Source organism: Oncorhynchus kisutch, linkage group LG10, assembly GCF_002021735.2.
Source record: "Oncorhynchus kisutch isolate 150728-3 linkage group LG10, Okis_V2, whole genome shotgun sequence".
Lineage (NCBI taxonomy): Eukaryota > Metazoa > Chordata > Actinopteri > Salmoniformes > Salmonidae > Oncorhynchus > Oncorhynchus kisutch.
This window is the reverse complement of record NC_034183.2, coordinates 19,067,845-19,356,071: the sequence shown is the minus strand read 5'-3', so window position 1 is coordinate 19,356,071 and position 288,227 is coordinate 19,067,845. Positions and strand designations below refer to the sequence as shown.

Below are 288,227 nucleotides of genomic sequence, written 5' to 3'. Positions count from 1 at the left end.
CTGTATATAGCCTTTTTACTGTTTTATTTCTTTACTTACCTATTGTTCACCTAATACCTTTTTTGCACTATTGGTTAGAGCCTATAAGTAAGCATTTCACTGTAAGGTGAACCTGTTGTATTCAGCGCACGTGACAAATTAACTTTGATTTGATTCAAAGCTAGGTTTCCCTCCATTTGGAGACAGATTTTCATGCGAATACGATAAAATGCACATGAAGAAAATATGCGCATTTTCACACACAAACTTGTTGCTGATAAAAAGCAGTGCGTGATGACGTAGTTGAGTGAGTGATGACGTAGTTCAGTGCGTGATGACGTAGTTCAGTGCGTGATGACGTAGTTGAGTGAGTGATGACGTAGTTGAGTGTGTGATGACGTAGTTCAGTGCGTGATGAGTAGTTCAGTGCGTGATGACGTAGTTCAGTGCGTGATGACGTAGTTCACCCCAAAATAAAATGTAAATGTTCACGTGCCAAATAAAAATGCAAAATTCAATCTGTTTCCATTACATTTTCGCCCAATAATTTTGTCACAAACACTGTTGCCTTAAATAGCAAATGTGCCTACTCTGTATTGGAACAAGTGCTCTAGCCAACAGCTCGCAAATACAGTGCTGGTAGGCTAGTCTACATGATGATTATTATGCATAAAATGACAATATTTTTATTTGTCAAATGGCAGTCAAGCATCGATCATCATGTCACCAGAATAATACCCTCAATATTTATTGGAAAGGAGCATCAAACTCAAGCACTTTCAACCCCCGTTGAAGTTAATCAGAATTGATTTAATCTGTAGCCTAATAAACTGCATGGTTTCCTGAGTTGTAGTGGGAGGACCACACACAACATATTATTGCGTGCCTCCAAGGTTACTTCTAAACTCAGCAAAAAAAGAAACGTCCTCTCACTGTCAACTGCGTTTATTTTCAGCAAACTTAACATCTGTAAATATTTGTATGAACATAACAAGAGTCAACAACTGAGACATAAACTGAACAAGTTCCACAGACATGTGACTAACAGAAATTGAATAATGTGTCCCTGAACAAAGTGGGGTCAAAATCAAAAGTAACAGTCAGTATCTGGTGTCTGTCAGTACCAGCTGCATTAAGTACTGCTGTGCATCTCCTCCTCATGGACTGCATCAGATTTGCCGGTTCTTGCTGTGAGATGTTACCCCACTCTTCCACCAAGGCACCTGCAAGTTCCCGGACATTTTGGAGGGGAATGGCCCTAGCCCCCACCCTCCGATCCAACAGGTTCCAAACGTGCTCAATGGGATTGAGATCCGGGCTCTTCGCTGACCATGGCAGAACACTAACATTCTTGCAGGAAATAACGCACAGAACGAGCAGTATGGCTGGTGGCATTGTCATGCTGAAGGGTCATGGCAGGATGAGCCTGCAGGAAGGGTACCACATGAGGCAGGAGGATGTCTTCCCTGTATCGCACAGCATTGAGATTGCCTGCATTGACAACAAGCTCAGTCCGATGATGCTGTGATGATCCCGTTCCAACAGGCCTCGGTGTAACGCTCATTCCTTCGACGATAAACGCGAATCCGACCATCATCCCTGGTGAGACAAAACCATGACTCATCAGTGAAGAGCACTTTTTGCCAGTCCTGTCTGATCCAACAACGGTGGGTTTGTGCCCATAGGCGTCGTTGTTGCTGGTGATGTCTGGTGAGGACCTTTCTTACAACAGGCCTACAAGCCCTCAGTCCAGCCTCTCTCAGCCTATTACGGACAGTCTGAGCACTGATGGAGGGACTGTGCGTTCCTGGTGTAACTCAGGCAGTTGTTGTTGCCATCCTGTATCTGTCCCGCTGTTCTGATGTTCAGATGTACTGATCCTGTGCAATACTCGTTACACGTGGTCTGCCACTGTGCGGATGATCAGCTGTCCGTCCTGTCTCCCTGTAGCACTGCAATTTATTCCCTGGCCACATCTGCAGTCCTCATGAATCCTTGCGGCATGCCTAACATACTGAGTACACCACTAATTTGTGAAAGTTGCAATTCCAATATAAAGTCAATAGAAGAAAAGGCCTGGAAGGAAGAGAGATGACTAGAAACGATTCGGTTGAACGTTTTATGTGTGGATTAATTGGCGGAGTAGAGGACCTTGTGCACTTCAGGTAAAATAACAACTCAATGTTTATATCCCAGGACAAATTAGCTAGCAACAGCAAGCTAGCTAAATAGGACAAATTAGCTAGCTAAAGTGCCATACATGTTTAATGCTTTTCGACCTGTCCCCAAATTAATATAATTGGTTCAGAGTCTGTTTTGATATTTTAACCTACATGTTGTGATCGCGTTTGGTGTGGGGTGACAAAATAAATGTATGCACGATGGCGCACACGCGCAGCCGTTTTGGGTTCCGTGTAAGGCACATTCAACCAGATGAGCAGAGACTCTGGGCATCTTTCTTTTGGTGTTTTTCAGAGTCAGTAGAAAGGCCTCTTAGTGTCCTAAGTTTTCATAACTGTGACCTTAATTGCCTACCATCTGTAAGCTGTTAGTGTCTTAATGTCCCTTCCACAGGTGCATGTTCATGAATTGTTTATGGTACATTGAACAAGCATGGGAAACAGAGTTTAAACCCTTTACAATGAAGATCTGAGAAGTTATTATGATTTTTACGAATTATTTGTGAAAGACAGGGTCCTGAAAAAGGGGTACTTTTTTTGCTGAGTTTGTATGAAAAGTTATTATATCAATATTTGAGCATAAAGGCGTTTACACTGCCATTTCTCTCATAACTAATTTTACCGACATAAATAGATCCTACCATGTCAAGCGAACAAATGTTTCCCTTTTTTAATGTATTTTTTAAATATTATAATTATAATTATTTGTAGGATTTTAAAATTTTAAAATCAAACGAAGAAATTATCTGTCGGCCTGTATAAAATTGTACCGACACTTCCTCTTTCCATCACAGCTGTCGTGATTTTGTTTTAATACGGTATAACTTTACTAGCAAAAAAACTCTGTACGGAAACGTGGTTAGAGTTACAATTTGGGACATGCCGCAAGACAAACTGCAATGCAGTTAAACATGGTTTATAGCAATAAACCAGCATTGATTAGATTATTTATAACGAGAAATTAGCCTACGCTAATTTGAGATGAAATAGGAATATTTGTCTTTATTTGATAAATATGAGTTACTCCAATGTTTACATAAAAAATACATACGACACTAAATCTGTCATCTACCCCCGCCAATCAAACTTTGATCCAACCTCTTGCGCATAGGTGATTGGAAGATCTAGAACAAAGGGCAGGTGCCTTTGAAAGTCCCAACATGATCAGTGGTGTACGTTGCGATAGTAGGCGACTCATGGGACCGAAGCAAACCCTTCCAAGAGGTATATAGCCTAATGTGTGTAGGCCTACTACATGTACATTACCTATTCATTACCACTTTAATAATAATCAGTGTGAACTATATGTACTTCAACTAGTAATTGAACTACATTTTGCAGTAGCTTGGTGGTAGTTGAACTAAATTCAAATATAAGTAGTGTTTCCAGTAGTTAACTTTTTTTTGTCAAGTAGCAGTGTAGCTAACCTAGGATACTGGAACTGCACTACTTTTCATGCACAAATAAAATCTGGATGAAGTAGGCAATCATTTCCTTTCTTTTTTTGGCGTCAGACCTGCCTATTTTTTCTGTTTTAATATGCTAAATTACACATTCTGTTAACATATGACCTCAAAGTGTCTTACAATTTGTAGTCTATGACATTACAGATTTACAAAGGATACTTTTTCCCCAAAGTAGTTTGGATGTAGTGAACTACTTTTTCAAAATAATTTTAGTTAACTAAAATATACTTATTATTATATTATCACTGAGCAGTATCACTGAGCAGGCCAATCTGGAGAGGAGAGCAGGCCAATCTGCTGTAACCAGAGCTCTCAGGTAGCCTTTAATTATTCAACTCATACACACTCACACAAGAATCCTTATTTTCCTTCTTTATTTTCCTTCTGTCGTCACCATCTCATTATGCAGGTGGTTTTAATGTGACATGTGAGAGTGAAAATAAAGTAATCAATCCCAAGACAAGAATTCTGTACAAATTCTGTGTATATACTAATGTCTTAAATGTCTACGCAACGGAAGCTGGTTGTGATAGCTTTGTGTGGCTATGCTATAGGTTATAGTACAGTTAGCTCTACTGTAAGCTCTGAGTAGAAATGTAACTCCTGTGTGCCTTGACCTGTTTTAGTAAGAGATCCCCATAGCCAGAGTGATATGACTGCTTTGCTGGGGTTTAGCTGAGAGAGAACAGAGTAAGTTATTAATTAATCAATCAATGACTTACACTCTCACGGGAGGGATGCTCAGATTTTCATTTAGAGACTGGGAGAGAGTGAGAGAGAAGGGGTTGGGGGAGGGAGAGAAGGGGGCTCACACACCATATTGAAGAACCCCTTTAGGTTCTAGGTAGAAGTCTTTTGATTTCCATGTAGAACCCTCTGTGTGGAAAGGGTTCTACATGGAACCCAAATTAGTTCTACCTGGATCCAAAAGGGTTCTACTTAGAACCAAAAGGGGTTCTTCAAAGGGTTCTCCGAGCTATGGGGACAGCCAAATAACCTCTTTTGATTTAAGATAGCAACTTTCTTTCTAAGAGTGTAGCTTATCATCCATCTTAATGTTTCTCACAATGTTGGTCACACACACACACAACACACATAATCACACTATAGGGAATAGGACCAGCCTACTTTACTTGCTATTAATGTTGGTATGCCCTGTCCTATTTTCTACTAACTTAACCATTTGATACAACGTTGTACACTGTACAAAACATTAAGACCCCCCCACCCTCAGAACAGCCTCAATTTGTTAGGGCATGGACTCTTCAAGATGTTGAAAGCATTCCACAGGGATAATGGCCCATCTTGACTACAATGCTTCCCACAGTTGTGTCAAGTTGACTGGATGTCCTTTGGGTCATGGACCATTCTTGCTACACACAGGAAACTGTTGAGCGTGAAAAACCCAGCCGCGTTGTAGTTGTTGACACACACCGGTGTGCCTGGCACCTACTACCATACCCCGTTCAAAGACACTTAAACCTTTTGTCTTGCCCATTCACCCTCTGAATGGCACATATTCACAATCCATGTCTCAATTGTTACAAGGCTTAAAAATCAGTCTTTAGCCTGTCTCCTCCCCTTCATCTACATTGATTGTGTTGCTGCCATGCTGTGTTATTGTCTTAGGTCTCCCTTTATGTAGTGTTGTGATGGCTCTCTTGTCGTGATGTTTGTTTTGTTCTACATTTTTACAGTTGAAGTCAGAAGTTTACATACACTTAGAGTCATTAAAACTCGTTTTTCAACCACTCCACAAATTTCTTGTTTACAAACTATAGTTTTGGCAAGTTGGTTAGGACATCTACTTTGTGCATGACACAAGTAATTTTCCCAACAATTGTTTACAGACAGATTATTTCACTGTATCACAATTCCAGTGGGTCAGAAGTTTACATACACTAAGTTGACTGTGCCTTTAAACAGTTTGGAAAATTCCAGAAAATGATGTCATGGCTTTAGAAGCTTCTGATAGGCCAATTGACGTCATTTGAGTCAATTGGAGGTGTACCTGTGGATGTATTTCAAGGCCTACCTTCAAACTCTGTGCCTCTTTGCTTGACATCAAGGGAAAATCAAAAGAAATCAGCCAAGACCTCAGAAAAGAAATTGTAGACCTCCACAAGTCTGGTTCATCCTTGGGAGCAATTTCCAAATGCCTGAAGGTACCACGTTCATCTGTACAAACAATAGTACGCAATTATAAACACCATGGGACCACGCAGCCTTCATACTGCTCAGGAAGGAGACACGTTCTGTCTCCTAGAGATGAACGTACTTTGGTGCGAAAGTGCAAATCAATCCCAGAACAACTGCAAAGGACCTTATGAAGATGCTGGAGGAAACAGGTACAAAGTATCTATATCCACAGTAAAACGAGTCCTACATCGATATAACCTGAAAGGCGGCTCAGCAAGGAAGAAGCCACTGCTCCAAAACCGCCATAAAAAAGCCAGACTACGATTTGCAACTGCACATGGGGACAAAGATCGTACTTTTTGGAGAAATGTCCTGTGGTCTGATGAAACAAAAATAGAACTGTTTGACCGTAATGACCATCATTATGTTTGGAGGAAAAATGGGGAGACTTGCAAGCCAAAGAACACCATCCCAACCGTGAAGAACGGGGGTGGCAGCATCATGTTGTGGGGGTGCTTTGCTGCAGGAGGGACTGGTGCACTTCACAAAATAGATGGCATCATGAGGATGTAAAATTATGTGGATATATTGAAGCAACATCTCAAGACATCAGTCAGGAAGTTACAGCAAATGGGTCTTCCAAATGGACAATGACCCCAAGCATACTTCCAAAGTTGTGGCAAAATGGCTTAAGGACAATAAAGTCACAGTACTGGAGTGGCCATCACAAAGCCCTGTAAATGGCTGCGTCCAGGTCAGATGAGAGATTATTCAGGATGTTATTATTCTATCAGCGTGTCCTCTCTGCCCTACCCTGGCACTACCAGCCAGCTCTGTTCTCTTTCTGCTGAGCCTTCATCTTCGAGAGAGAGAGAGAGAGAGATGACTAGCCCAAATAGGACAGCACAGAGAGAGAGAGAGATGACTAGCCCAAATAGGACAGCACAGAGAGAGAGAGAGCTGACTAGCCCAAATAGGACAGCACAGAGAGAGAGAGAGCTGACTAGCCCAAATAGGACAGCACAGAGAGGGAGAGAGCTGACTAGCCCAAATAGGACAGCACAGAGAGGGAGAGAGCTGACTAGCCCAAATAGGACAGCACAGAGAGGGAGAGAGCTGACTAGCCCAGATAGGACAGCACAGAGAGGGAGAGAGCTGACTAGCCCAGATAGGACAGCACAGAGAGGGAGAGAGCTGACTGAAACAAATGGATAGACTGTGAGAGGAGTGGGAAGAGAAGACAGTACTAGGCTGGGGTGTGAAATAAGAAGGGCACAGAAAGCGGGAGGTGGTGTGTGTGTGTGAGAGAGAGAGACAGTGCGTGCCAGGTTGAGACTGTAGACTGAGTATGTAGGTCCCTGAGAGCATTAACAGCAGTGCAGGAAGAGGGGAGGGTGTTTTGGCTGAGAGAGTAAAGTACTGCATATGGAGAACTACATTGCTGTGAGACTAGAGGGCTAGAGCAGTGAACTTCTGTTTGTACAGGAATGTATAGACTTCATGTTTATGTAGCATCATCATCATGACTCTCCTGTCATACATTTCTTCTGTTCTGGATTGTTCAAGTGGGTTATTGGTTGTCTGTGTAGTTATACTCTGTATTTATGCTTTGTCATTTAGTGCTAAGTTGGTGTGCAACTCTGACTGTGTGTTTGAGGCTTGTGGGTAGTTGAGTAGTGTATGTTTGTGTGTGTCAGTATTTTGGTCAGACAGTGGACAGCTCTTTGGCTCTATGGATGGTCAGCTCTGAGCCTGATGAAGCGTTATTTCTGTCCTTGTTTCATCTTACTGGTGGTAGGTATCCCTCTCTGTTTGACCTGAGCTGTCTTTTCATTGTTCTTTCTCTCAAAGGGTTACTTTCTCTGGAAAAAACAGTTGAAAGGGATTTTGTGCACTGTGTAATTTTACCATAAAAGCAAGAAGATGGTATTGTGTGTCCGTCTTCATTTCACTTCGATGAGATACGCAGTATTAGATTTAGTAGTGTCTCATCTAGACCGACTGTATGGTTAGTCATCACTCAGACCTTTGTACAGTGTGTAATCAGGTAGGGGTTCAGGGTCTACTCTGTATAGTACAGCATGTACAGTCATTTGGTTAGCTCTGATCAGCCCCAGGTTGTGACCGGGTTATGATCCATCTGTCCCTATCCCCTCAGAGCCAGGACTGGAGAAAGAGTGATGAGAGACTACTGCAGGCTGTAGGGAAGAACCAACCTGACAAAGTAGCTGCTTCTGATCGTGAAGAAGGGACTCTTCCCCACCAAACTGGATGCAGAGGGGAAGTCAGCGTAAGTACCAAACACTTAGGGCCAGTTTCCCTGACACAGGTTAAGCCTAGTCTTGGACTAAGAAGTACTTTCAATCGAGAATCGTTATTGAACTTGCTTGTTAGTCTTGGACTAGGTTTAAATGTGTCCACAAATCGTCCCTTTATGTTCAAACCGTCAGTGAGAGAGGGTAAAGAGTTTAAATATTTATTAATGTTGATGATCTTCTTGTTGGTTATATTCATAACCAGTGTTATTCTCTTCCTGGTAGGTTCCCCCTCTGTGCGTCTCAGGGTCATCTGGACTGTCTGGAGGTCATCCTGGCTCAAGGGCCAGACATTAACGTGACAGATGGCTCAGGTGAGACGACAGTCTCATTCAGTGAACATGTTTAGTGTCACTGATCGCCAAGGTAATGCTTTGTGGCTACAAATGGTCAGAACAAAATATTCAAAGTTTATTATCTCAATTATAACATGCTCTCTCGTAATTTGTTTTTGTTAACTCATTCATTCCCTCTCTCGCTTGGTGATGGCCTTATCAACTTCAAGGCTTCAGTGCCATTCACCTAGCAGCCAAGAACGGCCAGCCTGAGTGCCTGAAGAGACTAATACAGGTACAGCAGACAGACATAGTTAACATTACTATGATACATGGAAAATAAGGTATGCAGTTATCATACATTTTTGGTGAATACGTCTCATACTCCCACAGGAGAAACCACAGACAGCTTTGGTCAGAAAGCGTTGCATCTCACAGGTATGCAATGCCCTAGCTATAATGCAATTGATTACAGGACCATCTGTTTAACACTGTAAACAACCCAACCTTTTAATACCTTCCATTTTTCTAGCTATGGTGTCTAGCTATGGTGTCTAGCTATGGTGTCTACCCATCTTCCTGCAGCTGTGAGCGGCTGCTTATCCTGCACCGAGACTCTGTGGGACTTTAAGACCAGTCTGGATGCCCAGGATGGGGTAAGTGGCGTAGGCTTCAGACTGCCTCTGTACAGCAACAATCACCAAGCCAGGTCCTGGAGAACTACAGGGTGTGCAGGGTTTTGTTACAGCCAAGCACTAAAATGTGATTCAATCAACCATGTTAAGCCATTGTGGTTTCGTCTATCTCAGGATGGGGTGAGCCCGCTGATCCTAGGAGCCCAGATGAGCAGAGTGGAGCTGTCTGCTTTCCTGTTGGACAGAGGGGCCACCCCCAACATACAGGACAACCGGTGCAGGTAATTCAACATTAGAGTGACTTATGCAAGACAAACTGTGAACACAACTGAAAGGTCAAGTTCACTTTGTTTTTGTAAAGACCTGTTAGGTGTCCAGACAATGTTTTTGCGATTTCACTTGGTTTTGAGAAACTTACCCCACCGGCAATATACTTCCTCATGCTCCTTCTGCTGTTGCAGGGGCAGAGAAACATGAACCAAGGCTCCATAAACCCAATACATTTCCGTAGTCGAACGTGAACGGGTTTTCTCGTTCCCATTGTGGTGATACGGGAAAAGAGAAAGAACGTACATGGAAATGTATCGCTCGAGTCCAACAAAATGGAATATAATGTTGCGGTTAAAGTTTGGAATGACAAAATGTCATATGTACAACATCTAAAGACCTGCGTCACTATACTGAGAGCATTGCCATTTCTAAAAGGATGTATTTGGGTGTTTTTGGAGCCTATGTTCAGGTTTGATCTCTGCCCCTGAAACTGTAGAACGAGCATGAGGAAGTCTATCACTGCTGGGGTAAGTTTCTCGAAAGCAAATGAAATTGCAAAAAAGGGTCTGGACACATTCCATTTGCATCAAACATAGAGATTTGGTGAAACAAAGTATGTCCTGGTTTTTGTGGTGTAGGTCAGCCCTGATGCTGGCCTGTGAGTGACAGTGCAGAGACAGTGGAGGTGTTGCTAAGGGGGGGGGGGCTAACCCACCGCTGGCCGACACCTTCGGACACGACGCAGCCCACTACGGCATAACCGCCGGCAACCAGCGCATCGCACAGCTTCTGCAGAACTGTCTTCCAGGTAACCCACGGTAACCTCTTGATGTCTCACCTGCTGACTGAAGCAGGGTTGGGCTCAATTCCTTTTAAATTTGGATTTTTGTTGAGTTGGAACTTCAATCTATTTCTTGACTGAACTGACTTGAAATTAAATTGAGCAAAACCTTATTCTGCTTCCCTTTAGGCCCAGTCTGGGGCTCCATTCTGGGCCCTGGTATAATGGAGGATATAATTATAATTGCTAGAACAGACCACATTCCCTGCTGGTTATACCAGGGGCCATATTTGGTGTACAATTTCAAATGTTCAATTAATTAGCATTGGCAACTACTACAACACTTTGTATGCTATTTAATGTACTGTACCAGAATCCATGGATCATAATCCTTTCTATCAGTGGTAATTCTATGGCCTAGTCTATGGCCCTACTCTGGTCCCTCAGGAAATGGCTGTAATGTGAGGAAGTGGATGAAGTAAAGGGGACAGCTGGGGGTAATTGTAAAAGCCTGAAACAGAGAGGCTTGCTGCACTTTTATCTTCAAACAAAGGCTTGGTGATTTACAAAAAACAGATGTGTGCTTCGTTTGAAATGGAGATGAATGGAAGCAGAGCAGTGCCTGAAATGTCTCTGATGTATCTGTGATATATGAGGACTCTTGTGTCTTACAGCTTACAGTAGAGCTGTGTGGTGTTATACTGAGTGCTACGTTATACAGGAGGATTTTTATGGGCCGGTATGCTTCTTAGCTAGAACTACAGTGTGTATGTGTGTGTGCATGTATTGAATCTCAATGGACCAGAGGTTAAAAAGATTTGCCATTTGTCTCTCCCAATGCATACATAGCCACTGAGGACAATGGCGAGGAGGTACCTGACCACTCAGCTTTTCATTTTCACTCACTACACATTCAGTACATGTGAAAACATAACACAAATATTTCTAGATTGTACGTAATAATAGAATTTACAACATAAGAAGGAACACCAACTTATTATCCCATTTTCAATCTACAACAACATATTTTGAACAACAGCTGAAGTAACATCACACATTAAAAGCTAATTTCACAACGTTTTGGGCTACAGAACTGCCTGGCTTTGCTTTTGTCCTTGATGCTATTTCTCTCCGGTTCCCCTGTTCCTTCTGCTTGTCTGTGTCTCCAGAGGCAGCCACCACCTCCCCCTCCTCTGCCAGGGGGGACCACCCCCTGCAAGAGGAAAGCTCCACCTCGCTCCCCTCCCCAGGTACGAGGCCAACTCCAGGGATGGATGGCACCGTTTTTATAAAATACTTTATATGATTCTTACGAACTCTAACTTATGCTAGGCTGTGATGATCATAATCATACTAACTTTAATAACAATGTTCCAGGACTCTCCACCCCTACCTTCTCCTGCCCCCCAGAGCTCTCCTCCCCCTGCCTCTCCCTCAGCTCAGCTCAGTCTCTAGAGACACGACACTAATCAGGCCAACCTCATGAGTTACTTCCCCTGCCACGGCATACTGTATGCATAGCACCTAAGCATACAGGAGATAAAATAGGCTTATACACAACTCAATTCAAAGTATTCATCTTTAGATATACATTTTGAAGAGCACTATTCATGACTAAAGTAACAGACAATACATAGTGAATCACTATCTACTGCATTAAATTTGAGACTGCTAATGAGTATGGTGCTGCTGTTTGACTGTGATACCACTGATATGCATTTCCTTGTGTGTGTCTGTGAGACGGAGAATGAGGTTTTTGAGGAGATCCGAAGGCTGTGTCTGGAAAGGGGGCGTCTGCTCCAGAAGAATAAAGGACTGGAGCAGCAGCAGAACAGCGCACCCACTGCCTTGGAGGAGGTACTGCATGCACGGTTCATTTCCCAGCCTGAGATCAAGCTCAAACCCCCATTCCTTGGAAACTTCTCATATATCTGAAAGGATGTTAGAAATCTGGTAATAGCTGTGCACTCACTGTCTCCCTGTGCTAGCTGACCCAGCTGAGAGAGTGTCTGGAACAGGCGGAGGCAGAGCGGGACAGGCTACAGACTGAGCTGGAGGAGCTGAAGGCAGGTCAGGTGATCGGAGCCAGTGACTCAGATGATGACATACTGGACTTCCTATGTGTGTGTGGGGGGAGAGAGGGAATGCTGCTGGCAAATTGTTACAGATGCCGTATCTTAATTTTTGTCCCAGTTTCTTACAGCAGAAAAAATTATCCTGCAGCAACAGGAAATGTGAATTATTACGTATGTGGATTATAATGAATGGACATTGTTTGTAGGGCTTAATACATTCTTTTTTTGTGCAAATCCTGTCTGACATAAGGAGGAAATTACAAACTTTGGAAGCCTTTTTAAACCCCAAATACACTACAAGCTTGCATTTCCTGCAACAACAGGATGATCAGATTAAGATACGGCATTTGTATATTTGTTAAACGGACCAAATGTTGGATGGATGTATGGACTAGGTTGTAGAACCCTAATGAGTCATACATCATAACTAGATGAATTTCACTCAAATTCTACTGCCATGGTAATGGCTGATGTTTTGCAATATGTTTGACAAAATATGACATTGATTTACCCCGTATATCTTGAAGGTGTTGAGAAGCTGCTCTCCAGGCGCTCCAGAGAGTCTCCCTCTGCTCTGGACGAGGAGGAGGCAAACTCCCCGAACTCCACCTCTACTGGTCCTGCAGACCCAGACACTGTGGCTGAGCTATGCAGACAGGTGGATGAGCTGACCTCACAGAACCAGGAGCTGGTCCTCAAAGTGCAGGTAAGAACACATACACACACACACATACACGCCATCAGCTGATTCATTGATAAAATGGGGTTATCAAAAGGTCATCCAGATCAGAGAAGTTCCAGTCAGCAGATGATGATGGACTGGTTCAAGGATGGCTGAACAGCGTCAGATTGGACCGTTTGTCATATCACCACTTTATAGGTCTATGATGAAGCAGTACCTAGGTATAAATAGAATAATAGCATCACACAGAGACTTGGTGCAGGCTTTCTTCACTAACTGGGTCATGGTCTGTACAAGTAGACAGAATTAGGACAAAGGATTACAGCCAATGTGTAGTGAATAGTATAGTGAACAAAAATATGAAGGCAACATGCAACAATTTCAACAATTTTACTTAGCTACAGCTCATATAAGCAAATCAGTCAATTCAAATAAATTCATTAGGCCCTAATCTATGGATTTCACATGACTGAGCAGGGGCGCAGCCATTGGCCCACCCACTTGGGAGACGGGTCCACCCACTGGCGAGCCAGGCCCAGCCAATCAGAATGAGCTTTTCCCTACAAAAGAGCTTGATTACGGACAAATACTCCTCAGTTTCATCAGCTGTCTGGGTGGCTAGTCTCAGACGATCCCGCAGGTGAAGAAGCCGGATGTGGAGGTCCTGGGCTGGCGTGGTTAAACGGGGTCTGCGGTTGTGAGGCCCGTTGGACGTACTGCCAAATTGGAGGCGGTTTATAGTAGAGCAACAGCTCTGGTGGACGTTCCTGCAGTCAGCATGCCAATTGCACATTCCCTCAAGAATTGAGACATCTGTGGTATTGTGCTGTGTGACAAAACGCACATTTTAGAGTGGCCTTTTATTGTCCCCAGCACAAGGTGCACCTGTGTAATGAGCTGTTTAATCCGCATCTAGATATGCCACACCTGTCAGGTGGATGGATTATCTTGGTAAAGGAGAAATGCTCACTAACAGGGATGTAAATGAATTTGTGCCCAACATTTGAGAGAAATAAGCGTTTTGTGTATATGGAACATCTTTTATTTTAGCTCATGAAACATGGGACCAACATTTTACATGTTGCGTTTATATTTTTATTCAGTGTATTTAAACCCTGGCTTGCTGATGCTATTTATTGGCCATTGAGAGGCTTCGAACCCACTTGTCGCCCATATTGACACTCCCCAGTACGTAACAGTCCTCCATAGGCATGAATGGAATTCTACAGTATTTCAATTAAATGTTTAAAGGTCAAAATTACATTTGTTGTTTTGTTGTAGTGGGGACAGTAGCATTAGTTATCTCTAAAAATTATACTTTCAGGGAAATGTTTTAATATATTTTGTACAACCCCACAGCCCTGTATGACTGACTCAGGAGGGAGTTTGAAGCTCTACAGGAGCGCTACTCCCAGGCCCAGGCTTCATCTGAGGCCTCCAGCATGGCGGGAGAGGGGTAAGGATTATCACCCACAACACCAGCCCCACTGTATACCCTCTGGATAAGAGTATCTGCTAAATTACTAAAATGTCACATTTACATCACTCACTAAGGTTAGAGTTCAATTTGTAGAGGTGCCCTGGGGTGGACTACAGTAATATATTAACATGGACACCCCCAGAAGGCTTCAACATATTAACACTGGTCCAGTCCTATTTTAGACTCTTTAAGCCCACTAAAGAGTCAATATGTAATTTGAACCCTGCCAGCCACAGTAAACTGGAAACCACACATCCTGAGGCTGCATTCATTGTAGCTGGGGATTTTAACAAGGCTAATCTGAAAACAAGACTCCTTCAATTCTATCAGCATATCGATTGTGCTACCAGGGCTGGTAAAAACCTGGATCATTGTTATTCTAACTTCCGCGACGCATATAAGGCCCTCCCCCGCCCTCCTTTTGGAAAAGCTGACCACGACTCCATTTTGTTCCTCCCAGCTATAGACAGAGACTAAAACAGGAAGCTCCCGCGCTCAGTTCTGTTCAACGCTGGTCCGACCAATTTGATTCCACGCTTCAAGCTATCACGTGGATTGGGATATGTTCCGCATTGCGTCAAACAACAACATTGATGAATACACTGATTCGGTGAGCGAGTTTATTAGCAAGTGCATCGGCGATGTCTTACCCACAGCAACTATTAAAACATTCCCAAACCAGAAACCGTGGATTGATGGCAGCATTCGCGCGAAACTGAAAGCGCGAACCACTGCTTTTAGCCAGGGCAAGGTGACCGGAAACATGACCGAATACAAACAGTGTAGCTATTCCCTCCGCAAGGCAATCAAACAAGCTAAGCTTCAGTATAGCGACAAAGTAGAGTCGCAATTCAACGGTTCAGACACGAGGTATGTGGCAGGGTCTACAGTCAATCATGAATTACAAAAAGAAAACCAGCCCCGTCGCGGACCAGGATGTCTTGCTCCCAGACAGACTAAACAACTTCTTTGCTCGCTTTGAGGACAATTCAGTGCCACTGACACGGCCCGCTACCAAAACCTGTGGACTCTCCTTCACTGCAGCCAACGTAAGTAAAACATTTAAACGTGTTAACCCTCGCAAGGCTGCAGGCCCAGACGGCATCCCCAGCCACGTCCTCAGAGCATGCGCAGACCAGCTGGCTGGTGTGTTTACGGACATATTCAATCAATCCTTATCCCAGTCTGCTGTTGCCACATGCTTCAAGAGGGCCACCATTGTTCCTGTTCCCTTGAAAGCTAAGGTAACTGAGCTAAACGACTACCGCCCCATAGCACTCACTTCCGTCATCATGAAGTGCTTTGAGAGACTAGTCAAGGATCACCTGCACCCTACCTGACACACTAGACCCACTCCAATTTGCTTACCGCCCAAATAGGTCAACAGACGATGCAATCGCAACCTCACTGCGCACTGCCCTAACCCATCTGGACAAGAGGAATACCTATGTGAGAATGCTGTTCATCGACTACAGCTCAGCATTTAACACCATAGTACCCTCCAAACTCGTCATCAAGCTCCCTGGACCCTGGGTCTCGACCCCGCCCTGTACAACTGGGTACTAGGCTTCCTGACGGGCCGCCCCCAGGTGGTGAGGGTAGGTAACATCTCCACCCCGCTGATCCTCAACACTGGGGCCCCACAAGGATGCGTTCTGAGCCCTTTCCTGTACTCCCTGTTCACCCACGACTGCGTGACCATGCACGCCTCCAACTCAATCATCAAGTTTGCAGACAACACAACAGTGGTAGGCTTGATTACCAACAACGACGAGACGGCCTACAGGGAGAAGGTGAGGACCCTCGGAGTGTGGTGTCAGGAAAATAACCTCACACTCAACGTCAACAAAACAAAGGAGATGATGGTGGACTTCAGGAGACAGCAGAGGGAGCAGCCCCCTATCCACATCGACCGGACAGCAGTGAAGAGGGTAGTAAGTTTTAAGTTCCTCTGCGTACACATCATGGACATACTGAATTGGTCCACCCACACAGACAGCGTGGTGAAGAAGGCGCAGCAGCACCTCAGGAGGCTGAAGATAATTGACTTGTCACCAAAAGCACTCAAACTTTTACAGATGCACAATCGAGAGCGTCCTGTCAGGCTGTATCGCCGCCTGGTATGGCAACTGCTCCACCCCTCACAACCGTAAGGCTCTCCAGAGGGTAGTGAGGTCTGCACAACGCATCACTGGTGGCAAACTACCTGCCCTCCAGGACACCTACACCACCCGATGTCACAGGAAGGCCATAAAGATCATCAAGGACAACAACCACTCGAGCCACTGCCTGTTCACCCCGCTATCATCCAGAAGGCGAGGTCACTACAGGTGCATCAAAGCAGGGATCGAGAGACTGAAAAACAGCTTCTATCTCAAGGCCATCAGACTGTTAAACAGCCACCACTAACATTGAGTGGCTGCTGCCAACATACTGACTCAACTCCAGCCACTTTAATAATGGAAAAAGTTATGTAGAAATGTATCACTAGCCACTTTAAACAATGCCACTTAATATAATGTTTACATACCCTACATTACTCATCTCATATGTATATAATGTACTCTATACCATCTACTGCATCTTGCCATCTTTATGTAATACATGTATCACCAGCCACTTTAAACAATGCCACTTAATATAATGTTTCCCTACCCTACATAACTCATCTCATATGTATATACTGTACTCTATACCATCTACTGCATCTTACCTATGCCATTCTGTACCATCACTCATTCAAATATTTTTATGTACATATTCTTCATCCCTTTACACTTGTGTGTGTGTATAAGGTAGTTGTTGTGAAATTGTTAGGTTAGATTACTCGTTGGTTATTACTGCATTGTCGGGAACTAGAAACACAAGCATTTCGCTACACTGTCATTAACATGTGTATGTGACAAATAAAATGTGATGTGATTTTATTGTAATTGAAGATTCTAACAATATGCCAACCATAGGTAAGCCTCTCACTTCACTTCAGTTCTGATGTTTATTCTTTTTCACCTCCAGGTGTGAGGAGACTGGAGAGGGAGAGACAGGGGCAGAGGAGAAGGAGGGGACAGAGGGGAAGGGGAAGGAGGTGACTGAGGATGAGAGCAGTGATGAGCTGAGGGAGAGGCTGTGTGGCAAGGAGGAGCAGCTGGCCCACTCCCAGTCTGAGCTGGAGAGGCAGCTGGCCCACTCCCAGTCTGAGCTGGAGGAGCTGAGAGAACAGGTGCACCTGGGGGTATATTCTGGGGAACAGGCAGGGGGAATGGGGGAGAGAGAGACCCCCCCCCCCCACCCCCCCCCCAGGGGCAGCGGCGAGGTGGTGATCCTGGAGACGCAGCAGCTGAGAGAGAGGGTGAGGGATCTGGAGGAGGTGCTGAAAGAGAGAGGGGACAAGGAGAGGGACAGAGGGAGGAAGCGGGCCTGAGGGAGGTAGAGGTAGAGGGGGAGGGACAGAGGGAGGAAGCGGGCCTGAGGGAGGTAGAGGGGGAGGGACAGAGGGAGGGAGAGCGCAGAGGACAATGACACAGTCAAACAGCTGGGAAAGAAAGTTGAGGAACTACAGGCAGCCCTAGAAAAGAAAGCGACAGAAACAGAGTTTGAAAAGGAGGACGGAGGACGGAGGAGGGGAGAGTGAGAGGGTGAGGAGCCTCAGGGAGAGGGTGAGCGAACTGGAGGCCACCCCGGCGGAGAGCAAAGAGTCAGGGAGAGCTGGGGGAAAGAGAGAGAGAGTGGTAGAGCCAGACGGAGAGGTGTTGCGTAGGCTCCAGGGCCGTGTGGTGGAGCTGGAGGGGAAGCTGAGGGACTGTGTTCCCCATTCGGAGATGGACGAGGTGCAGGTGACCCTGGTCTGCAGTGTGAGCAGCTGGCCAGGGAGAGGTCCGAGGCCAGCCTGAGACTGAACGAGGCCCAACTGGAGCTGGAGAGACTACGGCCAACCAGCCCCACACACTGTCAGGGAGATGAGGAAGAGAGGTCGGAAGGGTCAGAGCCCTCCATCACATCAGGTATGATTTTCCCTGGTGTCAACCTGGTGTCCTGTTACTAATCAGGTTTCCATCAAACCATTTCATGCAGATGAATTACCTGATGCATGAAAAAAGTAATGACCGGGCTGTTGGAAACAGGAAATGACGGAACAATTTCATAATTGTCTGCAGACAATTTGTTTGTTCGACATTGTGGGTTATTTTTATGTCTGTAAAATTGATTATGCAAAAAACATCGGAGGAAAAGCCTTTATGCATAAATATTGATATAATAACCATCATATCGAAATAAAGTTGGAGTCACGCAATGATATGTTGTGACTCGGTTTATTGCAGTTTATTAGGCTACAGATGAAATAACCCCCCAAAATGATCTTGCTTTTATCCATAATAATCTCATCATGTAGACTAGCCTACCAGCTCTGTATCTGTAAGCTGTTGGCTAGAGCACTTGTTCCAAGACCAGAGTGTGCACGTTTGCCATTTAAGGTTTTTGTGGGAAAAAACCTTGGTAGAGTTGAAAATGCGATGGAATCCCATTTAACTTCAACCGCAAAAGTTAGTTTCATGTGCACTACTTTATCATGCACAGCCGTTTATCTGCAGCAAGTCAGTATGATGGAAACACATCTCTGGTGGGAAATCTGCATGAAATCTGTCGCCAATTGGATGGAAACACATCTCTGGTGGGAAATCTGCATGAAATCTGTCGCCAATTGGATGGAAACCTAGCTACTCCGCTATTATAATGTTCTCTGTCACTTTTCAAAAAATGTTGCTCTCTTTGGGGCATAAGGACAAATTATTTTACTGTAGTTAATTACGGTGGTAAGCTGTAAATAACTAGTTTATAACCATTCATTTGCTTTCACTTCCAACTGGGCACACACTGGTTAAATCAACGTTGTTTCCACATTGGTTCAATGTAATTTCTTCGAAATAATGTGGAATAGATGTTGAATTAACATCTGACCCCAGTGGGTTCTGTCCAATCAGAGCTCTTTCTTAGCTTTGCGTGGTGATACTTCCCACCAATAAGAGCACTCTCTACTTCTGTGATATTTCTTCTCTAATATCAGAGTGCTCCCTGAGACGGGTGAGGGAGGAACTGGAGGTGGCTAGGCAGGAAGCAGCTCAAGCTCCGGACTGTCTGTGTGCGGAGCGTGAGGGTTGGTCTCAGGACACCCTCCACCTGAGACATGCAGTACCCCTGTCCCAACACACAGAGGTGTTGACGGCTCTGTCGGAGCAGCTGGCCCAGACAGCCCAGGAACTGCAGGCGGAGATGCCACGCCCAGACAGAGACGGCCAGGCTGGATGCCCAACTACAGGACCTTATACCCTGGGAGGAGCATGACAAAGTTAAGGTTAGCTTCAAATGGTATTCTAGCAAATGGCAAGAATGAGCTGTTAGACTCAAATCATACTACGTTGAGGTCTTAAGTGAATGGACATTAGGCTTGTATTTAAAAATCTACAAATTGTAGATAAAAATCAAGGGGTTGTGCAATCAATATAATTTGGCACTAATAACAAACCCTCTGTCATCATGTATGACCCACAATCAATTACTGTAGCCTACAGTAAAAGTACTAGGAAAGCACCCTCACGTTGTGTTTGTTGTCCCTGCTGTGTGTCAGGTGGAGCTGCAGCGCTCCCTGCAGGCCAGTGAGAACAGTGCGGCGGAGGCCAAGTGGGCTTTGAGTGTGAAGGAGACAGAGCTGAGAGACCTGAGGTCCAGAAGGCTGTGGAACAGGGCATGGTGTCCAAGGAGGACCACGAGTCCCAGCGCCTCTCACTGAAGGCCAAGATCAACGCATTCACCGCCCAATTCAACAACCTCACACGCAAACACAAGAAGACTTGCACCGAGGTGTGTTGTATTTGTTCCTGTTCACCAAAATACAGAGAATTGTAACAAAGTTAGACTGAAACCTTAACTCAAGAGTTAACCACAAGCCACATGTTACTGACTACACATTGGACTGATGTGCACCAGGACTTCCTTTCTCCTAGCATTAGTTATGTGTGTGTTCTATACAGTATCTCCTTGCCACCTTTCCTTTCATGGCCATCGATGTGCTCTCCCTCCTCCACTTGTCTTTATCTCTCCTCTCTCCCCATTCTCCCCTGACTCCCCTGACAGGTGTTCCAGGTGCAGCGTGAGGCTCTGTTTAATAAGAGTGAGTGTCAGGTGGCCGAGGCTCAGCTGGCCACGGCGCAGCAACAGCTGGCTGACCTGCAGGCCCAGTCCAGCCACGTCCAGGAGCTCCACAAAGACATCCAGGACTCCCAGGCCCTGGTCAAGGAGAAGGACCACAAGGTAAGACTGAGACACAAATGATAGAAGTCAAATTTAGCGACAATGTCCTTTATTCAAAATCAACCCGTAGCCCCTCCCCCTTCGCCTGGCTACCCATCCACATCACTCTGGTCAAACACCACACCAACTAACATTTATTCTACACGAGGAGTCTGGATTTGATCTCCTCCCTGACGACTTTTCAAATGCGAACACATTCAAACCATTCTGATTGGTCCCAAAAAAACGATGGGTTAGGCCAGAGCCTGAACACACGTGGGAAAGCGTTTCGGAAATAGAAATAGGCTTTGATACTCTGATTGGTCACAGACGATCCAATCGCTGATGACTTGTTTTGTACAACGCCCCTCACTTTTACGTCAGCAGAAACAGCTTCTACAGTTGCGGTCACAGACTGAATGTACAGTGCATTCGGAAAGTATTCAGACCCCTTGACTTTTTCCACATTTTGTTACATTACAGCTTTATTCTAAAATGTATAAAATAATGTTTTCCACTCATCAATCTACACACTAACCCATAATGACAAAGCAAAAACAGGTTTTTAGACATTTATGCACATTTATAAAACATAAAAACTGAAACATGACATTTACTTAAGTAGTCAGACCCTTTACTCAGTACTTTGTTAAAGCACCTTTGGCAGTGATTCGAATCTTCTTGGGTATGACGCTACAAGGTTGGTACACCTGTATTTGGGGAGTTTCTCCAATTATTCTCTGCCGATCCTTTCCAGCTCTGTCAGGTTGGATGGGGAGCATCGCTGCACAGTTATTTTCAGGTCTCTAGAGATGTTTGATCGGGTTCAAGTCCAGGCTCTGGCTGGGCCACTCAAGAACATTCAGAGACTTGTCCCGAAGCCACTCCTGTGTTGTCTTGGCTGCCCCAATCTGAGGTCCTGAGCACTCTGGAACAGATTTTCATCAAGGACCTCTCTGTACTTTACTCCATTCATCTTTTCCTCAATCCTGACTAGTCTCCCAGTCCCTGCTACTGAAAAACATCCCCATAGCATGATGCTGCCACCACCATGCTTCACCGCAGGGAAGGTGCTATGTTTCCTCCAGACGTGATGCTTGTCATTCAGGCCAAAGAGTTCAATCTTGGTTTCATCAGACCAGAGAATCTTGTTTCTCATGGTCTGAGAGTCTTTTGGCAAACTCCAAGCGGGCTGTCATGTGCCTTTTACTGAGGAGTGGCTTCAGTCTGGCCACTCTACCATAAAGGCCTGATTGGGGGAGTGCTGCAGAGATGGCTGGCTTTCTGGAAGTTTCTCCTGTCTACCCAGAGGAACTCTGGAGCTCTGTTAGAGTGACCATCGGGTTCTTGGTCACCTCCCTGACCAAGGCTCTTCTCCCCCGATGGCTCAGTTTGGCCGGGCGGCCAGCTCTAGGAAGAGTCTTGGTGGTTCCAAACTTCTTCCATTTAAGAATGATGGAGGCCACTGTATTCTTGGGGACCTTCAATGCTGTTCAAATGTTTTGCTACCCTTCCCCAGATCTGTGCCTCAACAAAATTCTGTCTGAGCTCTACGGACAATTCCTTCAACCTCATGGCTTGGCTTTTGCTCTGACATGCACTGTCAACTGTGGGACCTTATGTAGACAGGTGTGTGCCTTTCTAAATCATGTCCAATCAATTGAATTTACCACAGGTGGACTTCAATCAAGTTGTAGAAACGTCTCAAGGATGATCAATGGAAACAGGATGCTCCTGAGCTCAATTTCAAGTCTCATAGCAAAGGGTCTGAATACTTATGTAAATAAGGTATTTCTGTTTTTATATATATATATATGCAAACATTTCTAAAAACCTTTTCACTTTGTCATTATGGGGTATTGTAGATTGATGAGGGAAAAAAATAATCGAATCCATTTTAGAATAAGGATGTAATGTAACAGAATGTGGAAAAAGTCAAAGGGTCTGAATACTTTCCAAATGCCTTGCATGTAGCGATAGAGCAGCGGAATTACATTCAGTTTGAGTCGTCAGCCAACCTATCCCCTGGCACTTCTTCCAGAACATAGGGGTTAGGTTCCTTGCCCTCTGGGAAGCTGGGTGCCATATTACTATACACTCCTTTATATCTACACATAGTGCCAATGGGTGAGGGCATGAGTGTGATTTGGAACTGAGAAAATGACCTTGGGAAATGAAGGGATCTATTTTCTCCCTTCCACCCTTGTTGTGTGTAGCTAATTGAGCTGTCTAAGGAAGTGTTCCGTCTGAAAGAGGCTGTGGTGTCTTTTTTTACTGATAACAAGTTCAAACAGGTGCCAATAATACAGGTAATAAGTGGAGGACAGAGGAGCCTCTTAAAGAGGAAGTTACAGGTCCGTGAGAGCCAGAAATCTTGTTTGTAGGTGACCAAATACTTATTTTCCACCATAATTTGCAAATAAATTCATAAAAAATCCTACAATATGATTTTCTGGATTTTTCTTTCTTATTTTGTCTGTCGTAGTTGAAGTGTACATATGATGAAAATGACAGGCCTCTCGTCTTTTTAAGAGGGAGAACTTGCACAATTGGTGGCTGACTAAATACTTTTTTGCCCCACTGTGTGTGTGTATATATATATATATATATATATACTTTCATTTGACATACTTCTAGGAACTTCACATGTTGGTGCTCATGGGTCCTTTAAATGGAAAAGACCAGTCTTCATTGGGGGATGCCATGTGCTCAAATAATGCCTGACAGCTGGACTTTTCATGAAGCCGCTTCATACAGTATGTACATCTCACTTTAAAACATCATCCAACATTCCTAATCAATCCAGACAGAGGAAGAATTTTTATTTATTTTACGACACATTTTTACCTTGTCAACTCAGGGATTCATCTCCATCCCATCCTCGGATGGGGCCACAGTGTCTCCTGACCCCTCCTGTCTCAGCCTCCAGTATTTATGCTGCAGTAGTTTGTGTCGGGGGGCTGGGGTCAGTTTGTTATATCTGGAGTACTTCTCCTGTCCTATTCGGTGTCCTGTGTGAATCTAAGTGTGCGTTCTCTAATTCTCTCCTTCTCTCTTTCTTTCTCTCTCTCGGAGGACCTGAGCCCTAGGACCATGCCCCAGGACTACCTGACATGATGACTCCTTGCTGTCCCCAGTCCACCTGGCCATGCTGCTGTTCCAGTTTCAACTGACCTGAGCCCTAGGACCATGCCCCAGAACTACCTGACATGATGACTCCTTGCTGTCCCCAGTCCACCTGGCCATGCTGCTGCTCCAGTTTCAACTTCCACCTGACTGTGCTGCTGCTCCAGTTTCAACTGTTCTGCCTTATTATTATTCGACCATGCTGGTCATTTATGAACATTTGAACATCTTGGCCATGTTCTGTTATAATCTCCACCCGGCACAGCAAGAAGAGGACTGGCCACCCCACATAGCCTGGTTCCTCTCTAGGTTTCTTCCTAGGTATTGGCCTTTCTAGGGAGTTTTTCCTAGCCGCCGTGCTTCTACACCTGCATTGCTTGCTGTTTGGGGTTTTAGGCTGGGTTTCTGTACAGCACTTTGAGATATCAGCTGATGTACGAAGGGCTATTTAAATACATTTGATTTGATTCAATCTTGCAACCTTTCGGTTTCTAGTCCAACGCTCTGACCATTACATTACTTGCTGCCCCGAATGATGTGGATTGGATTCAACACAAACCTCACACATTTGAATAACCTTCATTTTGACAAATTTTATTGAAAAAAAAAAGTATTTAGTTCAAAGAAGAGTAGATACAAGAAAGGCCTGATAAAGCAAAGGGGTCATTTGGAAAAGTTGCATACTGTAGTAAAGTACACTAACATCACAGAAAGCCATGTCCTCTGTCTCCCTGTGCCTGGACTGGGACAAAGACACAGCAAATACCAGGACATCCCTTATCTATTGATAAAACATGTTGCCATTTAACAACACAGGATGGTGATCAAATCAATAAGGGCCTATGCTCATGAAGATTATTGATTGGAGGACTGGTACAATAGAATAGGAAGCAAACGAGGACAGCCAATCAGAACACACTATGGGATGTTCTACAGTATTTACACCCCCCCCCCTCTCCCATACATCAGCAGCTTATAGAAAGTGTCACAATAAAAAGGATGATTTGACTTTCAGTCCACTCCATTCATTGATTAAAGTGTGATTTGGCATGGCAAGAAAATGAGCCATTTGCTCTCGGGGTATACATAGATGCAGCACACACTACTGTCTTCTGCTGTGGTACAGTGGGGCAAAAAAAGTATTTAGTCAGCCACCAATTGTGCAAGTTCTCCCACTTAAAAAGATGAGAGGCCTGTAATTTTCATCATAAGTACACTTCAACTATGACAGACAAAATTAGGGGAGAAAATCACATTGTAGGTTTTTTAATGAATTTATTTGCAAATTATAGTGGGAAATAAGTATTTGGTCAATAACAAAAGTTTATCTCAATACTTTGTTATATACCCTTTGTTGGCATTGACAGAGGTCAAACGTTTTCTGTAAGTCTTCACAAGGTTTTCACACACTGTTGCTGGTATTTTGGCCCATTCCTCTATGCAGATCTCATCTAGAGCAGTAATGTTTTGGGGCTGTTGCTGGGCAACACGGACTTTCAACATCCTCCAAAGATTTTCTATGGGGTTGAGATCTGGAGACGGGCTAGGCCACTCCAGGACCTTGAAATGCTTCTTACGAAGCCACTCCTTTGTTGCCCGGGCAATGTGTTTGGGATCATTGTCATGCTGAGAAACCCAGCCACGTTTCACCTCCAATGCCCTTGCTGATGGAAGGAGGTTTTCACTCAAAATCTCACGATACATGGCCCCATTCATTCTTTCCTTTACACAGATCAGTCGTCCTGGTCCCTTTGCAGAAAAACAGCCCAAAAGCATGATGTTTCCACCCCCATGTTTCACAGTAGGTATGGTGTTCTTTGGATGCAACTCAGCATTCTTTGTCCTCCAAACATGACAAGTTGAGTTTTTACCAAAAAGTTATATTTTGGTTTCATCTGACCATATGACATTCTCCCAATCTTCTTCTGGATCATCCAAATGCTCTCTAGCAAACTTCAGACGGGCCTGGACATGTACTGGCTTAAGCAGGGGGACACGTCTGGCACTGCAGGATTTGAGTCCCTGGTGGCGTAGTGTGTTACTGATGGTAGGCTTTGTTACTTTGGTCCCAGCTCTCTGCAGGTCATTCACTAGGTCCCCCCGTGTGGTTCTGGGATTTTTGCTCACCGTACTTGTGATCATTTTGACCCCACGGGGTGAGATCTTGCGTGGAGCCCCAGATCGAGGGAGATTATCAGTGGTCTTGTATGTCTTCCATTTCCTAATAATTGCTCCCACAGTTGATTTCTTCAATTCAAGCTGCTTACCTATTGCAGATTGTGTCTTCCCAGCCTGGTGCAGGTCTACAATTTTGTTTCTGGTGTCCTTTGACAGCTCTTTGGTCTTGGCCATAGTGGAGTTTGGAGTATGGCTGTTTGAGGTTGTGGACAGGTGTCTTTTATACTGATAACAAGTTCAAACAGGTGCCATTAATACAGGTAACGAGTGGAGGACAGAGGAGTCTCTTAAAGAAGAAGTCTGTGAGAGCCAGAAATCTTGCTTGTTTGTAGGTGACCAAATACTTATTTTCCACCATAATTTGCAAATAAATTCATTAAAAATCCTACAATGTGATTTTCTGGATTTGTTTTTCTCATTTTGTCTGTCATAGTTGAAGTGTACCTATGATGAAATTTACAGGCCTCTCTCATCTTTTTAAGTGGGAGAACTTGCACAATTGGTGTCTGACTAAATATTTGTTGCCCCACTGTATATATAGAATGTATGATACTGCACAAGTGATTTGGGAGGAAAGATATGAAACACCAAGTATTAAGGCACTGAACTATTTTATGGGTCTTAATTATCTTTACACTGAGTCATTTGTAGTAATGTAGTCTGCCTTCTGAGAGCACAGGCTCTGACCAGTGTGATATCTTCACACAGTAGGCATGGTAACACACAACTTGGGTAGGTATTCACTGACGAGCTATGACTGTCCCATACAAACACTTTGACAAGAATATGGCTATTATTGAACACAATGATATTTGGAGTTCTACCCATGTATTTTGGCCAACTGTATATTCCCAATGTTGTGTTATGCAGACTTCCTGTGGATATTGATGGGACAGATAGACACACATTTTCAAGGTTGGTGTCTGGTTAGTACTGTATCTCTGAAGCATATTTCAATTCATGCGATCAGATATTTAACGCCTTCAGAATTAGGTCCTGAGATTACATATGAATAAATCATGAAGGTGCAGGTGCTACTGCTGCAGATGAACAGTTTATAAAAGTCCATTAAAGCATCCCAATGTCTGAGTAGCAAAGAACTGCATTCTAATAAAAAATGTGATATTTTGCTGCCAGGAGTTTCTCACATATCATATACAATGTTCACATTTGTCCGTTTAAAGACACAGGGAACCCAAATCATTCTGGGACTGCTTATGACATCAGCAGTATGAGGTGCATACATCATCATGCACTCCTATGGAACAACTACTGTATGTGACTGTGACCTCACATTCCATCCTTGTGATTGGCTGAGCTGTTCCGAGGCATCGGTTAGCTTAATGACTGTATACTGAGAGTTCAGGTGGAGTTTGTCGGCACTGTCGGAGGCAACCAGGTACTGCAGCCATGCCCTTGGGTCCTGGACAGAGGAGTTGCCTGTGTCCTCCTACCCCTGCGAAAGCTCTGATTTTGGGGATATGACAAAGTGAAGATCTTCCTCCCTGGGGTTATATGGACACACCTCTGACTCCTAGTAAAACAGGCAAAAATGGAAAACTTTCAAAGGATATCATTCAAACACATACTAAAAAACTAGACCAGCAGAACACTAAAATATAGAACATAAGCTTTATTAAAACACTATAATGTATCAATAAACTGCCCACACTGAAACAAAGGTTATCACAAAACAGTCATTCAAATAGAACTAGGCAGTGCTGAGCACAATCACTTTGGGCTGTCATTTCTGTCTCTTACCATTCCAGAACGCTGTCCCCTCTTTCCTCCGGACCACCTGTTTGAGGTGCAGCTCGCTCTCGGCTGCCACGATGGGCAGCTCGTTCTTCAGGTGGTAGCTGATCAGGTGACTGATACTCTCAAACAGCATGTCTTTGGTTCGTACCTGGCAGTGACGAGGAGGAGTGGGCTAACAGATGTTAGTAGGTCACAAAGAGATTAAATGGCTACTTCTTAATGCATGTTAACAGGGATGCTACCACCACCATTGTTTTGCATTCAACAATGCTCATGCTAGGCTGTAGCTAAGTTTTAAAAAAATACAAGTGTCAGCTTTCTGGAGCAATTGCTAAGAGGGGTGCTACCACTATTATTCTTTAGTATGTTTTGTACTAGCACAACAATGCTAATGCTTGACTGTAGCTAAATAAACAAATTCACATTTCAGGTGACTGACACATCATTTCAGTAAACTATTTAAAATGCCTTCGGAAAGTATTCAGACCCCTTGACTTTTTCCATATTTTGTTACGTTACTGCCTTATTCTAAAATTGATTAAATAATCCTCATCAAGCTACACACAATTACCCCATAATGACAAAGTGAAAGCAGGTTGGTAGAAACTTTTGCAAATGTATAAAAATAAAAAAATATCTTATTTACATAAGTAGCCTTGAGTCTTCTGTATACTCTCCAGCCCCCTAGACCATAATTTCCCCATCCAATATTGTTTATCACTCAGCGATTATCACTCACCATTCCCTCTGGGTCGACCAGTAGCAGGTGTTTGGGCAGACCGCAGTGCATGCCTGTCAGGACGTACTGGCCTGGGTTGGTGGCACTGTCTCGTACAAGGAAGTCCCCGTCTCGGACCAGCAGTTTCTCAGCGTCCCGGCGGCTCATACGGCCATGGTACCAGGACTCCCGCCGAAGCTGCTCCTCTGTGGGGGCGACAGGGGCACGACGCCGGGGCGGACTGGGCCACTGGTCCTCCAGCACACACACCCCACCGTTACCACCGGCCTCGTGCATCTTCAGAGCATCCTCAAAGGGTTCTGCAGAGAACCAGGAAGAGTGAGAACACATGCATGGCACACACACGGAACCTGTAACATGAATGACATCATCCATACATGCCAACCCAATTGCCCAGATACTCCCCACATCTTGAATAATAATAATGGTATCTCTATTGTGTCAGTGGCTGTGTTCAGCAGATGGGTAGATGTTGATGAGACTCACTCATGTCAAATATGTCTTTCTTGGGGCTGTCTGGCTGTCTGGCCCCCCTATGGCCCTCTGGTCCCTGCTCCAGGCCCTCCAGACTCTGGGTGTTCACATACAGGTGCTCTTCATAGTCCCTACTACCCGGGGGATGGCCGTCTGCCCGCAGGTACCCATCTGATGTCAGACCTGTCAATCACAACTCAGTTTACTAACATACTACATTACCAAAAGTATGTGGACACCCCTTCAGATTAGTGGAATTGGCTATTTCGGCCACAACCGTTGCTGACAGGTGTATAAATCGAGCACACAGCCATGCAATCTTCATAGGCCATTCTACAGCCAATGTTTGTCTTACTGAAGAGCTCAGTGACTTTCAATGTTGCACAGTCATAGGATGCCACCTTTCCAACAAGTCAGTTCTGCCCTGCTAGAGCTGCCCCGGTCAACATTAAGTGCTGTTATTGTGAAGTGGAAACATCAAGGTGCAACAACGGCTCAGTCACGAAGTGATAGGCCACACAAGCTCACAGAATGGAATCGCCGAGTGCTGAAGCGCGTAGCGCGTAAACATTGTCTGTCCTTGGTTGCAACATTCACTACAGAGTTCCAAACTGCCTCTAGAAGCAACATTAGCACAATAACTGTTCGTCAGGAGTTCTTGTGCTGGGGTTTCATTGGCAGCTGCACGGAAGCATAAGATGAAGCGTCAACAGGAGTGGTGTAAAGGTCACCGCCATTGGACTCTGGAGCAGTGGAAACACGTTCTTTGGAGTGATGAATCACTCTTCACCATCTGGCAGTCCGGCGGACGAATCTGGTTTTAGGGGTTGCCAGGAGAACACTACCTACCCCAATGCATACTGAAAACTGTAAAGTTTGGTGGAGGAGGAATAATGGTCTGGGGCTGTTTTCATGGTTGTGGCAAGGCCCCTTAGTTCCAGTGAAGGGAAATCTTAATGCTACAGCATATGACATTCTAGACAATTCTGTGCTTCCAGCTTTGTGGCAACAGTTTGAGGATGACCCTTTCCTGTTTCAGCATGACAATGCCCCCGTGCACAAAACGAGGTCCAAAACGAAATGGTTGGTCGAGATCGGTGTGGAAGAACTTGACTCACCTTCTCAGAGCCCATGACCTCAACCCCATCGAGCATCATTGGGATGAATTGGAACGTCGACTGCGAGACAGGCCTAATCGCCTAACATCAGTGACCGACCTCACTAATGTTCTTGTGGCTGAATGGAAGCAAGTTCCAGCAGCAATGTTACAACATCTAGTGGAAAGACTTCCCAGAAGAGTGGAGGCTGTTATAGCAGCAAAGAGAGACTACCAACTCCATATTAATTCCCATGATTTTGGAATGAGATGTTTGACGAGCACATACTTTTGTCCATGTAGTGTATATACTTTGATGAAATTATATGAGAATGAAAATGTATTATTTACCCAACCATTATAATGCCTATGACTTGCAGTATTGTGTCCTGCAGTACCATATCAGGCCACATGGTGTCTCACCTGAGCTGCCGTTGTTCTCAGTGTCCCAGTGAAGCTCGTAGCACAGCTGACCTGAGGGGTAGGACATCGTGTCTCTCCTGGCCGGAGAACCGATCTAAAAACAGATTCCACAAAATCTCATTAGCATTACTAATAGTGCTTCTTTATGACTCTTCAGACCACCTGTTAATAAATAGTTCCCCTCTTGCCTATATAATACACTTCTACAGACACCATATGTTTGAATCCTCAGTATAGACTGTAGGGTATAAGGAAGAGTTTTCTCTCGCCAATTAGGCAACCCAGAGGCCTGGTGTCTATCTCCTGTGATGTCTATCTCTTGTAACTATGTAGCAGGGTAGCCTGGTGGTTAGAGCGTTGGACCCCGAGCTGTAAGACCCCGAGCTGACAAGGTACAAATCTGTCGTTCTGCCCCTGAAAAGGCAGTTAACCCACTGTTCCTAGGCTGTCATTGAAAATAAGAATTTGTTCTTAACTGACTTGCCTAGTTAAATAAAGGTAAAATTAAATCTACAGTTATTGAGTTCACTGCTACTGTAAGACCTTGCTTGTAAGGCAGGCAAGGTCATCAGTCGTGTGCCCACAGATACTAGATCAAAGGGTTTATGTAGGTAATCCTGGAGGCTGGGGAATCACCTGCGCTGCCTTGCTCTGTGGTTGGCTGTGGACGTGGCCCAGCAAGGCCGTACAAGGCCTCAGCCTCGAGTCCACCACTCCTCCAACAGGAGGCTCCTTCCCTGGGATGCTGTTGTAGTAGTCATGCTCCGAGGAGTCCTCGTCATCACCCCACGCCGAGTCCTCTGTCCTGATGTTCCTGAGGTGACACGGTTAGAATAGAGGTAATTGAATTTCCAAATGTGACAAGGAAAAGGGATCAGACACATCCTCCACAGCTGATAACATAAAACACTAGGTTTGAATGGTTATATTGTTGGTAGCAGGAGATACATTTGAATCAAGAGCAGAGCAGGTACAGTAGAGTTCTTCTGTCTACCCGGTGACACAGCGAAACACATTACACTTTAAATAACAGTTTTGATTTAATTGGGATCAAAACAGGATGATGGGCTGAAATCTGAGCGCAGCATATCACATTTCTAACACCTGACCGAGAGAAAAAAGGACGAGTTTCATATCGAGTTGAGTGTGTCAGTGTAAAATGTCAACGCTTTAAATAGGACACCATGCTTGCACTGTACCAATGTGTGCTAACCACATAGGATGAATACATTGTGTTGTATTTAAGTATTTTTTGTTGTTGTAGTGGGGACAGTAACATTAGTCATTTCAAAAAATTTGACTTTAAAGGTGCACTATGCAGAAAGTCGCTACGCCATTTCCTGGTTGCTAAAACGCTAATAGTTTGCCTAATTTCAGTTTATGTGACAAAACTAGGATGTATGGTGTGGAGAATCATTGTACCATCTAAACAGCTGTGAAATATCTTTTTCATAACCAAAAATATGATATTTTCAGCTGTTTGAAGCTGGTGTACAAAACCAAATTAAAAACCGCAAAAACTAAACATAAGAATGGGAAGCATAGAAATAGTAAACATAGAACAGATCTACCACTTCTTAGACTTGCTTTCAATGAGAATGACAGATCTCTAACTTACTATGTGAATTTGGTCAGGTCGCCCAAAATTACATATAGTTTTATATGTTTTTCTATACTTTATTATGTTTAGCTCACATAATCTAATTTAAAAGTATGCACAAAGGCTTCTGTAATAGAATAAACATGGCAAAAACTAATGTAGACATTAATACATGCATTTCTATAGCTTCCTATTTTCTACAATGGTGGAGGCACGGTGACTTCAACACAGCGTCTCCTATCAGTCATCTATTGCAGGGTTTCTCAAACTTGGTCCTGAGTAACGTTTTGTTTTTTGCCCTAGCACTACACAGCTAATTAAAATAACCAACTCATCATCAGGCTTGATCTAGTGTATATATAAATCATTGGTCTCACCTCTCCATGGTAGGGATGGCTTTGGGAGGGCTGTGGAGGTACTGTTTAAACTGCAGTTCAAAGGCCTGGCCGATGGTACTGATGACATTCTGGGCTAGACCGTCACCACACTCCAGGATATGGCATGCTGAAGAGAACACAGTGGATGTGAGTGCTGCAACGCCCCTGTGAGCATAACAACTTATATTTTAAAGAATAGTTAGATGTTTTCCATCTTTAACTTAAACAACTGTTAGTGAACCATATTGTCAGTAAACTCTCATGCATTTAATGCCAGGAAGAAACTGCATGGACGTATAATAGACATATTATTTCTGTTTATGAAATAGAATGGTGAACTGAAGATACCTCTCTGATTGACTGGATCTTTGGCCACATAAGCAACATAATCCGGCGTGTCCTGCAATGGAGGGAAAAACCTCAAACTCTGATGAATTAGGATATAATTGAATAAGATGGTCACAGGATTGGAAAACGGTGAAAAGCAGCCAAGTCAGACATGCAGTCTACCAAGCGGCCCATTTCAACAAACAGACAAGAGGAAAACAGGGAAAGCCTAAAGTGCACTTATGCTACAAACTCTCACCGTGTCTCCCCCAGAGGCAAAGGAGATGGACTCCATGGGATGGTGTGCTATCACCTGTGAAAGAGAGAGAGAAAGAAAGGAAGGACTTTATATCAGTCCTTCACCACATCAATATCACATCTTCTACTAATCAGCTATCCTAAAACAGGAAGCTAAAAAAATAGCAATTTATTGCTTTGTGTTGCACTACCCTGCTGTGAGCTAGCCAAAGCCAAGTGTGTGATATGAAGTGTGATAGCCCCCCACCCACACCCCACTTCATCATTCACTAGCTTTGCCATTCCCTAGCTTTGCCATTCCCTAGCTTTGCCATTCCCTAGCTTTGTCATTCCCTAGTTTTGCCATTCCCTAGCTTTGCCATTCCCTAGCTTTGCCATTCCCTAGCTTTGCCATTCCCTAGCTTTGCCATTCCCTAGCTTTGTCATTCACTAGCTTTGCCATTCCCTAGCTTTGCCATTCCCTAGCTTTGCCATTCCCTAGCTTTGTCATTCCCTAGCTTTGTCATTCCCTAGTTTTGTCATTCCCAAGTGTTGTCATTCCCTAGGTTTGTCATTCCCTAGCTTTGCCATTCCCTAGGTTTAGCTGAACTGACGCGCCTGATCACACCTTTCATATCACAGACCTGGCATTAGCTAACCCAATTGGTCTCACCTCTCCGTGGTGGAGGAAGTTGAATGTCATTTACTGCATTTCTACACAATTGAAAAACTCTAAAATGCTATTTGGAGAACAACAAAAACAAACAAAAATGACCCCAGACATTAATTCTCACCGCAATAATGGCTTTAAATGTCAGTGGAAATGCATACAATCTCAACCGCATCATAAAATGATGCATGTACTTGTGGAAAGGCCCATACCGTGCTACGTGAAATAGATGCATAACAAGTCACAACTAGGCCATCTTCAAATGCCGAGATCAATGTGAAAGTAACAGATGCATAAAACAGCTGGCCACGAGGCTTACTAGGCCGAGGCACTGTCTCTGCTCTTTGCCTTCTTCAAGATTAACTGAAATATTGTAGTAAGTTAAGGTGATTTTGTTAACCAAATGTGATAAAGAAGCATGATGCTACCCTTAAAACTGCTAAAACTCATATTTATGTTAAAACGTTTGGAAATTGGCTCATCTGACTACTACGTGCCGCCATCTTGATAACGTATCACCAATGACATCCTTGAATGGTTCGTCTGACAGGCAGCACAGATTACAATGCATGTTAGGAGCCTCAATGAGAATGCTTTCATTTTGACAACAATAAAAACACAGTATATGAAAATAAGACCGCAAAGCAGTTGGTGAGAAAAGGCCTTAACTTCGGCTAACCGATGCCCAAGTCAAAACTACTAGTAATGTTTAACACAGCTAGACCTTACTCGCTGAATGAACACAAAAACATGTGCAAGTGGACTGGACTACTCCGGCTTATTCGATGCTAGCTATCAACTTTGTTCTTGTGGGCATCATGCATTTAGCTAGCTTACACAATGTCGGGTAAAAGTAGATCCACTGCCCATGTGAAAATCACTGTAATGTAGCCTACAGCTTAATGAGCTCAAAAATGTATGCAAGTGGATTTTTAACCGGATTATAAAGGCTTGTTAACATGATTGTGTGTATTTTGTTGTTTTTCCATCTCAAATTGGTAGTTTTAACTTTAAGTTTATTCACTTCTTTATCAGAGTCTTGTTTAAAAAAAATCCATGAGTAAAGTAGGCACACGGACGCTCTACCATTCCCCTGACGTGGTTTCAATATGGCTGCGGCCACATCTCTCTTAGCTTCTGCTAGGCGCTCAAAAAACGTATAATATTATGCTCTAAAAGCACATTCTACAAGAAAACCTAACATCGGAACTGTAAAACAATGATGTAGGTTGATTTGAGCGTTTCAGTTCCACTTTAAAGTGAGAGAAGGGCATGCAGGCTAGACTGGCAGCTTCTCTCCAAGCGATGCTCTGCATGGTCATAAAGCCAGCCAACTAGTACATTTTAATCGGGATTGGAATCATTTTGGTCTACTTTTTTGTAGCGACTGCCATACTCCACTGATGGCCCTGGGTGTGATATCCTGTGCTATGTTCTGTGGTTAGTTGTAGAGAGGGGATCCCTAACCTGTCGTGTCGTGGGGATGAGCAGGTTGAGGCCCTCTATAGAGATGTTGACAGCGATGCCCATACCAGCGAAGCGCAGGTTACTCTTCCCCATGATGGTCTGCAGGGCCTTGTTAATGTTCTTCAGGACAGGAGCACAGAGCCTGGGTTAGCATCACACACACACAAACTTAACTACAGTGTTGCATCAACATATTTTTTCGCCCACCTTCTTCCTCCAGGCCCCCTTACTCCCAGGCACAGCTTCACACAGTCTGTTGATGGCCTCCCTGGGTGGGTGGAGAGGGAAAGAGGAGAGGCAAAGGGGTCACAATGACAACACACTAAGACGAGACAGTTACAGCCATACTGAATCCCATATCTCCCCCTTAACCATACCATTGAAGAGTTCTAGATCTGAGCATCATGGTAATATTTCCATCTTGCCCTTTGATAGTCTAGAAGAGCATCTTGCCATGTTGGATACACCTAGCCAATCCACTCAGATCTACTAAAGAGGATATGGGCCAGGGGTCAATTTAGAATTCAGCATCAAGCAGCTACATGGGAAAATGTTGAAAAGTCTAACTGTACTCCTTCATCCTCAACCTATAGACAGCTTATGGGTGAAGTGGTTACGTAAGCTATAGAGAAAGCAGGTCAGTAGCCCCTCCCTCAGCCTCAGGTCAGAGGTCAGGGGTCACCAATCCATCTCACTTCAAAAATTTAGCCCAAACAACTACCTCTTTCTCTACTGTATTTAATTTATTTATTTTGCTCCTTTGCACCCCATTATTTTTATTTCTACTTTGAACATTCTTCCATTGCAAATCTACCATTCCAGTGTTTTACTTGCTATATTGTATTTACTTTGCCACCATGGCCTTTTTTGCCTTTACCTCCCTTATCTCACCTCATTTGCTCACATTGTATATAGACTTATTTTTCTACTGTATTATTGACTGTATGTTTGTTTTACTTCATGTGTAACTCTGTCGTTGTATGTGTCGAACTGCTTTGCTTTATCTTGGCCAGGTCGCTATTGTAAATGAGAACTTGTTCTCAACTTGCCTACCTGGTTAAATAAAGGTGAAATAAATCCAATAAAATAAAAGGGTCACAGGGAGGTCCCTCAGATCAAAGCAGGACAGAAGATGTCTAATCTCAGTTTACACAAGGCTAACAGGAGAAACACTTCATATCTATATCCTATTCAGCTGAGTTCACATAAGCATATTCTCCCCAGTAAATTCTGTTTGGGTAAGGAACAAAAACATCTCAGCATGATTGATGTCTTGGTCTGAGGATTTATGGCCTCATTAGGCTCTATTCGATTTAGCCTTCATTTTCCTCTCCATTTATTCTCCTGATTCAGAAGCAATGGGAGAGCCACATTTTGTGGTGTAGTACTGCAGTGTATTCTATGCCATTAGGCTGCTCTAACTGTGAGCATGGGCAGCCTTGGGGACTAATGAGTGATGATGTCTGATGATGTTGTCCCCTTGTGTGGTGGCAGAGATAGCCGGAACACAGGGTCTGTCAGGGGACAGAGGGGACAGGTGGTGGCGCCAGCTAGAGTCAAGGATCAGCGTCCATCTCCAGTAAAGGACTTTTAAGAGAGTTTTGGAAAACAGCATTTGCATGTAACTCAACTTGAGGCCTGGGAGAATAGCAGTGCATGGATCCTGGGCGTGAGTGTTTTGGTGCGTTAGTCTACAGTCTCTGTCCTGGCCAAGTACAGTCCCATTGGAGCATATTGGTCCAAAACCATGACACTGCATGACCTGTCAAAGAGGACCTTCAGACTCATGCAGGACCAACAAATAATCAGTGGTTTAATCTCCAGGCAGTCTTTGAAGTTGTTTCATGGGGAATGACAGGATATTTGTTAAGCTGCCAATAACAAACGACTGCAGAAAATACACAACCGGAAAAAAAACTAATAGAAGCAGAACAGGAAAAACAGGAAAAACTCATTTCATTAAATTAATTAATTCGGAATGCATGGTTAAATGTAAACATCCCAAACTGTTCTTCAATATCCTTAAACAATAACGGTATAGTGTAAACAAATGTCATTCTGAAAGCAATGATAACTGAGCTCGTTACTAAATTATTCAAACGGAGCACTGGTAAGTTCATTATATCATAGATCTTGCCATAACACTGTCATAAATACATCCATCTTCAATCTCTGCTCTTTAAACCATATAAACATTATATTTCTCCCACTTCCTTCATCCTTGTTGTTTTACTCTGTCTCCCACAGACAGGCAGGGTAGAGTCCATGTGGACCACTGCAGCTCAGCTCTCCACAGTCATTAGCGAGCATCATCAATAATAGATCTCTCCATCACTCCATCTCTGCCTCTCCCCCAGCACTTAAGCCCTGTGTGTGTGTGGGCTCAGATTACTGACAATCGATCATGGAGGAGAGAAATATAGGGAGGGCCTACACTGCTCCAACTCAGGCAAGGAGCCCCGCGCACACAGACACACAAACACACATGAGTGCCAACAGTTACACACACAGCAAAAGCTCACATGTGCCATTGACATGCATAAATGGCTCCGTCAAAATGTCACAGTATTCTGGGCCTTCTGCAGGAACTGTTTCCCTCTAGTGATATCATTACAGGGGAAAGCAGGACTGGCATGCCTGTGAATCTCACTGTGACTTGTGTTTACCTTCTCCCTCTGCTCAGATTGAGTTCTACTGACTCATCACAAGCAGGACATTCTCAACTCTCACTTACCTCGTCACCTGGGTCCGAGTGTTGAAGTCCAGCGATCGCATCGACTTCAACACCTCAATGCAGCCCATGTACTGCAAAGACAGAAAAACAACATACTTTATCACATGACAGATTTCCAACCCAGATGTATTCTTCTATAGATTCCTTTCCTCAATCCAATTAGAGGGTCGTTAATAAATACAGTACTTTACAAGACAGGAACTGTCATGACCGCCCTTTTCACTGATACATGGCACTACGGCAATGGGTCACACACAGTGTGGCATGTATTTCCAGAATGGTTAACACATTACTGTATAGTATGAAAAATATCTATACCATAGTACTAATACCCCATATAGTAACATAGTCTGAGGCCCAGTCATTTGCAGGCAGTGTTAGGGACGGGGTAATGGTCTGGTTAAGGTGGTAATAATGGGTATTAGATTAGGGAGCTGCAGCCTCAGAGGCCCCAAAGGAGTGTGTGAGTGTGTGTGTGTGTGTGTTTGTGTGTGTTTTGTGTGTGGGTGTGTGTTCGTTAGAGTGTGTGTCACGGGAGACCCAGGAAAGTGCTCTGGGAGAGGTTGCTCCATCACCAGGGCTCCCCTGGAGTCTGTTATTAGTCACACTGAAACTCCCATCTACTACCAAAAAGACTATTATACATCATACGTATGCTACGAATACTAGGACATCATACGTATGCTACGAATACTAGGACATTAAATTGGCTGTATTATTGAACCATATCAGCATCGGAGTAATATAAACATCATAGATCTAAGCCAATTTAAATGATGTTTAAATAGGCCACATCTCTTTAAAATCCTCTTCTGTCTATGCATCATGCCCGGAGGCCCAACGGTACACAGCTCACAGAAAAGGACACATTTTGTCATTTGTATTTAATTTGTCTTGATTAGCAATTGAAATCCATGGGTGTTGTCGTGGAAAGTATTAAAACAAATATTATTCAGATACCGGAGCTTGTGAATTCAATTAGACTTTTATTGCAGAGAACAACAAAAGCCGAGCACCTCCATGGAAGACTGCCTTCTCATTCTTAGTGCTTGGCTTTTATACATTTTTACCTTTACATAACATCATCACCCCATTTGCTTTGTTACATAGTTTCCATTCTCTTATTGGCACAGATATTGGGGCATAGATTCTATTGGTGGCGTGGCATGCATACCCCTTAGCTAAAGTGTCTGTCCAAAGGTCTTTACACATTCAGACCTACATTATCAACGTATGCTTAACTTGTCTGAGTGTCCAGTAGCCTTCACAAGATCAGATATGGCCCAGACCAGTCACGTCTTGTTAGTTTACCTTGCCTCATCTACACAGATTCTGCTTACGTTCTGTTCCTTACATGTCCAATGGTCAATTCCATGTTGATCTAGCTTGGACACTCACATAGGTTTAGCCTTCATTCTGCTTGCATATGTCTAATATTTAAGCTTATATTGATTATTATTGATTATTCTTTCTACTTCAAAGAGAACAGTATAGGTTACTGAAAATCCTCCGATGACTGGAAAATCTCCAACAGTGTTTAGGTGTGACAGAGCCAGGGGCAGAGTGGATGTGGCTAATCTTTCTTTTCTAATTAAAAACATGCCTCTTATGACATGTCCTCTAGGTCTAAGTGGGACAACCACACCCACGCAAAACCAAACACCAATATAGACAACAGATAATTCAGCCGAGTGAACACACACACACACACACACCTACGCAGACACATTTGCATTACTGTGCTACTTTAAAGAGCACACCAAGTTGACTGTGCTTCCACTATACAGTATCAACCTGCTGTATGTACATTGAGTGTACAAAACATTAGCAACACCTGCTCTTTCCATGACATAGACTGACCAAGTGAATACAGGTGAAAGCTATGATCCCTTATTGATGTCACTTGTTAAATCCACTTTAATCAGTGTAGATGAAGGGGAGGAGACAGGTGTGACATGATATTTAAGCCTTGAGACATGGATTGTGTATGTGTGCCATTCAGATGGTGAACGGGCAAGACAAAATATTTAAGTGCCTTTGAATCGGGTATGGTAGTAGGTGCCAGGGGCACTGGTTTGTGTCAAGAACTGCAACACTGTTGGGTTTTTCATGCTCAACAGTTTACTGTGTGTCTCAAAAATGGTCCACCACCCAAAGGACATCCAGCCAACTTGACACAACTGTGGGAAGCATTGGAGTCAACATGGGCCAGCATGCCTGTGGAACTCTTTCCACACCTTGTAGAGCCCATGATGAATTGAGGCAACCTAATATTAAGAAGAACGTTCTTAATGTGTTAAACATGCAGTGTATGGGGTAGGTATACTGTAGTCTCCTTCACTTTCGCAGGTGTAGGAGCTTAGCCAACCTATGCATCCTCATTTGACTCAAGCTCAATCAATGTCTTGTTACTGTATGTGTAGTTTGTCTGGATCTGTTGTTGTGGCTGGCTGCTGCCAGAGACAGGGAAATAAATAATCAGGCTAACTCCACTGCCTCAGAACTAAACAAGCACCCTAACCAGATTAGGAGACAGGGGAAGTCTTCCATCAGTCAGACAGTCTCCTCCTCTCCCTCATTTTCCCTCTCCTTCTCTCTAGCTTCTTCTCAATGCCTTCATTGTCACTCTCTCTCGGACGATACACTGTGCTTTCGAGCGCTCTACTCTACTTCTGCCCCCCCGACATAATCTCTAATGCTCCCTTCCGGAAACCTGTGATGCAGCGTTTCCAAGAAACATTCCAGAGAAATTCTGAAAATGTGTCCTTCTTCTTAGCCAGCTCTCTTCCTCTGAAAGACACGCCATCTTCGCTGTTGCCTTGCCTTGAAGGAAGTGACTGTCAACAAAGGGTATCTATCATATTACAGAGGCAAATTTGGTCCCTCTATCCAAGAACATCCTGTTCAAGTCTCCAGCCAAAGTCGATCTAATATCTATGCTGTTGATGCTCCGCTCTCTAGATAGATGCAGGGAGATACTGGCTAGGGGCTCATGTTTCTAGGTGGAAAAGTTATACTGCACTGTCGCTACCTCACAGTCCAACCAAGGTGCAAGTCTTTTTTCTTTTCACTGAATAACTCTCTTAGTATTTCTCATGTTGCAGTTTTACAGGTCAGGGTGGATGGATGGCTGTGTGGGTTTGGTTTCAGAAGGCCTGCATTGCAGTGGTATGGCTGTGGAAGAGGCAGATGCAGGGCCACCACACCACAGCTTTCTGCCTCAGCTTGCCGGGGTGGTCGGCTGGCTGCAGGGACAGGGAGGAAGTGCCTGGGAGGAAATGTGCACAATGGTGTCTGTCTGCCTGCCTCTCTGCCAATGTCTGTCTGCCTGTGTCTCCCTCCAGCAGAGAAGAGAGAAGACGATGTGGCATTCATCTCACTGCTGGCTTGCCTCTGACGCTAAACAGAGTTGATCCTGGTCAGTCCCTGGATGGGAGACCAGATGCTGCTGGAAGTGGTGTTGGAGGGCCAGTAGGAGGCACTCTTTCCTCTGGTCTAAAAAAAATATCCCAATGCCCCAGGGCAGTGAATGGGGACACTGCCCTGTGCAGGGTGCTGTCTTTCAGATGGGACGTTAAACGGTTGTCCTGACTCTCTATGGTCACTAAAGATGACATGGCACTTATTGGCACTTATTGTGTCACCTAATCATCCCCAGCTTCCAATTGGCTCATTCCTCCTCTCCCCTGTAACTATTCCCCATGTCGTTGCTGTAAATGAGAATGTGTTTTTTTTTTACTTGGTAAAATAAGAAAATAAACAACAACAATAAAAACAATGGCAGCAGCACATCTCTTCATTCGAAGACTCTATCATGGACACTATGGGCGGCAGGGTAGCCTAGTGGTTAGAGCATTGGACTAGTAACCAAAAGGTTGCAAGTTCAAATCCCTGAGCTGACAAGGTACAAAATCTGTCGTTCTGCCCCTGAACAGGCAGTTAACCCACTGTTCGCAGGCCGTCATTGAAAATAAGAATTTGTTCTTAACTGACTTGCCTAGTTAAATAAAGGTAAAAAATAAAAAACTCTTACTGACAGTTGTGGCTGCTTTGCGTGATGTATTGTTGTCTCTACCTTCTTTCCCTTTGTGCTGTTGTCTGTGCACAATAATGTTTGCACCCTGTTTTGTGCTGCTACCATGTTGTGCTGCAGCCATGTTGTATTGCCACCATGCTGTGTTGTTGTCTTAGGCCTCTCTTTATGCAGTGTTGTGTTGTCTCTCTTTATGTAGTGTTGTGTTGTCTCTCTTTATGCAGTGTTGTGTTGTCTCTCTTTATGCAGTGTTGTGTTGTCTCTCTTTATGTAGTGTTGTGTTGTCTCTCTTTATGCAGTGTTGTGTTGTCTCTCTTTATGCAGTGTTGTGTTGTCTCTCTTTATGCAGTGTTGTGTTGTCTCTCTTTATGCAGTGTTGTGTTGTCTCTCTTTATGCAGTGTTGTGTTGTCTCTCTTTATGCAGTGTTGTGTTGTCTCTCTTTATGCAGTGTTGTGTTGTCTCTCTTTATGCAGTGTTGTGTTGTCTCTCTTTATGCAGTGTTGTGTTGTCTCTCTTTATGCAGTGTTGTGTTGTCTCTCTTTATGCAGTGTTGTGTTGTCTCTCTTTATGCAGTGTTGTGTTGTCTCTCTTTATGTAGTGTTGTGTTGTCTCTCTTTATGCAGTGTTGTGTTGTCTCTCTTTATGCAGTGTTGTGTTGTCTCTCTTTATGCAGTGTTGTGTTGTCTCTCTTTATGCAGTGTTGTGTTGTCTCTCTTTATGCAGTGTTGTGTTGTCTCTCTTTATGCAGTGTTGTGTTGTCTCTCTTTATGTAGTGTTGTGTTGTCTCTCTTTATGCAGTGTTGTGTTGTCTCTCTTTATGCAGTGTTGTGTTGTCTCTCTTTATGCAGTGTTGTGTTGTCTCTCTTTATGCAGTGTTGTGTTGTCTCTCTTTATGCAGTGTTGTCTCTCTTTATGCAGTGTTGTGTTGTCTCTCTTTATGCAGTGTTGTGTTGTCTCTCTTGTCCTGATGTGTGTTTTTTCCAATATTTTTATTTTTATTGTTATTTTTATTTCATTTATTTAAATTTTTAATCCCAGCCCCCCGTCCCCGCAGGATGCATTTTGCCTTTTGGTAGACCGTGATTGTAAATAACAATTTGTTCTTAACTGACTTGCCTAGTTATATAAAGGTTAAATAAAAAATAAAATAAATATATAAAGATATAAAGATGGCAGAGAGAAAAGCAGAGCGCAGCAGAAATCTGCTGTCATGCAGACAGTAATATATATATATATATATATATATATATATATATATATATATATATATATATATATATACACTATATACACACTGCCATCTTATCTGCCTGGCTGGCTGCAGGGGCCATTTAAATATTATTATAATGGTAGGCTACAGCAAACTGCTAATGAAAACTGGTGCAGGGCGTAACAGTAATGAAATATTTCCTATAATGCTCTTAGGTATTTTTTCTCCTTGCAGCATGCTTAGCTGCAGACTATGTTAGGCATGTGAGGAAAGCAGGATTAGAGCTGAGGGAAACCCCTGGCTGGGTGTTCTCTCTCTGCTGTCTGCTACTACAGATGGACTAGAATACCCTGCTATGTCACGCTAGTTCTTCCCCAGTACATGTGATGCAAATGACTGTGATTAAATGTAATTGAATATAGGAATGAATGGTGCCTGTGTGTAATGTAATTACAAAGCGTGCTTGGGCCTAGACTGGGCTAATAAAGAGCCATGTCGTTTTATTGAGGCTGGGGGGAGTAAAGGAGGGGGAGATCATTGACATTGACGTCAAACACTCTGCCTCGGATGTAACCCTTTGTGAGCCAAAGTCACCAGCTTAGACCAGGAAATTATATCTAAATCTTTGTATATTAGCTTTTTTGCTAAATAACCGTTGTCACTGATTACGACGATGTAATGTATGTCTGTCTGAAGTAACATGACATCCAATCCTTCACTTAGGCGTAAACAATCAGGCTAATCACAAAACATCCCCCTCCCACACACACACTTCATTGAAACTAGAGATGAACCTCATTAAATTATTCTGCTTTGTTATGCATATTCTATTAATATAGATTCTGACTCACTCCACTCACCACATGCAATATTTGTTGTTCAGTTTACGATTCCATTATCTATATTTCACTCAACTGACATCCACCCACTCGAAAGCCTGAAGGTTGACGCAGTCTCCCCAGCCCACTACATCACACCACATAAAGCAGAGAGAGCCATCTAACTCCTCAGCCTCCACACATTGGCTGCATAACACACTGCCCAGCATCCTAATGTCCCATTGTATCCAAGAGACACACTTAGGGTGGTTTATCATCTTAACATTGGGATATTATTTCCAAGGAATGAGACGTCCCAATGTCATCTGCAAACAGGATATCTTTCTGACAGTGTTGTCTTATTAAAGCTTTACTCCGAAAGGGATTTAAATCATTCACTATTCTACAGGTTTGTTTGTAAACAACATAACAGGAACTCGGTGGAAAGCATCAACAAGCTGTCAAATTATCCCTGACAGATACAGTATTTAACAGCACGGAAGACGACCCTTAAAAAAATGCAATGCAGAAATGCTTTAATATACACAGAATTAAAATAATATGTGGGTAATGCGGAGAGCTGTAGAGGGACTGCATGCATGGTGACTCACCCTTACAATGTAGGAGGCCCCAGGGCCTGTGATATTCTTGTCTGGGTGCAGCCAACCCTGGGAGGGCTTGTGGATGAAGCTGCCCTTCTGGTTGAAGTCCTCCCCTCCCAGCCACATGCCCTCCACCCTGGTCCTGCGGTTCATCCCTGTCCTGAAGCCGTTGTGGCCCCCAAGGCTCCCTGTGCCCTCTGCAGCCCCTGCTCCATGGCCCCCTGGACTGGCTGAGCGCATTGCAGATCTCTGCCTGCTGATGGCCTGTAGGGAACAGGGGGTGACACACACAGGGTCACAGGAGTTCAAAACAGCAGCCAGACTTGCCACGGGACCACTGGGGGCCGAAGGGCCACTGGGGCCGTGCGAGCCCTGCGATGAGGGGGCTGCAGTCTTGCCGGAGTCCTTGCTTGAGCTGGAGCTGGAGCTGGAGCTGGAGTTGGAGGGGCTCCTGCTCAGCAGAGTGTTGGAGAACTTCCACTGAGGCATCCTGGGGATGAGCATGCAGAAAGTGGTGGTGGCGTCCTGCTCCCCGTCCAGGCAGGGGGAGTCGGCTAGGGCCGGGGCTGCGGAGGAGGACCCGGGGATGGACTCCAGAGGAGGCAGGGGGGGCAGCGGCAGGCTGGGGGCGGAGGAGAGGACCACAGGGGTGGCCACCACTTTGCCGCTCATGGCTAAGCTCTGCATCAGGTCGTCGGAGGAGGTCACAGAGGCGTTGCGAAAGCGGCCATACTTTGGCTTAAGTAGCATGCCCGGAGGAGCAGCCTGAAGCAAAGGCTGAGAGGGGTTGACAGAGGATGAGGGGAAGGGGAAAGGGGGAGGGGGAGAGGTGCAATGGAAGAGAGGGGGGGAAAAAATCTGCAAAATCTTCTGGAAAGAGCTGTATCCCCTGTCAATGTTGAGTGAGTACTGTCCAGTGCTCTCCCACTCACACACGCTCTCTCTCTCTCTCTCCTGCCTCTCTGCATCTGAGCTTCTCCCTTGCTCTGGCTCGCTTGCACGCACCCCCACTCTCTCTCTCTCTGGGTGATGTCATTGTGTTATTGTTCATTTATTAGCCCTGCCCAGCTGCTCTCAGACAGCATTAGCTAACACATATCTGCCTGAGCCTCCCTCCTAGCGCACACACACACACACACACACGCATGCACACACACAATCAGTATCTATATGCAGCGCATAGACACCAACATTATAATGTCCCCACATGTGGGAATGACAGAAAGATAGAGATTTTTCCTATCATAAGACATACCTTAGGCAATGGCTGCAAAAGCAAAACATACATGAATGCAATTTTTAACAAAGACCATCAATTCATGATTAAGTGAAAGAGTCAATAATCTTAATTTAGCCACATTAATAATATTTTAGCCACATTAACATCACATTTATGGGACTGAATTGTGCTGCCAGTAAAATAAGACAAAACATCTGTGACTTTGACAAAATGCAATGAATTATCAGTGGTTGTAAAGAAAAACGCCCACTGTACCTGAAGTCTTATGTCGAATCAAAATGTAATTTTATTTGCCACATGCTTTGTGAACAACAGGTGTAGACTACCAGTGAAATAGTTACTTGCAAATTATTTTCCAAAAATCCAGAGTTAAAGACAAAAAAATCAAAAATAAATAGAAATTGTAACACAGGTAATAAATACATAGTGAACAAATAACAATAACAAGTAAAAATGACATGTCTATATAGAGGGAGTACCAGTATCGAGTTGATGTGCAGGGGTACGGAGGTAATTGAGGTAGCTATGTGCATATAGGTAGGGGTAAAGTCACGACAGGATCGATAAGACTGAGCTGTAGCAGCAGCATATGTGGAGCAGCAGCGTATGTGGTGAGTGTGTGTGTGTGTGTGTGGCGTCAGTAAGCATGTGTGCACATGTTATGTGTGTGTGGGCGTATGCAGTGTGTGTGTGTATCAGTGTAAGTATATGTGAGTGTGTGTGTGTATCAGTGTAAGTATATGTGTGTGTGTGGCGTCAGTAAGCATGTGTGCACATGTTATGTGTGTGTGGGCGTATGCAGTGTGTGTGTGTGTATCAGTGTAAGTATATGTGTGTGTGTGTGTGTGTGTGTGTGTGTGTGTGTGTGTGTGTGTGTGTGTGTGTGTGTGTGTGTGTGTGTGTGTGTGTGTGTGTGTGTGTGTGTGTGTGTGTGTGTGGCGTCAGTAAGCATGTGTGCACATGTTATGTGTGTGTGTGTATCAGTGTAAGTATATATGTGAGTGTTTGTGTGTATCAGTGTAAGTATATGTGAGTGTGTGTGTGTATCAGTGTAAGTATATGTGAGTGTGTGGGTAGAGTCCAGTGTGCATAGAGAGTTAGTTATCTCTCTGCTCTCTACACTTCTGGTTCCATAGTGGGATGATGATGATGACTGAGAGCCTGAACTTGACTGAGCATCATAAACTCTTTGACAATCTGTCACAGTAAACAAATAACAGGAAGTACTCTTTTCCATTGTGTGGTTGGTATATTTGGGGTGGCAGGTAGCCTAGTGGTTAGAGCGTTGGGCCAGTAACTGAAAGGTTGCTAAATCAAATCCCCGAGCTGACAAGGTAAAAATCTGCCCCAGAACAAGGCAGTTAACCCACTGTTCCTAGGCCATTGTAAATAAGAATTTGTTCTTAACTGACTTGCCTAGTTAAATAAAGGTATAAAAAATATGTTCTGTGTGTAGGTGTTTACCCCCTTATGGTAAGGTTGTTAATCTATAACACCTAAAGGCTACAATAATTCAGCAAGTGGTTCCTGCACTGCAACTAAAGGTCAACAATAGCTGAGAAGATGTGAAAACATCTGAGTAGAAATGAAGGTGCAGAAATAAAATTGTAAACAATTCATTCAGATTGATTATATGAGTGGTGATGGGGAAATTTTGCCACAGTCATGTGACTCATCCAAATGGTGAAGTATAACATCCAATTTGCAAATGCACACATATTGATTCCATGTCCTAAAAACAGGCATAATCTAACAAAGCAGCAATTGCAGCAATACTCAGAATTACTCCCAGCCCATGTGACCTCTCCTCCCATGTACCCCCCTTCCCCACCCCTCTCCCAAGAGCTATCCGCCATCTTCTAAAGGAGCCTGCAGGAGGAGACCAGACCTTTTAGCTCCCCACTCTAGTCCCCTCATATTCTCTCAATTTCAGGTTACCATGGGAGGGGGAGAGTAGTCTACAAAAACCCTGACAAAGTGGGTTAAGCCAGGATTTGTTCTGCTCATCTTTCTGGGAAAATTTGGTCACAGCAGAAAAACATGTTTCGTCACGCAGCAGACAATCAAACCCAATGTCATATTATCAGACACACAGGAAGTGGATTTAGGATGATAATTTAAATCTGAAACCATTCTACTCTGGAACACACAACACTACTCAGCTCTAAACAGTCTAAAATAATGGATGAGAGACACAAAGTATCAGGTATGAAGGTAAGACCCAGATGCAGACCACGTCAAATAAACAATAGTTTAATATCCCAAACAGGGGCAGGTAAAAGACATGACAATGCAGGCAGGGGTCAGAAACCAGAGGTGGCAACAGTACCAGGCGGCAGGCAGGCTCAGGGTAAGGCAGAGGTTGGTAGTCCAGATGGTGGCGAAGGTACAGGTCGGTAGGCAGGCTCAGGGTAAGGCAGAGGTTGGTAGTCCAGATGGTGGCGAAGGTACAGGTCGGTAGGCAGGCTCAGGGTAAGGCAGAGGTCGGTGGTCCAGATGGTGGCGAAGGTACAGGTCAGTAGGCAGGCTCAGGGTCAGGGGCAGGCAGAGTGGTCAGGCAGGCGGGTGGGCTCGGAGTCAGGACAGGCAAGGGTCAAAACCAGGAGGGCAAGAAAAGAGAAACTGGAGAAAGCAGGAGCTGAGACAGAAAACGCTGGTTGGCTTGAACAAACAAGATGAACTGGCAGGTCTAAATACCCAGGGGATAATGGGGAAGATGGGCGACACCTGGAGGGGGGTGGAAACAATGACAAAGACAGGTGACACAGATCAAGGTGTGACATAAAGAAGCAAATAATCTTGTTTAACTGATAAAGATAAGTATAAAGTTATTTAAATAATGAAGTATGTAAAAACTGTAGAATTAACCCATTAGAGTCTACTAAGCTGTATGGAACTTTTAAGGCACTAAACTGTCTCCATATATGCTTCCCCCCAAAAAATTCAACTAGTACCGGGGACCTTCAGACGAGTCTGTGGGCATCCTAGAGCAAAACAACTGACATGTATGTGTTTGTGAGAGTCTCACCTTTCCACAGATGGGTAATATTAGTGTGTAGTCCAAACGCCTCAGACAGAAGTTGGCAGATCGGCTGTACCGATTTCAGAGTTCCAAGACGCTTGTGGGGCACATAGAGCAAAACAGAGAACACCACCACCACCGCGTTCTCTTTCAATAGAGGGGTCATAATAGTTGTGGGCCAAACTGTTCGAACGCTACAGACAATTCTGTGAGAGGACCGATTTTTGGGATGTCTAATGGTCTGACAAATACCGCTCTAGCTCTGACACCTTTCACCGCAGATGCGGAAGTGCGACATCGGCAGATGCGAAGTGCGACATCGGCAGATGTGGAAGTGAGACATCGGCAGATGTGGAAGTGAGACATCGGCAGATAGGGAAGTGCGACATCGGCAGATGCGAAGTGTGACATCGGCAGATGTGGAAGTGTGACATCGGCAGATGTGGAAGTGCGACATCGGCAGATGTGGAAGTGCGACATCGGCAGATGTGGAAGTGTGACATCGGCAGATGTGTAAGTGCGACATCGTGCGACATCGGCAGATGTGGAAGTGCGATAACTCTAGCTTAACGGACAGATTTTTATGGAGATGTTTTTATTATGCTAATTAATTTATATGGGGGCACGGACATCAACTCTAGGGGGTTTAGCAGGCTTTTTCAATTATAATTATAATGTCCAACAGACTCACAACACACTGTGCACAGCCCTAGTGAGACCTAATGAATTCATACAGTTACTCCACAGTGACCATAATTCCACATTCTACAACACATAAATAACAGCTAATGTTTAAAAAAAATATCTATATATATTTCACCTTTATTTAACCAGGTAGGTCAGTTGAGAACAAGTTCTCAATTACAACTGCGACCTGGCCAAGATAAAGCAAAGCACTGAGACAAAAACAACAACAAAGTTACACATAAACAAACGTACAGTCAATAACAAAATAGAAAAAATCTATGTACAGTGTGTGCAAATGTAGAAGAGTAGGGAGGTAAGTCAATAAATAGGCCATAGAGGCCGAAATAATTACAATTTAACATTAACACTGGAGTGATAGATGTGCAGATGATGATGTGCAAGTAGAGATACTGGGGTGCAAAAGAGCAAGAAGATAAATAACAATATGGGGATGAGGTAGTTGGGTGGGCTATTTACAGATTGGCTGTGTACAGGTACTGTGATCAGTAAGCTGCTCTAACAGCTGATGCTTAAAGTAAGATAGGGAGATATCTCCAGCTTCAGTGATTTTTGAAATTCATTCCAGTCATTGGCAGCAGAGAACTGGAAGGAAAGGCGACCAAAGTAAGTGTTGGCTTTGGGGATGACCCGTGAAATATACCAGCTGGAGCGCATGCTACGGGTGGGTGTTGCTATGGTGACCAGTGAGCTGAGATAAGGCGGGGCATTACCTAGCAAAGACTTACAGATGACCTGGAGCCAGTGGATTTGGCAACGAATATGTACCCACCATACAGGTCTCAGTGGTGGGTAGTATATGGGGCTTTGGTGACAAAAATGGATGGCACTGTGATAGACTACATCCAGTTTGCGGAGTAGAGTGGTTGGAGGCTATTTTGTAAATGACATCGCCGAAGTCAAGGATCGGTAGGAGAGTCAGTTTTACGAGGGTCTGTTTGTCAGCATGAGTGAAGGAGGCTTTGTTGTGAAACAAGAAGCCGATTCTAGATTTAATTTTGTATTGGAGATGCTTAATGTGAGTCTGGAAGGAGAGTTTACAGTCTAACCAGACACCTAGGCATTTGTAGTTGTCCACATATTCTAGGTCAGAACCTTCCAGAGTAGTGATGAAGAGCATGCATTTAATTTGACTAACATTTAAAAGCAGTTGGAGGCCACGGAAGGAGAGTTGTATTGCGTTGAGGCTCGTTTGGAGGTTTGTTAACACAGTGTCCAAAGAAGGGCCAGATATATACAGAATGGTGGGGTCTGCGTAGAGGTGGATCAGAGAATCACCAGCAGCAAGAGCAACATCATTGATATATACAGAGAAAAGAGTCGGCCCAAGAATTGAACCCTGTGGCACTGCCAGAGGTCCGGACAACAGGCCCTCCGATTTGACACACTGAACTCTATCTGAGAAGTAATTGGTGAACCAGGCAAGGCAGTCATTTGAGAAACCAAGGTTGTTGAGTCTGCCGATAAGAATGCGGTGATTGACAGAGTCGAAAGCCTTGGCCAGGTCGATGAAGACGGCTGCACAGTACTGTCTTTTATGGATGGTGGTTATATCGTTTAGGACCTTGAGCGTGGCTGAGGTGCATCCATGACCAAGCTCGGAAACCATAGTGGAGAAGGTACGGTGGGATTTGAAATGGTCGGTAATCTGTTTGTTAACTTTGAAAAGGGGGATGACTTGTGGCAGCTCTCAAATCTTTGGGGATCTCAAACGATATGAAAGAGAGGTTGAACAGGCTACTAATAGGGGTTGCAACAATTTCGGCGGATAATTTCAGAAAGAGAGGGTCCAGGTTGTCTAGCCCGGCTGATTTGTAGGGATCCAGATTTTGCAGCTCTTTCAGAACATCAGCTATCTGGATTTGGGTGAAGGAGAAGCAGGGGGGGCTTGGGCAAGTTGCTGCAGGGGGTGCAGAGCTGTTGGCCGGGGTAGGGGTAGCCAGATGGAAAGCATGGCCAGCCATAGAAAAATGCTTCTTGAAATGATTGATTATAGTACATTTATCGGTGGTGACAGTGTTTCCTAGCCTCAGTGCAGTAGGCAGATGGGAGGAGGTGCTCTTATTCTACATGGACTTTACAGTGTCCCAAAACTTTTTAGAATTAGTGCTAGAGGATGCAAACTTCTGTTTGAAAAAGCTAGCCTTAGCTTTCCTAACTGCTTGTGTATATTGGTTCCTGACTTCCCTGAAAAGTTGCATATTGCGGGGGCTATTCGATGCTAATGTAGAACGCCACAGGATGTTTTTGTGCTAGTCAAGGGCAGTCAAGTCTGGGGTGAACCAAGGGCTATATCTGTTCTTTGTTCTACATTTTCTGAATGGGGCATGCTTATTTAAGGTGGTGAGCGACAGCTAACGGTTTAAGGTTAGGCTTTGTATCCAACAGTGATAGGAGAGCATGCCCTTACGAAGAAAAAATTCGAATTTTAATGTGATCACGTGAAGTGCTCCAAAAACACGTTTCCATTACATGATTACATGTGAAGTGATTATTATTATTATGATTATGAGAAGTTAATGTGGTAACGTGATAACCTTAAACTACACATGTGAAAATGATCACGTGAAGTGTTACAAAAACACTTGTTTTCGCATGTGAATTTTTACATGAACTCATTTCCACATGTTTTTTCTGTAAGGGTGTTAACATGAATGACCAAATAATTAACTGAATCACCCATTATCTAGGTAGAGGGCAATCAACCAACTAAAGCATGCCACCCACTCATTAAGGCAGAGCATAACTCCATGGCTAGCTCCTCACACTGTAATACACAAGGTCATTTGAGCTCAAATTTAATAAAGACACGAAATTAACCTGGTGACTTCCTCCAACAACCCAGACTCTGAGATGAAATACACAAATTTTGTTTTTCCCCACAATATATAACCTCAGTCAGCAGTAGTTCATCAGAGGACATTGTTTTGTTACTGCTGATGACATGGAGGCATAGTTCAAAATAGTTCAAATCTGACACTAATTGAAAAGGCAACACAGGGAACATTTGATTACAACGCAAAAGGTCACATACAAATGTCAAGAAATAGCTTGGTTCATTTGCAAGCAGGAGAAGTCAGCTTTTTGCAGCAGTGGAAGTTGAAAAGTTTCAGTGCATCATAAAATGACTTGTGTTGACAAAAATGACAAATGCACGAGATTTGAAGTGTGCGTGCTCTGTGATTTTTAAAAGAGCAAACAAATACAATACACTGTACATGCTGTAAACATAAGTCCTTCTGAGGGAAGCAATAGACTCACCTATATCACAGACACTTGGAGAGCGTAGTGAAGGTGCCCTGACTTGAAACAGTAACCCAGCAAACTAAAAATATAAGGAAGTTCAGAGTATGTGAGAGAGCATACCAGCATTGTGAGAATAAGACCCTTCTGCTCCAAAAATGGCAACAAGCTACAGTTACCACACGTCTTATACACACACACACACACCACCTCCTAAACAACCAATCACATCACTTGCTTGTTTGTGGCATAGGGGAGTTGAGAAGTTACTTATAAACCAGATGTCATCAATATGTAGGATTTGACTGATATAGAGAGAGTAGCCTCAGATCTTGTTGAACAGTATCAGAGGTAATGCATACTATCTAGGCCTACTGCTACTTTGAGTTGGAGGAGAGTGAAAACAGGTGCCACAATATATAGCCAGAAGAATTTAAATCCATCAAAAAAGTTAGCAACATTTCAGACCATACAAGCTTATTTAAGGAAATGTAGGCTATTGCATATTGACCAGAAACCAGTCTTCTGTGAGAATACAAAAAGTGTGTGTAGACTTTTTAATACACATCAGACACAGTGAAAAACCTTTTCTGATCAAATTGAATACATCTGTATCTGTAATACTTAGTGTGTTTGGCAATGCAACTAATTTGTTTGCACTACAATACAAGGAGCTAATGTTCTCCTGGTTTTCAGTGTGCTGTGCCACTGCAATCAGCAGAAGAATACGTCGAGCTGTGCATGCACTACATCTCATTAGCAACCATTACAGAGCCCAGAGATGTGATTACAACTAGCAAAAACACACTCTCTGGGAATGCTGTTTCCATGGAACTAATTCCACAAGGAAAACTATCACACATGGGGCCCGTGGAAACAACTGGAAGTCAGAAAATCTATCGATGTAACAGAGGTTTAAAACAGTTGTTACACTACATTTCTAAATAAGACAATGTGCATGTATACTGTCTCAAGTTAATATTATTGAATAAGTGATGGAGTGCAGAAGTAAGATTACAGTAGAATATGTGTTAATCCATCTCTCTCTCTCTAACTCTCAAATGTCACAGGAACAATGTGGTAGACCAACAAACCATTGACATTTAATAGTGTTATTTAGCAACTCAAAACAAACACACTGTTGACTGTATTGAAGAGGGTGATTGGTGATATCAGTGGAAAAACTAGGATTCCTTACATAGTCAATGTAGAAAACCCTTACAGTGCTCCTGGACATTTTCTCTCAGCCTGGTCTAACCCACAAACTCTGGGACACCATTTCACTCTGCAGAGAGGAGAGGTGCTGGGGAATGGGCTTTCCATTGTTTACAGACACCCAACTTTCACACATCTGCTTCTGGCAAACTTTGTTGCTTGGGGCAACGCTCTCCTGACCTGTGTCTTGTGACCTGGTCAGCCAATCTGTGGCCTAGACAGTGGCAGGCAAACCCCAGCACAATCTCTGAACTCTTCAATTGCATTTTGGAGCCCAGGTTGAGCACTAGCTGTGTAAACCCCTGGCTCCATATTACGGCTGGGCGATATATTGAACTAATTCAATTAATTAATCGCTATTTGCATTTGAGGTTTGGTCCAACAGAATTGGTCATATGGACACCAAAACACACTAAACACAATATTTTACTGTAATAGAGGAGACGTTAACCTTTCTACCCATACCCTGTTTATGATCCAACTTCTAAAATTTTGAGCAGAGCAGACACTACTAAAACGGATGTACCAATGAACATTGATTCTGGAAAATGAATACTCAGTTTGTTGAGCGCGCATTACAGTACCACGTATCGCTAGCAGTATTTTGGTCCCAAAAATATTGTTATACTACTAGCTGTGTTTTATAAATGTGTAATAAGCATACAACCGTTATATAAGGAATTGGCAACTCGTTCTCATTCTGGTAGGCCACTTGATTTCAACATCTGAACAAACTGGACAGGCTAGCATGCTGTTCAAACAGTTGGAGACGGACAGAAGGTTGTGTGCATAACAATTTAACTGTTTTGCCTTGTTAGTTGAATTCAGAGCATGTGATTATACCTAAATCCAAGTTGGCTAAATTTTGAAATATATTTATTTGCTGGCTACTCACTAGCACGGGGGCTTGTGCCTGAGAGAATGTTTATGAGATCTGTGTTTATTTTCTATAATGCCAGCTACATTATTAGTGAATGCGCATTGTGCATGGTTCTGGTTAAATTTGTAACAAAAAGGGAATTTTTATAGACTGACCTTAAAGCCAGATCAGTGATTATTGCAACAACATTAGTGGGTCTTATGGTTGTGGAAGGCTTATATTCAGCCTAGGTATAATTTACCAAGCTCTGAATTCATTAGATTATTGCTGACTGTTTTAAATGCAATGTATTTGACCTTTAATTGTACAACAAAGCCTATTGAGAAAACATTTTTTTTAAATGTAGATATTAGTCAGGCAAGTCAGTTAAGACTCGGGGGTTTGAACTTGCAACCTTCCGGTTACTAGTCCACCGCTCTAACCACTAGGCTACCCAGTGCATTCGGAAAGTATTCAGACCCTTTGACTTTTTCCACATTTTGTTACGGTACAGCCTTATTTTATTCTTCAATCTACACACAATACACCATAATGACAATGTGAAAACAGGTTTTTAGAAATTTTAGCAAAATTATTACAAATTAAAAACAGATACCTTATTTACATAAGTATTCAGACCAGTGGCGGTCGGTGCTGTTTACTATTAGAAGGACGTTTTTTTTTTATGAGTATGGCCTTATTTCAATTACAGCATATTGGATGACTGTCATTCATATTCCATTCACCCAGCTCAATGTAACATCGATTGGTTTAGGCTACTACATGATACTTGAATTTGCCCAGGTCGAGAGGCAAATTGGAGTAATCAACGTAACAGACAGTGGCACATTCAATACTGCCTTGCACACTCTTGCCTGCATCTAGCTGATCTGAGGTGTAATCATTAGTCCAAAGAGTTGCAAGACTGAACATTTCTATTGTACTAAACAGGGTAGGTCCATCCCCGTTTCATTATATTTCAGTCCTCTGTGATGTATATAAAGTGTAATATTGGGAGGAAACTTAAAATGCACGCACCCCTAAGGGGCCCCTGTGTTGAGGATCAACGTGGCAGATGTGTTGTTACCTACCCTTACCACCTGGGGGCGGCCCGCCAGGAAGTCCAGGACTTTAAAGTACTAATTAAGTAGTTTTGTGGGGTATCTGTACTTTACTTTACTATTTAGATTTTAGACAACTTTTACTTCACTACAGTTCAAAACAGTTATTTTTACTCCCATACATTTTCCCTGACACCCAAAAGTACTCATTCTGAATGTCCAGGCAGGACAGAAATATGGCCCAATTCATGCACATATCAATATAATGCGTTGTCATCCCTACTACCTCTGATCTGGTGGACTCAGTAAACAGTGTTGGAGCGTTGGAGTGTTGGAGCGTGCCTGTCTGTTTTTAAATCAAATAAAAACAAGAAAATTGTGCAGTCAGATTTGCTAAATATAAGGAATTTGATTTATCGCATTTACTTGTTACTTTTACTCAAGTATGACAATTGAGTACTTTTTCCACCACTGTACGTAAGTACATTTTAAAGCAGATACGTTTACACTTTTACTCAAGTAGTATTTTACTGGGTGATTCACTTTTTCTTGCCATCAACTTCAATATACTCTCCTGCAATGTGGTATGGATCTGCTATTTTCTAAAGTCTTTTTCTTTACTTTCGAACCGGTATCCCCCAAAAGAAGCTAGCCAGCTTACTAGCTAATAGTCAGGTAACCACTGTTTGTCACGCCTTGGTCTTAGTGTTTTGTGTTTTCGTTATATATTTGGTCAGGCCAGGGTGTGACAGGGGTTTACGTGTTGTATTCGTATTGGGTTTTGTAGGCATTGGGATTGTGGTTGATTAGGGGTGTGTCGAGTGTAGGCTTGGCTGCCTGAGGCGGTTCTCGATCAGGGTCAGGTGCTTCTCATTGCCTCTGATTGGGAACCGTATTTAGGTAGCCTGAGTTTCGCTTTGTCTTTCGTGGGTGATTGTTCCTGTCTCTGTGTAGTGTCACCAGATAGGCTGTAATAAGTTTTACGTTCCGTTTGTTGTTTTTGTATTTATTCGTTATTTCATGTACCGTCACTTTTTTCATTAAAAACATGAGTAACCACCACGCTGCATTTCGGTCCGACTCTCTTTCAACAAACGAAGAACGCCGTTACAGAATCACCCACCACACACGGACCGAGCGGCGTGGTTACAGGCAGCGACCGCAGGAGAAGCGAAAGGAGGAATGGACATGGGAAGACGTATTGGATGGCAAAGGTTGTTACACTTGGGAGGAGATACTGGCTGGAAGAGATCGCCTCCCATGGGAACAGGTGGAGGCACTTAGGAGAGCAGAGGCAGCCGGAGATAAGAGCCGACGTTATGAGGGAACACGGTTGGCAAGGAAACCCGAAAAGCAACCCCAAAAATTTATTGGGGGGGGGCTCAGAGGGAGAGTGGCTGAGTCGGGTGTCAGACCTGAGCCAACTCTCCCTGCTAATCGTGAAGAGCAGTTGCAGTGGGAGAGGCTGCATCACTTGGAGAATTGGACATGGGAGGAGGAACTGGACGGAAAAGGACCCTGGGCTCAGCCTGGTGAATATCGCCGTCCCAAGGAAGAACTAGAGGCCGCTAAAGCAGAGAGGCGCTGGTATGAAGAGGCAGCACGGCGACGCGGATGGAAGCCTGAGAGTCGGCCCCAAAAAATTATTGGGGGGGGGGCTTACAGGGAGTATGGCTATGCCAGGTAGGAGACCTGCGCAAACTCCCTGTGCTTACCGGGGGGCTAAAGAGACCGGGCAGGCACCGTGTTATGCTAGTGAGCGCACGGTGTCTCCAGTGCGGGTGCATAGCCCGGTACGGTTCATACCAGCCCTTCGTATTTGCCGGGCTAGAGTGGGCATCGAGCCAGGTAAGCTTGGGCAGGCTCGGTGCTCAAGAGCTCCAGTGCGCCTGCATGGTCCGGTCTATCCAGAGCCACCTCCACACACCAGTCCTCCGGTAGCAGCTCCCCGCACCAGGCTTCCTGTGCGTGTCTTCGCTCCAGTATCACCAGTGCCCGCACCACGCATCAGGCCTACAGTGCACCTCGCCTCTCCTGCTCTGTCGGAGTCTCCCGCCTGTTCAGCGCAGCCAGCGTTTTCCTCCTCTCCTGCGCTGTCGGAGTCTCCTGTCTGTTCAGCGCAGCCAGCATTTTCCTCCTCTCCTGCGCTGTCGGAGTCTCCCGCCTGTTTAGCGCTATCAGAGCCTTTCTTCTCTACAGCGCTGCCGGAGCCTCCTGCCTGTTTGAAGCAGCCTGAGCTGCCAGTCTGCAGGGTGCTGTCAGCCTGCAAGGAGCTGTCAGTCTGCAAGGAGCTGCCAGTCTGCAAGGAGCTGCCAGTCTGCAAGGAGCTGTCAGTCTGCAAGGAGCTGCCAGTCTGCAAGGAGCTGTCAGTCTGCAAGGAGCTGCCAGTCTGCAAGGAGCTGCCAGTCTGCAAGGAGCTGCCAGTCTGCAAGGAGCTGCCAGTCTGCAGGGAGTTGTCAGCCTGCAAGGAGCTGCCAGTCTGCAGGGAGTTGTCAGCCTGCAAGGACCTGCCAGTCTGCAGGGAGCTGTCAGTCTGCAAGGAGCTGTCAGTCTGCAAGGAGCTGCCAGTCTGCAAGGAGCTGTCAGTCTGCATGAAGCAGCTAGAGCTGCCAGTCTGCAAGGAGCTGCCAGTCTGTAAGGAGCTTCCAGTCTGCAAGGAGCTGTCAGTCTGCAAGGAGCTGTCAGTCTGCAAGGAGCTGCCAGTCTGCAAGGAGCTGCCAGTCTGCAAGGAGCTGCCAGTCTGCAAGGAGCTGTCAGTCTGCAAGGGGCTGCCAGTCTGCAAGGAGCTGCCAGTCTGCAAGGAGCTGCCAGTCTGCAAGGAGCTGCCAGTCTGCAGGGAGTTGTCAGCCTGCAAGGAGCTGCCAGTCTGCAGGGAGTTGTCAGCCTGCAAGGACCTGCCAGTCTGCAGGGAGCTGTCAGTCTGCAAGGAGCTGTCAGTCTGCAAGGAGCTGCCAGTCTAAAAGGAGCTGTCAGTCTGCATGAAGCAGCTAGAGCTGCCAGTCTGCAAGGAGCTGCCAGTCTGTAAGGAGCTGCCAGTCTGCAAGGAGCTGTCAGTCTGCAAGGAGCTGTCAGTCTGCAAGGAGCTGCCAGTCTGCAAGGAGCTGCCAGTCTGCAAGGAGCTGTCAGTCTGCAAGGAGCTGCCAGTCTGCAAGGAGCTGCCAGTCTGCAAGGAGCTGCCAGTCTGCAAGGAGCTGCCAGTCTGCAGGGAGTTGTCAGCCTGCAAGGAGCTGCCAGTCTGCAGGGAGTTGTCAGCCTGCAAGGACCTGCCAGTCTGCAGGGAGCTGTCAGTCTGCAAGGAGCTGTCAGTCTGCAAGGAGCTGCCAGTCTAAAAGGAGCTGTCAGTCTGCATGAAGCAGCTAGAGCTGCCAGTCTGCAAGGAGCTGCCAGTCTGTAAGGAGCTGCCAGTCTGCAAGGAGCTGTCAGTCTGCAAGGAGCTGTCAGTCTGCAAGGAGCTGCCAGTCTGCAAGGAGCTGCCAGTCTGCAAGGAGCTGTCAGTCTGCAAGGAGCTGTCAGCCTGCATGGAGCAGTCAGAGATGTCAGTCTGCAAAGAGCTGCCAGTCTGCAAGGAGCTGTCAGCCTGCATGAAGCAGTCAGAGCTGTCAGTCTGCATAGAGCAGCTAGATCCGCCAGTCAACCAGAATCTTCCAGATCTGCTAGTCAACCAGAATCTACCAGATCTACTAGTCAACTTGAATCTTCCAGATCCGCCAGCCAGGATCTACCGGAGCCTACTACTTACCTGAGCTTCATCTCAGTACTAGGCTTCCTCTCAGTACTGGGCTTCCTCTCAGTACTGGGCTTCCCCTCAGTTCCGGGCTGCCCCTCAGTTCCGGGCTGCCCCTCAGTCCCGGGCTGCCCCTCAGTCCCGAGCTGCCCCTCAGTCCCGAGCTGCCCCTCAGTCCCGAGCTGCCCCTCAGTCCCGAGCTGCCCCTCAGTCCCGAGATGCCCCTCAGTCACGAGCTGCTCCTTAGTTCTGTGGGGTTGTGGGTGAGGACTATTAGGCCATGGTCGGTGGCGAGGGTGGATTATCCCAGGACGCGAAGGGGAGGAACGAGGACATTAATGAAGTGGGGTCCACGTCCCGAGCCGGAGCCGCCACCAATGACAGACGCCCACCCGGACAAAGTTTCGCTTTGTCTTTCGTGGGTGATTGTTCCTGTCTCTGTGTAGTGTCACCAGATAGGCTGTAATAAGTTTCACGTTCCGTTTGTTGTTTTTGTATTTATTCGTTATTTCATGTACCGTCACTTTTTTCATTAAAAACATGAGTAACCACCACGCTGCATTTCGGTCCAACTCTCTTTCAACAAACGAAGAACGCCGTTACACTGTTAGAGGTCATCAGCTAACCTCTAGCTCGGAAATCTCTCGCCAGTTTGCACAACTTGATTAAAACCAGAGCAATACAGACTTATTTTCTCTCCATTTCCGAGGTTCCTACCGCAAGCTCTGAACCTTTTCACCTGGATCATCACAGCTAGCTAGCTGCAATCCGAGTTGCTACTCCTGGCTAACGTCTCTGTCCCGAAGTAAGCACCAATTAGCCTGGAGCTAGCCCATGCTAAGCCAATCTCCCGGCTAGCTGAAGAGGTCCATCAGCCACTCCTTGGTCTACAATACCTATTTTGCCAATTGGCCTAGACCCCTTTTACTACACGAAGCCCTGCTAATCCATCACGACTGGACTACCGACGTAACCTGCCCGAGGGTTATTTTTGCAACAGGCCCCTCTGTCGCGACGTCCCCTGAATACCCAACTGCTAGCCTGCTAGCCGCGGCCCGCTAGCTGTCTAGAGCATATCGGACTGTTAGCTGAATTGGATCATTCGGCCAATTTCTTGGTCCACTATACCTATTTTGCCAATTGTACTGGGCACCTTTACTACACGGAACCCTACTAATCCATCACGGCTGGTCACCTGAAAGAACTGCACGAGGAGGCTACAACAGACTTTTTCAGTCACGGCGTACCTTGCTAGCTTGCTAACCCCGGCCCACTAGCTGCCTGAATAGCCGTGTCTCCAGCCAGCTTAACTACTCACTGGACCCCTATGATCATTCGGCTACGTATGCCTCTCCCTAATGTCAATATTCCTTGTCCATTGCTGTTCTGGTTAGTGATTATTGTCTTATTTCACTGTAGAGCCTCTAGCCCTGCTCAATATGCCTTAGCTAACCCTTCAGTTCCACTTCCCACACATGCGGGGACATCACCTGGTTTAAATTATGTTTCTAGAGACAATATATCTCTCATCATCACTCCATGCCTAGGTTTACCTCCACTGTATTCACATCCTACCATACCTTTGTCTGTACATTATGCCTTGAATCTATTCTATCGCGCCCAGAAACCTACTCCTTTTACTCTGTTCCGAACGTACTAGACGAACAGTTCTTATAGCCTTTAGCCGTACCCTTATCCTACTCTGTTCCTCTGGCGATGTAGGCCCAGCAGTGCCTAGCTCCACTCCCATTCCCCAGGCACTCTCATTTGTTGACTCTGTAACCATAAAGCCTTGGTTTCATGCATGTTAACATTAGAAGCCTCCTCCCCAAGTTAGTTTTATTCATAGCTGTAGCACACTCTGCCAACCCAGATGTCCTAGCTGTGTCTGAATTCTGGCTTAGGAAGACCAACAAAAACCCTGAAATTTCCATCCCTAACTATAAAATTTTCTGACAAGATGGAACTGCCAAGGGGGGCGGAGAGGCAATCTACTGCAGAGATAGCCTGCAGAGTTCTATCATACTATCCAGGTCTGTGCCCAAACAATTTGAGCTTCTACTTCTAAAAATCCACCTTTCCAGAAACAAGTCTCTCACTGTTGCCGCTTGCTATAGACCTCCCTCTGCCCCCAGCTGTGCCCTGGACACCATATGTGAATTGATTGCCCCCCATCTATCTTCAGAGCTTGTGCTGCTAGGTGACCTAAACTGGGACATGCTTAACACCCCGGCCATCCTACAATCTAAGCTTGATACCCTCAATCTCACACAAATGATCAATGAACCTACCAGGTACAACCCCAAATCCGTAAACACGGGCACCCTCATAGATATCATCCTAAACAACTTGCCCTCCAAATACACCTCTGCTGTCTTCAACCAAGATCTCAGCGATCACTGCCACATTGCCTGCATTTTTTTATTTAATTTTTATTTAACCAGGTAGGGGGGGTAGTTGAGAACAAGTTCTCATTTGCAACTGCGACCTGGCCAAAATAAAGCATAGCAGTGTGAACAGACAACACAGAGTTACACATGGAGTAAACAATTAACAAGTCAATAACACAGTAGAAAAAAAGAGAGTCTATATACATTGTGTGCAAAAGGCATGAGGAGGTAGGCGAATAATTACAATTTTGCAGATTAACACTGGAGTGATAAATGATCAGATGGTCATGTACAGGTAGAGATATCGGTGTGCAAAAGAGCAGAAAAGTAAATAAATAAAAACAGTATGGGGATGAGGTAGGTAAAAATGGGTGGGCTATTTACCGATAGACTATGTACAGCTGCAGCGATCTGTTAGCTGCTCAGATAGCAGATGTTTGAAGTAGGTGAGGGAGATAAAAGTCTCCAACTTCAGTGATTTTTGCAATTCGTTCCAGTCACAGGCAGCAGAGAACTGGAACGAAAGGCGGCCAAATGAGGTGTTGGCTTTAGGGATGATCAGTGAGATACACCTGCTGGAGCGCGTGCTACGGGTGGGTGTTGCCATCGTGACCAGTGAACTGAGATAAGGCGGAGCTTTACCTAGCATGGACTTGTAGATGACCTGGAGCCAGTGGGTCTGGCGACGAATATGTAGCTAGGGCCAGCCGACTAGAGCATACAGGTCGCAGTGGTGGGTGGTATAAGGTGCTTTAGTGACAAAACTGATGGCACTGTGATAAACTGCATCCAGTTTGCTGAGTAGAGTGTTGGAAGCTATTTTGTAGATGACATCGCCGAAGTCGAAGATCGGTAGGATAGTCAGTTTTACTAGGGTTTGGCGGCGTGAGTGAAGGAGGCTTTGTTGCGGAATAGAAAGCCGACTCTAGATTTGATTTTCGATTGGAGATGTTTGATATGAGTCTGGAAGGAGAGTTTACAGTCTAGCCAGACACCTAGGTACTTATAGATGTCCACATATTCAAGGTCGGAACCATCCAGGGTGGTGATGCTAGTCAGGCGTGCGGGTGCAGGCAGCGAGTGGTTGAAAAGCATGCATTTGGTTTTACTAGCGTTTAAGAGCAGTTGGAGGCCACGGAAGGAGTGTTGTATGACATTGAAGCTCGTTTGGAGGTTAGATAGCACAGTGTCCAAGGACGGGCCGGAAGTATATAGAATGGTGTCGTCTGCGTAGAGGTGGATCAGGGAATCGCCCGCACCAAGAGCAACATCATTGATATATACAGAGAAAAGAGTCGGCCCGAGAATTGAACCCTGTGGCACCCCCATAGAGACTACCAGAGGACCGGACAGCATGCCCTCCGATTTGACACACTGAACTCTATCTGCAAAGTAGTTGGTGAACAAGGCACGGCAGTCATCAGAAAAACCGAGGCTACTGAGTCTGCCGGTAAGAATATGGTGATTGACAGAGTCGAAAGCATTGGCAAGGTCGATGAAGACGGCTGCACAGTACTGTCTTTTATCGATGGCGGTTATGATATCGTTTAGTACCTTGAGCGTGGCTGAGGTGCACCCGTGACTGGCTCGGAAACCAGATTGCACAGCGGAGAAGGTACGGTGGGATTCGAGATGGTCAGTGACCTGTTTGTTGACTTGGCTTTCGAAGACCTTAGATAGGCAGGGCAGGATGGATATAGGTCTGTAACAGTTTGGGTCCAGGGTGTCTCCCCTTTGAAGAGGGGGATGACTGCGGCAGCTTTCCAATCCTTGGGGATCTCAGACGATATGAAAGAGAGTTTGAACAGGCTGGTAATAGAGGTTGCGACAATGGCGGCGGATAATTGGAGTAGCCAGGCGGAAGGCATGGCCAGCCGTTGAGAAATGCTTGTTGAAGTTTTCGATAATCATGGATTTATCGGTGGTGACTGTGTTACCTAGCCTCAGTGCAGTGGGCAGCTGGGAGGAGGTGCTCTTGTTCTCCATGGACTTCACAGTGTCCCAAAACATTTTGGAGTTGGAGCTACAGGATGCAAATTTCTGCCTGAAGAAGCTGGCCTTAGCTTTCCTGGCTGATTGCGTGTATTGGTTCCTGACTTCCCTGAACAGTTGCATATCGCGGGGACTATTCGATGCTATTGCAGTCCGCCACAGGATGTTTTTGTGCTGGTCGAGGGCAGTCAGGTCTGGAGTGAACCATTAGTTCTGCATTTTTTGAACGGAACATGCTTATCTAAAATGGTGAGGAAGTTACTTTAAAAGAATGACCAGGCATCCTCAACTGACGGGATGAGGTCAATGTCCTTCCAGGATACCCGGGCCAGGTCGATTAGAAAGGCCTGTTCACAGAAGTGTTTTAGGGAGCGTTTGACAGTAATGAGGGGTGGTTGTTTGACTGCGGCTCCGTAGCGGATACAGGCAATGAGGCAGTGATCGCTGAGATCCTGGTTGAAGACAGCGGAGGTGTATTTGGAGGGCCAGTTGGTCAGGATGACGTCTATGAGGGTGCCCTTGTTTACAGATTTAGGGTTGTACCTGGTGGGTTCCTTGATGATTTGTGTGAGATTGAGGGCATCTAGCTTAGATTGTAGGACTGCCGGGGTGTTAAGCATATCCCAGTTTAGGTCACCTAACAGAACAAACTCTGAAGCTAGATGGGGGGCGATCAATTCACAAATGGTGTCCAGGGCACAGCTGGGAGCTGAGGGGGGTCGGTAGCAGGCGGCAACAGTGAGAGACTTATTTATAAAATTAGTTTGAACTGTTTGGGTATGGACCTGGAAAGTATGACATTACTTTGCAGGCTATCTCTGCAGTAGACTGCAACTCCTCCCCCTTTGGCAGTTCTATCTTGACGGAAAATGTTATAGTTGGGTATGGAAATCTCAGAATTTTTGGTGGCCTTCCTGAGCCAGGATTCAGACACGGCAAGGACATCAGGGTTAGCAGAGTGTGCTAAAGCAGTGAGTAAAACAAACTTAGGGAGGAGGCTTCTGATGTTGACATGCATGAAACCAAGGCTTTTTCGATCACAGAAGTCAACAAATGAGGGTGCCTGCAGGGGACATGCAGGGCCTGGGTTTACCTCCACATCACCTGCGGAACAGAGGAGGAGTAGTATGAGGGTGCGGCTAAAGGCTATCAAAACTGGTCGCCTAGAGCGTTGGGGACAGAGAATAAAAGGAGCAGATTTCTGGGCATGATAGAATATATTCAGGGCATAATGCGCAGACAGGGGTATGGTGGGGTGCGGGTACAGCGGAGGTAAGCCCAGGCACTGGGTGATGATGAGAGAGGTTGTATCTCTGGACATGCTGGTTGTAATGGGTGAGGTCACTGCATGTGTGGGAGGTGGGACAAAGGAGGTATCAGGGGTATGAAGAGTGGAACTAGGGGCTCCATTGTAAACTAAAACAATGATAACTAACCTGAACAACAGTATACAAGGCATATTGACATTTGAGAGAGACATACAGCGAGGCATACAGTAATCACAAGTGTTGAATTGGGAGAGCTAGCTAAAACAGTAGGTGAGACAACAACAGCTAATCAGCTAGCACAACAACAGCAGGTAAAATGGCATTGACTAGGCAGGGAGGGTCGGATTAACTACACACAGAGCCTGAGTGCGGCTGGGGCCGACAGATAAAACATAAACAAGCAGAATGGAGTACCGTGATTAATGGACAGTCCAGCATGCATCAGCTATGTAGCCAAGTGATCAGTGTCCAGGGGGCAGCGGTGGATGGGGCAGGGAAGCTAGACTGGCGAGTATTATCCAGGTTTAAAAAACTGTCTGGCTGTGCAGAAGGTAAAAGCCGCTAGCAGTGGCTAACAATGACTAAATAACTTGTAGCTAGTTAGCTGGTTAGCTTCTGGAGGTTCTTGAATGTGTCAAACGACCACCCCTCATCACTGTCAAACGCTCCCTAAAACTCTTCAGCGAGCAGGCCTTTCTAATCGACCTGGCCCGGATATCCTGGAAGGATATTGACCTTATCCCTTCAGTAGAGGATGCTTGGTTATTCTTTAAAAGTGCCTTCCTCACCATCTTAAATTAGCATGCCCCATTCAACATTATTTGAACCAGGAACAGATATAGCCCTTGGTTCACTCCAGACCTGACAGCCCTTGACCAGCACAAAAACATCCTGTGGCGTACTGTATTAGCATCAAATAGCCCCCGTGATATGCAACTTTTCAGGGAAGTTAGGAACCAATATACACAAGCAGTTAGGAAAGCTAAGGCTAACATTTTCAAACAGAAATTTGCATCCTGTAGCACAAACTCAAAAAAGTTCAGGGACACTGTAAAGTCCATGGAGAATAAGAACACCTACTCCCAGCTGCCCACTGCACTGAGGCTAGGAAACACTGTCACCACCGATAAATCCAAGATAATTGAGAATTTCAATAAGCATTTTTCTATGGCTGGCCATGCTTTCCGCCTGGCTACCCCTACCCTGGTCAACTGACCTGCACCCCCCACAGCAACTCGCCCAAGCCTCCCCCATTTCTCCTTCACCCAAATCCAGATAGCTGATGTTCTGAAAGAGCTGCAAAATCTGGACCCCTACAAATCAGCCGGGCTAGACAATCTGGACCCTCTCTTTCTGAAACTATCTGCCGAAATTGTTGCAACCCCTATTAGTAGCCTGTTCAACCTCTCTTTTGTATCATCTTAGATCCCCAAAGATTGGAAAGCTGCCGTGGTCGTCCCCCTTTTCAAAGGGGGTTGTCACTCTTGACCCAAACTGCTATTGGCAAAGTGGGTGGGGTTATATCCTTCCTGTTTGGCCCTGTCCGGGGGTGTCCTCGGATGGGGCCACAGTGTCTCCTGACCCCACCTGTCTCAGCCTCCATTATTTATGCTGCAGTACCAGCATAAACCAGGCTATGTGGGGTGGCCAGTCCTCTTCTGGCTGTGCCGGGTGGAGATTATAACAGAACATGGCCAAGATGTTCAAATGTTCATAAATGATCAGCATGTTCGAATAATAAGAAGGCAGAACAGTTGAAACTGGAGCAGCAGCACGGCCAGGTGGACTGGGGACAGCAAGGAGTCATCATGCCAGGTAATCCTGGGGCATGGTCCTAGGGCTCAGGTCCTCCGAGAGAGAGAAGGAGAGAATTAGAGAACGCACACTTAGATTCACACAGGACACCGAATAGGACAGGAGAAGTACTCCAGATATAACAAACTGACCCTAGCCCCCCGACACATAAACTACTGCAGCATAAATACTGGAGGCTGAGACAGGAGGGGTCAGGAGACACTGTGGACCCATCCGAGGACACCCCCGGACAGGGCCAAACAGGAAGGATATAACCCCACCCACTTTGCCAAAGCACAGCCCCCACACCACTAGAGGGATATCTTCAACCACCAACTTACCATCCTGAGACAGGGCCGAGTATAGCCCACAAAGATCTCCGCCATGGCACAACCCAAGGGGGGGCGCCAACCCAGACAGGATGACCACATCAGTGAATCAACCCACCTATGATGACAGCTCTCTGGCTGGACAAGAACAGGTGGTCGCACCAGGCCAAGCCACACCTCCAAACAATGCCGGGGAATACCCTACTATCTTGGACTCAGACTCGTCACTCCCCGTCCCAGATGGCAGTGGTGGTGGTGGTGGTGCTGCTAAATCCGACTCCCAGACAAAAAACATAAAAGATCCCGGAGAGTGGCCAAAATATATGAATGGCTCTTTACAGGATATGTTAGTGCAGGCTGAGCCACATCAGGATAATGAGGGGAAATTCCAAAGCAATGAGGGGCAACGAAAGTTTTCGGTGGCCCACGACAATAGGAGGATGGCAGGGGGGGGCGCAGATTTTTGTCTCTCCTAGGGCGACAGAACATCCAGGGCCAGCCCTGATAGTGTCGCCATAATATTTGAATTGTGGAAGTTTGATCATAATCATTAGGATATTTTAGCGATCCGCAGTAGAGGTCTATGCCCACCAACCTTCAGATGTGAGCTAAACAGTGCACTATGGATGAGAAAGTTCACTTATAATTTCCAAAAGTTTAGGCCAGTTGTATGCAGTTTTGCCATCTATTAAGAGCAGGGGTTACATTAAATAGGCACAATATTTTTCTACTGATGATTTGGCAATATTCAATTCATACACACACAACATATAAATAAAAGCAATCACTGTGAAAGTTGATAGGTTACATGTAGGCCCTTCCTATATAGGCTATGCGCAGCACTTTGTTCAATTTATCGAATCAGTTATTGTTTTCTTGCTCAAACACCTGTCAAACTCAGACATTGCTCTCAAAACACAGTGATGTCGTTTCGGCACGGGACTAGCTTAATCAGAGGACCTTGGAGTTGAGAAGCTCCTGACTGCATTTTGCAGTTCGGGGCCGGGCTCAATGTGGGCTGAGTCAAACGGCGGGCCGGGCTCAATGTGGGTGGAGTCAAACGCATTTAACCCAAACTCTTCCCATCTCTTTCAAGGTCACCCAAGTTGAGGTAAACGGTCGAAGGTATCAACGTCAACGAAAGCGAATCTTAATCGAACCTAACCTATATGGATAAAAATATAAACCATGGAAGTAAGTGAGACTGTCATCATGCATAATGTACTTTGTAATATTCATGTTATACCAGTGCAGTGGTATATTTTTATATGACCAACTACCGCACCGATGTTAGCATAGCGTTATTAGCACCCTTTTGCATGTGGGCTAGCTAATTGCTCACAATGAGGGAATCTTATTTGGACAAATTTGCCTACTTGAGCAGTAAGCCTAGGTTTACAGTAAAGTTATGTAATCAATTTGATCATTGATTTTCTGTGTTTCTTCAATGTATGGCTTGTTGTGTTTGGTTGGCTCTAAATGCGTATCGTTAATGCCATTCCCTTAGTTACACATAGCGAGTCTACACGGCCTACACATAGTAAATACAATAATGAAATCTCCTGGTTCCAACATACATGACAGGTCAAGAAAAGTCTTTGTAACTTGTCCACACTGCAAACTTAAGTTAAATAAGACAAACTTCAAAACATATTTACGAAGAAAGCATACACATTGCTTTGAAACAGTGTCCAAGGAAAGAGTTTTGGCATGTGAGTGCATTGATGTGAGAAATGGTGTATTTGCATTCGAAAAATACATTTTCTGGTCCAGCAACACCCATACATGTTGTGAAAAATACTTGGACTAGTTCAGTTCCAACTGTGTTCAAAACTGTTATGCAATGCTGGAGTATAAAATGCTGTTGAATTGTACTTTTTCTTCACTTTCACATACACTGTGTTCACAGAAACATTGCTCAGATCTTGTCCCCTGGACCTTGGAGGACTTTTGGTGTGGATGATGTTCAGGTTGGATATTCCTTTAAATGATTCCACTGAACTGTACCATTTGATTGTCATTCCTGTATTGAAAATGGTACCTTGTTCACACCACAGGGCCTACCAAAGCAAGGTTTCTCAAACAACTGTGGGGTGTTTGTTTTGATGGTAATATGCTATTCAGTATATTATATTAGTCCTATTTTCTGTTATTTTCTGTTATTCTTGAGTCTTTTACATCCTGAAATATATTCCTGGGCGGAGTGGTATTATTATTATTTACTATTATTATTGTTATCATAACTATCAAACTTAACAACCTATTCTTTCTTAACTTACATTATGCCCTGTACATTGCAATGGAAGCACAGTGTGATTTCACTGAGGTATGTATAAATTATGAATTTCTCATCATCAAATCAAATCAAATCAAATCAAATTTTATTTGTCACATACACATGGTTAGCAGATGTTAATGCGAGTGTAGCGAAATGCTTGTGCTTCTAGTTCCGACAATGCAGTAATAACGAACAAGTAATCTAACTAACAATTCCAAAAAAACTACTGTCTTATACACAGTGTAAGGGGATAAGGAATATTTACATAAGGATATATGAATGAGTTATGGTACAAAGCAGCATAGGCAAGATACAGTAGATGATATCGAGTACAGTATAACATATGAGATGAGTATGTAAACAAAGTGGCATAGTTAAAGTGGCTAGTGATACATGTATTACATAAGGATGCAGTCGATGATATAGAGTACAGTATATACATATGCATATGAGATGAATAATGTAGGGTAAGTAACATTATATAAGGTAGCATTGTTTAAAGTGGCTAGTGATATATTTACATAATTTCCCATCAATTCCCATTATTAAAGTGGCTAGAGTTGAGTCAGTGTCATTGACAGTGTGTTGGCAGCAGCCACTCAATGTTAGTGGTGGCTGTTTAACAGTCTGATGGCCTTGAGATAGAAGCTGTTTTTCAGTCTCTCAGTCCCAGCTTTGATGCACCTGTACTGACCTCGCCTTCTGGATGACAGCGGGGTGAACAGGCAGTGGCTCGGGTGGTTGATGTCCTTGATGATCTTTATGGCCTTCCTGTAGCATCGGGTGGTGTAGGTGTCCTGGAGGGCAGGTAGTTTGCCCCCGGTGATGCGTTGTGCAGACCTCACTACCCTCTGGATAGCCTTACGGTTGAGGGCGGTGCAGTTGCCATACCAGGCGGTGATACACCCCGCCAGGATGCTCTCGATTGTGCATCTGTAGAAGTTTGTGAGTGCTTTTGGTGACAAGCCGAATTTCTTCAGCCTCCTGAGGTTGAAGAGGCGCTGCTGCGCCTTCTTCACGATGCTGTCTGTGTGAGTGGACCAATTCAGTTTGTCTGTGATGTGTATGCCAAGGAACTTAAAACTTGCTACCCTCTCCACTACTGTTCCATCGATGTGGATAGGGGGGTGTTCCCTCTGCTGTTTCCTGAAGTCCACAATCATCTCCTTAGTTTTGTTGACGTTGAGTGTGAGGTTACTAGTGGATCACTAGTGGATGTAATGTTCTTTGGGATCCCCGAATGTGCGATTTTCTTTTTCAAAGGAAAACATGCAGCAAATTAGGCGATGGTGGTGCCTAGTTCTCCTGCAGAACTTTCCCATGCCGTAAGTATTGAACATTATAAAACCTTTCATTTGCATCCTTAAAATCACTTGTTTCACTGTAGCCAGACTGATCTGAAAATATATTTTCATATTGAATGTATGTAATATGTGTCATTCACTCACTAAGGTCTGAAGAAGTGAGGTTGAAAGATGGAAAAAGGCGTTGCGAAAACAAAACACACTACAGGTAGGAGGTGTCATATGATGAGTGGTATAGTCTTAAACCAATGTTTAAAGACTTAAATCCCCCCTCTCATATGATGAGTGGTATAGTCTTAAACCAATGTTTAAAGACTTAATCCCCCCCTCTCATATGATGAGTGGTATAGTCTTAAACCTATGTTTAAAGACTTAAACCCACCCCTCTCATATGATGAGTGGCATAGTTGATTGATACATGGCAAGATATAAGTGATGACTTGTTGAGAAGTTATAGATATCACTGAAAACCCCTTTAGTAATAGTGGCTTTTGTTTGCATGGTGGTATTGTGAAAGTGGGGTGTAAATTTGACTTGATCATCCAGGCACTACTCTTAATATTTATTCTTCCTTTTTCTTCAAGGAAGCAGATGTTCTTCTAAGGGACACCCTAGAGGCAGCAAGGTGGTGCGAACTCCAAACATTTTAAGGAACTGTTTCCCTCCCTAGTGTAATTGGGATGGAAGTGGAAGACCGCATTACAATACTTAAAGAACTACGGTTGTATGATGGCCTGGATGAAGAGGAAAAATATTCTCCTCAAGGAACCATTCCTGTTACAGAGAAATTATGAGATGATCTATGTGGAGGCAGTTGACAACAAGAAAATGACTGTCTGCCTCTTGAGGAGCAGGAGTGAAGCCATTTTTGAGGAGTGGTCAAACCTTGTTTTGTCTGCTGTGTTAATTGTTTTAATTGTGTTGTTTAGTAAAGATGATGTAAAGTCACCCGAGTCTCTGATCTCTGTACTGGAGCTGGTATAACTTCATGTACAAAACACATTCAGCTTGTCAGTATGTCTATATGGTATAGTCTGTCTCCATTCTCATGAACAAAGTAAATAGCATTATAAATCAGGATAGGTAGTAACTGTGTATATATATATATGCTCAATTAAATAATATAAATACAAAGTTATAATATTTATTAACACAATTTTAACAGTACATGACATACATCTGTTGTTCACTGCAACAATATCAGTAGCTTGTCTCAAATATAGCATGAAGCAAAAAGTGTTACAATTCATCTGCTGGTACCACTTTATATAATATTTCTTACATCTTCAAAAATGAAATACGTTTGTGTTCAACGTGTGCCTTGCGCAAACGTGTGTTTGAATTCAGTGTGTGACTGTCAAACCTGATGGACACAAAGTGGGCGGGGTCAAACATGGGCGGGGCCAAACGTCTGACCCCGCCCACATTGACCCCGGCCCAGAATTGCACACTCCAGTCAGGGGTACTTGTTGGAGTTTTCCAAAAAACAGTAAGTTATTCTAGCTGGAATTGTTACTCTCCTGTCATGCAAAAAATACTTCCATGGCAGATTCGGACGTGACTAAAATTACAGATGTGGACTTTTGTGCTCGTACACATAATTACATTGCACGACCACCCCCAGTAAAACGAATCCCTTAGATTAGGGCTATATACTATTTTTTGTTACATTCAGGCATTTGACAACGAATATTCATGATTGTAGGACGAAAGAAGCACGACAAATGGTCATTGACATTAACTCAACGAGCAAACCAATGGAAAAATCTAAAGTCTAATATTGTAAAAATAACTCACCATGTGTACAGCTGTCAAAATCAGAAGGTGGGGGCGGGGCGCCACGCATTTAGTTTGTTTTGCCCACGCGCGGCTTCACCAATCCCGGCTAAGAGAGGGACGGTTTGAGTTTAAAATTTGCCGACACACTGCAGATGACAATTTGTTTTGTGTTTATAAAAATCTAGCCAGCTTTCGCTTGTCAAAACGGACAGCTATCTGAGAATACAAAAACTTATCCAGAATATTGTGTTATATACTTCTGTTCGATTAAACATGTCGAAGAAACAAATTTACTACTCTGACAAGTACACAGATGAAGCATTTGAGTACAGGTAAGTTAGGTTGAAGTTGTAACGTTAGCTACTACTGTACTGTAATACTGTTAACGTTAGCTAGTAAGTAAGCAAGCAAGCATGTTAACTTGCTTTGCTACGGAAAGCAAGTTCACCCAACTCCCCTGGTTGGTTAACTAGCCAACGTTAGCTTTAGCCATAATACTGTATTTGGCAGAATAATATTAATACTGTTATTATATTTGTTGGCTGGCAACTGAAGGCTGCAGGATTCATTTGTTTAGTGGGCTAGCGAACTGTATCATGTGACTTGGTTAACGACCGCTAACGTACGTGAATTCAATGTCCCTTTCCTACACAGGCATGTTATGCTCCCGAAACAGTTATCAAAGCTGGTGCCCACTTCTCACTTGATGACAGAAGATGAATGGAGGGGTCTGGGGGTGCAGCAGAGCCAGGGCTGGATCCACTACATGATCCACAAGCCAGGTGAGTTATTGACCGAAAGTTAGCAATCCAGTCTCAACAAGGACTAACAAGGACTAACGTTTCATACAAAAAACACATTTTCTAAAGCTTTTACCTATGTCTCAAGTCTTCTCATGACTGGTTATGAAAAGATACATCAGGAATTCCTGCTTTTCTGACATCCTCTTTCATACATAATTTAAATGTACTAGCTAGCTTTCTATTCTAGGCCATATATTTTGTATTGCCTATTACATTACTTTGCCCCACACCAATGACCTCTTTTCCCCAATCTTCAATGTTGTCCTGATCACATCCCTACATATGCAAAGCCATTGTTATGCCATCTGCATGTTTGAAAATAATAGCCATCTCTACTACCTTGAAGTCAGTACTGAATTAGCTACTTTTTGTTTTACATCTAGAGCCGCATATATTGCTTTTCCGAAGACCTCTTCCAAAGGATTGAGTGGAAATCATCTTCAACATCCCTGAAAGCCACCTTAGTTGAATTGTATGGTCTTTGTTGACTTAACACATGGAGAGATGTACATCTTGTTTTGGTGTATAGAATAGACCCTTAAAGTTATTTTATTTTTAATCCCTCCCCAAAATGTTGGAGGTATGATAGAAGCAGACTAAGTGTTGGAAGGCTCGGCCCCCACTACCAGATGATAAGCAGTTCTGCTTTTATTGGTACATGGCAACAATATGGATATGGAATTTCTCATTCATTAGACTTTACAGAGCTTGAATAACACTTGCTACACTTTTATTGATGTTTACTTACTTGTCAATATGTTGGATTAATGAACAGTGGTCAAATAGAGTTTTTCTTGAACGTGGAATATTTTATTCAAAATAAATAATTTAGCATGTTCTGAAAATGTTTTTTATTTTGTCTGCTTTCCTCTGTGTATATATATTTGTATCAGACAGTATACATTTGGACTGAATAGTCACATTTTTGTTAATTCTAAACAACACTTGTTGCTGGACAGAACGTAAATAAAATATATTTCTTTACTTTCTGTGTGGAAGTTTGTGTTGTGTATCTAAATGTCTTTCATTTCATATTAAGCCAACACAGCAGTAGAAATGGTTCTCTATTGTCATCTCAAGTTCTTTGTTTTGCAGATGAATCCAACCTAGTCTCATATGCCAGAGGAACATAGTTGTGAGAAGTGCTTTTCAGTCAGCTACATTGACCACCAGTGGGGTGACAAACTCCGAGTGTCTGATGCCCAGAGAGAAGGCAGGAGCCCGGGGCTTGTGGACAGTCACCTTCTCAGGATTATGAGTTCCAGGGCCAGGCTTCAGAGTGGCATCGTTGGGAAAGCCATGGCGACCTAGCATGGAGAAAGCTGGTTGCCTGGGCAGGTAGACACTTGGATCTGTACTGTTGTATCTACCAGGGCCTGGGGTCTTGGCCAGGTCTTCTGAGGGACCCCCTAATTTGCAGTGCCCTGACATGGTGTAGCTGGCACTGGCTGGCTTGGTGGGAACCTGGGGGCCCATGAGAGCAGGGAGACAGTACTTGTTGGGGGCAGGGACTGAGTCGATGGTACGGTAGCGAGTGCGGGAGCCCATAGTGTAGGATGGGGGTCTGCGCTGGGTGTTGCATGGAGGAGCATTCTCAGGGCTGTATGCCCCAGGTCCAGGAGTCTGGAAATGCCCTGCTAGTGGGAAAGCTGTGTTTAGCTTTGGCTTTATGTGAACACGCAAGATTCATAAGTGGAATGCAGTAGATTCATTGTCAATTTAGAGTGTATGCATATTTGTGGAGTGTTCATGAAATTCAGTTGCAACAGCTGACAGCAGAAGGCAAGGCTTGAGCTGTCACATCCAGTGTCTTGTTGCTATACTGCTGTAAGTGGCTTACAAACTGCCACACACAAGGTCCTTGTGTAATTAACGCCTCTTAAGAAAATCAACATTTTCACGTCTAGTAATGAGCTTTTGGTATTTGACCATATAAAAACAGTATTTTAATACAACTTTATAGGCACATTAAAACATGATCAGCTCTGAATTGAAAGTGTATTTACCTGAAGTTGGTGGGAACTTACTTGATGATCCTCTCACTCTGCCCAACATGGAGTATGCGGGGTTGCCATCCCTGCCGAAACGGGTGATTTTTGCATCAATGTAATACCGAGGCCCAGGACTGGAGTCAACACCATACACTGCACAAACAAGAGAAACAATCAAATAACTGACATACAATACTGGTTAGAGCGTTGGGCCAGGAACTGAAAGTTTGCTGGATCGAATCCCAGAGCTGACAAGGTCAAAATCTGTTGTTCTGCCCCTGAGCAAGGCAGTTAATCCACTGTTCCCCGGGCGTCAAAGACATGGATGTCGATTATGGCAGCCCTTCGCACCTCTGATTCAGATCGGTTGGGTTAAATACGGAAGACCCATTTCAGTTGAATGCATTCATTTCTACTAACTAGGTATCCCCCTTTCCCTACTGTAGTAAGTTCTAAGGACAGTGTCACATTTGGCTGATAAGTTGTACAGTGCCTTGCGAAAGTATTATCACAGTGCAGGTGCATTTATACGGAGACTTGATTACACACAGGTGGATTGTATTTATCATCATTAGTCATTTAGGTCAACATTGGATCATTCAGAGATCCTCACTGAACTTCTGGAGAGAGTTTGCTGCACTGAAAGTAAAGGGGCTGAATAATTTTGTACGCCCAATTTTTCAGTTTTCGATTTGTTAAAAAAGTTTGAAATATCCAATAAATGTCGTTCCACTTCATGATTGTGTCCCACTTGTTGTTGATTCTTCACAAAAAAATAAAGTTTTATATCTTTATGTTTGAAGCCTGAAATGTGGCAAAAGGTCGCAAAGTTCAAGGGGGCCGAATACTTTCGCAAGGCACTGTATACTGTATTGTAGTAACAGGGTCCACAACTAGTGACAGGTATTTGTGGTGTTGTTTCCCCCCAGTGGCTTTACAGTTACATTACAACATTCAATATTCCCTTTCATGATCAACTAATACTAGTTGAGGTAGTTTTCCATGGACCATTAGAGTAGCGTGTCATGTTCAAATCTTGGGGGCTCTTTAGTGACTGCTGTAGCACTCACAGTTGTTGCTCATTCTGCCGTGGAAGGAGTAAGCAGGGCTGGTTGGCTTGGTGAAGTCATGGCCGATGAAACCAATAGTTGGTGGCAGAGCGTAACGCCCCGGTCCTGGCCCTGTGGGGTAGATATTTTACACAATAGGTTGAGGACCTGTGTGTGCACATGGAAGGATTTGGGCTACTTCACACATATTACATTATATACATTATGGTGTAGTGATGAATAAGCTGAAAAGGTTCATAAAGATGTGCCTGAGGATATAAATTACATATTTACATCTGGCTGGTGCAAATTAGACATGCTAGATCATCCAAACAGCTGACTTTCACAGCCAGAGACAGTGCGGCACTAAGATACAACCTGGGAAATTACTTTTTTGGAAAGTTATTTTTTTTGTTTGTTGCACCAACTCTCTTGCACTAGCTCTATGCACACTCTACCAACACATTACACTGACACTCCACCAACACACATAATATACACTCACACAAAACACACACTTTCACGTTATTTTATTGTGGTACTATTGCCTTATTTAGCCTTTTTTAAAACCTTTTTAACTGCATTGTTGGGAAATGGCTCGTTAGTAAGCAGTTCATGGTAAAGTCTACACCAGATGTATTCGGTGCATGTCCTTTTTCATTTTGATTTGACATTACATCAGCATTCACATTTTCAGATGCCTGTGCACACTGCACAAGCAAAGTTACTAATGCGAGTCCTGGCAAGTCCAAGCTCTGAGAAACAATCAACTCCTCCAGTCAGTGTCCCCTCTCTGACAGGATAATGCATTCAATTATTAGCTAGACATGTTACGTTTACATGTTACATTTACTCAATTCAGAATAGATGAGTGATCTATCTGTATTGAATAAGTACCGCAAAGGTTGTTCCATTCAGGAAGCTCACCTTTCTCTCTGCCAGCAATGATGGGGCGCTTTTTCACCTCCTCCCCCATGTTCAAATAAATGTATGGTCCTACAAAAACATCCTCCAAATCATTACACAAACTGCTCAATTCAATCAATAATAAGAGGGAATTTGACAATACAGTATGTACAAAAACACAGGTAGGAAGCATACTACTGTAAATGTGGACACAAACAGGCTCCAGCAATGCATCAGAGCCAGCAGGTTCCTCTCTCCTCCGTGTGGTAGAGGTGATCTTCTGTGTCAGATGAATTGAAGCTCTCCACTCAGCAGCATGGCCCTCCTTTATCCATCCATCATCTCCCAAGTCCTGAGTGAAATTCAGTTTGGAGTTCACCTATTCAGTCATGCATACCTTAACAGCCTGCACAGTTACACACTCCAAAATAAGAACCACTACCATCAAAGACCCATAAACATTTAGCCTCTTGGTTAGAAAAGCCCTTTAAAGGACCAAATGTTGGATCTCACACCAACTGTGTCCAACTAGTTCATCATTTCAGCCAGTTAAATAGTAGCTCAGCCAGAGGAGCTCAATCTGCTGGTGCTTAGAAACCATGTCATTACTTGGATTCACTCTAATGTAACAATATCTCCACAGAGCAATCCATGAAACCAAGATCCCCTCTCCCTCCTTTCTCTTTTCACTCTCTGTTCATCGCAGCGTGGAGGCAGAATATCACACTTCAACCATGCATACAGTTGCCAGGGAGACGTTCCAGGATATTCAGTCTCAGCAACCAGGTCTCCCGCATCGCTCAGTCAGCGAAGCGAGTGTTCTCTCTCTGTCCCTACAGTACCTTCCCCATTCATACAACAGACCTTCCACTCATACTGTACAGATCCCATTCACACTGTATTTCAGAACTAACAGTGTCCCTTACAGAGACCAGCAAAGCCATGGAGTGAACAAATATTCTCCTTCTTGACATAGTGCAGTATATGGTAATACACTGAAAGCGAGAAAGACACGTTATCTGACATTTTTCCACCACCACGCCTGTAGTTTGATCATAGGACTCATTGCCCTCTCAATAACCTCTACATTGAAATGACATATCCATGGGCTGTTTGGAACGTAGTCATTTTAAAACAGCAGCAGAAGAACACACTGAAAGTTGCCAGAAGCTATACGGTAACTGACAATGTCGACAAGTGCCTTAACCATGGTCTACCGAAAACAAACATTAAACATTTACAGGCTCTAACTCTCTCCTGGCTGCTGTTTAGGTAACCTGAGTGAGTTGTTAACAGGGACAAACACACGTTAGCCCTGCTGCACACAGCCATGCCAGGGGTCACAGTCACAGAGGGCATTCTGAAGGGCCACAGTGTTTGACAATAACACAGCTCATTGCTTACAGGATGACAAGAAATTCTCCTCAGGCTAAACTACAGTTGCAAAGGAAATGGACCAACACAACAAAGTTTATTATTTTTCAAAAGCAATTGTATTGGAAATGGATATGGGGTTACACTGGTTTAAATATGGTAAATGTACAGTAATTCCAAACCTTTATTCTTGTTTTAGGATATCAAGAGTCAAAATTTAACAAAACAAAATAGCTTATGCACTGTACAATCAAATCCCTGTGTGTTCAACAGTAAGGAGACAGCTATACCTAAATATGACTTATTATGTGGAGATATTGCTAGCTTGGTAAAATATCTAGAAGAATTGAGCCTCAGTGTTTGAGCTAAGGCTTCCTCTGAATAAGAATAATAGGTGCATCACATCTGGTTATTTTTGATGAATTATATGAAGACATTGGTGTAGGTGACAGGACAAGAAGGCAATAGGGGGAGGCATTGGAACAAATAAAACAAAAGCACTAGCTACAAATAAATACCACAGATATAAAAAACAACAAAACATTTGTTTTAAATCAGGTGTAATTACAAACATAAATACTTGATTAGAGATTACAGAAAAACAATAAGGCACTACAGTGAATATCAAAGACGCTATGGTGTCAACTGGTGTCTAGGAGTTATACAAGAGAGAAAAACAAAGAGGGCTAGAGGGGGACTAGCTTAGTAACACACACACACACACACACACACACACACACACACACACACACACACACACACACACACACACACACACACACACACACACACACACACACACACACACACACACACACACACACACACACACACACACACACACACACACACACACACACGCAGTCCCTACTCTTCCTTCTCTCTCCACTCACTAACATATTCACAGACAATGTACAATTTGGAGATCTGGCTGGTGATGCCATCAGGGGCAGTTTCTATGGAGGAGAGGAGAACAGGACACTTAATAAGATCTCTGATAAGGTTCTTCATTGCAATCAGATAGATAGGTACAGATATGCTATCTTTGATGTAGAGGTATCTGAATACACTTTGTTATTAGAGTGGATATAAACTGACACAGGTTTGAGGTTACAAAGTCACAGTTGAGTTAATTTCAAGCCCTATTCACATTACCACAGTGTTAATGGTTAAAAACACAGGAGGTTGGTGGCAACTTATTTGGGGAGAATGGGCTCGTGGTAATGATTGGGGCAGAATTAATGGAATCGTATCAAATACAACAAACAGGTGATTGATGCCATTCCATTAGCACCGTTCTGAACATTATTATTAGCCACTCTTCCCTCAGCAGCCTCCTGTGGTTCAAACTCAGTATTGTTGTTCATAGAGACAGAGAGGTGAGAGGGCCGTACCATCGCTCAGGGGGGTCCTTTGTGTCCAGTGTGGGTAACTGGATATCTGCTGGACTCTCCTGCTCTCCCCCCTGCTCCCCTGCTTCCAGCTCCAAATGGTCCTCTCCCTCTGCAGGGAAGGGTTCTGGGTCATACTCATAGGAGTAGTAGGACACCTCAGCCATGGAACCCTGCTCTTCCTCGCCTACAGCACAAGAAAGAGGAACAGAGAGAGAGAGAGTGACAGTGAGAAAGAGATGGAGGGCAGGTGGGATGGTGAGAAATAGCCTTAGAAATAAGATGAGACAATTGTTCACAACAATTATTTTTATGAGAACACTAACATTGCCTGAAAAGTCAAGGGGCATAACAATATGTTTCCTCTGAGAGTATCTACCAAAATAGTTAATTGTACAAGGTGACCAGTAGGGGTCACTATGTCCTAATGTTCAGCCTCATGTAAAGCACTGCATGCACACTGCTCCTTTTGGAAATCATACATTGCAGATGAATACACACAATACACTCCATTTATTTTCATCAAAACAAGTGTGTTTTGTTGAATTAATCATGCCCTCAGCTCTGATGCCATTTCACCACTAAGGGACATGTCCACAGAGAAACTGATTCCAAAGCCTCAATGTTTTTACTAAAGCTGTTGAGAATGCTGTCAGATTCTTGGAACACAAAATCACATCCATCACAATCTACCTAACCTAATGCTCAGTGGAGCTCAGCTCAACAACATTTATTAGCTCAGAAATACACAGCTGTTCATTGAGTGCAATAATCTGGTATGATACATGTTTTCTGTATGTGTGTACCGCAGTCCACTTTTAATGGCATTCCTGTGGTGAGGTCTTTTCCACTGTGAAGCATCAGTCTTTGTACTGAGGAGACCTTGGACCTTTGTGGAACTCCATTACAGCTACAGTGAGCTGCAGGCAGGGAACAAGTCAGTGCAGGAATAGGCCACATCAAATACACACACACACGGAAGTACACACGCATCGACGTGAGCCTACCCTACCACAGCCACGACTCCTGCTACAAACCAATATAAAGAGTGATACATCTTACCGGGAGTTCTGTAACAGCAAGTTATTTAAGCATGACATCTACGTGAACCCTGTGGTGGAGCAACAAATATCCCCTTCAAGCAAAACTATCCCCCCTAAGGAAAGCCTATTCTCCTGTTTATCAGAATGTGACAGTAGCCTGTCGATGTGATCTGCTGAGGCGTCAGTGCTCTACTTCCTCCTCTCCTCTACGCTACTACAGACGGCTGGGGCAAGTCCCAACAGCCCCCAGCACACTGCAGGCAGACAGACTGATCAGACATGGAGGGAAGGGAGGGCAGTGACTCTTTCATCTTCACCTCCAACTCTTCTACAACACTGATTTTTAAATGTTTTTTTTATTTCACCTTTATTTAAACAGTTGAGGCCAGTTGAGAACAAGTTCTCATTTACAACTGCGATCAAACTCTTTATACTTATTTGTATATATCCAGACAAGCAAGAAGAAGCCGACGCATGGTGGTGGACCTCACAGTGGGTATAGGTTATAGCAAAGTATTGGAGGCAGTCTGTATGTGGATGTTCTCAGAGCGTTGCATGTGTGTAATCTGAGCTGGAGTAATCTCCAACCCCTCATACAATACAGATCCATGGATGTATGCAGATAGACATATTTACAGTGGGCACTAGAGGTCTGGTCTTCATCTGTCAGACTTGTATACAGTGTCTCAGAGTGGGAACGGAGCAGAGCAGTGCATGAACCTCCTCACATGCCTGCACGTCAACGCCAGCTTCACTCAGAGGTGAACTCTCCAGCTCTTGCCTTTGACTGGCACTCACACACACACAGACTTCACACTCCTCACATACACACTCCTGCAGCCGGGAACAGCTGGCGACCAATGAGAGATGGGAAGATAGGGGTTAGTGCGGGGGTATAGAGGGGAGAAGAGGTGTGTGTTTTACCATGCACTGTATTTACCTGTGTGTATAGGCACAGGAGTTTGCTCAGGTTCCTCGCCTGTTGTGTTCTCTCTGTCCTCCGTGGTGGATTCCACTGTGTGAACAGACACAACACAATCACAACAAGCCAATGTTACACAGACCACGTACTGTATGGTTAGGGTAAAAGCATGATATACTTTACCGTATTTCCTATGTGGGTGCTTATTTCTTAACCAGACATACACAAACAATGAGAGGAAGGTCTAAATATGGACCCGGTCCTTCGATAATCTACTGTAAACTTGGCGCAGGCAGCCTCGTTTTCCCACACAGGTTTTGGTATGTGCTTTTTCCCAATCCACTCCACAACAAGAAGGCTCCTTTGTTGTTGGTTTGTGCGTCAGAAAGGAATGTGACAGGATTTTCAAAGGTCTGGACAAAAGCACTCTGTCATTTGGGGTTCCCTGTAATATAGTAGCGCTGGGCAGAGGGGGGAGAGAAGCTCTCTTCACAAACTTCACCCAGCAATCAACCTGCACCTGAACAGCTGTTACCACACACACACACACACACACACACACACACACACACACACACACACACACACACACACACACACACACACACACACACACACACACACACACACACACACACACACACACACACACACACACACACACACACACACACACCTCACTCTTTCTTCTCCTACTTGTGTGTGTGTGTGCGCGTGTGAGAGTATGTGCACGTGCATGTTGGGCTACCCTGCACCCTCTTCTCAGCACGTCCTCTCTTCAATTCCTCAAAGGGTGTTTCTCATAATCAAAACATTTTGGAGACATTTTTTCAGTGGATGTAATGTTTGACTATGAAGTATATCGTGTTTTTAGCTCTTCGAGGTGTGGTAGCTGACCGATAAATCAGAGCCACATGTGACCCTGGCTGGCAGAGACACTGGGAGGGGTTCAGAGCCTGGCATGCTAGTGTTAGGAGCAGCCAGTGGGTGTGGTGGCACAGCTGTAGCAGCTTTCATTTCAATCATTCAGAGGATGAATTGACATCAAACTCATGAATTGATTAATTGGCCATTAAAGTCATTGAGGATTTTTCAACTCATTAACTGAATTTCAAATGGAATGGAGCCCATCCCTAGTAGAGTAATCTTACTCTGAGGACACTGGGACATGGGCATTTGTTCTATGCGGGTCCCGTTGCGGCAGGCGAAGACCTCCATCTGACACTGGTTCTGGTAGAGATGTCCGTCTGAGCCACACACAGGCTCTCCGTCATAGCCACAGTCCCTGTAGCAGGTGCAACGCTCAAACTGCTCCTCCTCCAGACAGCCAAACACCTTGTTACATTGGTTCCCCTGGACAAAGCCTGGGTCAAAGGAAAAACACCGGACAGGAGAAATTATATATTTTTCAACTTTGGGGATCTTGAATCTTTTGCTTTTTTCTAACAATGTGTATCAACATTGTGTGACTTTAGTAGTGGAATGCAACCATAATTACATCATAGTAAAATAAACAGGACAAAAAATATATATTCCAAACATGGGTCAGGCAAATAAAGAGATGACATCTTTCATAGGAGGGAAAGTGTTAGGAAAGAGAGAGAAAAATATTATGTGTGTGAGAGGATGTGTGTTGATGAGCGCTGTTCCCCAGGGTCTGGGCATGGCCTTGGTTCCAGCTGCACGGGGGTCCCAGCCCCTCAGCTTCTCTCTCTCTCAGCCAAGCCAGAAAAACACAGCATCAACACAAACAGGGTCATCCACCCGTCACCACGGTGACAGGGGCAAACTTTGCCATTTGTTGTAGCAACATCGGTCCCCGCTAATGAGAGTGTGTGTATGTGTCGCTGAAACGGAAACACTCGGCACGATGACAACCAGGGCCAGTGGGCATTCCTGTGTGGGCCTGCTTTTCTGTTTCTTCTCTTCCCAACATCGGCCCGTGCCAATAACAGTTTAGGCACGACACACACGCTCTTAGAAAGTCAAGAGACAGGAAATGGAGGTTTACAGAGGAGCCCCGTCAGACACAAGTCACACCTTCACTTGCTCTCTCTCTCACTGTTTCATTAGCTGGGATAAATGGGGACTAACACAAAGAGAATCTGGTAGTTCCGTTAATGGACATACAGTAGAGTGTTGTAACTTTTACCTATCCACTGATTGGTTGAGCTCTCCACCTCGTTGCACGTGGTGCCGTCACACAGCTTACGGGCCAGGGGACTGCTCTCGCTCACATTGTAAAAGCGGGTGGCTTCAAATGCTGTATAGCGAGAGAGACACACAGAAACACACAGCTTTGTAGGAGTAGTGGACACGTCTCTCCACAAAACAACTCTGTACTTGCATTTTAAACCACAGACCAGAGAATTCCAATTTACTCTGAGAGAAGGCTGTCAGTTAATCATCGTGAAGACGAAGGAGGGTTTTCTTGCTCGCAAAGTGAGGTGCTGTTAAAAATATCAGAGGCACACCTGGTTCGTAGTAGTCGTACACCTTGACCGGAACAGGCGCTGTCTTGCCCATTATGTACTCCCTGACAGCCTGGAAGGCCACACATGTCATACACTGACTGGAGATCTGCGTTGTGGGACAAGCACAGAGACAGGGCAAACATGTAAAACAGTTAGAACTGATCACAGTACAGTACACCACAGATTACAATGGTGATATACCGGTATGGCTAACTCACCTCATCAAAGTAGAAGAGGACCTTCCTTCCATCCACTTCGTACCTCTTCAGACCAACCCTCTTGTCCAGCAGCAGCTTTATGATAGGAAAAGGGGGATGAACTACTCAAGAGCCTGACTCAATGCTAAGCTTTTCTGTTGTCTCACTGATGGCCAGTGAGAATTCTGGTGACCTTTTAGTCCAGTTGTAGGTAGGTCAAACCAAGCCTGTTTACAAGCCAAAGGGAGGGAGCCAGCTTCCAATAACAGTACCTGTGTCGACTGTCTACGAGGGAGTTTCTGTTTACTGCCTAAGGGGATAGGTGTTGTGGGAAGTATGGTTGGAGGGGGGCAATTCCTCCCACAGGGCTCTCTAAAAGGTTGCAGTCCTACGGACAGATTAAGTTTATGAGGTGCTCAGCCTGAGCTGGCGCCACTGGGACACACACACACACACAGAGGGAGAGAGAGCTTGATAGTGTGTGTGTGTGTGTGTGTGTGTGTGTGTGTGTGTGTGTGTGTGTGTGTGTGTGTGTGTGTGTGTGTGTGTGTGTGTGTATGTGTGTGTGTGTGTGTGTGTGTGTGTGTGTGTGTGTGTGTGTGTGTGTGTGTGTGTGTGTGTGTGTGTGTGTGTGTGTGTGTGTGTGTGTGTGTGTATAAGTAGGCTGTGTGTTGGCCGTGTTGTTTTCTCCCTAGACAATAACTATAATTATAGTAACAACTTGAAATGTATTCCATTCACTTTCTCTGAGCACTTAAAGTGACATAAAGTAGGTAGCATAGTGTGAAAGGCATTTTGCTCCATTCAGCTCAGCTCATTTTATGGATAAAAAGAGCAATAGAGGCCAAAGTATGTTGTGTAAGGATTCCAAGTAACATCTATGAAAACAACAAGACATGACTGCATAAGCGAGGCTCCGTATCATGATGTGAGGAATGCTGCTGGTCAGGGCAGCCAGGCAGTCGTACAGCAGGGAGGTGAGCAGGGCTGGCTCTGTAAACGGAGCTTGTAAGCCACTTCACTATACAGGTCCGCACCGACTCCCTCAAGTCTCAGGGAGATAGTGTGTGTGTGTGTGTGAGTGGGTGTAAATCTGTCCCCCCAGGTAGGTCTTTACGAAGGTGGATAGTTTGATTTTGGGGCCCATAACTCTGCAGAAATGAGGGAGACAAGTGTTTTGAAGAGGGCCTGGGGAGGTGACTTCAACTAACCTCTCACCCCCCTCTCTAAGATGTCTGCCATGTGTCCCTGGGTCCCTCTCCCCTGGCTCTCAGAGTGGGGTAGTTGGAATAAACAATGGCAACCCCCAGTGGCCCAGCCCTTCCCTGGTGGCTGGGTAATAGCCCCAGAGAGGGTCTGTGATGGTTTGTGCTGGCTCCTTGTGGAGCCCCATAGAAACAGTAACATCACTGGGCCAGAGCTGGCCCTCATCCAGACACTGCAGTAAAAATACCCTCTCAATAGTGATTACCCCACTGCTGTATAAACAAACACACACACACCCAGTCACACACACACACACAGTGCACAATTCCCAGTAACATTCAGCATGACCCCTGTGTTTACAAGAGAAGCAGAGCAGATACTCAGTACAGTGGCGCAAATGTTTTGTCTATATCTGCCAAGAGTAGCAGCACAATGGCAGAGCCACTCAATGTCCTCCTCCGTTAATAAACACACGTCCACAAACACCTCTCTGAGACAGGGGAAGAAGCATGAGCAGCATAGGGGACTGAGCAAAACAGAAGGGGACTGATCAATTCCACAACTCTGAAATGGCCTTCAGATGTGAGCCGTGTTTGTCTTTGTCTCTTTTTTGGGGGGCGGGGTTGTTTAATTGTCACATACACAGTGAAATGTGTTGTATTAGGATCAGCCATAGTAGTACAGCAAATGTGTGTTAAGTACCTTGCTCAAGGGCACATATACAGACTGTCGGAATTCGCACAAGTGACCTTTCGGTTACTGGCCCAATGCTCTAACCGCTATGCTACATGCCGTCTGTCTGTATGACATTGTAATGTGAGTGTATGTTTATGTCCTACCCTCTCCAAACTTTCCACATCGGCACGGAAACCTGACAGCAGAGGGACCTCCAAGACAGCCATGTTGGAAGAACCTGTGTGGAGCCACCTGAAGAGAGAAAAATGCTAAGAGAGTTAGATGCTAAGCTTAATGCTCGTAGAACTAGGCCAACCACCAGGCTAAACGCTAGCAGAAATAGACCAACTACCAGGCTAGATGCTAGCAGATCTGGGCCAAATGCCAGGATAAATGCTAGCAGAAATAGACCAACTACCAGGCTAGATGCTAGCAGATCTGGGCCAACTACCAGGCTAAATGCTAGCAGAACTAGGCCAACTACCAGGCTAAATGCTAGTTAGGCTAAAAGGCTGCTGCAGTCTCTGCAGTACCTGGCGCAGGCTTCCAGGGTGATACGGTAGTCTAGGTCGTCTTGGTGGGCTGCGGGGTCTTCATCGTCAGTGGCAGCCCGGCGTTTGCGGCTCAGCTCCGAGCGGTTGTCGGAACGGGATCGCGAGCGAGGGCTGTCGTGGCGGGGGGAGGGCGGGGCTGGCGGGTGGCGCTCCTGCCTGGGCTCCTTCAGGTCCACCTTAAGCTGGAAGGCTGGCTTGGCCACGGGGTCAGGCACGTTGTAGGATACATCAATCTGAGGCGAGAACACAAGCAGAGCTTGGAGAGACAGAATTTATTCCTGATTCCGGAGGTAATAGAAAGTGCAGAGAACCTATGTTGTAGAGCAAACCCATTGAGTGTGGAAGCTAGTACACGCACACGCAAGCACGCGCTCCTGCACATAGGTATGCATGTACACACACACTCTCTCTTTAATCATGCCTATCTTGTCATCTCATTACAGCCCAGGTGCTCCAGGCCTCAGGCACTGGCAGACTGGAGAGAGGGATGTGCTGAGGGAGGGAGAGGTGTGAAAGCTGGAAAAGTGGTGTATGTGTAGAGGTTTGCAGGAATGTGTGGAGTGAGAAGGGGGACAGAGATAGGCTGAACTCTCTAATTCTCCCATTTCTCCCTCTCTCCCCTCCCAGAGAACCTGAGCCCTAGGACCATGCCTTAGGACTACCTGGCCTGACGACTTCTCGCTGTCGCTGTCCCCAGTCCACCTGGTTGTGCTGCTGATCCACTTTCTGCTGTTTTGCCTGCGGCTATGGAACCCTGACCTGTTCACCGGACCTGCTACCTTATCCTGGACCTGCTGTTTTGACTCTCTCTCTCTCACCTGCTGTCTCGACCTAAAAGTTCGGAAATGAAAAAGCCAACTGACATTTACTCCTGAGGTGCTGCCCTGTTGCACCCTCTATCACCACTGTGATTATTATTTGACCCTGCTGGTCATCTATGAACATTTGAACATCTTGAAGAACGATCTAGCCTTAATGGCCATGTACTCTTATAATCTCCACCGGCACAGCCAGAGGACTGGAGGACTGGCCCCCCCTCAGAGCCTGGTTAATCTCTAGGTTCCTCTCATGGATTGTGTATGTGTGCAATTCAGAGAGTGAATGGGCAAGACAAAAGATTGAAGTGCCTTTGAACGGGGTAAGGTAATACACTACATGACCAAAAGTATCTGGACACCTGCTCGTCGAAAATCTCATTCTAAAATCATGGGCATTAATATGGAGTTGGTCCCCCCTTTGCTACTATAACAGTCTCCACTCTTCTGGGAAGGCTTTCCACTAAATGTTGGAACATTGCTGCAGGGATTTGCTTCCATTCATCCATGAGAGCATTAGTGAGGTCAGGCACTGTTGTTGGGCGTTTAGGCCTGGCTTGCAGTCGGCTTTCCAATTCATCCCAAAGGTGTTCAATGGGGTTGAGGTCAGGGCTCTGTGCAGGCCAGTCAAGTTCCTCCACACCGATCTCGACAAACCATTTATGTAATGTCCTCGCTTTGTGCACGGGGGCATTGGAGCAGGCTGAGAGCTTCAAGTTCCTTAGTGTCCACATCACCAACAAACTAGAATGGTCCAAATATACCAAGACAGTCGTGATGAGCGCACGACAAAGCCTACGGCCCAGTAGGGGTAGTGTGTACGGCCCAGTACATCACTGGGGCAAAGCTGTCTGCCATCCAGGACCTCTACACCAGGCGGTGTCAGAGGAAGGCCCTAAAAATTGTCAAAGACCCCAGCCATAGATTGATCTCTCTAACTACCGCATGGAAAGCGGTACCGGAGCGCCAAGTCTAGGACCAAAAGGCTTCTCAATAGCTTTAACCCCCAAGCCATAAGACTCCTGAACAGGTATTCAAATGGCTACCCAGACTATCTGCATTGTGTCCCGCCACCCATCACCCACCAACCCCTCTTTTACGCTACTGCTACTCTCTGTTTATCATATATGCATAGTCACTTTAACCATATCTACATGTACATACTACCTCAATCAGCCCGACTAACCGGTGCCTGTATATAGCCTTGCTACTGTATATAGCCTTGCTACTGTATATAGCCTTGCTACTGTATATAGCCTCGCTACTGTATATAGCCTCGCTACTGTTATAGCCTCGCTACTGTTATAGCCTCGCTACTGTATATAGCCTCGCTACTGTATATAGCCTCGCTACTGTTTATAGCCTCGCTACTGTATATAGCCTCGCTACTGTTATAGCCTTGCTACTGTTTATAGCCTCGCTACTTTTATAGCCTTGCTACTGTATATAGCCTCGCTACTTTTATAGCCTTGCTACTGTTTATAGCCTCGCTACTGTTATAGCCTTGCTACTGTATATAGCCTCGCTACTGTTTATAGCCTCGCTACTGTTATAGCCTCGCTACTGTTATAGCCTCGCTACTGTTTATAGCCTCACTACTGTATGTAGCCTCACTACTGTATATAGCCTCGCTACTGTTATAGCCTCGCTACTGTTATTTTTCACTGTCTTTTCACTGTTGTTTTTTATTTCTTTAATTATCTATTGTTCACCTAATACCTATTTTTTGCTTACAAAATTGCACTGTTGGTTAGGGCCTGTAAGTAAGCATTGTATTCGGCGCAGGTGACAAATACACTTTGATTTGATTGTAATGCTGAAACAGAAAGGGCCTTCCCCAAACTGTTGCCACAAAGTTGGATGCCAAGAATCATCTAGAATGTTGTATGCTGTAGCGTTAAGATTTCCCTTCACTGAAACTAAGGGGCTTAGACCGGACCATGAAAAACAGCCCCAAACCATTATTCCTTCTCCACCAAACTTTACCATTGGCACTATGCATACGGGCAGGTAAAGTTCTCCTGGCATCCGCCAAACCCAGATTCATCCATCGGACTGACAGATGGTGAAGCGTGATTCACTCCAGAAAATACATTTCCACTGCTCCAGAGTCCATGGCGGCGAGCTTTACACCACTCCAGCTGACGCTTGGCATTGCGCATGGCGATCTAAGGCTTGTGTGCGGCCATGGAAACCCATTTCATGAAGCTCTCGACAAACAGTTATTGTGCCAACTTTGCTTCCAGAGGCAGTTTGGAACTCAGTAGTGAGTGTTGCAACCAGGGACAGACATTTTTTACGTGCTACATGCTTTAGCACTCTGTGGTCCCGTTCTGTGAGCTTGTGTGGCCTATCACTTCACAGCTGAGCCGTTGATGCTCCTAGATGTTTCCACTTCACAATAACAGCACTTTAAAAAAAACCTGACTAGGCAAGTCAGTTAAGAACAAATTCTTATTTTCAATGACGGCCTAGGAACAGTGGGTTAACTGCCTTGTTCAGGGGCAGAACGACAGATTTGTACCTTGTCAGCTCGGGATTTGAACTTGAAACCTTTCTAGCCCAACGCTTTAACCACTAGGCTACCCTGCCGCCACTTACAGTACAGTTGACCGTGGCAGCTCTAGCAGGGCAGAAATTTGATGAACTGACTTGTTGGAATGGTGGCACCATCATAGGATACTGGGGCTATACCCCAGTGTATATATGTAATGATAAAATGTATAATACTTTGGTGGGCACTTATTCCTGTCCTATTTTACACATGTACAAATGTGTATTAATTACGCATGTGTGAATTGGAAATGTTTTTTTTTTTGCATATCCCAACTCTCCCTGAAACACCCTGGGAAAGTGGGGTCACGACCAGTCTGCCATTATCAATGGCAACCCTGTAGAAATTAGGGTTAAGTGCCTTGCTCAAGGGCTCATTAACATATTTTCACCTTGTCGAGGGATTCGAGCTAGCTACCTTTCGGTTACTGGCCTAACGCTAGGCTACCTGCAGAATTATGCTTATAAGATTTCTGTCTTTTTTCAAAGGATCCAATAACTGTTAGTTTTATCTGAAGGATCACAGAACCCATTTGAGACCAGTATAATGATCACCTGTCATGTGAAGAGGGTTAAGGTTGACAGGCTCTTCTAAACATGCCGGAAAGGCAAAGTGAGGAGAGGAGGAACGCTGTGTTCTATCTAGAGCAGGAAGCTGAACAGAGAAACTCCCCCAGTAGTTGTTTATGCACCCTGGCCTCAAATAGCTTTCTGTTTTAGTGACAAGGTAAAGGAAAAACAGCATCCTATCCAGTGTAATTGGGGAACGAACAGTCCCTGCTGAACAATTCCCTACGTTTTACAAGATCATCCCGATTTACAGTCAGGAATTTGGGCATTAGAGCAATGAGTCATGGGAATGCACTGGCTTTTCCCCTCTGGAGGATTCTCTGTGAGTGAAAGATAAAATTATAGAAGGGGGAGATCAGAAGTAACGTACCTGCATGAGACAGCAGCCCTCGCCTTTAGCACTGACAAACAGCCCTGTGGGAATACTGGGAATCTGCAGCGAGAGGAGGGAAGGGAGAGAGAGACAGAGCGAGAGAGAAAGAGGAAAAAAGGGAGAATAGGTTTGAGAGAGAAAAGGGGTGGGAGGGAGGTGACAGAGGCGGTTAGAGAGACAAACCATCAAACAGGCAAAGAGTCAAAACAGGACTAAAATTGAATCCTACTACACCGGCTCTGACGCTTGTCGGATGTGTCAGGGCTTGCAAACTGTTACGGACAACAAAGGTAAACCCAGCCGCAAGCTGCCCAGTAACGCAAGCCTACCAGATGGGCTAAATGCCTTTTATGCTCGTTTCAAGGCAAGCAACACTGGGTTAAGCATGCATGATAGCACCAGCTGTTCTGGACGACTGTGTGATCCCGCTCTCCGTAGCCGATGTGAGCAAGACCTTGAAACAGGTCAACATTCACAAGGCTGCGAGGCCAAGTGTTACGTCCGTTGTCGGAATGAGACCAAAGCGTAGCGTGGAAAGTGTACATCTTCTTTGAATGAACACCAAATGAACACCAAAAAAAATAAAAATAAAGATAACCGAAAGTAATTGTCATCATTGTCCTCATATTAGCTAAAGTAACGTCCTAGTCAACATAGGTAATAGCACTAATGTGTTAGTAAACTGCTCCAATCATGCAGTAACGTTACAGTGTACAGTCAGTAAGCAGTTTACAGTTACACCGCAGGCCCCGGTGGCAATAAATTAATAAAACCAAAGGCTTACATGGAAGGGTTCCAGTGTTGTGTTGGATAGTCATAGCCAACTAGCTAACATAGCATCCCTCTGTTTGAGCAGGGTGTTTCAGTAGGCTAAACTAACTAATGTTAGCTGCATTTGCAAGTAAGTGAAACTGAAAGTGAAAAGACAAGATGAAATATCTCTCTCTCTTGCTTCTTCTTTTTTCAAGAAGTTAATTTGTTGAAAACGGTTCAACTATTATCTTTCTCTCTCTTTGAGTCAACTACTCACCACATTTTATGCACTGCAGTGCTAGCTAGCTGTAGCTTATGCTTTCAGAACTAAATTAATTATTTGATTATTTGATTGGGTGGACAACATGTCAGTTCATGCTGCAAGAGCTCTGATAGGTTGGAGGACGTCCTCCGGAAGTTGCCATAATTACTATGTAAGTCTATGGATGGGGGTGAGAAGCAAGAGCCTCCTAGGTTTTGTATTGAAGTCAATGTACCAAGAGAAGGACGGAAGCTAGCTGTCCTCTGGCTACACCATGGTGCTACCCGACAGAGTGCTATTGAGGCTACTGTAGCCATTCATTGCAAAATAGTGTGTTTTAAACAATTATTTGGTGACATATTTAGTATAATTTTATCTAAAAATGATACATTTTAGAATGTTTTACAATTTTTTAAAATTAAATTCACTGAGGATGGTCCTTCCCTTCCTCCTCTGAGGAGCCTCCACTGATATAGTCTCATTATTGTTATTTTATTGTGTTACTTTTTTATATATATATATTAGTGAATATTTTCTTAGCTCTATTTTCTTAAAACTGCATTGTTGATTAAGGGCTTGTAAGTAAGCATTTCACGGTAAGGTCTACTACACCTGTTGTATTCGGCGCATGTGACAAATAAAATTTGATTTGAATGCTGTTGATGTAAGCAGCAGCAGTCAAATAGCCTGGCCACTAACCAGCATAGCTAAATTACCCACAATTAAACTGACACAGCTAATTAGGGCAGATAATTACATGCCTGGCAGAGGGAACAAAAGTTCAAGCCCTTACCTGAGCTACTCCCTCACTGTGGGGATGAGAAGGAAATGTAGACGTACAGCCTGAACACACTCACTGGTTTATTCACTGGGAAACACATGCCATTGCTTAGATAAAGTCTCCTAGTTATCCTCAACTGCATTGACTTAGTGGATGTTATTTAAGATACCCATCATTGAAAATGGACAATTCTGTAATTTTTGCTTCTGTGTGTAGTGTGTATCTTGGCACCGTAGGGGTCCCTTAACTACTTGAGCAAGAGTGTTTACCTCAGAAAGAAGATGCCCTTAGGCACAGATCTAGGATCAGATTACCTTCCTCCAATCCTAACCTTAACCATTATGAGAGTCTAAGGGCAACGTGACCCTACCGAGGCGCTCTGCAGGATCTTTTGGTTGTCGCGGTGCAGTTCAAAGCTCTCCTGGAAGTCCAGGTTGGTAGAGGCCAGAGAGATGGTCAGGTTGACTCCTCCCACATATGACAGGATAGCGTACTCAGACAACGCCTGAAGAGCTACACAAGTGTCCTAGAAAAGAGGACAGACACACAGTTATTAGAAGGATGCTGACCAGTCTGACCAGATGAACAGTTACCAGTTGTTCCAAATATACTTTGCTGAGCTGGTTATCTCTTCTAAAAGAGATTTTAAATGTCAGTGAGGCTAATCTGGTAAAATAAAGGAAAAATTCAACCACATTTTGGAGAATGCTTTGGACAAAGAGGCGGAGAGGCTTGTGAGGGGTACCTGTGTGGAGGAGAAGCCCCCGAGGGCATTCCTCTGCTGGGAGAGCCACTTGACCACAGGCAGTGCGGAGGCCACGTCACCCAGTAGGGTGTAGGTCAGCAGGCCGTATGCTGTCATCTCCACCTCCGCTGACACCACTGGGACATGGAGGAGACTATTAGTATGCAAACACTAGACAGCCACCAGACATTCACACTAATACTAAAAGTCAAGATGTGAGAACATCATCAGTCATAGAGGATAGTCTAGCTGTGGCCACAGGAGGCGAGACAGTGTGTGTGTCTACCTGACTGAGAAAGACCGTCACTAAAGCCCATGAAAGTGTCCTCATCGGTCACCCTGCTGCCCGTCAGACTCCAGTGGGTGAAGCCGTCTGATTGAAACAGAGAAGAAAGAACAGTGAGTGATGGAGAGAAAGGAAAGTGGAAGGAACAATGTGAGAAAGAACAGTGGAAGGAACAATGTGAGAAAGAACAGTGTCATGTTAGTTTAGTGTTTAATATGAATTGGTAGGCAACCAAACTGATATGAGATCAGTTCCTTACAGCTGAGTACCTTGTGTGATGGCCATGTGGTTGAGGCGTCGGAGAGCGAGGGAAGCATAGGGGCTTCGTAACAGAGCCAGGACGTAGGAAGACAGGGCTGTGGTGTACGGGTCATCAGCTGTGTATGTGTTACTCTCCAGGAAACCCTTTGCCTTGGCCACAGCAATCTTCTCCTCCTGGGGAAGAGAACACATATTTATATAAATACACACACACGTGCGCTAACACATTGCACACACAGACAAAACCTTCGTACGAGAAATGGATACACATCTCTCCACAACGCCTTCCCTCCATCCGTATTCATCTTTCGCTTAAGTCAGGCATATTTGATCTTTGCTGAATGTTCAAGATCTGTACTGTCCCAACTCATACTCCTCAACTCAGATGTGCTGCTTATCAAAAGGCAAATAAACATTCTCTGAGCCATTAAAGGTAGGAGCACTTTCATCTTTTCCAGATGTGCCCCATTTTCTTGAGCGCACTCAGATATGACTTCAGCAGCCACTCACTTTAGTCTGCCTAGTCATCTTTTAAATAACTGAATTTGTAAGATGGAAGGAGTTTTGCTTTGATGTCAAGTATCCTTTTATAGTTGGCATCAGTTTTAAAAGGTCTGATTCTCTGGAGAGCCCTTCAGGATAGATAGGGAAATATAGGAAGACAGGAAGAGAAAAGGGGGGTTTTGTGAAGGGGGAGGGAGATGGATGGAAGGGAGCCAGAGTGAAGAAATACTTTGTGAATACCTTGTGCAGAACTGTGCATGAATGAATTGAGAGCTGACACAATAACAATCTGGGGTTTAACATTGGTATTGGCAACACGCTCAAAGTAGGACAAAGCATAAACATTACATGGACTCACTCCCTGAACACATAAACAGCAACATTCTTCTGCAACAATGACTTTGGCAGATAAAGGGCCTACCGCACTTCAAATAAAGGACACTGCTACCTTTCAATAGCCAAAGATATATTTTTACTAGAGCGACCATGACAAAATGTCAGTGTCACTGCCAGTGTGTTCAAAGGTGTTGCTTCAAAGAACATTACAGAGGGTTTAACTGGCCGGTGAGCACGCCGTCTCGGGTTCAGCACCAGGGTAAGAGCATGGCGAGGTACCCCATGACAGGAATGTGGCCTAGGTGTACTACCTTCCACAGACATCATTGTCTCTGCATGTCCTCCTCATAAATATCTATCAGTCAGCCAGGGATTAGATATTAGATTACTGCCACTGGAGCATAACAAATATGAGGGGGCGCCGTGCCAGAACATCCATATTTTGTGCTGATGGGAATGTACCGGCAAACACACAGTAACGCACGCACACACACCAGAGGAGGCTGGTGGGAGGCGCTATAGAAGGATGGGCTCATCGCAATGGCTGGAATGGAATAGCATCAAACATATCGAACATATGGAAACCATATGTTTGACTCCGTTCCATTGATTCCATTCCAGCCATTACAATCAGCCCGTCTGCCTATAACTCCTCCCAATAGCCTTCTCTGACATACACTCATATACACACACATATTCTGTTATTAGGTCTGAGCTTGAAAGATTCACTGAAAGTCCAATTTACATCCACATATAAATGTCAGGTTAGGATTCACTGTGCTAAATAATGCTGTTCAGGAGGTGAGGCTGATTGGTAGGAAAGGTCATGGTCCCACCCATTGTTCCTCTTACCTCTGTAGTTATTCCTGTCTCCAGGAGGGCTGCAACCACGTACGCTGTCAACGAGATCTTTCCATGGATTCCTCCCTTTAGATGGAGAATAACACTGGTTAATGGTGCCTATGAAAACACACACACCTCGTCTGTGTACATCCCTCCACACTGTCTATGGTTCTGGGTCACTATGTCAGGCATCACCACAGGCCAGTCTCCTGTTACACAACACAGATACACCTACGCACGCACCTGTAGGTCTTTGTTGAGGATGCGTCCCATGGCGGGGAAGGAGCCCTCCTCTCTCTGGTGGTTGATGAGCCAGGCCTTGGCAGCACGCAGCTCCTCTGGGTCAATGAAGATGAACCCACGAGACTGAGCAAAGGATTTCAACACAAACGCTGTCAGCCTGGAGGGGAGTGAGAAAGAGAGAAGAGACAGAGACAGAGGGAGGGAGGGAGGGAGGATTGGGTTTCTTTCAAGCATGTGCTGACATATCGTTCAAAAATACTTCTCAAACTTCACATCAGAGTTCACATAAATCATTTGAATGGGGTGGAATGTTCCCCAACCAGTCACACATTTTAAATCTCTAAACAGAAACAAGGTTGAGTGAGATGGCAGCTGTTACATGCTACGTCATGGTGAGAAAATCAAACTACATAAAAATCCTGTCAGGCAAAAACAGACTGACAGAGAGAGGGATGGAGGGGTGGTACAGAGCGAGGGAGAGCAGATGAAGATGGAAGAGAGGAAGATGGAGGATTGGGTGGTACAGATCGAGGGAGAGCAGATGAAGATGGAAGAGAGGAAGATGGAGGAGGAGTGGGTGGCACAGAGCGAGGGAGAGCAGATGAAGATGGAAGAGAGGAAGATGGAGGAGGCGTGGGTGGTACAGAGCAAGGGAGAGCAGATGAAGATGGAAGAGAGGAAGATGGAGGAGTGGGTGGTACAGAGCGAGGGAGAGCAGATGAAGATGGAAGAGAGGAAGATGGAGGAGTGGGTGGTAAAGAGTGAGGAAGAGCAGATGAAGATGAAGATGGAAGATGGAGGAGGAGTGGGTGGTACAGAGCAGGGGAGAGCAGATGAAGATGGAAGATGGAGGAGGAGTGGGTGGTACAGAGCGAGGGAGAGCAGATTAAGATGAAGATGGAAGATGGAGGAGGAGTGGGTGGTACAGAGCGAGGGAGAGCAGATGAAGATGAAGATGGAAGATGGAGGAGGAGTGGGTGGTACAGAGCGAGGGAGAGCAGATGAAGATGAAGATGGAAGATGGAGGAGGAGTGGGTGGTACAGAGCGAGGGAGAGCAGATGAAGATGAAGATGGAAGATGGAGGAGGAGTGGGTAAAACGCAGATAGTCACCACAGGATCCAGCAGCTTTTCATTGTCAAGAACAAGGACTGTCACAAAGCCAAATCAAGTATGTTTCTGCATGCTGGAATATAAACATTCTGAATGTATAAACAACAGTCATCCCCAGGGTAGGTATTTCTAATGTCCAGAAACAGTGTAAGACCTGGAGTTTCTGAACTGGAATCACAGCGGGAATCAAACCCCAGATCCACAGAGGGGCCAATGGTGAGGGACCCGTCCATGCTAATAAACACACGGTCATACATAAACAACTGCCCTTAGTGAAACATGCACACTCTGGCCAATGCTCTTTAATTACAGACCGGCATTCCATTACAGCATCCTCCCCAGAGCAGCCAAATGACGAGACAAGCTGCTTACCATAAAAAAGGGGGAATAAATAAATAAACCATGTTTTTTTCCCCAAACATACATTTGGGCCTTAACTCAAGGAACAAGCCAAGAGAAAAAAATCTCTCCCATAAACCACGGTATTAAATCTTCTCTTGCTGTGCCCTGGAAGTTATGTCTCCCCAGAGAGGCAGCAAGAATTTTTATAATGTTAAGTAATATTGTGTCACCGGCTTTAACTGCCAGGCCCCAGAGAGAGTTGCTGGGTAGCGTAAAGATGATTTAGTGGGCGAGTAAACGCCAGAGACCGGGCTGCTTCCTCCACTCTGCCTGGCTAAAGTCACTCCCTCCCTCCCTGTGGGCTTCCACTCCCTCACTGGACTTTGAGGAAGTTGTTGACATGTTGTTATGAATAGCACACAGAGGTCATTCAGAACAGCACATTGGAGCTGGATCCTGGAACGTCAATAGAAGTGGGTTTTATAATTGCCTAAAGGAACGACCAAGACTTCCTGAAAAGTAAGTCCCATGTTAACAACGCCACAACATGATAAATTCCCTGGCTACTGGTTATTTTGATGCAGGTTTAATAACGGATGTATTGTTTGGGAAGTACTTGCAAAAAGTTGGTCATATGGAGTCCAAATAGACAGAGGTCTTCTAAATAAGTCCAAACACACACACACACACACACACACACCAGGGCTCTGTGAGAGGGAAGAGAAGGGGTTACCATGTCCAAACACATAGCGATAACAACCATTCTCCATTTCAACATGTAAACATCTAGCAATCAAGCATCCAGTTATCTAAGATCTGACTTGATACAAACACCATATTCCTGCTATATTCACCCTCGTTCCTCACCATGCCTGTTTGGCATTGGAGTAGAAATCGATTGTTTAACACAACACAGTATTAGTTAGTTCTATTAGTTCTCTCAATCTCTGCTATCAGTTCCACTTCATGCCAGCCTCAACATGTCCCGTGTGTATCTAACCAGGCACCACTAACAGGCCCAGAGTATGGAGCTTCCATCAGGCTACATATTTACCCCAGGCCAGGATATTAAGTAGGCTACAGGGATTGAAGGGTTGAAGGGGCGGTGGTGGTGGTGGCAGGGGTTCTGCAGATTACACCAGCATGTGGCTCTCATTGGATCCAGACGGAGGCTGGTATGCGAGCGATGCCGGAAGAGGGGATGCCAGGTCCGGTCCAGGGCCCACCACAGCACCCTCACCCCCAACCCTGCAAAGACATCTTGACATATCCCAACACCACTCCACTAAACACACAGAGACACAAGCACTCACAATCACACACACACACACAAACAGAATCACACATACACACACGCACGCACACACACACATACACAAGCACACACACACACGCACAGAGCATCTGAATCTGCATGAGAGGCAGGCAGGGGGTAATGATGAAAACCAGCCCATCCTCATCCTTAGCTCTGTGTCCCAATATTCAACCCACAGGGACATACACAGAGACCAGAGCAGAGCAGAGTAGGGCTAAAAGCCTTGGCATCACCCAGACCAGGCATTAGCGGACGGAGCCTGTGTCATTATGTACAATCTTTTCATTAGGCCCTGCAATGTCCGCTCAGATACATGTTTACAAGCTGGAATACATTAGCACTGCATTAAGAGCACTGTCAACCTACCCATAAAGGACCTGTGCTAATGATTAACTCTGGAGGCCAAACAAAAGGTGGGTTGTTCTGACATATAAACACCAAGCTGATGGATTAAAACAGTGTATGTTGCTACAGGTTTACATAAGGTTTAACATCTGGGTCCTGCCATGTGGCCCGTGGCTCCAAAACCAATGCTTACACTATTATGGCCGTTACACTTCATTTCGTCTTAATATCCTCTTCCTGCATACAGAGGTTTGAAGGGTTTTTATGTAAAAGTTTAATGTTATCACTAATTACACCGGAGCAGTAATTAAATTGCTTTATTTTTTATACTTTTTTAAATTGGTGTAGTTCTTTCCTTGAGCTGTTCTTGTGTATTAATGTTCTGTGTTATGTCATGTTTCATGTTTCATGTTTTGTGTTGGACCCCAGGAAGAGTAGCTGCTGCATTTGCAACAGTTAATAGGATCCTAATAAAATACCAAACAAATGCCCCAGTTCCAGTTTGTAGGGCATGTCGAAAGGCACAACACATTTTCCGTTAAAGGGCAATTCCACCACTTTTCAACTTCATTTTCATTACCTCCAGTACAATAACAGTGTATCATATGTGAAAAAAAAGTTATATACGATGACATTACATTTACATTTTAGTCATTTAGCAGATGCTCTTATCCAGAGCAACATACAGGAGCAATTCGAGTTAAGTGCCTTCCTCAAGGGCAGCAGTGCTTAATTTGTAAATTGTGAGTTGCTGGAATAAAAGACAGGGGTGACCTGGTGATCTCTGAGCTCCCGGAAAATCATCTTTATAATAAAGCATTGAATGCATATCATCGCATTTGCGTAGTGGTCTAGACTAGATCAGTAGAGACTATTTCTGTAGCCTTTTATAAACGCATTTCATGCAATTCTGTCATTTTATATGACTAGAGACTTTAGCATAATCTTTTTTAATACCGCACAAATGATTGAATTGTCAGGCTACTTTGACACTGACAAACTGAGAATCTGAGATCATTAAAAACGACCTTGTCTTGAATCCATCAATAGCCTAGGCCTAGGTGTGTGGAGACACATATCGTACAATATGAGGAAATTAAAGTCCTAAAAAGCTTCCAGTTTCACTGACCCAACCACAGCTTACTCACCGGCGATGGCCAATGCTCTCGTGCCAAAAGCCTATCTCTTTCGTTTGAGTTTTAGTTTGTAAAAACAATTCCGTTCGCTTAATAGGCCCATTTGGAAGACAGATAAGTATTTTTGTTTAAGCAGGAGCCTGTGACAGATAGGCTACAGACACGCTTGTCTCTCGCACCACAGCACCTGCCACGAGTTGGTCTCTAGGATACAATGTTGTGCAAATCATAAACCCGGGCAGGCCCAACCCCAAATCAATTCTTAAAATATCAGGTGCGGGATGAAAATCTACATTTTCACAATAGGCAAAGTTCTTTTTAGGGGACAGGACAATTACAGAGCAGGCAACTCAAATTAACTCTCACTTTTATTCCAATTTTTACATTGCAAACAGCGAAAATTACGTTTCATGCCACGAGAGGTACCGGATCCTGGCAAATAGGATCTAAACAGTCCAAAACTGAGAGGTGCCGGATGCTGTTCTGGCAGGATCCGAATCAAATTAAGCACTGGCACAGACAGATTTTTCACCTAGTTGACTGGGGGATTCAAACCAGAGAGCTTTTGGTTACTGGCCCAAGGCTCCTAATCACTAGGCTACCTGCCACCATCAAAAGTTTAAATATTTCACAAACAGTCCTTTTCAAACACTATGAGATTCGCAGTGACGTGGGGAGCAAGAAAATACTTTCCCACTGGCTAGAAACATATTGCAGGTTTAAGAAAATACTTTCCCACTGGCTAGAAACATATTGCAGGTTTAAGAAAATACGTTCCCACTGGCTAGAAACATATTGCAGGTTTAAGAAAATACGTTCCCACTGGCTAGAAACATATTGCAGGTTTAAGAAAATACTTTCCCACTGGCTAGAAACATATTGCAGGTTTAAGTAAATACTTTCCCACTGGCTAGAAACATATTGCAGGTTTAAGAAAATACTTTCCCACTGGCTAGAAACATATTGCAGGTTTAAGAAAATACTTTCTCACTGGCTAGAAACATATTGCAGGTTTAAGAAAATACTTTCCCACTGGCTAGAAACATATTGCAGGTTTAAGAAAATACTTTCCCACTGGCTAGAAACATATTGCATGTTTAAGAAAATACTTTCTCACTGGCTAGAAACATATTGCAGGTTTAAGAAAATACTTTCTCACTGGCTAGAAACATATTGCAGGTTTAAGAAAATACTTTCCCACTGGCTAGAAACATATTGCAGGTTTAAGAAAATACTTTCCCACTGGCTAGAAACATATTGCAGGTTTAAGAAAATACTTTCCCACTGGCTAGAAACATATTGCAGGTTTAAGAAAATACTTTCCCACTGGCTAGAAACATATTGCAGGTTTAAGAAAATACTTTCCCACTGGCTAGAAACATATTGCAGGTTTAAGAAAATACTTTCCCACTGGCTAGAAACATATTGCAGGTTTAAGAAAATACTTTCCCACTGGCTAGAAACATATTGCAGGTTTAAGAAAATACTTTCCCACTGGCTAGAAACATATTGCAGGTTTAAGAAAATACTTTCCCACTGGCTAGAAACATATTGCAGGTTTAAGAAAATACTTTCCCACTGGCTAGAAACATATTGCAGGTTTAAGAAAATACTTTCCCACTGGCTAGAAACGCATTGCAGGTTTAAAAAAAAGACTTTTACTCCTACTCTATGATGTCACAGAGAAGCATTTTTTAGGACCTTAATCTTTTTAACCACAGATCATTGAAACGCTCTGTTTTCACATATGTAGATAATGGTATGATGGAGATAATGAATATCAGGTTGAGAAGTGGAGGAATTGCCCTTTAAGTGGCCTGGAGCCTAGCAAGCTGCTCTGTCTCCAGTGGTAGTGTGGGTGTGAGAACGGAGGGAGTGTAATGTAGTCTACATACAGAGGTGGTGCCTTGCCCATGGGGCCAAAACAACCAGGGGCCATTCTGTACCGAGTGCATTAACCCGCTTTAACAGCAAATAACTCACTGGAGCACCATTGCTGCCTGTGGGAACCAATTACGAGTTTGTGTATGATTCTCCTGGGTATATTTAACCTGCTGTTTCACAGTCTGAGCTATATTAAATATCATAATACCCACATCAACTAATAAATCACACTGAAGTTATGCAAGCGGCCCGAATATGCAAGCGGAACATTGGAGCCTCTCATAAGCTCCGTATTCACTATTCCAAATATTATGACATGGTTGTGGCCTCTTGCCTGCCTCCAGGGATGTGTAAACATTAAATAAACACAGCGAGCCTAAATCGACCGAATTAAACACAGGGTTATGAGGGTATGAATGTTGACCATATGTATTCAAAGTTACTGATAAGAGCTTCAATGTTTCTGCCAATAACACGCCGGCCAGGGTAAATTGAGATGCAATACGCAGTTTTTTACCCCTTTTTCTCCCCAATTTCGTGGTCTCCAATTGTTTTTGTAGCTACTATCTTGTCTCATCGCTACACTCCCGTACGGGCTCGGGAGAGACGAAGGTTGAAAGTCATGCGCCCTCCGATACACAACCCAACCAAGGCGCACTGCTTCTAAACACCGCGCATCCAACCCGGAAGCCAGCCGCACCAATGTGTCGGAGGAAACACCGTGCACCTGGCAACCTTGGTTAGCACGCACTGCGCCCGGCCAGCCACAGGAGTCGCTGGTGCACGATGAGACAAGGACATCCCTACCGGCAAAACCCTCCCTAACCCGGACGATGCTAGGCCAATTGTGCATCACCCCACGGACCTCCCGGTCGCAGCCGGTTACGACAGAGCCTGGGCGCGAACCCAGAGTCTCTGATGGCACAGCTGGTGCTGCAGTACAGCGCCCTTAACCACTGCGCCACCCGGGAGGCCTTGCAATATGCAGTTTTAATCTATGTACCATACAGAGTTAACTGACTTAAAGGAACAGCAGATGACTTACTGAGGGATGTAATTCAAGGGAAGAGTAGAGGACTTACCACATGCTCCCAGAGAAGTCCCTCTCTCCAAAGGCACTATAAGATCCATCCTGGCGCTTATAGGTCAGTTGTCTCTGGTACCCTGGGAAGGTACAGGGGAGAGGGGATCAGTGGGTGGAAGCTATCTAGACCAGGTGAATATCAGAGAACGTGTACACTGTGGATTTAGATCTAAGTGAATAGTAATGGATTGATTTTGTATAGTGATCTTCAATAGGGGCCACTTGAGATGTGATTAATAACTCGCAGGAAAATCTCAAGACAGGTCTCAAAGCCCTTGAACCATTGGTGGTTTACCTTGCAGCAGGTAGTCTGTGGCCTCGGCCTCCACCTCAGGGCTGAGCTGACTTGTCTTCTGCAGGTACTTGAGGACAAAGACATTGGGGGCAAAGTGGATCATGTTCTGCTCCCCACAGCCGAAGGGCAGCCGTAGCAGCTTGTCCAGGTTGTTGAGGGTGGGGCCCATCACGTCCCCTGAAATCACAAAGCACAGCGCAGAAACAGATCAGCAACACTGCCTCGCATAAAGGTAGTTTTATTGAGTTACAATCTCTTTTTAAAAACAGAATTGGTCTTAAAATAAATTAGCTGCAGGATCAACAGGATTGCAATAGACTATGACCATATCATCAAATGTAATTTAGAGAGAAATTGGCGATGCTTACTATGATTAACCACAAGGACAAGGTACTGTATGTCAAAGTGAACAGGATGTTTTCAGAGTGCATGGGTGAAGAGTAGCAGCAGACATTCAGATAATTAAAATGATTGAGCTATGAAAAGGAAGTGGAAGAGAAATGGATGAGAAATAAATGGTGTCCCTCCTCACCTATCATGGATGCAGTGGCAGTCTCAGAGCCAGGCACCACGTTGTGAGGAACGCCCAGTGTGAAGGCCTCGTTGTGGTTCTCATCAGAGTCCTCCTTCCTCCAGATCTTAAACTCACCCACCGAGCCCCAGCCCGTGGAGAAACCAATGTGACGCACCTGCCCAGGGAGGGGGCTGGACCACTGCAGGATCACCGACTCATTGGACGGCTGCAAGCCATGTCCGACCTACCAATGATTGATACGAGAGATTAGAGGTTTTTGACTAGAGTAAATGGGTGAAGTTGTCCCTAACCACTGATACAGGGTCAGATGTCTTTCATTGACCTAACGGTTACGATTAGGATTGGGAGTAGAGTATGTGATTTGAGATCTGTGGCTCAAGTGCTGGTTAGAGAAATAGACCCAGCACTTTGTTATTCTCATTGATAGTAGTTAAAACAATGTGCAGTGTTTAACATTTTACATACATACATACATACATACATACATACATACATACATACATACATACATACATACATACATACAGTACATACATACATACATACATACATACATACATACATACATACATACAGTACATACATACATACATACATACATACATACATACATACATACATACATACATACATACATACATACATACATACATACAGTACATACATACATACATACATACATACATACAGTACATACATACATGCAGTACATACATACATACAGTACATACATACATACATACATACATACATACATACATACATACATACATACATACATACATACATACAGTACATACATACAGTACATACATACATACATACATACATACATACATACATACATACATACATACATACATACATACAGTACATACATACATACATACATACAGTACATACATACAGTACATACATACATACAGTACATACATACATACATACAGTACATACATACATACATACATACATACATACATACATACATACAGTACATACATACATACATATATACATACATACATACATACATACATACATACATACATACATACATACATACATACAGTACATACAGTACATACATACATACATACATACATACATACATACATACATACATACATACATACATACATACATACATACATACATACAGTACAGTACATACATACATACAGTACATACATACATGCAGTACATACATACATACAGTACATACATACATACACACATACAGTACATACATACAGTACATACATACATACAGTACATACATACATACAGTACATACATACATACATACAGTACATACATACATACATACATACATACATACATACATACATTTCAACAAACATGAATGACATCACATTTGCTCAGACTCACGTTCCCACCGTATCCACACCCAATATTGTTTCCGATGCTTGTAAGACTCTGCCTCTTATGGCTTCACATTGTGTTGCGTTGTTTCTGTCTGTAGCCAGATTTTGTTCAATATTTCAATAATAAAGCATTTGATTCTTCCATGCATTATTTAAGTTGTCGATTGGTTTTTTCTATGTATGTTTTTTGTTTATTGTATAAAAAAATAATAAGTAAAATACAATATTACAAAAAAATACAAAATGTGCCTTAGGTTTTGCAAGGTTCCAATAGAAGCCTGATACAATATAAATGTGGTCCTGAACTTCTTACTGATCAGAAGACTGATCTAATGAGAAAATGGTTGAAAAAGGTGTTCGCTCAGCTCATGCTGTACAGAGGAAGTCCCTGTGACTAGTCCCTGTCAATAGTAAAATACTAGAACCCAATAAGATTCTACTTAAAAAGTGGTTTGGGTTGATTTTGCATGTACAAATCCGAGGCACACATAAAGTCGATTTCCAAGAGTTGGCAAGAGCAGTCTTCATCACATATTTCCAACATCCACTCCACATGCAAATGAACAGATTGCCCCCTGGGTATTGCTAAGCATTTTTTAATCACATTAAACCAAAGACCATGCAGAGATGAACATGGCTCATCAAACCAAAATGCAATCGGTCACTAGAAAAATACATGAATCTTATTGGGCCATACAGGGTTCTAGAGCAGGCTTTTAATTGCTCCCTTTGGTGAATGGTGCGAGGCTAATGCAGGGTTCAGGCCTGTGTGCCAGGCAGCGCCATGCGGACGCCACGGATCACTGAGTGTCCTCGCTGACATCAGCCAGTTAAGCGTGACCTCACAGGCATGTCATTAAAAGTGGCGCCAGTCCTCTTGACTACACAGCCCCTGTGCCTGCCCAGTCTAATGCTCCCTGTTTAACTCTGTCACTACCCCAACTCATTACTATACTCTACCTCATGCCCTGACTGGCTGACTGACTGACTGACTGACTGGGGCTCTATGTTGAAGATGACACGGTGGATCTGTATAGGATTCATAAGAGGACACAAATCCCAGAACTCATTATGTAGAATAGATGCTACAAAATCCAAACGAGAACTAGGTTTGACCATCACCCTACTCTCACCTGCACCCCACCACCATTCCAGCTGACCCAGAAGCTTCGGAACTCATCCCAGGAGAGGATGCCCGGAGTAGGGGCGCTGACCACTGGCTCGCCCATCTTGCCCAGGGAGATCCAGGAGCCAGTGTTCTGTCTGCCCCCCAGCACAATCTCCAGCATCTCAGCACTGTCGTGGGGGCTGGGTGAAAGGGCAAAGTGGGCGTCGTTGTGGGTCTTCACTGCCACCTCAAAGTGGGTCATCTTGGCCGGCTTCTTCACGTACTGGTACTCATACTTGTTGGGTGTAGAGATGTGGATCCGCTCTGAAAATGGAAATGTCAGATTTACATTCAATTGTGGCCCAGTGAGGAAAATAAATCAGACTGTATAGAGGCAGATTGGTGTTGGGTAACAGTCAAAATGTATTTGCTCTGAGACCTGTGTACTACAGTACAACATTTAAGTCTATACTGACCGTTGGGGCAGAAGAAGACACTGTACGTGTAATGTCTGGGCAGGCCCTCTGGCTGTAGGAGGGAGGAAGAGAGAAACATGTTAGAGCTGACATCACTCTACTAATGACAGCACAAGGTACAGCGAGCATCTGCTCCCCATCTCAGCTCTCTTCCCAGGCAGTCTCTCTCCCATTTCTCATACCTCCACCAGGACACTCCTCCGGACATAGTCAAGGCCAATGGGGCTCCTTCGATCCTCTAGGTCATCTGTGTTTTTGCTTGTTTTCGTTGACTGGAGTCCATCTGAGCAGCAGCCCGGTTCATTATATGCAATGGCCCGTGCTATGGCAGGAAAAACAGAAATACACTTCACCTCACCATATATCAGCATTGTTGTTTTTTTGCTTGTAATTTCCCACTAAGCAGGACTTAGAATGCTATTTAAAGAAAATGTTTTTTAAAGTACATATAAAACCACCAAACACACCTTACATCTATCAACAACACAATCCCACGTTGCACAACAACACAAAACATGTTTGTCAAAGAACATGTAGTTCCCTTTGCAGAGAAGCACATTGGAGTCGTGGCTGTGAGCCAATGTGTTCTCTTTGTGTGTGTCTAGTGAGAGGGAAAGACTAGGGGTCAGGGGACAGAGCCGCGGGGGGCCCATTTATTGCCAGTGACCTGAAAACTCATCAACATGCCACTGAGTGTCAGTGCAAGGCCCTGGCTGCTCCCCTGCTGGTGGCCTGCTTTGTTCCCAGATGTACTTTTGAGGGGACTGTTTGTATCACTGGATGACCAGATCACATACGCATCAGGTCTTTCAGCAGCATGGAACGTCTTGGACATACAGTACAGACTTTAAAGGCCTCATGGACTTTGGGACGGCTGGATAGGAGAGGCAAAAGGCAGGTGTTACTCCTACACCATGGAACAACAGGGCAGTGTACCATACTAACCTGAAATATCCTAGAAATCAAATCCAAAACTTCAAGAGCTATTAGCAAGACGCCTAAAACATCAGCAAGCTTTGAGGATTTCAGGAACTTTAATAACTATGAGAGAACTTGGAACTCTTCCCAGGGGGTTCCCCAGTAATTGACTAGCTGGAATAACCTGTAATGTTGGCAGCACCCAGCTCAGTGAAGGACAACACTATGGATGTGGGTGTGGCTTCTCCAGGAGCCACACACTTCTTCCTGGTGAGGTAATGCTTCCCGGGGTGGCCCACAAACTTGATGCCTTTGGGAATGGTCACTTTGACATGGACCTGAGGAAGTTTGAGAGAGAGAGAGAGAGAGAGAGAGAGAGAGAGAGAGAGACAGAGAGACATGAAGGTCCTGTGTTAACACAACAGAGGTGGAGTTTTTCTGACAGGACATGATTGCATCATATCTGCTCTGCGCTCCGTTCTTTCATGCAGTGTGACCTCCTCAAAGCTCTTAAAGGATTTTGGGGAATTTTCTAATCACATTGCACATTTTCCATGCAGACTGACTCATTGCTCTCAGGCTCCCTGAAGGATTAAGTTCCAGTCATTGTCCAAATTTCGCAGAGGACTCGGTAATGCTGTCAGATCGTTTCACTGTTCTTTACCCACACGCCACAAGTCATAAATAACTTTCCAGGAAAAATAAGAATCACATGTTCAGGCGGACATCAAAGCGAGGGCTCCATTGGCCCACATAATCACCTAACGTGACATTACAGAGCAGCATGCACAGCCCTTTAACAGGCTCATCTGCCAACACCATGATGGAGGATGGACACACTTATGGTCATATTAGGACTGGATTGCTCTGCTCCAAGCGTAAATATTTATATTGGTCATGGTTTAGATCCGCCCCTTTCCTCAGCCCCTCACCTCTGCGCAGCTAGACAAGTAGTTGTAAACGGTCAGCGGTACTTTGGTCTGCTCCCCCTGTATCACACTGTAGGGGAGGGTGAAATCTACGAAGAAGGGCTTGAAGGTACGAAGCTCCACCCTCTTGGAAAGGCCCAGCCCCTTCTCCTCTGACAAGCCAATGGCCTCCGTCACCCAGGTGGTAATGGAGTCTGGAACGTCCAATCGCAACTCAGCTTCCCCAGTGACATCACTGTTAAAACAGATTTTGGGGAAAAACTGAAACACAGACAATAATGCAAGATTCCAACAAAGCAATTTTCTCTAAGCATGACCCCATAGCAAACAGTGCTTCTGACCAATGTTTGGAACAAGAACATTATGACACTAATGGGATTGATCTAATACCGTATGTGTCTTATTAGGACAACAGCTGTAACTAAGTAATATTCTGCCCATAGCAATACATAGGTTTAAAAACAGGCAGTTAGGTGTTCGGTATAGATGGGTGAGATCATTGTTACTCATACTGACGTTGGTTTTGGCCAACTTTCACAGAGCATAATAAACGTTCTCGGAAATTACTAATGCCCTTCTTTTTGATGAAAGTCACCCAAAAACTACTTTGATACACTCAATAAGGGAAATCAAAGCGTTGGATTGAATAGTAAATTAGGCAGAACACAACTCTGCCCAAAGGAATCAAGCATATGGAAACATATGGCCAGTTAATTTATATTGGCTGGAAATGAATGGAAGGAGCTGTTGAGAAAGCCAGTGCGTGTTCCAACCCTGCTTAAATGAGCCACATTCACACCCACTGGGAGAAAATACTGGACAGTCAACGAGTGGTGAAATATCTCCTCTCAAATATGTACTCCCTTACCCCTCCTTCCCCACCCACTCCTCCATCTTCCAAGTTTACAGATCTGGAACGCCACCAAATCCCCACAATCTGATGCAGCTGAGACCATCCCCACCCACTCACTCAAACACACACGCGCGCACACACACACAGAGATGATGTAGCTATTCCAGTACCTGACATTGACGCAGTGCCACACCCACGTCTCCGGGAAGAATGTCCGTCTGCGCTTTTCTGCTCTGCAACCAAAACACAACACAACCTGACATCAATAAAGTCCTTTCATTATGGACCTGGATGCAATAACCCGGAATTGGAAAATGGATTGTCTCTAAACCCTTGCTGACATGTGTTAAGGCACACCATGTGTATAATGTTTATCTGGAGGATTAAAGATATAGGCCCAGTTTCTACTTCAGATACTAGTGGGGCACAGTGGTTAGCTCCAGGGGGCAGAAACCTGGCTCTGTGCCTGTAGCTACCTGGGCATGGTGCGAGAGTTCATGGCTGCCACCAGCGTGGATGTGTGAGGCTGGAAGGCGGGAACGGCCTCGTCCGTGTACATCCCTCCACTCTGTCTGTGGTTCAGGCTCACCATGTCAGTCATCACCACCAGGCCAGTCTCCTGTTACACAGACACACATTGTAAAAGCGATCTACACTGAAGATCTTATGCCACGTCAGGTGATTGATTGGTGACAGAGTATTGCCCTTACCGTGAAGGCGAAGCGGGCATCTTTAGTGATGTCCCAGTGCCAGGGGAACACTGAAGAGCGCCTCCGTCGGCTAGACGACAGCCCCGGCCACCAGAAGTGCCCGTCGTCTTTGGGGACTCCGAAGGCATCGGACACGTCAAAGTCTGCCAGTTCTTTAAACACCTACAGAACAGTGGACATGGATGTCTTCAATTCATTTCCTGTCTGAATATAGATTAGTTGTACTACAGATGAGATATAAGGTAAGATGGAGGGAGACAGACCTTGTCTGGACTGAGCTGGAAGTCTGGCTTGAGGAGATAGAGGCTCTTGTCCACAGTGGCGACACAAACGCAGGAGCCCTTCTCACCACTGACACGCAGACTGATATGGTCACCTGGCATTGACTCATTGGTGGACAGAGAGACAGACACCTACAGAAAATAGGTGATACAAAAAAAATACAGTGAAATGCTTTGTTTGATTGGAGACATCATCCACAGAGACGTTCAACTGAACTGTGAGTGCTCCTGTGAGAACCATAGCTGAAGCCGTGATGTCTTTATGGTCAGGAGTCAGCAGTTAAATGCAGGGCTTGAAGACAGAGAATGACAGCCCTAAACTGTCACACCCCAAACCGGTTTTCACACACTAGCCCAAATTAGCCCTGGTAATGTGTTCCTCTGGTCTCCAAATCCAACCCTTCATCATCCTGCCTGTCATGACCCCACTCATCGCCACATGCACGCAAACACGCACACACACGCACGTGTAACGGATGTGAAATGGCTAGCTAGTTAGCGGTGGTGCGGGCTAATAGCATTTCAATCGGTGACATCACTCGCTTTGAGACCATGAAGTAGTGGTTCCCCTTGCAGAGGGTCGCGGCTTTTGTGGAGCGATGGGTAACGATGCTTCGAGGGTGACTGTTGTTGATGTGTGCAGAGGGTCCCTGGTTCGAGCCCGGCGAGGGGACGGACTAAAGTTATACTGTTACACACACACACAGTCTCTGTCTCATCATGTCCATGCAGGTAGCCACACACACACCTCCCCCTACCTCAATGATTGTATACCAGGTTGCAGTAAAAACTCCACGGAAGGACTTAACATACCCCACCTAATGCAGCCAGCAACTAGGGAGCTCATGGGCCAACACAGCTGGTTGTTTACAGGGACTCACTGGCACTGGGGATCACACTGTAGTATAGAATGGGACTTCAGTCAACTATGGTAATCAAGTCAACTGGAAACCGCACAAGAATAGTGGGCAACGTCTCTGTCATCCCAAACTGAACGTGGTCTGGTTGCCTGTGTGTTTCTGTTTAGCCAAGTCCTTTGATGCCTGGCAGGAGTTGGGGTTAGGCAGACTGGCAACCATGATAGACCTACCTATCATTCTCACAGAGAATGGGAGGACTGGGTGTACAGGGAGGACTGTGTGTACAGGCAGGACTGTGTGTACAGGGAGGACTGTGTGTAGAGGGAGGATAGTGTGTACAGGGAGGACTGTGTGTACAGGGAGGACTATGTACAGACAGGACTGTGTGTACAGGCAGGACTGTGTGTACAGGGAGGACTGTGTGTAGAGGGAGGACTGTGTGTACAGGGTGGACTACGTACAGGCAGGACTGTGTGTACAGGCAGGACTGTGTGTACAGGGAGGACTATGTACAGGCAGGACTGTTTGTACAGGCAGGATTGTGTGTACAGGGAGGACTGTGTACAGGGAGGACTGTGTGTACAGGCAGGACTGTGTGTACAGGCAGGACTGTGTGTACAGGGAGGTCTGTGTGTACAGGCAGGACTGTGTGTACAGGGAGGTATGTGTGTACAGGGAGGACTGTGTGTACAGGGAGGACTATGTACAGGCAGGACTGTGTGTACAGGGAGGACTGTGTGTACAGGGAGGACTGTGTGTACAGGCAGGACTGTGTGTACAGGGAGGTATGTGTGTACAGGGAGGACTGTGTGTACAGGGAGGACTATGTACAGGCAGGACTGTGTGTACAGGGAGGACTGTGTGTACAGGGAGGACTGTGTGTACAGGGAGGATTATGTACAGGCAGAACTGTGTGTACAGGCAGGACTGTGTGTACAGGCAGGACTGTGTGTAACAGGGAGGACTATGTGTACAGCGAGGACTGTGTGTACAGGGAGGACTATGTACAGTGCATAGTGAGAGATGCAAGGACTCAGAGAGAGATGGAGGTATTGTTAGGGTACCTGGTTCTCAAAGCTGGGCTGTATAGGGATCTGTAGACTGTCAGTGACGCCCTCTCCATTCTCCCTCACGTAGTAGACCAGGAGGCGGCTGAGGGGTGCCATGGCGTGGGTCACAGGGAAATGCAGCACCGAAATACAGCTGTCTGTCTCGTCCTGTGGGGAGGAGGCCGCCGGATCTGGAGGGGCGTGGGAAGACAAAGAGGGGAAGAAGAGGGAGAGAAGAGACTGAAGGGAGTTTCAGAGCCATTTATCTACAGAGTTTGACAAACTATCCTCTATGTATTCTCAGCAGAATGTATTGGAACATTTGGTACAAACATTGTGTCAATTAGTCAAAATACTCTTCATTATGGAACAAAATAGACTTCTCATCTGGGACTCTAGTACTGACCAGAGCCACTGGGCTGCTGGGTTGTGTGGACGTTCTTGTCGAAGGTGACCGCTGCCCTCTTGCTTCTTTGGGCTGTAGCGTTGGACTGCTGCTGGCCAGACTGGATGATGTTCCCTCTGGAGGCAATCTCATAGTGGAGGGTGAAGTTACAGGGACAGGTGGACTTCAGAGTGACCTCAGCTTCCTCACCGATCTAAACACAACATTCAGAATAAACCTTTACAATATGGGCATCATAATGATTATAATAGTATAAGTAGTACTCTGTTATTACTCTTAACATACAATCAATATATGATATGTGCCCCATGTTTCAATGGTGGTGTTGGAGCCCTGATTATGTGTAATGATAGTAAAGTGGAGTAAAGTGTAGTAAAGTGGATAGTAAAGTAATGATAGTAAAGTGTAGTAAAGTAATGATAGTAGAGTGGAGTAAAGTGGATAGTAAAGTAATGATAGTAAAGTGGAGTAATGTGGATAGTAAAGTAATGGTAGTAAAGTGGAGTAAAGTGGATAGTAAAGTAATGATAGTAAAGTGGGGTAATGTGGATAGTAACGTAATGGTAGTAAAGTGGAGTAAAGTGGATAGTAAAGTAATGATAGTAAAGTGGTGTAAAGTGGATAGTAAAGTAATGATAGTAAAGTGGAGTAAAGTGGATAGTAAAGTAATGATAGTAAAGTGGATAGTAAAGTAATGCTAGTAAAGTGGAGTAAAGTAAATAGTAAAGTAATGATAATAAAATGGAGTAAAGTAATGATAGTAAAGTGGAGTAAAGTGGATAGTAAAGTAATGATAGTAAAGTGGAGTAAAGTGGATAGTAAAGTAATGCTAGTAAAGTAGATAGTAACGTAATGATAGTAGAGTGGATTTAAGTGGATAGTACAGTAATGATAGTAGAGTGGATAGTAAAGTAATGATAGTAAAGTGGAGTAAAGTGGATAGTAAAGTAATGATAGTAAAGTGGAGTAATGTGGATAGTAAAGTAATGGTAGTAAAGTGGAGTAAAGTGGATAGTAAAGTAATGATAGTAAAGTGGAGTAAAGTAATGATAGTAAAATGGAGTAAAGTAAATAGTAAAGTAATGATAGTAAAGTGGAGTAAAGTGGATAGTAAAGTAATGATAGTAAAGTGGAGTAAAGTGGATAGTAAAGTAATGCTAGTAAAGTAGATAGTAACGTAATGATAGTAGAGTGGATTTAAGTGGATAGTACAGTAATGATAGTAGAGTGGATAGTAAAGTAATGATAGTAAAGTGGAGTAAAGTGGATAGTAAAGTAATGATAGTAAAGTGGAGTAATGTGGATAGTAAAGTAATGGTAGTAAAGTGGAGTAAAGTGGATAGTAAAGTAATGATAGTAAAGTGGAGTAATGTGGATAGTAACGTAATGGTAGTAAAGTGGAGTAAAGTGGATAGTAAAGTAATGATAGTAAAGTGGAGTAAAGTGGATAGTAAAGTAATGATAGTAAAGTGGAGTAAAGTGGATAGTAAAGTAATGATAGTAAAGTGGATAGTAAAGTAATGCTAGTAAAGTGGAGTAAAGTAAATAGTAAAGTAATGATAATAAAGTGGAGTAAAGTAATGATAGTAAAATGGAGTAAAGTAAATAGTAAAGTAATGATAGTAAAGTGGAGTAAAGTGGAAAGTAAAGTAATGATAGTAAAGTGGAGTAAAGTGGATAGTAAAGTAATGCTAGTAAAGTAGATAGTAACGTAATGATAGTAGAGTGGATTTAAGTGGATAGTACAGTAATGATAGTAGAGTGGATAGTAAAGTAATGATAGTAAAGTGGAGTAAAGTGGATAGTAAAGTAATGATAGTAAAGTGGAGTAAAATGGATAGTAAAGTAATGATAGCAAAGTGGAGTAAAGTGGATAGTAAAGTAACGATAGTAAAGTGGCGTAAAGTGGATAGTAAAGTAATGATAGTAAAGTGGAGTAAAGTGGATAGTAAAGTAATGGTAGTAAAGTGGAGTAAGGTGGATAGTAAAGTAATGATAGTAAAGTTTAGTAAAGTGGATAGTAAAGTAATGATAGTAAAGTGGAGTAAAGTAATGATAGTAAAATGGAGTAAAGTAAATAGTAAAGTAATGATAGTAAAGTGGAGTAAAGTGGATAGTAAAGTAATGATAGTAAAGTGGAGTAAAGTGGATAGTAAAGTAATGCTAGTAAAGTAGATAGTAACGTAATGATAGTAGAGTGGATTTAAGTGGATAGTACAGTAATGATAGTAGAGTGGATAGTAAAGTAATGATAGTAAAGTGGAGTAAAGTGGATAGTAAAGTAATGATAGTAAAGTGGAGTAATGTGGATAGTAAAGTAATGGTAGTAAAGTGGAGTAAAGTGGATAGTAAAGTAATGATAGTAAAGTGGAGTAATGTGGATAGTAACGTAATGGTAGTAAAGTGGAGTAAAGTGGATAGTAAAGTAATGATAGTAAAGTGGTGTAAAGTGGATAGTAAAGTAATGATAGTAAAGTGGAGTAAAGTGGATAGTAAAGTAATGATAGTAAAGTGGATAGTAAAGTAATGCTAGTAAAGTGGAGTAAAGTAAATAGTAAAGTAATGATAATAAAGTGGAGTAAAGTAATGATAGTAAAATGGAGTAAAGTAAATAGTAAAGTAATGATAGTAAAGTGGAGTAAAGTGGATAGTAAAGTAATGATAGTAAAGTGGAGTAAAGTGGATAGTAAAGTAATGCTAGTAAAGTAGATAGTAACGTAATGATAGTAGAGTGGATTTAAGTGGATAGTACAGTAATGATAGTAGAGTGGATAGTAAAGTAATGATAGTAAAGTGGAGTAAAGTGGATAGTAAAGTAATGATAGTAAAGTGGAGTAAAATGGATAGTAAAGTAATGATAGCAAAGTGGAGTAAAGTGGATAGTAAAGTAACGATAGTAAAGTGGCATAAAGTGGATAGTAAAGTAATGATAGTAAAGTGGAGTAAAGTGGATAGTAAAGTAATGGTAGTAAAGTGGAGTAAGGTGGATAGTAAAGTAATGATAGTAAAGTGGAGTAAAGTGGATAGTAAAGTAATGATAGTAAAGTGGAGTAAAGTGGATAGTAAAGTAATGATAGTAAAGTGGAGTAAAGTGGATAGTAAAGTAATGATAGTAGAGTGAGTGGTGTGCCTACCTTCAGAGGAGCACTGAGGCTCTGGATCTGGATGTGACACTTGCTGGGGGAGTACCAGCTGCTGATAGACAGGTAGCTGGGGAGGTACTGGTCTCCAGCCGGGCGGCCATCTATAGCTGTCACCTTGGTCTGGGGCACAACACCACAGGATTTAACCCAGCAATACACTCCACTCTCTAGACTATGATATCAAACAAAATCCTAATTGCACCTAACAGCCTCAGCCCACTAAGCTTAGCTGATAAAAACATTTCACTGCTTCTTCATTTCACATTTCTCTGTTCTCGCAAATCTTAACCAACTCTCCAGCGCTCGGTTTTATGAAAAGCTCTGACTTGCCTAGTTAAATAAAGGTTAAATAAATCAATAAAAAATAATGAGAAGCTAACTAAGCCCTAACCGTGTTCATTTACACCTCTCTCTCCCTCAAACTCTCCATCTCCAAGGCCTACTGACCTCCAGCCAGACGTATTGGGCAGCAGTGGGGATGGAGGGGATCTCGAATGTTGCCTGTCCGTCCCTGGACGTCAGCTCGCTGGTGTACACGTTGTCCTTAGGGGTCAGCTCCGCCTTCACACGCACCCGCACCCCATCCGCTGGGCTACCGTCAGGATAGGTTACCTCTACCTGGAGGACAGAAGGACAGGGTGGACAGACAGTCAGGTCTCTCGCATGGAGACGCATAAGTGAACCCAAGTCTTGTACAGTCCAGCTTCCCTTGATAGAGGCCATGTGAAGTCAGTGGTATGAATACCTTTGGCTGTCTCTTACCTTTCCCTTGTAGGGCAGACCAGGCTTGAACTGTTTGCGAGTGTCCTTTGAGTATTTGATGTCGATACGCTGCTTGTGAACTGGGGTGGAATCATCGAACATGGTCTGCCGCCCTCCGTCCACGCTGGTCACTGACACCCACATGCTCACCGTGCCCCGGAAGTGATCAGCCACATCCAGGGGCATCATGTCTTTGACACACAAGCTGAAGGATGCTGAGCCTTTGATCTAATAATAGTGGATGAAACAGACAGACTTAAATATCTTAAATGAATCCTAAAAAGGGGAAACTCAGCAGATTTGAATGTGATTCCATTTTCCTGTTTTAGATTCTTCAACACTAGAGCTGGGTTGACTCACCTCCATGGTCTTGACCACAGGATGGCCCACCTCATGTCGGTAGTACCCAACTCCATTCACAGTCATGTTCAGTGTCATCTTCCCGGTCACAGGCTTCCCAAAGGTATACCTAAAGAGAGAAAAGTAATTTGTGTTCAAACAGGAGTAGAGCTGCTACTTTGCCTCTCTAATGCTCAAAGAACAGTATGTGTTAGAGCATCACATTAGGATGAGGTGAATCCTGTGAGTTAGTCACTCACCTGGCCTTCACGGTGGCCTGTTCACACATGTTCAGGTCCCGGATGTACCGTGGAGGGTCTATCACCAGCTCAAACTTGGGCATCACTGTGTGGAGTAGAGGAAGAGGTAGAGGGGTCCACAACATGGTTATACAGTCCCAGTTCAAACCTATAAATACCACCTCAAACAGAAGGGTCTTTGAACATACACTACATGACCAGAAGTATGTGGACAACTGCTCATTGAACACCTCATTCCAAAATCCTGGGCATTAGTATGGAGTTGGTCCATGGTTCGGGCTAGGACCCTTAGTTCCAGTGAAGGAAAACTTAACGCTACAACATACAATGACATTCTAGACAATTCTGTGCCTCCAACTTTGTGGCAACAGTTTGGGGAATGCCCTTTCCTGTTGAGCATGACAATGCTCCTGTGAACAAAGCAAGGTCCGTACAGAAATGGTTTGTCGAGATCAGTGTGGAAGAACTTGACTCGCATGCACAGAGCCCTGACCTCAACCCCATCGAACACCTTTGGGATGAATTGGAACGTTGACTGAAAGCCAGGCCTAATCGCCCAACATCTGTGCCCAACCTCACTAATGCATCGTGGCTGAATGGAACCAAGTCCCTGCAGCAATGTTCCAACATCTAGTGGAAAGCCTTCCCAGAAGAGTTGAGGCTGTTATAGCAGCAAAGGGGGGTCCAACTCCATATTAATGCCCATGATTCTGGAATGAGATTTTCGACGAGCAGGTGTCCATATACTTTTGGTCATGTAGTTTACCTTCTATGCTCACTTCGAGGAAAGCAAAACTGAAATATGCATGAGAGCACCAGCTGTTCCGGACGGCTGTGTGATCATGCTCTCCATAGCCGATGTGACTAAGACCTGTAAATAGGTTAACATTCACAAGGCCGCAGGGCGACAGACAGATTACCAAGACGCGTACTCAGAACATGCGCTGACCAGCTGGCAAGTGTCTTCACTGACATTTTAAACCTGCCCCTGACCCAGTCTGTAATACCTACATGTTTCAAGCAGACCACCATAGTCCCTGTGCCCAAGAACGCCTAGGTAACCTGTCTAAATGACTATCGCCCCATAGCACTCACATCTGTAACCACGAAATGCTTTAAAAGGCTGGTCATGGCTCAGATCAAAACCATCATCCAAGATACCTTGGACCCACTCCAATTCGCCTAACACCCCAACAGACCCACAGATGACACAATCTCTATTGCACTCCACTTTCCTACCTCTACAAAAGGAACACCTATGTGAGAATGCTGTTCACTGACTACAGCTCAGTGTTCAACACCATAGCTCCCTCCAAGCTCATCACTAAACTAAAGACCCTGAGATTAAAAACCTTCTGCAACTGGATCCTGGACTTCCTGACGGGCCGGTGGCGAGGGTAGGCAACAACACATCCACAAAGCTGACCTTTAACACGGGGGCCCTTCAGGGATGCATACTTAGTCCCTTCCTGTACTCCTTGTTGCCCCATGACTTTGTTGTCACGCACGACTCCAACACCATCGTTAAGTTGGCCAATGACACGACGGTGGTTGGAGTGATCACCGACAACAATGAGACAGCCTACAGGGAGGAGGTCAGAGACCTGGCAGTGTGGTGCCAGGACAACAACCTCTTCCTCAACGTCAGCAAGACAAAGGGGCTGATCGTGGACGAAAGGAAACCAAGGGCCGAGCATGCCCCCATTCACATCGACAGGGCTGTAGTGGAGCGGGTTGAGAGCTTCAAATTTCTCGGTGTCCACATCACTAAGGACCTATCATGGTTCAAACACACCAACTCAGTCGTGAAGAGGGCACAACAGTTAATCAAAATGGCTACCCGGACTATGTGCATTGACCCGCTATTCTTGCACTGGCTCTATGCACACACATACTACACTGACACTCCAACACACACACACACACACACTACATACGCTCACACACACAAAACACGCATATTGACGCCACACAAACACACTCACATATAGACACAAATGCTGTTGCAGCTGCTACCTAATAGCCTAGTCACTTTTACCCCTACCTACATGTACATATTACCTCAACTACCTCGTACCTCTGCACATTGACTCAGTACCGGTACTCCTTGTATATAGCCTCGCTATTGTTATTTTATTGTGTTACTATTTTCTTTTTCTTGTTATTTGCGATTATTTATTTCATTTAAACTCTGCATTGTTGGGAAAGAGCTCGTAACTAAGCATTTCATGGTAAAGTCTAGACCTGTTGTATTCGGAGCATGCAACAAATAAAATGTTGTTTGATTTGATAAATGGTCACTTTCAGGTAGCAAGTAGCAACTCACCATACTTCTGCACTTCAAAGGACTTGTTGTAGGTGTGCCCCTGCATTTCTACAAAGATGAACCACTCTCCAAACACGGGCTGGTCTGAGAGAGGGAAACTCATGTTGATGACCCCTGAGGAGAGAAGCAGGGGTCAAAAAAGATCAACGCCACATGAACTACAGCAGTCACTACATAGTAGATGATGATAATGATGACATAGGGAGTTTCTCACCACAGCAGAGGGATTTAAGCCCTTTCCACTGGACCATCCGAGACCCTCTTGGGTCCTGCAACCCAGAGTATGAATACACAGTTGATCGAGAGATTCTAATTTCATCAAAGTATGCATTACTCTGTTTCTCCCTACCTGAAAGATATGAACTTACATAAGTACTCATGAGTAAAGTTATGTAAGGGTTATACTAATAAATATATTTGGGGTTACCCCTGCGTGATGAAATCCTACAGTAAGCTACTTCTTACATACACTGACCTGGCTCTGACTCAAGGGGAAAGACTAACACTAACGGCTGTCAATCAGTTAATTTCAGCCACTCGCACAGACACTTCCCTGACCAAGAGGGGCACGGGACTGCAGGCTGCAGGTGACAGAATAACACAAACAGCTACACAGTTTCTTAGTCACTGAGCTGAGCCCGTTTCCAGAGCTTCCTCAGACATTTTAACACCAAGCAGCATATTTGCCCAGAAAAGATACCGCAGACAGAGCACAAGAGGATGTGAGAGGGACAGAGAGAGATTCAGAAGAGAGAGAGAGGAGGTGTGCAGCATTAGCTGGGCAAGATGTAAGGGCCAGGCTGGAGCTCAAAGCCCAGGCCTGTTATCAAATTGAGCCCTTCCCTGCCCTGTAATCTCCTGCCTGGGGTTGGGAGACTAAACCCCCAATGTCCCGTGGCCCTCCCTCTAGGTCCGGGTGGTCCCTCCCTCCACTTACCAAAACGTAGGCCTCAATCTGCAACCAGGAGAAGAAGAAGAGTAAAAAAAATGAGTCAAGGACAGCACACACATTAGACAAACTGCACAGCCACATGGCAAAATATCTCCACCTCCTCCCCCCTCTCCAACAATCATCCATCTGTGAGTGCGAGCGTTAGCCTTTGCCAGCAGCAGACCTTTATAGCTCCAGCCATCAATAAACACACTGTCTACACAGCGGCAACTATATATTTGGAGCCATTTCTAAAAATTGTAGCAGAAATGGCAAGGTTTGTGACGGTAAATAGGTTACTGTACATTTAGTGTACATTCAGGCTCAGGCCAGGTTTCCCCCACTTCACTACCCTCTGACAGAATGTTGGAAAAATAGGTGTGTGAAAACTAGCTTGACGCCACCCTTCATTTAAAGCCATAACACATCAAAGGAGAGGAGGCCAGCTGCTTGGAATCAAGGCCCACTGATAAACATTAGGTCAACACACCTGATTCTCATATTTCACATCCCATTAATTCCCTGTAAGTGGGTGTGATGTTTTGGCTTTGATGTGAAAGACTGGGTGCATTACCTTGTCATTGACCGGCCTCAGATCCGGAGTGACAGAGTACACATTGATGAGCACTGGATTGAGAGAGGCACAGATTATTACCCATTTCAATGCATTTCTAATGTAGAGTGCAATAAACAATCCATGTCATGTCATTAGCTTTCTCCTGGGCTGCTATTAAGACTGGCTTCTTACAACACACAATGGCCGATGAATAAATCTATCTACAGTAGAGGTTTGTGAGTAGGACAATGGCTGCCACTGGAAGGGCCTGGAAGGCTGAGACCTTTGTGTTTGGGCTTGTAGATTGGCTTATCCGTCTGGATGAAGACGGCTGTGCCCTTGCTGTCCACAGTGACAGTGGTGTAGTTGTGGAAGATATACCCCCGCTCAGTGATGTGGCGATTCCCCCACACCTTCAGATGGGCCTGACCTCTCAGACCACGAGGGACCTGAAACCAGGAAGGGCACATATATCTTCAGGATGCGGTACCTAACACAACACAACACCACACAGACCTGTGTCAAACCCCTTGCTAAAGTGCCTAGAAACCACAGTGGACAATACGAGATATATTTGATAAAGACAGGGGTGGGGGTTAGAGGAGTGGAGGAATCAAGTCGTGAATGTTGGATTGATCCATTCCAGCCTTTGGGGCCTGCAGACCCTTACATGCACATCAACAGCTGTTGCATATTATATTTGAGGCTATTACCTTATTCCAAATGAATGTGCAAAAAGGCAGATGTTCACATACAAATGATGTTAGTTTTGTTTTGCATGTCATCTGTGGAATATGGACAAACTGACTGGGATCTCACTACTGTGCAGCTGGAGCCACAAACATTTTACACTCTTGAAACAACAATTATGTTTTTATTCACAACACTACACAACAAAGATAAAAATCAATTAACAAACGATAGACAGAAATGCCGTTAAACACAATGACGTCGCTCTCACCTTTAATTTGATTGTGCCTTTGTCTGAAATGGGGAAAAAAAATGAATAAAATCACACAAAACAAGGCAAAATATTCCGATCAAAATTATTTGAGTTCTTGTGATTGTGTGGTTTGATCTTGTGTCAACACCGGGCCTTGAGTGCCACAGTGTATACTGGTTTCCGTCCTTGCATTTTACAGTAATCAAGAACCGTAGTTATATACTGCCTGGTTAAGCCTTTGATACATCACAATAAACAGTTCTGTTGAATCTCTGGCCAATCAAGGGGTCGTCACTAGTTACCACAGCCACAGATGAATAATTATGGCAAAACCACACCTAGTTTTACAATTACTATTAATAAAATCTGATTTTAAACCAAACCATAACCACACTGCATACCTTATGCCTAACCCTGAAAAGGAAACATCATGAATGTTTACGATAAAGCCAATTATGACTGTCGTAACTAGTGACAACCCCATCAAGGATATCAATTAATTGCCAGAGTAAAGAAAGACCAGTGGAACTGGAGTGATGCACTCTCTGCAGGAGATACAGCTGCAGGCTCTTTCAATGAAGCGCTGAAGTCCCATCTATTTGTACTGCTGTCAAACAAATCCCACATAGATACACAATAGCCTGGTTAGACAAGCCAGGCTTAACAATAAACCCCATATCAAAAGCGACATCCGTTAAGAGCCATGTGAGGTCAGAAGTATACACTGCACCCGACAGGTCAATCAGCCTCATGCTGTGTGTTCCCCTGTAAGTGTGCGTGCACTCTCAGTGTAAGAAATGGTGGAGTGTGCTCCTATGTTAGCTTGTGTGTGGGGGGGGGGGGTCCTCACCTAGCACTGTGCCATGGCTGTACGCCACTGTCTCACCCTTCACAGAGAGCTGGACCTGGACGTGTGTCTCCTCCACAGCGTTGAAGATTGTGACACTCAAGGCCTCCTCCACACCAGCGCGGAACACTGAGGGAGCAGCGATTAGGTAACCCCTAGTGTCCAGGAATGAGAGGGGTGTTGGTCAACAGACAGTGCATCATAGAAACTTTCAGCCAGGGGTTCACAAATTTGGTGTTTGCTGGGTTTTTTTTCTTCATTTTCTGATAGGTAGATCATTCTTATTCCAGTATGCTTCGAGCAAGCAGCAACACCCAATATCAACACACCAATGGCCCCAACTTCACCCTCCTCCTGGCCTCCAAATATGGCTGTTTATGATGTTACACAAGACAGTATCTATATACACACACACACGCACACACAGAGTCCTCAAGGGATTTGCAAAGTGAGATCAGGTTTAATTGTGAGGATAGTAGGGACACAGTACCTGTCAGCCAAAAGAGCTCTGCTCTAGTGTTCTCGTTGGGTGGTCTGGCACCACTTCTGATGTAACCTAGTTGTTTTTTAAACATAATGACCAAGATTAAAAACAGTCAACTCTGACATTTAGTCGAGGGAAGACGGCTGTCAGAAGGGTCGGAGGCCAAAGGTCATCCGCAGAAGCACATAAAACATTCTGAAAGCACAATTACATTTTTACCACTGGTTGGCAGAGGACCACCATAAATGAGAGCGGCGCAAGGGGTTCACTGGCAGTTGCATTTTAAAGAGTTCCAGAAGTTCACTGACCTTAGTTTGGAGGCATACTAAGGTTCCACATGGAACTTTAATCAAACTATTACATGACTGTTACTACTGCATTATTACATGCTTATTTCCCTTTTTTCACGAGTTAAAATTAACAAAAACATTTTCAAAAAGTAAACTGTGTCATTCAGGTGTGATAGTTTGTTTTCCAGACATGGGAGCTCCCATTTTAAACTTTCCTCAAGATCAACCAAATTAGAATGAGCATTGAATCCACCAACCCAATTGCATGTTTTAGTATCAGATCAGGTGGTTAACATTACAGTGCTTGGGGGCCAGAGGCAATCTAAGTCACACAGAGTCATGAGAAAATCCCTTGGAAAATGGGGCTTTGGGAATAGAAAGATAATAGGAGGAAATTGACTCTCAGTGTTTGATCTGCAGCAAGTTCAAGCAGCTTTTTGATAAGCTTGCGTCAGGTGCTGAGGACCATGCTTATTTTAATGATGCATTGGATGTCACAGTGGTTTCTGCATGCCTCCTCAGAGCTCAGTCTCAAGTGCTTGAGGACTGACGTTCTTTTGTTAGGAAAGCTGGTATTAGTCCCATAGCGATCTCAATGGTGTGGTGGGCTGGGCTCCCCTCTGGAGCATTTGGCAGCACAGCTTGTAACCCTTTGAAATTATTAACACAGCAGACTTCTCCACAGTTAGTCTCTGGAATACTGTTGACAGCAGCCCGACAGATAGCATCCTTAGGGCCTCTTCACACTACATCACTTTGACAGCACAAACTAGGTCCAGGAGAGATACGTGTGTAGTGTAAAGAGACGGATCTAGATACAAATCTCTATTTAAAAGATGTCTCCCACAGTACAGTGCATTTGGAAAGTATTCAGACCCCTTGACTTTTTCCACATTTTGTTACGTTTACAGCCTTAATAAATGTTTCCCTCATCAATCTACACATAATACCCCATAATGATAAAGCAAAAAAGGTTTTGGGAAATGTTTGCTAATTTATTACAAATAAAAAAATGAATACTTTATTTACATAAGAATTCAGACCATTTGCTATGAGACTCAACATTGAGCTCCGGTGCATCCTGTTCCCATTAACCATCCTTGAGATGTTTCTACAACTGGATTGGAGTCCACCTGTTGTAAATTCAATTGATTGGACATGATTTGGAAAGGCACACACCTGTCTATATAAGGTCCCAGAGTTGACAGTGCATGTCAGAGCAAAAACCAAGCCATGAGGTTGAAGGAATTGTCCGTAGAGCTCCGAGACAGGATTGTTTTGATGGCACAGATCTGGGCAAAGGCAGCAAAACATTTCAGCAGCATTGAAGGTCCCCAAGAACACAGTGGCCTCCATCATTCTTAAATGGAAGAAGTTTGGAGCTGTTTGGAGTTTCTTCCTAGAGCTGGCCGTCAAGGCCAAACTAGGCAATAATGGTAGAAGGGCCTTGGTCAGGGAGGTGACCAAGCACCCGATGGTCACTGACAGAGCTCCAGAGATCCTCTGTGGAGATGGGAGAACCTTCCATAAGGACAACCATCTCTGCAGCAGTCCACCAATCAGGCCTTTATGGTAGAGTGGCCAGACGAAAGACACTCCTCAGAAAAAGGCACATGACAGCCCGCTTGGAGTTGCCAAAAGGCACCCAAAGACTCTCAGACCATGAGAAACAAGATTTTCTGTTCAGATGAAACCAAGATTGAACTCTTTGGCCTGAATACCAAGGGTCATGTCTGGAAGACACCTGGCACCATCCCTATGGTGAAGCATGGTGGTGGCAGCATCATGCTGTGGGGATGTTTTTCAGCAGCAGGGACTGAGAGACTAGTCAGGATCGAGGGAAAGATGAACGGAGCAAAGAACAGAGAGATCCTTGATGAAAATCTGCTCCAGAGCGCTCAGGTCCTCAGACTGGGGCGAAGGTTCACCTTCCAACAGGACAACGACACTAAGCACACAGCCAAGACAACACAGAAGTGGCTTCGGGACAAGTCTCTGAATGTTCTTGAGTGGCCCAGCCAGAGCCCGGACTTGAACCCGATCGAACATCACTGGAGAGACATGAAAGTAGCTGTGCAGCGACGCTCCCCATACAACCTGACAGAGCTTGAGAGGATCTGCAGACAAGAATGGGAGAAACTCCCCAAATACAGGTGTGAGGCAGTGGTGGCGCCAGAGGGGATGCAAAAAAAAAAAATTCGCGTTGTTGCTGCTAGAATCTCTTAAAACCGAAAAGAGCTTCTGGACATCAGAACTGAGATTACTCACCTCAGATTAGACTAAGAGTTTTTCTTCAATGAGTCGGACGGGAGGGATATATTACAGACACCTGACCAGGTCCAGATCCCTGTCATAGGCTGGAGAAGAAAACTGAGATTTTGCGGAAAAAGATCAGGGAGCCTTGTGAGGATCAGGCGACGAGTGGCTAATCTGCCTTTGTCTTCCAACCTGCTAGCTAACGTTCAATCGCTGGAAAATAAATGGGACAAACTGAAAGCACGTATATCTTACCAACGGAACATTAAAAACTGTAATTTCTTATGTTTCACCAAGTCGTGGCTGAACGAAGACGTTAACAACATACAGTTGGAGGTTTATACACTCTACCGGCAGGATGGAACAGCAGCCTTTGGTAAGATACGGGGCAGGGGCCTATGCATACAGCTGATGCACAATATCTAAGGGACTAATCAGTTTTACCTCATTTCTATCAGCATGTTAAATGTGCAACCAGAGAGAAAATAAATTCTAGACTACCTTTACTCCACACAGAGACGAGTACAAAGCTCTCCCTCGCCCTCCATTTGGCAAATCTGACCATAATTCTATCCTCCTGATTCCTGCTTACATGCAAAAATTAAAGCAGGACGCACCAGTGACTCGCTCTATAAAAAAGTGGTCAGATGAAGCAGATGCTATACTACAGGACTGTTTTGCTAGCACAGACTGGAATATGTTCCGGGAATCTTCCGATGGCATTGAGTAGAACACCGCATCAGTCACTGGCTTCATCAATAAGTGCATTGAGGACATTGTCCCCATAGTGACTGTACATACATACCCCAAACAGAAGTCATGGATTACAGGCAACATTTGCACTGAGTTAAAGGGTAGAGCTGACACTTTCAAGGAGCGGGACTCTAACCCGGAAGCTTATAAGAAATCCCGCTTTGCCCTCTGACAAATCATCAAACAGGCAAAGCATCAATACAAGACTAAGATCGAATCGTACTACACCAGCTCTAACGCTCATCGGATGTGGCAGGGCTTGCAAACTATAACAGATTAAAAAAGAGAAGCACAGACGAGAGTTGCCCAGTCACACGAGCCTACGAGGCGAGCTAAATAACTTCTATGCTCGCTTCGAGGCAAGTAACACTGAAACATTCACAACGCCGCAGGGCCAGACAGATTACCAGGATGTGTACTCCGAGCATGCACAGACCAACTAGCAAGTGTCTTCACTGACATTTTCAACCTCTCCCTGTCTGAGTCTGTAATATCAACATGTTTCAAGCAGATCCCCATAGTCCCTGTGCCCAAGAACACTAAGGTAACCTGTATAAATGACTACCCACCCGTAGCACTCACGTCTGTAGCCACAAAATGCTTTGAAAGGCTGGTCATGGCTCACAATCAACACCATCATCCCAGAAACCCTAGACCCACTCAAATTTGCATACCGCCCCCAACAGATCCACAGATAATGCAATCTCTATTGCACTCCACACTGCCCTTTCACACCTGGACAAAAGGAACACCTATGTGAGAATGCTATTCTTTGACTACAGCTCAGCATTCAACACCCTAGTGCCCTCAAAGCTCATCACTAAGCTAAGGATCCTGGATCCTGGACTTCCTGACGGGCCGCCCACAGGTGGTAAGGGTAGGTAACAACACATCCGCCATGCTGATCCTCAACACATAGGCTCAGCGGTGCGTGCTCAGTCTCCTTCTGTACTCCCTGTTCACTCATGACTGCACGGCCAGGCACGACTCCAACACCATCATAAAGTTTGCTGATGATAAAACAGTGGTAGGCCTGATCACCAACAACGATGAGATAGCCTATAGAGAGGTCAGAGACCTGACCGTGTTACGTGATCAAGACAAAGGAGATGATTGTGGACGACAGAAAAAGGAGGACCGAGCATGCCCCCATTCTCTGTGCTGTAGTGGAGCAGGTTGAGAGCTTCAAGTTCCTTGGCGTCCACATCACCAACAAACTAACATGGTCCAAGCACACCAATACAGTCGTGAATAGGGCACAACAACACCTATTCCCCCTCAGGAGAATGAAAAGATTTGAGATGGGTCCTCAGATCTTCAAAAGGTTCTACAGCTGTACCATCGAGAGCATCCTGATGGGTTGCATCACTGCCTGCTATGGCAACTGCTAGGCCTCCGACCGCAAGGCACTACAGAGGGTAGTGCGTATGGCCCAGTACATCACTGGTGCCAAGCTTCCTGCCATCCAGGACCTCTATACCAGACAGTGTCAGAGGAAGGCCCTAAAAATTGTCAAAGACTCCAGCCACCCTAGTCATAGACTGTTCTCTCTGCTACCAAACGGCAAGTGGTACCGGAGCGCCAAGTCTAGGTCCAAGAGGTTTCTGAACAGCTTCTACACCCAAGCCATAAGACTCCTGAACAGCTTCTACCCCAAAGCCATAAGACTCCTGAACAGCTAATCAAATGCCTACCCAGACTATTTTTATCCCTACCCCCAATTACCTGTATATAGCCCTGCTATTGTTATTTACTGCTGCTCTTTAATAATTTGTTATTCTTATCTCTTACCTTTTTTTTATTATATTTTTTTAGGTATTTTTTTAAAACTGCATTGTTGGTTAAGGGCTTGTAAGTAAGCATTTCACTGCAAGGTCTACCTGTTGTATTCGGCACAGGTGACAAATACAATTGGATTTGATCTGCTAAGCTTGTAGAGTCATACCCAAGAAGATTTGAGGTTGTAATCACTGCCAAAGGTGCTTCAACAAAGTACTGAGTAAAGGGTCTGAATATGAATTTAATTCCATTAAATATATATATATATACATTTGCTTAAATGTATAAAAACCTGTTTTTGCTTTGTCATTATGGAGTATTGTGTGTAGATTGATGAGGAAAAAAACTATTTAATACATTTTAGAATACGTCTGTAATGTAACAAAATGTGGAAAAGTCAAGGGGTCTGAATACTTATATTATGTTAGGTAAACATAAACATTAACAACTACATAAAAACATTTACCTTAAAGTAAAAGTACTAATGTTACTGTTCCACGGCAACAACAAAAATACTTATATACATGTCATTTTGTCCTTGAAACATTTCATTGAAATACTGTAGAATTAAATTCATTCCTATGGAGTCATTGAACACTGGTCCCTTTAATAATGTTTACTGTTTTACCCACTTTATATCTATATACTGTATTCTAGTCATGGATCATCCTATATAACTACTGCTTTTCACAACTTTTCTATTCACATACTGTCTTAACTGTCCATACACACCATTCACATACATATAGTGCATTCGGAAAGTATTTATACCTCTTGACTTTTTCCACATTTTGTTACGTTACAGCCTTATGTAACGTCTGCTTCCAACTCACACTCTCAAACACGTAGATCCCCTGAACGCAGCTCACTCTCCAGATCCCAATCACCTGAATTCTGATCACCTGTTCACACACCTGTATGTCATTATCACACACCATTTAGTTCAGTTAATTGCAAATCAAATCAAATCAAACTTTATTTGTCACATACACATGGTTAGCAGATGGTAATGCGAGTGTAGCGAAATGCTTGTGCTCCTAGTTCCGACAATGCAGTAATAACCAACGAGTAATCTAACCAAACAATTTCACAACAACTACCTTATACACACAAGTGTAAAGGGATGTATATATGTACATAAAGATATATGAATGAGTGATGGTACAGAATGGCATTGGCATGATGCAGTAGATGGTATCGAGTACAGTATATACATATCAGATGAGTAATGTAGGGTATGTAAACATTATATTAAGTGGCATTGTTTAAAGTGGCTAGTGATAAATGTTTCACATGAATTTTTCCATTATTAAAGTGGCTGGAGTTGAGTCAGTATGTTGGTAGCAGCCACTCAATGTTAGTGGTGGCTGTTTAACAGTCTGATGGCCTTGAGATAGAAGCTGTTTATCAGTCTCTCGGTCCCTGCTTTGATGCACCTGTACTGACCTCGCCTTCTGGATGATAGCAGGGTAGACAGGCAGTGGCTCGGGTGGTTGTTGTTCTTGATGATCTTTATGGCCTTCCTGTGACATCGGGTGGTGTAGGTGTCCTGGAGGGCAGGTAGTTTGCCCCCCGGTGATGTGTTTAGCAGACCTCACTACCCTCTGGAGAGCCTTACGGTTGTGGGCGGAGCAGTTGCCATACCAGGCGGTGATACATCCCGACAGGATGCTCTCGATTGTGCATCTGTAAAGATTTGTGAGTGCTTTTGGTGACAAGCCAAATATCTTCAGCCTCTTCAGCGCCTTCTTCACCCCGCTGTCTGCATGGGTGGACCAATTCAGTTTGTCCATGATGTGTACGCCGAGGAACTTAAAACTTACTACCCTCTCCACTACTGTCCCGTCAATGTGGATAGGGGGGTGCTCCCTCTGCTGTTTCCTGAAGTCCACGATCATCTCCTTTGTTTTGTTGACGTTGAGTGTGAGGTTATTTTCTTGACACCACACTCCGAGGGCCCTCACCTCCTCCCTGTCTCGTCGTTGTTGGTAATCAAGCCTACCACTGTAGTGTCGTTTGCAAACTTGATGATTGAGTTGGAGGCGTGCTTGGTCACGCAGTCCTGGGTGAACAGGGAGTACAGGAGAGGGCTCAGAACACACCCTTGTGGGGCCCCAGTGTTGAGGATCAGCGGGGTGGAGATGTTGTTACCTACCCTCACCACCTGGGGGCGGACCGTCAGGAAGTCCAGTACCCAGTTGCACAGGGCGGGTCGAGACGCAGGGTCTTGAGCTTGATGACGAGTTTGGAGGGTACTATGTTGTTAAATGCTGAGCTGTACAGCATCGATGAACAGCATTCTCACATAGGTATTCCTCTTGTCCAGATGGGTTAGGGTAGTGTGCAGTGTGGCTGCGATTGCATCGTCTGTGGACCTATTGGGGCGGTAAGCAAATTGGAGTGGGTCTAGGGTGTCAGGTAGGGTGGAGGTGATATGGTCCTTGACTAGTCTCTCAAAGCACTTCATGAAGACGGAAGTGAGGTAGTCGTTTAGCTCAGTTACCTTAGCTTTCTTGGGAACAGGAACAATGGTGGCCCTCTTGAAGCATGTGGGAACAGCATACTGGGATAAGGATTGATTGAATATGTCCGTAAACACACCAGCCAGCTGGTCTGCGCATGCTCTGAGGACGTGGCTGGGGAAGCCGTCTGGGCCTGCAGCCTTGCGAGGGTTAACACGTTTAAATGTTTTACTCACGTCGGCTGCAGTGAAGGAGAGTCCGCAGGTTTTGGTAGCGGGCTGTGTCAGTGGCACTGTATTGTCCTCAAAGCGAGCAAAGAAGTTGTTTAGTCTGTCTGGGAGCAAGACATCCTGGTCCTGGTTTTCTTTTTGTAATCCGTGATTGACTGTAGACCCTGCCACATACCTCTTGTGTCTGAGCCGTTCACCCCATCATTGTGAGGTATTGTTTGTTTTTGTGACACACTTTTTTCCGGAGCTCTGTAATTTAATCCTCCCGTGTATGACTTTTTAGCTGCCTCACTAATGACGCCTTTTGCCTTTTCCCTGACTGTACTTTAGCCTATCGGATTTCCTGTTATCAACCTATTGCCTGATCTCCCAGACGACGTTACTAACCTTTCCCTACCTGTACTGTTGCCTTTTTGGACCCCCTGTGTATGACCTTCAGCCTGCCCCTGGACCCAGCTACCTGCCTCCTCCTGTGGTCCTGTACAAATAAACACCTGCTGCGCCCTGCGCTTGAAACCAGGTCCCTGTCTCTCATCGTGTTCATTACACCTTATTGTAAAATTAATTAAATAGTTTTTTTCCTTCATCAATCTAAACACAATACCCATAATGAAGCCAAAACAGGTTATAATACATTTTTGCAAATTTATGAAAAATAAAAAAGTGACATTTCTCATTTATTCAGACCCTTTACTCTGTACTTTGTTCAAGCACCTTTGGCAGCGATTACAGCCTTGAATCTTCTTGGGTATGACGCGACAAGCGTCGCACACCTGTATTTGGGGAGATTCTCCCATTCTTCTCTGCTGTTCCTTTCAAGCTTTGTCAGGTTGGATGGGGAGCCTGTGCTTAGGGTCGTTGTTCTGTTGGAAGGTGAACCTTCACCCCAGTCTGAAGTCCTGAGTGCTCTGGAGCAGGTTTTCATCAAGGATCTCTCTGTTCTTTGCTCCGTTCGTCTTTGCCTCGATCCTGACTAATCTCCCAGTCCCTGTCACTGAAAAACATCCCCACAGCATGATGCTGCCACCAACATTCTTCAGGGAGGGTGCCAGGTTTTCTCCAGACGTGACGCTTGGCATTCAGGCCAAAGAGTTCAATATTGGTCTCATCAGACCAGAGAATCCTGTTTCTCATGGTCTGAGAATCCTTTAGATGCCTTTTGGCAAACTCCAAGCAGACTGTCATGTGCCTTCACTAAGGAGTGGCTTCTGTCTGGCCACTCTACCATAAAGGCCTGATTGGTGGACTGCTGCAGAGATGGTTGTCCTTCACAGAGGATCTCTGGAGCTCTGTCAGAGTGACCATCGGATGCTTGGTCACCTCCCTGACCAAGGCCCTTCTACCTTTATTGCTTAGTTTGGCCAGACGGCCAGCTCTAGGAAGAGTCTTGGTGGTTCCAAACTTCTTCCATTTAAGAATGATGGAGGCCACTGTGTTCTTAGGGACCTTCAATGCTGCTGAAATGTTTTGGTACCCTTCCCCAGATCTGTGCCTCGACACAGTCCTGTCTTAGCTCTACGGACAATTCCTTCAACCTCAAAGCTTTGTTTTTGCTCTGACATGCACTGTCAAATATGGGACTTTATATAGACAGGCTTGTGCCTTTCCAAATCATGTCCAATCAATTTAATTTACCACAGGTGGACTCCAATCAAGTTGTAAAAACATCTCAAGAACGATCAATGGAAACAGGATGCACCTGAGCTCAATTTCGAGTCTCATAGTAAAGGGTCTGAATACATATGTAAATAAGGTATTTTTGTTTTTTATTTGTAATAAATATGCAGAAATTTCTCAACTTTTTTTTCGCTTTGTCATTATGGGCTATTGTGTGTAGATTGATGAGTAAAAAAAATATGTAATACATTTTATAATAAGGCTGTAATGTAACAAAATGTGGAAAAAGTAAAGGGGTCTGAATTCTTTCCGAATGCACTGTACGTATAGATTACATTTAGATTACTGTTACAGTGCTATTTAGGTTGTTAATTGGACTCGTTCCAACATTTCTTTATTTCTTAGATTTATTTAAGTACATTTTTTATTATGTGTGTACTTGTTTGACATTATATAGCATTGTGAGGAGCTAGTAACATAAGCAGATGTTGTAGCGGGTGCAGAGAAAAATGCTTAATTATGTACACTACCAATAAACTTTGATTTGGAGGACTGCTTTTTCTGAGTAGTGCCAATATGGCCGACCAGTGGCCTCAAAGCCTGTCATTGGCCAAAACATAGAGATGTCCCTGAGATAATTATTAACTCAATACCAGTAATTGAAAATTAAAGGCTTTAAAATTAAAGGCTCATTGCATTAATCAAGTGTGCAAAACCATGTGCAAAATGGTTTAAAAATGAGAAGCTCCTGTATAGTTAGAATTTCTATCCTTATTTTGTTTGTCTTTTTACTATGGTATTTACGGTATGCTTATAGCTGCACTCAAATGAAGCAGGAATGAGTTTTTAGCCGCACCATATACAAGGATCGCCACTAGTTACCATAGCCACAAAGTCATAATTATGGCGAAACCTATTTGTGTAATTTATCTTTTTAAAATCACATTTTAAACCTAACCTTAACTCTAAATTCCAGTGCTCGACTTGGGCAGGAGCTCACTGGAGCGGAGTACCGACACCTCAAATGATCAACTGCTTGAGCGACTTTTCGTTTTATAGAATATTAGCTCAAAAGTATTGTGGAGTTCCTGCACCTTAATATAAACGGTACTGGCACCGAAAATGTGTACCGGCACCTATTTCAGTCCAAGTCTAGCACTGGCTAACACACTGCTAACATTATGTCTAACCTAACCTTTCAAAAAAGGAGCTAATTGTTTTCATGAACTTTTAAGGGAATAGCCTATTTTGACTTGTGGCTGCGGTAACTAGTGAAAACACATCCAAGGCTAATGTAAACAGAAAAGTTGCAAATCTGACTATCTTTTTGTAAATGAGCTCTAAAACACTTCTTGCAGTAGAAGAGCAGTCATAGGGACCTATATACAAACGACTTTATTTTTTAACTCCAAGTGAAAACGGGCGGACAGCACCATCAAACCAACCGCAACTAGGGCTCTGAACATGTAAAGTGAGTTTAATACATTGTTTCATATTCATGGAATAACGAACAAACACCCTTGATAAATGCATGTCATTCCAACAACCCAGTATTCATTCCTTAAATGCAAAATGCAGGTTCTCGTTAATGATCAAAAACAATAGAAATACAAAACAATGCTATTTGTAAAAGTAACACACTAGGCAGTGTTTGATCTGTTAAACTTGGTGTGAACAGAGGTGAAGCATGGTGGTTTTGCTTATTACAGTAAAAATGGCCACATGTTAATTTACAATAAAATTAGGTCAACCACTTACTGTCTTTCTTGTGCATAACTTCTGCAGATGAATAAAGTCCACGACAGACTCAACGCTGTCCAGTAGGACCTCAACATGTTCAATATTAGCCTACATTCAGTTTCCCGTGGGGTGGGTTATAAAGTCGCTCTCAAGAGTTCAGACTTAACTTTTTCTCAAATCTACAAATGTACAGTAGCTTCGAACAGCCTATCATTCTTACGTAGCCTATCCATTGAAGCACTGATGTGTGGGCGCCAATTTTTGCCTCGAATCGGCAAGCGAGGATCAAGTTATCATCCCACTTCTAGAAATCCCGTTTTGGGGCAATTGGCTTTTTTCCAGTGGTGGAAAAAGTACCCAGTTGTTATACTTGGGTAAAAGATACCCCAATAGAAAATGACTCAGGTAAAAGTAACCCAGTAAAATTATACTTTAGTAAAAGTATCAAAAGTAAAAGTACAAGGATAAATTATTTCAAATTCCTTATTTTAAGCAAAACAGACGGCCATATTTTCTAGGTTTTTTAAATGTACGGATAGCCAGGGGCACTCTAACTCTCAGACATGATTTACAAACGAAGCATATGTTTAGTGAGTCCGCCAGATCAGAGGCAGTAGGGATGACCAGGCATGTTCTCTTGATAAGTGTGTGAATTAGACCATTATTTTCCTGTCCTGCTTAGCATTCAAAATGCAACTTTTGGGTGTCAGGGAAAAAGTACATTATTTTCTTTAGGAATGTAGTGAAGTAAAAGTAAAAAATTGTCAAAAATATAAGTAGTAAAGTACAGATACCACATAAAACGACTTAAGTAGTACTTTAAAGTATTTTACTTAAGTACTTTACACCACTGCTTTTTCTGCAGACCTCAATGCACATAGTCCTCTTTTTGCTTGCTTTATTCATCTGCCTCAATTCCGTTCTCTCATATTTCAGCATTACAGATCATTAGTGTCCTCCCACCCCCTCAAATGTCGCACGACAGAAAAGAGATGTTAGATCATGTTTATCAATTTATCGGCCTGCTTTCCTTCTCGTCTCCAACTGTGCATCCTCGCCTCTTTGAAGTACCAAAGCTTTTGTTCCTGCTGGTGCGAGTCAGAACTGCTCCTAGTAGCCTAGTTCATGCAGACTCAACAGTTCAGACAAGTCACTCTTTGCCCTGGCCTCGGTGGCCTTAACGCCAATAAAGTACAGCTAAACTCCTTTCCATCAGGTGAATGTCTAGTCAAGAGTAAGATCTCCTGGCAGTTGGCATTACATTTTGTACGAATCAGTGTTCAGTTTACTTAGCAGCCTAATTAACCCAGGCATGATCTTTGATTAATCTGAAATAATAGAGCCAACTATGAATTTAATTTAACGTTGTTTGCATGCAATATTGTATGAAAAACCTCTTAACGTGGGGATGTGTAATAAGGAAAAGTGTTAGAATAAATAGCAGATTCTTTCAAATTAACCTGTCAAATTCATAATCTGGGTTTCAATGCTTGTGGAGTGTTCACACTGCTCAGATAAACCTTTGGCCCCCTCAAGTGGCAAACTGTCAGCACTGACAACTGTAATAGAAATCGGTACACTCATCTCCCCTGAATGAGCACTTGCATACTTCCATACAGTCGTTCGGAGCTTTACACAATTCACAAGGGAAGCAGGCTGTCACACCCACTCTAGCCTCGCATGTTCATCCTTGTCGTCTCGTTGAAGAGTGTGAGAAGCCTGACTTCCGAGGCAACACACACTCAAATATCAATAGAGCTGGCAGAGTAGTCAACTAACAATAAATGAAAGGAAACAGATCAAATTCTTCAAAAATTGTTGATTTGGAAAACCATATGCAGCAGAAGTAAAACATATATATACAGAATGTATGCAGGGTACATAAAACAAAATTTGTTTGGTTCTGTACACAACACAAATCTATTGTATGATCGGTGATCTCGGTCATACTGAATTTACAGTGCTGTGAATTATTTCATTTCAAGGACCATAATATGTTGGATTTGTCCAAAAGAGCAACTTTATAATCAAACGCATGATAACATTATGTGTAACATGTAAACATGTTATGGGAACACCATTCAACTGTAACATTCATCATTCACATAAAACCAATTTAAATTACAAATAATAATAATAACTTAATTCAGTCAAATCAAGTACATCTCAGTATTCTTGGAGCGAGGGACATTAAAAGGCCACTTTAAAATGTGCAGTTTTGTCACACAACATAATGCCACAGATGTTTCAAGTTGAGGGAGAATGCAACTGGCATGCTGACTGCAGGAATGTTCATTTCTCTACCATCAGTTGCCTCCAACATCGTTTTAGAGAATTTGGCAGTAAGTCCAACTGGCCTCACCCGCAGACCATGTGTAACCACGCCAGCCCAGGACCTCCACGTCCGGCTCCTTCACATGTGGGATCTGAGGAGTATTACTGTCTGTAATAAAGCCCTTTTGTGGGAAAAAACTCATTCTGATTGGCTGGGCCTGGGTCCCTGGTGGCCTCTCTCAGGCCCACCCATGGCTGCACCCCTGCGCATTCATTTGAAATCCACAGATTATGGCATTATTTATTTATTTAAATAGACGGATTTCCTTATATGAACTGTATGCAGTAAAATAAAAGTAAGGCATGTGATGTATCAGAAATTGGGGAATGGAATTATAGATGACCTCAAATATTATTATATTATAAATAGTTTATACATGTTTTATACAAATGTATCAGATTTATTGGAAAGCTGCTAGCAGCACTTTATTGGAGTGCTATTATATCATACAATATCAGTTGTTGCATTTACAACTTGTCTAGATAGACTGAAGTGTTTGAATGGAATGTTGGCATATTGGCAGTCAATTTGAAACATTTATGGACTCATGCCTATAAAAACTAGTGGTGCCCGAATTTTGGAGTCGACTCCCACTCCTTTGATTGGAATGAAAGGAGTCGACTCTTGCTCGAAACGAATACACACCACCTCATTATTGCCGAGTCGTACTAGGAAGACTACTTTAGCGTTCTAGAGGACTGACATGAGCATGATGCTGGCCATTTGGCTATAAAAGGTCTATTTTGTTTGAATACAGAAGGTGATGTGTAGGAACTAGAATATTTCAGTGATATTTCTGCTGTGTGCAGGCTTGACAGATCTCATGGGATGATGCGGCGCACTCTATGCAGATAAGCATATTCTTTGACACGTTATATCCCTATTCGTACGGGTACAACTAGAGACGTTGGTTTTGTAATTATTATCCAAGCATGTGCGTTATTCCAGAGGACGATTCACAAAGGATTCGTTGTTACAAACTGCCACCTGTAATTATTTTTCCCCCAACTGAATAGACTGTTACGACGGAAGCCTTGGAGGTTTTTATTGAAGGCGTGGATATATTTCATGTCATGTCTAGGCGATATTGGGCTACACTGATAACTCGTGTTTGACTGCCAAATGTATAGGTCTCCCTTCCACCTAATATTTAAGTTAATGAAGTGTGATCATAATCATTACTGTAGCGATCCATCCATGGTAGACGTCCTTCCTAATAAAACAAATGCCCTACATCCTGCTGATTTGAGCTGCTAAACCATATTTGCACTTGGCTGTGTTTATGGACGAGAAAGTGAACTTGCCATTTTTAAAAAGTTTAGCGGGGATGCTGCTTTGCGATCTATTGCCTAGGACAGGGCTCTCCAACCCTGTTTGTGGAGAGCTACCAACCTGTAGGTTTTCACTCCAAGCCTAGTCGCATTCGATTATGGACAGCCCACATCTCGCATTCGATAGCGCATTCGATTTAATAATTAGCTGGTTGATAAACTGAATCAAGTTAGGTACAACTGGAGTTGGAACGAAACCCTACAGGAATGTATAGCTCTCTAGGAACAGGTTTGGAGAGGCCTGACATAAGAAACCAACAGCCAGCCAGGGTTTAATTAAATAAGCTATAGGCAATACTTTTTTATTGCACATTTAGGCCTAATTAAACTGATGCATTTGGCGATTTGACAGTTGACAGTGCATGTCAGAGCATAAACCAAGCCATGAGGTGGAAGGAATTTTCAGTAGAGCTCAGAGAAAGGACTGTGTCGAGGCACAGATCTGGGGAAGGGTACCAAAACATTTCAGAAGCATTGAAGGTCCCCAAGAACACAGTGGCCTCCATCATTCTTAAAAATGGAAGAACTGAGCAATCGGGGGAGAAGGGCCTTGGTCAGGGAGGTGACCAAGAACCCGATGGTCACTGACAGAGCTCTACAGTTCCTCTGTGTTGGGAGAACCTTCCAGAAAGATAACCGTCTCTGAAACACTCCACCAATCAGGCCTTTATGGTAGAGTGTCCAGACGGAAGCCACTCCTCAGTAAAAGGCACATGACAGCCCGCTTGGAGTTTGCCAAAAGGCACCTAAAGACTCTCAGACCATGAGAAACCAGATTCGCTGTTCTGATGAAACCAAGATTCAACTCTGGCCTGAACTCCAAGCATTACATCTGTAGGAAACCTGGTACCATCCCTACGGAGGAGCATGGTGGTGACAGCATCATGCTGTGGGGATGTTTTTCAGTGGCAGAGACTGGGAGACGAGTCAGGATCGAGGCAAAGATGAACAGAGCAAAGTACAGAGAGATTCTTGATGAAAACCTGCTCCAGAGCGCTTAGGACCTCAGACTGGGGGGCGAAGGTTTACATTCCAACAGGACAACGACCCTAAGCACACAGCCAAGACAAAGGAGGAGTGACTTCGAGACAAGTCTCTGAATGTTCTTGAGTGGCCCAGTCAGAGCCCAGACTTGAACCCATTCAAACATCTCTGGAGAGACCTGAAAATAGCTGTGCAGTGACGCTCCCCATCCAACCTGACAGAGCTTGAGAGGATCTGCAGAGAAGAATGGGAGAAACTGCCCAAATTGGTGTGCCAAGCCTGTAGCGTCATACCCAAGAAGACTTGAGGCTGTAATCAGTGCCAAATGTGCTTCAAAGTACTGAGTAAAAGGTCTGAATACTTATGTAAATGTCAAATTTCAGGTTATGTAAAAGTCAGGGGGTCTGAATACTTTCCGAATGCACTGTAGCCTGTGCACATGGTACTGACTGTCTCTCTACCTGCCCAGATCCTCTCGCCCTCACCTAGTCCTCTTTTTCTTTGTTATGAAACACGCTAGTGTGTTTGGTCTTCTGTCTGTTGAGTGTAGAATAGCTCAGCCTACTCATTGATTCCCCCTATTTTAGTGAAATTGCAATAAATTGTGAAATACAGCATTGTGATAGCTATAGCCAACCTCTTGACATTCCCTATGTATGGTTCTGACTGTCTGCCTGGTGGCCTACATGCGTACCTATGCCTATCTGTGTCCCTCCAATCTCTCTCCCCCATTCTCTTTCTTTGCTGTGAAATATGTAAGTTTGTTCTTGTGATACAATTATATTTAAGAGGTGTGCTCTGTATGTCAGTTATCTGAATGAACACTGCAATTATCTACCTATTCAGTGTCTTTTACTAGTCAAAAAAACTAGCTAGGACCCACCCAGGTTGTCTTGCATCTATGTGTTTAGGCAACATCACCTCCGCCACGCTGACCCTCAACACAGGGGTGTGTGCTTAGTCCCCTCCTGTACTTCCTGTTTCCCCATGACTGCATGGCCACCCACGACTCCAACACCATCAAGTTTGCTGACGACACGACGGTGATAGGCCTGCTCACCGGTGATGATGACTCAGCTTACAGGGAGAAGGTCAGTGACCTGGCAGTGTGGTGCTAGAACAACAACCTCTCCCTCAACGTAAGACCAAGGAACTGATCATGGACTACAGGAAAGGGGGGGCGGGCAAACCCCCATCCACATCGACGGGGCCACAGTGGAGCAGGTCGAGAGGTTCAAGTTCCTTGGTGTCCATATCACTAAACACTTAAAATGGTCCAAACACACGTGCAGTCGTAAAGGCGGCGCGGCAGCACCTCTTCCGCCTCAGGAGGTTGAAAAAGTTTGGCCCTCAAGTCCTCAAAAGGTTGTACATCTGCACTATTGAGAGCATTTCAACTGGCTGCATCACTGCCTGGTATGGCAATAGCACTGTCCTCGATCGCATGGCGCTACAGAGGGTGGTATGGACAGCCCACATCTGGCAAACTGATGTTTTGCAACAAACATGGCTGCGCTCACGTACCAGTCGTTTACTTGCTAACTGTAGTTATACACGTGCCGCGTTTAACGAATCATCAAGTCGAAAATGTCAAGTTTCCGACTAGCATGTAAAATGAGCCGACCGACAGCGTCATTGCGTTTTGGTATACCAGAAGTACATTCATTTCCAATAGAACACTGCATTTGCCTTACAGCATTGTGTTGCAGAGGCAGTGCGTTCTGTGTGGTGCATAAACTTATGCATCAAATTGTATGCTTAGACTTGACACAAACAGTAACAAAAAGGGAATGTTTAAACTTTTGTTGTATACACATCCGGCAAAAAAAGTATTGATGCAGTGATGCTGTCGGTCTCAGAGGCGTAACGCCTCAATCACACTTAAGACCATCATTGCGGAAAATGCTAAGCAGCATCATCTAGATATGATTGAAAAAAATGTTCAACATTCACCTTCTGCTATTATTTCAGTCATGCTGTCTACGCATGCAATTTGATTCATACTGTACATTTGATAACTCCAACATATGCACCACATAGAACTCACTGCAACACAATGCTGCAAGGCAAACACAGAGTTCCATTGGAAATTAATGTACTGTACTTCTGGTGTAGCAAAACGTAATGACGCTGTCAGTGTGATAGAGGCATAACGGTGATACAATGTATACTTGCAGCAACATCATATGGATACAAATGTTTACAATTAACTCTTAGAGGAAACAGAAATGTATTCCAAGAATAAGGTCTTTGAACAGCTATTAAATATTGATGTATACAATTTAATAAAAAGTTTCACAAAATAATTCCCATGGTCAGTAATTTAACTACTGTATGTTAACTAAAATTATAAACTGGGTGGTTCGAGCCCTGAATGCTGACTGGCCGACAGCCGTGGTATATCAGACCGTATACCACGGGTATGACAAAACATTTATTTTTACTGCTGTAATTACGTTGGTAACCAGTTTATAATAGCAATAAGGCACTTTGGGGGTTTGTAGTATATGGATAATATACAACGGTGATGGAATATTGGTCATATACCGCACCCCCTGGGCCTTATTCCTGAACTTTAGGCTGTACATTCTACACAATGTTCTCAATGCTGCTTCACTGTTTGGGGCAATAGAGTTCCTGAACTCTTGTCAATCCAAGCTGCTCCTCTTCCAAGGCCTGTTGAATCTGAACCGTCTGGCGACTGACCAATGATGACAGCTCCAATAACTCTGAAAAACCCCTGTGAAGAAGTAAATCCTATGGTCACCAAAACAAACCCACTACATGTTCATTCATTTATTGTCAATCATATCTTTGGAATACATAAGCGTCTTCAAGTGATTGGTCTTGACCAGTTTAAAACAAGTACCCTTATGCGTGAATGCAAATACACCAGGCAAAGAGCAAGCTGTTCATTCATAATGGTTTCAAAAGACAAACTAAATATGACATGTCTTAAGTCACTGTAATCTATGTTTTTACCCTGAGAGCTGCTTGCTGATGTCCTGTGCAGCAGTTTTCACCCCTCTCAGGCACTCAGCAGATTTCTCATTGCCATGGTGAGCTCCCTGTGTGCACTGCAGCAACACTTCCTCACTCTCCTTCAGGCTAACAGTGGCTTTATCTGAATGGGTAGGAACCACGGTTTTTGTATACATACACATTCATTGGGGGGGGGGGTCCTATGCATAAGAAGTAAATCCAGCTAACGCCAAGGTTCTCTTCACTTTCCAGTAATGTGGCAAATTGAATGGAATAATACCAACCCAGAAATGTCATTCTATCCCCGTCAATGTAGAAGTTCTTCACTGGCAGCTCATGTCGTGTGGTGTCAACTGCGGTGGCAAAAGACTTGTATTCCTGTGTGAACTGCTTGGCGGCATCAGCCACAGGAGTTAGTGCTGTGATCTGAAAATATAAAATGGCTGATTATTCCAAATCAAATCATATATCAGATTATTTTACAACAAGCAATTTGTATTTTTAGAATTCATATCAACAACCATACCATAATGATAACACAAAAAAAACACAGGATAACAAATTGCTTTTACATCAATCAAAGTTTGTTTAGGCTGTATTTGGAGAGAAATTACTTCTGACCTGTAAATCGAGCAGGTCGTCCAGCTGCTTGTTCTTCTCCAGGAGGAGGTACTGGCGCTTCTTCTCATGGACTTCTTTGCGTAGCAGCTCCTCTTCCTCCATCACGGCTATAATACGCCCCTCTGCCTCCACCTTCAATTTCTGGCTATTATTCTCCATCTGAATTCACCGAACCATCAGAGTAGTTAAAGAGGGAAAAAAAGGTTAACCTTAGGGGGTGAAATACCAATAAAACATGTGATTAAGAAATATACCAAATATAATAGTTACCTTGGCTGTGAGGTAAGCCAACAAGAAGGTCTGCATCTCTAGGAGTCTCTTTTCGTGTTCATCATTTCTTTCAGGTTCTACTGCTGCATTTTGTAACACTGTCTTGTCTGTAATATAGGTAAGACATAGCATCTCAACTGTTGATTCCCAAATGTTGGTTTGTTATCAACATGATCTGAATAAAAGGACAGTTTACCTTTAATGGCAGAGACATCAAAGTCAGGGCGAAGACAGTGACCATCTAAGATTGTGGATTGCAGAATACTTCTTCCTAATTGTGAAGGCTCAAGGACACTGGACATCATTGCTGGAGAATAAAAAGTGTTAAGTAGTAAGTACGCATATAATCTCAGGGCTCTCTACACTAAACTCCACATGGCCAAAGACATTGGAAAAATAAACAGGTTGGCCACAGTAGAGTACAGCCAAACATCTCACTAATCACTGGAAGCACTTACGAGTAGGATTGCGAAGTGACTGAGGAGCCATGGAACGCCTTGCAGGAGACCCCACCCGTGGTTTAACACTAACCGGTTTAGGTGAGGCAGGCCTTGGTGGCACAAGGGTGGACTCATTGGTGAGTGAATTGTTCTGTGGAAAGGCACAGGGGTGAAATTTGTTAATTCATTTTGAGAGAACTAACTAACTATTAAATTGAATACAGAGATCAGCAATTTACATTAACTTATAACACTACCTTGGTTAGAGGTGCCTTTTCAACAGGTTGTAGATATCGAGACTTCACTATTGTACCACCAGCTGAAAAAAGGATACTGTTATTTGTAACATTGATAATTGTAAAACAAGGTTTCATGTGTCATTTAAATTGTTCTTTCTAACTTACATTTTGTTTTATTTCCATTCCCACTGCTGTTGCCTTTGCTGGGGTTTCCAGTTCCACTGTTGTTGCTCTTGCTGTTTTCAATCACAGCTTTGGAACTGAAAATAACATAAAAACGTACACACGTAGCCTAAGGGTAAAAGCAGCTGCTAAAAGTTGATTATGAGACCCACAAGATAATGACAGCACATAGCTACGTATCCGTGTTTGTACAGATGTTATAGTAACGTGTCAACACAGCTAGCAGCTGATCACACCATCACATACAGTTACATCAGTAAAATTGCATCAATTTTGATTCATATTTTGTAACCATAAAATTATATTAGCTTTCTACATTGACGAAGAACATGTTCAGCTACCTTTTTGAATCTCCAATGGTAAGTTTCTGACTTTTAGGAACCGATGACACTCTTCTTGACGCCATTTTTCTTTCAAGTGAACCGCGTGTACAACACCGTTAATGTTAGGCTTGAAACAAATCCTAGGATGAGGTTCTAGCCTGTGTTACTTGTTCAACAAATACAATATTGTTTGTTGAAATAAAAAATCCTAAATGTTCTTATGAACTCGTTTAGATTTATGTACAATAAATATGGACCACTAATAACGTTAGTTTTATGCTACATTTTCTAGCAACCTTTCGGGTTCTAGTTGTACCATCGGACAGAATTGAAGGATGCACATAAACAGGAAGCACATTTACTTGTCTTCAAAATAGTTGAATCATGATGAACAAAGCCAAAACGATACGCGCTACTGTTTTACACCTCGCTTATTAACCAAACCGCACAGCGACATTTTCAACAACATTGACATGGTAAGTTTGTTAATTGCAATACATTTGTTTGAGACAACAACATGCAGTTTGTATATGAAAGCTAGTTAGCTGGTTAACGTTAACTTGCCTCGTGTGGGTTAACTGAACAACATAGGCGACACCGGACAAGAAGCTAGTTATAATTAAGCACAAAGGCCCGAGGAGGTGTGGTATATGGCCAATATACCACGGCAAAGGGCTGTTCTTTCACGACGCAACGAGGAGTGCCTGGGCACAGGCCTTAGCCGTGGTATATTGGCAATATATTACAAACCCCCGAGGTGCCTTATTGCTATTATAAACTGGTTGTGTAACCTTTTAATTTGTTATGTCAGTTTAATTACGAATTCTTTTTTACAATGATGGTCTACACCAATTTAATTAGAGCAGTAAAAATACATGTATAAAGTTAGCTAGGTAGTAAACATAGCTAGCTAAAAATGTTGTCAGGTTCTTCAAAACATTTTGTAACCATGTCAGTGTAACACCACCTCCCCAAAATAGTTCGCTATTAGCAAGTTAACTGAGTCAAGCTACTGTTACCAGCTAATAAAATAAACTATTACTGTAGTTTTTTTTTTTGCTAATGTTGTTCACCACTCAGGTCTTATTTTTTTGTCTTCCCATTCTCTCCATCCTAGGTACCCACAGATTTTCAAGCATTGGTCCATCGATTTTATGCCGTTCAAGCTGAAAGGGTTGAAGCGTACAGGCTTTTTGACGAGTAAGTAGGCCTGCATTATTTTCAGTTGATGAATAGATGCACTTCCTGCCTTTCTGTTCACTTAAAGTAGGTAAAGATGGACTAACATGTTTACTTCTCTCCAGAGGCCATGAAGCATACTTGAGGACAGGGCCCCACTATGACTTTGACCACTACAGACAGCTGGTACATGAGATAACGCAGGCTTTCTGTGGCCTCTCAAAGGAGGTGCTAGAGATAAAGGAGCGGCTGCACCAAGACTTCGACCGTCCAGATCTCTCCGAACACATTGACAAGCTGCAGAAAAAAGAAAAGCAGAAGCTTGAACTGGTAACGACTCTCTTACCTAGTACACTGACCTGGGATATGCTTTAAGGAAACTCCTGACCTGTAAAATGACTAACTGAAATTGAACTTATCGTAACCAAATTTTAGCCTGTACCAGTCAGTTTGTGCTATCCTGCCATCTTCTTGTCACTCATTGTCATGCCAAACATGGCTTGACTATGAGCAATGGAGTTGGAAAGATCTGGGACCAGGCCCCCAGTGTGCACTTGCTCGCTCTTTCCAAATTTAAGGATTGTATCGGTGTAAACATGGGTAAAATTAATTGTGTAGCATATTTTTTACACCAGGTTTAGTGGGAATGAATCCAAATGCCGCCTCTGTTGCTGTAACAGTGCTCGGTTGACTGATGTTGGCGCTTAGGGATTACATGTGGATATGAAGCATTGAGTTTTATATAGCTTATGGGTTTTCAGTTGAACATGCATATTTTTTGCAGTGCAGTGTTCTGCAATTCTAGTCCTGGAAATCTACTGGATGTGCTCGCTTTTATTCTAGACCATCAATATCACACCTGATTCAAATCATGATCTTCACACTCTAGGCCATGATTAGCAGAATCCGGTGTGTTACTGAAGAGCTGGAACAAATACCTGCACGCCCAGTAGCTCTCTCCTGTTTTGAGGTTTCTGCAATACTGCATCACCTCCAAGGTTCATCATCAGACTTCCATCAATCAGCCACAAGGGGTCAGATTTCTCCTCTGAGAATGTATCCCATCCTGTATTTCCTGCTTCATCAGTGTTCATTGTTCAGCAATTGAATATAACAATAATGAATTTACCTCGTCATCAATAGAGAGAAGCAATTGTGCAACAATTGACACATAGTAGATATATTTTAATGATCATGCTTTGTAATGCACAATTGTAATGTGAAGCTCAATCGGTCAGTAAAAATGGGAATTTAACAAGATTTAAATAATGTCTTACATTTTCCATACTATCAATTTTCATAACGTCAGAAGTTTGGCATTGACTTTCATTCTTCTGGATCTAGGCTAGTGGCAAGGCCCCCACATTTTTGTGATAGCCCTACCCCACATCCCAAATGTCTCCCATTTCATTAAATGGATTGTTGTATTTTACTGCAAAAGTGGTTAATTTGATAGCTATTGTGAGACACCCCCCTAAACTCAGTGCAGAATAATGCCTGGCTGGGGGGGCTGTATAAGCTCATGTAACCCAATATTGCAAGAGCTGATATTGCTCAAATGTAATACAAGTAGACACTTTTCTGTCCTACATGAGCAATCTTAATGCGTATTGGGAATATACACCTGTAAACAAAAGGATACAATGTCAACTATGAGTATTTATGATGAATGTAAGCTTTTCTTTTTGGTGGCTGATTAGTGAAATTTGCTCTCATTCAGTGCTGTATGGTCCTGCCTGACAAGAATACAAACAGGTACACATGGATTTTGATGTGGCTATTGTAATCTGCTCTAAGGAAAACAAGTGGGCTCAGGAATTAGATTTTTGCGGTCCAATGTTCCTTGGATTTTTGTTACTTTAGCCCCTACTCTTGTGATTAAGTCACAGATTGTCTTTGGGGCCACGATGGATTTGACCTTAATTCCAATATGCCGTCAAATCCAATATGGATGCCATAGTACAATTATTTTTTTATGGAGGTTAAATAACTTGTAAACATCCTGGGGACCATGCCACAACATCTCAAGAATGTCCTTTGGAATATACCAGGGACTAGACAAAACCTCCAGGGGACCATGACACAGCGTACGAACCACTTTAGTAGGCGACCATTTCGTGACGTTATGACTCGTTGTTTGCAGGGACGTTCCCTTGGGAACATCATGCAACGTCCTAATGACTAGTTATGTTGAAGTCCTAAAAAGGTCCTCCGTTACGTCCTGGAAGCTTACAGGGAACTAGGCAAAGGTCACCCAGAGAATGTTCCCTTGGGACCATCATGCAACGTCCCATTGTGGTCATTGAACTTCTCATGGATAACATGCTATCAGAACCAAATAAAACCCTTTTTATAAAGTGCCCTAATGGACATAAAAATACATTTTTTTTAATATAAAGGTTATACTGCACCAAACCGGGCCGTGTACTGAACACCCTCTTATGTTCCTGAGGTTATGTTTAGTTTAAATGTTTCTAGAGTGGGATAAACGTCAAGCTGAATCCATTGAAATTCAAGATGACCTCATGAATATGCATAGCCTGATGAACTTGAAATACCTTCGCTATAAAATGCAGGAGGTTGAAGACAACCAAGCTCATCTTTATATTAGAGTTGTGCTTGTTGTTCACGTGTATCTGGTTAGACTGGTCCCACCTGATTTCGCCTCGTCCCGCCTGCCATCTTTCAGGATATGTATTTCCATTGTTAGTGGTCACTCTACCATCTTGTCAATATAATGGATCATCTTTGACCATTCCACCAAAGACCGTGATGCCCCTCTATGACAGTCATGGGGGCGACGCTGGGAAAACATGTTTTGTCCGTGCTACAGACGGCTATATAGGTCTGCTAATACCAGAATACTACTTTTGTCAAGAAAAAAAATGTCTCCTTGTCCAAGAGATTTACACTGATATCAAAATGTCGCTCCAGGGTATGGCTACCTGAAACACAGCCCTTATTTTTAAGTGTTTCTAAAATCCCTTATGGCGAAAAATGAATGGTGGAAAAACGATTGGAACCATTTCTATGTTTGATGCTAGGTTTTATTAGTAATATAATGTGGTACTCTATAGGGAATTTTGTATTTGTAGTCAACTTAGTTCCCAATTTATCGGTGTTCAGAGTAAGACGGATAAACAACTTGACTATACAGTTGAAGTTGGAAGTTTACAGACACCTTAGCCAAATACATTTAAACTCAGTTTTTCACATTTCCTGACATTTAATCCTAGTAAAAATACTTTATTTTAAGAATGTGATGTCAGAATAATAGTAGAGAATTATTTATTTAAGCTTTTATTTCATCACATTCCGAGTGGGTCAGTATACATGCACTCAATTAGTATTTGGTAGCATTGCTTTTAAATTGTATAACTTGGATCAAACATTTTGGGTAGCCTTCCACAAGCTTCCCACAATAATTTGGGTGAATTTTGGCCCATTCCTCCTGACAGAGCTGATGTAACTGAGTCAGGTTTGTAGGCCTCCTTGCTGGCACATGCTTTTTCAGTTCTGCCCACAAATGTTCTATAGGCTTGAGGTCAGGGCTTTGTGATGGCCACTCCAATACCTTGACTTTGTTGTCCTTAACCCATTTTGCCACAACTTTGGAAGTATGCTTGGGGTCATTGTCCATTTGAAAGACCCATTTGCGACCATGCTTCAACTTTCTGACTGAGGTCTTGAGATGTTGCTTCAATATATCCACATAATTTTCTTTCCCCATAATGCCATCTATTTTGTGAAGTGCACCAGTCCCTCCTGCAGCAAAGCACCCCCCCACAACATGATGCTGCCACCCCCGTGCTTCACGGTTGGGATGGCGTTATTCGGCTTGCAAGCCTCCCCCTTTTTCCTCCAAACATAACAATGGTCATTATGGCCAAACAGTTCTATTTTTGTCTCATCAGACCAGAGGACATTTCTCCAAAAAGTACGATCTTTGCCCCCATGTGCAGTTGCAAATCGTAGTCTGGCTTTTTTATGGTGGTTTTGGAGCAGTGGCTTCTTCCTTGCTGAGCCGCCTTTCAGGCTATGTCGATATGGGTCTCGTTTTACTGTGGATATAAATAATTTTGTACCGGTTTCCTCCAGCATCTTCACAAGGTCCATTGCTCCTGTTCTGGGATTGATTTGCACTTTTCGCATCAAAGTATGTTCAACTCTTGGAGACAGAACGCGTCTCCTTCCTGAGCGGTATGACGGCTGCGTGGTCCCATGGTGTTTATACTTGCGTACTATTGTTTGTACAGATGAACCGGGTACCTTCAGGAGTTGGGAAATTGCTCTCAAGGATGAACCAGACTTGTGGAGGTCTACAAAAAAAAATTCTGAGGTCTTGGCTGATTTCTTTAGATTTTTCCCATGGTTTTTAGCAAAGAGGCACTGAGTTTGAAGGTAGGCCTTGAAATACATCCACAGGTACACCTGACTCAAATTGTCAATTAGCCTATCAGAAGCTTCTAAAGCCATGACATCGTTTTCTGGAATTTTCCAGGCCGTTTAAAGGCACAGTCAACTTAGTGTATGTAAACTTCTGACCCACTGGAATTGTGATGCAGTGAAATAATCTGTCTGTAAGCAATTGTTTGGAAAATTACTTGTCATGCACAAAGTAGATGTCCTAACCAACTTGCCAAAACTATAGTTTGTCAACAAGAAATTTGTGGAGTGGTTGAAAAACGAGTTTTAATTACCCCAATCTAAGTGTATGTAAACTTCTGACTCCAACTGTATCTTTATCAGAGATCTTCTGTGTATAAAGTGATGCGGAACAGCAAAAAATCTAGCGCACTTAGCTGATCCACGAGTGGTCTGAGTCAGTTGGTAAATAACAAGCGTTTTCAGTGCAACTTTACTAATGATGGTTTTGGGAAACAACTCAGCGATTTTTAACAATGTGCCTACAAAGGTTCTAATGATAAACTTAGCCTTAAGATGCTTTCGGGAAAGGAAACCGGACCCTGGATGATCTAATTTTTTCCCACCTTTATTTAACCAGGTAGGATAGTTGAGAGCAAGTTCTCATTTGCAACTGCTACCTGGCCAAGATAAAGCAAAGCAGTTTGACACATACAACAACGGAGTTACATGTGGAATAAACAAACACATAGTAGAAAAAGTCTATTCAGTATGTGCAAATAAGGGAGGTAAGGCAATAAATTGGCCATGGTGGCAAAGTAATTACAATATAGCTGTTAAACAAGAATGGTAGATGTGCAAAAGATAAATTTGCAAGTAGAGATACTGGGGTGCAAAGCAGCAAAATAAATACAGTATGGGGATGAGGTAGTTGGATGGACTATTTACAGGTGCAGTGATATGTGAGCTGCTCTGACAGCTGATGCTTAAAGTTAGTGAGGGAGATATGAGTCTCCAGCTTCAGTGATTTTTGCAGTTCATTCCAGTCATTGGCAGCAGAGAACTGGAAGGAAAGGTGGCCAAAGGAAGAATTGGCTTTGGGGGTGACCAGTGAGATATAACTGCTGGTGCGTGCTACGGGTGGGTGCTGCTATGGTGACCAATGAGCTGAGATAAGGCAGGGCTTTAACTAGCAGAAACTTGTAGATGACCTGGAGCCAGTAGGTTTGGTGACGAGTGTGAAGTGAGTGCCAGCCAATGAGAGTGTACAGGTCGCAGTGGTGGGTAGTGTATGGGGCTTTGGTGACAAAACGGATGGCACTGTGATAGACTGCATCCAATTTGTTGAGCAGAGTGCTGGAGGCTATTTTGTAACTGACATTGTCGAGGATCGGTAGGATGGTCAGTTTTACAAGGGTATATTTGGCAGCATGGGTGAAAGATGCTTTGTTGCGAAATAGGAAGCAGATTCTAGATTACATTTTGGATTGGAGATTGTTAATGTGATTCTGGAAGGAGAGTTTAGTCTCACCAGACACCTAGAATATGTGGACAACTACAAATACCTAAGTCCGAACCGTCCAGAGTAGTGATGCTGGATGTGCGGGCAACGATCGGTTGAAGAGCATGCATTTAGTTTTACTTGCATTTATTAGCAGTTGGAGGCCATGGAAGGAGAGTTGTATGGCATTGAAGCTCGTCTGGAGGTTAGTTAACACAGTGTCCAAGGAGGGGCCAGAAGTATACAGAATGGTGTCGTCTGTGTAGAGGTGGATCAGAGAATCACCAGCAGCAAGAGCAACATCATAGAGAGTCGGTCTGAGAATTGAACACTGTGGCGCCCCCATAGAGACTGCCAGAGGTCCGGACAACAGGCCCTCTGATTTGACACACTGAACTCTATCAGAGAAGTAGTTGGTGAACCAGGCGAGGCAATCATTTGAGAAACCAAGGCTGTTGAGTCTCCCAATAAGAATGTGGTGATTGACAGAGTCGAAAGCCTTGGCCAGGTCGATGAAGACTGCAGTATTGTCTCTTATCGATGGCAGTTATGATATCGTTTAGGACTTTGAGCGTGGCTGAGGTGCATCCATGACCAGCTCTGAAACCAGATTGCATAGCGGAGAAGGTACGGTTGGATTCTAAATGGTTGGTAAACTGTTTATTGACTTTGTTTTCAAAGACCTTAGAAAGGCAGGGTAGGAAAGATGTCGGTAGGTCTGTAGGTCTGTAGCAATTTGGGTCTAGAGTGTCTCCCCTTTGGAAGAGGGGGATGACCGCGGTAGCTTTCCAATCTTTTGGAATCTCAGATGATACGAAAGTGGTTGAACAGGCTAGTAATAGGGGTTGAACATTTTTTTTCAGAGCATTTTAGAAAGAGGGTCCAGATTGTCTAGCCCGGCTGATTTGTAGGGGTCCAGATTTTGCAGATCTTTCAGAAAGTCAGCTATCAGGATTTGGGTGAAGGCGAAATGGGGAGGCTTGGGCGAGTTGCCGTGGGGGGAGGAGGAATGTTGATCGGGGTAGGGGTAGCCAGCCGTAGAAAATGCTTATTGAAATCCTCAATTATACTGGATTTATCGGTGGTGACAGTGTTTCCTAGCCTCAGTGCAGTGGGCAGCTGGGAGGAGGTGCTCTTATTTTCCATGGACTTTACAGTGTCCCAGAGTTTGCTACAGGATGCACATTTCTGCTTGAAAAGGTAGCTTTAGCTTTCCTAACTGCCTGTGTATATTGGTTCCAAACTTCCCTGAAAAGTTGCATATCACGGGGGCTATTCAATGCTAATCTAGAACACAACAGGATGTTTTTGTGCTGGTCAAGGGCAGTCGGGTCTGGAGAGAACAAAGGGCTATATCTGTTCCTGGTTCCTCATTTTTTTGAATGGGGCATGCTTATTTAAGATGGTGAGGAAGGCTCTTTTAAAGAATAACCAGGCATCCTCTACTGAAGGGATGAGGTCAGTATCCTTCCAGGATACCCGGGCCAGGTCGATTCGAAAGGCCTGCTCGCTGAAGAGTTTTAGGGAGTGTTTGACAGTGATGAGGGATGGTCCGCAGACCCATTACGGATGCAGGCAGAGATCGCTGAGATCTTGGTTGAAAACAGCAGAGGTGTATTTGGAGGGCAAGTTGGTTAGGATGATATCTATGAGGGTGCCCGTGTTTATGGATTTGGGTTTGTAGCTGATGGGTTCATTGATCATTTGTGTGAGATTGAGGGCATCAAGCTTAGATTGTAGGATGACCGGGGTGTTAAGCATGTCCCAGTTTAGGTCACCTATCAGCACAAGCTCTGAAGATGGATGAGGGGGCAATCAATTCACATATGGTGTTCAGGGCACAGCTGGGGGCAGAGGGTGGTCTATAGCAAGCGGCAACGGTGAGAGACTTGTTTCTTGAAAGGTGGATCGTTTTTTAAATTTGTGTGTGTATATATATATATATATATATATATATATATATATATATATACACCTTTATTTCACTTGGCAAGTCAGTTAAGAACACATTCTTATTTTTGATGACTGCCTAGGAACGGTGGGTTAACTGCCTCGTTCAGGGGCAGAATGACAGATTTTCACTTTTGTCCGCTCGGGAGACCCAATCTTGCACCCTAAATTACTAGTCCAACGCAATAACGACCTGCCTCTCTCTCGTTGCACTCCACAAGGAGACTGTTACGCGAATGCAGTAAGCCAAGGTAAGTTGCTAGCTAGCATTAAACTATTCTTATAAAAAACAATCAATCATAAACACTAGTTAACTACACATGGTTGATATTACTAGATATTATCTAGCGTGTCTTGCGTTGCATATAATCTGACTGGGCATACAAGTATCAAAGTATTTGACTGAGCGGTGGTAGGCAGAAGCAGGCGCATAAACATTAATTCAAACAGCACTTGTTTTGCCAGCAGTTCTTGGTTGTGCATCAAGCATTGTGCTGTTTATGACTTCAAGCCTATCAACTCCCGAGATGAGGCTGGTGTAACTGAAGTGAAATGGCTAGCTATTTAGCGCGCGCTAATAGCGTTTCAAACGTCACTCGCTCTGAGGCTTCTAGTAGTTGCTCCCCTTGCTCTGCATGGGTAACGCTGCTTCAATGGTGGCTGTTGTCATTGTGTTGCGGTTCGAGCCCAGGGAGGAGCGAGGAGCAGGACGGAGCTGTACTGTTACACTGGCAATACTAAAGTGCCTTTAAGAACATACAATAGTCAACGGTTAATGAAATATAAATGGTATAGAGGGAAATAGTCCTATAATTCCTGTAACTACAACCTAAAACTTCTTATATTGAAGACTCATGTTAAAAGGAACCACCAGCTTTCATATGTTCTCATGTTCTGAGCAAGGAACTGAAACGTTAGCTTTCTTACATGGTACATATTGCACTTTTACTTTCTTCTCCAACACTTTGTTTTTGCATTATTTAAACCAAATTGAACATGTTTCATTATTTATGAGGCTAAATTGATTTTATTGATGTATTATGTTAAGTTAAAATAAGTGTTCATTCAGTATTGTTGTAATTGTCATTATTATAAATAAAATTAAAAATTGTCCGATTTTAGTCGGTATCAGCTTTTTTGGTCCCTCCAATTATCGGTATTGGTGTTAAAATCATAATTGTTTGACCTCTAGTACAGGCCTGGATAGTAAGACAGAACTCTGCAGGCTATCTCTGCAGTAGACTGCAACACCGCATCCTTTGGCAGTGCTATCTTGTCGTAAAAAAATGTTATAGTTAGGGATGGAAACTTCAGGGTTTTTGGTGGTCTTCCTAAGCCAGGATTCAGAAACGGCTAGTACATTCAGGTTGGCAGAGTGTGCTATGGCATTGAATAAAACAAACTTAGTGAGGAGGCTTCTAATATTAACATGCATGAAACCAAGGCTTTTACGGTTACAGAAGTCAACAAATGAGAGCACCTGGAGAGTAGGAGTGGAGCTAGGCACTGCAGATTGACCTCTACATCACCAGAGGAACAGAAGGATAAGGGTACGGCTAAAGGCTATCAGAACTGGTCGTCTAGTACGTTTGTAACAGAGTAAAAGGAGCGGGTTCTGGGTGCGATAGAATAGATTCAAGGCAAAATGTACAGACAAAGGTATGGTAGGATGTGAGTACATTGGAGGTAAACCTAGGCATTGAGTAATGATGAGAGAGATTGTCTCTTGAGACCAGGTGATGTCACCGCATATGTGGGAGGTGGAACTCAATGGTTGGTAAGGCATATTGAGCAGGGCTCGAGGCTCTACAGTGAAATAAGACCATCACTAACCAGGACAGTAATGGACAAGGCATATTGATATTAGGGAGAGGCATGCGTAGCCGGGTGATCATAGGGGTCCAGTGAGTGGTTGGGCTGGCTGGAGACACGGTGATTCAGACTGCTAGCAGAAGGCCTTAGGGAGGTCTCAACGAAGGAAAGTCTGTTTTAGCCTCCACATGCGGTGATGTTGATAGACCAGTCGTGATGAATTAGTAGGGTTCCGAGTTGAAGAGGGGTCCAAGTCAAGAAACTGGCCGATGGATATATTCAGCTAACAGTCCAATATGCCCTAGACAGCTAGCGGGCCGCGGATAGCAGATGGGCATTCAGGCGACGTTGCAATGTAGGGGCCAGTTGAGTACCCCCTCGAGCAGATTACGTCGTAGTCAAGTCGTGAAGGATCGGCGGGGTTCCGTGCCCTGTACCGGCAGTAGAAAGGGTCCGGGTATTGTAGCCCAGGAGGGGCTGATGGGCCTCTCCAGCTCTAGGCTAATTGGTGCTTGCTTTGTGACAGACGTTAGTATCACTGGAATTTCATAATTCCAATATGTTTTCATTAATTAAATCACTGTCTATTTATTAAGAATTAAGATGCCTATTTGCATAAAATATACAGAGACCAGTCTTATCAAAATTAGATACTAGTATTTATTCTCTGAGCTCGCTGCCATGTAACCACTAACAACAGTTTATATACAAAATATGACGTCATAGGTTATAAAACGTCCTTCCTCCTATCGACCAGGACCAGAGAAGTTCAAAAGTTTATTCCAACCCATTAGCTCGCTCACTCCAGACACACACTTATTTAGATTAACTTCTGGAATCTTCACCTTCATCCATCACTATTTAGAAGACAGTTTCAGATAATGGAAAACCCAGGAAAACACTCTCTGCCTTATCTAAACATCTCAGAGCTAAGTTGAGTCGGATCAACCATAGGTTAACAACCCTTTTTTGCTAACTTAAAAACCCACAATTCCAGTCCTCTCCAACCTGGCTGGAATGGTATTTATTTTATTTAATTACCCCCCTGTTTCATGCTCCACAATCCCTTCCTTATGAATTAATATTGGAGAGAAAATAGGTCCACTTATGCTCTGGTTTGAGTCGCATTGCACGAACTGGCGAGAGCTTTCTGAGCTAAAGGTCAGCTGATGACCGCTAGCAGGTTAGCTGACTACTAGCTAGTGAGGTGGCCTGCCTCTGTTGGGGGATTCCAGTTCCGAGGTAAATAAAAATACTTTAGAAAAAAACATCCACACCACATTGGGTGAGGAGGGTTGCAGGAGAGTATTTGAGTTATTTTATGTTGAATGTGGCAAAAGTCTTGCAGTTCTGTCCTACATAGTTCTTTGGAAGTCGGTTTGGATGATATTAACCGAGTAGTTGGCTGTGATTGCGGTCTGAGGCAGGCCCAGAAGGAGATGAGAGTAACTGAACCGGTGAGGGGGCCTCCGGTTAATTAGAGGTTACTTTTGTAGATCATAGACTGACTAAGAAGCATTATGTGGGATGTAGCACAGCTCCATATACATTTGAAGATGATTCCTGGACTGTAGAGGGGTTGCAGAGGTGGTGGAGCTTGTTAAGCAAAGTGCACAAAGGCCACGAAGTCAATCCCCAGCTACTGTAAACGATGACATCTTTGTTTATATTTGACCATTCTAAGGGGCCTCTTGTTTGCCATAGATGGCATAAATCCTTAAACAGATGTTGGGATTACTGCAAAGTTTCCCAGACAATGCATGAGTCAGCTTAACCTGAACAGTTTCGGAGTGCACCTGTACATCCTAATGTGGATCACGAATGCAGTGAGCCAGCGTAAGGTCATGTTAGATTCAGGCAGCCGTATTGGATTATCAATGAATCAAAGCTCACTTCTAAATGATAAGGAGGTGACTTAATTAAGAGCCCAATCCTGGAGGGGGCACGTTTTAGAGTTGGGGAGAGGGTGTCCGAGTCCAGGGTTGGATTTTCTTCCCTTTCGTTGGAGGTCCCAGTTGTCTCATTGATCCTCAGAGGCTTGTAACTTGGAATATTTGGTGTTGCCATGCCGAGCAGTCTGCAGCCTTAAAAAAAAAAAAATCCAGACAAAGATTTGAGTAATTATGGAAGGCATATTGAATTCCCAACTAAGTTGAATTGCACCAAAATAGTCTTCAGTACAGGTCATAAGAACAGTACACATCTGAAATATGTCTAAATTAAAATATCTCCATATACAAGTGATTTAACCACCATTTAATGGAATTTTGGGCGCCATATTGGATTTTGGACATCATATTGGAAAAGGAGGCACATCTAGGGGTGTCCCTAATGTAACTGCAAGAGTAGGGGCTGAACAAATAAAAATGTGTTAAATTAAAAAGGACGTTTTCAGTGTCTGAGCCCACTTCTCTTATTTGGAGCTGATTAGATTACAATAGCCACAACATCAAAACACTTGTAACTGTGTTTGTGTCAGGCAGAACCATACAGCACTGAATAAGAGCAGATTTTATTTGGAAAGCTGTCCTTTTAATCAGCTACTAAAAAAGGAAGGCTTACATACATCATAAATATTCATAGTTTATATTTCCGCCTATTGTATCTCTGTGTTTACAGGTCTAAGATGCATTATGCTATCCTTATATTTGTGGGTATATGAAGGACCGATAACAGACTACTTCTGTTCCAAATTTGAGCAATATCAGAGCTTGCGATATTGCGTTACATGAGCTTATGTGGCCCCCCCCCCCACACTCCAGCCAGGCATTATTCTGCAGTTTTTAATAAGTTTAAGTCACAATATCTATCAAATTAACCACTTTTGCAGAAAGATATTTTTACACAACCATCCAATTCATAAATTGGAGACATGAGTGATGTGAAAAAATATGGTTACGTTTTGTTCTACGTGGGGAGGGGTTTCTCAAACTAAAGCCCCTTTTGAGGATTGGTCTCTAGTCTGGTCCAGGCTGCTGTTAACATTTGATTGCTCCAGCTCCACGTCTGATAAATGGTTTACACATGTCTCATTGTCCACAGACGGCTAAGCTGCAGCTGGCAAAGCAGAAGGCTCAGGATCACCCAGAAGACGAGGGCTGTCAGGAGAAGATCCAGGAGGTCAAGCAGGAGTAAGAGCAGATTTCACTCTTCCTTTCAGGGCATTGTCTCCCCATTAACCAACTCATTCCCTCAATGTGCTGACTCAAACTGCTGAGTGTTGAAGCTGCAGGGGCAGCTCAGTGTCTTGTTAAGTTGCTCCATTGCCGTGTGCAATCACTGATGTCATTTCTCATTAGACCAACCTGCTGTTTGCATGCAGACTACTCACAGGGAATGCATGCAGGGCTCTCCAACCCTGTTCCTGGAGAGCTACCCTCCTGTAGGTATTCGCTCCAACCCCAGTTCGGTTTTCGCTCCAAACCTGGTTCAACTTATCAACCAGCTAGTTATTAGAATCAGGTGTGCTAGATTAGGGTTGGAGTGAACCTACATGACTGTATCTCTCCAGGGACAAGGTTGGAGAGCCCTGCTCTAATGCCTCCATCTGTCTTCCCTGCTGCAGCATCATAAAGAATAAGGAGGCCCTGAGTGACATCCTGCAGGACTTTAAATACGACTCCGAGGAGTCTGTGTGATGGGGACTCCCAGGAGGTTGCCGCCCAGACAGGGATGGATGGACTCCTCTGCTGCAACTTCCCCCTTTTTATTAATTTGCCTAAGTTATTGATCCCTCCTTGGCTCCACCTGACTGCGGCAGTGTCTGCCCAGGGTCATTCCGTACCCTGCTTATCTCTGCATGTGCGCCTGTTTGATAATTTGCTCTTTTAATAAAAAAACATTCCAAGGCAAATGTTATTCCTTTATTGTTTTATAGACAAACTATTTAACGGTTATATTTATCATTGATAACTGAACATAACTTAATGAGGGAAATTATTAATTAGAATTTCTTAAATATTCATATACAAAAATATTAGCAATATAAAAATGTCCTCATCTGCACACACTCAGACACAGTATATACACTTAAACATTTATGCCACTTATTTCAACAAAAGGAATCCAGAGTAGTACAAACCCAAAGAACCAGAACACTTCCATATGACCAACAAACTGCAGAAATATCTGAAGTTCAATTTCTATGACTGTATACACCAGCCAATCTACAAAATGGTGTATGAGCATACCAACCAAGGTTTTGTAATTAAAAGACCTATGCAATTACATTCATTAATGCATACACTACATGACCAGAAGTATGTGGACACCTTGTCAAATATTTAATTCTAAAATCATGTAAATTAAAATGGAGTTGGTCCCCCTCTGCTGCTATAACAGCCTCTACTCTTCTGGGAAGGCTTTCCAATAGATGTTGGAACATTTCTGCAGGGACTTGGTTCAATTCAGCTGCGCGCATTAGTGAGGTTGGGCACTGATGTTGGGCAATTAGGCCAGGCTCTCAGTCAGCGTTCCCACCGATCATTCCTGTATGGGCCTTGTTTTGTGCACAATGGAATTGTCATGCTGTACAGGAAAGGGCCTTCCCCAAACTGTTACCACAAAGTTGGAAGCACAGAATCGTCTAGATTGTCATTGTATGCTCTAGTGCTAAGATTTCCCTTCACTGAAACTAAAGGGCCTGAACCATGAAAAACAGCCACAGACCATTATTCCTCCTCCACCTAACTTTACAATTGGCACTATGCATTGGAGCAGGTAGCGTTTTCCTGGCATCCGCCGAACCCAAACCCAGTCGGACTGCCAGATGGTGACACGTGATACATCACTCCAGAGGATGCGTTTCCACTGCTCCAGAGTCTAATGGCGGTGAGCTTTCCACCACTCCAGCCGACACTTGGCATTGCGCATGGTGATCTCAGGCTTGTGTGCGGCTGCTCGGCCATGGAAACCCATTTCATGATGCTCCCAACGGCCAGATCTTGTGCTGACGTTGCTTCCAGATGTAGTTTGGAACTCTGTAGTGGACAGACGATTTTTTTTACGTGCTACCCACTTCAGCACTCTTGTGTTCCCATTCTGTGAGCTTGTGTGTCCTACCACTTTGCACCTGAGATGTTGTTGCTCCTAGATGTTTCCACGTCACAATAACAGCACTTACAATTGACCGGGGAAGCTCTAGCAGGGCAGAAATGTGATCAAATGAAAGGTGCCACTTTGAAAGTCACAGCTCTTCACTAAGGCAATTCTACTGACAATGTTTGTCTATGGAGATTGCATGGAGGTGTGCTCCATTTTATACCTGTGTGGCTGAAAGATCCAAATCCACTCATTTGAAGGGGTGTCCACATACTTTTGTTTATATATAGTGTGGCTTAGACAACTGTGTGGCTATTAAAGTTGTTAGAATGGAAATACATTATGAAAATAACTTCATCTTATTGAATTCTGACAAATGTTCTGTGATTGAGTTTCCAGAACAGGAGCTGAATTAGTGAAGTTCTTTATATTGTATATGACATTCCAGCAAGATTGCATAATGCCCTTGTGTCTGTGGTAAAAGCCTGTGATGGTGGCCACTATGTGTCTGATCTGACGGCAGTCTGTAAGATGATTTATGGCCATCTGAGTCGAGCACATACTAATGCTGCATTAAGAAACTTTTCCATGCTCCCACTCAGCGATGGTCTGAAATGTGCTCAGAAAAAGGCTCTCCACTTTGGCACTCCCAGGAGATGTGAGTGTAAGAGTGTGTTTGTGTGGAGAGGAGGGGATGGAGAGGAGAAGTTCTTAGAGATGGGATTCCACTCTATTTTAATCCAGGGCTGCAGACAGCAATGTAACACGCTGGCGTCTTGCATCAGTTCTTTTTCTGTTCCACATGGATTCCTACAAAGAAGAGTTGTTGTGTGTGACCAAATGCTGGAATATCCAGTGTTGGATCGCTTTCACCGAGAGGCCTCAAAGTGGCCTTCTGACAGTTTCTCAGTTGCTGTTGTGAATGTTGCTTAAATATTTCAATGATGTTTTAGGATGTGTTATGATTTATCGCCTTATAGAATCTGAAAGGGAAAACAAATGTTTAATATTGGGGTAATTCAATTGAACGGTAATTCCTATTCCTTATCATACTGACACTAATTGCGTATTGGTTTTTAGTTTATTTGGATCCCCATTAGCTTTTGCCGAAGCAGCAACTATTCTTCCTGGAGTCCACGAAAAAATATAAAACATGACAAGCAATAAAACACTGCTACACTGATAGACAGTCACACAAATGTAAAATACAACGATATACAACTAAATACTGTGTGTAGATTGTGTGTTAGTGTGCCTATTTGTGTGTGTGTGTGTGTGTCATTTCACAGTCACCATTGTGCCTTTAAGGTGTTTAAAACCTCTTAAGGATCTGACCCTTTTTTTCAATTTTCGCCTAAAATGACATACCCAAATCTAACTGCTTGTAGCTCAGGACCTGAAGCAAGGATATGCATATTCTTGATACCATTTGAAGGGAAACACTTTGAAGTTTGGGGAAATGGGAAATGAATGTAGGAGAACACAACACATTAGTTCTGGTAAAAGATAATACAAAGAAAAACAACATGTGTTTTCAAAGTTTGTTGTTTTTCGTCTTTGAAATGCAAGAAATGACGTAATGTATTATTCCAGCCCAGGTGCAATTTAGATTTTGGCCACTAGATGGCAGCAGTGCATGTGCAAAGTTTCAGATTAATCCAATGAACCATTGCATATATGTTCAACATTTTGTATCAAGACTGCCCAAATGTGCCTAATTGGTTTATTAATACATTTTCAAGTTCATAAGTGTGCACTCAAACAATAGCATGGTATTATTTCACTGTAATAGCTACTGTAAATTGGACAGTGCAGTTAGACTAACAAGAATTGAAGCTTTCTGCCATATCAGATATGTCTGTCATGAGAATTTTTTTGTTGTTACTTACAACCTCATGCTTATCACATTAGCCTACGTTAGCTCAACTGTCCCGCGGAGGGGACAACGATCCCGTAGAGGTTTTAATCTGTTTTGTCTAAGGTCATTTTGCTGTTTACTTTAGAAACTGGAGAAGGGAGTTCCATGCGATCATGTATAATACTGAGAGTTGCCGTGAATTTTCTTTGGACTTGGACTGTGAAGAGATCCCTAGTGGCATGTCTTGTGGGGTATGTATGGGTGTCTGAGCTGTAAGTTGAATATTGTATTGGTAACATCCAGTTGAACTGCCCTTTTTTCTGAGAGCAGTTAAACACAGACACTATTTAGGATACGCCTCAGTAATCAGGTGACCTAAACGTGTCAGGAAGTTCTCTTGTCCTCAGTAGCATAACAACCAACGATTAGGTTCAGGGGGCGTACAGAGGATGTGGCTTAGCGGTGAGCTCAGTCCTCCTGGCTGCCATTTGGGGTGAGTAATGTTGTGAAACAAGCTCCTCACAATCACAGAGAGAACACAAAAGCAACACATTAAAGTGGTTGTTAATTATATTAACATGCTCATTTCTCTTTGTTGTGGTAATCGACTGAAAATCAAATCTGTGCCATTAAAATAATTAAATGACATTGCAAGACTCTGAGTGGATATCAACATTAAGCTGTACTCTGTGCCGATAAAGTGGAAACCGCACCCATACCTGAGCATAACGGACAAAGACATCAGAAAGTCTAACAAGTTCTAGGGCAATGATGGTTCTGTGTGCTTCCACAACACTGAACACATCGCAAAAGTTAAATTCAGGATAAAGAGGGTCAGAAAATCAGGGTGTATGCAGAGTTCAACACTTTGACAACAGAGGGTGTTGTTGTGATAAGGAGCTACAGTAGCCCAGTGGTACATAGCATAGGCTTCACAGTTATGTACCATGACTGAGTTGTAACAGAAATAAAGGGGATATTATTCTTACCTACCTGGTTGCGCGTTTTATGCGATTTCTGCAGCCACACCCGCCACTGGTCGTAGAGTTTGATTGACATGCCGCTGCAGCCATAGGCGTGTTTGCGAACCCAGCCAAAGAACTGCTTGAGCTCCCGTCGCAGGGTGGAGTTCTGTTCGCCTGGCTTGGGCTCACATGACCCACTCTGCAGCCTCTCTGCCCAGGGAGAAGACAGTGTGAACAAGGTTAGTCAGAGAGGACTGCTCAGAGGAACACTGGCTCCAATTCAATTGAACCTGCCACAGCCGTGTTTACGCAGTGCCTTTGTGTACAAACTACTCCCCGTCCACACACTTCCTGCAGTACCCCGTAGTCATTTTTAGATTTTATTTGACCATGTGGAAAAGCGCTGTCGCATAACCGCAATGCAGGTTTGATTGAATGGAACCTAATGTTCTCCTACAACTAAATCAGCTGGAGACGAGCGGTAAGTGGCTCACACGGGGCTAGGAACTCTGCATGACCTCTGGGCTCTGGCTAATGTGCAAGGTCATTCTCTTGAGTATTGAGATTATTTGATTACAATAGATTCGATATGACTACATTCACAAAATTAATTTTGTGCACTCCCAATATAAAGCTGGCCACAACCAATATCCCATGGCAAACAGAGCCTGATACCAACTTCCTCCCCCTTCTAAGTAAATACCACATAACCTTTGTAACCCATTATCTGCCATTGTACTCCCCAAATCTGTTTTCACTCGGTGTTAATGCCCTGTGTGCAACTGACAGACTGCATTTCAAGTTGCCTAACGAAAGAGAAAAAAAAGTATATCTATCTGATGTCTCCCTCAGCTCTTTGCCATCTCAGCTTGAGTTATTTTAATCCTCAGATGAAAGATTTCTATCGTGTAATTTGATGTTTGGCGTTCTGTGGTCACATACGGTTTGAATCTCATTTTCCCAGGATGTTGAAGACTAATCTGGGATGAGGTTATTGTTTCTTTGGTTTAATTGGCAATAAAAGGTTGATTATTAGAGGACAATTTAATGTCCCATGGCTCATCATGAGCCATAATAATATTAAACTTTACAAGATTTCCCATAAAATCTTCAATGTGCACTATTGAAGATCAACAAGTGCTCACGAATGTCATAAATGCCCCGGGAAGCTTATGTCTGTTGTAAATAAATCCTAATGCAGTGTTATAACACCTTATGAAACCTAACCTTCCTCTTAAAGTGCTATGTAAATCTTTATTCACCACTGTGGGGTGTGGAGGCAGCTGAAGGGTGGCTCCAGTCACTCCAAATCCCAGCCTTCCTGGAGCCGTAGATCCCCACTGGGTTGCACCTCACCTGGACAAAGTACACTGTCCCTGCCCTAAGCCCCGCTAGCCGGCACGATGTCTGGTTACCTACATCGTCCACCACCTGAGAGACATCAAAGAAAATATATAAAAAATACTCTCATAGTGAATCTATTAACCACACACACATGCACACATTCCTGACAAAAACACGTTAAGTAGCAGAAATCAGACGTTCACACCTATCTTTCAGTAAAAACAGAAGCTCGGCTTGCACAAGCTTGGTTTGAAAGCCAAAATACAGCTCTGTAATCCCTCGAGAGTACCTGACACTCATACATCTCAAATATTTACACAGATATAAGATGCCATAGACGTGGCACTGTACCTCAGAAAGAGATTGGGGAGAGAGAGAAAAATGTGAATGAATGTTGAAACAAAGCTGGAGTAATGTTACTACTCTACCTTCCATTCAGTGCTGTCCTCCAGTCGGTAGCGTATCTGGTATTTGGCCTGGAAGAGGAAGTCTTTGAGTGCCGGGGGGCTGCCCCAATGCACTGTCAGCTGGTCCTCAAGCTCCCCCACACGACTCACATGGACATTGTCTGGAGGGTCTGTGGTCACTGAAACAACAGGGATGTAGACACCGGTTGGTCACAAAGCTGTGTAATGACTAAGCCTACGTGTGCTAAGCCTACGGAACAAAAAACTCAATACAAATTTCCAGTGGTATAGTACTTAATTTAAAATAATTTAATGTACTACTTAAGTTGTTTTTTGGGGTATCTGTATTTACTATTTATATTTTTTTGACTACTTTTACCTCACTACATTCCTAAATAAAATAATGTCCTTTTTACTCCTAATATACTCGTTACATTTTGAATGTATAGCAGGACAGGAAAGTGGTCCAATTTATTCACCTCTCAAGAGAACATCCCTGGTCATCCCTACTGCCTCTGATCTGGTGGACTCACTAAACACAAATGCTTCGATTGTTGGAGTTTGCCCCTGGCTATCCGTAAATTAAAAAAAAACAAGGAAATGGCGCCGTCTGATTTGCTTAATACAAGAAATGTGAAATGATTTATACTTTTACTTTTAATACTTACAGTAATTATATTTGAGCAATTACAGTAAATGTAAAACTTTATTTTTTCAGATTTTTTCTCAGATAGTATTTTACTGGGTGATTTTTTTTATTAAGGTATCATTACCTTTATTCAAGTATGACAATTGGGTACTTTTTCCACCACTGCTAATTTCAGTAAATAGAGTATACCCTTAGCAATGCTTCATGAGCACAAAAATATATAATTTTTTAAATCTTTGTTGTTTAAGGTTTTGCAGTACATTATTATGTTCTATATTTCTGCCCTGAACAAGTAGAGGACTGAGATGAGGCAGCATTCACAATCTCCACTCTGAGAAACCCCTTGGTAAATATTGTACCACACTGTACAGACACTACAGCTATATCTAGATATCACAGCCTCCATGCTTAAATAAAACACGGTCATGAATGTTCAGTGTCGGGCCTGGGCTGTACTGTTGTCCAGCACCAATGCTGTCTATCTAATCTACTCTGACAGAACACTTTGCTTCTCTCCTTAAGTTCACTTTATTTCACAGTATCCTCCACATTTTATACTCTTGCTCTCACTCCCGGTCTCATTCTCTCTTTCTTTCTTTCTCTCCCTCTCTTCCTGTCTCATGCTCGATCTCCTTCCCCTCCTCTCTCTCCTCTTTCTCCACCCCCCCCCCCCCCCTCTCATTTTCTCTGACTCTCTCCTTCTCTCCCAGTCCTGAGAATGAGTGTAGTTATGGACACAGGGTAAGCAGGTCAGTGTCTGTTTCTGCTTTCTCTCCCCAGTCTGATGATTTAGGCACACGCTCCAGCATTAAAAAAACATGTTTCCCACTGCAGTAAGGCTCTCAAAGAAGTCAAGTACTTTGATGCTGCTGATAGAGGGGAAAGAGAGAGAGAGAATCATATAAAGAGAGAAAGAGGAGAGAGAATCATAGAAAAATGTCAGACAGTTTGTGATTTTCTTCTTGAGAAGTCTTTTGCTCCATTAATTTCCTGTTTGACTTGTTGTTTGTGTGCTGATGCACTTTATTGGTTTCATCAAGTTCGCCCCCCAGGGGAGCAGAAAATCAAGGAAGATTCCACAGAAAAATTCCACAGCTTATGTTTTCCGCTGCGGAGTTGAAGAAATATAAGGTTATTTGATGCGTCATGTGATAGGCATCCTCCCTCCTGCCGACCAGTCTCCTCTCCCTTCAGACCAACCTACCTGTAGTCTCTAGGTGTGTCCAGTATAGTAGGGAGGGTCATAGCAGAGCAACACAAAGGTCAATCGCTTTCCCTTTTAACCACAGGGACACACCTCAATCCTTAGGCTATACATTACATTTACATTTGAGGCATTTTGCAGACGCTCTTATCCAGAGCAGTTTACAGTTAGTGTATTAATCTTAAAGATAGCTAGGTGGGACAACCACATATCACAGGCATAGTAAGTCAACTTTTCCTCAATAAAGTAGTTATCAGTAAAGTCAGAGCTAGAAAGGGGAGGGAGTGAAGTGCAAGTGTTTTCTGGGGGGAGGGGGGGTCGAGGTGGATTATTATTATTATTATTTATTTATTTCACCTTTATTTAACCAGGTAAGCTAGTTTAGAACAAGTTCTCATTTACAACTGCGACCTGTCCATTATTTAAGATACTCTTTGAAGAGGTAGGGTTTCAGGTGCTTTCGGAGTATGGGCATGGACTTTGCTCTCCTAGCTTAAGGGGGAAGCTGGTTCCACCATTGGGGTGCCAGGACAGAGAAGAGCTTGGACTGGAATGAGCAGGAGCTGCCCTCCTGTAGGGGTGGGAGGGCCAAGAGACCAAAGGTGGCAGAACAGAGTGCTTGGATTGGGGTGTCGGGCTTGAGCATAGCCTGAAGATAGGGAGGGATTAGGGTGTAGGGTTTGAGCATAGCCTGAAGGTAGGGAGGGATTGGGGTGTCGGGCTTGAGCATAGCCTGAAGGTAGGGAGGGATTGGGGTGTTGGGTTTGAGCATAGCCTGAAGGTAGGGAGGGATTGGGGTGTCGGGTTTGAGCATAGCCTGAAGGTAGGGAGGGGCATACAACATATGACTGATGATTATAGTTTTATCATAAACTAGTCTGGTAAACTGGCATAATGCAACATTGCAATACAAGACCAATATGTAGGCCAAGCTAAATGTTGACATTTAGTGATATTTAGTTTCATGTCCTCAACCTTATCTACCCATCCTCATTGTGTTTTGTAAGTGTATCACTTTTTCCAAATGTCTGAAGTTCAGTGAACATTTAGTACAGTTCAGTTTATCTTTAATAATCACAGCCATAATCCATTATATTGTTATTGGGATTGATTGGGAATCCATAAAATTCCTTTCTCATATGAAAGTGTGTTAGCCATATGCAGGAGATCAGGCGGTGAGTGAAGTGAGGCAAGGAGGAGAGAAAAGGAAAGGATGAGATCACGATGGACTCATGTAACACAGGAGAGAGGAAGCATTTAGCACGTCCTACCGTCGTGACGGGACATTTTCATGGCATAACCACCCTAGCAGGTCTGGAGCGGGGTGGGGAGCAGGAGGGAGACTGGACAAAAGGCTCACTCTACTTACCCACATCCAGGATATCCAGAGTGATGACATCAGAGGTGGCAGTCCCCAGCTGATTGGACGCCTCCACCCAGATCTCATAGGGAGTAAAGAGGGCCAAGTCCCGGGGGATATAACACGTGTAGCGTTGCCCCGTGCTGTAGTCCTCACATTCCCTCTCTCGCCCGTACCACCTGCACAGAACACACAGCAACATAAAGTCCCTCATATCTGTAACAAAATTCTCAATATAATGTACTGCCAACAACCAGTAAAGCGTAACATTTTCACTGTGCACTGGACCTTGAAATGTTAACAGTGTAAACAGCATTAAGAGTCAAATGAATGCCTGCAGTACAACAAAGCAGTGGTTACAGTCTTTGCAATGTATCATCAGAATTACATAGACCTTTAGTGAGTAAAAGAAAGTAATTGTGTTCCAGGTGATGCATCGATCATTGTTTCTAGGCAGAAATTATGGTGGGTTGGGTGATCACCTGGGAGATGCTGGACATCTGTGGCTCTCACCTCAATTTGTACTTGAGGGTGTATTTGGTTTTGATGAAGGTTTCGCCCCGACCCCCAGGGGTCCACTTGCAGCTCAGGTCCTTTGTGTTTCGGGACCAGCAGGTTAGGTTGACCGGCTTCTCTGGGGGCACTGCACATTAACAGTGAAAATATATGGTTATCTTAATGGCTACAAGAGTGGTTGTGCAATGTGTATTATATAAAGCTGTTATAAACACCTTAGTATCACAATGGACATTAAAATGATGCATTAAACAAAGTGCTTATGTACCACAAACAAATACATCAATATAGTAGTTCCTATTTCACAATGGGTAATAATGATCACTCAATCCCATAATGACAAACTAGCACATTGCTTAACCTCAGACGACAGGCTAGAGGATTCAGCTCCTCTCTCATTTCCTCTCCATGATAGACTATCAAACACAGATGTAGTTCGAGACAGAAGCAAAGTAGTGATGCTGATTACAACCCACTGAGCAGCTAAACTGAGGCTCTGGGTGTATGATTCAAAGACAGACAGAATAGGCTCTGTATGTTAGAATTTTAATAGAATAACTATTATTTTCATATGGGCTCTCTTCTTTGTTTGCAAAGATTTCTGCATGAGTGAAACATTGCTTCTGTCAATACATGTAAGGTATAATAAATTATCCCCTGTACTTAAGCCACTGCTGGGAGACACTAGAGATTAGAGTGGAGTAATATAGCAGTCTTTAAAATCATAGCAAACACACAGCTTATCATCAAAATGCTTTTAAACAAACAAAAAAACAATATTTTGTAAATGCACTGTCCTGAGCTGCTTACTCTGACAGTATCGATGACTCCGACAGTATTCACTTGTCTATCTCCTTGTTACACCCCAGCGCTGTCCTTTTGAGCACAGATAGTTTAAGGACCACAATCTAGTTTTCAGAACATCTGAGAAGTTTTTGTCATTTTCACCCAAATTCAAGGAGGAAATCAATTTGATTTGGATTCAATGTTCTGAAAACCTGTCCCCAGAAGAAGTGGTTGAGGCCTCCAGGGCCAGTCTGACACTTACTACCCACGTAGAGACAGGAGCCAGCCAGGACATGTCCATCTCCGCTGTGACACACCAGGTTGTCCCCAGACTGTTGCTGGGAGCCATTTAGGTGGTGCAGAGTGACACTGAGGCAGTTGGGGCTCAGCAGGTCGTACGTGCTACTAGGGAGTCTCTTCCCGTTCATGGTCCAGTACATAGTGTTGGCATGCAGCCCCCGCTCGGGGCTCACTGTGCACGTGGCCGTCAGGCTGGAGCCCATCCGCAACGCCGGGTCCTGGGGGAAGATTCCAGCCACTGCTGGGGGAGAGACATACTGAAACACACTACTTTAAATGGGCTTCACTCCTGGAGTTGATGATGGCTTAACACGTACGGCAATAAACTTTGATTTGATTTGATTGAACATTTTTGTTCTTGATATTAATATGTTCAGAGTTAATAGATAATCTTTCTGAGTGCAAACACTCAGGGGAACCTGAGAGTTATGAAATGGATTTATGGGTCCTGTGCTGAAAATGTTGGGAGATCACTTGGAGAGTTCCGACAAGGTTGTTGGTCAAATTCTTGAATGCTTTTCCATCCCCACTATTCCTTTACTCTTCTGACTCATCTTATGACGGATGCTTCATTAGAAATGCCCCGAGAAGTGTTCCTGTTTGAATGTGTTAGCACTTGGCTCCTTTGGGGGAGATTCAAGGGTTCATGTGAGAAGGTTTATTAAGTGTGCTGTTGGTGGGCGGTAGACAAGCTATCTAACATATGTGGCCATATGCTACGCGCTATGAGTCTGACCGGACTAAAGAGGACTTGGTGTGAGATGTGCCGAACCCAGTGTGTCCACTGATATTTACACTTTACGTACACACAAATAGGGTCAATTAATTGTTTGTTTCACAGCAACATTGCATCAATTTTCATCTTGGGAATTTCATTTTTGAATTTTGAACTTAATCACCTCTGTGGCCTATTTCTCTGTTAGTTCAACAATGCACTACAAAGAAATCCAATTTAGCTGTTAGGCACATGGTTACGGTTTTCATAGGATATTATTACCATAAAAATAAAATAATCCAACAGGCATTCACTTTGTCTTTGGAACATTCTCACAGGATATTGGTTTCAATAGGTGAAATGTATATGAAGAATAGTTTACAATTACTCATGCACAAATGTGTACAATGCCATAATCTCCTATGCAGACTTGATGCATTATAAGTAAGTAGTTATTACCAATTTACTTACAATTCATCTTCAAATCCACCAAACATTATGTCCATATTTTGGACATAAAAAAAACAGACATCTTGAAATATAACTCATAATCTGTTCATTTATTATTGTATTATGTGAGCTTTATTTAAGCATTCAGGCCCGAGTGGGTGTGGTATATGACCAATATACCACGGCTAAGGGCTGTTCTTATGCACGAAGCCACACGGAGTGCCTGGATACATGGCCATATATCACAAACCCCCAAGGTGCCTTATTGCTATTATAAACTGGTTACTAATCTAATTAGAACCGTAAAATATATTTTGGGGTCATACTCATGGTATACTTAAGCAATATGGCCCGAGGAGGTGTGGTATATGGCCAATATACCACGGCTAAGGGCTGTTCTTAGGCACAACGCCACATGGAATGCCTGGAGACAGCCCTTAGCTGTGTTATTTTGGCCATATATCACAAACCCCAGAGGTGCCATATTGCTATTATAAACTGGTTACCAATGAAATTAGAGCAGTAAAAATAAATGTTTTGTCATACCCGTGGTATATGGTCTGATATACCATGGCTGTCACCTAGTCAGCATTCAGGGCTCGAACCAGTTTATACATTTTGTTATACCACAGCTTTCAGCCAATCAGCATTCGGGGCTCAAATCACCCAGTTCATAATACAGGTATTTTATAATAATCTGGCAAATACACATGTGGACAGTCTGGACACCTGTGAATCAGACAGTGAGTTTTGTATTTTGTACCTTTACCTTTAAATACAATGTATCTAACACATTGTTGAGAATTGTAACATGTACATAAAATGTAACTTTTTTTGTTGACTAATAGAGGGTGAGCGTCCCTCCCATTCAAATCTGTCGAAACAGGTTTATGACAAACTTGGTAGTCGGCTTCTCACAATATCACACTTTTTGTAGGCTACTTACGTGTCGATGAGGAGAACACACGTGGAACAAACAGCATGAGGCACAACAAGGAGAGCATGTTTCAGATAGCCTTTTTCTTGTCCTTTCCCTCCTACGTTCTGGCTCCAAGACTTGTGGGTTCGGGAACAGTAAAGGTTCAAACACAATCTTGCGGGAGAAAATGCAGGAATTGAAACCCAGCTCTCCAACAACGTTGAATCAACAGTCTAATTCCAACGAAGAACGTCAGATCTCCGTGTGTAGGCTAAAAGTGCGGATGAGCTTATAAACAGTGGTTGTATGAAAGTAACCTAAGGGTTTAGTAAGAGTTTGCTTCGGTGCACGCCTCAAAAGCTAAAACATTGAAGTTGATACTTTATAAGCCCCTCCCTTGTCTTCCCACACGGTCTCAAGTCATTATTGCTCTTCATTCATTTTGTATACGTTTTATCCATTTCAAAGAAGAAGAAAACGTATATTCTATAACATTCCATCTCTAATTTTATAGTTGGGTCTACTTCATGGTTATCGTCAAGGCAAGGATTTGATTTGATTTGATTTGACTGAATTGATTCATTAAAACAGCATAGGGACAGGTTAAAGTTCTCTAAAGTCCCTATACTCAAAATAGAAGATTAATTCATACAGGCCACCTGGCACATTCTTATGTACAAGATTCAGCCTATCAAGCACTCATTAGAAACATGGAATAGAAAGGGATGCTATTTTGATGTTTTATATAAAAGCAAAGTGTTAGGCTGTTATGCAGAAGTGTTATTGTTCACTGTTCACTGACAAAATCACATTAAATCGTAAGGGGTTTCTTACATTAAGTTAATAACTTTACTGTGTTATTCAAACTTATAAAAGTTGTAGGCCTTACATAGTTAGGCCATATTAGTAGGCCTAACTATGCAAGACGCATCGCAGAGTGCCTGGATACAGCCATTAGCCGTGGTATATTGGCCATATACCACAAACCCCAGAAGTGCCGTATTGCTATTATAAACTGGTTAATGAAGTAATTAGAGCAGTTAAAACAAATGTTTTGTCATACACATGGTATAAGGTTTCATATACCACGCGGTCAGCCAATCAGCATTCTGGGCTGGAACCATCCAGTTTATAATTGTATTTATAAATAGGGTGGTTTGAGCCTTGAATACTGATTTGGCTCAAAGCAGTAATATATCAGACCATATACCACGGGTACTATTCTAATTGCGTTGGTAACCAGTTCATGATAGCAATAAAGCACCTCGGGGTTTTGTGGAATATGGCCAATATACCACGGCTAAGGGCTGTATCCAGGCACTCCATGTTGAGTCATGCGTAAGAACAGCCCTTAGCCATCTTATATTGGCCAGATACCCCACCCCCTCGTGCATTAATTAGTTACCAGTTGAATTGTGATGTTTTAGTTACCAGTTGAATTGTGATGTTTTGCGTACATTAAACATTGTTAGGCCTATTTTCATTACTGCAATAATAATCATTACTGCAATAATTTAATCGCCTTCTCTTATTTACTGAGGCCTTGTAAAAAAGGGGGGGGAAGGAATGATAACGATTATCTTACAGACTGGTTAAATAACAGATAGACTATATCTAAGTGAAAATAGGATACTGTATATTTTATTTTACCATGATATAGACATTCCATCATACAATGTATGAATGCTAGCAGTGGGCCTATGCGCTGCAGTGAATTTTCACTGTGGAGTGCAGAGCGCACAAAGAGGGGGCGCGCAGCAGCGTGAGCGTGATGATTTTTGGAGTGACGACACCACAAAACCATAGCACAATATTACCGAAGCAGATAGAAATCGGGTAGAAGCGTCATCCAACTGAGAAGCTCAGAGTCCACTAAAAGCGCCAGTGTTCGCCCAGACTGTGGTGATCTAATCCGGCTTTAAAATGGTTCAGTTCGGCTGCAGGGTGTGCGGTGTCTCCGCTGTCGTCTCGCTGCTTCTGGCGGGGCTGGCAGCTGCGTCTTCTGATCTATTTGACAATCAACTAGGCGACATCAATTACTGCAAAAAGCAATGCCAGATCACCGTCAAAAACAAAAGCCCAGCTAAAGTAAGTGATACTTGGAAACTATAGGCTAAATACATCATTCATGAATAGCAGAAAAGCAGAGTATTTTAGGTTAAATATAAATGTGACAGAAAAGTATATTTTCGTGCTTGAATAACTGCCATAGTAAGTGCTTACATTTCGACGACTGTATACGAAATTGAATACGGTATATCGAATATCGATAGATGTCCCTTTAAACTTTCAATTCTGGCAATCACTTGTAAATGTAATATGGCCTATCCGTAACGAAGGCCCATCATTTTACTAATTGGCATGCTTATCCTAATATTGCAACATCAGTACGCAACGCTACCTATCTTCATTTCAAGAACTGAGTGGAAATTATCTTGGACAGTTAGGCCGAAATTATCGTTTTATGACGCATTCTCACAGCTCTGGTCCTCCACTCTCAAAATAGCATGGCTACTCCACCTACTTCATCAGGATTTATTTACACAAATGTCTATTCATTAGATAATGCCTGGATGTTTATATTAAATCCAGTCATAAAATCGCTGTGAGGGCACCCAACCAAGCAGATGGTAGCCTTCTCTAATAGAGTCTATTGCACTCGCATGATTTCCTGGTTGCCTCATTGTGAGCTGAAATATGTATTTGTCCATGAACCACAATATGCAGGATATGTAAATAATAGCAAAATTATTACAATATCCATGTTTAAAACAACTTAAATTATGTACAATTTGAAAAATGATTGTAGCTTAGTAATGGATTAGTCTCTTGGCAAGGTTGTTATTTTCCCACCTACTCATCGCCTCAGCTCTGCTCAGGTGTGGTTCAGACATCATGCAGGGCGGAGCAGAGCAGCAAAATGGATCACCATGAACTATGCGGAATGACCTGTTTTCAGAACACTGCACCAGCCTATAGGCCCTAATGTATGCCTTTGATGTGCGCATATTATTGGAACAGATAAGAACCGTAGTGACAAATAGTGCTTGAACAGATGTTTATTTTATTCAAGATGGGACTGTAATTGCCACTGTGGAGTAAGCAAATAACTACCTATACAAAGGAACCGTAAATCCTTGGCCAGAATAATGTCCCGCTAGACACACAATGAACACGGAATAAAGCAGTTCATTGAAACGATTATTCGCATGATACTGTAACTACGCCTGTAAAGTAAATCGTCGGACAGGGGTCGTCGGACATGGGGATCTCTTTGTCTATCACGTTCCCGTGTCAGTCGCTTGGGGACGCTGTTTAGTTCTTCTGTATTAGAACCAGGCTTGTAGAAAACAGTGACCAAGTGATTGTAATTCTTCACTCATCACATTCCCAGGCATTTGCAATATTTTACATTTACATTTGAGTTATTTAGCAGACACAACTTAGAGTTAGTGCATTCATAGCTTAGGTGAGACAACCACATTTCTCAGTCCATCTTGTGCCTCAACTTGTGCCTTATAACACCTTAACTCATTTGACATATATATTAGAAAAACTGAAATACAATTAAAATCAAGTTATACATTTGCTTAAAGTACATTGTCATGGACAATATAAATATTTCTGTGGTCATAGCATATTTAGCTGCTATGTTTTATTGTTATCCTGAAGGACTCCATTCTGAATGCCTGTCACCGTGGTTGCCGTCTTTACTCCATCTGCCAGTTTGTGAATGGAAATGCCGGCTTCAACACCAGCAGAGAGGAGTGTCAAGGAGGTAAGGCAGCCTGACTCACAGGGTGGGGTCTCAATGAAGCCAGGTAGATACTACAGGGCAGCCTATCACCAAGAGCAGAGGTCCTACCTGTGATCCACTTCAAGATGTTGTTATAGTACGGTTAAATGACTTTGACCCTGGGTTTTATCTTTGCAGAGAACTATCCCAAGCTGTGCTTCAAAGCCAGAAAACACGTCTAATTTGCTAGTAGGCATTTCATGTGCCATGTGGCAGCAGTTGCCCAAATGTTCTGATATGGATGACTGTAGGGAGGGGTGAATAGGGATGCAATGACAGATGCTGTATTTTCTCCCTCCCTATCTGTTTATCTTGTCTCTCTGTCCTTTCTCTCCTGTGCCCTCCCATCTCTCTCCCCCTATCTCTCTCCCCCTATCTCTCTCCGCCTATCTCTCTCCCCCTATCTCTCTCCCCCTATCTCTCTCCCCCTATCTCTCTCTGCCTCTCTTTCTCTGTAGCCTGCCAGGAAGCGTACAGCAAGCTGCTGGAGCAGGAGGCCTGCAGCACCGGCTGTGCCAGCCAGCCTTCTGAACCTGAGATCAAGAGGAGGAAGGTGAGCATGGTCACTAGGAATTCAGTAAAACGCACGCACGCACAGACACACACAGACACACACAGACACACACACACACACACACACACACACACACACACACACACACACACACACACACACACACACACACACACACACACACACACACACACACACTCATATACCCTTATACACCCTCATACATTCACACTAGCAACAGTCATCAAAATTGTTATAAGGTTTTAAGGCCAGGTACTACACACTAATAGGGATTTAAAAAATATATATCTTAATTATATCACAATCAGCTTTTACCAGTTGAATGTAGACACAAATAATATACGTTTTTATATTAAAATGTTTCTGAAACATTGAATTAAAGTATGCAAATGTAGCGATGTCTCAAGTGGTTAAAATTCATAAATATTTTGATAACGGTAGTATGGTAAACTAAAGAAAATATACATTTTCATCAAGATTTTGACATTTTTGTTTTTACCTTTTGAAAATACTAATACTAATAATGGACCAAAATACCCGCACATCTCAAAATTGATAGGTCGAACAGGTTTTGAGAAATGTTTGCATATTTATTACAAAAGAAAAAACTGAAATACCTTATTGACATAAGTATTCAGACCCTTTGCTATGAGACTCGAAATTGAGCTCAGGTGCATACTGTTTCCATTGATCATCCTTCAGATGTTTCTACAACTTAATTAGAGTTCAAATTCAATTGATTGGACATGATTTGGAAAGGCACACACCTGTCTATGTAACCCCCCCCGTAAATATCACATTTACATAAGTATTCAAACCCTTTACTCAGCACTTTGTTTAAGCACCTTTGGCAGCGATTACAACCTCGAGTCTTCTTGGGTGTCATGCTACAAGCTTCGCATACCTGTATTTGGGGAGTTTCTCCCATTGTTCTCTGCAGATCCTCTCAATCTCTGTCAGGTTGGATGGGGCGCTTCACTGCACAGCTATTTTCAGGTCTCTCCAGAGATGTTCGATTGAGTTCAAGTCCGGGAACTGGCTGGGCCATCACCTAAGGGATGGTCCCAGGTTTTCTCCAGACGTGACACTTGGCATTCAGACCAAAATGTTCAATTTGGTTTCATCAGACCAGAGAATCTTGTTTCTCATGGTCTGAGAGTCTTTAGGTTCCTTTTGGCAAACTCCAAGTGTGCCTTCATGTGCCTTTTATTGAGGAGTGGCTTTTGTCTGGCCACTCTACCAGATTTGTGTAGTGCTGCAGAGATGGTTGTCCTTCTAGAAGGTTCTCCTATCTCCACAGAGGAACTATGAAGCTCTGTCAGAGCGACCATCGGGTTCTTGGTCACCTCCCTGACAAAGGCCCTTCTCCCCAGATTGCTCAGTTTGGCCGGGCGGCCAGCTCTAGGAAGAATCTTGGTGGTTCCAAACTTCTTCCATTTAAGAATGATGGAGGCCACTGTGTTCTTGAGGACCTTCAATGCTGCAGACATTTTTTGGTACTCTTTCCCAGATCTGTGCCTCAACAGAATACTGTCTCGGTGCTCTACGGACAATTCCATCGACCCCATGGCTTGGTTTTTGCTCTGACATGCGCCGTCAACTGTGGGACCTTATATAGACAATGGTGGAAAAAGTACCCAATTGTCATACTGGAGTAAATGTAAATATAGTTAATAGAAAATGACTCAAGTAAAAATGAAAGTCAACCAGTAAAATGCTATTTGAGTAAAAGTCTAAAAGTATTTGGTTTTAAATGTACTTAAGTATCAAAAGTCTATGTAATTGCTAAAATGTACTTAAGTATCAAAAGTAAAAGTAAGAGTATAAATTATTTCAAATTCCTTAGATTAAGCAAACCAGACGGCACAATTTTCTTGTTTTTTAAATTTACTTATAGCCAGGGGCACACTCCAACACTTAGACATCATCTACAAACTAAGCATGTGTGTTTAGGTTTAGAGTCCACCAGATCCAATGCAGTAGTGATGACCAGCAATGTGCTCTTGATAAGTGCTTGAATTGGACCACTTTTCTGTCCTGCTAAGCATTCATAATGTAATGCGTACTTTTGTGTGTCAGGGAAAATGTATGGAGTAAAAAGTGCATGATTTTCTTTAGGAATGTAGTGAAGTAAAAGTAAAAGTTGTCAAAAATATAAATAGTAAAGTTTAGTACAGATATCCCAAAAAGCTACTTAAGTAGTACTTTAAAGTATTTGTTCTTAAGTACTTTACACCACTGTATATAGACAGGTGTGTGCCTTTCCAAATCATTTCCAATCAATTGAATTTAACACAGGTGGACTCCAATCAAGTTGTAGAAACATCTCAAGGATGATCAACGGAAACAGGATGCACCTGAGCTCAATTTGGAGTCTCATAGCAAATGGTCTGAATAGTTATGTAAATAAGGTATTTCAGTTTTTTAAATAAGCAATCATTTCTCGAAACCTGTTTTTGCTTTGTCATTATGGGGTATTGTGTGTAGTTTGATGAGAATTTTTTTTATTTAACCAATTTTAGAATTGTCTGCAACAAAATGTGGATAAAGTCAAGGGGTCTGAATTCTTTCGAATGCACTGTATCTAAACATACGTTACATTGTTTGCAAGATCAGACATAATATCACTATAATATGTGTGTTCATTTTTGGAAATTGCTTTTTATTTCATTGCATTTAATTTGTAAACATTTCCACTGTTAAATTATTACTGTTTTAAATCCCACAAAAAATGAACACTCATGAAAATAAAGCGATCTTCTCTTTCTTGTAATGTAAGTGTTGAGACGGTACGTTAAATCCCAGGCGAAGCTTTAGCGTTCTTATAGATTCAACGGAAAGACAATGTATTCCACTGAGCATATTTCAGCCATTACTGTGGTGTGTTTGATAGGTTATTTAGAAACATTTACACGGTCGTAAGGTTAACGGAAAAAAATTGACAGGCACAAACAAGAGTATAAAAGAGTCTCAACAATAAAATGTAAGTAATTCATCTAGCGAGATTTAAGTGACAAATGGATTTTGCACCCCTCAAACGACGAGGAATGTGCATTGGATTTACACGGTCTCTCTCTTTCACATCCACTTTTACACGCCCCCCTTTGCCCCCCACACACCTTCACACTCTCACTTCACATGACTTTGCCATATTAAATAAATGCACCTAAACTCAACAGTTCCACCTTTTATTACCTGCAGTTGAAGGCCATGGCCCACCGTCCCATGCCCCCCTCCGTCATGGACACCGTGTCCAGCTGGTGTAACGACATCGTCAGCTCTGCTCAGAGCTTCATCTCCTCTACCTGGACCTTCTACCTGCAGGCCGATGATGGCAAGGTGCTCGTCTTCCAGGTAAGACACTGTCAGGGTTCGGCAGACAGGACTCAAGTTACACACAACTCAGTGACTCTTAGGGGTGCTGGGATTAGTTTTGGGAGTGTCTTTCACTCCAGGGTACAGCTGTAACTCAAACTTCGGGGGCTACAAAGGTGAACTTGCCTCAGACATTAGGGGGAAAGGGTGTGGGATCAGTACTCTACATATTTACTTTATCGGTGACGGCTAAGTCAAGACAGGCTGGCTGAATATAGAAGGACTACAGAGATCTGTAAATCCAGTCATAAAAAGAGACGTAGTGAGACAACATGAAATGATGAAAACAACAGTCTTCATGATTATTTTTCTTTAGCCTTAGGGGTGATGGATGGATGCGTGTGTTTAGTGGGCATCACAGGCTCTGAGCTGGCTGCCACAGGCCTGCGTTTAGTGGGCATCTGGCTGACTGCCACCCTCTTGACAGATTAACTGGGGGTAAAGAAACCAAAAAACACTAAGGCTGAGGGACAGCTGAAAGAGAAGCCAAGCCACCTCTGCAATACTAATCACTACTGCAGATGTTCAGAATGAGTGGGTTCTGCAGAGCAGAGGGCTGGGTAGGAAGTCAGGGTGTATGGACTCAGTTAAGAGGACCACGGTGACTCGTAGCCTTAGGCGTGATACAAAACAAACAGGAAAAAGTTAAGAGACCCACTGTGGTAGCAGTTTATCCACGTTATGTAGCAGTTTTAGTACGTTCCCAAAGAGGGCCATACAAGGCAACACAGTGCACTACTGGAGCTGAAGTGAATCGGACCAAAACAAATTGATTATCAAGTTCCTCTGAGTTTAAGAGTTTGTTAGAGAGCCACCTTGTGGAATGAATGGCGCTTGATGCAGTGTTCAGTATAAGAAGTTTATTTGGGCAAAGGGATTTCTATTTGAATTAGTTCACAGTGGAATTACTTGTGCTCTCCTTAAGTTAATCAGTCATTTGAGAAAATATGACTTTTACTTCACTAAGCAGCAAAAGTAGGTGTATTTTGCTAAGGTAATACCCAAAATAACACTCTAATTCCAAGAGTTATCTAGGCTTTAGCATACAGGGCTAATGTGGTATTGAGTCACACAAACGTCTGGAGATTGATACCTTGTCTATTACTTTTGGGAATTAGCTCCGAGGGCTAACATAGCACACAAAGACCATCTGGGTTCTATATCAATGTGGGATAAACACTCATATTTCCAAAAAGTTTGTGCATTTGGATGCAACTGTGATAAGAGCAGCTTCTCTGATTGCTCCAGGCAAGCCACCTGTGTCTGAGGGAGGCAGTCTGAGTCCCAGTCCCGCAAGCGGCAGATTCTCCCTTCAGCTCCTTTTAGCTGTCTCTCAGAGAGTGGGCTGAGTTCCAGCTCTGGGAACATCCATCCCTCTCCTGCCCACATTTGACTTGGGTTAAGTGGCAGCCTCCTTCTTAATCACACTTATTCATGCCATCCCAGCCTCCGAGTGTTTCAGGAGTGCTCCTCCAAGGTAATCAGGGAGAATCAAGCGGTTTCCTCTGGGCTGAGCGGGAGTAAACACAGCCGATGTGGCCCTCTCATCACTGATTGGGGAAGAGCGCTTGTTTGGAAATGGGGTTGGAGTCTTGTTTAAATTCTTTCAGTGTCCAATATGCACACTATGCAGGGTCCCCCCTTGAAGGAAACAGGGAGAAATGTACATCTATGAAATCCCCCTTCCTAAAAAAAAAGTGCCCCCAAATAACCCAAAAATACCAAATAAGGGAAGGGAGATTGTTCATTTGGAAAAGGATCCCTCCTCCCTGTTGCTTTCTGTGTTTCTATAACCAGAGCACCTTTGACATTCTGTGCCATAATGCATGACAGATGTATATCAGGAGGCAGGCCTACTTTTACTGATGGCAAGATCTCCCCTGTCGGCAGCCAATAACTACTAACATCCTTAGATGTTCACTCTTCTCTTCCTTTTGCCTTTCCTCCCAATGTTACATCTGGATCCAACAGATACTACTGGTTGGGAAATGACTTTGAAAATAACAATATTTTTGTCTGAATATCTATGACCTTTTGTAAGACCAAGCCTTATTGTCTACCACATCCAGAGTGTACAAAACACATCCACTGAGTGTACAAAACATTAGCAACACCTGCTCTTTCCATGACATAGACTGACCAGGTGAATCCAGGTGAAAGCTATGATCCCTTATTGATGTCACTTGTTAAATCCACTTCAATCAGTGTAGATGAAGGGGAGGAGACAGGTTAAAGAAGGATGTTTATGTCTTGAGACAATTGAGACATGGATTGTGTATGTGTGCCATTCAGAGGGTGAATGGGCAAGACACAAAAGGTTCAAAGAAAACATGGGAAGTGCCTTTGAACGGGGTATGGTAATAGGTGCTAGGCGCAACGGTTTGTGTCAAGAACTGCAACGCTACTGGGTTTTTCATGCTCAACAGTTTCCCGTAGTATCAAGAATGTCCACCACCCAAAGGACATCCATCTAACTTGACACAAATGTGGGAAGCATGGGCCAGCATCCATCCCTGCAGAATGCTTTCGACACCATGCCCCAACAAATTTAGGCTGTTCTGATGGCAAAAGGGATGACATACTTACTGCATGTCATCGTTAAATAACTACATTGGGTGTAATTTATTTTCTGCTTGTTTCGTTTTCTCTTTTTTGTTTGAGATGTGTTTTGACTCTAATGAACTCAATTTCATTGACCTGTAGACTAGTCAAACGCTGACTGGTAATTTTTATTTTCAGTTTTCATAACTATTGACTTATGTCATTAAATCTGATCTATTTTCCATCAATGAAGAGAGGATAGGCTGATCAGATACTTTGCTGATTTGTTTTGGTGCTACAGTGAGACATTACAACTTCTTAAAGGCTATTTCTATTGATCAGCTGATATGTCAGAATCACTCACCAGCAAAGAGTCTTAACTCCAATACAAATAAAATAAAAGTTTATTGGTGTCGTATAAAGATTTGCAGATGTTATCGCAGGTGCAGCAAATGCTTGTGTTTCTAGCTCCAACAGTGCAGTAATACCTAGCAATAAAAACAACAATACACATATAATCCAGAAAAATACAAAAATATGTTATATAGGATGAGCCATGACTAGAATACAGTGTATTCATATAAAGTGGGTGAAACAGTATGTAAACATTATTAAAGTGACCAGTGTTCAATGACTATGTACATAGGGCAGCAGTCTTTAAGGTGCAGGTTAGAGAACCGGGTGGTAGCCGGCTAGAACTGTTCAGAGCAGGGTACTGGGTGGAGGCCGGCTAGAACTGTTCAGGGCAGGGTACTGGGTGGAGGCCGGCTAGAACTGTTCAGGGCAGGGTACTGGGTGGAGGCCGGCTAGAACTGTTCAGGGCAGGGTACTGGGTGGAGGCCGGCTAGAACTGTTCAGGGCAGGGTACTGGGTGGAGGCCGGCTAGTGGTGACTTTTTAACAGTCTGATGGCTTGGGAGATAGAAGCTGTTTCTCAGTCTCTCGGTGCACCTGTACTGTATCCGCTTTCTAGAAGTGCCTGAGGTCCTTGATAATCTTCTTGGCCTTCCTGCTGCTGTAGATGTCCTGGAGGGCAGAAAGTGTCAAATTAAATCAAATTAAATTTGACTTGTCACATGAGCCGAATACAACTGGTGTAGACTACCCTGAAATGCTTGCTTACGTGCCCTTCCCAACGATGCAGAGTTTAAAAATAAAAGTAACACAAGAATGGAATAAAAGAAAATACACAAGAATGGAGCTATATACAAGGAGTACCAGTACCAGATCAATGTGGAGCTATATACAGGGAGTGCCAGTACCAGATCAATGTGGAGCTATATACAGGGAGTACCAGATCAATGTGGAGCTGTATACAGGGAGTACCAGTACCAGATCAATGTGGAGCTATATACAGGGAGTGCCAGTACCAGATAAATGTGGAGCTATATACAGGGAGTGCCAGTACCAGATCAATGTGGAGCTATATACAAGGAGTACCAGTACCAGATCAATGTGGAGCTGTATACAAGGAGTACCAGTACCAGATCAATTTGGAGCTGTATACAAGGAGTACCAGTACCAGATCAATGTGGAGCTATATACAAGGAGTACCAGATCAATGTGGAGCTGTATACAAGGAGTACCAGATCAATGTGGAGCTATATACAGGGAGTACCAGTACCAGATCATTGTGGAGATATATACAAGGAGTACCCGTACCAGATCAATGTGGAGCTGTATACAAGGAGTACCAGATCAATGTGGAGCTATATACAGGGAGTACCAGTACCAGATCAATGTGGAGCTATATACAGGGAGTACCAGATCAATGTGGAGCTATATACAGGGAGTACCAGTACCAGATCAATGTGAAACTATATACAAGGAGTACCAGTACCAGATCAATGTGGAACTATATACAAGGAGTACCAGTACCAGATCAATGTGGAGCTATATACAAGGAGTACCAGTACCAGATCAATGTGGAGCTATATACAGGGAGTACCAGTACCAGTCAATGTGGAGCTATATACAGATAGAACCAGTACCAGATCAATGTGGAGCTATATACAAGGAGTACCAGTACCAGATCAATGTGGAGCTATATACAGGGAGTACCAGTACCAGATCAATGTGGAGCTATATACAAGGAGTACCAGTACCAGATCAATGTGGAGCTATATACAGATAGAACCAGTACCAGATCAATGTGGAGCTATATACAGGGAGTACCAGTACCAGATCAATGTGGAGCTATATACAGATAGAACCAGTACCTTATCAATGTGGAGCTATATACGGGGAGTAACAGATCAATGTGGAGCTATATACAGGGAGTACCAGTACCCGATCAATGTGGAGCTATATACAGGGAGTACCAGTACCAGATCAATGTGGAGCTATATACAGGGAGTACCAGTACCAGATCAATGTGGAGCTATATACAGGGAGTACCAGATCAACGTGGAGCTATATACAGGGAGTACCAGATCAATGTGGAGCTATATACAGAGAGTACCAGTACCAGATCAATGTGGAACTATATACAGGGAGTACCAGATCAATGTGGAGCTATATACAGAGAGTACCAGTACCAGATCAATGTGGAACTATATACAGGGAGTACCAGTACCAGATCAATGTGGAGCTATATACAGGGAGTACCAGTACCAGATCAATGTGAAACTATATACAAGGAGTACCAGTACCAGATCAATGTGGAGCTAAATACAGGGAGTACCAGTACCAGATCAATGTGGAGCTATATACAGGGAGTACCAGTACCAGATCAATGTGGAGCTATATACAAGGAGTACCAGTACCAGATCAATGTGGAGCTATATACAGGTAGAACCAGTACCTTATCAATGTGGAGCTATATACAGGGAGTACCAGATCAATGTGGAGCTATATACAGGGAGTACCAGTACCAGATCAATGTGGAGCTATATACAGAGAGGACCAGTACCAGATCAATGTGGAACTATATACAGGGAGTACCAGTACCAGATCAATGTGGAGCTATATACAGGGAGTACCAGTACCAGATCAATGTGGAGCTATATACAAGGAGTACCAGTACCAGATCAATGTGGAGCTATATACAGGGAGTACCAGTACCAGATCAATGTGGAGCTATATACAGGGAATACCAGTACCAGATCAATGTGCAGAGGTACGAGGTATTTCAGGTAGATATCACAGGAGGCTACTGAAGGGAGAGCGGCTCATAATAATGGCTAGAACGGAGCAAATAGAATTACCACGAGCCAGTCACTGCCCAGGGTACAGTGACTGGGCATCAGGATAGAGAATAATAAGAGTAAAACAAAGAACAGAGTAGCAGCAGCAAATGATGAGTGTAAAAGTGTGTGTGTGTTATGTGTGTGTGTGTGTATGTAAATGTGTGTGGGTTTGTGTGGGAGTGTCAATGTAATGTGTGTGAGTGAGTGTGTAGATGGTGTGTATATATAATCTAGTGAAGGGCTCTCCAACCCTGTTCCTGGAGAGTTACCATCCTGTAGGTTTTCGCTCCAACTCTAATCTAGCACACCTGATTCTAATAATTACTTGGTTGATTAGTTGAATGAGGTTAGTTACAGCTGAGGATGGAGCAAAAACCTACATTAGGGTAGCTCTCCATAAACAGGGTTGGATAGCCCTGCACTAGTGAGTGCGTCTGGGGTCAGTGCAAGATAGCTGCACTGATTTACTCTAGTTTGGGTTCCATTAATTTACTATTTATAGCAGTCTGGCTATTTAGCAGTCTTATGGCTTGGGGGTTGAAGCTGTCTCGGAGCCTGTTTGCCAGACGGTACCAAAGTGAACAGTCTATACTTGGGTGGCTGGGGTCTTCGGCAATATTTTGGGCCTTCCTCTGATACCTTATATAGAGGTGGAGAGCCCTGCGATTGTGGATGGTGCAATTGCTGTACTAGGCAGTGATACAGCCCAACAGGATGCTCTCAATGGTGCATCTGTAGAAGTTTGAGGTTTTAGCCTCCTGAGATTGAAGAAGAGTTGTTGCGCCTATTTCACCATGCTGTGTGAAGGGATCATTTCAGGTTGTCAGTGATGTGCACTCCTAGGAAATTGGAGCTTTTGACCGTCTCCACTGCGGCCCCAATCGATGTGGATGGGGGTGTGCTCTCTCTGCGGTCTCCTGTAGTCCACAATTAGCTCCTTCGTTTTCTTGACGTTGCGGGAGAAGTTATTTTCCTTGCACCACTTCACCAGGGATCTCACCTCCTCCCAGTAGGCTGTCTCATCGTTGTTGGTAGTCAGTGTAACAAACAGTTAACCTGTCAGTCTGTCATTGTTTTTCTTTGAATTGTTTCTGTGTTCGCAATGCGGGGGAAATGGACAAGCTGAACTTGCTAAGAACTGTTGTAACGGGGATTATTATCGTAGAAACACACTTATGGAGTGAAGGCAGTCCAACGCTGTGTTAGCTAGGTTTTTTGTGTCTTCGGTGTAGTTCCTAACGGTTGAAACGTGTATGTTAGGATGGTAACGTTATAATAATTAAGGATGAAGTGTGAATTCATGCCAGGAATAAGAAGTGTGAATTCATGCCAGGAATAAGAAGTGTGAATTCATGCCAGGAATATGAAGTGTGTAGTTTTTGATTTCCTCCCTTCTGTAATAAGCAGCCAATGAGGTATTGGTTACTGGAGGGAGCAACAATCAGGCCTACAACTGTCGTCACCACAACCTGATCTTATTGGTTACTGGAGGGAGCTACAATCAGGCCTACAACTGTCGTCACCACAACCTGATCTTATTGGTTACTGGAGGGAGCTACAATCAGGCCTACAACTGTCGTCACCACAACCTGATCTTATTGGTTACTGGAGGGAGTTACAATCAGGCCTATCACTGTCGTCACCACAACCTGACCTTATTGGTTACTGGAGGGAGCTACAATCAGGCCTACCACTGTCGTCACCACAACCTGATCTTATTGGTTACTGGAGGGAGCTACAATCAGGCCTACAACTGTCGTCACCACAACCTGATCTTCTTGGTTACTGGAGGGAGTTACAATCAGGCCTACCACTGTCGTCACCACAACCTGATCTTATTGGTTACTGGAGGGAGCTACAATCAGGCCTACAACTGTCGTCACCACAACCTGATCTTATTGGTTACTGGAGGGAGCTACAATCAGGCCTACAACTGTCGTCACCACAACCTGATCTTATTGGTTACTGGAGGGAGCTACAATCAGGCCTACAACTGTCGTCACCACAACCTGATCTTATTGGTTACTGGAGGGAGCTACAATCAGGCCTACAACTGTCGTCACCACAACCTGATCTTATTGGTTACTGGAGGGAGCTACAATCAGGCCTACAACTGTCGTCACCACAACCTGATCTTATTGGTTACTGGAGGGAGCTACAATCAGGCCTACAACTGTCGTCACCACAACCTGATCTTATAGTTTCACTTAGGAATTTGCCGTAATTGGAGGCACGTCTTTTTTCTTTTTACACTTTAATTCAGCTTGGTTACAGTGTTAATTCAGCTTGGTTACAGTGTTAATTCAGCTTGGTTACAGTGTTAATTCAGCTTGGTTACAGTGTTAATTCTGCGTGGTTACAGAAACAACTCAAAGGGTTAAGTTTAGGTATTCATTCTGAGTGGTTAAGGTTAGGGCTATGGTTTGGGGAAGGCATAAAACATCAAGTACTCTCCCTGCTTGCTAGAGAATTGTAAACTGCTGTGGCGTAATCGTCTAAGCAGCGTACTCTGGCTCTGAGCCTAGTGCTCTGCCATCATTTTGGGGGGTTGGGGGGAGCCATATATTGACATCCTCAGAACCTTTTCAAACGTCCGAAATCAACGTTTCTTTCTTGTGACCAGTCTGGTCAGCAAACTTGATGATTGAATTGGAGACGTGAATGGCCACGCAGTCATGGGTGAACAGATAGTATAGGAGGGGGCTGAGCAGCACGCACCCCTGTGGGGCCCACGTGTCAAGGATCAGTGTGGTGGTGTTGTTACCTGCCTTCACCACTTGGGGTCAGCCCGTCAGGAAGTCCAGGACCCAGTTGCACAGGGAGGGGTTCAGACCAAAGGCCCTAAGATTGATGAGCTGGGAGGGCACTATGGCTTTGAAGGCTGAGCTGTAGTTGATGAACAGCATTCTTACATAGGGCAGTGCAATGCAATAGTGACTGTTGTCCGCAGATCTGTTGGAGCGATATGCGAATTGTAGTGGGTCTAGGGTGTCAGGTAAGGTGGAGATTATATAGTCCTTAACTAGCCTCTCAAAGCACTTCATGATGACAGAAGTGAGAGCTACGGGGCGATAGTAATTTAGTTCAGTTACCTTCTGTCCCGTCGTTCGTAATAATGATCGGACCAAGGCACAGCGTGAGTATAGTTCCACATCTTTTAATGAATAAGTGAAACTGGAAACAAAATAACAAAACTTACAAAGACCCGTGACTACGTAGTGTTCAAACACACTATACATAAACAATATCCCATAACCCACAGGTGGAAAAAAATGCTACTTAAGTATGATCCCCAATTAGAGACAACGATAACCAGCTGCCTCTAATTGGGAATCATACAAATCACCAACATAGAAAGTCAAACCTAGAACCCCACATAGAAAATATAAACTAGAACAAAAAACCCTAGTCACGCCCTGACCTACTCTACCATAGAAAATACAGGTTTTCAATGGTCAGGACGTGACACCTTTGCTTTCTTGGGTACAGGAACAATGGTGAACATCTTTAAGCAAGTGGTGACAACAGACTGGGATATGGAGAGATTGAATATGTCCGTAAACACTTTAGCCAGCTGGTCTGCACATGCTCTGAGGACACGGCTTGGGATGCCTTCTGGGCCGGCAGCCTTACTGGATCATTGCCCTCCCCCGCCTTTCCTTCGGCAAAACAGATCACGTCTCCATTCTGCTCCTCACCACCTATAGGCAGAAACTTAAACAGGAAGCTCCTGTGGTAAGGACTGTTTATCGTTGGTCTGACCAATCGGAATCTATGCTTCAAGATTGTTTTCATCATGCGGACTGGGAAATGTTCCAGGTCGCCTCTGAGAATAGTATCAACGGAGCATGCAACTATGGGGCAAAACAGACGCCCTTGGCATAGATTGTTGACAACATGTAAACTACACTGAACAAAAATATAAACGCAACGTAAAGTGTTGGTACCATATTTCATGAGCTTAAATAAAATATCCCAGAACATTTCCACATGCACAAAAAGCTTATTTGTTTCACATTTTGTGCACAAATGTGTTTACTTCCCTGTTAGTGAGCATTTCTCCTTTGCCAAGATAATCCATCCACCTGACAGGTGTGGCATATCAAGAAGCTGATTAAACAGCATGATCATTACACAGGTCCACCTTGTGCAGGGGTCAATAAAAGGCCACTCTAAAATGTGCAGTTTTGTCACACAACACAATGCTACAGATGTCTCAAGTTTTGAGGGAGTGTGCAATTGGCATGCCGACTGCAGGAACGTCCAGAGAATCTAATGTTCATTTAATTTTCCATAAGCCGCCTCCAACGTCATTTTAAAGAATTTGGCAGTACATCCTACCGGCCTCACAACCGCAGACCATGTGTAACAACGCCAGCCAAAAACCTCCACATCCGGGTTCTTCACCTGCGGGATCATCTGAGACCAGCCACCCTGACAGCTGATGAAACATTTGCACAACTGAACAATTTCTGCACAAACTGTCAGACACTGTCTCAGGGAAGCTCATCTGCATGGTTGTCATCCTCAACAGGGTCTTGACCTGACTGCAGTTAGGCTTTGTAACTGACTTTAGGGGGCAAATGCTCACCTTCGATGGCCACTAGCATGCTGGAAAAGTGTGTTCTTCACGGATGAATCCCGGTTTCAACTGTACCAGGCAGATGGCGTATGGCGTCGTGTGGGTGAGCAGTGTGCTGTTGTGAACAGAGTGCCCCATGGTGGTGGTGGGATTATGGTATGTGCAGGCATAAGCTACGGACAATGAACACAATTGCATTTTATCTATGACAATATTAATGCACAGAGAGACCATGACAAGATCCTGAGGCCCATTGTCGTGCCATGTTTTAGCATGATAATACATGGTCCCATGTCGCAAGGATCTGTACACAATTCCTGGAAGCTGAAAATGTCCCAGTTCTTCCATGGCCTGCATACTCACCAGACATGTCACCCATTGAACATGTTTGGGATGCTCTGGATGGATGTGTATGACAGCGTGTTCCAGTTCCCGCCAGTATCCAGCAACTTTGTACAGCGATTGAAGAGGAGTGGGACAACGTTCCAAATTCCACAACAACCTGATCAACTCTATGTGAAGGAGATGTGTCACACTGACTGGTTTTCTGATTCACGCTCCTACATTAGTTTTCAGGTGTCTGTGACCAACAGTTGCATATCTGTATTCCCAGTCATGTGAAATCTATAGATTAGGGCCTAATGAATTTATTGAAATTGACTGATTTCCTTACTTTAACTTTAACTCAGTAAAATCTTTGAAATTGTTCCATGTTGTGTTTCTATTTTTGTTCATTATCATTGTCTCCAATGTTTATTGAAAACATAAAGACATTTGCACAGTGAGCACTTGTCTCAAATACATCTTTACAGTTGTTGATTAGCGAGCTGTTGATTAGCGAGCTAGTGTTTTTTTTTACATATTAGCACTGACATGAAATCAGTCAAAACACCTCAAAACAAGATGAAACGAGTCACTTGCGATTCCCCACATGGCAGTTTATTGTCATTGTTGCTAGCTATCTGGTCCTCCAGAAAACAACTTTTGCCCCATTGAAAGTGCGCATCGTTTTCGTGACTTTGTCAGCTAACCCATCTCTACTAGAGGTCTGGAATGGACGATTAATTAGGGCCTATTTCAAGTTTTCATACAAATCGGAAATCGGTATTTTTGGACACCGATTTGGCCGACTTAAAAATATAGATATATATATTGTAACACCTTTATTTAATCTTTATTTAACTAGGCAAGTCCGTTAACACGTTCTTAATTTCAATGACGGCCTAGGAACGGTGGGTGAACTGCCTCGTTCAGGGGCAGAATGACAGATTTTCACCTTGTCAGCTCGGGAGATGCAATCTTGCAACCTTACAGTTAACTAGTCCAACGCAATAACCACCTGCCTCTCGTTGCACTCCACAAGGAGACTGCCTGTTACGCGAATGCAGTAAGCCAAGGTAAGTTGCTACCTATTAAACTTATCTTTTAAAAAACAATCAATCATAATCACTAGTTAACTACACATGGTTGATGATATTACTAGTTTATCTAGCGTGTCCTGCGTTGCATATAATCTGACTGAGCATACAAGCATACAAGTATCTGACCAAGCGGTGGTAGGCAGCAGCAGGTTCGTAAGCATTCATTCAAACAGCACTTTAGTGCGTTTTGCCAGCAGCTCTTCGGTGTGCGTCAAGTATTGCGCTGTTTGTGACTTCAAGCCTATCAACTCCCGAGATGAGGCTGGTGTAACCGATGTGAAATGGCTAGCTAGTTAGCGGGGTGCGCGCTAATAGCGTTTCAAACGTCACTCGCTCTGAGACTTGGAGTAGTTGTTCCCCTTGCTCTGCATGAGTAACGCTGCTTCAAGGGTGGCTGTTGTCGTTGTGTTGCTGGTTCGAGCCCAGGGAGGAGCGAGGAGAGGGACGGAAGCTATACTGTTACACTGGCAATACTAAAGTGCCTATAAGAACATCCAATAGTCAAAGGTTAATGAAATACAAATGGTATAGAGAGAAATAGTCCTATAATTCCTATAATAACTACAACCTAAAACTTCTTACCTGGGAATATTGAAGACTCATGTTAAAAGGAACCACCAGCTTTCATATGTTCTCATGTTCTGAGCAAGGAACGTAAACGTTAGCTTTCTTACATGGCACATATTGCACTTTTACTTTCTTCTCCAACACTTTGTTTTTGCATTATTTAACCCAAATTTAACATGTTACATTATTTATTTGAGGCTAAATTGATTTTATTGATGTATTATATTAAGTTAAAATAAGTGTTCATTCAGTATTGTTGTAATTGTCATTATTACAAATAAATGTTTAAAAATCGGCCGATTAATCGGTATCGACTTTTTTTGGTCCTCCAATAACCGGTATCTGCGTTGAAAAATCATAATCGGTCGACCTCTAATCTCTACACTGACTCGGTAATTGGGTTTATCTGGAATTCCATAGAGGATGTTGTTCCCACTCTGCCGATTAGAATTTATCAAAACCAGAAAACGTGGATAGATGGCAGAATTCGTACAAAACTGAAAGTATGAATCACCGCATTCAAGGTGACTGGGAACATGGAAGTGCAGCTACGACCTCTGTAAGGCAATCAAAGAGGCAAGACGGCAGTACAAGAACAAAGTGGGGTCACCATTCAACGGCTCAGACACGAGAAGTATGTGGCAGGGACTCCAGACAATCACGGATTATAAAGGGAAGGCCAGACACCGACACTTCGCTCCTGGACCAGCTAAACGCCTGCTTCGTCCGTTTAGAAGAAAACAACATCAAGCCGCCGATGCATACATCGATCCCCTTGCAGTCCTCCTTCTGCTGAGAGCGCCGAGCGCTGATGCTGCCTGTGTCTTGTTGTTGGGAAAGGTTCAGTAGAGGGTAACCAAAATCCGATTTTAATGAGTTCTCCAGGGTAAGCCAAAAACACTGTCCCCATAATGAAAGGCACAATAATGCCTCTGCCGAGAGAGTGTGTGTGTGTGTGTGTGTACACAGGGATTAAGTCTGTCTTCACACAAGTGATACATATTCGCTCACATACTGTAGGACACTGTTTTTAAGGCCTTTTTTCAGACACTTTCTCCAGTCAAGTGGCCTTTTCACTCCCCTCAGAGAGGGTAAATGGTGGTGCTCTTGAGCAGCCAACCGACAGACTCCGCAATGGGCAACAAGGGTGTCCTTAAATGAAGTAAGAGAGAAAGAAATGCTGATTTAAAACTCCACTGGTGTGCCAAAGAACAATCAATACAATCTGCTCATTAGAATCTACACCTGAACTGCCATTATAAGGTGTGAATAGATTATTACAGTTTTGTACCGTTTGGAAGTTCATCTGTCTTCATTTTACAGATGGCTGAGGTATACAGTGCCTGGCTTGCAACAGAACACATTATGTGAAAATACAATGTTCTCCTATAATGAGCAAGTCCCCTTTTTGTTTGAGTTAATTTGGCAGTATTCTCTATACCTAAGTCTACAGGTATGTCTATTTCTCTCTGTCGTTTAGCTGTTCATTGAGTATTCTTAGTCCAGGCTTAACCTCACTGTTCATTTTCTGTCTCTTTCTCAGTGAAATTACTGCATGTAATTACTAGATCCTGAATTGACTTTGTTTGTTGTTCCTCCCAGAGCCAGCCGGAGATCGAGTACACTCTGCCGGAGCTGCAGGCCCCCCGTTCCAATGTGGCAGACAAGCCCTGGCCACAGATTCACTCCCACACACAGAGACCCCATGGTGAGACCCCATGGTGGCATGCAGCTCTGTCACACACTGACATCCATAATGTACAAAACATCATAAGACCTGTAGGACAGGGTTCCCCAACTTGTGGCCTGTGAGCCGAATTTGGCCCGGGGGTGAATTTATTTGTTTAATTTGCAAAAACAAAACAAAACTCGTTTGTCATTGTTGGACATAAAAGACTGTCAAAACACCAGGAAATCAGCTCCAAGTTATTTTAACTTTGGAAATCTGTTCTCAAGTATTTCCACTCAGAAATAGAGATGTGATCGTATCCCAATGTAAACAACGTTTGAAAGTATAATGTTTTTGTCAAATACTATATCCGTTTGTGCTTCTTGCGGTCAATTTGCAGTGTACAAATTATTAGAAAATTATGTTCCAGCCCCCGGATCATCTGCTGAAGAAAAATGGGCCCGCAGCTGAATGTAGTTGGGGACCCCTGCTGTAGAATATATAGTATACAATGCATTAAAGGAGGATTACATTGAATTGATTATGCTTTATTGATCTCCAGAGGGGTGAAATTAGGTTACATTTGTTACACTTCCTCATAAAGTCTGTTGCTCATTAGTATTCACCTCGTGTGCAGGTGTGAAAGGACATGGGGAGAAGGTAGCAGCCAAGGCGGGAGGCAAGGGCAAGCACCCAGCAGTCCAGCAACATACAGAAGACCTAACCGCTGAACATGACTTCCTGGGATGCATGTCAAGGTGAAGAGATATTGAACAAGAATAGTCATCTGCCCATATCAACCCATTTGGGCCCTCTGATTTAGAGGTCCTCTGAGTTGTATTGCCTGTATCATTACCTAATCCTCCCCTTTCTCTCAGGCGTTCTGGGCTGCCTCGTTGGATCTTGGCTGCCTGTCTCTTCCTGTCCATCATGGTGATGTTGTGGTTGAGCTGTGCCAGCCTTGTCACTGCACCTGAACAGCACATCAAAACACAGGTAAACACATTGGTCATACAATTTTATCTGATTTTCATCTAAGTCACAACAATAGACAAACACAGTCTGCTTAAACTAATAACACACAAACAATTATATGTTTTCGTCTCTTTATTGAACACTCCGTGGAAACATTCATAGTGCAGGGTGGGAAAAGTATGTGAACCCTTGGATTTAGTAACTGGTTGACCCTCCATTAAATAACCTCAACCAAACGTTTTCTGTAGTTGCGGATCAGACCTGCACAATGGTCATGAAGACTTTTTGACCATTCCTCTTTACAAAACTGTTTCAGTTCAACAATGTTCTTGGGATGCCTGGTGTGAACCGCTCTCTTGAGGTCATGCCACAGCATCTCAATCAGGTTGAGGTCAGGACTCTGACTGCGCCACTCCAGTAGGTGTATTTTCTTCTGTTGTTGATTTCATTCTGTGTTTTGAGTTGTTGTCCTGTTGCATCACCCAACTTCCGTTGAGCTTCAATTGGCTGATAGATAGCCTTACATTCTCCTGCAAAATGTCTGTCTAAACTTGGAAATTAATTTTTCCGTAGATGATCGCAAGCTGTCCAGGCCCAGAGGCCGCAAAGCAGCTCCAAACCATGATGCTCCCTCTACCATACTTTAAAGTTGGGATGAGGTTTTGATGTTGGTGTGCTGTGCCATTTTTTCTCCACACATAGTGTGGTGTGTTCCTTCCAAAAAACTCAATTTTAGTTTAATCTGTCCATAGAATATTTTTCCAGTAACACTGTGGAACATCCAGATGCTCTTTTGCGAACTTCAGACGTGCAGCAATGTTTTTTTTGGACAGCAGTGGCTTCTTCCGTGGTGTCCTCCCATGAACACCCTTCTTCATGAGTGTTTTACGTATCGTAGACTCGTCAACAGAGATGTTAAGCTGACACTCTAGGATTCTTCTTAATGTCATTGAACATTCTGCACTGTGCTCTTGCAGTCATCTTCGCAGGACGGCCACTCCTAGGGAGAGTTGCAACAGTGCTGAACTTGTCTTACCGTAACTTTCTCCATTTATAGACAATTTGTCTAACCGTGGACTGATGAACATCAAGGCTTTTAGAGATACTTTTGTAACCCTTTCCAGCTTTATGCAAGTCAATTCTTAATCTTAGGTCTTCTGAGATCTCTTTTGTTCAAGGCATGGTTCACATCAGGCAATGCTTCTTCTAGCAAACTCAAATTTGGTGAGTGTTTTTTCTAGGGCAAGGCAGTTCTATCCAACTCCAATCTCGTCTCATTGATTGGACTCCAGGTTAGCTGACTTCTGACTCCAAATAGCTTTTGGAGAGGTCATTAGCCTGGGGGTTCACATACTTTTTCCAACCTACGTACACTGTGAATGTTTAAATTATGTATTCAATATAGACAAGAAAAATCCAATAATTTGTGTGTTATTAGTTTAAGCAGACTGTGTTTGTCTGTTGTTGCGACTTAGATGAAGATCAGATGAAATTTTATGACCAATTTATGCAGAAATCCAGATAATTCTAATGGGTTCACTTACTTTTTCTTGCCACTGTATGTCTCACAAAAAAACAAAAAACATTTTATGATATGTTAGTGCTTAAGATCCCGGACTGCATCTTTAATTGTTAACTCACTCAAGTGTTATCTTAATTGACATGTGTTTACCTGTGCGGGAATTACTCCTAGAGACAATGGGAACATTTCTATCGATTTGAATGAATAACTGATTCCTTTTTCCAGCTGAGCATCAACGGAGACAAGGAGTTTCTTGATGACGTCCAGAAGGTCAACCCCTACCATCTGACCCCTGTGATTGCTGTAGCTATCGACCAACCAGAGGAGAGCGAGGAGGCAGGACCACTTCCAGTCAAGGTTGACATCAACAAGACATCTCTCTAGGGGACCAATGGGATAGGATCAGTGCTTTCTGGGGTAACGTTTTCGTAAAACCTCCCTCAGTAAAAGATGGAGAACAGAAACACACAAACACTCACACCAGATTTTCTATACATGCATGGCACCATCCCTTCACTACAGGTTTGTCTCGTCTTTCTCTAGCGAGTCTGCCCATCAGATGTTAGCCTGTTGTGCTTGTCTCTGTGTAGAATACTGATTTTGTAGATTCATGCTGTCCATTGTTAAACCTCACTAAGAGCTTCGAAATCAAATTGTCACCACCTTCTTGTACCTATCATTTTATACTTGACACTGCAATTGCTTAAGGCTTATTTAATAGACAGTTTAACTATTAAATGTAACTACTTAGATCTGCCTGTGAGAGAGTTAAGGAGAACAGGGGAATGAGCGCTGAAAGCTTTCCAAGCTTTTGATGTACAAGGGGATAGAGAAAGAACACAGGGATTCAAATTGAAGGTGAATAACTGTTTTCCTCATGCTCTTACATACTTTTGGAATTAATTGGAGACTTGCAGAGAAATAAAAGCAATTGAGATGTTCAAAATGCTTTGAAAGGTATCTTGTGAACGCTGCAGGAGACAATAGCTACCAGTGTTCACCTTTGATGCTGTGTTTGATGTGTTTGAGTTTGACTGACGTCAACTGTGAGAAGCAAATATACATAATACATCTTATTTTCCTCACACTGAATGAAAGAGAATTCTCATATCAGATTAAAACCTCTTATGAATTGGCCACTTTTTTCCCATTTTTGCCTACAATGACATGCCAAAATCTAACTGCCTGTAGCTCAGGCCCTGAAGCAAGCATGTGCATATTCTTGGTACCATTTGAAAGGAAACACACAAAAGGAAGTTTGTGGAAATGTTAAAGGAATGTAGGAGAATATAACATTAGATCTGGTAAAAGATAATACAAAGAAAGAAAAAAACAGTTTTTTTGTACCATCATCTTTGAAATGCAAGAGAAAGGCCATAATGTATTATTCCAGCCCAGGTGCAATTTAGATTCTGACCACTAAATGGGAGCAGTGTGTGCGCAAAGTATTAGACTGATCCAAGGAACCATTGCATTTCTGTTCATTTGGCAGACAAAGGAATTGTGCTCAAATTATGTTAGCTGGGTCACCCACAGCTAAGTGTGTGTGTGTGTGTGTCTCTATTAGCGCGCGTGTGTGTGTATTTGCACGCATTTGCGTGTGTTTGAGGAAAATCAACAGTGCTTGGTGTATTTATTTATTTATGCCTTTGTGTATTTATTCAGAACCAATAGCATAAAGTACCTGTTTGATAGTGTAATTGAAGTGCTATGTAAATGCTCATCTATCCAAATCTTTCCTATTGTTATGACTGTAATAAAACATTGTAGCCCTTTTTCCAGATTTGAAAAGAGACTAATATTAAGACTAATATTATTGTGTTATTATTGTATCTCCTCAAGAGTTACACCTATTAGCTCTGAAATGTGTCATGCACTTTCTAGGAGTTGATGGTTCTGTATTCTATACGAGCTCATAATGAAGGGATGACCAATGTGATGCGCAATGCAAGGCTTTTAGAATAGACCTTTGTTTTCAAGTTACACAGTCAATGAGCTATATTTTGATTTTGCCTAGTCACAGTGCATGCTAGTATGCTACAACACATTACATTAAACCACCCATCTCAGTAGCAGGAAACTAATATAGACTTGTGATTTTTGTGTTTCTATTTAAATGTTGTATAGAATGTTATGATAATAATCTCATGATTTAAGTTTGGGGAAGAAACAAGATGGATATATCTATAAACCATTCAATATCAGTCCTGGTTCAAGTGAAAGTTCATGTAGCTAGTGATAGGAGTTTCAAACTGTAACGGTTCCTTTTTATCGATTTGTTTTCAATTAAATGATATACGACATGACGAATAAAGTGTTTTCATGTTAAACATAATGGAGATTACTTTGTGGGTTTTATCTCATCTATATGCATGATCAATTATGGAATGACTTGTACTGGTAGTTCCATTCAGATTTAAGATGTTCTTATACCATATTAATGTAAGAAACATCTTTCCACTTCCTTCCATAGATTCAAATAGTTCATTAAGGATATTAAATATCAACAAGAGATCAATATAATCACATACTTGTAGGTCATACACCACTAGTATTTTCGATTTGTTAATTCACTATTGTTCTTTTTTGGTTGTAAAAACCTACTGAACGTTTCATGTACAAGATCTCCCCAGACTGTCATTGTGTTTGTGTGTTATTTCAGTCTCTGCACTCCCATGAGAGACATTTTAGTTGCAGGGGGTGAGGGAGCCCTACCAAATGCATCTGGAACTCATTTGAAACCCTTCTGTCCAGACAAAAGACACACACAGCGCTGGGTGGCTGAAATATAAAGGGTCAACTTATTGATTTTTTTTATAGCTTGTTCTCATGGATACTAGTTCAGAATAAACTCCAAATGATTATCATTATCCACTTAAGAATGAATGGGTGGAAAATGTAGAGACGATTGGCATTTTTATCCACATGGTGGCGCTAAAGCTCCTCACTGTTTTCATTGTGTCTATTTAGCTGTTATTGCTTGTGCATTCTGATTCAAATGATACTGTCGGTACACTGTCTAATAATGTAATTCGATCTTTCACCAGGTTATATTCAAACATCATGTTTTGTTGTTTGACTTGTTATATCTGCAAGGTTATTATTTTCCTGTGAGAATTTCAAACCTATCTTTTACTGTGGTCAGGGCCCGATTTGTGGGTTTGATGGAAACTTAGCCTACTGAATGTGGATTTTGGGCAAATGTTCACTTTAGAAATGCACTCAATCTCATATTCCACTGTGAATATTTGACTTTTCCACAAATATTTGAATGAATTTGGTGTAGAATGCAACACCTAAACTACAGTGCCTTGTGTGAGCTACTGGCCACTGGACAAGTTTGGATTATGTTTAATTTCTGTTTTGACAGCATCATGTGTTTCAATTTATGGTGTGAATTCCCCCCCCCCCCCTCTGTTCTGTCTCCACAGGATGGTGGAAATTGGCTTAGAACAAGAGAAACATTTAGAAATATGTCAAACTTATTTATGCTGTCTATCTCAGTGTGTCCATGTGTCAATAAATTGATAAACCCTCCTTTTTTCACTAAAAGGGTAGCATAGTTATTTCTGCATAGGAAATGCACTGGAAGAAACCTTAACAGCTCCTTGGAGACTAGTTTTATACCACTGAAGCCAGGAGTATGATTTCATCATATTCTATGACAGAGCAATGAAATGTTATAAATATCTTTGAATTTCACAAAATTATAATCTTAGACTTATGGCTCTGGGTGGAGATTTCATATCAATCATAATGACCCTAAAAGATAGCCAAGGTTGATTCATTTCTACAGCTATTCCAATATCTTCTTGGTATGTTCCTCCTCTGGCTTCCTCCATTTCACAGATATTATGAATGTCCTTCTATTTGCACAATGTCCATTTACTCACCCTAGTCTATCTGCATAATGGGCAGCCATGCTATGTGAATATTAGACAGTGAGAAGACAATGTGTCGTGGTGCATATTCAAACATGGCCCCCAGCCTCGTCAGGGTCCACAATGAGGGGAAGACATTCTCCCTCATAACTTGAGAAGAAGCCTGTTCGCTGTGGAGGGATGAGCCAGCCAGTGCTATGTGAAAACAATGCCACCCGTCTCCCATTCAGTGGCACACCGGGGCTGAGAGCCGCCTCAATGTGCTGATTGTCTCCCATAGTGTATGTTCAGGGGCTCTACAGACTAAACCCTGCATCCCATTGCAGCGCCACTCCAATAACGTGACCCACCCGCGCTCTAGCTGGAATGAATGAGGCGGGCTGCAGCTGGGCTCCCATTGATAACAATGCCGGATAAGTAGGCCCGCTGAAGGGGAGGACACAGATCACATGCGCTGATGCCTCAGTCTGTAAACACTCTTTTGCGGGCGTCAAACTGCACAGGGTATCTGATCTGGCTAAACATATCCTGGTTTCTGCGTAGGCATTGAGGAAGAGCAACAACACAAGAAAGTAGTTGGGTGCTCTTTCATTGTGAGATAGGCTCTTTCATGCAAATACATTCTGCTGGCTTCCCTGGGTCTGTTGACATAGAGAGATAAGCTGTGATTTTTTAAGGTCATTACTTTTAGGTCTTCAGCCTTGGCTTACATGCATTTGAAGCTGTGAAATGTGAAATTTCCTCAAGGAAATAATACCCTCCACAGTTCCTAATTCAACATTCATAAGCAGACGGTAGTATATGTCTGTCTGTCTGTCTAATAGGGGGTCGAAAGCTGTTTGTTGTACAAATCCATGTTGGTTCAATTAACATGGAGCACTGCCTTGTTAGTCTCCACTAACAGCTGTGTGTCTGATGACAGAGCCTACACGCCTGGCACGCCATGCTACCAACTTGGTGGTAGCACTGGTGTCTTACCAAATCATGAGCTCTAAAATGGTCTACTCCAGTGTCTGTAATACTCTGAGTCAGACACAGAGGGAGCCATGGATCCACGTTTGAGATCTGCTCCTTACATTAGTTCCTATGGGTTGGAGGCACTAGGCTTCTTCAACAGGCTCTCTTTTCTCTCTCCTCTCCTCTCCCCTTCTATCCTCTCCTCTACCTTTCTCCTTTCCCCTCTCTCCTTTCCTCGCCTTCCATCTCCTTTACTCTCACTCCTCATCTCTCCTCTCCTTTCCTCATATCTCCTCTCATCTTCTCTCTACTCTCCTTTCCTCTTCTATCCTCTCCTTTCCTCCTCTCTCCTCTCCACTCATCTCCTCTCTCTCCTGTGCTATCACAGAGCAGAATGAAAGCATGCTATCTTATCTGACCAAACCTGCTGCTGCTGTATCCAACCTGCAGTGCATTAAACAGCACAGCCAACCACCACACATACACAGCACCACTGAACAGGACTGGAGAAACTAACAGAATAATGAGATGGAAAGGAGGGAGAGAGAAAAAGAGAGGTGGAAGTAATGAGCAAGATTGAGGGGAGTGATGTGTGTGCTATGTGGTCATGGGTTGAGGGACATTTGTGAGATTCTGTAGTGTTTGTTTTTTTAGTCGATTGAGAGGGTATTCTGTAATTTTACATCTTCATCGTGTTCTGCTGAGTTTAGTCGGAGCTAGACTCCTGAGCATCTCCTCAGTCGCAATCAACACAGAACACTAAAGCATCAGATAGAACACGATGAAGATGTAAAACTACAGAATACCCACTCAATCGACTAAACAACGAACACTACACAATCTCACAAATGTCCCACAACCCATGACCACATAGCACACACATCACTCCCCTCAATCTGTAACTACACTGAATAAAAATATAAACACAATGTGCAACAATTAACATTTTTGTAAGTTACAGTTCATATAAGGAAATCAGTCAATTGAAATAAATTCATTAGGCCCTAATCTATGGATTTCCCATGACTGGGAATACAGATATGCATCTGTTGGTCACGGATACCTTAAAAAAGTAGGCGCATGTGACCACCATTTGCCTCATGCAGTGCAACACATCTCCTTCACATAGAGTTGATCAGGCTGTTGATTGTGGCATGTTGTCCCACTCCTCTTCAATGGCTGTGCGAAGTTACTGGATATTGGCGGGAACTGGAACACGCTGTCGTACATGTTGATCCAGAGCATCCCACACATGCTCAATGGGTGACATGTCTGGTGAGTATGCAGGCTATGGAAGAACTTGGATATTTTCAGCTTCCAGGAATTGTGTACAGATCCTTGCAACATGGGACCGTGCATTATCATACTGAGACATGAGGTGATGGCGGTAGATGAATGGCACAACAATGGGCTTCAGGATCTTGTCACGGTATCCCTGTGCATTCAAATGGCCATCGATACAGTTTCATCAGCTGTCCGGGTGGCTGGTCTAAGAAGATCCCGCAGGTGAAGAACCCGGGCTGGCGTGTGGTCTGTGGTTGAGAGACCGGTTGGACGTACTGCCAAATTCTCTAAAACGACATTGGAGGCGGCTTTTTGGTAGAGAAATTAAAGTTACGTTATCTGGCAACAGCTCTGGTGCAGCGTCTTTCAGGGCAGATGGGGCAGAGACCCACCTTTTTTGAGCCACACCTGTTTTGCATGTTATCTTTGCATTAATACGTGTCACATATCAGTTTTCAAACAATGTAAAACAAAACAGAATCTTTGAGTTAATAAAGCAGCATACAAACTTGGTGTCTTTTTTGCTCTCTTGAGTAAGGCAGCTCCAAAATGCAGGTGTTTCAGCCTACTTCAGTGCTTTCTGTGGTGGTGGGGCAGCCAGCGGAAAATACGGAGTTACATTAGAAGTGCCCATTCAAGAAGGCTCAAGGTCACTGGCCACATAAAAAAATGGTAAAATCATGTTCTATATACAGTAGCTTTGAATGGACCGTCAACATCATACTTTCAAAATCTTAGCTAGCAAGTTAGCAGTCATCATCATGAGTCAAGTCGACAATCTACTGGCAAATCCTTTTCCAGCCTTGTCATATGAAGAGAAATAATGAAGAGAAATTATAGATAAAATGTGAAGGTGTTCATCGGCCATTGGACATGAACATTACACAACAAGGAAATCTCAAATTCAACAATGAGTGGTTTGGAGGAATCAGTAGCTAACTGCAAGAAGTGCAAAGCAATCACTAGCCTGCTATTCATTGGAGTGGGTGTGTGGTCGAAGTCTGGGTTTAAGGGTCTCTTTTTCAAGCTTAAAAGGATAAACATTCAGCGTTTGCCATGCTGTCAATGAAGCATGACTTCTGCCATGCTCAAAACAACTGGAAACAACTGGAAACATGGAACTGAGAAATCTCAGACTTCAGTGAGTTCAAGACAACTGGGAAATCCGAAAAAAACGAGTTCCGACTGGGAAAATATGTTTTGAACAGTCATCCAACTCATAATTGCATGTCGGGAACTCAGGCCTCTTTCTAGAGCTCCAACCTGAAGATCATTGATATCTGTGTGAAATTTGAGATGTACATAAGGTGTATTATGTTGTTTCTACTGGTATCCTATGAAGACAGGCAAGGACAGACTTTGAAAGATTCTATCGGATCCTCAATTGTTGTTGGACCTACAATCTAATTACAATGTAACACAAAACTCCTGTGTTAGGGAGAGGAAGCTCCACTTCCCTGTACTTCTTGATGTAGTTAAAACACTATGGTCAAGAAAACTAAATCCCTGGACAGACAACCTATTCAAAAGTGCCAAACTGGAATTTATAAACTTTTATTGTAGATGTGCTACAGTAAGATATTTAATTTGTAAGACAATGCCAGGGATTGAAATAAATGTGAGATTATGATAAATGGTGAGTGTAAAACACAGTCTTGTTTTGGGACTGAAGTTCTGGGTGACATAGGTAATAATAAGGACCAGCATTGTTTCCTGGTCAGTTCACAGGAAAATCTCCTGACCCTAGTAACAGCTCCTGGCAGATCTCTCATGGGTAAACACTTAAGGGGACTGTTTTCCATAATTCAATGTGGGCTATAATCAATACCCACTACTAGCTGAGTGAGGAACAATTTTCAAGGAGAGTGATACCTTGAAATTGCTATGTAACTATTCGAATCTGTGATAGTTTGGTGGACACATTGTCAGTTGCAATTAAAATATGCTAAGACATTGTATCAATTTCAAATGTGGCCATACACAGGTGCAAAACATGCCTGTGAACTGTAGCCTAATCCAGGTCTGGCAACTCTGTTATTGTACATGGGTGTTATTACTATATAATGCTCTGGCACTGCAAAGATGAGTATTGCCTGATGACAGACTATTCAGTATTTGTAGTTAAATTGACAGGGAAAGTTAAACACCTTTCTCTCAAACACACACGTACGCAAACACACACACACACACACACACACATACATACACGAGCAAGCAAGCAAAAAAGTTGACAAGATAGTTTGGTAACAACAAATTATGTTTAATTTTTAACCCGTATTTGCGCTCTTCTTCCTGGGCTAAACATCTGTATTTAAACTAATAATAATAATATTAGTTTTTAACTCTTACATGTATTCATATGTATGGATAGACAGACTACATTGTACGGATGCTATTCGGACTATTAAACTCCAAACTGCCCGACACGCCACTCTGCAAACTCCGTGCACAGGCATGAGTTGACGGTTTCAAGCTACCCTCTCTGTGAATTGATTCTACTATGAGCCTACTCTTATCTGCGCTATTTCGAGCGGGGTGTGTATTACTAAATTAAAGTCTATCTCTTCGTTTATGATCAATAAATAATATTTGGAGAATAAAATACTTAATAATAATGTTATAAACCTTATTTCGTTTTACTGATGGCCAAAATAATAGTGTTTTAAATGGTTATCTCTCGGTTTTCTTATTTCTCACAGTTTCTGTCCCCCGCTTTGAAAAATGGAACATTCCACAATTTATTCCAGGGAAAGACTGACAGTTTTTTGGGTCATGAAGCAGCTGTTCAAGTCAGCGTCCATTCCTCCCTCCGCTGGAATAAGAAATTAGTCAATTTTAAAGTAAATAACTAAAGCCTTTAGCTGATAAAGGGGAAATATAGAATAGTGTGCCGCCCAAACATTAAAACCCATAAATATGATTTTGTTCCACCATTAAATGATTGAACACAAAGGAGCTATCCTGTACTATAATCAGAATAATAACATATTGAACATAATAACCTATACCTTCTGTGTTTACACACTGATACTATCATTGTTGTAACAATATATCATATCATACCATAATGGTTTGAATAATTAACTAAATATGACATTAAAGTACACATATTCTGGACCAATAATTGTGGTCTATGGAGTAGAGATATTTGTGATTATTGGGAGCACTTGATAATATGAATTTGTTAATTTCACTGATTCCTCATGGTTCGTGCAATAATCACAGCCCTTAGCTGGAAGTGTGACAATCATTTGATTGATGGGGGCAACATATTAAGAGGGGTGGTCTTTGTATGATGTCACTAATTCATGCATATTTCTTTATCGGTCTTTGTTGCTTCTTACAATCATATTACAGAGAATTTATAAATTAGCCTAATGATATACTGTACACGGCAATCAAGTCACTAATCATTTTGACCTTACACAGTGAGTGCTATGTAAATGGCCATGTCTGCCCCATGACGCTCAGATGAATTCACTATGTATCGGCCTACCACCCCCATTCTTTTTGACAATGTATTTTCAATACTGTCATAACGTCATCTAACTTTTTTCACTTCTCATTGATAATTACTGTTTCTCTTAACGTTTGCGAGACCGTGGGTTGAAACAGTAATATAGGAGCATTTCATCCTACAACAACAGCACGTTCTGTCTGGTGTCTCAACGTTTGGTCTTTCAATGGACTGTTAGAACTTATTAACTGGCAAGTCTCAGATCATTTTTATAATGGAGACGTAACCATTACTAAGAAATGGATTCAAGTTCATGGTCATGGCATTGTGCAATGTTTTCTTTGAATTGATCAATGTCTTGTTTTGAACTACTATCATTCCAGAAGTCAAAGTTGAGCATTTCCTATCTTAATGTCTCTGTTTAAGAATCAATAGAAGGCTGAAATGAACAACAATACACCTTAAACCATTGATCTTTTTAAACAACAACACCAGTTGAACATAGGGCACCAACAGAGAGACTAAGTGTTTTCATCAAAGTTCAGCCTCTTTGGTTGTGGAAGTGATTAAACAGTAAACATACATTTTATCCTTAGAGGTTTATGAGGAAAGCAGTTTTTTTCATTTTAGAGAGATTGAGCCAGTTTGATAATTTTTCAGATTAGGCTATTAGATAGAGTCCAAGCTATCAAACAACAGAAGAAACATGTTATCACAAATCGATTCTCTAACCTTCATGATCTTCTCTAGCTAAATCTAGTTACACCATTGACTTGAAATGCTGAATTAAATGAATTCCTTTTGAAATAAAACAATAAATCAGTTAAGTTTCAACAGTTTTCCAAAATGTTATCCATCTGCTCGGTTGGCAGTCCAGAATATATAGACTCAGAATAGTATCTCCTTTTGGACTTAGTGTTGCATGTTGCGTACGTGCCGATAGTCCGCCAGAGCAAAGGAGGACCTAAGCGCTGATCCCAACTGATCTTTATTAGCACTTACATCAACCTTTCCATCCATCTGTCCATTTGCCCAACGTCAAAAGTCAGCAACCAGCATGAGCTCCTGCTATGGCCATAATTGGAATCATATGTTGAGGCTGCGCTGAAACCAAGTACAAGACGTCAACATCAAATAAAACCTGCTGTCAGCAGAGAGGCCTGTGACAGGCTGTAGCTACCCTGCTCTGGAGGAATGAAACCATATCTTTGCTGGAATGGGGAACAGTCCATAAAATGTAAGCCCAAGATTCCATCTGAAAATCTGGGGTTTTTCACCTGTGGTATTGTACATGTCAATCATTCTGGACAGACAATGATGCAATGTTCACACTGTCAAACACTTAGTAGGGTTAGGTGAAGATTAAGTTGTCTTAGAAATGTAAATTGTCATTCCATCATCATTCCTGTCCATCATGGTGCCATTCTATGGGATTTAGGATGATTTGTTGTTGACCCAATGATGTCAATTGTAATGCTGCTGTCTTCATAATCCTGAGGGCATCACAGTGCAGCACAGAGGAAGGCCAAGTTGTTCCTAATCTGGAAACACTTGTTTAGCTTGTTCAGCATGTCTTGTTTGAGCTTTTTCATTAACTCCTTGCCAGCATCAGTGAGTTGACTGAACTCCAAAGCATGGTTGTAGTGTTATGTTTCTTCAATCTGTGTTACAGGTGGCTACAGAGAACCACACCATACCAATCAATGAGCTAATAGTTATGAAATTGCCCTTAAATCTGAACTGTACATGAGTGAGACTGAGAGAGTCGGAATGTGCTTGGGGTTTGGTGCAGTGGAAGAAACCAGACTGTGCCCTGTTGTTCGTCAAGCGACTGGGATCAGATCCTATCTGGTGAGGAGGTGTCTGCTCTGGAGGGGATAGTTTACGTAAAGGATCAACTGGGCCCGGGGTCTAATCCCCTATGCAGAGAGCAGGATGTGTGTTTATTACTGCTGGCTACTCTAGCCTTTCCACTTGTTTTACACCTCAAGAGGATTCTAGTTGAGCTAAATCTCATTATTTATGGCCGGATACAGAGACGATAATTAGGCCAGCTCGTGTGTCTTTAAACAGATCAGTTAGACCTGCCTCTGCTGTTCAGGTTCACTGATGAGATGGCAATGGCAGGGAGGAGAGGGGAGGAGGAGATGCTCTCTATCGGTTCATTCAGAGTCTCCAGTCTATTCATCATCACAGGGTTATTCATTTATCTGCTCTGGCAGGGATGTACATCTTTAAATGAATATTGTTTTCATGTGTGAATATATGGTGAATAAATTGGAATTAGAATGATGGCCACATCATTAGCAATATTTGTATATTTTCTCTTGCACTGTAGATGTCTTTTTTTCTGGATGAATTTAAATTGTGTTGAACCAGGAGTCTTTATATGCTGGAACCATGAAGTTTTCCTTCCCGTTTTATAAACCCAAAGAGGTACAGTAGTTAACTTCATAGGTAGTTAACATGAAAATTATGAATGGTGACAGAGAGCCCTGAAGGACCCTATCATGAGTGCTGGAGTGAGGACAGGAAGCGTTCATTGATAGAGAATGTGGAAGTGGAACTCAAAATGCAGTTCACATTAATGTCACAATCTCAGAGAAAAAAAAAAGAAAAAAGAACTGAACGCCCATAAAATATGTATTAGAGAGAATATAAAGCTGAAATATATTACCGATAAAAGGAAGAATTGAAATAAGTATCGATACATCTGAGTGAGAGAGGTAGGGGATTCCACAGAGACCTGCAGCCATATGGATGTGTAGGCTTGTAATATACATGCAAATAGCCATATGCTTTAGTGATATGGGGAGCTGCAAAAAGATAAATATTGTGTGGAGGCTCATTACTGTACTCTGCACAACGTCAACTTCCAGCTCACACCACTGGGCAGCATCCAGGGCTGGGGTGGCAACAATGGCAGAATTACAGAATAATACGTGGAGAGAGGACGAGAGAGAGGACGAGAGAGAGAGAGAGAGAGAGAGAGAGAGAGAGAGAGAGAGAGAGAGAGAGAGGACGAGAGAGAGAGAGAGAGGACGAGAGAGAGAGAGAGAGGACGAGAGAGAGAGAGAGAGAGAGAGAGAGAGAGAGAGAGAGAGAGAGAGAGAGAGAGAGAGAGAGAGAGAGAGAGAGAGAGAGAGAGCAATGGAACCAACCAATGGGATCTGTGGTACCACGCGGAAGAGGCAGGCTAGTTGTGCTTTTGCAGAGAGCAGGCACACAGCTCCAGAGAAACTCCAGAGAGCAGGCAGCAGGGAGACATTTGGCCCAGGAGAGAGGGCCCTTTGCTGGGTTGACTGGCCAGACTTAACCCTGGGTAGCGTTCCGAATGGAACAAATGTTTTATTGGGAGACATGAATGCTTGAGAGGACATTTTATTGTCCATTTTACCTCTGAAAACACTGCTTCCCTCCTCCCTGGCACCAGTCCCCGAAACCCACAACCAACACAACCACTGGTTTGATATGGCCTTTTAGGAGATATGGTGCACCGGCAAGTGAATGTTCATGCTCGTGAGTGTACATTGGTGTCCGCTGAAGTGTGAGAGTGCTGGATCAGTGGCTGTGTATGTTACAGTAATGTGTATGTTTTACAAGTGCAGTGCACTGAGTCGGCTAGATATCCATCTGTGTTAATGTGTGTGAGTGTGTGTCTCCATAAACATGTGAGTGTTAGAACGAGATCGTTTAAGAGTTTGAGGAAGTATCTAGGTGGGGGAGCCAGTGCAAATGTTTGTGAGAGGGTGATGCATGAAAGCATATGGCAGTTTCTACATATGAGACATGCTTGTGTTTGTGTATTTACTTGAGGACTTTGTGCATATTTGGTGTGTGTGTGAGCAGTGTATGATCGTGTGTGTGGTCAGTGTATGTTCCTCAGTGTGTTAGTGTAGAATGTTCAACCAGTATTTCCCTGACGGTGTTTCATATATTTCCGAGATTGTGTATTGTGTAGCCTAGTCATAGAATGTTCTCTCTGCTACCGCACGGCAAGCTGTATCAGAGCGTGAAGTCTAGGACCACGAGTCTTCTTAACAGCTTCAACCCCCAAACCATAAGACTCCTGAACAGCTAATGAAATGGATACCCAGACTATTTGCATTACCCCCCCCCCCCCCTTTACGCTGCTGCTACTCTCTGTTATTATCTATGTATAGTCACTTTAATAACTCTACCTACATGTACATATTACCTCAATTACCCCGACTAACCGGTGCCCCCGCACATTGACATTGATGTACCGGTATCCCCTGTATATAGCCTCGCTATTGTTATTTTACCGATGCTCTTTAATTATTTGTAATTTTTTTGTAATTTTTTATTTTTTGGTATTTTTCTTAAAACTACATTGTTGGTTAAGTGCTTGTAATGAAGTATTTCACTGTAAGGTCTACACCTGTTATATTCGGCGCATGTGACAAATAACATTTGATTTGATATTATATTGTGGTACATGTATATGTGGTACATGTATATGTCTGAGTCTGAGGGTGTACATGTGTGTGCTGGGCCTGCAGCAGTGAGGCATAGCGGCACTGCAGAAGTTTGTCTCTCTCTTGTGAGATGAGTTGGCAGTAGCGTCTGTCCTCACCTGCAGTAATCAGTGAAAGTGGAGGTCTGACCCTCTCTTCTCTCTACCTCTCCCCGCCTGCCGTTTATCCTCATGCCCCCTCGGCTGAGGGGGGAGGAGTGTGTGTGTGAGGGGAGAGGGTTAAGGGGTGTAAAGGCCCCGAAACGGAGAAGACAGATCCTGAAGTCAGTTGTTTGTCGTCTTTCTGGAAAGGGCTGTAAATGATGCATGATACTAAATAATAACAACTGAGACATTGTACATGTTTATAGACACTTGTAAGGACCGTGTTTACATGTTTAGCTATGCTTAGTTACAGTATGTTGCAGCTGACAAGTTAAGTAACGTTGGGGGTTAAAAAAACACAATCAATGGTTCTATCAGCAAGCCACTGTCATTAGCAATATGTTGAGTTGTCATCTCAACAGACTCAAACAAAGATGTCTTATAGTGTTGCTTTGTTCAGCCGTAAATTAAATACACATTATTCTGGGAATAACAACGTATGTTGAGAACTCAGATGCATTGGACTATTTGTGCATTCTTTCCAGACTGTCTACTTAGTTAGCTTCTTTGCATTTTCCCAGAAAAATCTTGGACCCAAACCCACTGCAGCCTGAGATCTGACAATACAGCATGCCACAGATCTCCCCGAAAGGAACTAATAGCTCTGTAGGAATAAATGTCAGCTTGTCAACATAGACAAGCAATAAGAGTTTGAATAATCTGTAACCCAAGCTTTATATTGAATTGAAACAACAGAAGATTTTATCACAACAAAGATCCCTATGGCTGCTGGAGAGAGTAAAGAGAAAGTGAAGGACATCCTGCAGTAACCTCAGAATCTGAACAGAGGGAGGAATGCAGAAGGAAAGAATTGGATCGAGAGAGGAACAGAGAGAGAGAGGGGAGGGGTGTAATGGCTGGACAGCAGCAGTGGTAACAGCGTTTTGTTGCAGCTCTCTCTGCGTCCCCAGGGCCTGCTCAGGCTACTCATATGACAGAATGGGTTTATAATTACAACCATACAACCTGCTAGTGGAGCTACCAAACACACAGATGCAGGCACACGCCCACAGGCACGCACACACGCAGATGAAAACATCACACACACACACACACACACACACACACACACACACACACACACACACACACACACACACACACACACTTTACAGTTCATTAATGAATTGCAATTCCAGAACAAGACACAATGCATGGGTCCTATTTCAGGGGTTTGGCTGATGTCTCCACTGATTCAACGATATACTGTAACGTTGCTACCTCCTTGTACTCCTGTAAGTGAAGAAATGGTTTTGCCTCTGCCACAAAACATCTCACTGTTAAATGATCATTATAACATAATAATATCATAATATGATATTGCTTTTAGAGACACAACATTACAATGATAACAATGATGGTATTGCTATGATCATGACAAAGGTATCCAAAATATTATAACTATGGACGACTTTATGTGCTTTTAATTGGTCTGTGGTTGATTGATCTGAGATAACTGTTGATATCATTATTCTGTGGTGGGATAGCATTACTGATACTCTCCTAGCTGCACACACAGTGCAATGATGATGTCCATGAGACACTACAATACACTGTGCCCAATGAGAGGGACAGGTCAACTGGAATATGATGTAAAATCTATAATTCGAGGGAAATCAGATAAGAGCAATACAAAAGCCCAGAGAATGGTATGTAGTGGAGAACAGTGCTTGACAATTAACATTTAATCATATAATGTTTGAACATTTACTACTTTTTGACTGTCGGAAAGGATGAATGGTGTTTTTTTGCCATTCAGATGCCCCTTCTCTGACTCTCTCTCTCTGTGTCTGTACAATGGAGACACATTTCTATTGTTGTACTGATTTTAGAGGGTTAATAATTGCTGGTCCACTGTGATTTGGGTTTGAGGTGCTGCTAGGTGCATCTGAATTAATTATCTGCAACCCCTCCCCATCCCCCTTTCCTACATATATCTCTCTCTCTTCTCTCTCTCCCTCTGATCTGATCCTAAGCCACCACACCACCCATTCTAATTCCAACCTGCATCTCTGTGCCTGAAAAAAGCCATAAACACGCCAGATTAGGTCAGAGCTGGTTTCATAACCACTTCATGACCTCTTTACTAGCTCTTTCTCTCGTATCTTCTCTTCTCCTCCTCTCTCTCTCTTCACACTATTCAGCCATTGTACAGTGTTGTTCCTGTACAAGGCTCCCTGTATTTCCTCTCTGTCTTTCTTTCTTTCTTTCTTTTCCTCCATCTCTATCTGAGTCTGTTCTCTCCCTGTGGGCCACAGCAGTCCCCATCCAGATTAGAAGTAGTGGCCCAGAGCGGTACTGGGGTTCTGTTCTGCTGCGGGCCTGATTTGTTGCTCGGAAAGAATAAAATACGTCTAGTCTGTGATCAACAGGAAGAAGAATAAGACGATAGAAATTAGCCTTTAGACTCTTCAGTTTCTCGTGAAGACAGTTCAACATATCATCTAGTCAGGGTTATTGGCATTTTACAACTACAAGCTACAGTGCAATCTCCTCTATGCTATCTATTGGCTTGGTTCCTAAAAGTTACATGCTTTAGTTTAGCATCAAAGGCTTCTCATGGTCTGTATGAGGAGCTAGCTACTCCGGTCTTTTGGGACATAAACCACAGAGAGTTAATCCAATCAAATAAAGATGGAAAATAACAAATAACATTCTCACAAACATAATATGAGGTACCGTAAATTAATAGAAGTAAATGAGAATTAAAATAATTAAAATAAGATAAATATTTCCAAATGGTAGATATATTTTCCCCCTTGTAGGCTATTTTACCACACTTGGTTTGAACCCAGGGAACCCCACTACAATGGTGAATATGCATAAAGATGGCAGAATTCAGATATGATGTCATTGTTTTCGCACTATCTACTGACTGTTTAAACTATGGTGCACGGCATGGTTCAGTTTTTCGAATCGCAGGTGTCTTGAAGCTAAAATTGGGATCATATATACTATGCTAATGACTATACAAAAAAATGTACAATACGGCAAATTTAGCAAAACAAGGAATTTGTGGTAAGTGCACCTCTGCTATTGCAATTGGCCTCTTCCAACTCAAGTTTGCCATTTCCTGTTTGAAGAGAGGGAACCTAAGGGTGGGTGAGTTTCAATGGCTACAACTAACAATTCTGATTTCAATGTTTTACAATACGCTTCATCATGTTTCACAGTATAAAAAGTAGCAGTGTGTTTCTTATAAATAGTTGAAATAAATAGATATAACAATACATTTGAAACAACAAGATTTAACAATGACATGCATGAGGACTTACACACCAAGGGCCCGATTCAGACTTAGGAAATGTAGCCTTTCCTACACATTTCTCAATAGTTGGTATTCAGACTTAACTTATGCAGGTTTTTAACAGGCGCCTCCCGAGTGGCGCAGCGGTCTTGGGAGACCGATGAGGCGGCGCACAATTGGCCCAGAGTCATCCGAGTTAGGGGAGGGTTTGGCTGGCCCGGGATTTCATTGTCTCATCTCACTATAGTGACTCCTTGTGGTGGGCTGGGCACCTGCAAGCTGACTTTGGGCGGCTTGGCGGGGTCATGTTTCGGAGGATGCATGGCTCTCTCCCGAGTCCGTAGGGGAGTTGCAGCTATGGGACAAGACTGTAACTACCAATTGGGGAGAAAAAGAGGTAAAAGTACCCCCCCCCCAAAAAAGTTTTTAAAGGGCTTTGCAGGCGTGGTTCCTTCGCGTGCGCTGCATTAATTTAATTCAACAGCTGAAAATGCTCACACTTGCTGGCCAACAACTTTTCTCATGGAGTTGTCATCCAATAGGGCTTTCCTTACATTTATCTAAACTTGTCCCTTTAAATATTGTGTACCTTTAATATGAATTTTCTTGACAGACTCACCAGAATATATGGAGAGAACGGTTCAGGATATTTGGGATCAATATTAGGGATCTCCTTTTCAGAACCAATTGGGAGGTTTAAAAATACTCTGATCTTGTATATTATTTAAGATTAGGAAAGTATTTATGAATAAAAAAGAAAACAGGTTTAGAGAGCCTTTACGCACTAAATATATTGGTGAATCAAAAATATAGTGGTTTGATTCATTCTGAAAGTTGACATATTTATTTCTTCAATCCATGAAATATTGGAAGGTGAGAAATGTGTACAATAGGGATTGAACAGTAATCCTATAAATCTACCCTAATAATCCTCACTAATCATGGAACTGTGATGACAACGGTCTAGTCCTTGTGAACTGTGCGCCAGGCTCCAGGTTTAAGCTGCTACATATGGTCTGCATTCCATAATGATTCAAATAGGCTTCAAGTCCCAAATTATTGCACAACTTGTAATACGTTAGCCTAATATGATCCACTATTGCTAGCGATCCTCCGGAACAACCACACAAACGTGGTAGAGGAAAGAAAAGTAAACTAACGATGTAATGGAATAATGCAAAATGTAAGGAAATTAACACTAAAGTAAAAGTTATAAAAATGTATGTGGGTATAACTGACGGTGGCTACTGATAGTGGTTAATATGTAACACAATACTTTTTTAAAAATTTTAAATACAGTGAAAAGTCCTGGCATCTAATTAAAAGCATTCAACTAATCATAAATCAACCCGGTAGGTTTTGCGCTACACTGCATTTGCAAAGTATTCAGACCCCTTGACTTTTTCCACGTTTTGCTACGTTACAAACGTTTGTCCCTCATCAATCTACAATTTAATGGCAAAGCAAAAACTGGTTTTTAGAAACTTTTGCACATTTATTTAAAAAAAAATTGAAATATCACATTTACATAAGTATTCAGACCCTTTACTCAGTACTTTGTTGAAGCACCTTTGGCAGCGATTACAGCCTCGAGTCTTCTTGGGTATGACGCTACAAGCTTGGCAAACCTGTATTTGGGAAGTTTCTCCCATTCTTCTCTGCAGATCCTCTCAAGCTCTGTCAGGCTGTATGGGGAGCGTCGCTGCATATTTTTTTTAGGTCTCTCCAGAGATATTTGATCCGGGCTCTGGCTTGCCCACTCAAGGACATTCAGAGACTTGTCCCGAAGCCACTCCTATGTTGTCTTGGCTGTGTGCTTAGGGTCGCTGTCTAGTTGGAAGGTGAACCTTCGCCCCAGGCTGAGGTCCTGAAAGCTCTGGAGCAGGTTTTCATCAAGGATCTCTCTGTACTTTGCTCCATTCATCTTTCCCTCAATCCTGACTAGTCTCCCAGTCCCTGCTGCTGAAAAACATCCCCATAGCATGATGCTGCCACCACGTCGCTTCACCGTAGGGATGGTGCCAGGTTTCCTCCAGATGTGATGGCATTCAGGCCAAAGAGTTCAATCTTGGTTTCATCAGACTAGATAATCTTGTTTTCATGGTCTGAGAGTCCTTTAGGTGCCTTTTGTCAAACTCCAAGCACTGTATGCTGTCATGTGCCATTTACTGAGGACTGGCTTCCGTCTGGCCACTCTACCATAAAGGCCTGATTGGTGGAGTGCTGCAGAGATGGTAGTCTTTCTGAAAGGTTCTCCCATCTCCAAAGATTAACTCTAGAGCTCTGTCAGAGTGAACATCCGGTCCTTGGTCACCTCCCTGAACAAGGCCCTTCTCCCCTGATTGCTCAGTTTGGCTGGCGGCCAGTTCTAGGAAGAGTTTTGGTGGTTCCAAACTTCTTCCATTTAAGAATGATGGAGGCCATTGTATTCTTGGGAACCTTCAATGCTGCAGAATGTTTTTGCCACCCTTCCCCAGATCGGTGCCTCGACACAATCTTATCTCGGAGCTCTACGGACAATTGCTTCGAACTTCAAATCATGTCCAATAAATTGAATTGTAGAAATATCTTAAGGATGATCAATGGAAAAAGGATGCAGCTGAGCTCAATTTTTTAGTCTCCTAGCAAAAAGGGTCTGAATGTAAATAAGTTATTTTTGTTTTTAATTTTGAATAAATTTGCACAAAAAAACTGTTTTCGTTTTATTATTATGTGATATTGTGTGTAGATTGATTAAGACATGTTTTTATTGAATATATTTTAGAATAAGGCTGTAATGTTTCAAAATGTGGAAAAAGTCAAGGGGGCCTTCGGTGTGTGACAGCTTGGTGAATCTGAAAGGAGAGTAAATGTAATACGAGCATACTCATGTAGGAGAGTGCACTTTTTGTTAAACACAAAGGACCAGTGGTGTAGTGGAGGGTATCACTTACTTCTTAACCCCTACTGATGCATATCAAAGTAGTGTAGTATAGGACGTATCAATTATGTAGTACAATAGAGAAATCATGCACAAAGTAGCCTACACAATCGCAAAGCATGTGAAATGTATTCAAATGCGAGCTACATACAGCCTAGTTTAAATGGAAAATCATCTGCAGGCTGCAAGCATGCAGCTCTCAACTGGTTTTGGCATGGAGCAGCTCACAGAAGAATGACATCGGTAACCGGTAGGGTAGAAAGACATTTCAATGTATGATATCTACCAGTAACTAAGGCAACAGTGGGTATGCAAACCGAGTATTGAAAAAGTTTAGTCCAAAGTGTTGGTTAGTAGGCTATTTATGATGTGCAATTGTCATCATGCACTGTTTGCATCAAGGGCCCATGGGGAGACAGATTTTTTAACACGGGGTGCCCTTCTTTTGCTAGGAGAGCCATTTGGGAACTTTTTGGCCAAATTTGAGTATACCCACTTCTCCAGGTACCACTACATCACTGCATAGGGCTGATGACAGCAGGATAAAGGATAAGCAGTCCATAAACTCGGACATAATAAGCCAGTAGGTCCCAATCACAAGAATACAAAAACGCAACCATTAAGCATTTCCCAATTGAAATGGACAACTCTTACTTCCCATTGTAGTACAGTAACTGGTAACCTAAAGTTTAAGGTGGAACTGACAGCGTTTTACTTACTTTGCACGTATGAAGCAAACAGACAATCATAGTATCAGTAAAAAATATCCAATTCCAAGTTTATGTCACAAAACCAACTTTCTAAGAGGTTTTCTAAATTCTATTTGACTCAATGTTCCAAGACATACACTAATGCATTGTTGGCAGAATAGATGGATGCAGTTCAATTCTTCAATACATTTATCGGAAGTCCAGAAAATATTGCTATCAGGTTGTAAATCACAGCTGGCCTGGTACATTGTTTGCTGCCTCCATTCGGGATGCAGTTTCAGTTTCAAGGACTCAATATTCTGGACAAAAACGGACGAATGTAACTAACACTGCGAATGTCAATACAATCAAACTTGCAAGGGCAACGATCACAAGTCAATCATAATGTGGCTAATAGGCTAGCATATCTATTTATGTAGCAAGCTAAAGACACAGAACTTAACGTTAGCTCGATAGCTAACTGCTAGTACAATGTCATGCCATTGGAGGAGTGGGTGTGACTGACTTTTTCCCCTCATATAATCTTTCGGTGGCTATACACAGCTAGAGATGCAGATGTCATTTGGTTAGCTTTTAAGACCTTGAACAATTGTTATCCAGTTAGCATATCTCTCGAGTTCGCAAAAATACCTCTGGCTATCTACTCTAATTTCAGAGCATTCTCGTCTGAGTGTGCCAGAACAACTGATACATTTGTGAACGTGCAACTGACCAGTGTCAGTAAACGTAGGCAAAAAAAGTAATTGTTAGAGCAAGAATGCTCTAGATAACATGGAAACAGCCTAACCAGCTCTGCTACGGTGAGTAAAATGAGTGAGGTGTTCTCTCATTTGTATCTGGAAGTAGCTAGCTAGGAAGCTAGCCAACTTTAGCCAGTTAGCTTGGATGGTTGGTTGGGACAAGCATGCATTGGCAGGCAAACTGCAGAAGGATGAGGAGGGTACAATTCCCATTGTTTATCAGTGTCATTTTGACAGCCAACTATCTGAACATATTTGAGAGGGTTTATCTAATGTTTCTTAGTTAGATTTTAGCTCATCTTGCTCTGGCTAGCATTATTTGTTGATCTTGTTGAAGTTGATGTGCATAATTGAGGGAGATAGAGCCTACCTTTTCATGATTGTTTGATCAATATGACTGTAGTCTCCAAAAGTAAGAGGACTCCTGTGGTATTAACATATTTGCAGAAATCCATTCAGGTGTATTTTGTGGTGTTTGGCACATGTGTTCTAATAATCTGAAGTCGCTCTGTTGCAACTGCCTGTAAACACACAGTAAGGGTCAAAGTGAATGATGTCAGGCCGGTGTGGCAAATTGCTTGTTTGTATAAAGGCCTACTGTAGCACTGATTGGCTATAGTGCATCGGTCTGTGTAGACTCCGGTACTGAACAACACATACGTTTTTATTTGGTTTTAATCACTGCAGTGTCTATTAATTGTCCAAACGCACAGCCGCTTTCCCGCTCTATATTGCTATAGAAAATGCCTTAGTATACGTAATTCCAAAACATTCTAAGAATTTATGAAAACGTGAAAATGGCCATATCTAAGTGGCCGTTTGTCAGAAAATGTTTAAAAAGTGCCCTTTTCTTCCCAAGGGTGTATAGGAACAGATTTTATACTGAAAAAAATATAAATGCATGTAAAGTGTTGGTCCCATGTTTCATGATCTTAAATAAAAGATCCCAGAAATGTTCCATACGCACAAAAAGCTTATTTGTCAAAAATGCTGTGCACACATTTGTTTACATCCCCAAAAAATGTATCAAGCCTTACAGAAAACAACCATTCATTATAATACAAATAATAATTCAAATTTCCTGTTGCTGCAGGATTATTTTCCTGCTGTATAAAACTGGCTCAAATTAAGATCCTACATCTGTAGCTATAAAACTGCTATTTTTTCTTTCTGTCCCATGGCAATGTGTAGAATTCAAGGAAATTTGCTTTAAAAATGCAAAATTCTCTCAGCCTCATTGCAAAATTGATAGAATAACATGAGATTAGCTATAAAAGCGCACATTTTCTCTCTGCATCATGGCAATATGTGTAGAATTGCTGAAATGTCCTTTAAAACAGCCAATTTCTTTTCTCACCCTCATGGCAAAATGGGTAGAATAGCATGAGATTAGCTATAAAAGTGAAAATGTTTATCTTTGCCCCATGGCAAAATGTGTAGAATTGTAGGAAGTTAGCTTTGCTCAGACCTTGATGAATGAAATGACTAAGGTAGAATAGTTGTGTGTAGGTGCTTCGGTACTCTTACTCTATAGAGCTTGGCTAGCCCCGTGACATGATACACTTAAAACTCTGAGGTCTAAAGGAAACTGCAATGGCATCTGAACCAAATCAAAATGATGAAAAAAATATTATAAATTAAGACAATAATTAAAGGGAATGTCATTGGAAAGCCTCCCTGGTATTTGTGGTTTAATCTGTGTTTGAAATTCACTGCTTGACTGAGGGACCTTAAAGATACTTGTATTTGTGAGGTACAGAGATGGTAGTCATTCAAAAATGATGTTAAACACTATTATTGTATGCAACGTATTATGTGAGTTGTTAAGAACATTTTTACTCCTGAACTTATTTAGGCTTGCCTTAACAAAGGGGTTGAACACTTTTTAATGACTCAAGACATTTCACCTTTTCAATTTGTCAAAATTACAAAAAACATTACTCCACTTTGACATTATGGGCTATTGTATGTAGGCCAGTGACACAACATCTCAATTTAATCTATTTTAAATTCAGGCTGTAACACAACACAATATGGAAAGAGTCAAGGAGTGAGAATACTGTATACTGAAGACACTGAATACTGTATGTGTATGTCAGGACATGCACCTGTGTCTCAGTGAACATGGATAAACACGTTGCCATATCCTCCAGCAGAAGCCATCTTACTGACGCTGCAGTGAGGAGAGTGGAAGCCAGATGAGTAGGGGGTGTGGAATTGGAGGGGGACAGAGGGTAGGATAGTTGCTGGAGAGGAGAGAAAGGAGCATTTACAGGCTGCAATTATGTGTAATTTTCCAACAGCAGTAAAATTAGAGCCCACAAAACATGGGGGAAAATGTACTCCCTGGATTAGCTTGTCATTGACACGTGATATATGCGAGGGGACAGAAAAGAGGCAACATCACTAATGCAAATATTGACAAACAGTGGCATCTGGAGACAGGTTCGCCAGGCAGGTGAGGCACATGGCCAGGGAGGCTAATCACTGCCTGTGGATGGTGTGATGGGGAGGAGTTATATGGAGTACGCAGCACTCCACTGTTGACATGGAATCACAGCCTAATGTCATTGTAGGGCAAAAGTAATCCTACTGGGTTGGTCCCATTGGTCAGGTGGACCTCAATGTTGTGGAGTACAGGTACACGTGGATCGGTGGTGTGCTGAAGAGAATGAGCAGTTCATTTAGCAATGTTGTTGTTGAGGGTCAATTCACTTTGCCCCAGCCCCAAACAAACACAAAAATCCACACAAGCAGGTATGCATACATTTGCATACATGAGCACCAGAACATGTATTTGATCCCTAAATGAACTTTAACTCTGTGACTTCCTTCCAATGAAGAGCCCAGTGCAGCAGTGTGTACACTCTTAGAAAAATAGCTGGTATCTAGAACCTAAAAGTGTTCTCTGGCTGTCCTCATAGGAGAACCCTTTGAATAACCTTTTTTGGTTCCAGGTAGAACCCTTTTGGTTCCAGGTAGAACTATTTTGGGTTCCATGTAGAACCCTCTGTGGAAAGGGTTCTACATGGAACCCAAAATGGTTATACCTGGAACCAAAAAGGGTTATACCTGGAATAAAAAAGCGTTAGCCTATGGGGACAGCCGAAGAACCCTTTTCTCTAAGAGTGTATAGGGTTAATGAACTGGTTCCGTGGTGTCCGAGTGGAGCACTCCCTCCATCCATTCATCCAGCCCAGAACTACCATTCACATCATTACATCACACGGTGGTTAGAGGTTATGTCTTCAATGACATCAGGACAGGAGTTATTAAAGCAGCAGTGAGGGGTGTGTAAATAATCCCATCAAAAGGGAACAACATAACAACCTCTGTTTAATCCCTAATTATCCTGGGTCCACCCCTCAAATTCTGCCCCCCTTGGCAGTATTAATTAGCTAGCACAGTGCTAATAAGTAGCCAGAGGTAGGCTACACCCCCGCACAAGCCCCTGTCGGCTGCAGGGGTGATGCACTATTGGACCGAGCGCTGCTACTTTACATTGACGTCTTTAGGGCCAGACTGCCAAGAAGGCCACTCACCCTCAGACATTCACTGAGTACCAAAAAAGTAATTTACAGATGAAAAATTCTGAATCAACATAGGTTTTTGTCTCTGGTTGAGGAAAACATGTTAACTGTCCTAAAATGGATTGGGTATTTAGACCGGGACTATCGGGGACATTTAGGCGATGTTGTGGCCATCGGTCTGAAGATGACTCTGCTTTGGTCCAACAAGTTCTCCCGGTTCATCCCAGCTCTCCTGTGAGTGTTTTTGTTTCCTTTAGCATAATCTTGCAAGTTGCATAAGGTACATGGTTATATGGTCTCCTTTCTATCGCTTAGTGAATTTGTGACCAACTTACAATCTAAATTGTATTTTGTTACAATCGATTGAACCAGAGGAAGTGTACAGTAGTATGGTTTCTATAGAAATATACATAGAAGTTGGCCCAAAGACAATTTGACAGGTTTCAACATCCCTCATTTACAGTAGCATAGAATTCCACAGTGTCTGACATGGTGTTATTTATAAAAGCCTTGTCCTCACAATATGCTAATAGCAGCAAGTTCCATGGTTGTCAGGCTGCAGGCTTAGCCAGGCAGGCAGGAACACCAGAACAGGTTGGACTAGTTGGGCTAGGATCTCCCTGACTGCAACCAAGGCTGGCTGCCTAATTATCGAAAGTCTTTCACTAGTCCTATATAAATGTATAGTATAGTAAAGTTGTGACACTTTACATTACAGTGCCCGTATTACTGTGTAATTATTCCTGTAGGTACAAGTATTGTAATTTCTCATTGCTACACAGTACTTACACTGTATGTACACTGCACTTACAGCAGTACTTTAGCCCTAGCCCTAACCCTAGCTTCATGTCTACATCTCTGTTCAACCCTAACCCCAGCATCAGCCCTAACCCTAGGTCATGTCCACATCCCAGTTCAACCCTAATCCTCGACCTTAACCCCAACCATAACCCTAGCTTCTTGTCTTCATCTCTGTTTAACCCTAACCCCAACATCAGCCCTAACCCTAGTTCATGTCTACATCCCGGTTCAACCATAATCCTAGCCCTAACAGTGTAACAATGAGTAATTAGAATACTTTTTACACTGTACTTACACTAACCGTAAGTACCTGTACCAATGTATTGGGATGGATGGACTTTGCAGTGACGAGAGGTGTCTTACAGCACATTTACAAGCAGAACTATGTTACACCCCAGATCACACAAAACAGAGTTCACTTTCATAGCAGCCAGGTCGTATTCCTTCTTGCATCTATACGCTCTCCTCGTCTCATCTTTTCCCTTCACTTGTGGACAACACATCAGCTGTATGTGACCAGCCGAAAAAACCTTTCCAAGCCAAAATCATATCATAACTGCTAAAAGCTTACCTTGACTTGGAAGAGCTCCAGTGTTGTGTTGGATAGTCATAGTCAACTAGCTAACATAGCTTCCCCATCTGTTTGAGCCAGGTGTTTGAGTAGGCTAAATGAGCTAGCTGCATTTGCTAGCTAAGTAAGGGAAAGTGAAAAAAAGTATGGAATCTCTCTTGCTTTTTCTTCATTTAATTTTTTTTTTTCTCTCTCTGAGTCAACTACTCACCACATTTTATGCACTGCAGTGCTAGCTAGCAATTGCTTATGCCTTTAGTACTAGATTCATTCTCTGATCCTTTGATTGGGTGGACAACATGTCAGTTCATGCTACAAGAGCTCTGAGAGTTTGGAGGACTTCCTCTTTCCTCTGGAAGTTTTCATAATTAATGTGTAAGTCTATGGTCCTCCCACCCCTCCTCTGAGGAGCCTCCACTGCTGTAGACACATGATGTGTTTGGATTTCCATGATCTGGGCCCAGATTCACAAAACCTTCCTTAAAATAAATGTTTTAACTGCCATTTTTTCCTTAACTATAAACTTAAAAAGAAAGTTAATCACAGTTGCTCAAAAAGGTTATTGGAAATGTATTTGCGCTATTTCTTATGCTTCTCCTTAAGCAAAAAGTTAAGAAGAAATTAGATTCTTGAATATAAAGTTATTGGAAATGTTGTTAATTCCAAGCTAGCTTGTCTTAAACTCAGGGCAGTGAGAGAATAAGCTCATGAAAGCAATTGAACATGTTTAATTCACTCACAAGCTTCATCTGAAAGTTTCAGTATTGATTATTTTAAACCCCAAAACATGTTTTAGAACAGTAAACTCAGTACGAACTATGCTAACATGATTGCCATGCCAAATTGTTTGCCTAGCAACAAGCATCTTTAGAAGATTCGTAAGAAAATAATTACATCTTAAGATATTGTTGAGGAATTGCACTTACAAACTATCTTATTATATCAAACTATATTTTTTCTTAAGAAGCTTCTTACATTTTAATGTAAGAAGTGTTTTGTGAATCTGGGCCCAACACTACATGATCAGAATACAAAAACTAGATTAACTGTCAAGTCTACACATGGCATGAGTGTGTTGTATTTAAGTGATAATGCCAGAGAAGCCGATGTTTGGAGGATATATTGACACGGGTGTTATTATATTGGCTCGTGCCAATTTATCCTCCAAACACCGGCTTCTCTGGCATTATTTAAATACAACACACTCATGCCATGTAGACTTGACAGTTAATCTAGTATTTGTATTCTGATCATTACCAACATATTCAAATAATGTTTGACACATTTTCATAAAAAATGTTTTGATGAATGTATTCATACTACTTCATCCTTCCACAAGATATAGTCCCGACACAAATCTAGGGTTGCTACCCAAGCCGGCTGGTCGTTCCTTCTATAGGTTCAGTCGCCAGAGACCCAGTCGTTTTGTTCTGTATCTATGGACGCGACCCAGTTGTTCATTCTAAATGTTCCATTGCCATGCTGGCTGGCAACGTTCTTATCCCTTGCTTGCTAGCTAGCCAACTACGGCTAACTTACAGTCACATCAAACAGTTCAGCCAGAATAACAAGAGTAGTGGCATTTCCATTTGTTTAAGCTGTTTTCTAGTGACATTTACTTGGACACATCCTTAATAATGAGCTAATGAGGCGCGACTTCACCTGGCATAGAAAATGTGCTCTCTCCTCAGGTTACTGTTGTTCAGAGGAGCTAGCCAACAACACATCTAACACAATCTTTTCAAACTGAAGCTGGAAAGACTGCAAACTAGCTGCACTTAGTTTCTTTTATAATTGACATTTCTTTGTATATTTCCATAAAAATTATGCCAGCTGATTCATGATTTCGATTGGCTGAGAAACGCTGCCTGCCTTTCTGTCTTGTCCCAACTCCCAACACGTTCATTACTATGGGACAGCTGGAGATCAAATTTGAATTTTGCAAATGTTGAAGAGGCAGAAAGCAAGGTTTATACAAATCAAAAATTTTGAAAATGAAATGTTAGTCTTAAAGAAATGTGAGATAATGTCTAGATGCTTTTTATAGTGGAGATCAAGCTTTTAATGTGCCTGGCTGGGCTGATGAGACAGTGGATTGCGCAGTCAGATGGAACAGAGTAAATAGGCATTTTAACGTCATAGATTTAGCTGGTGGTAACTTGTGGAATAGACACCGGCTGGAATGTGATTTTAACCAATCAGCATTCAGGATTAGACCAACCCGTTGTGTAAAGGGACAATTAAGCTCCAAAGGTTATGAGGGAGAACCTGTGCCTGTATAGGTCTGCCAGTGTATCAGTGCCTTACATTGTCAGGATGCTGTCTGGATGTTCCTCCATCACTGCCCATGTAAACCCAGATCTGCTGAAGCCCAGGAAAACCATCCCATCGGCCAAGGGCATTGAGGCGGCACTGTGTACCGAATGATTCACCCCATTTCAGACTTCCACACACCATATATTACCCTATTCTTCAGGTTTTTGTTTATAGGTCTTCCTATGGTCATGCATTTTGTTCAAATATAAATGTGTACCTGAGTGCTGACATCACGTTGCTTGCTCAGCGAGTACCACTTCCCCCCAATTCGAACTCGGGACCTCTGCTTTGCTAACCTGACCGCCCTCGTTGACAACGTTCCAACAGTTTGAGCCACCCACAAGGTACCAATTGGATGGCTCCATCCACAACATTTCAAGCTAGCTGTGGAGTGAGCTTATGGTACGTTCTTAACTCTGTTACACAAACACAGACTGATGTTCCTCACATCCAAGTGTCAGGAATGTTGCTGTTCTGGCGTTGCTTTCGTGCACTACTGATGTCTATTCTGGATCCAGCTCGGTTTCAAAACTTTTCGAAAGGATATTATATTTACATTTTAGTAATTTAGCAGATGTTCTTTTTTTAAAACTAGGCAAGTCAGTTAAGAACAAATTCTTATTTACAATGACAGCCTACCCCGGGCCAATTGTGCGCCTCCCAATGGGACTCCCATTCACGGCCGGATGTGATACAGCCTGGAATCAAACCAGGGACTGTAGTGTCGCCTCTTGCACGGAGATGCAGTGCCTTAGACCGCTGCGACACTCGAGAGCTTTATCCAGAGCGACTTACAATTAGTGCATTCATCTTAAGATAGCTAGTTGCGACAACCACATATATTATGATATGATGTGATGACATAATAGGAGAAGTATGACAATGAAATAGTACATGCATTCACAAAACAAAAGTCTCACCAAGGATGCCACACTCGCTTTTGACAGTCATTTCAGAAAGCCTTGTGAGAGAAAACAACAGGATAATTATAACAATTTGATCCAGAGCCCATTTTCCAGCCCTGGTCCAAAATGGACTAAATGATCTTGATATGAATAAAAAAAAACTACAACCCCCAAATATGGTAAACAGTTATGGTTGGATTCCTATTGTTTTAGGCAGTGACCCATGAAGGCAGAGAAGTGACTGATGTCTAATCCTATCCGGTTGTGGCTCTTCATATCCACTCAGTTTGGGGAATGTAGGGGAACCATGCAGTTATTTTTGATTTATTTACTTGGACACTTCCTGGCATACTGAATTGATTTAATCGCTCGTGGCCCAGACTACAGCGGAAGGTTGTGTCCTCATTATCGATACTACACTACTGTATTTACCTCTATTTTTACCAAGACATCCTTCTGCGTTTTGGGTTCTTTACTTCATTAGATGAAACTGCAGCCATTTTATAATACATTGTTTTCTATCATGCAACTGTGTTTATTGGTGGGTAGGCCATTATACCAAGAGACCTAGTTCTGTTGTTCTTGGAGGGGGTTGGACAAGAAGGAGCCAATAAAGTGAGTTATTTCGGGCTGTGTTTAAGACCTGGATACTGTAAGTGTCCATCATTAGGAAGTGGGTTTGATCAGCTCTGTGAATATACTTCTCACTGATCTAGTTAACAGCGACCAAAAACATGTCATACTGTACGAAATATGTTGCATAAAGCCACCTCTCCATTTATAATATACAAAAGGTATGTGGTCTAATATGTATTTCAGGACACCAGTGACTTGTCATTAGTAGAGGACAGGGAGTCCTGGGTTAATGAGCCTCTATTCATATGCATTTGAATCCACTGGTCCTCTGAGTCACAAAAGCCAGAAGAAAAGTAATTTAGAGACCCTGCCCCAAAGACTGACCAGTACTCCTCCAGTGCCTAATCAACAGTAATTGTTATATTTCATTCTAAACACTGCGCCATTGTGGTGCTGATGCTGTTTGAAGGCAGAGGTGAAGAATAGGTTTGTGTGTGTGCTTGCTGTGTGTGTGCTCCTTGAGCCACGACTGCTGATAAATATGCATGCCACATCTACTGTTTGTACTTAGGCAAAATAGATGGCATTGCTAGTGTGCAGAACATCTATCATTTCAGCCTGTGATTAATAGCTGTCCTGGGGATGACTGCTGCAAACTACAGCCACAGAGAGCCAGGCGAACATATAAACAACAGCACACAGCCTCCACGGTCAGGGGGCTGGGAACACTGGCAAGGTTCAAATATCTATCCATGTGATCTGTGGTATTTGTGGTATTTGGATCTGTGGTATTTACAAGGTATAGGAATTGAAAGTTGTAACGGATCATGTGACTCACTATTGTTAAACAGAGATTCCCCCCATTCCACTTTATGTTTTGAAGTATATGGCCATCAAGGTGTTAATTTTCCCCTTCTTTCTTTTTTGGTGTGTCTAAAGTGTCTAAGATACATTTTAAGTGTTTATGTGGTCTAAATTGACATGTTAGATTTGATCTTCAGCACTGACACTAAAGTATACAGACTTGTTATCACCTCGAGTGTAAAGGGGTTAGCGACCTCCACCATTATAATATTACTGTCATTATGTACATTTCTTTCATGCAATTCCCAAAAATGGAGAGATCCCCAATCAGTCAGGTTCACTTGTCCATTCAGTGTGTCACTATGAGCTGTTGAGGTTTATTTGAGTTTATACAACGGGTGGGTCTAATCCTGAATGCGGATTGGTTAATAGTGCATTCCAGCCAGTATCTATTCCACAAGCTACCACCGGCTAAATGTATGATGTTAAAATTACTATTTACTCTGTTCAATCTGACTGCGCAATCCACTGTCTCATCAGCCCAGCCAGGCTATTTATAAACTTGATCTCCATTATAAAAAGCATCTAGACATTATCTCACATTTCTTCAAGACTAACATTTCGTTTTCAACAGCGGAGATTTGTATGAACCTTGCTGTCTGTCTTTCCGACATTTGCAACATTGTTTCAATATTCAAATTCGATCCCCAGCTGTCCCATAGGCTGGCATCATTTTTATGGATATATACAAAGAAATGTCAATTGAAAAAAGGTCAAACAAAACTAAGTACAGCTAGTTTGCAGTCTTTCCAGCTTCCATTTGAAGTGATTGTGTTATCTCTGATGTTGGCTCCTCTTCTCTGTCCTGACGAGTGAGCACATTTTCTATGCCAGGCGAAATCAGGCCTCATTAGCTCATTGTTATGGATGTATCCAAATAAATGTCGCTAGAAAACAACTTAAACTCCTTGCTGTCCCCAGTCCACCTGGCCATGCTGCTGCTCCAGTTTCAACTTCCACCTGACTGTGCTGCTGCTCTAGTTTCAACTGTTCTGCCTTATTATTATTCGACCATGCTGGTCATTTATGAACATTTGAACATCTTGGCCATGTTCTGTTATAATCTCCACCCGGCACAGCCAGAAGAGGACTGGCCACCCCACATAGCCTGGTTCCTCTCTAGGTTTCTTCCTAGGTATTGGCCTTTCTAGGGAGTTTTTCCTAGCCACCGTGCTTCTACACCTGCATTGCTTGCTGTTTGGGGTTTTAGGCTGGGTTTCTGTACAGCACTTTGAGATATCAGCTGATGTACGAAGGGCTATATAAATAAATTTGATTTTATTTGATTTAAACAAATGCAAATGCAGCTCCTTTGCTATTATTCTGGCTGCACTTTGTGGCGTGACTATAAGTTAGCCGTAGTTGGCTAGTTAGCAAGCAAGGGATAAGAATGTTGCCATGAGGATGGCAATGGAACACTTAGAATGAACAACTGGGTTGCGTCCATAGACACAGAACAAAAAGACTGAACGACTGGGTCGCATCTCTGGCAACTGAACCGCTAGAAGGAACGACCTGCCGGCTTGGTTAGCATCCCTACATCTGTGTTGGGACTATATATTGTGTAAGGATGAAATAGTATGAATACATTCATCAAAATAACGTTTTAATGAAAGTATGTCAATCATTATTTGAATACGTTGGTAACCTGTTATATAAAAGTGATAATGCCCTCGAAACTGGTGTCTGGTGGATTTCCTCCAAACACCAGCTTCTCTGGCATTATCACTTAACTGTGTCATCTGGCCTGGAGGTGAGACAGTTAAAGGCAAGAAAAAGGAACAATGCAAACAATGTAAATAGCCTTCTTATTCATCGCTAGCTTCTTATTGCCCATCTCTGTGACACAAGTCACTGTTTATGATCTGCCTTAGAATTATGCGCGTATGCTAATGAGCAGCCATGTGGTTATGTAGGTCACATCAAACTATTTTCCACAAGGCTTCCACCCCCCTCCTCTACACAACACACCCACGCGCATGCGCACACACTAGCATGCACGCACACACTTGTGCATACACACATGTACACATGCATGCACACACACAGTCAGACGTGAAACCCTAAAATCTCTTCTTATTCCCTCGCTTCCTCAAATACTCATTTTTAGTTTGTGCCAGTTCCACTGATGCTGGAGCATTGACTACCTTACTGGCACATACCAGGATGCATTCACACAGAGCAAAAAAATACAGTAGAGCATCTTGTGAAGCCTCCAACACAGCGTGGGGCCCAATGCTGCTGGTCCCCAGGCTTCCCATGGTGTTATCTCAGCTTTCATTTTTACTTTTCACATCCACACAACGAGACAAGAGATTTTTCCTGTACCCCTGCTTTAACCTCCCTGATTTATATGTTATGAATGTGAGTGTAAGAGGAATAGGTTCATATGAGAGGTTGTTTCCTACAGAGTAACTAGTGTAGATACAGAAGGTGTTTTTGTCATTGGAGCACCGAGCACATATACAGTATATCCATGCAAGACGCTAGCCTTATCCTTGAATTCTATTTTTGGACTTTATTTTATCATTTTTTAAGCTCATCCGGTGTCTAGGTCTTTGTAGAACTGTTGTTTACTTTAGAGCATTAGTCCTATCAGAGCTCAGGCTGGATCACAATGTTGCTTGTTTCCTTATCGCTTTTTATATTGTTTCTTTGGTGACCCCCGCTTTGCATCACACACTCTTTAGTCAGGTTACTCCAGTACAAGCAGCTGACAACCAAACAGCAGCTGAGAACACCCGTACAGAAAAATCACTTGATTTCCCCTGAAAACACCCGTACAGAAAAATCACTTGATTTCCCCTGAAAACACCCGTACAGAAAAATCACTTGATTTCCCCTGAAAACACCCGTACAGAAAAATCACTTGATTTCCCCTGAAAACACCCGTACAGAAAAATCACTTGATTTCCCCTGAAAACACCCGTACAGAAAAATCACTTGATTTCCCCTGAAAACACCCGTACAGAAAAATCACTTGATTTCCCCTGAAAACACCCGTACAGAAAAACCACATGATTTCCCCTGAGAATACCCCTATAGAAAAATCACTTGATTTCTCCTGAAAACACCCCTATAGAAAAATCACATGATTTCCCCTGAAAACACCCCTATAGAAAAATCACATGATTTCCCCTGAGAATACCCCTATAGAAAAATCACTTGATTTCCCCTGAAAACACCCGTACAGAAAAAACACATGATTTCCCCTGAAAACACCCGAAAAAGAAAAACCACATGATTTCCCCTGAAAACACCCGTACAGAAAAAACACATGATTTCCCCTGAAAACACCCGAAAAAGAAAAAACACATGATTTCCCCTGAAAACACCCGAAAAAGAAAAACCACATGATTTCCCCTGAAAACACCCGTACAGAAAAACCACATGATTTCCCCTGAAAACACCCGTACAGAAAAACCACATGATTTCCCCTGAGAACACCCGTACAGAAAAACCACATGATTTCCCCTGAGAACACCCGTACAGAAAAGCCACATGATTTCCCCTGAGAACACCCGTACAAAAAAAACACATGATTTCCCCTGAGAACACACGTACAGAAAAATCAAATTATTTCACATTTGCAAAATCACTTGATTTCCCCTGAAATGTCACATATGAAATCATGTGAAAACACTTATTTTTGGAACACTTCACATGTGATCACGTTTTCACAACTGCAGTTTCATTTTATCACATGTTGCATACATGTTGTCACGTTATCACATTAACTTCACATAAGATCACGTGAAATTCATGTTTTTTTTCTTCCTCCATTGTCGTCACTACAAACATGTATTTTCTAAATATTTTTCCCCCCAATGTGTTTATGTATAAAAATATAGGCTACCATTCAAAAGTTCCCAAAATGTGTTTTACACATTTATTACATTGCATATAGTGTACCATGAATATAATATCTTGATTGGGGATGACCCCTGACTGTTTGTATGGGATGGATGTGTTACAGTATATACTGGTGAGCAGTGATGATAAATGGTAGAGGCAGAATGACAATACAATACCAGTGATCAGTATAGGACAGTAAAGGCGTCTGCATGCTTCCTATACGCAACCATTACAAACATTTTGTGCATATATTATGATGACATTTTGTGACGTTTTTGTTCATTTTGGTCTTCGGCAAGGTTTTTTGGGCTGTTGGTGCACACACATTTTTTTCCTCAAGGCAAGCAAAGTTCAGGTGCCGATCAAGATTGGTCAATTAAGTGTTTGTTGTCGTTGAATGATTTCTCACTTGAGAAATACAACACCTTCGTTAGATGTAAAATGTAAGAATCCCTGTTGACCATTCACCAACGAAAGGGTGTAGACTTCGGCTTGCCTCAATATTTTTGTTTGCACAAACAGCCAAAAACAACAGCCCCAAAAAACCTTGCCGAATATCAACAACAACAAAAAATAATATATGCACAACCTGTTCCAAACTGTTTAGGCTGGGAAGCATGCAGACGCCTTAACAGACAAGAGATCCTTGACTCTGTGGTGTGACAACCCCCATTACCCGTCTGGTAAAATCCTGAATCCCTTCCCCCTCACACGCATGCACACACACACACACACATCCCCCTCCGGGCACTCGGAGGTCATAGCGCTCTATACTGGAAGCAGTGTCCAGGGCGTGTGGGAGAGCAGTAGAGACAGCCATGGTGGTGGGGAATGTATGCACCGTTTGTGTGGCCACGCGTGCTGGAAAGTGTGTTCATGTGCATGTTTTGGAAGAGAGAGGGGCAGAAACAGAGGAAGAGGTAGGGTGGGATGGAGAAAAAGAGGGGGGTGCAGAGAGAGAAAGAATGAGGAATCTTGGCCCTGTTCACATCTTGTGGGTTCTACAGAGGCATTTTGTATGCTGGTTGCCTTTATGCCAACAATGCAATTCACCATGCCTCTGTGCCTGTCGTGTTACATGTTTTACCAGCACTCTTATCAGGCTCTGACTGCGGTAAGCCATGGTCGTTCAGGTCTGGCTTACGTGCGCCTGCGCATCTCAGCAGCACAAAGCTTATTAAAGGAACAGGCAGAGCCACAAACGCTGCCACATTCAGAGCTGCTATTGTGGTCTGCTTTCCGTGAGCATTGGGGGAACAGCCTGGAATACAGTCTAATGGTTATTGGCTTTAGAGCACACATTGGATCACATGTACACTGCATGGCACTGGAAGTCTGTTTGTGGCCTCCATCTAACAGAGGGGAGGGAGCCATAATGGAAAACACTGGAAATTCTTTCTTCCAGATATCACAGAAAATAACAGAGGTCTTTTGGCATCATTACTGCAATGTTTTCTAAGAGCAGCCAGAGTAGCAGCCCATCTGGTCTGGTGTCATTCTCTCTCTCTCCAACACAAACCCCATCTCTCCTTTCCTCTCCTCTCCTCTTCTTCTCCAGTCTCCTATAGTGAACTGATTGGAAAACAGCAGTGGAATATAGTCATCAACAACGTGAACCTCCTTCCTCTGGCTGTGAGAGGGGAGTGTGTGTGTGTGTGTGTGTGTGTGTGTGTGTGTGTGCCTGCTTGTGTGTATGTCTTTGTACATGCGTGTATGCAAGTGTGTGTGTGTGTGTGCTGTGGTGGGGCTGTGGCACTTCCCACAGAAGGAGAACACATGAGAGCATTACCACTGCTGCAGCTGCCTCTCTGTCCCTCTCCCCTGCCCGGCTCGCCTCTTAAAGGAACAGGCGGTCCCTTGGCGAGCGAGTGGAGGAGCTACCGTGACACCCAGCACTACAGCACACAGTGTGCCAAGCAGCTCCCAGGCTTCCTGTTCTAGACACCACACTGCCAATGGCTTTCACATAGAAGCCAGCGGATGGACAGGGTGATGTTTAGAGTGAAGTGCCACAACTCAATATTAGGAAGGTGTTCGTAATGTATGGTATACTCAGTGTACACTGTAGACATCTGTGGGGAAATCATCCGATAATGTGAAAAAGATCTTCTGACTTCCTAATCCAATCAGCAAGAGAATGTCAATTCAGTGAAAATTCATCCCAATCTGGGTTCTACTGTACTGTGTTTGCGTGGCTGAATCCACAATGAATTGACTATTTACAGTCAATCACCATCAAATCAAATCAAATCAAATGGATTTATATAGCCCTTCGTACATCAGATGATATCTCAAAGTGCTGTACAGAAACCCAGCCTAAAACCCCAAACAGCAAGCAATGCAGGTGTAAAAGCACGGTGGCTAGGAACAACTCCCTAGAAAGGCCAAAACCTAAGAAGAAACCTAGAGAGGAACCAGGCTATGAGGGGTGGCCAGCCCTCTTCTGGCTGTGCTGGGTGGAGATTATAACAGAACATGGCCAAGATGTTCAAATGTTCATAAATGACCAGCATGGTCAAATAATAATAATCACAGGCAGAACAGTTGAAACTGGAGCAGTAGCACGGCCAGATGGACTGGGAACAGCAAGGAGTCATCATATGTTGTAAACATCAACAGTACATTCAAAACAGCATGATAATCAATTATTTTGTACATGCACTATTGCCCCAAGTGTTGTACATGAGCAGGAACTTGATTAAATTAATCCTGGGAATCTTGAGTATGTCACCACAGATGCGCGCTGATCTTTTTAAAAGTATAGTATACAGTACCTTCAGAAAGTATTCACACCCCTTGACTTTTTCCACATGTTTTTGTGTTACAGCCTGAATTTAAAATGTATTACTTTTAGATTTTCTGGTCACTGGCCTACGCACAATACCCCATAATGTCAAATTGGAATTGGAATTATGTTTTTCAAAATGTTCATAGATTATTTCAAAATGAGAAGCTGAAATGGCTTGAGTGAATAAGTATTCAACTCTTAAATTCAGGAGTAAAAATTTGCTTAACAAGTCACAAAATATGTTGCATGGACAGTAATAGTGTTTAACATGATTTTTGAAGAATAACTACTTCATTGATGTACCCCACACATACAATTATCTGTAAGGACCCTCAGTTGAGCAGTGAATTTCAAACACAGATTCAACCACAATAGGTTGACCTCGCAAAGAAGATAAACTATTGGTAGATGGGTAAAAAATAAAAAAGCTGACATTGAATATTCCTTTAAGCATGGTGAAGTTACTAGTTACACTTCGGATGGTGTATCAATATACAGGCGTCCTTCCTAACAAATATACAAATATACAGGCGTCCTTCTTAACTCAGTTGCTGGAGAGGAAGAACCACTCAGGGATTTCACCATGAGGCCAATAGTGACTTTAAAACAGTTACAGAGCTTAATGGCTGTGATGGGAAAAAACTGAGGATGGATCAACAACATTGCAGTTACTCCACAATACTAACCTAAACGACAGAGTGAAAAGAAGGAAGCCTGTACAGAATACAAATATTTCAAAACATGCATCCTGTTTGTAACGAGGCACTAAAGTAATACTGTAAATAACGTTTTGTCCTAAATACAAAGTGTTATGTTTAGGGTAAATCCAATACAATATATTACTGAGTACCACTCTCCATATTTTCATGCATAGTGGTGGTTGCATCATGTATGGGTATGCGTGTAATTGTTAAGGGCCGGGGAGTTCTTCAGGATAAAAAAATAAAAGAATGGAGCTAAACACAGGCAAAATCCTAGAGGAAAACCTGGTTCAGTCTGCTTTCCACCAGACACTGGTAGATTAATTCACCCTTCAGCAGGACAATAACCAAAAACACAAGGCCAAATCTACACTGGAGTCGCTTACCAAGAAGACAGTGAATGTTCCTGAGTGGCCGAGTTACAGTTTTGACTTAAATCTACTTTAAAATCTATGGCAAGACCTGAAAATGGTTGTCTAGCAAGGATCAACAACCAATTTGACAGAACTTGAAGAATTTTGAAAAGAATAATGGGCAAATATTGCACAATCCAGACTTACCTAGAAATACTCACAGCTGTAATCGTTACCAAAGGTGCTTCTAGAAAGTATTGACTCAGGGTTGTGAATACTAATGTAAATTATATTTCTGTATTTTATTTTCAATACATTTGCAAACATTTCTAAAAACATGTTTTCACTTTGTCATTATGGGGTATTGTGTGTAGATGGGTGAGATTATTTTCTTTATCCTTTTGAATTCAGGCTGTAACACTACAAAATGTTGAACACGTCAAGTGGTATGAATTCTTTCAGAAGGCTCTGTATATAACCTTAAGCATGTATGACAGTATGCCTGAATATGCTGTTCAAGGCCTCAGGTTTGTAGTTTTACAAGCACAAAAAGGAGTCTGAGTCTCCAAAGTGAAAGAAAGAGAAGGATCAGGGTGCCATTTGAGTCAGTGGTGAGCCAGAGAGGAGGTTTCAGTACTGCCTTGTGTTGACTTGTTTTGGGATCTGTTTCTATGTTAGTTAAAATAAAGGTTATCAGGGAGTCATACCGAGATCAAGGTCTCTTTTACAGATGAGGCATAAAGGACAGAAATTAACAAAAATACATACATCAAAATACAAATACAAATTGCAAGAAGAAAGAAAAACAACAAATACATTCAACAGTAAAAAGGTCCTCAATCAGCTTTATGAATTGGTCAAGAGACACCAAAACATCAAATTTAAGAACATTTAGAACATTGTTCCACAAATAAGGTTCTCAGTAGAGGCCAAAGGAATTTCTAGTTAGCCATCCCTGAGATGAAAACATAACAAAGTATCAACCTACTATGCGTGACATCAAAGAGGGCCAACCAACTTTCTGGTAGAGAATGCAGTGATGAGTACTAAAATTGTTGCATGTAATGAAACGCAGCGTGATATAATAATAATTGTGCAGGCCAGTCAAGTTTTTCTACAGCGATCTCGACAAACCATTTCTCTGTGTGGACCTCGCTTTGTGCACGGGGACATTGTCATGCTGAAACAGAAAGGGCCTTCCCCAAACTGTTGCCACAAAGTTGGAAGCACAGAATGGTCTAGAATGTCATTGTATGCTGAAGTGTTAAGATTTCCCTTCACTGGAACTAAGGGGCCTAGCCTGAACCTTTTAAAAAAACGCACCAGACCATTATTCCTCCTCCACCAAACTTTACAGTTGGGACTATGCATTGGGACAGGTAGCGCTCTCCTGGCATCCGCCAAACTCTGATACATCTGTCGGACTGCCAGATGGTGAATTGTGATTCATCACTCCAGAGAACGGGTTTCCAATGCTCCAGAGTCCAATGGCGGCAAGCTTTACACCACTCCAGGTGACGCTTGGCATTGTGCATGGTGATCTTAGGCTTGTGTGCAGCCATGGAAACCCATTTCATGAAGCTCTCGACGAACAATTCTTGTGCTGACGTTGCTTCCAGAGGCAGTTTGAACTCAGTTTGGAATTCAGTAGTGCATGTTATAACCAAAAGGACAGACATTTTTTACGTACTATGCACTTTTATTTTTTATTTTATTTTATTTCACCTTTATTTAACCAGGTAGGCCAGTTGAGAACAAGTTCTCATTTGCAACTGCGACCTGGCCAAGATAAAGCATAGCAGTGTGAGCAGACAACAAAGAGTTACACATGGAGTAAACAATTAACAAATCAATAACACAGTAGAAACCAAAGGGGGAGTCTATATACAATGTGTGCAAAAGGCATGAGGAGGTAGGCAAATAATTAAAATTTTGCAGATTAACACTGGAGTGATGAATGATCAGATGGTCATGTACAGGTAGAGATATTGGTGTGCAAAAGAGCAGAAAAGTAAATAAATAGAAACAGTTTGGGGATGAGGTAGGTGAAAAAGGGTGGGCTATTTACCAATAGACTATGTACAGCTGCAGCGATCGGTTAGCTGCTCAGATAGCTGATGTTTGAAGTTGGTGAGGGAGATAAAAGTCTCCAACTTCAGCGATTTTTGCAATTCGTTCCAGTCACAGGCAGCAGAGTACTGGAACGAAAGGCGGCCAAATGAGGTGTTGGCTTTAGGGATGATCAGTGAGATACACCTGCTGGAGCGCGTGCTACGGATGGGTGTTGCCATCGTGACCAGTGAGCTGAGATAAGGCGGAGCTTTACCTAGCATGGACTTGTAGATGACCTGGAGCCAGTGGGTCTGGCGACGAATATGTAGCGAGGGCCAGCCGACTAGAGCATACAAGTCGCAGTGGTGGGTGGTATAAGGTGCTTTAGTTACGAAACGGATGGCACTGTGATAGACTGCATCCAGTTTGCTGAGTAGAGTGTTGGAAGCCATTTTGTAGATGACATCGCCGAAGTCGAGGATCGGTAGGATAGTCAGTTTTACTAGGGTAAGCTTGGCGGCGTGAGTGAAGGAGGCTTTGTTGCGGAATAGAAAGCCGACTCTTGATTTGATTTTCGATTGGAGATGTTTGATATGAGTCTGGAAGGAGAGTTTGCAGTCTAGCCAGACACCTAGGTACTTATAGACGTCCACATATTCTAGGTCGGAACCATCCAGGGTGGTGATGCTAGTCGGGCATGCGGGTGCAGGCAGCGACCGGTTGAAAAGCATGCATTTGGTTTTACTAGCGTTTAAGAGCAGTTGGAGGCCACGGAAGGAGTGTTGTATGGCATTGAAGCTTGTTTGGAGGTTAGATAGCACAGTGTCCAAAGACGGGCCGAAGGTATATAGAATGGTGTCGTCTGCGTAGAGGTGGATCAGGGAATCGCCCGCAGCAAGAGCAACATCACTGATATACACAGAGAAAAGAGTCGGCCCGAGAGTTGAACCCTGTGGCACCCCCATAGAGACTGCCAGAGGACCAGACAGCATGCCCTCCGATTTGACGCACTGAACTCTGTCTGCAAAGTAATTGGTGAACCAGGCAAGGCAGTCATCCGAAAAACCGAGGCTCCTGAGTCTGCCGATAAGAATATGGTGATTGACAGAGTCGAAAGCCTTGGCAAGGTCGATGAAGACGGCTGCACAGTACTGTCTTTTATCGATGGCGGTTATGATATCGTTGAGTACCTTGAGTGTGGCTGAGGTGCACCCATGACCGGCTCGGAAACCAGATTGCACAGCGGAGAAGGTGCGGTGGGATTCGAGATGGTCAGTGACCTGTTTGTTGACTTGGCTTTCGAAGACCTTAGATAGGCAGGGCAGGATGGATATAGGTCTGTAACAGTTTGGGTCCAGCGTGTCTCCCCCTTTGAAGAGGGGGATGACTGCGGCAGCTTTCCAATCCTTGGGGATCTCAGACGATATGAAAGAGAGGTTGAACAGGCTGGTAATAGGGGTTGCGACAATGGTGGCAGATAGTTTCAGAAATAGAGGGTCCAGATTGTCAAGCCCAGCTGATTTGTACGGGTCCAGGTTTTGCAGCTCTTTCAGAACATCTGCTATCTGGATTTGGTTAAAGGAGAACCTGGAGAGGCTTGGGCAAGGAGCTGCGGGGGGGGCGGAGCTGTTGGCCGAGGTTGAAGTAGTCAGGCGGAAGGCATGGCCAGCCGTTGAGAAATGCTTATTGAAGTTTTCGATAATCATGGATTTATCAGTGGTGACCGTGTTACCTAGCCTCAGTGCAGTGGGCAGCTGAGAGGAGGTGCTCTTGTTCTCCATGGACTTCACGGTGTCCCAGAACTTTTTGGAGTTGGAGCTACAGGATGCAAACTTCTGCCTGAAGAAGCTGGCCTTAGCTTTCCTGACTGACTGCGTGTATTGGTTCCGGACTTCCCTGAACAGTTGCATATCACGGGGACTATTCGATGCTATTGCAGTCCGCCACAGGATGTTTTTGTGCTGGTCGAGGGCAGTCAGGTCTGGGGTGAACCAAGGGCTGTATCTGTTCTTAGTTCCGCATTTTTTGAACAGAGCATGCTTATCTAAAATGGTGAGGAAGTTACTTTTAAAGAATGACCAGGCATCCTCAACTGCCGGGATGAGGTCAATGTCCTTCCAGGATACCCGGGCCAGGTCGATTAGAAAGGCCTGCTCACAGAAGTGTTTTAGGGAGCGTTTGACAGTGATGAGGGGTGGTCGTTTGACTGCGGCTCCGTAGCGGATACAGGCAATGAGGCAGTGATCGCTGAGATCCTGGTTGAAGACAGCGGAGGTGTATTTGGAGGGCCAATTGGTCAGGATGACGTCTATGAGGGTGCCCTTGTTTACAGAGTTAGGGTTGTACCTGGTGGGTTCCTTGATGATTTGTGTGAGATTGAGGGCATCTAGCTTAGATTGTAGGACTGGCGAGGTGTTAAGCATATCCCAGTTTAGGTCACCTAACAGAACAAACTCTGAAGCTAGATGGGGGGCGATCAATTCACAAATGGTGTCCAGGGCACAGCTGGGAGCTGAGGGGGGTCGGTAGCAGGCGGCAACCGTGAGAGACTTATTTCTGGAGAGAGTAATTTTCAAAATTAGTAGTTCGAACTGTTTGGGTATGGACCTGGAAAGTATGACATTACTTTGCAGGCTATCTCTGCAGTAAACTGCAACTCCGCCCCCTTTGGCAGTTCTATCTTGACGGAAGATGTTATAGTTGGGTATGGAAATCTCTGAATTTTTGGTGGCCTTCCTGAGCCAGGATTCAGACACAGCAAGGACATCAGGGTTAGCAGAGTGTGCTAAAGCAGTGAGTAAAACAAACTTAGGGAGGAGGCTTCTGATGTTGACATGCATGAAACCAAGGCTTTTTCGATCACAGAAGTCAACAAATGAGGGTGCCTGGGGACATGCAGGGCCTGGGTTTACCTCCACATCACCCACGGAACAGAGAAGGAGTAGTATGAGGGTGCGGCTAAAGGCTATCAAAACTGGTCGCCTAGAGCGTTGGGGACAGAGAATAAGAGGAGCAGGTTTCTGGGCATGGTAGAATATATTCAGGACATAATGCGCAGACAGGGGTATGGTGGGGTGCGGGTACAGCGGAGGTAACCCAGGCACTGGGTGATGATGAGGGAGGTTGTATCTCTGGACATGCTGGTAGTAATGGGTGACGTCACCGCATGTGTGGGAGGTGGGACAAAGGAGTTATCAGGGGCGTGAAGAGTGGAACTAGGGGCTCCATTGTGAACTAAAACAATGATAACTAACCTGAACAACAGTATACAAGGCATATTGACATTTGAGAGAGACATACAGCGAGGCATACAGTAATCACAGGTGTTGAATTGGGAAAGCTAGCTAAAACAGTAGGTGAGACAACAGCTAATCAGCTAGCACAACAACAGCAGGAAAATGGCGTAGACTAGGCAACGGGGCCAACAGATAGAACAAACAAGCAGAATGGAGTACCGTGATTAATGGACAGTCCAGCGTGCATCAGCTATGTAGCCAAGAGATCAGTGTCCAGGGGGCAGCGGTGGATGGGGCAGGGAAGCTGGCCTGGCGAGTGTTATCCAGGTTTAAAAAAACTAACAATGACTAAATAGCTTGTAGCTAGTTAGCTGGTTAGCTTCTGGAGGTTCTTGAGTGTGTTCAAAAATAATAAAAAAATAATAGCGATTCCGTATCACATTGGGTGAGGCAGGTTTCCGGAAGGTATAAACAAATTAAAAGTCAAAAGAGATAGAAAGTAAATATGGGTCCGGTGAGCGTTTGAGACGCGGCGATTCAGGCGGTTAGCAGGCCTGTGCTAACAAGCTAACAGTTTGTAGGCCCGGGCTAGACAAGGTAGCAGTTAGCGGGCCGGAGCTGGACAAGCTAGCAGTTAGCAGGCCGAATTAGCAAGCAGGGAGATAGCGAGGGCTAGAGAGTTAGCCTTTGGGGGACGTCGCAATGGGGTGAGTCTGTTTATTCCTCTTCATGCGATGACATCGGTAGACCGGTCGTGGGCCCGGTTATTGTAGCTCAGGAGTATGCTACGGTGGTAGCACAGGTGCTACGGCCGGGCTAGCTTCAAGCTAAGTGGGTGGAAACGCTAGCCAGGAGTAATCCGAGGTTGCGGTTTAGCTAGATAGCTAGTTGCTGAAAAATCCAGCTGAAAGATGTTCTGTTTGCGGTGGGAATCCGGGGATGAAAAATAAATAGGTCCGTTGTGCTCTGGTTAAAGTCGCGTTGTACGAACAGGCGAGAGCTTTCCGAACTACAGGTTAGCTGATGACCGGTTAGCTGGAGACCGCTAGCATACCCGCTGGTTAGCTGGCTAGCTTCAGTTGAGGGGTCCCGAAGTAAATATAAATACTTTAGGAAAAATAGCTACATAGGGTGAGTCGGGTTGCAGGAGAGTATTTGGAAGCTTAGGGTTTAGCAAAATGTTTTCAAAGAGATATGTGGAGAAAATATGTAAAAAACGAAAAATAAACGATATATACAGGGACACGACAGGACAGGACGACCTACTGCTACGCCATCTTGGATCAGTACTCAGCGGTCCCGTTCTGTTTAAAAATATATATATATTTTCACCATAATTTAACCAGGTAGGCCAGTTGAGAACAAGTTCTCATTTACAACTGCGACCTGGCCAAGATAAAGCAAAGCAGTGCGACAAAAACAACAACACAGAGTTACACATGGGATAAACATACGTACAGTCAATAACACAATAGAAAAATCTGTATAAAGTGTATGCAAATGAAGTAAGGAGGTAAGGCAATAAATAGGCCAATAGTGGTGAAGTAATTAGAATTTAGCAATTTACACTGGAGTGATATATGAGCAGATGAGGATGTGCAAGAAGAAATACTGGTGTGCAAAAGAGCAGATAAACAAAAACAAATATGGGGATGAGGTAGGTAGTAGGTTGGATGTTCTATCTACAGATGGGATGTGTACAGCTGCAGCGATCTGTAAGCTGCTCTAACAGCTGACGCTTAAAGTTAGTGAGGTAGATATGAGTCTCCAACTTCAGTGATTTTTGCAATTCGTTACAGTCATTGGCAGCAGAGAAATGGAAGGAAAGGCGGCTTTGGGGATGACCAGTGAAATATACCTGCTGGAGCGCGTGCTACGGGTGGGTGTTGCTATGGTGACCAGTGAGCTGAGATAAGGCGTGGCTTTACCTAACAAAGATAGGTATATGGGGCTTTGGTGACAAAACGGATAGCACTGTGATAGACCGCATCCAATTTGCTGAGTAGAGTGTTTGAGGCTATTTTGTAAATGACATCGCCGAAGTCATGGATCGGTAGGATAGTCAGTTTTACAAGGGTATGTTTGGCAGCATGAGTGAAGGATGTTTTGTTGTGAAATAATAAGCCGATTCTAGATTTAACTTTGGATTGGAGATGCTTAATGTGAGTCTGGATGGAGAGTTTACATTCTAGCCAGACACCTAGGTATTTATAGTTGTCCACATATTTATAGTTGTCCACAAGTCAGAACCTTTCAGAATAGTGATGCTAGTCGGGCGGGTGGGTGCGGGCAGCAATCGTTTGAAGAGCATGCATTTCGTTTTACTAGCATTTAAGAGCAGTTGGAGGCCACAGTAGAAGTGTTGTATGGCGTTGAAGCTCATTTGGAGGTTTGTTAACACAGTGTCCAAAGAAGGACCAGATATATACAGAATGGTGTTGTCTGTGTGGAGGTGGATCAAATAATCACCTGCAGCAAGAACGACATCATTGATATATACAGAGAAGAGAGTCGGCCCGAGAATTGAACCCTGTGGCACCCCCTAGAGACTGCCAGAGGTCTGGACAACAGGCCCTCCGATTTGACACACTGAACTCTATCTGAGAAGTAGTTTTTGAACCAGGTTAGGCAGTCATTTTAGAAACCAAGGCTGAGTCTGCCGATAAGAATACGGTGATTGACAGAATCGAAAGCCTTGGCCAGGTCGATGAAGACAGTTGCACAGTACTGTCACACAGTCGCACAGTACTGACCTTGAGCGTGGCTGAGGTGCACCCATGACCAGCTCGGAAACCAGATTGCATAGCGGAGAAGGTACGGTGGGATTCGAAATGGTCGGTGATCTGTTTGTTCACTTGGCTTTCGAAGACTTTAGAAAGGCTAGGAAGGACAGATATAGGTCTGTAACAGTTTGGGTCTAGAGTGTCTCCCCCTTTGAAGAGGGGGATGACCGCGGCTGCTTTCCAATCTTCAGAAATCTCAGACAATACGAAAGAGGTTGAACAGACTAGTAATAGGGGTTGAAACCATGGCGGCGGTTCATTTTAGAAAGAGCGGGTCCAGATTGTCTAGCCCAGCTGACCTGTAGGGATCCAGATTTTGCAGCTCTTTCAGAACATCAGCTATCTGGATTTGGGTGAAGGAGAAGCAGGGGGGGCTGGGTCAGCTACTGCGGGGGGTGCAGAGCTGTTGGCCGGGAAATGCTTCTTGATATTCTCTATTATCGTGGATTTATCAGTGGTGACAGTGTTTCCTAGTCTCAGTGCAGTGGGCATATGGGAGGAGGTGCTTTTATTCTCCATGCTTTACAGTGTCCTAAAACGTTTTGGAATTAGTGCTGCAGGATGCAAATTTCCGTTTGAACAAGCTAGCCTTTGTTTTCCTTACTGACTGTGTGTATTGGTTCCTGACTTTCCAGAAAAGTTGCATATCACGGGGACTATTCGATGCTAATGCAGTATTCCACAGGGTGTTTTTGTGCTGGTCAAGGGCAGTCAAGTCTGAAGTAAACCAAGGGCTATATCTGTTCTTAGTTCTACATTTTGTTGAAAGGTGCATGCTTATTTAAGATGGTGAGGAAAGCACTTTTAAAGGAAAAACAGGCATCCTCTACTGACGGGATGAGGTCAACATCCTTCCAGGATACCCCGGCCAGGTTGATTCGAAAGGTCTGCTCGCTGAAGAGATTTAGGGAGCGTTTGACAGTGATGAAGGGTGGTCGTTTGACCACGGACCCATAACGGATGCAGGCAATGAGGCAGTGATCGCTGAGATCCTGGTTGAAAACAGCAGAGGTATATTTAGAGGGCAAGTTGGTCAGGATGATATCTATGAGGGTGCCCATGTTTACGGATTTGGGGTTGTACCTGGTAGGTTCCTTGATAATTTTGGCATCTAGCTTTGATTGTAGGATGGTCAGGGTGTTAAGAATATCCCAATTTAGGTTACCTAAGCAGTACGAACTCTGATGATAGATGGGAGGCAATATCAATTCACATATGGTGTCCAGAGCACAGCTGGGAGCTGAGGGAGTCTATAACAAGCGACAACAGTTAGGGACTTATTTCTGGAGAGATGGATCTTTAAAATTAGAAGCTCGACCTGTTTGGGCGTAGACCTGGATAGTATGACAGAACTCTGCAGGCTTTCTCTACAGTAGACTGCAATTCCACCCCCTTTAGCAGTTCTGTCTTGACGGAAAATGTTGTAATTGGGGATAGAAATTTCAGAATTTTTGGTGGCCTTCCTAAGCCAGGATTCAGACACGGCTAGGACATCGGGGTTGGCGGAGTGTGCTAAAGCAGTGAATAAAGCAAACTTATGGAGGAGGCTTTTGATAATAACATGCATGAACCCAAGGCTTTTACAGTTGCAGAAGTCAACAAATGAGAGCGCCTAGGGACACACAGGGCCTGGGTTAACCTCTACATCACCAGAGGAATAGAGGAGGAGTAGGATGAGGGTACGGCTCAAGGCTATAAGAACTGGTCGTCTAGTGCTTTGGGAACAGAGAATAAAAGGAGCAGATTTCTGGGCGTGGTAGGATAGATTCAGGGCATAGTGTACAGACAAGGCATTGAGTGACGATTAGAGAGGTTGCATCTCTGGAGGCGCCAGTTAAGCTAAGTGCAGTCTCCGCATGTGTGGGAAGATGGACAAGGGGGCTATCTGAGGCATGTTGAGCAGGATGAGGGGCTCTGCAGTAAAATAAAACAATGAGAGCTACCCTAAACAACAGTATACAAGGCATATTGACTTTAGAGGCATAAAGCAAGCACAGGTGTAAATGAAGTACCGTGTTAATGAACAGTCCAGTAGGCATCAGCTGTGTAGCCGAGTGATCATAGGGTCCAATGAGCAGCAATAGATTAAACAAGGAGCAGTTCGGTAGTCGGTTATTGAGTGGGAGACACAACGTTCAGGAAGCTAGCGGGCCGGGGCTAGCAGATGGATCATGACCAATATCCACGACTCAGAGGCCGGTTGAGAGCACATCGGCCGAATTAAGTCAGCAGACCAGTCGTGTTGGATCGGCGGGGCTCCGTGTTGACAAAGGGTCCGGGCCAATTGGCAAGAGAGGTATTGTAGTTGGTGTACTTCGTTTGCTAGCCGGGAGATGGGCCTAGCTCGAGGCTAACTGGTGCATGCTTCTGGACAAGGGTGTTAGCCACAATAGCCACTCAGTAGCAGCTAGCTAGCTGTGAAGATCCTGTGTAATGGTCCAGAGCTTGCGGCAAGAATCTGGTGATGTAGTAGGGAAAAAAGCAGTCTGATATGCTCAGGGCTGATATCGAGCTGTGCAGACAGGCAAGTATTATCCGGGCTATCCGGGCTATAGCGGCTGGTGTCCGAGCTAAAGTTAAAGACCGCTAACAATGACTAAAGAGTTCATAGCTAATTAGCTGGCTAGCTTTTGATGGCTAGCTTCTGATTAAGGTTCCAGTTATAAGGTCTAAAAAATAGCAGTTCTGTACCACATTGGGTGAGGCGGGTTGCAGGAAGGTATGTTTAATTCGAAAATGGAAGAAAGAGATTTAAATATAATGAAATATATACAAAAAAAGGAAAAAACTGAATATTTACATGGGACAAAAACAAACACGTCTTACTGCTGCGCCATCTTGGGATATGGGCTGTGAGCTTGTGTGGCATACTACTTCGCGTCTGAGCAAAGTTTTCCAACATTTACTGTTTTCCAACATTTAGAAGGATCCCCTGCAGCCAAAGATAGAGCTTAAAAAGTAGCTTGATTTAGCTTTCTTAATCGAGATAGTACATCTGTTTCTCAATTGTCTGAAAGTTGCCAGTCCACTACAGAGTCAGTTTTCCTTGCTTTGGTCCAGGCCTGATTTCTTGTCTGAATGAGCTGAGATAGAAGAAAGAAAAGAACTATCTTTGACTCTGAATTGTTTAAAAGGTGCGTGTTTATCTGCCAGAGGAATAAATATGGAGGAGACATTTTCAAGAGCCAACTCAGAATCAGGAATACAGGAGACAGTGGCAGAGTAGAACATGTCAAATCCCTTGATGAAACTTTTTAAAATGTCTCTTCTTAATAAATTAAACAAGGATTAGTATTTTGCTGTTTCATATCTCTAATATATACTATGGGAAAATGATCACTGAGATCAAATGCAAATTTTCCACTAGACAATATTTATAGGGGTTATTTGTAAGATTTAAATCAATCAATGAGGAGTTAATAGGGTTTTTCAAATTTCGCCGTGTGGGTTTCGAGTCAGATTAAAATCAATGCATATACTCTTAAATTGATTTGAGGCCGGGGATAGCCAATCTAGATTCAAATTGTCTAAAATGACAAACTCCAAAGACAGAAAAGGTGGTAAACGCTCAGATTTAGTACCCACAGCATCCGCCATGGCAGCAGGGGGGCGGTAAATCCCAGAAACAATTAATGTGTATTCTGGTTTATGGACACATCTTCAACCAAATTTGTGTGTTTGATGACCTTGGGAACAGAAATATTTAAAGATTGGGATGCCATGAAATTATATTTGACATATATGGCCACTCCTCCCCTTTCTGTAATCTGTCACATCTAAATACATTATAATAATTTACATCAATGTCTTTATTAGAGACAGAACCATTTAACCATGTTTGAATGTCAGGACACGAGTCCTGTACCCAAATGTCAATTGCATCCATGTTTGAAATCATACTTTGCACATTTAGGTGCATTAGCCCAAGCCCCCTACGAGATGTGCTCTGTGCTCCCCGTCTCTGGCCCCAAAAGAGGCCCCAGCACCACACACACACACACACACACACACACACACACACACACACACACACACACACACACACACACACACACACACACACACACACACCTCCTAAGGCAGGTGCTGAGAAATGGGCTGGGGAAGGCATCCATTGGCTCTGCATTAAATTATTCAACCTGTGATTAATTATCATTTGGCCCCCCCACAATGGGAGGAGCTGGGGGAATTCCTCTGCTGGACAGCAATTTATAGATTTTTTCTTCCAACTGTAGAATATCTGAAATGGTTGCTACACTACACATATCCATTGTGTTTCTATTGACATTGTATAACAAAGACGTTTGCTACAGAGGAAGGTTGCTCGGGTGCAGTGTGGTGGTCTATGAGGGTTATTTTTAACCATATCAAAACCATAAATAATTTAACCTGAGTAGCTCCACCCCCAGTCACTTAGGATCTTAACGATAGAGGCAGAACGTAGCTATTCAATTCGATCATTAGGTTGACAATGACAGTATGTTGAGGCAACAACTGACAATAAGAATGACTTTTTAGGTCTCTAGGTGGAGGTTACTCGACAGGCAAAGGCTACAACTCTCCAGACTAGCTGCCTGCTTTACATTCACTCCCCTTTAAACCCCTCTCATCATCAACCTCAGCTCTTTGATACAGGTCATGGCACCAATGTAACCGACTGGTTTACACCCTGGCTGTTGATGCTCACCACTCCAACTAGCTTTTGGTCTGGAGACTACAATGTTTTTTATGTCTCAGACAAGGTTCCTCATCATGTGATTCTATGAATCGCTAAAGAATTGCTACAACACTAAGATGACAACAACTGCTACAACACTAAGCATGCACTAAATATCTACTTTGGCTCACCAACAGTATGTCCTCATTCAAAAATAATAATACAGACTTGACTCAGTTGCGAAGCACAACACTGTAACTGCTCCATTTTGGGGAGACTCATTATTTTGATACGTTTTCACGCAGGCAGTAGCCTTTCACATAATGGTCAGTTTGGCTATTTGTGTAATTCAATTAGCTACCATGAAATGTATTTGGCCAACCCCTCAGCTACCTAGGACTGCTCAGTAAATTAAGTCAATGTTGCTGTGCGGATAAAATGGGCTTGAGCCTTTGGTCAATCCAGTAGTCTTTTTGAATTTATGATTTGAGAAATGTAAACCATCAGTTAGTGATAGGGCAAAAACCAAAACGTGCCCCCCTTGGGATCCCAATGGGCGAGTTTGGGAAATGCTGGCCTAAATGGAAGACTTCAGTTTCCCTACCTCAATTCTTACATGTTTCTGAGGTCAGTAAACAAGAAGCGTGTGCGTTCCCCTTTAAGAAGCCCCCACCATCCTTTAGCGGAGGGAGTGTGAATCCATTCTCGAACAGCGGTTGAGGGGGAAAAAAATCCGCCATCGGTCTGTTTCAAGTTCCCCCAATAGAAACTGTGCCTGATTTGTGGCCAATGTTGGAGATGTGAAAAAAAGGAGGAGGAGGGGGGGAGGAGGAGGAGGATAAGGAAAAACACTAAAGGGGTAGCTATGGAGATAGAACGTTTGGCTGGCTGCTTTCTTTGACAGGTGTTGAGTGGGGTAAAAGTCTTAAAACAGAATCCAGCATGTACGCTAAAGGTAAAGGAGCTGTCGTCCCTTCCGATAGCCAAGCGAGAGAAAAGTAAGTGAATTATGCACTATTTAAGAGTTTTACCTGGTTAAAAGGAAGCTCCAACTTTCTAAACTATAGCTACCATAATGTATAGGTCTGTACATTACTCGCTCGCTCTCCTGAGTGTTGTTTGCTCCCGCGATGGTACGTCTCTAACTTTTTTTTTTTTTACTTTTTCGTTCTTTTAGAGGATATTTATTAAAACATGATCGCAACATTATCGCAATCAACCGAATAGTTGTTCATTTGGGGTTATAAATGTATCGTTGTCTAGAATTTAAATATCAAATATAGTGCTCATGCAGCGATTGCAAGAAATAACATAATTGCTACTTCGAACAACGATTTTGTGCATGACATTCTATTTTAGAAGATATGGAATCTAAGTATGTTGTTTTTCTGTAAGCAGTTGCATGCAGCATGGACGCTGACTCACATATTGTTTGAATGTGCAAAGTTTTGAGACGCGTTTGTAGTGATTTTTAAAAATGCAATTGACCAATACAGTAGGTTTACTAGATATCTTCTCTAGACGTCTTATTATAGATTTCTTCTTACTCTATTCGTGTTAATTAAGAATTTGTGCTGGACATCCAACCTGAGCAAATGAAGTTCTGACTTGTCTGTTAAATAAACTTTAGTTACAGCTACGTAAACTTGTAAGCGTGGTATATGTAAGCAATGCAGCCTAACATCAATGTTAAGAGGAGTGTTACTGTAAAATGTGTGTAAATATATAACTGATACATGTTTGAAAAGCCTTGGACTAACACTTACAAACGAAATAACCTCAATCCTTTTGATTGAAACTGCCATAACTTTTAAAGTGTCAAATGAACGATTTTGATTATAAGTGGAGGCACAGATTTTAACCAGTGCTTTGCATAAAGGCAACATCTCATGTACTTTGTTGCTTTCTTTGCGACACAAGCTATTGTGTTGTGATCCTGATATGATCTTCACTTCGTTACATATTTAGCCTTCACACACGATGTAACGATGACTGTCACAACTATGAACCGAGTTTCTTGTCCCAAGATCACAAAGATAATGTGGAGAGTTCGATCAAGGCACCTGGATAGCAGTGCTATCTCAGGTTGATTTTTTTTCTCCTCCATGAATAAATACAGTACGTTTATCATGGAGAAACAGTACCTCATTTCAAACTCTCCTATGTAGGTTTTTGATGCTTATCCAGATGTTTATTTTGTTTAAAATGCAGTACCAGTCAAGTTTCGACACACCTATTCATTCAAGGGTTTTTCTTTATTTGACTATTTTCTACATTGTAGAATAATAGTAAAGGCATCAACACTATGAAATAACACATGTGGAATCATGTAGTAACCCAAAAAGTGTTAAACAAATAAAAAAATATATTTTATATTCTTCAAAGTAGCCACCCTTTGCCTTGATGACAGCTTTGCATGCTCTTGGCATTCTCTCAACCAGCATAACCTGGAATGCTTTGTTGAAGTTGCCTTCATCCTATGGCTGACTGTGTGGGGATCATGATGATGAGGATTACTTGTAGGCTTTCCTGCGTTAAAATTCACATTAGGAAATCAGTCAATTGAAAACCATTAGAATTAGTTTCTCCCCCCACTAAAGGGATTTATTACAGACAAGATACTCCTCAGCACCCCCCTTGGGCTGGTGTGGTTACACGTGGTCTGCGGTTTTGAGGCCAGTGGGACATAGTGCAAAATTCTGTAACATGACGTTGGTGGCGGCTTATGGTAGAGAAATTATCATTACATCTCTGGCAACAGCTCTGGTGGACATTCCTGCGTACAGCATGCCAATTGCATGCTCCCTCAACTTGAGACATCTATGGCATTGTGCTGTGACAAAACTGCACATTTTAGATACCTTTTATTGTCCCAACACAAGGTGCATCTGTGTAATGATCATGCTGATTAATTCGTTTCTTGATATGCCACACCTGTTAGGTGGATGGATTATCTTGGCAAAGGAGAAATGCTTACGAACAGGGATGTAAACAAATGTGTGTACAAAGTTTGAGAGATATTAGCTTTTTGTCTGTATGGAACATTTCTGGGATCTTTTATTTCAGCTCATGAGACATTGGACCAACACTTTCATTGTTGAGTTTATTTTTGTTCAGTGCCTTCGGAAAGTATTCAGAACCCTTGAATTTTTCCACATTTTGTTACTTTACAGCCTTATTCTAAAATGGATTAAATTGTTTTTTTCACTCGTCAATCTACACACAATACCTCATAATGACGAAGCAAGAACAGGTGTTTAGAATTTTTAATGGGTCATAAATAAAAAAATAAAAAACACTGAAATATTACACAAGTATTCAGTACTTTGTTGAAGCACCTTTGGCAACGATTACAGCATAAAGTCTTCTTGGGTTTGACGCTACAAGTTTGGCACACCTGTATTTGGGGAGTTTCTCCCATTGTTCTCTGCAGATCCTCTCAAGCTCTGTCAGGTTGGATGGGGAGCGTTGCTGCAGAGCTATTTTCAGGTCTCTCCAGAGATGTTTGATTGGGGTCAAGCTCTGGCTGGGCCACTCAAGGACATATCAGAGACTTGTCCAGAAGCCACTCCTGTGTTGTCTTGGTTGTCTGAGGTCCTGAGAACTTAAGCAAGTTTTCATCGAGGATCTCCCTCTGTACTTTGCTCCATTAATTGGCTCGATCCTGACTAGTCTCCCACTCCCTGTCGCTGAAAAACATCTGCACAACATGATGCTTTCACCACCATGCTTCATAGTGCCAGGTTTCTTCCAGACGTGACAACTGGCATTCAGGCCAAAGAGTTCAATTTTGGTTCCATCAGACCAGAGAATGTTGTTTCTCATGGTCTGAGAGTGTTTAGGTGCCTTTTGGCAAACTCCAAGCGGTCTGTCATGTGCCTTTTGAGGAGTGGCTTCCATCTGGCCACTCTACCATAAAGGCCTGATTGGTGGATTGCTGCAGAGATGGTTGTCCTTCTGGAAGGTTCTCATCTCCACAGAGGAGGAACTCTAGAGCTCTGTCAAGAGTGGCCATCAGGTTCTTGGTCACCTCCCTGACCAAGAATAATGACGGCCATTGTGTTCTTGGGGACCCTCAATGCTGCTGAAATGTTTTGGTACACTTCCCCAGATCTGTGCCTCTACACAATCCTGTCTCGGAGCTCTGCGGACAATTCCTTCGACCTAATGGCTTGGTTTTTGCTCTGACATGCACTGTCAACTGTGGGACCTTATATAGACAGGTGTGTGCCTTTCCAAATCATATTCAATCAATTGAATTTACCACAGGTGGACTCCAATGAAGTTGTAGAAACATCTCAAGGATGATTAATGGAAACAGGATGCACCTGAGCTCGATTTAGAGTCTCATAGCAAAGGGTCTGAATAGGGTGTGTTTTATTTTTAATACATTTGCAAATGTTTTTAAAAACCTGGGGGGGTATAGTGTGTAGATTGATGAGGAACAAAATGTATTTCATACATTTTAGAATAAGACTGTAACGTAACAAAATGTGGAAAAGGGGCAGTGGTCTGAATACTTTCCGAATGCACTGTACATACTATGAGATTGGAATGATTCTGTGAAAATTATGATAATGGTCTTTTAGTATAAGAGCTGTTTGAAAAGACTGCCAAATTTTTTTTTGCATTGGTTTTATGGGGTATTGCATGTATATTGCAGAGTTTAATTATTATTATTATTATTTTTTTAATGCATTTTATAATTGTAAGGTAACAAAATGTTGAAAAGTCAAGAAGTCTGAATACATTCCGAAGGCACTGTAGATCCACTTGTCCCGTATGTCCTTTGTCTTGTTGTATATACCACTCTACACATTTTCCCTAACAAGGAAAATTCACTTATTTGATTGATTGTCATCAGTTTAAGCATTGAACCTTCTGACAGACACTGCTTCATGCTTGTTGGGTGTCTGTGTGTGAGTCAGGTAAGTAGCTGATGGCCAGAGTGAGGATTCAATGCCTTTATCACCTAACTAATGACTCTGCCATGCACTGTAAGACAAACGCTTGTTTCACTCTCTTTACACTATTGTTAGTCATGATGCTGTCCATGTTGTCTGAAGGCTTGTTAGATTAACTCCTACTTCATTTGGAAATTGAAATGAAAAACCCATATGGTCTCTGTTTGTGCAGGTAGTCCAATTTTTGGCAGAGCGAAGGGGAGACTGGAGAGTCAAGGTGTCTAGTGTATATAACCAATAGTAGAGAAGATTCAAGTTCTAAAAAGTGCACCACGGATGTAAATGGTATAATGGCTAATAAAAGCATTGGAGGGAGTTTGACAGAATTACTAACATGTTAAAATTAGGGTTGTCAAATGATTAAAATAATTAATCAAGGTGGTGGCATTAGTTAGTTAAAAATTCAAATTTGGTCCTGAAGAAAGACTTTTCCAGTTAAAAAGTACCTAATTGAGTTACAGGCATACATACTGTGCTTTGATTGTAAGGGATGGAAACGATTATATTCATCAGTATGGTTTAATATCATTTTCACCATAAACAACACAGAAGTCATTGTAACATACAGCTAGCCATATAAGTAGGCCTACTTCCTCTTATCAATGTTCTTGAAGTTTAACACTTGCACACATATTCTCTCTCACACACACTCACTCTCACACAGGCCTACACCCTCTCCCTCCTGAAAAAGACTGTTTCATTTAGTGCTGCTTCACACACATCCTCTCACACACATACACACAATCTTACACACCCCATTCTTGCATATGCAGCCTACCTTTTGAAGCATCTCTTTGAGTAGCCTATTCCTTTTCAGTTCTTCCTGTGCCATCTAAATGTGTGCATAGCCTAGTCAGTGGTCAAGTTATCAGGTTGCTAGCTAGATAACATGACTAGCTAGCTAAACAATGTTTGTTATCAAACCAAAATATATTGGCTTGAGTAGTTTAAAACATGTCTGCGACATTAGCACGAATACACGGCAGAAAGAAAAAACATAGTTCTGGTAATATTGGGTGTAACGTTTACATGATTTTGGCTAGAGGCATACCACAGATAAAACAATGAGACTGATATTTCACCACATGTATAAATGGGAATCATCTGCTTTGTTTCCACTCATTACCAAATATGATGGTGAGAGGAAGCCCACTGGCCGGCGGTGAGAGGAAGCCCACTGGCCGGCGGTGAGAGGAAGCCCACTGGCCGGCGGTGAGAGGAAGCCCACTGGCCGGCAGTGGGAGAAGATGGAATGAGATAAAATTTTGTCTGACAAATTTTCTCATCGATGAAACATTTGATCTCAATACAGTTTCGATTCCCCAAACTAAAACCTGTTACGAAAAGAGTGGAATAAGTTTTATAGAATTGACCCTTTGCCAAAGTTTTAAAAAATTGCATTGTTTAGGAGTGCAAAGGCGAATTGAGTTATTACACACATGCACTTCAGAGGTATGCGTTACCTAACAGAAATATGCATTCTAGAACACGCCAGAAGGATATCACCAGCTTGTGCTTGGCTCTGCCCGCCACCTTGCTTGTTCGGCCCACTATGACACATTTGTTCCCATAGGAAACGACAGACTACAGCCCATCTTGGGTTAGTTCTAAGAATGTTTGGGCACTGTCTTCAGCGATGTAAAGACGCAGCATTGACTATAGCTGTGTTCCGTGTTGTGTTCTGCACTTAAGTGTCTGTGTGGAAATACATGCACTTAAAATGTTCTGTGCAGTGAAGAAATGGAGACGCCGATAAACATGTAACTTTGAAAGTCCTAGATTGAGGGGTGGTGTCATTCAAGAAAGTGCTTGTGTACGTGAGGAAGCGGCCGATGCCTGTGGAAAAAGGTAGAACAAGAACGCTGTGCCCTTGTGACAAGAGGAATTAATTACACCTCACACTCACTCTTTCTGCATTGATTTAATTTGATTTTAACAGGGGTTGAATTAGAGGCTCCAACATTCATATGACCTGTTTGTTAATTACAACTCTTGAAATGTGCTGAGAAACCGGCCAATCGCTGTCACAGGGCCCTTCCATTGGATTAATAAAATATATGTTTTTCATCATGAAAGTTGGTAGTGCTTGACACTGTCACACGTTGTAGAATATTAATCAGTTTGATTTGAATTTGTTTCTTTATATCCACACCCTCCCCTCAACGCCCCTATATTTGTATTTAGTTCTTGAGGTCTGAATGCACAGTTTTTGATTTGACACAGATGGTACTGCCGTCTGCGTTTTGGCCTTTTGAGAGACAAAGAACCACATACTCACGTACGCAAAAACACGCCACTATTTTGTAAAGAACCTCTGATTTCCTCTGCTTTGCTTGGAATAATTATGCTCATATTCAGAGGTGTTAGCAGTCAATTAATTTAGCTTTTTGTTGGATGCTATTCATGCATCCGCACATATTTGTTTTCTCACTTGAAATAAGTGAGACAGTATAAATATTGAGGCTACGTGCATTAAGTCAGTAATGGGGTTGGTCACAGCACAGACAAACTTATGAAGTGCATGTGTGTATGCTGTTTTACACTGGCCCCCATATTATAGAAATGTTATAGAGACATGATACACTATGTGACATGGACACCTGCTCGTCGAACATCTCATACCAAAATGATGGGCATTAATAGGGAGTTTGTCCTCCCCTTTGGTGCTACAACAGCCTCCACTCTTCGGTGAAGGCTTTCCACTAGATGTTGGAACATCGCTGAAGGGACTTGCTTCCATTCAGCCACGAGCATTTATGAGGTCGGCAATGATGTTGGATGATTAGGCCTGGCTTGCAGCCGACCTTCCAATTCATCCCAAAGGTGTTTGATGAGATTGAGGTCAGGGTTCTGTGCAGGCCAGTCAAGTTCTTCCACACTTATCTCAACAAACCAACACTGTATGGACCTCGCTTTTTGCACGAAGACATTGTCATGCTGAAACAGAAAGGGCCTTCCCCAAACTGTTGCCACAAAGTTGGAAGCACAGAATGGTCTAGAATGTCATTGTATGCTATAGCGTTAAGATTTCCCTTCACTGGAACTAAGGGGCCTAATCCAAACCATGAAAAACAACACCAGACCATTATTCCTCCTCCGCCAAATGTTACAGTTGGCACTATACATTGAGGCAGGTAGTGCTCTCCTGGCATCTGCCAAACCCAGATTCGCCAGTCGGATTGCCAGAGGGGGAATCGTGATTAATCACTCCAGAGAACGCATTTCCACTGCTCCAGAGTCCAATGGTGGTGAGCTTTACACCACTCCAGCTGACGCTTGGCATTGTGCATGGTGATCTTAGGCTTGTGTGCTGCTGCTCGGCCATGGAAACCCATTTCAAGAAGCTCCCGACGAACAGTCCACATACTTTGTGTATATTTAATGTACCTTTTTATTTTTATGTAGCTAATAAATTATTACCTATAGACAGTGTACTGTAGTAGTAACTCTATTATTAACTTAACAAGACCTATTAACTGCTTATTCCATGTATAAACCCGGTCTATTTATATTCTGTTAGTTTTAATCTGTGGGAAAGAATACCATCTTAATGTATCAATTGCCCCAAAATGAAGACTTTCAGGTTAAAATACAATGGCATCCTTTCAAGCAGAGCATGTCCATAGTTGTAGAGTCAATTTAGCTGCAGGCTAGCTCCTCCTGGTAAAGAAACAGATGACTTTGGCAATGGGAATCCAGCTCATTAAGTGTGTGTGTGTGTGTGTGTGTGTGTGTGTGTGTGTGTGTGTGTGTGTGTGTGTGGATTAACCCATGCTGATTTAAGCCATGCAAAAAATGACCGCCAATATAGGAAATGTTAGTTCTTAGGCTACCTGTTTATAGGATGGAACTCTTAACATATTGGGAATGAAGTGCCTCGTCTACGCCTCCACCTTTGCTTACAAAACTTGTCATTACACATCAAATCAAATTGTATTTGTCACATGCGCTGAATACAACAGTGTATTACTTACAAGCCCTTAATAACCAACAATGCAGTATAAGAAATAGTTAAAATATTTACTGAATAAATGTAAGTAAAAAATAAAGTAACACAATAAGATGACATAACAATAATGAGACTATGTACACGGGGTGCCGGTACAGAGTCATTTTGCAGGGGTACAGGTTAGTCAAGGTAGTTTGTACATGTAGGTTTGGGTAAGGTGACTTTGCAGAGATAATAAACAGTGAGTAGCAGCAGTGTAAAAACAAAGGGGGGGTCAATGTAAATAGTCCGGGTGGCCATTTGATTAATTGTTCAGCAGTCTTATAGCTTGGGGGTTGAGCCTTTTGGACTTGCTGTGTGGTAGCAGAGAGAAAAGTGTCTGGCTTGGATGACCGAAGTCTTTGACAATTTTGTGGGTCCTTCCTCTGACACCGCCTAGTATATAGGTCCTGGATGGCAGGAAGCTTGGCCCCAGTCATGTATTGGGCCATACGCACTACCTTCTGTAGCGGCTTACGGTTGGATGCCAAGCAGTTGCCATACCAGGCGGTGATGAAACCGGTCAGGATGCTCTTGATGGTGCAGCTGTAGAACATTTTGAGGATCTGGGTACCCATGCCAAATCTTTTCAGTCTCCTGGGGGGAAAGGTGTTTTCGTGCCCTCTTCACAATTTTTTGGGTGTGTTTGGACCATGATAGTTTGTTGGTGATGTGGACACCAAGGTACTTGAAACTCTCGACCCACTTCACTACAGCCCTGCTGATGTAAATGGGGGCCAGTTTGGCCTTCCTTTTCCTGTAGTCCACAATAATTTCCTTGTCTTGCTCACATTGAGGGAGGGGATGTTGTCCTGGCCTCTGACCTCCCTATAGGCTGTCTCATCAAATCAAATCAATTTATATAGCCCTTCGTACATCAGCTGATATCTCAAAGTGCTGTACAGAAACCCAGCCTAAAACCCCAAACAGCAAGCAATGCAGGTGTAGAAGCACGGTGGCTAGGAAAAACTCCCTAGAAAGGCCAAAACCTAGGAAGAAACCTAGAGAGGAACCAGGCTATGTGGGGTGGCCAGTCCTCTTCTAGCTGTGCCGGGTGGAGATTATAAAAGAACATGGCCAAGATGTTCAAATGTTCATAGATGACCAGCATGGTCGTATAATAATAAAGTGTTGTCCAGAACAGCTGGTGCTGTCATGCATGCTTAGTGGGTGAACAGGGAGTACAGGAGGGGACAAAGCACGCACCCCTGAGGGGCCCCGGTGTTGAGGATCAGCGTGGCAGATGTGTTGTTACTTACCACCTGGGGGCGGCCTGTCAGGAAGTCCAAGATCTTGTTGCAGAGGGAGGTGTTTAGTCCCAGGGCCCTTAGCTTAGTGATGAGCTTTGGTGTTGAACACTATGGTGTCAATGAACAGCTTTCTCACATAGGTGTTCCTTTCGTCCAGGTGGAAAGGGCAGTGTGGAGTGCGATTGAAATTGCGTCATCTCTGGATCTGTTGGGGCGGTATGAAAATTGGAGTGCGTTTCGGGTTTTCGGGATGATGGTGTTGTGAGCCATGACCAGCCTTTCAAAGCACTTGATTGCCGACATGAGTGCTACGGGGCGGTAGTCATTTAGGCAGGTTATCTTCGCTTTGTTGGGCACAGGGACTATGGTGGTCTGCTTGAAATGTGGGTATTACAGACTCAGTCAGGGAGAGGTTGAAAATGTCAGTGAAGAAACTTGCCAGTTGATCCACGCATGTGCTGAGTACACGCCCTGGTAATCTGTCTGTCTGGCCCAGCAGCCTTGTGAATGTTGACCTGTTTTTAAGGTCCTGCTATCATCCGCTACGGAGAGTGTGATCACACAGTTGTCCAGAACAGCTGGTGCTGTCATGCATGCTTTAGTGTTGCTTGCCTCGAAGCAAGCATAAAAGGCATTTAGCTCATCTGGTAGGCTTGCGTCAATGGGCAGCTGGCGGCTGGGTTTCCCTTTGTCCATAATAGTTTGCAAGCCCTGCCACATCCGACGAGCATCCGAGACGGTGTAGTCGGATTCAATCTTAGTCCTGTATTGACGCTTTGCCTGTTTGATGGTTCGTCTAAAGGTGCATAGCGGGATTTCTTACAAGCGTCTGGATTAGTGTCCCGCTCCTTGAAAGCGGAAACTCTAGCCTTTAGCTCGACGCAGTTGTTGCCGGTAATACAAGGCTTCTGGTTGGGATGTTTACGTACTGTCACTGTGGGGACGATGTCGCCAATGCACTTATTGATGAAGCCGTTGACTGAGATAACAGTCCTATAGCATCCGTGTCATCTGCCCACTTCCTTATTGAGCGAGTCACTGGTACTTCCTGCTTTAGTTTTTGCTTGTAAGCAAGAATCAAGAGGATAGAATTATGGTCAGATTTGCCAAATGGAGGGTGTGGGAGAGCTTTGTATGCATCTCTGTTTGTGGAGTTGTTTTAATTTTTTTCTTCCTCTGGTTGTACATGTGACATGCTGGTAGAAATGAGGTAAAACAGATTTAAGTTTGCCTGTATTAAAGTCCCTGGCCACTTGGAGCACCGCTTCTGAATGAACATTTTCTTGTTTTCTTATGGCCTTGTACAGCTCGTTGAGTGCAGTCTTAGTGCCAGCATCAGTTTGCGGTGGTAAATAGACGACTACGAATAATATAGATGACAACTCTATTGGTAGATAGTGTGGTCTACAACTTATCATGAGGTACTCTACCTCAAGCGAGCAATTCCTAGAGACTTCTTTAATATTAGACATCGTACACCAGCTGTGATTCAACGTTGGCCAGTAGAACTGATGGTAATTGTGATTCATTCACTCGCATATGAATCTTAGCAAGGCACCCCGATCTTCTCCCTCTTTATCTCCGCCTTTTTGTCATGCAAATTACTTGGATTTGGGCCTGGTCTCCGGAGAGCAGTATATACTTTGCGACTCATTAAAGAAAAAATCTTCAAGTTTTTTTATTTGATTTATTTAACCTTTATTTAACCAGGCAAGTTAGTTAATTAAGAACAAATTCTTACTTACAATGGCGGCCTACCAAAAGGCATCCTGTGGGGACGGGGGCTGGGATAAAAAAAATATATAAATATAGGACAAAACACACATCACGACAAGAGACAACACTACATAAAGAGAGACCTAAGACAACAACATAGCAAGGCAGCAGCACATGACAACACAGCATGGTAGCAACACAACATGACAACAACATGGTAGCAGCACAAAACATGGTACAAACATTATTGGGCACAGACAACAGCACAAAGGGCAAGAAGGTATAGACAACAATACATCACACAAAGCAGCCACAGCTGTCAGAGTGTCCATGATTGAGTCTTTGAATGAAGAGATTTAGATAAAACTGTCCAGTTTGAGTGTTTTGTTGCAGCTCGTTCCAGTCGCTGTCTGCAGCGAACTGAAAAGACGAGCGACCCAGGAATGTGTGTGCTTTGGGGACCTTTAACAGAATTTGACTTTCAGAATGGGTGTGGTATGTGGAGGATGAGGGCTGCAGTAGATATCTCAGATAGGGGTTAGTTTTGTTAGGCGAGTAATCGCTTAAGATATGGTAGCGTCAACTTTATGTGCAAAATAAGTTACAAACAATGCGAAAAAACTAACAAAATAGCAGTTGGTTTGGAGCCCGTAAAACGGCAGGCATCCCCTCTGGCACCATTCCTGTCAACTGTGTCCACATTTTCCAATACACTCTTAATTACTGTAGGCTTTTGTGAAATGACTATCTTGCATTTACTTCGACTCCCTTCTCCATCACTTCTCCTGCGTACCTTATCTAATCAAGGCCATGCTTTCACTGCTGAATTATTGAAATCAAGACCGGAAAGTTAATTTGCTAACAGACTGTGCTTTAGCTGGCTAAACTTGGCGGAGGTGCTTTCATGTCTAGTGGGAGCGTAGTCTGGGAGCCTGGGGCGAGATGTCAGGACAGGTGTGTTCCTGGGTTGAGGTGGGAGATCTCCCCTTGAAGTGTGGACATAGTGCAAAGCTCCGAGCTTGCTAGGGGCTGCTGTCTCCCTCCCTGGCCCTGCCTCTAATGTTAAGGCTAGCACACATCGAACCATATTTGGATCTCTTGTTCGTCTGCCGATCGTTCACCACGCTGTGTTTTTAGGGACCACCCACTTTTCTAAATGTAAAATCGGTTCACATTGCAAATTGTGTTCAGAGGTGCTAAGTACTCTCGTCCAGCGAACGCTATTGGTGTGTCTGAGCCCTTAGTCACTACTACAGAGGGGACCAAACTCAACCACCTACTCAATAGTCATTCTCTGACTGAGAGAAGTCAGCTGGCCTCTGATTTCCTCATCTTTCTGCAGCATGTCATTTGTATGAACATTATCCATGATGATGGGGTTTCAGTGGCCTCTGACCTCTTTACCTGGAGTGTCACAGCAGGGCAGAGAGAATTAGGTGAGGGGTAGAGGGGTGGATAAGACCAGCTGAGCAATCAACTAGGATGTTGAGATTCGTTTCTAGGCACCTGAGACAACACTATGACAGACAGGAGAAGAATGAGCAACACGCTTGTTACTCAGGGGTTGTAGATATATTATTATGGAGATGTTCCCATTGGGAGGTCAGAGGACATGGTCTGTGCACTAGCTGTTTCTAGTTTCAGAGAAGGCTTTTGTATGAACATATGCCTTGTGTTTGGTGTCGTGGCTCGGTCTCCTGTCATGTCTGGCCCTGTGGTTTCCACTACGTTCGTTAGCCCTTTTGTCATCACACAGTAGTCTTAACGCCTAGAGTTTCTCGCTCTCTCTTTCCCTCTCCACTGATTCATCTACCTGCACAGGAAGAGTCTCCACAACCCTCTTCCCTTGGCGGAGTTACACTCAGTGCTTCTGACAGTGCAACAAAAGGTGTCCCCCGAAGCCAGGATTGAATGAGTGTTTTTAAATAATGCATTAGAGAAGGGGCAGGTGCCCATCACCAGGGCATAGAACCCCAGATCACACCAGTCTAGCCATGAAAATTTAATCAACTCATAGGAATCTCTGTTTTCGATCCAGTTCAGCGTGGACCAGCTTATATAAGCCGATGCATACCGCTGGGTATTACACACAGCCAAGAGGTAGTCTTCTTACATTTTACACCAACTGCCTCCAGTCTTTACCAGAAAAAACAGAAGAGTTTAAACAGCCGCACTATCACTCTGGGAGGAAGAGCACAGGTACTTCCTGGTTAACCTCTCCAGGATATGTGGGACGCTAGCGTACCACCTGGCCAAAAGCCAGTGAAAATGCAGCGCGACAAATTCAAATAAATTACTATAAAAAACAAACTTTCATGAAATCACACATGTAAGATACCAAATTAAAGCTACACTTGTGAAACCAGCCAACATGTCAGATTTCAAAAAGGCTTTTCAGCGAAAGCAAACAATGCTATTATCTGAGGGTAGCACCTCTGTAAACAAAGAGAGAAAACATATTTCAACCCTGCAGGCGCGACACAAAACGCAGAAATAAAAATATAAATCATGCCTTACCTTTGACGAGCTTCTTTTGTTGGCACTCCAATATGTCCCATAAACATCATAAATGGTCCTTTTGTTCGATTAAGTCCGTCGATATATATCCAAAATGTCCATTTATTTGGCGCGTTTGATCCAGAAAAACACCGGTTCCAACTTGCGCAACATGACTACAAAATATCTCAAACGTTACCTGTAAACTTTGCCAAAACATTTCAAACTACTTTTGTAATACAACTCTAGGTATTTTGTAACGTAAATAATCAATGAAATTGAAGACTGGATGATCTGTGTTCAATACAGGAAGAAAACAAACTGTAGCTAGCTTTCTGGTCACGCGCCTCTATCTAACAGTACACTTGAAGTGACCCTCGTTTTGAACAGGGCTACTTCTTCATTACACAAAGGAAAAACCTCAACCAATTTCTAAAGACTAGTGACATCCTGTGGAAGCAGTAGGTACTGCAAGAAGGACCCTTAGAAATCTGGATTCCCAATGAAATCCCATTGAAAGAGAGTGACCTCCCAAAAAAATCTGAATGGTTTTTCCTCTGGGTTTTGCCTGCTACATAAGTTCTGTTATACTCACAGACATGATTCAAACAGTAGAAACTTCAGAGTGTTTTCTACTAATAATATGCATATCTTATCTTCTGGGGATGAGTAGCAGGCAGTTGAAGTCGCTCCTCTAAGCAGTCACTCCACCGTAAAGAATACACAACCATAAAACAGAGACCGAGCAGATAAAACACTCAAGACATAATTGCGTTCATTGCTTCCAGAACCTTTTGTTTAAAATTGATTACTGAATTTAAAGGTGTAATTAATGTCTGATGTAACAATGAGAAATAAAGGTGCAGTATGCAGAAATCGCCCCTCCATTTCCTTTTGCCACAATTCCAATAGTTCACCTAATTTCAGTTTGTGACAACAACCAAAGGAGAGAATCATTGTACCATGTAAACTGCTGTGAAATATCTTTTCAATAACAACAAATATTGTATTTTCAGCTGTTTGAAGCTAGTGTACAAAACTTAACAATGGGAAGCATAGAAATAGCGCACATAGAACATATCTACCAGTTCTTACACTTGCTTTCAAGGAGAATGACAGATGAATTTGGTCACGTACCCCAAAAGGTGACATTTTGCAGCTTTAAGAAGATAGGTCCCCTTTAACTAATGTCTAACGTTAGTCAGAACTGGGTTTTGGCAGACGGTGGAAGAGAAGTCTCCCACATGAAAAGCAGGCATATCGAAGGAATGATTACTTCGAGACAATTATGTCCCTGGTGCTTGGTTCAACACAATTCAATATCATCAGCCCAAGTGTTTCTGAGCCTCTGCTGCTACAGTGGACGTAATCTGATGTGACCAGACTGACAGGGGTCCCTGTCCTCTCTAAAACCACACTGTTACTGAGCTGCCTTGTCCCCTCTGTTCAGTCTAGCTGGGGAGAACAGGGGATGTTTTCCCCCCCTAGCAGTGTGGTTTCAGCATTAGTCCAGGAGCATTGGGAGCACAGTAATTGCCAGCACAGGCGGCTAAATGACAGTCGTAATGGATACCAAAAATGACAAAAATGCATGCGGCAGTGTGGCTTGTCAGATAGTGTTGCTCCGAGCCTTACTTGGCTGTCTCTACTTGCCTCTTGTTTTCATCAGCCTTCATGTTAAAGGAGGAGCTCCTTAAACCAGAGTTGTGGCATCATGCCACAAAGTTTAAAAAATGTTTTTTTTTTTTCTAGAGCGTCCCAATGGCTGTTCCTTAGAGTCAGCAATGTTGTTCTGCCTATCCTCATAGTGAAACAGTCTCTGGTTCTTACTGTACATGTCAATACTGTGTGCATCAGGGTTCCCTAACTGGCGGCACGCGGGCTGAATTTGGCTTGCAGGTGGTTTTATTTGGGCACACAAGTTTTCTGAGCAAAATGTTTTTATTTTTTGTTGAATTTTCATTTTTGGACAAACTGTAAAAACACCAAGAAATCTGCTCTAAGGATTTTAATTTGGGAAATCTGTTCCCCAAGTATCTCCACACATAATAGAGAGACTCGTGATCATATAAAAATGTAAGCAAGGTTTGAAATGTTTCAGTCAAATATTATACAGTATCATGGCCTCCCGAGTGGCACAGCGGTCTAAGGCACTGCATCGCAGTGCTTAAGGCATCATTACAGACCCGGGTTTGATCATAGTCTTTCACAGCCGGCCCTGACCGGGAGACCCATGAGGTGGCGCACAGTTGGCCCAGCATCGTCCAGTTTAGGGAGGGTTTGCACCGGCCGGGATTTCTTTCTTCCATCATGCTCTAGCGGCTCCTTGTGGTGGGCCGGGGCGCCTGCAAGCTGACTTCGGTCGCCAGCTGGATGGTTTTCCCTCCAACACATTGGTGCGGCTGGCTTCCGGGTTAAGCGAACAGTGTGTCAAGAAGCAGTGCGGCTTGGCAGGGTCGTGTTTCGGAGGACGCATGGTTCTTGACCTTCGCCTCTCCCTAGTCCGTCCGGGAGTTGCAGCGATGGGACAAGACTGTAATTACCAATTGGATATCACGAAAAAGGGGTAAAAGTACAAAAAAAAGAAACGTATACAGTATCTGTTTGGGCTTCTTTCAGTCAATTTGCAGTCTATAAATGATTTGTAATTATGTTCCGGCCCCCCGACCATCCGCTCAAGAAAAAAATTGGCTGTGACTGAATCTAGTTGATGATCCCTGGTGTACATACTACAGGTCTGAACTCAAATACGATTGTGTTTGTGATTGTGACAAAGCCTTCCTTCTCCTGCTTAATTCCACTGGCCTGTAAAGGAGAGATCCAGTAAAGCCACATTTTTCACCTGAGCACCAGTGGGTTAGGCTGCCTGCTACCCCAGGAGGGAGGGTGAGAGATTCTCCAGAGTGAGGAGGAGGGGAAGGAGGAATGGAGGAGGTGTGAGATGGAGCCTCAATGCTGACCCTTTTCTCTTTGTTTTACAGGTTAGCTTTATATGTGTATGAGTATTTGCTGCACGTCGGTGCACAGAAATCAGCACAGACCTTCCTGTCAGAGGTAAGAAACAGCTTTAGAATAACTTTGAGGTAAATGGATGAATGGGATTTTTCTCCGTTGTATAGCGAGGGATGGAATTTACATTTAGCGGTAGCCCTGGGGTCAAGGAACAGTTTGGTAATCTCTGCTTTGTAACACCAAGTAATCAGATCCCAAAATGTTGTATACAATGATTTAAATGTAATGGGCCAAGACTAAGCTGATGAATAACAGCAGTATTAGTCTTAAGATTTCTTTAAGGACAATACAAAATGGCAGCTATTCTATTTGCTTTCCATAACAACACCTAGGCCACACACTTCTCCTATTAGTCTGATAGCCCCTGAACTGTCAGTGAGGTAAAGCCCTTCTAATGTGTTGCATCATCTTCCTTAATGGACATCCATCCTCATAATGGCCTAGTATTCAGGCCTTCCCCTCTATAACACCTCCATGTCTTAAGCAGCATCCTTAATATCGTACCGTTATAGCTGTGGATACACAAATCACTGTGGACTATAATATTCATGTTAAAGACAAACATTATATTTCTATTATGTGGCCGCTGTGCCCTTTCCCTAGGGCCAGGAGAATTCCTGACCACTTATCTTGTGCAGGAAGCCATAAGTAGGGCCATGAGTTTTTCCTTCCTAGGTTACTTGGTCAGGACAAATTCATGTCCCTGCTTAAACCTCTCTCTCTATGTGCCTCTGAAACGTTTAGCAGTTAGGTTAAAACCTCTTAAGGATCCACCCCTTTTTTCAATTTTCACCTAAAATGACATACCCAAATCTAACTGCCTGTAGCTCAGGACCGGAAGCACGGATATGCACATTCTTCATACCATTTGAAAGGAAACACTTTGGAGTTTGTGTAAATGTGAAATTAATGTAGGAAAATATAACACATTAGATCTGGTAAAAGATAATAACTACATTTTTTTTGTACCATCATATTCGAAATGCAAGAGAAAGGCCATAATGTATTATTCCAGCCCATGTGGAATTTAGATTTTGGCCAATAGATGGCAGCAGTGTATGTGCAACGTTTTAGACTGATCCCATGAACCATTGCTTTTCTGTTGAAACGTTTGCATCAAGATTGCCCAAATGTGTCTAATTGGTTTATTAATAACTTTTTAAGTTCATAACTGTGCACTCTCCTCAAACAATAGCATGGTATTCTTTCACTGTAATAGCTACTGTAAATTGGACAGTGCAGTTAGATTAACAAGAATGTAAGCTTTCTGACAATATCAGAAATGTCTATATCCTGGGAAATGTTCTTGTTACTTACAACCTCATGCTAATCACATTAGCCTACGTTAGCTCAACTGTCCCGTGGTCGGGACACCGATCTGTTGAGATCCTTAAGAGGTTTAATTAAACTCCAGTATCCTTAATCAGTGATACCCTGAATGCTCATACTAGTCTATTTAGCTCCTATATTCTTTACCATTCATTTAGCCAGCAGTGCGAGTTTGACACCTCTAGAGTGGTGTTGATGCCTCTGCTCATTTGTTTCATAACTGTTCTTAAACACTTGCCTGGTTACCCAAACTACTTATTCCTGCGAAACGCCAAGCCCACAGACATTAGTTTTACTCCGCAACGAGTCTGGATCGGAGTACCTCCTTGACGATTTCTAGAACGCAAACATGTTCTAACTGCTCTGATTGGTCCCAGAAACCGATGGTTTGAGCCAGAACACACGTAGGTAAAGCAGCATTTTAGAAAATGTGTCATTGGCTTTGATACTCTGATTGGTTAGAAATGATCCAATTGCTGATGACTTTGTTTTGTACAACACCCCTAATTTTGTGATCACCACAAACAACTTCAATGGTGGCAGTCTTCGACAGAAGTATGTAGCGATCATAGATTAGCGGAATAATTCAGGTTGAGTCGTCAGGCAATTTAAACACTCCCATGTGTTAGTCAGATTAAATAAGTGTAGTTTGATGGGTGAATAGGTACACTTAATAATAGTTAATAATAGTGTTCTTAACCCCCGGACCTGCTAAGGTGATCCCTTTCATGTGCAATGAAAGGTTGTGATGTTTCTAATTTATTTAATATAAAACACTCTCTGGCCTGTGTTCAAGCACAGAACTATGCCAGTGGTGTGATTCACCCAGCTCACATTTCCACATTTCTCCTCGCTGTATTATAATCTGTTCAGCTGTTATCATGTATTACAGCATTGATGTTCCACTACTGTTCATGACTGTACCTGTGTGTCATTGTGTTCAAACATGCTTTGAGGTACATGTATGGAGCATGGCCCAGGCTTACATGAAATATTTGGAAGATACAGACACAACATTGTTTGCCTCAGTTGGGTTTTCCTTTGTCAACCACACAGGAGGAGGAACATTAGACGACGGTTTTCTAAAACAGACTCATTTTCTTTGAGATACTCTCAAGACGCACAACGTTATACACAGTATGCTATATGTATTTATTTCCCCTCGAGCCTTACAGTGTAGGTAACATAAACGTCACATGTAACATATGGATTTACATTAGTATACACATCAAATGTCCCAATGCAAAGTTACAACTCACTTTTTCTATTTTTCGAGTTATAACATAAAACCAATCTAAAAGTCTTGTCGGAAAAGGGTTTTTCTGGCGTGTGGTGTAATATGTAGGACCCGGCAAGCCAGCCTATACCCTATAATGTAAACTCCAACAGAAATAACTTTTAAATGTATAACTTCAAATTGTTTTTGCTGATGACAACTAGTTTCAATTACATTTCAAACCAACTTACAAGCAAATACGTAATAAATTCTTACAAATCAACCTGCAAGGTTGCTAGCCAACTAGCATGCTAACATTAGGCTTACCAGCCTGCCAACCTTACATTAGCAGTGCATGAGTTAGCCAGTTGCTATCAACCCCTAGCCTACAGCTACATTAAAGTAAACCAAAGTTTTGGAACTACATAATGCCATCTAACCAGTTATGAAAGAATGTTAACTGCATACAGCCATCTTAGCCAGCAGCCAGCCAACATGAACTATTAAGTCAACTAGCTAGTAGCCTAGCCAACTACCACAGTCATGGTCGGCAAGCTAGAGCCCAACTACTGGAGATGAGCTAGAACACAACTAACACAACACAACCAAAACAACCTCAGATTGAAAGAGTTAGAGATATTGATCGCTGGGGCCCATCCGATTGTAAAACTTTTACAAGCGTGCATGCTGAGTTGGCTACCAAAGCAAGGGGGAGGCGGGCACTTCGCCGGGCAGAGGGAGAGTCAGGGAAATATTAAATGGATAGATTCCAGATGTCCGTCAGGTAGTGCGCTAGAACTAAGCCAAGGTGGAAAATCCTCCATTGATCCTCCATATTTCATTGACAAATAGTGCATTGTGGGTAGCTTAGAAGATATTGGGAAATAAGTTCATAAATATGTAATATTCCAAAAACATAACTGTTTGTACTTATAGGTAACCTGATCGTGACTACAACTAAGTTACTTACTAAGTCTTTGACCACACTGTTTTATTACATTGGTGAGTAAAACTCAAGATTCCTACCCTTTAAGCTTAATTGTTGCTCGTTATCTTTCCATATATGTGGAAGTATTATAAAAACATAACTGACCTGTTATAAGAGAGCAGCCTTCAATGGAACTGAAATAATCTGTCACTCTAAGGTTAATGGTCATATTATAAAAGGGTGGATATCAAGGTAGCTGTTCAGGTGTTATGTGTGTTTGCAAGGCTAAATCAAGCCACAACCTGGCCAGGTTAACACAACAGAACGTCATACAATAGTCTAGTCAATCACAATGCTGAGAAATCAATCCATCAAACACCTAACTTGCCCAAATGCTTTTGCCTCCCTCTGCCTTAAACCTTTCAGTACAGCAGCAGGGTTTGACTAAGTGCCAACAAGGCACAGAAGTAGACTAAAATATGAATTACAGATCTGGGACAAGCTCAGAGAGATTAAAGGTCCAAAGCAGCCTTTTTTTAATCTCTATCAAATACAATAAATTCTTATTTACAATGACATGAGGTGATGGCGGCAGATGAATGGCATGACAATGGGCCTCAGGATCTCACCAAGGTATCTATGTGCATTCAAATTGCCATCGATAAAATGCTATTGTGTTTATTGTCTGTAGCTAATGCCGGTCCATACTATAACCCCACCGCCACCATGGGGCACTCTGTTCACAATGTTGACATCTGAAAACCACTCGCCCACACGACGCCATACACGCCGTCTGACATCTGCCATGTACAGTCGAAACTGGGATTCATCCGTGAAGAGCACACTTCTCCAGTGTGCCAGAGGCCATCGAAGGTGAGCATTTGCCCACTGAAGTCAGTTACAATGCTGAACTGCAGTCAGGTCAAGATCCTGGTGAGGATGACGAGCACGCAGATGAGCTTCCTGAGATGGTTTCTGACGGTTTGTGCAGAAATTCTTCGGTTGCGCAAACCCATCAGCTGTGTGGGTGGCTGGTCTCGGAAGATCCCACAGGTGAAGAAGCCGGATGTGAAGGTCCTGGGCTGGTGTGGTTACATGTGATCTGCGGTTTGTAGGCAGTTTGGACGTACTGCCAAATTCTCGAAAACGACATTGGAGGCGGGTTATGGTAGAGAAATTAACATTTAATTATCTGGCAACAGCTCTGGTGGACGTTCCTGCAGTCAGCATGCCAATTCCACACTCCCTCAAAACTTGAGTCATCTGTGGCATTGGGTTGTGACACAACTGCACATTTCAGTGTCATTTTATTGTCGCCAGCACAAGGTGCTTCTGTGTAATGCTCATGCTGTTTAGTCAGTTTCTTGATATGCCACACCTGTCAGGTGGCTGGATTATCTTGGCAAAGGAGAAACACTTACTAACAGGGATGTAAACAAATGTGCTTATGGAACATTTCTGGGATATTTTATTTCATCTCATAAAACATGGGACCAAAACTTTACATGTTGCATTTTATATTTTTCTTTGCTGTAATTTATGGCCTGGTGATGTCATCAGGCAGGTGTCATGACTCTCCTGTGAGGATCCAAGAGATCATGTTACAGTGGATCAGCTCTACAGAGCTCTCTCTCTCCGGTAGAGGGGGAGAGGGATGGATGTGGGGGTTTTATGACACATCACGTCGATCGTAAACCATTAGGCAGCAGACGAGTCCTTTGGGGCCTAGTTTTGGTGATCGGAATGTCTGCTTGCCTCATGAAGTGTTAACCAACCCAAAACTACAACATCAAACAATGGACACAGGGACAATATTTCAAATCTCAGTGCAAGAAGCATCACTACAGTCCTGGTTCAAATCCAGGCTGTATCACATCCGGCCATGATTGGCCATTTTGAGAAAATGGCCTTTGAATAGGGCGATTCACAATTGGCCCGGCGTCATCCAGGTTTGGCTAGGGTAGGCTGTCATTGTAAATATGAATTAGTTCTTAACTTGCCTCGTTAAATATATACAGTGGGGCAAAAAAGTATTTAGTCAGCCACCAATTGTGTAAGTTCTCCCACTTAAAAAGATGAGGCCTGTAATTTTCATCATAGGTTCATCACTTCAACTATGACAGACAAAATCTGATTTCTGGCTCACACAGACCATCTTTAAGATGCTCCTCTGTCCTACACTCGTTACCTGTATTAATGGCACCTGTTTGAACTTGTTATCAGTATAAAAGACACCTGTCCTCAAACAGTCACACTCCAAACTCCACTTTGGCCAAGACCAAAGAGCTGTCAAAGGACACCAGAAACAAAATTGTAGACCTGCACCAGGCTGGGAAGTCTGAATCTGCAATAGGTAATGCCTCAGACACTGCAATGTGGTGGCGCAGCGGTCTAAGGCACTCGCCTTAGACCGCTGCGCCACCCGGGAGGCCCTTCATTACAGCCTTATTCTAAAATGGATAATATGATCGGTGTCAGTAAAACTTAGGCAAAAAAGTAATAGTTAATAGTCACGATTGCTCTATAGAACATGTAAGCAGCCTAACCAGCTCTGCTAGCGCGAGTAACATGGTCAGTGAGGTATTCTCAGTTGTATCTGGAAGTAGCTAGCTAGCAAGCTAGCCAACTTTAGCCAATTAGTTTTGGTGCTTGGTTGGGACAACACATGCATTGGCAGGCAAGCTACAGAAGGACGTGCAGGCTATTCCCCATTGTTTATCGGTGCAATTTTGATGGTTAACTATACTGAAAAAAATACAAGGGCAAACATTCTTGGTCCCATGTTTCATGAGCTGAAAAGCAAATCCCAGTGAATTTTCTGTTCTTCTCTTATATTGTTTACATGTTTGTGACTCACAACCTTGATTTGGTCTTGTGTAGCAAAATTTGAAATTGTGTTTTTTTTACATTGGATAAAAGTTTAGACTTTTTGAAAGTTGATAAACTTATAAACTTACTTTTGAGAAAATGGCCTTTGAATGTTTTAGTATCTAGTGAAGAGCTCTTCTTTGTTGTCGACACCCATTCAGCATAGTTTACACCCGCTTAAGCTTTAGCCTCACACATCTCGTTTCGCTCTTGGAGTGTTCCGAGCACACACTTGGCATTCTGGCCGATGATTTGTTTACCTCTGGATAACATGAACAGCCTAACCAGCTCTGCTGGCAACAATTTCATTACTCTTTTTTTGCCGACGTTTACTGACACTGGCCATATTCAATTGGCTTTGTACACTTTAGCTTAAGACATGTAGCTAGGTAAACAACGTGTAAGATCACACACATAGCTAGTTAGCTAGTTAAACAACAATGAACATAGTGCCAAATCATGTCGTTACTACCCTGCATGAATCTGCTGGGATCTAACTAACCAGGTTCAATGTCAGCTAGCTAACGTTAGGCTCTAGCAAATCAAACGGTTCTGGGATACAAATAATGTCATACACTTAACGTTAGCTAGGGAGCCAGCCAGCTAACATTAGCTAGCTAACAGTACACTTTAGCTTGAAATGAAACTACTTTCTGTCTCTAAGGTCCTTTTGTGAGGGAAAAACTCATGTTGATTGGCTGGGCCTAACTCCCCAGTGCGCCCCTGCCCAGTCATGTGAAATCCATAAATTAGGGCCTAATGCATGTATTTCAATTGACTGATTTCCTTAACTGTAGCTTAGTAAAATCTTTGAAATTGTTGCGTGTTGCGTTTTTATATTTTTGTTCAGTATAGCTGAAAAAGTTTGAGAGGGTTTATCTAATGTTCCTTTGTTAGATTTGAGCTCCTTTTGCTCTGGCTAGCATTAGACGTTGATCTTGTTGAAGTGCATATAGGAAAATATAGCCAACCTTTTTCAGTGTTGTTTGATCAATAGGACTGTAAAGTTCCCAAATGTAGGAGGACTCAAATCAAATCAAATGTTATTGGTCACATACACGTGTTTAGCAGATGTCATTGCAGGTGTAGCAAAATTCTTGTGTTTCTAGCTCCAACAGTGCAGTATTATCTAACAATTTCCCAACATATACACACAAGTCTAAGTAAAGGAATGGATTTAAGAATATATAAATATATGGATGAGCAATGTCAGAATGGCATAGACTAAGATACTGTATGTACATATGAGTTTTGTAATACAAAATATGTAAACATTATTGAAGTGACTAGTGTTCATTTATTAAAGTGGCCAGTGATTTATTAAAGTATATGTATATAGGCAGCAGCCTCTAATGTGCTAGTGATGTCTATTTAACAGTCTGTTGGCCTTGAGATAGAAGCTGTTTTTCAGTCTCTCGGTCCTAGCTTTGATGCACCTGTACTGACCTCGCCTTCTTGATGATAGCGGAGTGAACAGGCAGTGGCTCGGTTGGTTGTTGTCCTTGGTGATCTTTTTGGCCTTCCTGTGACATCGGGTGCTGTAGGTGTCCTGGAGGGCAGCTAGTTTGTCCCTGGTGATGCGTTGGGCAGACCGCACCACCCTCTGGAGAGCCCTGCGGTTGCAGGCGGTGCAGTTGCCTTACCAGGAGGTGATACAGCCTAACAGGATGCTCTCCATTGTGCATCTGTAAAAGTTTGAGGGTTTTAGGTGACTCCTGTGGTATGCGTTCTAATGATCTAAAGTCACGCTGTTGCAACTGCTTGTAAACACACAGTCCAGTTCAAAGTGAATGATGGCAGGCCCTTGTGGCAAATGGCTTGTTTGCATGTAGGCCTACTGTACCTCTGCACAGATTGTCTCGTCCAGGACCACAATGTTTTTATTAGGTTTTGTTTACTGCCATATCTATTAATTGTCCAAGCGCACAGCCACTTTCCCACACTACATTGCTATAGAATTTTCACAAATGCATTAGTATATGTAATTCCCAAACACGCTTGTCAGAAAATGTAAAAAAAAATATATATATATTCCTGGGAGTGTATATGAACAGATTTTAATGTTGCTAAAATGCTGTCAGTTCCACTTTAAGTAGCAGGGCTGAAGTGAGGTTCTGATAGCAGAACCCTCCTGGGTGAATCTCCTCCCTCAGATGGAGTGTTAATGGTGTGCTGCTGGATAGGGGTTAAGTTATGGGTCACAGGCAATGGGACGAAGACACCGCTCCTCACAAAGTCCACGTCCATGAGACATGCATGCAGAGGCCAGGGTCAAGGTAATTTGCTTGTACTGTAGTTGTGTCTTGAATGTATGAAATCTCATACAAAGTATAATGCAGAGATGCTGATCAGGGATGTTTTCAAACCATTATTTTCTGGTACTGCTTGTCCTTCATAGGCTATGAGTAAGTACACAATATAAAAAATAAAATGCTTTTATAACTTATCCTGGTAATGATACTTCCAACTATATTGTCTCTTTTCATCAAATAGATGTCAACAGTTCTACAGTCAGCCACGTCACTCCAATTCAATTACTACATTAATATAGGCCTGTCAGTCTCAGAACCTCTCCAAAGCATGTTCATCCCATCCCATTCCAACCCTCCTCTCCCCCCACCCTCCCTGAACAGATAAGAAAATTCAGTCCCACAGGTACGCTGAAGAAAAACACACCTGCTCAGTGCTCCTAATGAGAGCTATCGCATGGACTCTCCTACTGCCTCTCAATTAACCTCCCATCCTCCCCCTGCACACGGCCCTGTCCCCCAGGGACACAGTCAGTCCCCACAGCCCCTCCCCTTCACAGAACACCTCCTAAAACAGCTTCTCTGTCCCACACACAACTCAGTCTCATCCACCAGCTGTGGGGTTTATAGGAGATTATCCACCTACAATATAGTGTAGATCACAAGACATATGCCTTAGAACTACAGTGCATTGCAGGTAGCCTCTATTACATGCCACGTTTTAAGGCTCACTTGTATGAGTTGTTGCCCGATCATGTGACCCTGACCAAGAAAAGGTCCTGGCCCTAGTTACATGAACTTTTCCTGGTCAAATCACAAAGGCAAGAACCCTGGGTCCTACTTATGAGATGAGAGGCGGAGAAACCTTGGTACACAAGGGAGGCTACGCACAGTACCTGCAATATACTGAAGCTTACACAGTGGCCACAGACAGTGATAATAGGGCTGAGTGTGGTAGCTAGCAATCTCTTAGTTGATCTTATCTCAGTGACCAGATATGGGGAGTAGGTGTTTGAAGCGTGAGGAGCTGCTCCTAAGATGTTTTTAGAGTCAGAACCACACTCTCTGCACTCCATTCTTACTGTGTGTCTGTCTGAGGTGGAAGTAGAGTGAGATGTGGTGTTTTATGCATTATGGATGCACATGCAGTGGAGTCTTAACTCTCTCTCCCTCTTTGTATCACTCTCTGTCTCCACTATCTTCCTCCTCTCCTAGATCCGATGGGAGAAGAACATTACACTGGGGGAGCCCCCTGGATTCCTTCACTCATGGTGGTGGTACGTGCACTGTCTATGTTCATTTGACATTTGAGTCATTTATCAGACATTCTAATCCAGAGCGATTTTACAAAGATGCCCATTTAACACCACACACTGTAAACACACTCTCAGCTGCAATTTATTCACGACATGAAAGCACACATAATGACATGAAAGAATGTGTAGGAGTGAGGAGGAGGTCATTTCTGGGGAATGCTAAGCGCAATGTCTTCTGACGTCAGTGCTGTGGGTTCACTGTACTCTCTTCACTGGAAGATGAACTTGCCCTGATAATAAAATGGAACCCAACTCAAATAAGTTCCATTTCCCTCAAATTGGAGCATAGTCAGTATTTCTTTAAAAGTGAAGTTATGCTTACTGCGTATGTACAGTCGTGGCCAAAAGTTTTGAGAATGACAAATATTAATTTTCACAAAGTTTGCTGCTTCAGTGTCTAGATATTTTTGTCAGATGTCACTATGGAATACTGAAGTATAATTACAAGCATTTCATGAGTGTCAAAGGCTTTTATTGACAATTACATGAAGTTGATGCAAAGAGTCAATATTTGCAGTGTTGACCCTTCTTTTTCAAGACCTCTGCAATCTACCCTGGCATGCTATCAATTAGCTTCTGGGCCACATCCTGACTGATGGCAGCCCATTCTTGCATAATCAATGCTTGGAGTTTGTCAGAATTTGTGGGTTTTTGTTTGTCCACCCACCTCTTGAGGATTGACCACAAGTTCTCAATGGGATTAAGGTCTGGGGAGTTTCCTGGCCATGGATCCAAAATGTTGATGTTTTGCCTTATGGCAAGGTGCTCCATCATGCTGGAAAAGGCATTGTTTATCACCAAAATGTTCCTGGATGGTAGGGAGAAGTTGCTCTCGGAGGATGTGTTCGTACCATTCTTTATTCATGGCTGTGTTCTTATGCAAAATTGTGAGTGAGCCCATTCCCTTGGCTGAAAAGAAACCCCACACATGAATGGTCTCAGGATGCTTTAATGTTGGCATGACACAGGACTGATGGTAGCGCTCACCTTGTCTTCTCCGGACAAACTTTTTTCCGGATGCCCCAAACAATCGGAAAGGGGATTCATCAGAGAAAATGACTTTATCCCAGTCCTCAGCAGTCCAATCCTTGTACCTTTTGCAGAATATCAGTCTGTCCCTGATGTTTTTCCTGGAGAGAAGTGGCTTCTTTGCTGCCCTTCTTGACACCAGGTCATCCTCCAAACGTCTTCGCCTCACTGTGCGTGCAGATACACTCACACCTGCCTGCTGCCATTCCTGAGCAAGCTCTGTACTGGTGGTGCCCCGATCCCGCAGCTGAATCAACTTTAGGAGACGGTCCTGGCGCTTGCTGGACTTTCTTGGGCGCCCTGAAGCCTTCTTCACAACAATTGCACCGCTCTCCTTGAAGTTCTTGATGATCCGATAAATGGTTGATTTACTGGCAGCAATATTCTTGCCTGTGAAGCCCTTTTTGTGCAAAGCAATGATGACGGCACGTGTTTCCTTGCAGGTAACCATGGTTTACAGAGGAAGAACAATGATTCCAAGCACCACCCTCGTTTTGTAGCTTCCAGTCTGTTACTCGAACTCAATCAGCTTAACAGAGTGATCTCCAGCCTTGTCCTCGTCAACACTCACACCTGTGTTAACGAGAGAATCACTGACATGATGTCAGCTGGTCCTTTTGTGGCAGGGCTGAAATGCAGTGGAAGTTTTTGGAGGGGATTCAGTTCATTTGCATGGCAAAGAGGGACTTTGCAATTAATTGCAATTCATCTGATCACTCTTCATAACATTCTGGATTATATGCAAATTGCCATCGTACAAACTGAAGCAGCAGACTTTGAAAATTTATATTTGTGTCATTCTCAAAACTTTTGGCCACGACTGTATACCTGTTATACTGTAAATAGCTTTTATAGTTTCTGGCCAGAGTAAAAAAACAGCTAACTCATTATGATCTCTATCCATGATATTCGTAGAACCAGCTTGTGCTGTATATGTTTTAGCCGACCTTTCAGAGGTGTTAATGCCCCAAAGATTATTCTGTGTATTTGCTATCTGGAAGTGGTCTGCCTCTGGACTGACAGGCTGACACGTATTTCTCTCTGTCTCACTGGATGAGAAGGAAACGCCCATGCCTGGGTTCTCCTCCAGTTGACAGATGAAGAGACAGAGAGAGATCGAAGGAAAGAGAGAGAGACTTGGAGAAAGAGAGAGGGAGTGAGTTCACAGGCAGTCTTTGTTTGTCCAGCGCTGCTCATCCTGAAAAGCCCCTCTACCCTCAATCTCTGAACAGGGGTCTTTCAGCTGCATTCTTCTCCCTGAATCGCCAACATGCTTTAATTGTGAATCATGTTTACACAGCTCATAATGGCCCTTAAGAGAGCCTGTGTTCCCTCCGTCTGACAGACTTCACTTGAAAAGCTACCAGAGTTGCAGACAGATTGACATATACAAACATACCTTTTTTAGACAAAGTTTACTTTCACGTTGCCTAACCCTCTAGAGAAGTTGTAAAGTCTCAGGGTTTGTTGATCTGCTGAGACATGGTTTGAGGGAGCCTCGTGTGTGTGTGTGTGTGTGTGTGTGGGTGGGTGGGTGGGTGGGTGGGTGGGTGGGTGGTGTGTGAGCAGTCGGAGAGTAGGCAGGTTATTAGCTGAGCAGGGCCCCAGTGCAGGGTTCCCAGCTAGCACATTTGGTTCATTGGAAGTTGTGGGAATGTATGTATTTGGGTTTCGCATTGGTTGTGGTAACGAAGCCATGTTTTCTGACTGTTTTAAAAAACATTCAACCGGAAGGTTGTAAGTTCAAACCCCCGAGCTGACAAGGTACAAATCTGTCGTTCTGCCCCTGAACAGGCAGTTAACCCACTGTTCCTAGGCCATCATTGAAAATAAGAATTAGTTCTTAACTGACTTGCCTAGTTAAATAAAGGTTAAACAATTTTTTTTAAATGAGCTTAAGGCTGTATTCACGATCCCGGATCCGGGATGGCTGGAATCAAGAGGTTAGCACGGCTAGCATATTTTGGGTTAACTTTTTTAAATTCCAAGCACGGCTACTGAATAGGACACATTGAAATTCATTTCCTTAGGCATTAATCGTGGAAATGCATTCCTTTTTTTATCAGTGAGATTCAAAGCTATAATCTTCTGTTCTCTATCCATGGAATTAGTCCACTTCGCCATCAGGATAGAGTTAGCATGCCATGTTTTTTAACATATACAAAGCTGTTACATTTTTGTATATTCAAACAGACCCCATTTCAAACTAAACAAGCACTCATTAAGGTGTGGCCAAGATTAGTGGCTGCGCCAACACACCTGAACACACTTAACAAGAGTTGAAAAAAATATCCTAGAAATTGTCCATAAGCATCAAAAGCTTATTTATCTCAAATGTTGTGCAGAAAATGGTTTTACATCCCTTTTAGTGAGTCGTTTTTCTTTTCCAAGATCATCCATCCATCCAACTGACAGGTGTGCATATCAAGAAGCTGATTAAACAACATGATCATTACACAGGTGTACCTTGTGCAAGGGACAATAAAAGGCCACTCTAAAATGTGTAGTTTGGTCACACAACACAATGCCACAGATATCTCAAGTTTTTAAGGAGCTTGTAATTGGAATGTTGACTGCAAGAATGTCTATCAGAGCTGTTGACAGATCATTTAATGTAAATCTTTCTAGCATAAGCTGCCTCCAACATCGTTTTAGAGAATTTGGCAGTATGTCCAACCGCAGACCACGTGTAACCATGCCAGCCCAGGACTTCCACATCCGGCTTCTTCACCTGCGGGATCGTTAGACCAGCCAACTGGGTTTGCACAACCAAAGAATTTCTGCAGAAACTGTCAGAAACATCTCAGGGAAGCTCATCTGTGTGCTCTTCGTCCTCACCAGGGACTTGACCTGACTGCAGTTTGGGGTCGTATTGGCACGCTGGAGAAGTGTGCTCTTCACGGATGAATCCTGGTTTTAACTATACTGGGCAGATGGCAGACCGAAGGTATGGCGTCATGTGGGCGAGCGCTTTGCTGATGTCAACTTTGAACAGAGAGCCCCATGGTGGCGGAGGGGTTATGGTATGGAAAGGCATAAGCGACGGACAATGAACACAATTGCATTTTATCGATGGCAATGTCATTTTTTAAATGTAACCTTCATTTAACTAGGCAAGTCAGTTAATTCCCTCTTAGAGCTACCCCCTACTTTTTTCAATTTCCGCCAGAAGACATTCCCAAATCGAACTGCCTGTAGCTCAGGCACAGAACCAAGGACATGCATATTCTTGGTACCATTTGAAAGAAAACACTCTGAAGTTTGTGCTAATGTGAATTGAATGTAGGAGAATATAACACAATAGATCTGGTTTAGATAATAAATTTAAAAAACATACGTTTTTTTATTGTTGTATCATCATCTTTAAAATGAACAAGATAAAACAAACAGTCAGATGGGATGATGGGGAAAATTTCAGTGAAAAACATAAGAGGGCAACAGTACTTGTGCAAAGTTTCAGAATGATAACTTCCGAAATGAGTGTGCTACATGACATTTATCATGAAGTCACCCAAGTAGCCCAAATGTACCAAAGTGGCCAAATTGGTGAAGTTATACATTTTGAATGGAATAACTATATACAAAATACCAAAATGGTATTCAAACACACCCCCCCCAAATTTTTTTGTTGTTGAAAAAAAAAAATACAGTGCCTTACGAAAGTATTCGGCCCCCTTGAACTTTGCGTCCTTTTGCCACATTTCAGGCTTCAAACATAAAGATATAAAACTGTATTTTTTGGTGAGGAATCAACAACAAGTGGGACACAATCATGAAGTGGAACGACATTTATTGGATATTTCAAACTTTTTCAACAAATCAAAAACTGAAAAATTGGGCGTGCAAAATTATTCAGCCCCTTTACTTTCAGTGCAGCAAACTCTCTCCAGAAGTTCGGTGAGGATCTCTGAATGATCCAATGTTGACCTAAATGACTAATGATGATAAATACAATCCACCTGTGTGTAATCAAGTCTCCGTATAAATGCACCTGCACTGTGATAGTCTCAGAGGTCCGTTAAAAATGCAGAGAGCATCATGAAGAACAAGGAACACACCAGGCAGGTCCGAGATACTGTTGTGAAGAAGTTTAAAGCCAGATTTGGATACAAAAAGATTTCCCAAGCTTTAAATATCCCAAGCAGCACTGTGCAAGCGATAATATTGAAATGGTTGGAGTATCAGACCACTGCAAATCTACCAAAACCTGGCCGTCCCTCTAAACTTTCAGCTCATACAAGGAGAAGACTGAACAGAGATGCAGCCATGATCACTCTGGATGAACTGCAGAGATCTACAGCTGAAGTGGGAGACTCTGTCCATAGGACAACAATCAGTCGTATATTGCACACATCTGGCCTTTATGGAAGAGTGGCAAGAAGAAAGCCATTTCTTAAAGATATCCATAAAAAGTGTTGTTTAAAGTTTGCCACAAGCCACCTGGGAGACACACCAAACATGTGGAAGAAGGTGCTCTGGTCAGATGAAACCAAAATGGAACTTTTTGGCAACAATGCAAAACGTTATGTTTGGCGTAAAAGAAATCACCCTGAACACACCATCCCCACTGTCAAACATGGTGGTGGCAGCATCATGGTTTGGGCCTGCTTTTCCTCAGCAGGGACAGGGAAGATGGTTAAAATTGATGGGAAGATGGATGGAGCCAAATACAGGACCATTCTGGAAGAAAACCTGATGGAGTCTGCAAAAGACCTGAGACTGGGACGGAGATTTGTCTTCCAACAAGACAATGATCCAAAACATAAAGCAAAATCTACAATGGAATGGTTCAAAAATAAACATATCCAGATGTTAGAATGGCCAAGTCAAAGTCCAGACCTGAATCCAATCGAGAATCTGTGGAAAGAACTGAAAACTGCTGTTCACAAATGCTCTCCATCCAACCTCACTGAGCTCGAGCTGTTTTGCAAGGAGGAATGGGAAAAAATTTCAGTCTCTCGATGTGCAAAACTGATAGAGACATACCCCAAGCGACTTACAGCTGTAATCGCAGCAAAAGGTGGCGCTACAAAGTATTAACTTAAGGGGGCTGAATAATTTTGCACGCCCAATTTTTCAGTTTTTGATTTGTTAAAAAAGTTTGAAATATCCAATGTGTCGTCAAATCCTTTTTTAAATCTGACAATGCAGTTGGATTAGCAAGATTCTAGGCTTTCGAAACATGTGAGACACTTGTATTTTCATGAATGCTTAATATGACTATTTATGTAGCGATCACCGTATGTTGTCGAATTTCATCCCGCTACCGGGTTCCGTGCTCAGAGATTAAAAACAAATTCTTATTTACCCTGGCCAAACCCTCCCCTAACCCAGACGATACTGGGCCAATTGTGCGCCACCCTATGGGACTCCCGATCACAGCCGGTTGTGATACAGCCCGGGGTCGAACCCGGGTCTGTAGTGACCCCTCTAGCACTGTTAAAGTAATGAAATACCAAGAAAATCTTTTTTTTTTTTCAAGTGCCTTAAATGTGCTGAGAATGTTACAAAGCCTAGCAATTATTCTGTACCATTTCCAGAAAGTTGTGGGAAAGTTGTTTGCAAAATAACCATAGGACAACCATGTTCTAAGAAACATATGGTTCTCAGAATGTTATGTGCTAGCTGGGTTGTCTGTCTGGGGCTGCAGCACTGGATGGGGAGGCTCACTGGACCCCTCCCCCTTCACCAGGACACCTCCCCCTTCACCAACCTCCTCCCCCAAACAAAGGGTCCAGATGGTAAGGGAAAGCCAACACCCCCCCCCCCCCCCCCCCCCCTCTGCTCCCACTCCCTCAACCTTTGTCTGGAGGCTTGTCCTTTGTTTGCAGAGAGACCCCTAACAGATTAACTCCTTGCATTCCAGTCTCTTTTGTGTTAACCCTGGGTGGGGGATTTGGCTATTTTTCTTCCCTGATTCTGTCTCAAGCAGTTTCCAGTTGGGCCGTGCAGGCCTGAATGGGCTGAGGGGGGGAGCTACAGGTTGCGGTGGGTTGGAGGTGGGGGTAGGTCATCCACATCTGTTGTTATGGACGCAGGGAGAAAGCCAGGGTTCCGAGAGGGGTGCAGATGTTGATTGTTTCATTAGCCCTCTTCATTTGTTGACCAAATCAATTGTTTTAACCCGTTTTCAATGGACACCCACTCGGTCACCCTCTCAGAACCTCACCACAATACTATGTACACGGATCATCCTTCCAATTGCTTCCAGCTGAAATTCATCCTTGCGAGGGGCAAAGAAAAGAAGTCAAGCAAAACAGACCTACCCCATCCTAAATCTCCTGGTTATATTTTATAAAACAGGTATAATCAGGCTGAAAGTGGGGCTTTGTGGTTACTTTCAGCCCAATATTCCAAGCTGTTTATAGGCACAGTCAATTTAGTATATGTAAACTTCTGACCCACTGGAATTGTGATACAGTGAATTAATCTGTCTGTGAACAATTGTTGGAAAAATTACTTGTCATGCACAAAGTAGATGTCCTAACTGACTTGCCAAAACTATAGTTTGTTTACAAGAAATTTGAAGAGTGGTTGAAAAACTAGTTTTAATGACTCCAACCTAAGTGTATGTAAACCTCCGACTTCAACTGTATATTTAAGGTTCCACAGTTGACAGTGCATGTCAAAGCTCAAACCAAGCCATGAGGTCGAAGGAATGGTCCTAGAGCACCAAGACAGGATTGTGTCGAAGCACAGATCTGGGGAAGGGTACCAAAAAAAATCTGCAGTATTGAAGGCCCCCCAACAACACAGTGGCCTCCATCATTCTTAAATGGAAGAAGTTTGGAACCACCAAGACTCATTCTAGAGCTGGCTGCCCCCGGCCAAAGTGAGCAATTGGGGGAGAAGGCCCTTGGTCAGGGAGGTGACCAAGAACCTGATGGTCACGCTGGCAGAGCTCTACAGTTCCTCTGTGGAGATGGAAGAAACTTCCAGAAGGACAACCATCTCATTCAGGCCTTTATGGTAGAGTGGCCTGGTGGAACACACACACATTTATTTATATAGCCCTTCGTACATCAGCTGATATCTCAAAGTGCTGTACAGAAACCCAGCCTAAAACCCCAAACAGCAAGCAATGCAGGTGTAGAAGCACGGTGGCTAGGAAAAACTCCCTAGAAAGGCAAAAACCTAGGAAGAAACCTAGAGAGGAACCAGGCTATGTGGGGTGGCCAGTCCTCTTCTGGCTGTGCCGGGTGGAGATTATAACAGAACATGGCCAAGATGTTCAAATGTTCATAAATGATCAGCATGTTCGAATAATAAGAAGGCAGAACAGTTGAAACTGGAGCAGCAGCACGGCCAGGTGGACTGGGGACAGCAAGGAGTCATCATGCCAGGTAATCCTGGGGCATGGTCCTAGGGCTCAGGTCCTCAGAGAGAGAGAAGGAGAGAATTAGAGAACGCACACTTAGATTCACACAGGACACCGAATAGAACAGGAGAAGTACTCCAGATATAACAAACTGACCCTAGCCCCCCGACACATAAACTACTGCAGCATAAATACTGGAGTCTGAGACAGGAGGGGTCAGGAGACACTGTGGACACCCCTGGACAGGGCCAAACAGGAAGGATATAACCCCACCCACTTTGCCAAAGCACAGCCCCCACACCACTAGAGGGATATCTTCAACCACCAACTTACCATCCTGAGACAGGGCCGAGTATAGCCCACAAAGATCTCCGCCATGGCACAACCCAAGGGGGGGCGCCAACCCAGACAGGATGACCACATCAGTGAATCAACCCACTCAGGTGACGCACCCCTTCCAGGGACGGCATGAGAGAGCCCCAGTAAGCCAGTGACTCAGCCCCTGTAATAGGGTTAGAGGCAGAGAATCCCAGTGGAAAGAGGGGAACCGGCCAGGCAGAGACAGCAAGGGCGGTTCGTTGCTCCAGAGCCTTTCCGTTCACCTTCCCACTCCTGGGCCAGACTACACTCAATCATAGGACCCACTGAAGAGATGAGTCTTCAGTAAAGACTTAAAGGTTGAGACCGAGTTTGCGTCTCTGACATGGGTAGGCAGACCGTTCCATAAAAATGGAGCTCTATAGGAGAAAGCCCTGCCTCCAGCTGTTTGCTTAGAAATTCTAGGGACAATTAGGAGGCCTGCGTCTTGTGACCGTAGTGTACGTGTAGGTATGTACGGCAGGACCAAATCAGAGAGATAGGTAGGAGCAAGCCCATGTAATGCTTTGTAAGTTAGCAGTAAAACCTTGAAATCAGCCCTTGTTTTGACAGGAAGCCAGTGTAGAGAGGCTAGCACTGGAGTAATATGATCAAATTTTTGGGTTCTATTCAGGATTCTAGCAGCCGTATTTAGCACCAACTGAAGTTTATTTAGTGCTTTATCCGGGTAGCCGGAAAGTAGAGCATTGCAGTAGTCTAACCTAGAAGTGACAAAAGCATGGATTAATTTTTCTGCATCATTTTGGGATTTTTGCAATGTTACGTAGATGGAAAAAAGCTTTCCTTGAAATGGCCTTGATATGTTCTTCAAAAGAGAGATCAGGGTCCAGAGTAATGCCGAGGTCCTTCACAGTTTTATTTGAGACGACTGTACAACCATTAAGATTAATTGTCAGATTCAACAGAAGATCTCTTTGTTTCTTGGGACCTAGAACAAGCATCTCTGTTTTGTCCGAGTTTAAAAGTAGAAAGTTTGCAGCCATCCACTTCCTTATGTCTGAAACACATGCTTCTAGCAAGGGCAATTTTGGGGCTTCACCATGTTTCATTGAAATGTACAGCTGTGTGTCATCCGCATAGTTAACATTATGTTTTCGAATAACATCCCCAAGAGGTAAAATATATATAGTGAAAACAATAGTGGTCCTAAAACGGAAACCTTGAGGAACACCGAAATTTACAGTTGATTTGTCAGAGGACAAACCATTCACAGAGACAAACTGATATCTTTCCGACAGATAAGATCTAAACCAGGCCAGAACTTGTCCGTGTAGACCAATTTGGGTTTCCAATCTCTCCAAAAGAATGTGGTGATCGATGGTATCAAAAGCAGCACTAAGGTCTAGGAGCACGAGGACAGATGCAGAGCCTCGGTCCGATGCCATTAAAATGTCATTTACTACCTTCACAAGTGCCGTCTCAGTGCTATGATGGGGTCTAAAACCAGACTGAAGCATTTCGTATACATTGTTTGTCTTCAGGAAGGCAGTAAGTTGCTGCGCAACAGCCTTTTCTATGATAGACTCAATTTCCTGATGCAAGTTTAAAATGTTTGGGAGCAGTTTATTGATGTCCTATACTGGTGCTCCTGGATAGCACAAATGTTTTTACTCAAGGTACTGAGAAAGTTCTCACCATTGAATTGGCCAATACAACGTCCAGAGAAGGGGATGGATAAATACACCCATTCCTACCCCTCACACAATTTGTGGAACCTTTCAAGGGCCCACGAGGAGCAGATCGCATACACCCGCAGCTCCCAGGGATAGGTCCAGACCTCCAACATCAGGCAAAAACGCCGTCAGATCCAGAGAGAGGTAAGAGCCGAGCCCGATGACGAAGCCGCTGTTGGAGTCGGCACAGCTTTCGCAGACCCAGGTAGTCCCAGGGATGAAGGCGCAGGTAGATCAGGCACCAGGGTGGTGAAGCTATTTCTCATGTCAATCTCCTCCGGACCTCTCACTAAACGGACCTCCGTTTAGCAGCATGCGGCTGCCTTTGCTTTCCACGACTTGTGACATGGGACCAGCGCTGATTGGAACTATCCTCTTGCTGTTCTCCATCTACTCCACTACAAGATGGAGGAGAAGCAGATTGAAACAACTTCCTTAGCAGGAAAATTCCAGGTAGCATAGGCCATTTGGATAGGGACAGATGACAATGCAGGGATACATCCATTAAGCCCAAGCTGCGTCTTGCCACAGGAGTTGAGGACTCGTTTGCGTTTTCCCTATAAGTTCATGCAGAATTGAAGTTTGCTTGCTAAGGATAGCCACCTGATTCCTGTAATCCCCCCCGCAAGCAAACAATTGCCACATTTGAAATTACGGATTGTTAATATTGTCCCGGACAAGAGCATAATAAATACCGCTTCTACAGCATTGGAAATATTTGTTAGCCATTCCAGGCATAGCGGGCTCCATTGCTAGCTAGCTGGCTAGGTAACTAGCTAGCTGGCTAGTTGGTAAATATTCAGTCCAAACCAGCAGGTTTTAACACAAACACTTATGAACAAAATAAAACTTCTGAAATAAATGGCTGAAACAACAGGTCGAGGCACAGGTGTCATAACAACCTCTCCCTCAACGTCAGCAAAACAAAGGAGTTGATTGTTGACTTCAGGAAGCAGAGTAGGGAATATGCCCCGATCCACATCAACGGGACTACAGTACAGAGTCACGAGTTTTAAGTTCCTGGGCGTCCACATCACCGAGGACTTGTCATGAACCAACAACACCACCACTCTTGTCAAGAGGGCGCAACAGCGTCTCTGCTTCCTAAGGCGGCTGAAGAAATTCAGAATGCCGCCCCGGTTCTTCTCCAAATACTACCGCTGCACCATTGAGACCATCCTGACCAGTTGCATCATGGCCTGGTATGAGAATTGCTCCTCCACGACCACAAGGCCCTTCATCGGGGGGTGAAGACTGCCCAGTACATCACTGTGACCGTGCATCCACCCATCCGGGACATCCACTCGAAACGGTGCCTGAGGAAGGCACGCAGCATATTCAAGGACCCCACACTCCCCAGCCACAAGTTGTTCTCTCCCTTACTGCCGGGCAGACTATCGGAGCATAATGTCTGATACCAACAGACTCAGAGACAGTTTCTATCTGCCAACCATCAGACAGCTGAAAATTGAACTGGACTGACCACCTGCTCTGATTCTCCACACCTTAGCATACATGCACTTACTCATGCACACACCCACACAAACATACACTGAGTGTACAAAACATTAAGAACACCTTCTAATATTTACTTGACTCTTATTATACTGCTCAATTCATACACTTGCCCCCCCCCCCTTTCCCCCGATACACATTTATATCCTGGACCGGAAATTGCGCCTTCCTGTATTATACTAATGCTAAAATGTATATTTCTTATAGTGTTTGTTTGTTGCATTGTCAAGAAAGAACCTGCAAGTAAGCTCTTTGTTGGACGACCAATAAATCTTGTAACTTGCCATTCTAACTCTTAACAGTAAGTTGAGGCCCTGACCGAGTTGCAAAATAAGAATACTTTTTTATGGTGGAGGGAATTGATCCGGGGTCCGCCAGTTCCCCACCCCTGCGCTAGAGCATCTGGCCTGACCATTGAGCCTCCCCATGTTAGATTAATAAAGGAGTTATTCTATTGTATCTCATCTTCAACAATATGCACACAACATACATTTCCTTTTATTCTTTCCTTCTTTGGCCCTTGTCAGATGTTGAATTTATTAGCGAAGTCCGAGGGGAGTGTTCCCAGGGAATTATAGAACAGATGATTTACATGGCGTGCTGTTTTAAGAGCTACGGAGTGCCTGTTTCTCTTGTTGCCTCACAATGCAAGCATTAATACCAGGAGAATAG

The 288,227-nt window shown here is 43.2% G+C and overlaps 10 protein-coding genes across 26 annotated transcripts in view; 6 read left to right on the top strand and 4 right to left on the bottom strand.

Moving 5' to 3' along the window:
- Positions 1-11,226: 11,226 nt before the first annotated feature.
- Positions 11,227-19,617, top strand: LOC116375769 (uncharacterized). The gene is made up of 6 exons (XM_031832853.1): positions 11,227-11,897; positions 12,029-12,161; positions 12,643-12,821; positions 14,157-14,253; positions 18,111-18,278; positions 19,340-19,617. The coding sequence occupies exons 1-6, from the start codon at positions 11,715-11,717 to the stop codon at positions 19,615-19,617; spliced, it is 1,038 nt and encodes a 345-aa protein (XP_031688713.1). The 5' UTR covers positions 11,227-11,714.
- On the top strand, positions 17,773-20,756 carry LOC116375801 (ankyrin repeat domain-containing protein 24-like). Its single transcript, XM_031833265.1, has 4 exons — positions 17,773-18,278; positions 19,340-19,627; positions 19,901-20,133; positions 20,407-20,756. Exons 3-4 carry the CDS (start codon positions 20,020-20,022, stop codon positions 20,602-20,604), a joined length of 312 nt encoding a protein of 103 aa, XP_031689125.1. The 5' UTR covers positions 17,773-18,278; positions 19,340-19,627; positions 19,901-20,019; the 3' UTR covers positions 20,605-20,756.
- Positions 20,757-24,261: 3,505 nt separating this feature from the next.
- Positions 24,262-52,801, bottom strand: LOC109897869 (SHC-transforming protein 2). Of its 4 annotated transcripts, none has more exons than XM_031833264.1 (14): positions 52,661-52,801; positions 44,442-44,696; positions 37,769-37,839; positions 35,242-35,302; positions 35,035-35,154; positions 32,920-32,973; positions 32,682-32,733; positions 32,334-32,460; positions 30,993-31,170; positions 30,357-30,450; positions 28,850-29,020; positions 28,364-28,662; positions 27,628-27,772; positions 26,461-27,400 (listed from the first exon to the last, which is right to left on the bottom strand). In XM_031833264.1, the coding sequence occupies exons 2-14, from the start codon at positions 44,670-44,672 to the stop codon at positions 27,378-27,380; spliced, it is 1,626 nt and encodes a 541-aa protein (XP_031689124.1). In that variant the 5' UTR covers positions 44,673-44,696; positions 52,661-52,801; the 3' UTR covers positions 26,461-27,377. The 4 variants fall into 4 exon arrangements, with proteins under 4 accessions (XP_020348083.1, XP_031689124.1, XP_020348085.1 ...); XM_020492496.2 differs by having other exon boundaries at positions 27,628-27,796; positions 52,661-52,787; XM_020492494.2 differs by lacking the exon at positions 52,661-52,801 and having other exon boundaries at positions 24,262-27,400; positions 27,628-27,796; positions 44,442-46,349.
- A 19,865-nt stretch (positions 52,802-72,666) lies between these two features.
- On the top strand, positions 72,667-74,427 carry cks2 (CDC28 protein kinase regulatory subunit 2). The gene is made up of 3 exons (XM_020492493.2): positions 72,667-72,967; positions 73,290-73,417; positions 73,822-74,427. Exons 1-3 carry the CDS (start codon positions 72,909-72,911, stop codon positions 73,863-73,865), a joined length of 231 nt encoding a protein of 76 aa, XP_020348082.1. The 5' UTR covers positions 72,667-72,908; the 3' UTR covers positions 73,866-74,427.
- cimap1d (CIMAP1 family member D) lies at positions 74,275-78,639 on the bottom strand. 5 transcript variants are annotated; one of them, XM_020492492.2, is made up of 5 exons: positions 77,583-78,637; positions 77,406-77,474; positions 76,500-76,610; positions 75,445-75,582; positions 74,275-75,075 (listed from the first exon to the last, which is right to left on the bottom strand). In XM_020492492.2, the coding sequence occupies exons 2-5, from the start codon at positions 77,452-77,454 to the stop codon at positions 74,588-74,590; spliced, it is 786 nt and encodes a 261-aa protein (XP_020348081.1). In that variant the 5' UTR covers positions 77,455-77,474; positions 77,583-78,637; the 3' UTR covers positions 74,275-74,587. The 5 variants fall into 5 exon arrangements, with proteins under 5 accessions (XP_020348081.1, XP_020348080.1, XP_031689122.1 ...); XM_020492491.2 differs by having other exon boundaries at positions 77,580-78,634; XM_031833262.1 differs by having other exon boundaries at positions 75,466-75,582; positions 77,406-78,639.
- A 197-nt stretch (positions 78,640-78,836) lies between these two features.
- On the bottom strand, positions 78,837-135,587 carry LOC109897866 (C3 and PZP-like alpha-2-macroglobulin domain-containing protein 8). 2 transcript variants are annotated; one of them, XM_020492485.2, is made up of 44 exons: positions 135,305-135,587; positions 123,679-123,830; positions 122,847-122,869; positions 122,169-122,334; positions 121,904-121,956; positions 121,336-121,353; positions 120,613-120,667; positions 120,399-120,512; positions 118,073-118,157; positions 117,834-117,942; positions 117,474-117,701; positions 117,159-117,329; positions 116,703-116,831; positions 113,569-113,761; positions 113,178-113,353; positions 111,236-111,385; positions 110,973-111,134; positions 110,739-110,881; positions 110,433-110,495; positions 109,413-109,644; positions 108,665-108,818; positions 107,745-107,884; positions 107,563-107,614; positions 107,112-107,410; positions 104,591-104,816; positions 104,059-104,235; positions 103,762-103,843; positions 96,546-96,702; positions 96,312-96,386; positions 94,628-94,793; positions 94,359-94,445; positions 94,073-94,209; positions 93,698-93,853; positions 91,529-91,591; positions 87,200-87,453; positions 86,831-86,918; positions 84,807-84,881; positions 84,589-84,694; positions 84,267-84,377; positions 83,266-83,478; positions 82,133-82,207; positions 80,956-81,069; positions 80,153-80,336; positions 78,837-79,714 (listed from the first exon to the last, which is right to left on the bottom strand). In XM_020492485.2, coding segments are annotated over exons 1-44 (5,691 nt in total). In that variant the 5' UTR covers positions 135,382-135,587; the 3' UTR covers positions 78,837-79,713. The 2 variants fall into 2 exon arrangements, with proteins under 2 accessions (XP_020348074.1, XP_020348076.1); XM_020492487.2 differs by lacking the exon at positions 80,956-81,069 and having other exon boundaries at positions 135,305-135,585.
- A 6,610-nt stretch (positions 135,588-142,197) lies between these two features.
- Positions 142,198-172,668, bottom strand: LOC109897864 (cytokine receptor-like factor 1). 8 transcript variants are annotated; one of them, XR_004211172.1, is made up of 16 exons: positions 172,342-172,668; positions 170,193-170,471; positions 169,142-169,271; positions 168,638-168,807; positions 165,437-165,594; positions 164,927-165,095; positions 163,689-163,874; positions 144,654-144,748; positions 144,507-144,568; positions 144,268-144,400; positions 144,006-144,116; positions 143,810-143,916; positions 143,540-143,698; positions 143,203-143,344; positions 142,919-143,060; positions 142,198-142,676 (listed from the first exon to the last, which is right to left on the bottom strand). XR_004211172.1 is itself a non-coding variant. In XM_020492482.2 (10 exons), exons 1-10 carry the CDS (start codon positions 145,075-145,077, stop codon positions 142,550-142,552), a joined length of 1,143 nt encoding a protein of 380 aa, XP_020348071.1. In that variant the 5' UTR covers positions 145,078-145,332; the 3' UTR covers positions 142,198-142,549. The 8 variants fall into 8 exon arrangements, 7 of the variants coding, with proteins under 7 accessions (XP_020348071.1, XP_031689116.1, XP_031689117.1 ...); XM_020492482.2 differs by lacking the exons at positions 163,689-163,874; positions 164,927-165,095; positions 165,437-165,594; ... (2 more) ...; positions 170,193-170,471; positions 172,342-172,668 and adding an exon at positions 145,013-145,332; XM_031833256.1 differs by lacking the exons at positions 142,198-142,676; positions 142,919-143,060; positions 143,203-143,344; ... (4 more) ...; positions 144,507-144,568; positions 144,654-144,748 and adding an exon at positions 156,448-157,885.
- Positions 145,112-159,654, top strand: rex1bd (required for excision 1-B domain containing). The gene is made up of 5 exons (XM_020492484.2): positions 145,112-145,470; positions 146,112-146,194; positions 146,299-146,503; positions 158,844-158,932; positions 159,367-159,654. Exons 1-5 carry the CDS (start codon positions 145,468-145,470, stop codon positions 159,437-159,439), a joined length of 453 nt encoding a protein of 150 aa, XP_020348073.1. The 5' UTR covers positions 145,112-145,467; the 3' UTR covers positions 159,440-159,654.
- Positions 172,669-173,993: 1,325 nt separating the features above from the next.
- Positions 173,994-198,819, top strand: LOC109897862 (transmembrane protein 59). The gene is made up of 8 exons (XM_020492476.2): positions 173,994-174,402; positions 175,987-176,092; positions 176,569-176,663; positions 179,847-179,999; positions 193,921-194,026; positions 194,625-194,745; positions 194,866-194,983; positions 196,710-198,819. Exons 1-8 carry the CDS (start codon positions 174,238-174,240, stop codon positions 196,866-196,868), a joined length of 1,023 nt encoding a protein of 340 aa, XP_020348065.2. The 5' UTR covers positions 173,994-174,237; the 3' UTR covers positions 196,869-198,819.
- A 50,283-nt stretch (positions 198,820-249,102) lies between these two features.
- LOC109897861 (single-stranded DNA-binding protein 3-like) overlaps positions 249,103-288,227 on the top strand; it is a 125,894-nt gene continuing 86,769 nt past the window's right edge. For both annotated transcript variants that reach the window (XM_020492473.2, XM_020492474.2), the window contains exons 1-3: positions 249,103-249,308; positions 265,706-265,778; positions 275,542-275,603. In XM_020492473.2, coding sequence (XP_020348062.1) covers positions 249,253-249,308; positions 265,706-265,778; positions 275,542-275,603 — 191 coding nt within the window. In that variant the 5' untranslated portion in view covers positions 249,103-249,252. The remainder of the gene's footprint in view (positions 249,309-265,705; positions 265,779-275,541; positions 275,604-288,227) is intronic.

Excerpts from the sequence above, each read along its gene's own strand:
- LOC116375769 (XM_031832853.1), top strand. The coding sequence starts at position 11,715 with ATGAGTATGGTGCTGCTGTTTGACTGTGATACCACTGATATGCATTTC. Across the intron at positions 12,162-12,642 it reads TGACATACTGGACTTCCTAT|GTGTTGAGAAGCTGCTCTCC; the intron begins GTGTGTGTGGGG and ends TATATCTTGAAG. Across the intron at positions 12,822-14,156 it reads AGCTGGTCCTCAAAGTGCAG|CCCTGTATGACTGACTCAGG; the intron begins GTAAGAACACAT and ends ACAACCCCACAG.
- LOC116375801 (XM_031833265.1), top strand. The coding sequence starts at position 20,020 with ATGGTGTCCAAGGAGGACCACGAGTCCCAGCGCCTCTCACTGAAGGCC. Across the intron at positions 20,134-20,406 it reads ACAAGAAGACTTGCACCGAG|GTGTTCCAGGTGCAGCGTGA; the intron begins GTGTGTTGTATT and ends CTCCCCTGACAG.
- LOC109897869 (XM_020492494.2), bottom strand. The coding sequence starts at position 45,182 with ATGCTACTTAAGCCAAAGTATGGCCGCTTTCGCAACGCCTCTGTGACC. Across the intron at positions 37,840-44,441 it reads GGGCCTCCTACATTGTAAGG|TACATGGGCTGCATTGAGGT; the intron begins GTGAGTCACCAT and ends CTGTCTTTGCAG. Across the intron at positions 32,461-32,681 it reads AGATCCAGTCAATCAGAGAG|CATGCCATATCCTGGAGTGT; the intron begins GTATCTTCAGTT and ends TGTTCTCTTCAG.
- cks2 (XM_020492493.2), top strand. The coding sequence starts at position 72,909 with ATGTCGAAGAAACAAATTTACTACTCTGACAAGTACACAGATGAAGCA. Across the intron at positions 72,968-73,289 it reads GATGAAGCATTTGAGTACAG|GCATGTTATGCTCCCGAAAC; the intron begins GTAAGTTAGGTT and ends TTTCCTACACAG. Across the intron at positions 73,418-73,821 it reads CTACATGATCCACAAGCCAG|AGCCGCATATATTGCTTTTC; the intron begins GTGAGTTATTGA and ends TTTTACATCTAG.
- cimap1d (XM_031833260.1), bottom strand. The coding sequence starts at position 77,577 with ATGCTTCCTACCTGTGTTTTTGTACATACTGTATTGTCAAATTCCCTC. Across the intron at positions 76,611-77,405 it reads CATTGCTGGCAGAGAGAAAG|GGCCAGGACCGGGGCGTTAC; the intron begins GTGAGCTTCCTG and ends TCTACCCCACAG. Across the intron at positions 75,076-75,444 it reads TAAGTTCCCACCAACTTCAG|CAGGGCATTTCCAGACTCCT; the intron begins GTAAATACACTT and ends CTTTCCCACTAG.
- LOC109897866 (XM_020492485.2), bottom strand. The coding sequence starts at position 135,381 with ATGTTGAGGTCCTACTGGACAGCGTTGAGTCTGTCGTGGACTTTATTC. Across the intron at positions 110,496-110,738 it reads AACTCTCGCACCATGCCCAG|AGCAGAAAAGCGCAGACGGA; the intron begins GTAGCTACAGGC and ends TTTTGGTTGCAG. Across the intron at positions 80,337-80,955 it reads GCCATTAAAAGTGGACTGCG|GCGAGGAAGAGCAGGGTTCC; the intron begins GTACACACATAC and ends CTTGTGCTGTAG.
- rex1bd (XM_020492484.2), top strand. Across the intron at positions 146,195-146,298 it reads GCGTACAGGCTTTTTGACGA|AGGCCATGAAGCATACTTGA; the intron begins GTAAGTAGGCCT and ends ACTTCTCTCCAG. Across the intron at positions 158,933-159,366 it reads ATCCAGGAGGTCAAGCAGGA|CATCATAAAGAATAAGGAGG; the intron begins GTAAGAGCAGAT and ends TCCCTGCTGCAG.
- LOC109897864 (XM_031833256.1), bottom strand. The coding sequence starts at position 172,399 with ATGCTCTCCTTGTTGTGCCTCATGCTGTTTGTTCCACGTGTGTTCTCC. Across the intron at positions 170,472-172,341 it reads TGTGTTCTCCTCATCGACAC|CAGTGGCTGGAATCTTCCCC; the intron begins GTAAGTAGCCTA and ends TCTCTCCCCCAG. Across the intron at positions 168,808-169,141 it reads ACCCTCAAGTACAAATTGAG|GTGGTACGGGCGAGAGAGGG; the intron begins GTGAGAGCCACA and ends TGTTCTGTGCAG.
- LOC109897862 (XM_020492476.2), top strand. The coding sequence starts at position 174,238 with ATGGTTCAGTTCGGCTGCAGGGTGTGCGGTGTCTCCGCTGTCGTCTCG. Across the intron at positions 176,093-176,568 it reads CAGAGAGGAGTGTCAAGGAG|CCTGCCAGGAAGCGTACAGC; the intron begins GTAAGGCAGCCT and ends CTTTCTCTGTAG. Across the intron at positions 194,027-194,624 it reads CCACACACAGAGACCCCATG|GTGTGAAAGGACATGGGGAG; the intron begins GTGAGACCCCAT and ends CCTCGTGTGCAG.